A 270,000-nucleotide genomic window follows, 5' to 3' on the forward strand; every position below is an offset into this window, starting at 1 on the left:
GAACTGCATCTCCTGCTGGCTGCCCTTGCGCTGGCACACCCGCTGGGCTGGCAAGCTGGAGAGGGACCCCAGTCAGGGTGTTCCAGGGAGAAGCAGGCACTCAGGGCCAGAGGGGCGAAGGGGCTTAAGAATTCTGCAAGGCGGGGAGTGTATCCAGCCTTCAATTCCCCAGGCCTTGCCAATCTCTTTCAAAAGCACACTGCCTTTTTTGGTTTGTTTTCTGCTGCTAGGCATGGGAACAGGAACAGAACAGAAGTCAGACTACCCAGCCTTCCAGGAGTGGGGAGGTAGGCTCTTCAAGGCTCCTCCCAGTTGCCCTGACCCTCCTGCATGCTGCTGCCCCCATACTGGCAGGGCAGGCGCTCCCGGCGATAGTACCTCACTCCCCTGATGCCAGCTTCCCAAGGATTGTTCATCCAGCCACCCCTGGCCTTCGCCTCCTGCTCTGCTGGAAATTTTGGAGAGATGCTAGTCCGTCCCATGGGGCCGACCTCCTCCACTCCCCCTTGTTCTGGGTCCTCCTCCTCTGCCTTTCTTCCCTACTGCATTGCCACCTGTGGGGTCCCATCCCCAGGCTGAAGCTGTCACCTGCCCCTCACCTTAAGGTATAGAAGACGCCTCCGAGCCTCTATCAGGCATACCCTGACCCCAGTTCTGCCAGGATCCAGAGTCTCCTCCTAACAGCCCAAAACTACTCGTTTCCTCCCTGCAGAGAACCTCGGGCTGGGAGGCCGGGGAGCGAGAGAGATCTTCCTTTGAGATCTTCTCCATGGTCTCTGTGCCCAGAGGGACAGAGAGCACGCTGGTTCTCGGAAGTTTCTCCGCTGGGGGAGTCCCCCGTGGAATGTGGCTCAATCCGGGGGGGGGGGGTGGCTGGGCGGGAGTACTGACTGACCTCCCATCTGATGGGCCGGTGACCAGGGCTCTAGCATGGCACCGAGCAGCCTGTCCTGCCTCCCCAGCTGCCTGTGAGCGCGAGCCGGGGCGGGTTGTCTCCCAGCAGGCCGTGGGAAGCAGCGGCAGCGGCAGACAAGCGGCAGCAGATGGCTGTGTGCACTTGGTCGAGTGGACACGTACGGACTCTGAGAGATGAAAAGATACAGAGCGTGAGGAAAAACAGCTTCGGGGAAAGAAAAGGCAGAGTGAAAAACCAATAAAAGAACAGTAACTATTCAAGCCAGAAAGGCCCGAGAAGAAGCCATCCAGAGAGCAGCCAGAGGCAGTGAAACTAGAGATGTCCGGGCTGGGTCCCGGACGGTCAGTCTCCAAGGGGTGGGAAGGAGGCAGAATGGCACGTAGAAGGTTGGGCTGCTCACCTTCCAGGCCGCTGGGTTTCCTGGCTGCTGCAAGCAGAGTTGATTTAAAACACACCGGCCCCAGTGCCTTGCTCTGTTTCTCTGCCCAAAAAAGGCTAGCGCCTAAGGCCGAGGGAACCAGTCCAGCCCTGGGACCCTGCAGAGACCACAGGCATAGGTTTGTGACCCTGAAGACACCCCCACCCCCTCCCCTACCCATCTCAGCACGACTCCTCCAGCCCCAGCTTGCCCAGCAAACCTCAAGTCTGGAGAAGCCAGCCCTTCGCCTTCCACCCGGTCTTCCAGCTTGTCGGCAGGCAGATGCTGTTCTGATGTGACAGCTGCACTGAGGGGTGCACAAATTGTCCCTGACCGTGGGCGGGGGGATGCTTCAGGGAGACTGGAGGGGCTGTGGGGGATTACATTACTGAAAGACAAGACGGAGAACCAGAGGGGACCAGGATGGGGAGACACCCAGGACTGCTCATCTTTGTGAAGCTTTGATCTGGAAAGCCTTGACCCAGTATCTACCTCTGATAGGCCAAAGCCAAACTCACTGCCGTCCAGACAATGCTGGCTCAAAGTGACCCTACAGGACAGGGGAGACCTGCCCCTGTGCGTTTCAGAGACTATCACGCTCCGGGAGTAGAAAGCCCCGTCTTTCTCCTGCAGAGTGGCTGGTGGTTTTGAACTGCAGACCTTGCAGGTAGCCCAATGTACTGTAACCACTACGGAAAGTATGAACTATGGCTGAGAACAAGTCAAGACATCCATGCAAACTTTACCTCCTCTCCCTGCCAAGAGGGATGAGGCAAGAGCTTTCCTTCCCTAGCTCTTACGTCCTTAGAACAGAACAGAACACTCACCAAACCCACTGACATTCGGATTCGGTGGATTCACACTCTTGTCGACCCTGCAGGACGGAGTAGAACTGCTCCTTGGGTTTTTGAGACTGTAAATCGTTCTGGGAACAGACAGCCGCCTCTCTCTCCATTAGAGCTGCTGGTGGGTTCGAAATGCCAACCTTGCAGGTTGCCCATTGCCCAACACATGGTACCACCGAGCCTCCTCTTGAGCCCTTGCCATGGGTCAAATACTGTTCAATATGGCTGAATCTATGTACTTTGCTTGCGTGTGATTTATATTCTTGAAAAACTTAGGGTACAAATCACATCCAATTTTGGCTGCCAGGGAGTTGGCTTTTCCAAATCACTTCTGGGTCTATCTTACCGTGTCAAGAGGAGGATGACTTGTGAAGGTGCATAGCCACCCCGCTGCCTGTTTATAAAGTAGGGGATCTTGAGTGCCTGGTTGGTCTGGAGGGAGGGAAGTTGTTTTTAGGTTACAATTAGTAACTATTTTTATTTATTTAAGATATAAATTAACCCATTTATTACAGGCCCGGGATGTTTCAAATAGTAGTGCTTCTACTGGTCTTTCGGTCCCTTCAGTCTTCTGATGGCAGACTTTGCTGTGACAGCAGAGGTGGGGGTGTAGGTAAGCAACTACTTTAAAACGATAACAACAGAGGAAAGCAGATACTTGTATCCCAGGAGCTCCTGCTTGAGAAATAGGAATTTTCAAAATGTCGGGAGATTTCACATACGTAAAAAAGGAGAGTACCATGTAAGCTCTGACAACTACCAACTCATGGCCGCTCTGGTGAGAAAGACAGACTTTTGAGCCAGCTGATGATGCAGGATAAATAGCAGAGTCCTGAGGAGTCCTGGTGGCAGAGTATGTCATAAACTGGGCTATTAACCTCAAGGCCATCAGTTCTAAACCACCAGCCACTCCTCAGGAGAAAAATGAGGCTTTCTACCTGCGTCAAGAGTTACAGTCTTGGAAAGCCACAGGGGCAGTTGTCCTGTAGAGCTGCGGTGAGTCAGAATCGAGTTTGGGATTTACTGAGGCGACAGGGTTGGCAAATGTTCTGCACAAATACCTTAAACTTAGAGCTTGGGGTGTGAAGAGAAAGGTCGGCTGGCTATACATATTCTTGGTGAACAAGCAAAGAAGCGATCTGGGACTTAAGAAAAACCAACCGTACAACCCCAAAGCAGAGCCACGGGACAGCCTCCCAGACGCACCCTCTCTGAAGGATCCCAGGTTGCCGGCAAGGAGGGGAAGCAGGTGGGCCCTCTGTGGGGTCGGCGCAGGATGTCCTCTCGCTCTGCAGTGTTTCTTCCTCGCGCCACGTGCGCCATCACCTACTTCTTTCTAGAACTCGACTCGTTGAAAACAGTGTCATGGAGTTTTTCAGTGACGGAGCCCACAAGCAACCACCAAAGACAAATCAGAGCCAGCCTCCCCAGTCTGCATAGCAATGCCCAGCCTTCCACCCACAGCTGTGTGTCGTCAGCCCCTGCGTCTCAAGACGCCATAGCCTGGCTGTCCAGGGGCTTGCTGGGTTGGTGGTTCGCAGAAAGCTGTTGTTTTGAGAAAACAGCATGATCAGACTCCTTGCTCTTTGGAAAGCACCGCTGCAGCATGTGCTTTTGGTTAAGCAGTCCACGGGCGGAGCACAACTCACTGCGCCCGCGTGCCGAGGGGATGAGGCAAAAGCCTGGCCAAGGTCAAGCTCTGCGGATGGTTTGAGAGGGGCTGGCGGCCAATGGCGCTGCACTTGTGTAACGTTTACCAAAGAAAAGTGAACCCGCAGCATCTGCTGAGCCTTCCCTGAGCCAATTTCAATCTTGCTCATTGTCTCCCAGAACCGAAAACCGAGAGGAGGCCGCGTGTGTCCCAGCGCAGGCCTCTCAGACGTCCTGGGCCAAGCGGGCGGTCGTGATCAGCTCTCCATGGGGTTGGCTCCATGGGGTAGGGCCCAGGGTTTCGGAATGCTAGAGAAAGTCAGGGGCCATTGAAGAGGATAGAGCAATGTCCTTCAGCCTCCCTCAGCGATCTGACTACATTTTCTGAAGAGAGGGGGGGGAGTGGGGACCCCAGTTTGATAAAAAATGGGGACACTCAAGCCTGTATGGCTAGGTTTTCTCTGTGAAAAGAGTTTCAAGAACAGCCCAGGTCGTGCGGATTTGTGTGACACAGTGAAAAGCTGACGCCCCCTCTAAGCACCAGGCCACGCAGCCTCGGCCACAGAAAACAGTTAGATGCAGGGCCAGTGTCTTCCAATATCTTATAAGATGCAAACGCTCCTTGGTTCACAGGCTTGTCTGGCGGCTGGATGAAGGTACAGGGAAGCAGACACAGAGTTGGACTATTCGGGGTTCCTTTCTGCGCCTCTAAAGTGGGCGGTCTGAGTCCCCCTGTGCGTGACCCATGCCTGAGGACTCGGGCTGGATGGCCGTGTGCTGCCAGGAGGACCCCTGGAGGGTCCCCAGGCCGCAGGACAACTAGAGGGAGAAAGACGAGTGGTTCCAGGTTCTCTTCACACACCCAGCTCTCTTCTCTTCCCTCTCTGGTGTATAACCTTGAAAATGAGATCCCGTCCCTTTGTCTCTCCCTCACAGTCCTCCCAGCCACACGCCTCGGCAAGCTTGCCTGCCTCCCCTGGCGATGTGGTTGGATAAGGATTAACCATCTTTTGGTGAAGTGGTAGGCCCAGCAGGCCTGTGCGCTCCCTAAGGCGCCCACGGCAGGGCCCAGGTGACTGACCGCAGGTGGAGCACCAATGGAGGCAGTGGCTTCTCCTGTCCCTGAGGCTGGGAGGACTCCCCATGGCGCCCTGCTTCCCTCCTGCCACTTCTTTCCTTCCCACCCACGTCTCCGCTATGAGGGCCGGTGGCGGGTGAGTGTTCACCGAAGCGGAAGGTACACGGGACCCAAGAGGAACTGCCCCACAGAGTGGTGTGAGATCCCTCGCAAAACTGGGGTCTCGGGCGCCCTTGAGAGCACATCCAGCCATTCAGACCTCTCATTTGATAGGGACAGAAAGGAGCCCAGAATGGTGTCCCCCCCCCACCCGCCATGTGTTGCAGCTGGTGGCCTGGAATGAGAACCCAGGTCACCCGCCCACTCTCCTGCTCCTTCAATACATGTCAGAAAAAGGCAGAACGGGAAGCGATGCCCGTGGAGTCCTCGCCGCGACTCCAATCAGATAGGTAGACGTCACACCTTCAGAAAGATTCACGTCTCAATCTCCCGTTTCCTCAGCCCCTCTAGCCTGCGAGGCTCAGATTTCTGATTCTGATCCAGGACTTACTAGAGCCCCTCCCTGGTGGCCTGAGTAATCAGAGGCCCACTCTGCCACAGCATGTTCCAGCCAGGGCAGGGAGCTCCTGGGGAGGCAGGAGGCGGATCTGCGTAGCCTCTGCAGCTCCGGGGATGTCTGGGACCACCCAACATGCCTCTAGCTATGCTGTCTCTAAAGTCAGCAGCTCTTGAAGCTTATGCAGGCAGAGAGGCAAGAGGTGACCCCACGCAGCTAAAGGAAACAATTCAAGAATTTAGAGCCAGCAAGGAAGGTGGAAATGCGGGTCAGTGGTCACAGGTCGGTCTGGAAGGCAAGAGAACGGCAACCTGTTGCCACATGAAGGCGGGGGCAAAAGGGGGTGCCAGAACTCGGCCCTCTGAAGGAAGCCAGCGTATTTATTATGCCCCAAATGATGATCCATTTGCCCCGGGAGCCACAGTGCCACAGACAAAGCTGGTGAGAAGGAAGCAGGGGTCTCATGGACTTGCCACCTCGCTACATAACCGGCTGACACTTTAGTGCCAGGCGAAGGGGAGGATGGCTGGATCTCCTAGCAAGCCGGTGCAATGGGCACTTCTGAACAAGTGAACCAGCTGGCTACATGTCAGCCCTGCTCCATTACCTGATGCCAATCTGCCCCAGGGCTGGTGAAAGACAGAGGGAAGGGATGGGTTCTAGTGCCAGGGGAGCCCGTTGGCGAAGCCTGCGGAGCATTCCAAATTAAAAGCATTTGAGGGATTGGATGAGCAGATTATGTTTGTTACTGAGATCCCAAATAGCAAGAATCATTCTTACATCCTCTGTCAGCTGATCATGCAATAAAAGCACATGCTTTTATTTTTACTCATGGATACTCTCTTACTGTCTTTGGGGTGGGGTGGGTGGGGCGTAGAGCTGCTGACATGAGCACTTTACATTTTGAGCAAAGACTCCAAAGAAGGATTCGCAGAGCACACGTGATAAGCAATAAGTTATCCAATCAATAACTGTATCCTTAAGAAGAAAGAATAACACTGTGAAAAATACCATTCAAAGTGATCCCCAGGGACAGTGCAGTCCCACTATAGTCAAACGTCGTTCTTTACAGAGATGGAAAAACGAGTCCCTGACTTTATATGGAAAGAGAGTGCACGTAAGTGCTACGAAAGAGGAACCACCAAGTAGGCGGCCTCTCCCATCTCCCACACAACCACCGTGGTCAACAGCCGGGGGCTGGTCCAGCAACAGACCCAGAGGCCAAGGAAACAAAGTTGAGAACGCAGAAGTAAATCCACCTGCGGACATCCCATTCAAACCCTTTTTTAATGACATGTCCCATTTTTGACAGAGGGCTGGAATGCATTAAATGGGGGAAGAGAGTCTCTGACCAATGTCGCTGACAAAACTGGAGAGCAGGCCAATGAAACAGGACCCCCTATCTCACACCATCTGCAGAAATAAACTCAAGACTGCTCACAGATCGGATTGTTAAGCCTGGAACTATAAAGATCATCAGAGAAAACAGGGACAAACTTAGGGACCCTGATCCATGGTATCGATGCACCATCAAACATAACTGAAAACAGACAGACAGAAGACAAGCCAAATGACTGGAACCTCCTAAAACCTGGACATTTGTTGCATCGAAAGATTTCACCAAGTGAGTAAAAAGAGAGTCCACAGATTGGGAAAAATATTTTGGCAATGGCATCCTGGACAAGAGACTAATCGCTAAAATTGATAGAAAACTTCGATATCTTAACAAGGAAAAGATGAATAATTCAATTAAAAAATTGGCAGAGGACAGGAACAAAGACTTTACCAAAGAAGACATCCAGGCAGCCAAAAAATACATGAAGGAATGCTTAGGATCATGAGCCATGTGAGAGATGCAAATCAAAACAACCGTGAGATATCACCCCAGGCCAGCGAGAATAGCAACGTCCAAATACAGCAGATCACAGCAACCTCATCCACTGGAACCTCATCCACGGTCTGTGGGAATGTAAACGGTGCCACTGCCGTGGGACGCAGGAGTGCACCCCCTCGAGAAGCTGGGCCTGGGCGTAGCACGTGGGCCCGCAGTTCATCTACTTCATACGTATATAGCCTAGAGAAATGAAAACTGTGACACAAATCTCATCCATGCTCCTTGCAGCACTCGTCACAACAGCAAAAGATGGAAACAACCTAAAGGAACCTAAACGCTCATCAAGTGAAGGATAAGCTATGGACACACAAAGAAATACTACACAGTATTAAAAAATATATCTGCGCTGCAGAACATGCCTGAAACTGGAGGTTATCAGAAAGAGTGAAATCAGTCAATCACAAATATTGTATGAGACCACTATTAGAAAAAGTCCAGAAAAGGAATCATTCTTTGATGGTTACCAAAGGGAGGGGGATTACTGGCCGGTGGGTAGATGTGTGGTAACTTGCATGAAGAGGAAGACAATATAGAAGAGGAAAAAATGGAAACAGGGGACCCTGACTGGCTGCACCCTGACTGGGGGGAGCGGGGAAAATGAGCTGATGTCAAGGACTTAAGTGGAGAGCAATTGTTTTGAGAATGATGACAACGAATGTACAAATGTGCTTTACACAATTGATGTATGTATGGATTGTGGTAAGAGTTATATGAGCCCCTAATAAAATGATTTTTTAAAAAGAAATGGAAGCAGGGGAAGGTACTGGGAGTTTTGCAAGAATTAAAGGCAATAGAGGTAAACATTAATACAGATTCTTTCAGAAGTGGTGATCTAGGAGTAGATGCATGGATGGCACACAGGATAGACAGAGTGTGGAAGGAGAGTGGGAGTCGATTTAAGAGTTTGCATGAAGGTGTGTGTGTGTGTGAACATAGATATATATTACATGGGTATTCACTTTTGCAGCAAATATATCCGTGACTGTGATGGACGACATAGGAGACAAAGTTATTACAACTTCTCCGATCTAACCAATACCCTGAGGGAATGCATTGCTGGGCCTCAGGGCTCAGGATCACTGTCTCAGGGGACAGCTAGCCTAGGTCAACCGACAGAGCATAAGCCACAAAAACAATGCCCTGCATTCTGCTTTAGTGAGGAGCAACTGGGGTCTTCAAGCTAGTGAGTGGCTGACTTAAGGCGCAAACACTAGGGTCTCTCCCTGCCCAGAAAAAAGAAGAGCAATGAAAACCAAAGGCACGTGGAAATCATTAATGCAGTGCAGCCCTGAGACGGAAAGATCTAGAAGATGGTACCTGGCTACCACGACCAACTGCTCCCAAAGGACCTGGATAGAGTGCGAGGAAAATGTGGAATGAAACTCAAAATCATAAGACTAGGCTTCACTGGTCTCAGGGACACCAGTGAAACAACCCGGTCTCTATGGCCCTTAGCCACCCCTTAGGGGTGGCAATGAACTCAGCCCCATAGCTCGGTTTTCAGCCAAACAATAGATAAACCTACAAGGAAAACATTAACACTAGCGAGGTGTACACGCCTTAGAAGAATCAATCATTTGAGATCAATAAGGGCAGCTTGAATGTAGGGACGAAGCTCAGAGGGTTAAGAGAGGAGGGACAGGGACAGGAAAACCAGTGAGGGAGTGGAATACATTATGTTTCATTGTGAGGATTGCAATGAGATAAACAAAACATGCTTCAGTTGTTGACTGGAAAACGGATCTGCTCTGTGAATCTTCATCCAATTCACAATGAAAGGGTTTAAAAAAAAACCCACAACCAGTTGATAAAAGATGGGAGACAGAGGAAGCAAGAACCAGACTTAGAAGGCCAAGTCTCAGTAGGGTCTTCCAGGACTTGGGAAGCTCAGCCAGTGTGCTGGGACCAGCAGCTAAAGGCTCCTTCGTGTCAACTGCCCAGTTCCAAAAGGTTGGTGTCAGTTTATACTCATTGCAGCAGAGTGAGTTTCTCTCATAGCGATGCAACTTCTAGGATTCTGTCTTCAAGAGGCCAAAGATGTAGTCCAAGGTTATGGGCAAGAATATTTATCACAAGGATTCACGAAAGCGGGAGTCTGGGGGAGGGAGGGGAAAAAGAGCAGCTGATACCAAGGGCTCAAGTAGAAAGAAAATGTTTTGGAACTGTTGATGGCAACATATGTACATATGATTGAATGATGGATTGTCATACAATTTTAAAGAGCCCCCCAATAAAATTATTTATGTAAAAAATATTGATCACATTGTGAATAGCCCCTCTTATCAGGCAGAGGGCAATGTCAAGTTGATTATAGCAGACATAGGTCAAAATGTAACATCTTACCATGTGAGCTCCCTTTTGACCCATCTTAAAATCGCTTGTTTTTTCTAAAAAGGCAGGGGAAACACCCATGTGTCAAGCCCCGGGTCAATCCTGTGATCACGGAGCAGGGGTGTGAGTAGACTTGATGACGTGAAGAACGCATTGGAAAGTGGAGTGTTGCTGATGCAGTTAGGTTAATCTCTAAAACCTTATCATTTGATCTCCTTTATGGCCCATTTAAATTTGTTCTAGTTTTTAATATTTTATGCTTTCTTTTTTATTGACGTTTTAGTGTTTTACTTTGTTATTGTTGTTGGGCAATTTTTGTTTTGTTTTTTAATGTTTTTCTGTATATATAACCTAGGATGAGTAAATCCACAGAGACAGTAACTGGATTAATGGTTCCTTGGGAGTCTGGCAGGGGAGGTTGGGGGGAAACAGGGAGCTAATAACGGTGAGTGCAAGACTGTAGAAAATGCTCTAAAACCAATTGTGGTGGTGACTGTACAACTCTTGATGTGACAGTTCAGTTGAATTGTATGACATGTGAATTATACGCCAATAAAACTGTTGGGGAAAAAAAGCCCAAACTGCATGGTCACAACAAAAGAATAGTCACCACATTAACGGTAAGAGCAGAGCCTCTAAAACTATTAGAATCTTCAACAGCATGAAAATCAATAATTAATGTAGAGAAGGGCCACTAGAAACTTCTTTTCCTTTTAAATTTTTATTTCTGAGATTGAAATTCTTTTCTTTCCTTTTTTAAAAAAAATAATTTTACTTGGGGCTCCTACAACTCTTACCACAATCCATACATCCACCGTGTCAAGCACTTTTGTACATATGTTGCCATCATCATTTTCAAAACATTTTCTTTCCACTTGAGCCCTTGGTAGCAGGTCATTTCCATCCCGGCCCCCTACCCCCTCCCTTCCTCATGAACCCTTGATAACTTATAAATTATTATTTTGTGATGTCTTACACTGTTGATATCACCCTTCACCCACTTTTCTGTTGTTCATCCCCCTGGGAGGAGGTTGTATGTCAATCATTATGATCGGTTCCCCTTTTCTCCTCCCACCTTTCCCCTTCCCTCCTGGGATTGCTACTCTCATGATTGGTCCTGAGGGGTTTATCTGTCCTGGATTCCCTGTGTGGTGAGCTCTTATCTGTACCAGTGTACATGCTCTGGTCAATCTGGATTTGTAAGGTAGAATTGGGGTCATGATAGTTGGAGGGGAGGAAGCATTAAAGAACTAGAGGAAAGTTGTATGTTTTATCAGTGCTATACTGCACCCTGACTGGCTGGTCTCTTCCTTGTGACCCTTCTGTGAGGGGATGTCCAATTGTCTACAGATGGGCTTTGGATTTCTACTCCATGCTTCCCCTCATTCGCATCGATATGATTTTTTGTTCTGGGTCTTTGATGCCTGCCTGATACCCGATCCCATTGACACCTCATGATCACACAGGCTGGTGTGCTTATTCCATGTGGGTTTTGTTGCTTCTCAGCTAGATGGCCACTTGTTTATCTTCAAGCCTTTAAAACCCTAGACGCTATATCTTTTGATAGCCAGGCACCATCAACTTTTCTCACCACATTTGCTTGTGCACCCATTTGTCTTCAGTGATCGTGTTGGGAAGGTGAGCATCATGGAATGCCAATTATTAGAACAAAGTGTTCTTAAATTGAGGGAGTACTTGAGTATAGGTCCAATGTCCGTCTGCTACCTTAATACTTAACATATAAATATATGTACATAGATCTATTTCCCTATGATTATATGTAATATATTTACATATGTACATGCCTATATTTAGACCTCTATAAATGCCCATTTGCTTCCTAGTTCATTCCCTGTTGGAAACTTACTTTCAAAGACTTATGGACACAGGCAATTTCTTATCAAGCTATAGGTGTATAGGTATTTTTTGTATTTTTAAATCCAGAAAGGAAACTTGGAAACATATCCGCCGAGGGCAGCTCTGCCCTAGATGAAGGCAGAGATGATCTTTATGCTTCCTTTAGACTTACTGGAGAATGAGCAGACATTACTATTACACCGGAAGGCGGCTCCAGCGGTGCTTCCTTCTGCTGTGCATATGGATGCTGAGTTGGAACTGAATGACACCCCCAACCCTTCCTTTGAGATGGCAGCCGTCAGCTTTAGAACACTGCTCAGGTTCAGTCAGGCTCCGAGGACAGTGGTTCAGGTCAACACAGTAACCTCTCTATCGGACGAGACCTCCTAGTGACATGGCCCAGCTTTTCCTCTGGTTGATTCTGGATTGACTGTACTGGGCTTCGCAGGGCACTCCACTGGAGGACGGTGATACACCCTCTCTCTGCCCGGCAATGGTGGGGCGGTCCACACACCCTTCCATGTTTCTCGGTGCTCAGTACAGGACTAAGGGCCCCGAGGGGTTGGTGCAAGTGTTGAACCCTCCACTGTGAACCCAAAGGTGGTGGGTTAGCCCACCCAGGTTCAGCAGGAGAAACACCTGGCAATCTGCTTCCCTAGCCAGACCCAGAGTCCCTCCAGGCAGGGCTGCTTTTCATAGGCTTGCAGAGAGCTGACCTGCCTCAAGAGCAGCAGCAGCAGCATGAGAGAACCGGCCCTAGCTCCCTTGCTTCAGAAGAATTTTTTCATCTAACTATGAAAATGACTCAAAATCAGCTATGTAGATGTTGGAACGTCAATAATGTGTAACGTTCGGTAAAACCAAAACTCACTGCTATCAGTCGACGCCAGTGTTTTGTTGGCCAGAGGAAGGCATTACCCAGTCACAGAATGACTACTCAACACTCAGTCCACCAGTGCCACCTCGTGGCGAGCCTGACTACTGCCACAATTGAGCCGTGGGCTGGCTCCACGCCTGCAGCCCACGAAACACAGGCCCCAGGAAGAGCCCCTCGCCCCGGGTCCCACTGCCGTACTGCACACGTGGCTGCTCCACCCCTTCCCACGGATGCCGAGGTTCGACCTCTGCCATTAGCCCTTCCCGCTGGCAGGCCAGGGGGAGAAAATGGAAGTCGAGGCCATGTCCGTGGGTTGCGGCTGGGCTCCTGCTGCGCCCGCCACCACCTGCTGTTCTGAGGCAGGGACAGCGCCCAGGACCCCCTTCCCAAAAATAAGGACCGACTTCACAAAGTTATTTATGAAGACAACAGTTTTACGCGTACAGTGAGCCTTGTGCGTAAATGTTTTTATTCGCAATGTTAGAGCAACCATTACCAAGTGGGCACAACTGTCATCTTGTGCAGTCTCGTCATAAAACATTTTTAAAGCTTGTTACAATCTTGTAAAATAGGAATATTTATCTGATACTTTTAAAAAAGTTAATCACCACGAGCAAGATGGTGTCACACACAAAGTGGTAACCTAACAATTTAAAATATGAAACACCGCCATTTTGAGCCTCTAAACATGTTCACCAGCATCGCATGGTTTTGGATCTTGGCACCTCAGGCTGTGGAGGCGACAAATGACCCAGGGGCGGACAGACAGGTTAAAGAGGTTCAATACGGCAAATCCGATGGAGCGCTCTCACGCCGCTCCACGAAGCGCCTCTGTAAAAAGGGGGATTTCTCTCAACGAACAGGAGGGTGGAGGCAAGCAGACAGCAACAAGCAAGTAAGGGACGGAAAGGCCAGCAAACGGTCCAAGTTCTGTCGGAAAATGGGGTCTCCCTGCCGTACCTTGTCTCTGGGCCAGAAGGAAGCTTTGGTCCTGGGCAAGAGCAGGGAGCATTTTCAAGTGTGCAAAACACACAGAAAGGACCCAGATGAAATGGGTCCCAACAAGGTGCCTGGTAGGAGAACCACCAGCCACAGAACATTGTGCAGCTACACTGGGAACAAGAACCTGACCCCTTGCTCACTTCTCTCACCTCGAGAAGAAACCCCTGTGGCCTCCCCACCCTGATGGGCTTGCTCACTGACACTCGACAGCCTCCGTCAGAGATCCACAACTTCCCAGACGGGGAGGGAATATATGAAGTGACTTGGCAAGTCACTTCGGGGGAAATCTTTCCTTTGCCGTCCGCTCTGGGCTAGCACACAGAAAGGCCAGCACCTGCCTTGGCCACAAAAGTAAGAGGGAGGGGAGAGAAAATGGTCCCTGCCCAGCGGTAACTGCAAACTTACGGTCACCCTCACAAGCAAGCCTGAGCCCACCCAGAGGCAGCCTGCGGTTACCATGGGCCCTCTACGCGGTGCCACAAAGCGGCTTTCGCAATGAGCGGCACACTAAGATGGAAGAGGCGGCTTGTCAGCCTCGGGTCCAGCTTCCCGGCTGTCCTGCCCTGGGAGGGCAGTGGCTATCAAGACAGCTTGATGGGCAGGTCCTCGCCGTATTTCCGGAGCAGCTTCTGGTGGTTGTGGTCCACTGACCACTGCTGCGGCAGGTGCTTGGGCTGCATGGTGTCCAGGAAGTGCTGCCGCCACCGGCTCTCCAGCTGCATGAGGGCGCGTAGCCCCCCCTGGGAGTGGCACTGCACCACCTTCAGCCCGTGGGGGACGTAGTTCTCATTGGAAATTCTGGCGAGACAAAATGCACAAAGGGCGTGAGGGCAACAGAGGGTGAGCTCCGAAAGACCCACACCCAAACCACTAAGCTCACTGCTATCGGGCCAACGTTGGCTCACCGTGACCCGACAGGACAGGAGAGCTACGCCTGTGTTTCCAACTGCTGAACTTGGAATCACTATGCCACGCAGACCCCTAACAAGCTTTTCAAAACTTCTCCTTTCCCTGTCATGTAGAACAGTAGCCAGGGCACACGCTACACCGTGCAGCAGAAAGCACTTGGGGTTACTGAACTCTACTGGGGGGCCCTAGTGCCTGACTTACAGTAGGTGAGCCACAGGGTTGTTTGGAATGGGAAGCTTAGTTACCAGCTTACCTTTTGTGCTTAAGTTAACCATTCAGACTCATGTCGCTGTTACTGTGTTTGAGTTGGCTCACAGTGACCTTAAGCACACCACTGCCCTGTCCTGCACCACGCCCACCCTCACCGTCTTTGCTGGCGAAAGCCACTGTCGCAGGCACTGTGTCCAGCCATCTCATTGAGGGGCTTAATCTTTTTCAGTGTCCCTCGACTCCACCAGCATGATGGCCTCTCCAGGCCTGATCCCTTCTCGTTACATACTGGGGTTGTGCTTCTTTCACAAGAAAAGTGCTCATTCTTCTGGCAGTCCACAGTACAGTCAGGAGTATTTGCCAACGCCAGAACGCACAGGCATCAATACCGATTCTTCGGTCTTTCTTGCACACAAAGCAACGGAACGTTCCATGGCTTGGGTCAGTTGTCCCTCAGTCCTCAGGCCACAGCTTTACTTCTGAATACTCCTTTGGCAAAAAGACATCTGATTTTCTGACTGCTGCTTCCATGGGTATTGATTATGAAGCCATGGTAAAATCCTCAACAACATCCCTCTTTTCTTAGTTTAATCATAATGTTTATTGGTCCAATTTTAAGTATTTTAACTTTATGTTGAGGTCCCAGCCATATACATGTTGGCACAGACCCTCGTCAGTAAGTGCTTCCAGCCTTCTTCACCATCAGCAAGCAAGGTGGTGTCACCTGCAAATCACACATTCACGAGTCTCTCCAATCTTGACGCCTCATTCTCCTTCATCTATATCCAGCTTCTTGAGCTATTTGTTTAGCACACAGATTGAACAAGTATTGTGAAAGGACGCAACCCTGATGCACACTGGGTTCGCCTGGGTAGACTAGAGAAACAAGGAGGTTTCCTTTTGGTCTTGTAACTGTGTGCATTCTGCCCATTTGCTCTCGGGGCTTCCTTACACACACAGACACTCACATGCGCATAAGAAAGAGCTTTATTAAATGTGGTGAAGAAAGCTGATGGTGCCTGGCTATCAAAAGAGATAGTGTCTGGGGTCTTAAAGGCTTGAAAGTGAACAAGCGGCCATCTAGCTCAGAAGCAACAAAGCCCACATGGAAGAAGCACACCAGCCTGTGTGATCACGAGGTGCCAAAGGGATCAGGGATAAGGCATCATAAAAAAAAATGCCATAGTGAATGAAGGGGGAAGTGTAGAGTGGAGACCCAAAGCCCATTTGTTGGCCACTGGAGATCCCCTTGCAGAGGGGTCTAGAGGAGGAGATGACTCAGTCAGGGTGCGATGCAGCACCGATGAAGAATAAAGCTTTCCCCCAGTTCCTAAATGCTTCCTCCCCTCCAACTACCATGATCCGAATTCTACCTTGCAAGTCTGGATAGAGCAGAGGTTGTACACTGGTGCAGATAGGAGCTGGAGGCACAGGGAATCCAGGGCAGATGATACCTTCAGGACCAGGGGTGTGAGGGGCGATATTGGGAGAGTAGAGGGTGAGTGGGTTGGAAAGGGGGAACTGATTACAAGGATCTACATGTGACCTCCTCCCTGGGGGACGGACAACAGAGAAGGGGGTGAAGGGAGACGCCAGATAGGGCAAAATATGACAAAATAATAATCTATAAATTATCAAGGGCTCATGAGGGAGTGGGGACTGGGGAGGGAGGGGGAAAAAAAAGAGGACCTGATGCAAAGGGCTTAAGTGGAGAGCAAATGCTTTGAAAATGATTAGGGCAAAGAATGTACTGATGTGTATCATATAATTAATGTATGTATATGTATGGATTATGATAAGAGTTGTATTAGCCCCTAATAAAATGTTTAAAAATAAAGAGCTTTATCTACAAGAGCAATTCAATATTGAGAAAAACCTCAGCCCAGTCCAGATCAAGTCCATACGTCCAATATTAGCCCACATGTCCGACACCTATCTATAAAGTCCTCTTCAGACTCACAGAACACATGCAGTGATGCCAAATGCAGGAAAATCACAGGCCAGTGGGTATAAAGTCTTGTGGATCCAGGGGCAGTGGAAGAATCTCAGTGCTGGCAGGGGTCTCTATGTGGCTCCTTCAGCTCCAAGGCTCTAGCCTAGCTCCATGTGTCTTGTCAGCAAGCATGTCTCGCAGGGAGTGAGCGTGTGTCCCACCTCCAGTAAGCTATTTACCTCCTTAGTGCCTTCAAATGTGGTTATCAATCTGCAACCGGATTGACAGGCTAACCTCCACCTCTTCTTAAGTCTCAAATTGACAACAGATTATGTAATTACCACACATACCTTTCTTGATTTTAAACCACAGCACCCCCCTGGTTCTGTTCAACAACTGCTTCCCGCACAGGTTCTGCGTGAACACAAGTTTTCTGGAATTCCCATTCTTGACAATGTCATTCATGTGTGTTATAATAACAAACACCATTGCATGGTCAATAGAGCACAGGAAACCATCTTTCTGGCATTCTGTTTCCAGTCAAGATCCATGTGATATCCCTCACCTCACATTCCTGAATTTCTGGCAGTTCCTTGTCTTCTACAATTGTTTTTGAATAATCTTTAGCAAAACTTTACTTGTGTGTGGCAATTATAATATTGTTCTATAATTTCCACATTCTGTTGGGTTACCTTTCTTGAAATGGGTACAAATATGGGAATAAATCTCTTCCTGTTGGCTGGCCAGGAAGTTGTCTTCCAAATTTCTTGGCAGAGATGAGAGTGCACTGGTAGTGGGGCAGCCGTTTGTTGAAATCTCTCCTGGGGTATTCTGTCAGCTCCTAATGTATTTCTCCAATGTCAAGTACAGCCTAGGCTTCCTTCTTCAATACCATTGGTTCTCGACGGTTCAATGTTGACCGATCCTTTCTGGCCTTGCAACTGCGTGCATTCTTCCCATTTTCCCTCGAGGCTTCCTGTGTTCTTCAGTACTGCACTGGAGAAGTGGACTTCTTCCCTGCGCCCGGTCAGCTTGAGAGCGCCAAGTGTGGCCTTTCTCCTTGGTTTCCCAACGCTGCGTCTGTGCCCACTTCATCATGATAGTTTGCTCTACGCAAGCCACCCTGGGAAATCTGCCCAGCTCCTTTAGCTATCATTTCTTCCAACTGCTCTAGCTGCTTGATGTTCAAGAGCAAGTTTCACTGTCTCTTCTGACATTCATTTAGGTCTCTTCTTCCTTTCTTGTCCTTTTCATAACCTTTTGCTTCCTTCTTATATGGTTTTCTTGAAAGTCAGCCCATAATTTATTCTGGAGAGGGTCTCTAAATTCAAGTGGGATATATTCAAAACCATACTTTGACCCTGATGGACTTGTTTTAATTTTCTTCCGCTTCAACTTGAACTTGCGTATGAGCATTTGGTGGTCAGCCCCTGGCCCTTTCTGACTAACGATATTCTGAACCACACTCAGTATTTATATGAGGCTGCTAAATGACCCCACATGTTCCCACTTCTCCAATAGCATGTTCTAATAGCAGGATATGAACGCCAACATGGCACACTGCTTTAGCACCTTCTTTCTTGCAAGGAGGAGGCCACACCACCTCTGTGCGAAGTGCGTCAGCACAGTGGAACTTGGCTGGGGTTGCTCAGCTGTGCCGCTGGTGCTGCTTAAGAGGAAGATGATGCAGAGGTCGCAAATCTGCTCTGATCGCATGCGAACTGTGCCTTCCACCTTCGGAGAGTCCAGGCTCCTTTCTCAAGGAAGCAGTCTGTCTTTGGACTCTGCTCCTCACTGACAGCTATGCGCATGCCCAAACCTCCTTCCCAAAGCCCCACTAGGCTAGCAGTGTCGCCTCTGCGCACCTCACACGTATTCTTATCAGCTCACTAGCACTTGCCTGTCTTTTCCCAAAAAAGCTGTTTTCCGTCCTAGACATGCAAGTCTAGCATCCATCTGTCTACACCAGCCAGAGGAATGTGTCGTTGAAAGAGTCTAGGGCTGATGTGGAAAGGTTGGCTGTCAACAGCCATTGTGCTTTGCCTAACATCCACTCAGTGGGTGAGCGCACTGGAGTGCCCGTGAGATCAGAAGCCTGAATTGCCTGGTCTTAGAAGCTACAGACCTGTGGTTGGAGACACAAAACTTCTGTCTACGACTTCAGGAACTATCTAGGGATTCAAGAGCTCTGAGGTTATCTGCTGACTGCTGTTTCCATCTGTGTGCTGACTTCTAGCCTGAACTCAGCACAGAACGTCTACAGTACAACTCCGTCGCATGTGCACTCGCATGCTAATCGAGTCAATAAATGACTGGACCTAAGTGCATGACCTTAAAAGGTCAAAGGCTGACAACCGATGAAAAGTCATGTCTCCTATGGAAAACAAACATGGTTGTGAACGCCGGCCCTCCCTTCCTGACACGCATTTTCCCTACGTAGTCCCTGTGTGTACCTGTGGATCAGTCCCCATCTCCTTTCCCTGGCCAGATGTGAGAGACCCCGTACCTGGTCTCCAGGCTGGCCGCCCTTTGGAGCATCTCGTCCGTGACCGTGTCTGTGTCATAGAACTCTCGGAGCGCTTGCAGCAGCTCCTCTTTGCGGTGCTCAGGCAGGCTCTCGGCGTTGAGCAGGGCCCTGGCCCCGGAGCGCACCTGGCGCCGCTCAGGATCTTCCAGCAGGCGCAAGCCCTCCTCCGAGCCGATGGGGGCCTGGAACTCCTTGGCCAGCTGCTGCTTCAAGTGGTTGTCCTGGAAGTTGGAGATGGCATGGCAGGAAGTGCAGAGCAGCAACACGTCGTGGGAGTTGTGGTCCTTCATCTCAATAGGGAAGTGCTTCCTGTACTCGTGTGGGATCACGTTCTTTCTGGAAGAAGCCCAGCGTCCCGAAGGTGGAGCTCGTGAGCATAAGTCAGATGACAGAAAACACACAGCAGAACAAGGAAGGGGGAGCCGGGGGTCTAGTCTAGGCCTACAGAGGGCAGAGAAGCGCAGGGCGCCCAACCTACCAGAGATTACGGAAAGGCAGTGTCACCTCCTACACTCTGCCCACCTGCTGCTGGGCCTCACAAGGTCAACAAAGCCCAGAGAGGGCAGAGGCCGATAACCTCTGAGAAGTTGACTGTGCCCCGGAGGAGAGAGTCATACAAATGAAGAGAGGCCAACGGTCTTGGACATCTAGAACCACGCTCTCCACGCCGACGGTGGGTAACCTCTCTGCCTCAAGTTCTGGACCTTCACCAGAGGGATCCCCTCCTCGGATCCCCGCCCGGGCTCACCGCCGCCTGGCCTTGTTCTTGACAGAGAATCGCGCCCTCAGGGAAACGTCCGCAGCGACAACTAGTTGCCTCACTTTACAGAAAGAGGAAGGAGGGAAAGCAATCCCTGCAGAGAAAGGTCCAGTCTCTGGTACCCAGGCCCAGTGGGCAGCCTCACCTTCCAGGGTGGGGGCCCTGACACCACAGACCGGGCACTCTGTGGGTGTTATCAAGGCCCACAAAGCACACCGAGCCACTCGAGAGAGGAGGGTAAGAACAGCGAGCGGACAGAGCTCCGGAGGGAACTGGTGAGTGACAAGGGCCTGAAACTAAGAATGCTAGTGCATTCCAGAAACTCAGAGGTGGGCTCAGGAGGAGCAGTGGCAAGCCTGGCCCAGCAGGTACAGTGTCCAAGCAATCAGGAAGACAGAGATGCCAACCAGGGACAAGCCTCCCAGTCAAACGGCGCAAACTCAGCCAGGCCCCCGAGAGCCCTGATCGTGGCTACACGACGCTTTCCCTCGGAGGCAGGGGGTGCGGGCAGCCCAGCACCCCACTCACCGGATGTAGGAGTCTCTCTTGCCACACACCACACACAGGTTCTCTTTAACCATCAGGTAATAGTCTCCTGAGGACTCAGGTCTTCCTGCGGGTTCGAACTGCAGCTTGACCACGAAAGGCTCTTCACTGACGAGCTCTTGGAGAAAAGCAGCAGCGGTTCAGTGTCGGGGTGTCCCCCTCCCCGGGTAGGTGCTGGGGCTCTGCTCTAGGCTCACGATCGCCATTTCCCAGTCTGGAAGGACCCAGCCTCCTGGGCCTCGAGGACTCTTTGCCTTCCTCGGTTACCCCCAGCCCCCCGCATGCCAGTACCCACATGCCCATAATGACTGGTGAAATGCGAGGGCGGAGTCTCAAACCTCCGATGCCTTTGTCCAGGTACCACTGGGCTTTCCTTCGGTCACAAGTGCAGAGGGGCTGTCCGTCAGGAGCGTGGAGGAAGCAGTTGTCATAGAGGGGCGATTTTCTACAGGGGACAAAGACACACACTTCAAACTGAAAAACATTAGTTAAGGCAGCGGTTCTCGACCTGCGGGTCGAGACCCCTTTGGGGGTCAAACGACCCTTTCACAGGGGTCACCCGATTCATAACAGTAGCAAAATTACAGTGATGAAGTAGCAACGAAAATAATTTTATGGTTGGGGGCCACCACCACAGGAGGAACTACATCAAAGGGTCACGGCATTAGGGAGGCTGAGAACCACCGAGTTAAGGTCTCATTGGGCTGCCCACACTTTCGTCTGAGTAACCCACCCACACAACTCTCCACGCTGAGCCAGATGTGCCAATTACGGGAGAAATCACGGCCGTGCCACCTTCGCACACTGAGCGAGGGCACAAACGAAAGCCAATCAGATTGTTTATGCCTCTGACTTTTGGTATTTGCGGATTGGGATGTGAGAAATGAGCAGAGTGGTATTTATGTACTTCTGCTGAGGAAGCAAACAGGGAGAGCCCTACAGGTAACCAATGAATTAAGCAAAGTAAATGAAAACGACCAAGTTGAAACTAGGGAGGGCCACGTGAATTTATTTTTGGCTCAGATGCAATACTTGTTTGGATTTCATCATCCAATTCTTAAAGACTCTGTGCTATCGAAACTTCAAAGTCCTGATGAGCTACCTTTCTGTCACACAAGTATAAGGCAGGCAGGTGGGCAATTTCTCACTGGCCTGGGGATAACGGCTTGCCACTGGATCCCACTCTGCATGGTCAATCGCAAATGGGCAAGGAACCAGATGACCCGTCGCTCCTGAAAAGCCTGAGGCACCTCGTGCTGTTCCTTCGGGATATCAGGCACAAGCACGGCAACCATTACCTCCTCGCTCACAGTTGGAGAAGTTACAGCTCTAAGATCACATCAGGCCAGGGGCAAAAGCTAGGATAAGGTTCTCTCTCCCACGAGCAACTGTCCCCGGAGGAAGAGTGAGCACAAGAGAAAAAGACAGAAACCAAGGGAAGAACCAGCTACAAATGGACGGAGGACAGGACAAGGCAACTGAAGGTGCCAAAGGCAACATCACGCCTTTGGACAGACTGCCTCCTTGCTCGGTTGGGGGCTCAGCTCAGTTACCTGGCAGAATAACCCACTCCCAGGGGCTTTCTTTTATGTTTTCTGGGGTCTCTCCCTTGGTGGCTGCCTGGTATCATTGCATCCACCTTAGACTTCTTGCTTCTTGACTTCTGATGAATTTCTGCCGCTTCCCCATTCACTTCTTCTCCCAATCTGCCAATCCCTTTGCTTCTGAATGGGATGTCTACTACATCCTGGCATTGCTCCAAGACTTTTCTCCAGCCGATGCGGCCACTGTGTTCTTCTGGCGCTGAGGTCCTGGGGAAGGGGTATCCGAGAAGATGGACAAAGAGCGCTACTGCGATCTGGGCATCCCTGGCAGCATAGGTGACCTGAGGGAGGGAGAAGCCGGCCATCAGTGGAGCCCGGGGGGGGGGCACATCAAGACGGGGAGCCTTTGAGGACCCTAATTCACAAAACGCAGTAGCCAAGGCACCATGCACCGACATTTTTTTAGATTATGAAAAATGTTAAATTATTCAAAAGTAAATACTCAACAGACTCTAAAATAGTTTCTGTATGTAGTTAGGTAAAATAGCTAAAAGATGTCATAATCTCAAAGCTCAAAAACCCTAATGGATCTGTGGAGGTTACATAATCTCCTGTAAACTTGTGAAGGGGTGGAGTCTAGCCTGTCAATCAGGTGGCAGCTCCTCCTGGCTATGAACCACGAGCCTAAGTGACACGAGGGAAAACAAACGAGCCCATCCAAGTCCAATCCCTCACACTGCACACGACCCCATTAAGAAAGCACAGAGATAACCCAACGTGGGGAACAGTCGGAGGTCGTCAGGAATAAGAAAAGGAGCCTGCATCTAGAATATATATTTAAATTACAATAAAAGCACAAGGAACCCCCTCTGTAAAAGGCCTAAAGATGTGAATGTCCATTAGGACTGGAAGGAGACTCCTCGGCAGGCGTCGGGGTGCAGAGGGCACACTCTGCTGAAACTAAAGAGAACCTGAAGTCCTTACTGACAGAGATCACACACGACAGCCTCCACTCTGCACTGAGCCTCAACGTACAGACGGGATCGCCAAAGTGCATCAATAAGCAGCCTCACGATAAATGGAGACAAGAATGAAGCTGTCAAGGATTTCATTTTACTTGGATCCAGCAGTCGAGAAATTGAATGACTGATTCCACCAGGACAATCTGCTGCAAAAGACCTCTTTAAAGTGCTAGTGGGTAAGAAAGCCCAAGAAGAACTGATGTCTTTGAATTATAGCTTTGGCAAAGACTGTGAAATATTCCGTGGACTGCCAAAATAAAGAACAATTCTGTCTTTGAAATATAGGCAAAATGCTCCTTAGCCGTGAGGATAGATGAGACTGCACTGGACAAGTTAGCAGGAAGAATCCGTCCCAGGAGAAGGAGATAAAGAGAGTCGGAGGGAAAAAACACCCTCCGCTGAGCGCCTGGTTCAGGGGCTGCAAGAGTGGGCTGAGACAGGGCGGCGGGTCTAAGGCTGGCCCGGGACCCGGCTGTCTGTCGTTCGGGTCTACAGAGGAGTTGAAACCAACTCCACAGCACTTACTCACAACCGGCAGTACTGTGTACCTTATACTAGTATAGATTTTAAATCGTGTTTCTGTACTGATGATAAAAAGTACATCCTCTATACCAGTATTCGCTGTAGCATTATTCACAACAGCCAGGAGGTAGAAACAAACCAAGAAGGTATCCTTGGACAGATGAATGGATGGACAAAAGGTGGTTTCTACAGACATTGGAATGTTATTCAGCCATAAAAAAAAGTGAAGTCTGAGATGGATGAATAAACTTTGAAGACAATTCTACCAAGTGAAATAAACCAGAAACAAAAAGACAAATATTAAAAGATCCCGTAGATAAGGGTAAGTCAAAGAGTACTAGTACAAAATCATAGGAACCTTTATTAACAAAAATATCACAATGTGAATGAAGCCACTGTCAACACATTCGCCTGGAGCCCTGGACACTTGTGAAGGCAGTGCTTCTAGCTGGGTAACCCTTCCATGAAATTTGCTGAGCGCTTCAATTTACGTCACATCAAAATGGGAGCTTTGGCATCTTTGAGGGACGCAGATCAGGCTCCTGTTCGATACTCACTGAGCTTTAGGGACCAAAAGAAGCCCAGGGACAAATCCAGAGCTGTCAAGGTGATACGGGAACCTTGAACGACGAGCGGGTGTATGATCGTGATGGAAAAATTCCTCGGCACAACTTTTCCTGGTCTTCTTCTCCCTACTGCAGCTTTTACTTTTCTCAAAACTTCTTCATAATCGTCCTTTGAGAAGGGTCAAAGTATCCTTTGAGAAAATCTACCAAGATTACCCCTCTTGGGTCCCGCAAACGAGCTGCATCACCTCTGAGCTAGCTGACCCTTCTGCCTGGGCTTTACCTGGATCAGCAGATTCCCTCAAAAGCCATTTTGAAGAAACCCTAAGGCGACTACGTAGATTACTGAGCGCGCTTGTCTGCAGCCACCCACTGAGTGCAGGGAACGCTTCGGATCTGGAATAAACTCATGCGAGTGTGAGCTGGAACCCTAGCAGCAAGGCTTTCGGATTACCCTCACATATGAAATATCCACAACAGACAACCACCGAGAGGCAGAAGGTAGCTCAGTGGTTCCCAGAGACCTCGGGGAGGGCCAGTTCTGGCTCCAGCGGCAGAGATTTGTCTGCATGATGAAGTGGTCTGGGCAGTGAGTAGTGGCCATGGCTGTACGGCACTGTGAGTGAGATTAATGCCACTGATTTGTCCACTGCAAATGGTTAAGACGGCTGTGCTGATGTTGTGCGCCTTTTACCACGGTAATACATACATGCATTCAAAACAGTAACAAGAAAACCAGAATAGCCCTCTACTGCTATATCGTGGCATATCCTGAACGGATACAATGAATGCAACTCCGCATCCAAAGCCGACAGAAGAAGACACGTCCCTGCCGACAGAGTGCCAGTTAACGAATGCAAGGCCAGCAGGCTCTCCAGGAAGAAGACTCGCTGGCTACACCACCAGCCTCGTGCGCTTGATGTAGCACATTTGCTGAGTGAGAGAAAGTGCTAGGAGCTGAATGCGGGCTGGTGGGTTTCTTTAACCTCATAACCTGTGAGATTATCAATGTCTCCGTTTCACAGATTAAAAGACAAGCAAACAACAGAGTCACTGGTTCAAAGGCAGCTCGACAGATCAGAACTTCATGTTTAGCTTATTTCCACTGTTTTCCCCTACGGCGCTCCTCAGCGATTTAACCTGAGGTTATCTCTCATTCTAAAATAGGAGCTAACATTTCACAGCCATTCTCGTCCCGTGCTACAAGTGAAAGCCACACTAGAAGAGGAGTCCACAGGCAAACTCCGTCACTTTTTGTTTCTAAACATCTAGAAATGAACACACTTTGTAGATGATAAAATCGACATTTTCTGAAACGCTTGTCAGGTTAGTGTTCAAAGGTGCACGCGCATGAGTATGTGTATCTATGTAAGCACGTAATTCAAACACACACACGGACACTGACTCCATTATCTACGTGACACCACATTATTACTGACCAATTCTCTTGGATATCACCAGACAATGAACACAGTTTAAAAGCACGTCAGCCCAATACTTTCATATCATCTCTGGAGATTAGAATTCTAAAATGATTATACTTCACAACAAATGACTCTTCCACTTTTCAGCTACTCTGATAAGAAGTACCTGGTCTTCAGGGAGTGAGGAGGGAGGGGGAAACGAGCAGCTGATATTAAGGGTTCAAGTGGAAGGCAAATGTTTTGAGAATGATGATGGCAACAAATGTACAAATGCTCTTGGCACAATGGATGGATAGATGGTGATAAGAATTGTACGAGCCCCCAATAAAATGATTTTAAAAAAAAGAAACAATACACACACACACACACACACACACAAATGCCCACACAAAGTTAAGTGAAAAGAATTGCTATAAAATCAGGGAAATCTTTATTCAATAAAAATATCAAAATGCAAAAAAAGAAGTACCTGGTCTTCAGTCAGATTCTCAGCATCCCAGTCGCTGCAACGAAGGCGGAGGGACTTGTCCAGGGGAAAGTTCAAGATGGTCTCGGCGAGCGACTTCAGGCTAAGCCCATTACACAGCAGATTGTTCCTACAAGAAATGAGAAAACTCGGTGTCAAAAATGGATAATGGACACAAGTGGGAAATCAGGAAAAAAGACATAAAAATGGGTAAGAGACATATGAAAAGTGATTCCATCCAATTAGAAATCAAAGAAAATTAAAATGACACAAAAGTTTCATCTATCAGATTGCAAATTTTGTTTAAAATAACCACATCTGGTATTAGTGAGCATGAAGGCTTAAGCATGCTCAACTCAAATACATATACTGTAAATTTTTTATACTCCTCACATAAAATATTTAACAAGAAATGGTCATCAAAATTTGTTATAAATGAAGACCTGCACACCCAGCCAATTGCTGCTCTCAACAACTGTGGACCCAATGCACTGAGGGCATGTCATTTTCTAAGAGAAACAGAGTTTTACCTTAAATATACGGGTCTTAAAATGAAATTTTCAAGATACATCATACAGGACGTAACTAACTCGGGCAGTTTAGAAACTATATAGCTACAGAGATACCCTGTTCATTTTCCATGAAAAGATCAGCTTGGGATAACTTCTCAGGAGCTGAAGCTCTTCCTCTTATTATCAATATGTATCTCAGAAACCTCTAGGCTCCCAAATAACCTCAGATGTTTCAGTAATGATTGCCAGCGATCACCATATCTTTTGACAATGTTTGCCCCTGGCTACAGATGTCCCAGCATGCACACACCATACCTCTGCCTCAGGGCTGGGTACCGGAGGTCCAGGCACCCCTTAACAACAAGGCCGTAATCCTGGAGGAGCTTGCCGGCATCTTCTGAACATCCCACTCCAACTTTTAAAATGGTACCGTCTGCCAAGAGATCCAGTAGTGTTCTCGGCAGTGTTCTTCCGCCACAGACCAGCCTGGGCAAGCGAACCAAGATGCAGAGGCCGCTGGGAGAGGCCATCTGCAGGAGTGACAGAGGCCTGACTCTGCCCTCCACGTTCACCTGCAACAGAGGAAGACGACCTGTTCGCAGCTGGCACAGCACCAAGGGTCTGGGCGGCAGAGCCCTAGCTCCCCAAGGAGAGCACATGCCCAGGCTCGAGGCAAAGACGACCAAATCGGAGCTGCCGGGGGGTTTGAACTGCTGATCTTGCAGCTTAGCAGCCCAACACCTAACTCGTAGCTTCCCCAAGGTAAAAAAACAAAAACTACAAGAAGCCTGACTGCTGGTTCCTGTTGCAGAACAATTCGTTTAGACGTGATCAAATCAGTCTTTTATGAGTGGGTAATTCTCCCTGTAATGCCAGTGACCCTCGGAGAAAGCTACACGTGTCTACCAATACACAGCAGTTTAATCTGACACAAAATCAACAGCAAATTCCTGTGGGTGGATCGGCCTCCGCAGCCTCCGTCTTCAATCAATAACATAGATAAACAGATACATAGCTGAGTTGGCACTTTAGTCATGGGAGTTCTGGATTGTGCGTAAGATCCAGTGTATTATAATCAGTGTGCCCCCCCCCCCCCCGGAATCCAAGTGCTTCAAATTCCAGAAGGTACCCAGTCAATTTCTACGGAGTGCAGACTCAGAGAAGCGATGCTTCTAGCAGAGGCCACAGAGCTCCGAGAAACAAGCATCTCAAGCTTGTGTGGCTCACACTCACCCTTTTTCTTTCTAACCTCTTTTCCCTTGAAGTCACGTACTACTCACGCAGGCTTACCCAGCTGGTCATTACTGGAAACAGAAAACATTTCCATTTCATTAACACTACGCCACCCAGGGGTGTCTCATTTTTGTATTAGTCAATCCATATAAAGATTGTTTGGGATATACATAATAGATATGTATATTTAGTTATAAATTATATATATTAGTACCATACTATTTTATTGTGTAGACTGTCAAATATACACAGAAGTACAAATGGTACGTGAATAATGCCTTTAAAGACGATAGACTAATTGCTCACATTTTTTCCCTGTACTTCAGTGACTCATTTAGAGAGCATTGGTTTTGAGATCCTCCTTGAGGGCCAATACATAAGGCATCTTCATTTAGCGTGAGAAGTGTAATATAGTGTGAGAAGGCATGTGTGGGTCAATGACATCGTCAAAGGACCCTGTGGCGAACGCCGAGAATAAAGAGAGGACAGCACCCACCCTTGTCTGAATCCCTGTGCAGCAGACCTACACAGGGTTTTCGCGGCCGTGACTTTCACAGGAGCAGAGCCCCTCATTCCTTCCACTAGTGGGCTTGAACTGCTTGATTTTAATCTCGAAGGTGGGGAGGACGAGTGATAATACAGGTTTGGGAATTCATATCAAAGTTCTGTTAGGAACACATCAAGTGTGGTAGTGAATGGAGATGTCAAAAAGGCAGGTGCTCTAATTTTGAGAGTTATCTATATCCCAATGATAATATAAAGCCATGAAATTAGATTATAGCACTTAGGAAAGAAAAGTAGATTACAGAACATAAATTAGCATCCTCTGGATCCATTGGCTGGTCCACAGACATGTTTATATTACTATTATTTTTGTCTCCACATATTTAGTAACTTATGCCAGACTTTCAAGTTGGTAGAGTTCACTTAAAAAAATCTATATTCTAAGTCTCTCTAAAGAAATGGACACCAATCTGGTAACACTTGGCTTGACCTGTATGGCAGTGTCTTCATGTATATGTGGCATGAACGCTCCAATTCATCATGTCTTTTCAGTATGAGGCCAACAATCACTTGTCATTATACTGTTTTTAAGATACACTTAAACATTTATTGAGCTCCATATCTTTATCAAAATAGGAAAACAGGAGTTAAAGGCCTTGTGTTTAAAGAATCATGGAAAGGAATATATTTTTCAGTGAAATTTAAGAATATTCCTACGTACTCAAAAATACAAATAAGGAGGCTACATCATCTGCCTAGGCCTTGAAGATATCTAAGTTTACTCCCTGGGGTGGGTACAGAGGTGATTACGTCTGAGAGACACTTCAATATTTAGGTATCAAGTAGACGAAGATTCAAAAAGGGAGAAAGAGAAAGCGCACGAAGACTTTAAAGCCAAGATATGACTATTTTGAGTAAGAAGCGTGTAGATGCTTTCGATGCCAAAATAATATAAGCCCAAATAAGTATCTACTGGACTCAGAACCAAGAAAGCTATGCCCTGGATTTGGTTCTGGAGTGTCATGCAGAGCCAACGTGTTGCTGGTGTTGGCGCCATGGTGCTGGTTCTGGCTCACAGCGACTGTGTGTACAACAAAGGGATACACTGCCTGGCGCCTCCCTAGCCTCACAACTATGTCTGAGCTCCTAACAAATGAAACCACGTACCAATCCATCTCATGGAGGGCTTTTCTCTTTTGGGCTGACCCTGTACTTCACCAAGAAGGAGATCCTTTTAGAGGGACTGGTTTCCTCTCACAACATGGTCCAAGTGCAGGAGATGAAGTCTCTCATCCTGCTTCCAAGGAACCTTCCAGCTGTACTTGTCCCGAGAGAGGTGTAATTGTTCCTCCGACCGTTCCTAGTACTTGCACCATTCTTTGCTAACCTAACTGTACGTCAACGCTGGGCTGAAGGTGGCTCAACAGTTGGCTGGATGCATCTTTACAAGTGCCCCTGAGGACAGGGACCGCTAGCACCCTATTACAGATAAACTGGGGCAACATAAACTAAGGGATGGAAGTGGAACTCACCCAGGTCTGCCTGACTCCAGAATCCAGGATCTTAAGCATTCCACTATCCTCAGGGCGGCAGCAACTTCCTTCCCTAAAATTGACTTGTAAGCAAGTCAAGAATAAGCTAATTTTATTTTCATCTTATTCTCTGCTTGACCATCCAAGGCCCCTCATTGAAAAAGCAAAAATGTGTATTTGTGCTTTTTGACTTACCCACTCACAGTCGATTCCAAGCACTGGAAAGTCTTCTAACTCCCTCCTAAGCCGGGGCTCAATCTGATCCCACTCGGCCTCCTGAGACACAGTCACTACTTTTGCGTGGAGGATCCTGTCCTCCCAGGAGTCTCGGGGGGCACCAGAGTACAGCCGCGTCTCTTCTGGAGGGGGCAGCTCTCCAGTGCCTGCTCCCTGCTGCTGGGTCACAGGGCGCCTTTTACTCCGCCGTCGTTGAATACCGCTCCACAAGACAAGCCCTCCCACAGCCACGCCCAGGAGAGCCGTCACCGTCCAGGCCACCGAGTGCTGGCGAAGCATCTTTGACTTTCGGCTGCTCAGGAAAGCACATCACCAGCCCCGCGCTCTGCAACACAAATGGCGGAAATATATTCATGTATTTGTGTCACATAACCTACAGGTGAACAAGCTGTCCTCTCCGCTTACCATCCACGCACCCAGGGACTTTTGAGAAAGCAAAAAGGTTCTATTTGAATGTTCTCGCTTTTACACGCTCGGCACTCCATCTCTCGCTCCACCCTCACCCGGGCAAACGCTTTCATCTCCCGCCAGTCTCCGCAAACACGTAGTCGCTTAAACACCAAGCTCACTGTCGCGGAGGGCAGGGCAGAACTGCCCCGAGGGCTTCCAAGGCGGCCAATCTTTTTTTTTTTTTTTTTACTGTAAATCTTTACGGAAGTAGAAAGCCTCATCTTTCTCTTGTGGAGCAGCTGGTGGTTTGAACCACTGACCTTCTGGTTACCAGCCCAGTGTGTAACCCACCAGGGCTGCATCTTGGTCATCTAAAAGCAGGTTAACTGAAACAGAACGAGCTAGAAGGCCACGCCCGTTTGCTGGTTTACTCGGCAGTGAACTTGGTTAATCCCTCACCTTCAAAGTGTTCGCACTGTAACCCTTCAAGCCCTCACTGCTGAATGGCGGTTTTTGTTTCCCAATAACAAATAAAAACACTGACTCGTCACGTCAGCAAGCTGGGTGGGAGGTTTTTCTACTTTCTGGCGGTGTGGGCAGTAGAGGTTGGGGAAGGAAATAGGTTTTCCTGCCTCTCCAAACATCTTCAGAGTTCTCCCCAGAAACCGACAGATATTTGGAGGTGGCAGGGAAAAAACCCCAACGCAGCCCCGGCCATCAAGCCAATGCCCAGTCATGGCAACCCTGCCCGACAGGGTGGCACTGCCCCAGTGGGTTACCGGAGCAGAGAGCCCATCTTCCTCCCCACCCGCCAGTGGATTCAAACTGCTGGCCCGTGGCTGGCAGCCCGCAGTGAGGAGGCCACGCTGCGGCTGGGGCTCTTGTGGGGAAGCAGGGATCACAGAAGGAAGAGAGGGAGATCCTAGCGAGATACCTAGAAAATGGTAGCAAACGGAAGTGTCCCGAGGGCCATGCGGGTTCAGGAAGCAAGGGCGCCAGCCAGCTGTAAGAAAGCAGACAGACAGCCCCTGTTACATATGGAAGTAGCCTCGTTTCTCCACAAAACAGAACTCTATCCTGCTCTGACTCCATGTGGCGGTCGCTAGCTGTGTCTTCCTCCCCTGATGACAGAGCAGCGGGTAGCCGGGCTATTCTGATACTAGGAGGAAACTCTGATGGCAGTAGCGGCAGTGGGACAATGAAAGCAACGTGGGCTGGGCCTCGGTGACAGGGAGGAACTGGCACGGCAGCCACTGCAGCGCCAGCTGGTGGACCCCAGGGTGGGAGGAAGGCCCCATGGAGTCAGAGAGTGTCATCAGTCTGAGAAGTTCAATTAAATATTTGAATTTTAGAGGAAATATCACTTTGAAAATAGCACCAGATTGACAGGTGTTTTCTTTTAAACTTGGGCCAGTCACACAAAACGATTCTTGTCCTCTAGCCTACAATCTACACTGTCCTCAGACTGAGGTGACGTCACCTGCCAGGCCGACAGCTACCATGTCCCACGAATGTGTCGTACTATTTCTTGTCGGTAAAATTGTGCAAATTCGAAAAATAATTTCATATTGACAACAACCCAGGTTATAATCGTGCCTGTAGAGATATTCAGCCCATTTTTGGGGGGGGGGGGTTTTGGGGGGGAGGTGGTATCACGACAATGATTATTGAGTAAAACATAAGCAACACCCAAATCAAGCGAGTTGCCACTGAGTTGATGCGCCGTACGGCAGCCCTGTCTGTGTGCGGAGGACGAGCTCTGGGCAGTGGACTGCCTGGCCTTCTTCTAGGGGCTTCTCGGCGGGTTTGAGTGGCTGGCCTTTTAGTTAGTAGTCAGCTGTTTGTACCACCGAGCTACTCCAGGGGTAATGTAAATGATAACATGCCATCCGCGATGCACTTTTTAAACTATTCATTCACTCCAGAAAATCTGCTAGGCACTTCACATGTACTTTCTCTAGGATTTGTATCAAAGCAGCAGCCACGGCCTAAGGAGACAACATTTCTCTTGCCTAGAGAACTTCCTGGTTCAAATCCTCTGAAAAAAATTAGGACCTTTTCCCTACCCTAAACAATGCAAAGGCTGGGGAAAATATTGAAAAGATAAAATTTGATACACCGTTAAGCTTAAAGAGAAAGTATCAGGTGACAGGAATGGAGGCCAGCACTCACAGTGGGTGGGATATGAAGCTGCACAGAGACCAGGACTTGTGTGGGCCCTCCCACCCAGGGCCACAGGTCTAGGATACAACTAGGACCCATGAAGGTGCTGCTCTGTCCACAAAGGGTCCCCCACTGTGGCCCAGGCTCATGCAATAAGCAAGCCACCTGTCACCCGAGAGGGCAGATCACAAGACTGAACTCCAGGCAGGTAAGCCAATATCCTTTGCCAACTCGTCCACGGTAGTCTGACGCCCAGCAGTCTTTCAGTTAACAGTCCAATGCTTAACCCATTGTAACACCAGGACTCCTTTTTGGGCAGGTAAAGGGTCCAAATTCACCTTATTCTTATGAGAAGAATCGGTGAGCCAAGCAATTAACATGACTGCATATGTGAATGCGAACTGTTGCTCTTTCAGTTAACCCATTGTATCACCAGGACTCCTTTTGGGGCAGGTAAAGGGTCCAAATTCACCTTATTCTTAAGAGAAGAATCTGTGAGCCAAACAATTAACATGACTGTCTATCACACACAAGAGTTCTGTCAAGATGCTCCTAAAAGAGGCCTCACAAACACACTAAAACCAACCGGACACAACCTAACATCATCCAATATCGTTCACAGAGCCGTCAAGCAGAAATACCCAGACCTGAGTAGCCCAAGCACACAGGAACCGAGAGCGATTGTAGAGGAAGACTGTTCAGAGAGGAAGGAAAATAAGACGAGAAGAAGGAGTAGGAATAACAAACCAAAAACTAGACATTCTAGATTAAAATTTTTTTTTTATTTTTAAAAAAGCTTTAAACGCAATCCTCGATAGGTTAAACAGTAGACTGGGCATACCGAGAGTGACTATATTGAAGCTAAATCTGAGGCAGTCACCAGAATGCAGTGCAAACACGGAGGTGAACTACAATAGAAGAGAGACCTGGACAATGGATGAGAAAACTCCAAAAGATGCATAATGAAGATGAGGACTGATTTGGTATAACTCAGTGAACCTCCAGCTGGATAAATTAAAAATAAATATAGCTACAAAAAGACCTTTCCAAGAAGATTCATAGCAACTTTATTTATAAAAGCCAAAAATCACCCAAGCGGTACACCCAAACGATATTAAAGTCCTCAGCAACAGAAATCAATAGCTTTCTAAAAAGCACAAATAAAAAAAGGAGAGCTGACACCAAGGGCTCAAGTAGAAAATGTTTCGGAAATGATGATGGCAGCATATGTACAAATGTGCTTGATACAACTATGTATGGAATGTTGTAAGAGCCCCAAATTAAGTAATTTTTTTTTAGGTACAAATAAAACCAAACCAGTTACTATGGAGCTGCTTCTGACTCATGGCCACCACACGCTTCAGAGCCGACCTGCACTGCGCAGCATTTTCACGGCTGTGCTCCGTCGGAAGTAGATCACCAGGCCTTTCCACAGGCACCGCTGAGTGTATGTAAACCACCTGGTTTTCAGTGAGTAGCTGAGCACTTGGACATCTGTCACCCAGAAATGGCATACAATGGAATACTACTTGGCAAAAGAAATTAATGACTTTCTATTAAGCCATTATTTAAAAACAAATCCCCATTTTCCATCGCACCATCTGACACGTAGGTAACCATTAATTTTCTTTCTGTCTCTGTATCTGTTCTAGTTATTTTATAGAAGCAGAATAACGCATTACATGATCTTCTGTGAGTGGCTTCTTTCACTGAGAGAATGCTTTCAAGGCGCCTCCATGTTACAGTATCAGTACTTCATTCTTATTCATGGGAAAATGTGTACATTACGTTTGCACATCCATTCATTGGGTGGTGTACATTTGGGCCCTTTTCTCTATTATAAAACCATGTCGCTAGGAACGTTTGTGTAGACACACCCTTTTCTTTCTCGTTATATACCTAGGAGTGGACTTGCTCGGTTACAGCTGCGTGGATCCTAACAGACAGGTTGATAGGCTGAATCCACTCAGAGACACCACTTCATAAAGGGTAAGCCCTACGGAGTGTAGCTCTACTCTGAAACAACCACCTGGGCCGCCGTGAGTGACATGCCCTCAGTGACAGCCACAAAACTCTGATGGACTTAAACAGAAAATTCTGGTTCAATAAAGATGCCATAGGTTAAAAGGCAAGCCAAATTGAAGATGAAAAAGCAATACATTGGGATACTTAACGTCAATGGAAATGGTAGAAGACTAAGAACCAGAAAATATATAAAAGACCGTCGTGGATGGTGTAAGCGGTTTGCATTCTACTTCTAAAGGTTGGCAGTTCAAATCCACCCAGTAACACCACACAGGACAAGGCCGGGCAGTGTTGCTTCCGTCAAGGTTTGAGCCAAAAAAGCCGTGAAACCGTCTCAGGAGCAACAGGCTTGGCGTTGTTGGTTTCCACACATCAATTAAAAAAAGACAACCCAATATAAGCGGCAATCCTAAGGAACACAGAAGGGAAACCATCATGAGAAGTTGTTCGATCTCGGCTGTGGTCAGGGATGTTCAGTCTAAAATAGCAATGCGAACATCCTTTTCCATTGATCAGCTTGGCAAAAAAATCAGATGTTTCAAAGAGTAGGTTAATGGACATGACTGCACATTGTTAGCAGGTCACCTGACAGGCACTCACTGTCACAATCTGCCCCCAGTGAGAGCTCCTGAAGAAATGCTGACATTCACCTGCTCTGTGCTAACACAGAAAGTTTCAAGATCCAGTTTTAAGTATATAATGACAAATCCCTGAACAAATAAAATCTAATATATTTGCAGGTCTGTCTAAATAAGATAGGTCGGATGAACAATATGGAGGAGAAAACAATAGGACCGACAGTTCTGGGGGGACATGGGAGGAGAGGTGGGGGGAAAGGAAGTGGTGTTAACAAACCCAGGGACAAGGGAACAACAAGTGATCCAAAATTGGTGGTGAGGAGGGTGTAGGAGTCCTGGTAGGATTTGCTCAAGGGTAATGTAACCGAGAAGAATTATTGAAACCCAAATGAAGGCTGAGCATGATAGTGGGACAAGAGGAAAGTAAACGGAAATAGAGGAAAGAACTAGGAGTCAAAGGGCATTTATAGGGGTCTAAATAAAGACATGTACATATGTAGATATATTTATATATGAGGATGGAGAAAAAGATCTATCTGCATATATTTGTAGGTTAAGTATTAAGGTAGCAGATATGGACATTGGGACTCCATTCAAGTACTCCCTCAATGCAAGAACACTTTGTTCTTTTAAACTGGCATTCCATGATGCTCACCTTCCCGACACTGAAGATAAAGTGGGTATATAAGCAAGTGTGGTGAAGAAAGCTGATGGTGCCTAGCAATCTAAAGATATAATGTCTAGGGTCTTAAAGACCTGAAGATAAACAAGTGGCCATCTAGCTCAGAAGCAACAAAGTCCACATGGAAAAAGCACACCAGCCTATGTGATCACCAGGTGTTGAAGGGATCAGGTATCAAAGAACAAAAAATCAAATCATTGTGAATGAGAGGAGAGTACAGATTGGGGACCCCAGACCCATCTATAGGCAACTGGACATCCCCTTACAGAAGGATGATGGGGTCAGCGTGCAGTGTAGCAACAACAGAACATACAACTTTCCTCTCTAATTCTTAAATGCTCTCCCCACCCCCCCAACCCCCCAGCGGCTGCCTACCCAGAGTATCATGATCCCAATTCTACCTTACAAATCTGGTTAGACCAGAGGATGTACACTGGTACAGATAGGAACTGGAAGCACAGGGCAGATGATCCCTTCAGGGCCAGTGGTGTGAGTGGTGATACTGGGAGGGTGGAGGGAAGGTGGGATATAAAGAGAGAACCAATTATAAGGATCTACATATAACCTCCTCTCTGGGGGACTGACGACAGAAAAGTGGGTGAAGGGAGACATCGGACAGTGTAAGATATAAAATAACAATTTATATATTATCAAGGGTTCACGAGGGAGTGAGGAAAATGAGGAGCTGATACAAAGGACTTAAGTGGAGAGCAAATATTTTGAGAATGATGAGGGCAACTAATGTAAAAATGTACTTGACACAATTGATATATGTATGGATTGTGATGAGTTGTATGAGTCCCCAATAAAATGATTTTTAAAAATAAAGAGGAAAAGTTGGGAGATAGAAAAAGTAAAATATCTGTCTTGCTTCAAGTTGTACATGATTTTTTTCCCAACAAGATGATATGCCTCCCACCAGGCCGTGAGGATGATGTTCCTGATTAGAGCAGCCAGTCCACAGAGAGAACAACATGGCTGGCCCCACTATGAGACATGATGCCCCTCAGTGACTAAGGGCGATACAGGGGACATCACCGGAGACACAGTGTGGGAATTGCACCTGACCTGATCCCACCACACCGAGGCAAAGCACTGGGGGAGTGCAGCGGAACAGCAAGGGAATGGAGTGGCAAGGTCCCCAGGGAATGCTGAAAGTGGACTTTGAGGCCAGGGCGTGGTACCCCAACAGACTGAATTGGAAAACAATCCTAAGGGCCAACAAATGATCCTTCAACTAACTACAAACTTTTCTTTCCTGATGTGTTTTGTTTTGTTCTTTGTCAGTAGTTTGTTGTTGTTTTGTTGTCTGGTTGTATACTGTTGCTTTGTTTTCCTCTGTCTTGTTTTCGTGCATGTTATTGTCTCCACAGGTCTGTCTAAATAAGACAGGCTGGATGAACTATCTGGAGGAAAAACAACCGGACCCACAGTTCCGGGGGCACTTGAGATAGGGGAAATGGGGGGGGTGGTAAGGAAGTGGTGTTAACAAACACAGGGACAAGGGAACAACATGGGACCCAAATTGGTGGTGAGGGGGCAGTGGCAGGCCTGGTAGAGAATGATCAAGGGTAAGGTTATGTAAAGAAGAGGTATAGCTGTAACCCAGTTGGGGACGGAGCATGGTAGTAGGGCAGGAGGAAAGTCAAGGGAGATGGAGGAAAGAGCTAGGAATCAAAGGGCACTTATAGAGGTCTAGACAAAGACATGTACATGCAAATATATATGTGAGGATGGGGAAATAGATCTCTGTGTCTATATTTATACGTTTAGTATTAAGGTCGCAGAAGGACCTTGGGACTCTACTCAAGCACTCCCTCAATGCATGAATACTTTCTTTTATTAAATTGGCACTCTACGATGCTCACCCTCCCAACTGCTGAAGCCAAAGCGGGTGAACAAGTAAATGTGGTGAAGAAAGCTGATGGTGCCCGGCTATCAAAAGAGATAGTGACTGGGGTCTTAAAGGCTTGAAGATAACCAAGTGGCCATCTAGCTCAGAAGCAACAAAGCCCACATGGAAGAACACACCAACCTGTGTGATCACGTGGTCCCAAAGGGATCAGTTATCAGGCATCAAAGAACAAAAAAATCTTATCATTGGCTGCACACCTCCATGACACGATCGCCGAAGACAAACGGGTGCATAAACAAATGTGGCGAAGAAAGTTGATGGTGCCCGGCTATCAAAAGAGATAGTGTCTGGGGTCTTAAAGGCTTGAAGGTGAACAAGCGGCCATCTGGCTCAGAAGCAATAAAGCCCACATGGAAGAAGCACACCAGCCTGTGTGATCACGAGGTGTCAAAGGAATCAGGTATAAGGCATCATAAAAAAAAAAATCTTACCATAGTGAATGAAGGGGAAGTAAGGAGTGGAGACCCAAAGCCCATTCATCGGCCACTGGAGATCCCCTTGCAGAGTGGTTTATGGGGAGAAGATGAGTCAGTCAGGGTGCGATGTAGCACTGATGAAGAACACAGCTTCCCCCCAGATCCAGGATGCTTTCTCCCCCTCAACTACCATGATCCGAATTCTACCTTGCAAGTCTGGATAGAGCAGAGGTTGTACAGTGGTGCATAGGGGAGCTGGAGGCACCGGAAATCCAGGGTGGATGACACCTTCAAAACCAGGGGGTGAGGGCGATACTGGGAGAGTACAGGGTGAGTGGTTTGGAAAGGGGAAACTGATTACAAGGATCTACATGTGACCTCCTCCCTGGGGGACGGACAACAGAAAAGGGGGTGAAGCGAGATGCCGGACAGGACAAGATATGACAAAATAATAATTTATAAATTATCAAGGGCTCATGAGGGAGGGGGGAACGGGAGGGAGGGGAAAAAAGAGGACTTGATGCAAAGGGCTTAAGTGGAGAGCAAATGCTTTGAAAATGATTAGGGCAAAGAATGTACGAATGTCCTTTATACAATTAATGTATGAATATGTATTGATTGTGAAAAGCGTTGTATGAGCCCCTAATAAAATGTAAAAAAAGATGATATGCCTGGGCTGTAACAACATCATTATATATTTTTAAGCAAGTTCACCTTGGCCAGAACGAATCCTTCCTCCCCCATACTCGACTCCTTTCTCCAACGCTTTCAGCTTGGATTGAGTAACAAACTTTTAGCACAATTCCTTCTGGCTTTATATTGTGACGACTGAAGAAAAAATCAGCCCGGTACAGCTTTGGGTTTCCAAGCACTGGGAAAAGCAGGAGCTAGTTTGGGTTCGGAGGTGGAAGGAAAGCTTATAAGGACGTGAGTTTGTTTGCCTTTGAAAAGAGCAGGAGTGCCTTTTGCAGTCACGATCAGGGTCTCGTTTTGCGTCTGTCCCGCGGCTCCTTCGAGCAAGGCCGGGGGCGGGGGCGGGCGCGGTCTGGGCGAGTGAGGGGCGGTCGTCAAAGGTGCGGGGGGCTGTCCTCAGGACGCCTCGGGAGCGGACTCGAGAGAGGACTCGTCCCCCAGCACTCTCGGAGCACCCGGGCGCTCTCACAGGGTTCTCGGCGGTACCTCCTTTCAGCAGATTGGGTCACCATGCCGGGGTGGGTGGCTGTTAGGCTGGTGGGTGTCCAAATCGGCAAACGGCCGAGCGCAGAGGTGGCCTGGGACGGCGTTCGGAGCCGCGACGGGGGAGTCCTCGTGACGCACCCAGACGCTGGGCGCCCACCCACGGGTGCGGGAGGCACGGACCACGCGCCCAGTCCCGAGAAGGCAGGGTCGACGCAGTCGGGGCGTCGGGGTCCCGGCCACCAGCGCCCCGCGTGCGATGAGACCCTGGTCTCCCCGTCCCCGTCGATCCGCTCTGGAACTATCACTCGGGCCCCCCGCCCCTCCCCGCGCGATCGCGCAGAAACCCCCTCGGACCCCAGGGCCTCACTTACCTGCGACCCCTCACCCGGCACAAACACCTGCGACACCTCACACCGTAGAGATGGAACCCCCGCGGCCGCCGGCTCGCGCCCACCCGGATCCACTAGAACGGTAACCACTTCCGGTCCCGTGACGGTCCCAGGGAACGTAATCCCAGACGAGCGTGCTCCTGGGCGACGCCATGTTGTACGGAAACTGCAGGCGCAGCGTTGCCCCTCCAGTTCTTCTCCATTGAACAAAGGATCCGTTGAAGCTGCAAAGACTTCAGGTCTCGTCGACAACGTGGTTTTGTGTTTGCCGCTGGGGCAGCATATTTGTTTAAACTTATGGAACCCCCACGAGTGCAATGTGGAACGTCGGATTTGGATTGTGAATTCGTCCTGGGGTAGTGTTTCTCTACCGCATTTGTTTTCTTAAATGTTCTTGATGAAGGTAAATAAAAAGAGAAACACCGTGGTTAAATCAAGCCTTTTCCATAGCAGTTATATTATCCTAGAGCTTTCCAAATAATTGGCCAGCTTTATATAACAATAACCACACTGATGTCCATTTGTATGGGAAATCATTCAAGCAGTCTTTTTGTGTGTGTGCGTGCTGTGGAAGCTAATGTGTGTGCCTTTCTGTTGCTTTGTCAGGGAACTGTGGAACCCACAGGGGAAAGAGAGGAGCCTAAGTAGACGATGTGGACCACAATAATAGCTGTCATTTGTTGACTGGCTGCTTCAGTGTCTTTGTTATTCTGCAAAACATTTTACTTGTTTCTCTTATGTAATCTTCAAAACAGCCCTATTACTCTTGCCATTTTACAAGAAATAGAGAAAAGGTAAATACATTTTCCAAGATAATTCAACAAGTCAGTGTTTGAGCTGGGAATCAAGCGTCAGGATGTCTGATTGAAATGGCAACAGCACTCATTCTCTAACTTAAAGTCCCTCCAATAGAGGAAGAGGGTTCTAAGTTACATTAGGCAATTCCAGTTGTATTAGTGCTTACATTCTGAACATAAGGTTTGCAAAAGCCTGTGAATAACAAGAGGAGCCCTGTGGCATAGTGTTTATGTATTGGGCTGCTAACTGCCAGGTCAGCAGTTCAAAGTCATCAGGAAAACAGATGGGCCCTCTGCCTTAAATGAGTTAAGGTTGAGGAAGCCCATGGGGGGGTGGGGGTGGGAAAGTTTTATAGGGTTTTTATGACTCAATTGATCTGTCCAAATTGATTGGATGGCAGTTAATTTGAAGTTTTGATGGGTAGCAATAAAAGCCCGAAATCCAATATCCACGGATTAAGTCTCCATTGAATTCCTTCTGACCATTAACCAGGGATGTGAACAGTTTTGCCTTCAGGCAGAGCCCATTGGAAAGTAGATTACTTCTACCAACCTAACCAGCCCAGGGAAGAGCCATCTGCCTAAGGACTTGTCTGGTTGTGTCCCCGATGGAGCCTGCTGAACTGGGGTCACAGTCATTAGTCATGCCCTGACTGCCTTGGAGGGACCTGGATCAATTTTTTAAAATCATTTTTATTGGGGGGCTCTTATAACATTCTATACATCAATTGTATCAAGCATATGTATACATATATTACCATCATCATTTCCAAAACATTTTCTACTTGAGCCCTTGGTATAGCTCCTCTATTTCCCCCCCTCCGCCCTTGTGAATCCTTGATCAATGATATATTGTTATTATTTCATATCTTACACTGTTCGTTGTTTCCCTTCACCCATATTTCTGTTATTCATCCCCTTGTGGGGGGCTATATATCCAACCTTGTGATGAGTTCCCCCTTTCGCTTCCTTCGCCATCCCCTTCCCCTCACGATATCGCAAATCCCACTATTGTGCCTAAGGGAATCTATCTGTCCTGAATTCCATGTGTCGAGAGCTCTTATCTGTACCCACGTGTGTTCTCCAGTGTAGCCAGATTTGTAAGGCAGAAATGGGTCATAGCAGAGGGGAAAACCTGGACCACGCTGGAAGCTCTTCTGCATAACATAATGTACATGTCCCAATCATATTCCCATTCTCACTTGAGTGGTCCCACCTATGGCAGTGATGGATTGATCTGCCCCATTCATAATTTTGTGTTAGTTTCCTTTGCCCTCCAGTATCCTTTTTAAGTCCCTGAATCTCTGCAAACCCTTGGACACCATCATGACCTTGGTCTAATGGTCTGCCTAATCCCACAAGTCCAACATTAACCCACATGTCCAACACCAATGCACAAAGCCCTCCTCCATCTCACAAAACACACACTGTGACACCAACTGCCGGAGGAAAGCCGAATCCGTGAGTATGTAAGCATCTCAGCGCTGGCAGGGCTCTCCACACGGCTGCTCCAGCACTCAGGGCTGGATCAGGGTAGGTCCATGCGGCTTCTCCTTGGGGATGTCTTCCAATAAGTGAGCCTTGCCAGTTGAAGCAGGGAACTGGCTAAGGCAGCAGCACCCTGGTCTGACCATCACAAAGCAAGAGACCCGAGAACTAGAAAGGCGAGGCTCACAGCCATTTATCCCTCTGCCCTTCAATTAACCCCACCTGTGTTTATCGGCCAGGTTGGCACCATAAACTACTACCTCAATGGGTTTTCATGAACACAAGGAAGTGTTCTGCAATTCCCATTCTTCTCAAGCCTATCCATACTTTGTTATGGTCCATAGAGTCAAAATGCCTTTGCCTAGTCAATAAAACACAAGTAAACATCTTTCTGGTGTTCTCTGCTTTGAGCCAAGAACTATCTGACATCAGCAATGATATCCCTCGCTCCTTTTCCTCTTCTGAATCAGGCCTGAACCTCTGGAAGCTCCCTGTCAATGTCCTGTTGCAACCATTGTTGCAGGATCGTCAGCAGAATTTTAATTTGCATGTGATATCAACGATATTGTTCTATAAGGTGACATTCTAAAAGGTAACTTTTGATTCGCCTGTTTTTGGAGTGGGTACAAATATGGATCTCTTCAAGTCAGTTGGCCAAGTAGTTCTCTTCCAAATTACTTGGCATAGATGAATGGGTGCTTCCGGTGCCTCCTCAGCTTGTTAAAACATTTATATTGGTATTCCATCAATTCCTGGAGCCTTGTTTTTGGCTAATGTTTACAGCACAGCTTGGACGTCTTCAGTTCTTGATCAGATGCTACCTCTAGAAACAGTTGAACGTCAACTCTTTGTGGTACAGTGACTGTGTATTCTTTCCTTCTACTTTCAATGCTTCCTGCATGCTTCAATATTTTACCCGTAGATCCTTTCAGTATTGCAACTTGAGGCTTGAAGTTTTTCTTCAGTTCTTTCTACTCTAGGTCTTGCACATTTCTTTATAGTGTTTTACATTGTCTTCTTGAGCTGTGTTTTTAAATGTTCTGTTCAGTTCTTTGTATTCATCGTTCCTTCCATTTGATGCAGCCACTGTGCTGAAGAGTACGTCGAAGTCTCTTCTGGCCTGACCTTGGAGCTTTTCTGTCTTTCCTGTCTTTTCAGTGACCTTTTGCTGTCTTCATGCAGATGTTGTTGATGTCAACCCATGTGGGAAACAAAGATTTCTCCCAAGTTGTCTCCCACAAATATATGTCAAATGTAGCTGCTTGCGAATGATTATACACTCGGAGGTCATCAGAAGTAGATCAGGGGTTATTCTCCCTAAGGGTTGTCAGCCATCCAGAGCAAGCAGACACCACTGTTTATCCCACAACCAAGTAGGGCCCACTCCCTTCTGATAAGGATAGTAGTTGTCTGTTTCCTTGTAGGAGACCCCAGAGAGGTCAAGCCCACCCAAAGGTGGCCAAGGTTAGGGCTCCATCATGAATCTAGGTTCCGCCCATCTTGTCACATGTATTCCTCTAGTCCCTCCCATTCCTATGTGCACACCCCTAGGTCACCCCCTTCCTGTCACGCTTATGCCTATCATACATCCCCTTCCTATGATGTGTATGCCTATTGTACTGTCCCTTCCTGTGACGTGTGCTTTCCTGTAATCACGCCCCCCCCCAAAGCAGACATAACCCTTGGTTAGCAATAAATGGGGTTCTCCAGCCTCCTAGCGGGTCCCCGCCCCACCATGCCTCGACCCATACTGTGCATGGACCTGGCCGGTAAGATCATGGCCATCCAAGAGGTGAGCATGCTACCATGAAATGTGTCTGACTCTATTATTTTAATCTCTCTTCTATCTTTCATGCTCTCTATGACTATATTATAATATGTATGTATCTCAACTGTACAATTGCACCTCTGAAACCCATGATTAGTGGTGGGGGGCTGGCATTTCCCACCACAAACCCACAGCTCATTGTGTCAGTAGTATTCAATGCATTCAATCTGATCTTGAGCTGACCTGGGATAACTGCACTGAGAACTTCCTAGATTCAGAAGACCGAAAGTAACACTAGAGAAGACAAGAGAGTGAGAAGCAGCCAAAAACACAGCCAGAAAAAAGCCACAGGAGACCAGTGGGCTTCCTGACCTGCACCAGGAGGGGGCGACAGTGACCCTGCCAACCCCCTTTGGACAGGAAGCACTTGGTAGAACTAAATATTTTGTCACACTTGCTAAGCTGTGGGCAGAGAGAAGGCCAGTCCTGAGGGGCTGAGAGGCGTTGATAAGAACTGTGTAGCAGTGGCGAAGGGAGACTGCCTACGTGCTTCCTGATCGTGATCCTGAGCTGTAACTCATTGCTTCCCTCATAAACCCCATCACTGTGAGTATGGTCTATACAGCCAATACCATCATGCTATTTTTACATTTCCCCCACCTAAAATTGTACCACGGATTCAATATCATCCCCATGAACAATCTCAGCAAATGAGTTGGTAAATATTGACCAACTGATTTTGAAATTTAGGTGACGAGACGAAGCACTGAGAGAACCAACATCCTGTGTGCCATGGGGCTGGGTTGGGCTCAGAGCAAGCCTGGGGGACCGAGCAGAACTGCCCTCTGCGGTTTCTGAGGCTGTAACCTTCAGGAGAGGGGCCCTGGTGATGGAGTGATACTATCCACAAGGTGTGAAGCACCAGCCACTCCTACAGAGAAAGATGGGGCTTTCTACTCCTAGAAACAGTTAGAACCTCCAAAACTGACAGCGCAGCTCTACCCTGGATTGCACTGAGTGAGGTGTGAGTGACGAGAAACCGGTTACCACCCAGAGGAGGGGAAGTGGGCTCTGCAGGATTTTCAATGGTTGATGGGTTTTTTCGTTTTTGTTTTTTTGAAAATGTTTGATTCAGGGAATGAAGGTGAGCTCACCTTGGGGGCACGGAATAATCATGACCAATTGAGATGCAAAAGCGGCAAAAGGAGTTTATTTGCTAGCTCGAGCTAGGGCTTTCTCCCTCTGCTGCCCGGGGCAGCGGGGACTCAGTGTTCAAAGGGAATCAGGCCCAAGTTCTTTGTTCTTCGGGATTTTATAGGGCCAGGGACAAGGGGGCAGTCCAGGGTTGCTGATCTTTAAACTTATTGGAGAAAACTTCTGGCACCAGCATTGTCCAGCGGTGATTGGTGAGTAGGTTCGCGCTTGCTTTTCTGATTGGTCAGTTACTGGTGGGCTGTCACTTGAACTCTATTGGCTATGGTGTCATCAGGTGATGTGTCCCATTGGTTAGGTTGGATCAGGCGATGTCAGGCGATGTGTCCCATTGGTTAGGTCAGATCAGGTGATATCAGGTGATGTCCCATTGGTTAGGTCAGATCAGGCGATGTGTCCCATTGGTTAGGTCGGATCAGGTGATGTCAGGCGATGTATCCCATTGGTTAGGTTGGATCAGGTGATGTGTTTGCATCAGTGACCAGGAACCTGAAACCGAAACCTAGGCCTACCTCAAACCCTGGCTTTCCTACAGCCTGTTTTAACTTTTACTCTGCTGATTCTAGCAGTTGCACACCCGTGCCCCACAAAAAGAGAATGCTAGGACTTCTTTCCAAGGCACCTACCTCTGAGTAGACTTGAACCCCTGATATTTTGGTTGGCAGCTGAGTGCATTGACTCTTTGCCCAGCTGAGGAGGGACTCCAAAATGTGGACTCAGTTTAGATTAGTTTCAAGGCAAAATTTGCCCTTGCTATAACATAATTGTGGGGGTTTTGTTTTTTTATTTTGTTTTTTATAATTTCTCCCAGGTATTAGAAAATAGGAACACGATGTAACCAATTTTATGAGGACAGTCTGATTTTAGTAGCAAAACCAGCTTAGGGAAACATGAGAAAAGAACATCACTCAGAAATGTACACACAGAGCCTCCCCCCCAAAATCCAGAGAACAGACGAACAAATCCGGAAAAGGAATTCCCGCGGGAGGAAAGATCAATTGAGAGGTAATCTGATCTTGGATCATTTAGAAAAGCACATTTGGTGAAATGAAGGAAGGAAGGAAGGAAGGAAGGAAGGAAGGAAGGAAGGAAGGAAGGAAGGCAGGAAAGGCATTCAGAGGAGCTGTGCTGTTTTTGGACAGTTTGGGAAGAATTACTAATACATAGAAAACTCCTGAAAAGCTTACCATCTCTGCAACTTGTAGCTTCGCTATGAGTCAGCATTGACTCCATGGCGGATACTTCCTCCCAACATTTGCACGTGTGCAATTCAGCGATACTGACGACCTTCAAGTTTTGCAACCAGAAATTCTGGCCCTCGTTTCAGAGCTGTTCCTCCTCCATTAACGTGCACTCTCCCTCCCCCCAACACTTGTACAATGTGATCCCGGGAATCTAGATACATTTTTAGAGAGCTCAGCGGTCAAGGCAGACATTGTTTACTAGTTAAGCTAGACGATTGTTTTGTTGTAAGAAGACTTCAGGAGATGTTTATGGTACAAGGTTTAGCGATTATCTCAGGGAGACATTTCCGGAGGTTCTCCTAACCTCCATGGCCATAAGAATTTGAAATTCTATTCTACATTTTACCACTTTTGATCAAAATGTTTAGTAATGGTAGCTGGACACCAGCAACCCTGCTTGTCTCCTGGCAAAGGAGACACAGGGAGGAACTAGTTACACACAACTATTTTCGCCTTCGACTGGTTCTTCTGCCACTTGCCATACGCTACTAAAGACCAGTTGTCTCTTAGCCAGACAACCACTGAAAAGCTTTTAAGACCTCAGGCACCATGCATCCAACCAGGATGGCAGTTATTCCCAAGTAAGGCAAAAAGCACAATTACAAAGGAAACCTACTCATTGGGTTAGAGGTTCGAACCCGCCAGTTGCTCCACAGGAGAAAAATGAAGCTTTCTATTCCCCAAAAGATTTTCAGCCTGGGTCCCTCTGGCCAGAATAGACTCAGTGGTGGTCTGTAATCATTCAGTATTATCAATACCCAAACCCACTGCTGTGGAGTCCATGCTGACTCATGCTGACCCTCTCTGAAAACCCCCTGCCCGCCGCCCCCCACACAATGTTGAGTGACGTTAGCTCATTCCAAAGCAGCAACCATCTAAGTGAAGCATCAACTAAGACCACATGGCAGAAGTACCTCAGTCTGTGGGATCCAAGGATTGCAAATACTAAAACCGAAATCAGAGCTTAAATTGTGACTACCTCTCTGCAGAAGGCTGACAGTGGAAGCCCAAAATCCATTTGCAGTGTCCACACATAGATTATCTTCTCATTAGAACTCCCTTTTGATGCATTTAAAAGTCGTTTCTTTTTTTTTTTTTCAAGTGAAGCCTCTGGTGAATCCCCTCTGACCACTGGCCAGAGACGTGAATCGCTTTGCTATCATGCTGAATGGTTTGGAAAGTAGATGCAGTTAGGTTAAAATTCAATACCTTATTAAGTGATCTCCCTCTTGAGCAATTTTAAATCAGTTCTAGTTTTTAATATTTTTTATTTCTCTTTGAGGTTTTATGTTCTCCTTTGTTAATGTTGTTCGTTTTGTTGGTTGTTTCATGATAGGTAAATCAATAGAGACAGTAACTGGATTAATGGTTCCTTGGGGTCTGGCAGGGGAGGTCAGAGGGAAACGGGAAGCTAATAACGATGAGTACAAGAACAAAGAAAATGTTCTAAACTTGACCGTGGTCATGACTGTACAAGTCTTCTTCATCTTTTTTTGTACAACTGTTTTTGATGTGATTGAACTACTGAATTATATACGATGTGAATTATATGCCAATAAAACTGTTAAACCAAAAACTCACTGCGTTTATGAGGCTGCAAACCTTTACAGAAGCAGAAAGCAAGTGGTAGGTTCAAACCGTGTACGTGCAGTTAACAGCCCAACATATAAGCCGCTCTGGTGACTAAAGCAGAGAGTAAAACTACCTCAAGGGGTGTGGTTGTTATGTAATCTGGTGTCACTTTGGGACTTGAGAGGATTAAGAGTAAAGGGGTGGAATCTAATCTGTCAATTGGGTCATAGCCAATGAGGCCTCTGTGTGGGCATGACCTTCTGAGGATTCTGGGAACTCCTGTATTCCCTCCTTGGAGGCAGAAGACACACACTCTCTCTCTGGGACTCCCTTCAAGACATCCCTGAGGAGAAGCCACATGCACCTATTCTGATGCAGCCCCGGGTGCCGGAGAAGCCACGTGGAGACCCCTGCCAGCATTGAGATGCTCACAACAACACTGAATCCAAAAACTTTCTACCCACTGGCCTGTGATCGTCCTGCATTTGGCTTCATTGCATGTGTTTTGTGAGTCTGAAGAGGACTTTGTAAATCGGTATCGGACATGTGGGCTAATACTGGATATATGGACTTGGGCTGGACTGTGTTGGGATGCTTTCCTAATGCACAATCACCATTTATCTAAAACTCTCTCTTATACACATATGCGTGTCTATGGATTTGTTTCTCTAGTTGCCTGGACTGACACAGGGGTTTCCCAAGATGCCATCTCTATGGAAACAGACAGACACAACTTTCTCCTATGGAGCAGCTGGTGGGTTTGAACCTTAGATCTTTAGGTTAGCTGCTGAGCACTTTAACCACTGTACTACCATCACTGCTGGGATGCAACATTTCATAGGCATAATAATAGTATAAATTCTGCATATTAATAGGAAGTATTGATATGACTATCATGAGAAAAGTAGGGCTGGCGAGGAGGCCCTCAATTGTCATAAAGAAACACATGGGCTAATGTGGTGAAGAAAGCTGATGGTGCCCGGCTATCAAAAGGTATAACATCTGGGGTCTTAAGGGCTTGAAAGTAAACAAGCTGCCATCTAGCTCAGAAGCAACAAAGCTCACATTGGAAGAAGCACACCAGCCTGTGTGATCACAAGGTGTTGAAGGGATCAGGTATCAGGCATCAAAGAATAAAAAACCATATCGTTGTGAAATGAGAGGGAGTGCATATTGGGGACCCAAAGTCTATCTGTAGGCAACTGGACATTCCCTTACAGAAGGATCACGGGGAGGAGATGAGCCAGTCAGGGTACAGTGAAGCAGCTTTTGTCTAGTTCTTAAATGCTCCTTCCACTACCACCCCGCCCCCCCCGCTATCATGATCCCAATTCTACCTTACAAATCCCCTGGTACAGAAAGGAACAGGAAACACAGGGAATCCAGGACAGATGATCCCCCTCAGGACCAGTGGCGAGAGTGGCAATACCAGGAGGGTGGGGTAGAAAAGGGGAACCGATTACAAGGATCTACATATAACCTCCTCCCTGGAAGACAGACAACAGAAAAGTGGGTGAAGGGAGATGTCAGGCAGTGTAAGATATGACAAAATAATTTATAAATTATCAGAGTCTCATATGGGAGGATGGGAGTAGGGACGGAGGGGGGAAATAAGGAGCTGATACCAAAGGCTCAAGTAGAAAGCAAATGTTTTGATGATGAGGAGAACAACAAATGTACAAATGTGTCTGACACAATGAATGTATGTATGGATTGTGATAAGAGTTGTATGAGTCCCCAATAAAATGATTTTTTTTAAAGAAAGAAACATGGGCTTTTATGTTTCTTCCTGGCTGTAGCACCTGAGACTCCTTTCCAATAAGGCCAATTATCAAAACTGGCAAGGCTGTATACTTGCTTTCCCAGAGTCACTTACAACTAGGACCAGGGCACCCCAGACCATTAATTAAAAGTTAGTTATAGGAAGCAAGGAGCCCTGGTAGTGTCGTTGGTTATGCTTTGGACTGCTACCCTCCAGATTAGCAGTTCAAACCCACCAGCAGCTCAGCAGGAGAAAGATTAGACTTTCTGCTCTCACAAAGATTTACAGCCTCAGGAACCCTGCGGTAGGGCCATTAGTTATTGGAAATGGGTCAATGGCAGTGAGTTTGGCTTGGGTCTTTATTGGACTGGGAAGAAGCTGGAACTGAACAGAATTCAATCCAGAGTGACCGTATTGTGATTCTGGAGGCAGTAGTGCCATCGTATCCGATGGCAGTGGCCGGTGGCCGGTGACTAGGATCCGTCAGGTGGCCAGCTTAGCTGAGAGCACCTCCCTGGTAGCGGCAGCAATAACATCTTTGCAGGGTCAGCGCTATGCTGTTATTTATAATGATTGTATCTAATTATTCACCCGATTCTACATGACTCAGTCAGACAGGGCTGGTGTTTGTTTTGATAACCTTTAAAATTCTACACCCTAGCAGCATAGCGTGTTTCACGAGGTGAGTCGATTTATAATAAATGCTAAACACATATTTGTTGGCTGACTATTGTCCTCAAGCATGCCACGCTACCCTAAATTGGCACAATGCCTTGTTATTTTAAATCCAATCCCAACAAACTTATTTCCTCCCAACACGCTAAGTGGCTGTCCTTTTCACATGTGGTTGTTTCCTTTAATCATCACAACAGCTATATCCAATCATTTCTTAATGAAAAAAAATCAAGGATCAAAGGATTTGCTTTTTTCCTTTGTGTTTTTCAGAGTGGGAACATACTGTTGATGGAACTATAAAGTGAAAGTAGGTGAAATATAGCCTCATTAGCAGCGAAGTTCACGGAGAGAACCCTGTTTCCTTTTCAACTTTCCTTAAATCCTTCAGTATATTTAAAGAGAGTCTCAGTTAGAGCTAGTATTTCCTAACATCCCTTTAACACTTTTTAATGTTGCTTCCTTTCAAGCCAAAGCAAACAGACTTACAGCCTTCGATGGGCAACAGTGATAGTTGGAGAGGCTAGGTTTGTTGCAGGTCCTAGAAGCCCTCCTCCAAGCCTCAGTTGTACTTCAAGACCGTTTCTCCCTCAGGTCGCAGGTGAAGGAGGCAGTTGGCTTATGTCAGCCATTCAGGAGGCTGAGGATGATGGCTGAACTGCCCCAGGGGGTTTCCAAGGCTGTCGTGTTTCTGGGAGCAGACTGCCACCACCCTGTAGCTGCAACTGCTCACGTACACAGCTGTCTCCTTCACCACATCCGAGGAGGCAAGTGAAAAAGGCAGTGCCCTGGCAATGGCGCGCTCTGCCTCAGGAGTGCTACATGCCACCTCCACTGCCAGACCACTGGACAGAACTGGCAGGAGACTGGGCTGTCTACCCTTCAACCTGCCTAGGAAGTCGAGAAGAAGTGAATACTAATGATTAGTAGCGTTGACCTAGAAGTTGATCATGTCGTTTTCATTCACCGTACTCTTAGGATCAACTGCTCTTTGGGGCACGTGGATTTCCATGAGGAAACCTGTTCTTGATCACAGAGTAGCAAAGGCAAATGGAAGCCACGATGCAGTCAAGGAGCCGAAAATAACTTTTCAAAGAGCGGCTCAAGAAGACACATTCCGATATTATAACGAAATGTGAAAAGACCCAGAGGGGTGAAAAACCAGGCAAGAACATGCTCGGCATACCTTAAACTGAAAGAACTCAAGAAAAAACTCAAGCCTCGGGTTGAACTATTGGAAGATTCTATGGACAAAATATTGAGCAATGCCGCAAGCAATAAAAGAAGACGGAAAGAGTACAGAGTCACCTTACCAAAAAGGACTGGTCAACTTTCCACCATTTCACGGGGTAGCATAGGACCAAGAGGAGGACGTTCCAGCTGCACTGAAAGCATTCACCAAAAACAAGACTCCAGAATCGATGGACTATCAATGGAAATAAATGCGTTTCAAGAGTCTGATGAAACACTGGAAGCACTTACTCACTATGCCAGGAAATTCGGAAGACAGCTACTTGGCCAACTGACTGGAAGAGATCTGTATTTGTGCCCATTCCCAAGAAAGGTGACCCCAAAGAATGCCCAGATTGTAGAACAATGTCATTGACATCACACGCAAGTAAAATGTTGCTGATGGGCATTGAACACTGGTTGCAGCAGGACATTGACAGGGAGCTGCCAGAGGTTCAGGGTTGATTCAGAAGGGGAGGTGGAATAAGGGTTATCATTGCTGATGTCAGATGGATCTTGCCTGAAAGCAGAAAGTATCAGAAATGTATTTACTTGTGTTTTATTGACTATGCCAAGGTATTTGACTGTGTGGATCTTAACCAACTATGGGTAGCCTTGAGAAGAAGGAAATTCCAGAACCCTCATTGTGCTCATGCAGAAGCTGTACATGGATCACGAAGCAGTTGTGCATGCAGAACAAAGGAATACGGCCTGGTTTTAAATCAGGGAAAGTGTGTATCAGGGCTGTATCCTCTCACCATTCTTATTCAATCTGTATGCTGAGCAAATCATCAGAGAAGCTGGTTCTATAACAAAGAATGTGGCATCAGGATTGGAAGAAAGCTTATTAACAACTTGCGGTAGGCAGATGACACAGCCTTCTTGCTGAAAGTGAGGAGGACTTGAGGCACTTGCTGAAGAAGATTAAGGATTGAAGCCTTCAGTATGGATCGCACCTCAATGTAAAGACCCAAATCCTCACAACTGAAACAATGAGTAACATCATGATAATGGAGAAAAGATTGAAGTTGTCAAGGATTCTGTCTTGCATGGATCCATAATCAACGCTCATGGTAGCAGCAGTCAAGAGATCAAAAGAAGCATTACATTGACAACTCTGCTGCACAAGACCTCTTTAAGGTGTTGAAAAGCAGGGATGCTACTTTGAGGACTAAAATGTGCCCGAGACAAGCCATGATGTTTTCGATGGACTCATATGCATTTGAAAGTTGGACATTGAAGAAGAATGTACGTGTTAAAATTGTGGTGAAGAATTTAAAAGTACAAGGGACTGCTAGAGTGCCAAAACTCTGTCTTGGAAAAAGTACAGCTAGAATGTTTAGAGGCAAGGATGTGAGACTTCGCCTCATGTACTTTGGACATGTTAGGAGAGACCAGCCTCTGGAGAAGATCATGGTTGGTAAAGTAGAGGGACAGCGAAAGAGAGGAAGGCCCTCAAGGAGATGGACTGACCCATGGCTGCAACACTGAGCTCAGGCACAAGGACAATGTGAAGATGGCGCCCGACGGGGCACTGTTTCCTTCTGTTGTGCATACGATACACAACACCTCCACCTATATTTTTAAAAATTATTTACTTTTATACTTGAAACATTACATTTACTTCTATATTGATTTTTAGTTGTACAGGTCATTTACAAATGATAACACAGCCGACTCAGGTCCACATATTATTATTATAGCTTATTGAAAGACTGGTTGGTAAATGCAGCAATAGTTGAAAAATATTCATAGTATGTGTCCTTTAAAAGAGAAATATCGGGGGGAGCGGGGAGGGAGGGGAAAAAAAGAGGACCTGATGCAAAGGGCTTAAGTGGAGAGCAAATGCTTTGAAAATGATTAGGGCAAACGATGTACAGATGTGCTTTATACAATTGATGTATGTATATGTATGGATTGTGATAAGAATTGTATGAGGCCCTAATAAAATGTTTTAAAAAAAGAAATATCAAGGTTTAAAATTAATATAAATATTAAAATAAAATATCAAGGTTTAAAATGTAAATACGTTAATAAATAATGGCATAAACAAAAGACGTTTCTTGCTCATTGAATTGATTTCAACTCCTAGTGACCTTAGAGTAGTGGATCTCAACCTTCCTAATGCCGTGACCCTTTAACACAGTTCCTCTTGTGGTGGTGACCCCCCCAACAATAACATTATTTTCGTTGCTACTTCATAACTGTAATTTTGTTATAAATTATAACTGTTATGAGCTGTATGTAAATATTTAATGTGCAGGCTATAATTTCATTGTTACAAATTGAACATAACATAATTAAAGCATAGTGATTAATCACAAAACAATATGTAATTATATATTGTGAAATATTTATGTTTTCCAATGGTTTTAGGCGACCTCTGTGAAAGGGTCATTCAACCCCCAAAGGGGTCGTGACCCACAGGTTGAGAACCGCTGCCCTAGAGGCTGCAGTGGAACTGCCCCATCGGGCTTCCCAGACTGCAATCTTTGCAGGTGCAGGTTACCATGCCTTTCTCCTGAGGAGTGACTAGTGGATTCAGACCAGACCTTTCGGTTAACAGCTAAGCACTGTCACCACTGTGCTACCGGAGTCCCTTAAACAATGGTAACCCACCACCTTCAGGTCAATCCTGACCCACAGCAGCCCCATGATAGGTCAGAATAGAACTGCTCCCTAGGGTTTCTGAGATGGACTCTTACAAAAGCAGCCTCATTTTCCTCTCTCAGAGCAGCTTGTAGATTGAATGGCAGGCATAGTGGTCAGAAGCCCCATGCCTAGTCCACAGCATCACCAGGGCTCCTGAAGGAAGGACACAGAGCTACACCAACTGGGAGCGATTGTGATAGTGAAACGGAAATGGCCGAGATTGCTGAAGGCTGAACGACTAACCGTGGGTAGCAAAGGGGGAAACAAATTTGGAGCCTCAGATTTTGGTGCTCTTACCTCAACATTCCAGGGACTTTCCCAAGAAGTGTGATGGCCCGCCAGTGTGAGTCACAGTCGGTTCTTCACAATAGCTCGTATGAGAGAAAATCTACTTTCTTTAATTATTCTTTAAATTTGTTCCTGTATCTTTGGATGACGTTTTAGAAAATATGGGACTGGGGGGGACCCAGAAGCTGATTTTCAGTTAATACCATAAAAACAAATGCTACCTGAAATATATTCCTCAGATTTGAAACCTTTAAGAGTCTGAGTTTGTAGACACGTGAAGAGGAAGATAAAAGTGCTGCTACTTCCTAATAGTGGAAATGAAATTAGTTATCCTGGCAGGAGGACATTTCTCTGAAAATACCTTGTTGAAGAAATTCTCTACTGAAGGAGCCACATCTTTACCTTTGGGGCAGATTTTTGCTCAGAAATGATCTACAAACAATTTTTCCAATGAACTAATGGGCCACAGAAGCATCCACGTGCACAATCTAGAGGTCAGAAGAACTAGCTAGATGGTACCCAGCTCCCACTGCCAACTGCTGTGAAAAGGATCACGGAAGAGCAAGGAGAAGAAGTGAAGCAGAACTCAAATCATCGAAGAGACCAGGCTTTGGGTGGACCGCCAAGTTGTGCGCTGAGCGCGTCGGAGCCAAGCCAGGCTGGTCAGGATGATCACGGTCGTGCAGCTCGCCGTCTTCGCCAACATGCTGGGCGTGTCGCTCTTCTCGCTTGTCGTTCTCTATCACTACGTGGCCGTCAACAATCCCAAGAAGCAGGACTGAGAGTGGCGCTTTCTCCGCCCCAGGGTTCCAGGATCTAGTCTGAGGAAGGGGTTGCAATGGATGAGTGGAAACAAAATGGATATGAACTGTTGAGTGTAAAACTGATGATTGGCTCTGTACACCTTCATCCACTTCACTATGCAAAGTTGTGTGTTGCTTTTTAAAAATCATTTTATTAGGGGCTGTACAACTCTTTTCACAATCCATACATACTTCCATTGTGTTAAGCACATTTGTACATTTGTTGACATTATTTTCTTTCTTTTTTTTAACAATTTATTAGGGGCTCATACAACTCTTATCATAGTCCATACATATACATGCATCAATTGTATAAAGCACATCTGTACATTCTTTGCCCTAATCATTTTTTTCTCCTCTTTTCTTTTTTTTACATTTTATTAGGGACTCATACAACTCTTATCACAATCCATACATATACACACATCAATTGTATAAAGCACATCCATACATTCCCTGCCCCAATCATTCTCAAAGCATTTGCTCTCCACTTAAGCCCTTTGCATCAGGTCCTCTTTTTTCCCCCTCCCTCCCCTCTCCCCCCTCCCTCATGTGTCCTTGGTAATTTATACATCGTTATTTTGTCATATCTTACCCTATCCGGAGTCTCCCTTCCCCCCTTTCTCTGCTGTCCCTCTCCCAGGGAAGAGGTCACATGTGGATCCTTGTAATCAGTTCCCCCTTTCTAACCCACTCACCCTCCACTCTCCCAGCATTGCCCCTCACACCCTTGGTCCTGAAGGTATCATCCACCCTGGATTCCCTGTGTCTCCAGCCCTCATATGTACCAGTGTACAGCCTCTGTCCTATCCAGGCCTGCAAGGTAGAATTCGGATCATGGTAGTTGGGGGGAGGAAGCATCCAGGATCTGGGGGAAAGCTGTGTTCTTCATCGGTACTACCTCGCACCCTAATTAACCCATCTCCTCTCCTAAATCCCTCTATGAGGGGATCTCCATTGGCGGACACTTGGGCCTTGGGTCTCCACTCTGCACTTCCCCCTTCATTTAATGTGGTATATACATATATATACATATACACATATATACACATACACACACACACACATATCTTTTTTTTTTGCATGATGCCTTATACCTGGTCCCTTGGCACCTCGTGATCGCACTGGCCGGTGTGCTTCTTCCATGTGGGCTTTTTTGCTTCTGAGCTAGATGGCCACTTGTTCACCTTCAAGCCTTTAAGACCCCAGACACTATCTCTTTTGATAGCCGTGTTGCCATTATTTTCAAAACATTTTCTTTCTACTTGAATCCCTCCTATCAACTCATTTTCCTTGCCCCTCCTCCATCTCTCCCTCATGAACCCTTGATAATTTATAAATTATTATTAATTTTTCATGTTTTACACTGATGTCTCTCTTCACCCACTTTTCTGTTGTCCGTTCCCCTGGGAGGGGGTTATATGTAGATCATTGTGATCGGTCAAAGTTGTGTGTTTTAAAGTGGTCACAGAACCTTAAAGTTTGTTGTTGTTGTTGTTCTTGTGAGGTGACATGGAGTCGGTTCCAACCCACAGTGTCCCTGTGCACAACAGAACAAGACACTGCCTGGTTCTGCACCCTCCTCACAAGAGCTTGGAATGTTACTTAGCTTTCTCACTCATTGTATAAGGTTGATAAGGAGCAGTCATCTGGAAAGTAGATGTTAAGATAACAAATTGTAGAATTATTTTTATGTACTCACAGTTTTGTGTACGCATTGTATTTTATGTTTATTTTGTGTGTGTGGCCCTGTCATGTTTTTTGGGGTCTTATGCAGCTCTTATGACAATCCATACATATATTCACGTTTTTTTTTTAAGAATTATGTCACACCTGCATGTAGCAAGTGATGAATATTATGACAAGAACTAGTATAAATGCTGCTTGGGAATGAAATAGATTTGTGCACTTGCTCTATAGCCTATGGTGCTGCTGGGATGCTCTGTCAGCCTGGCTTCCAGTAAACAGTTTTTCCCTTCACTGTTCTACTTGGAATGGTTGTTAATTAGGCTCCATCAATCCAAGGCATGGACCCAATATCTGGGGTAGCAACCATACAACTTGCATATGGATGTTTGTAGCAGCACTGTACATGACAACAAATGTAGAAACAACCCAAATATCTATCACCTGAGGAATGAATAAGCAAACTCTCATGTATCTAGCTAATGGAATATTACTCAGCCATACAAAGGAACAAAGTACTGAGACAGGCCACATCTTTGAGAGCTTTATACTAAGTGAAAGAAACCAGACACAAAGGCTGTTTATTATATAACTACATTTTGGTGAAATATCTAGACAACTCCACAGACAGTTGATGTGACACTGTGCATGTGATTTATTTTTGAGATAATGAAAGTGTTGTGCAATTAGAGAGTGGCAATGGTTGTACTACTTAATAAATATTTTTAAAACATTTTATTAGGGGCTCATACAACTCTTATCACAATCCATACATATACATACATCAATTGTATAAAGCACATCTGCACATTCCCTGCCCCAATCATTCTCAAAGCATTTGCTCTCCACTTAAGCCCTTTGCATCAGGTCCTCTTTTTTTTCCCCCTCCCTCCTCATACAACTCTTATCACAATCCAGTCAGTCATATACATACATCAATTGTATAAAGCACATCTGTACATTCTTTGCCCTCATCATTTTCTTTTTCTTTTTTTACATTTTATTAGGGGCTCATACAACTCTTATCACAATCCACACATATACATACATCAAGATATGACAAAATAACAATCTGTGGTTTATCAAGGGCTCATGAGGGAGGGGGGAGCAGGGAGGGAGGGGAACAAAAAAGAGGACCTGATGCAGAGGGCTTAAGTGGAGAGCAAATGCTTTGAGACTGATTAGGGCAAAGAATGTACGGATGTGCTTTATACAATTGATGTACTTTGTAAATATTTTAAAACCACTGAATTGTACACTTTATGTAGGTGAATTTTACCTTTATTTTTAAAAAATTATTAACTCAGTGATAAAAGAATCACATTTAAACAGCTTGATTTGTTTTGAAATGTCTTATTCATTGATTCCAAGGACAAATAATATAAACTAATATAAGGGGTTATAAAATTTTTCATGGAAATGTGTATCATGAAAAAAATGCATGGACTTCAAAGATTTTTTTTAACTAACATAAACTAACTTTTATAACATCGACATAGTTTGAAGCACTAAGAAGGATAAGATATCAATTTGAAAAGAACCCCTATCAGATCAACATTAATTCTGACAAAACTGAAGCAAAAGCAAACATCAAATGTATGGTGAAGCTTAGGTGACATTATTGATGCTTTATGAAAAATTCATGGGAACAATGGCCCCAAAGAAATCAGTAGTTTACAAATGGATTTTTATAAACTCATGTTAGAAAAAACAAGATATTAAAGATGAAGCTGGTAACTGCAGAGCAGTCACATCAATTTGTAAGGAAAAAATTCATCTTGTTCATGGGCTAATTAAAGAGGACCAAAGATTAACCAAAGAAACGATAGCCAGCAATCATAGATGTCTCCACTGGTTGAACTTACACAATTCTGACTGAAAAATTAAATTAAGCAAACTTTCTCTTCCATGGATGCCCAAACCGTTGCAACTCAGATCAGCTGCAGACAAGAGCAGAGCTTTCCATGGAAATTTTAAACAAGTGGGATCAAGATCGTATTGCATATCTGGGAAGAACTGTAACAGAAAGTGAAACATGGCTTTACCAGTACAATCCTGAAGACAAAGCAGAGTCAAAGCCATGGCTATCCATCGAGTGGAAATGGTCCACTCAAGGCAGATGCTAACTGGTCAAGAGCAAAGGGCACAGCAACAATGTTTTGGGGTGCTCATGATGTTTTGCTTATTGACTTTCTGGAGGACCAGAGAATGATAACCCAATCTGACTGGGAGGGACAAAATATAGGGTTTTTGAAGCTTTAAATCTTTATGGAAGCAGACAGCCCCATCTTTTCCCTGCAGAATAACTGGTGGGTTTGAACCATTTACCTTATGATTAGTAACCCAACACTTACCCAATAGCATCACCATGCTCCTTCCAAAGAACAATAGCATCTGCTTATTATGGGAGTGTTTTGAGAAAGTTCGTCCTAATTTTCTCATGATAACAATATCATTTCAATACATTTTCACTGTGGCACATTCGACGTTCTTCACCAACTCTTTAGTGAAAAGGCATCAATTCTTCCCTCTTCTTTACTATTTAGCTTTTCCATGCATTTTAAGTGATTGAAAATATGATTGCTTGGACTATACCTTAGCCCTCAAAGTGACACCTCTGTTTGGGACACTCAGGTATAAGGCATCATGCAAAAAAAACACAAAAACGATATAAGTGTGTGTATGGATGTGTATATATGTGTATATGTATATATATATACCATATTAAATGAAGGGGGAAGTGCAGAGTGGAGACCCAAGGCCCAAGTGTCCGCCAGTGGAGATCCCCTCATAGAGGGGTTTAGGAGAGGAGATGGGTTAATTAGAACACAGCTTTCCCCCAGATCCTGGATGCTTCCTCCCCCCAACTACCATGATCCGAATTCTACCTTGCAGGCCTGGATAGGACAGAGGCTGTACACTGGTACATATGAGGGCTGGAGACACAGGGAATCCAGGGTGGATGATACCTTCAGGACCAAGGGTGTGAGGGGCAATGCTGGGAGAGTGGAGGGTGAGTGGGTTGGAAGGGGGGAACTGATTACAAGGATCCACATGTGACCTCTTCCCTGGGAGAGGGACAGCAGAGAAGGGGGGAAGGGAGACTCCGGATAGGGCAAGATATGACAAAATAACGATGTATAAATTACCAAGGGCACATGAGGGAGGGGGGAAAGGGGAGGGAGGGGAAAAAAAAGAGGACCTGATGCAAGGGGCTTAAGTGGAGAGCAGGTGCCTTGAAAATGATTGGGGCAGGGAATGTATGGATGTGCTTTATACAATTGATGTATGTATATGTATGGATGGTGATAAGAGTTGTATGAGTCCCTAATAAAATGTAAAAAAAGAAAAGAGGAGAAAAAAATGATTAGGGCAAAGACTGTACAGATGTGATTTACACAATTGATGTATGTATATGTATGAACTGTGATAAGAATTGTATGAGCCCCAATAAATTGTTAAAATAAAAAATTAAAAAAAAGAGGTGTTTGGCAGCAGACAATAGAAGTCTTTTGGCATGTAGTAGGGGATCCACAAACATTTATTGAATGAATCAATGCTAGCTCATGTCCAGCTTACAGGGTTGTTACAAAGCTTTAAGAGAGAGAGAGAGAGAGAGAGAGAGAGAGAGAGAGAGAGAGAGAGAGAGAGAAAGAAAACTCTTTTTCTCATTTTAAATTGTCATGGAAATATGCATACCAAAACATCTGCCAACACAATAACTTCCACCGCTTCAATGACATCGGTATGGTTTTCATGTCGTGTCATCAGTATCACTGTCCTCATGTAAAACATGCCATCATCATTACATAAACTCAATGTTTCTCCCCCTTTTCCCTCCCTTCTATCCCTAACTGACCAAAGTAAACTCTGTTCCATCAGTCTGATTCAGACTATGGTGAGTATAAGTCTTAGTGGGAGCAGACTTACCTCTCTCCCTTTGAGTGACTGGTCACTTGAACTGCTGACCTTGGGGTTAACTATGCAACCCTTAGCTCACTGTGCCTCCGTGACTCCTTTCTCCCCTAGTAACTGTTATTAATCTTGATTTCTACAGATTTGTTTATTTCATATTATGAAGTACTTTTTAAAGCTGCAAAAGAGTACAAAACTCACCAAGTTCAATTCTGGCTTGTAGTGACTCTATAGAGAGCGTTTTCGAGACCGTAAGTCTTTACTAGCACAGACAGCTCCCCTTTCGCCTTCAAAGCAACTGGTGGATTCGAACCACTGATCTTGTTGCTAGCAGCCCAATGCCTAACACAAAGGGTTGCTCCAATGTGAAACAGTGCAATGGTGAGCTGGCAAACTAAAGCGCTAGCTGTCAATATGACAGGAGTTTGTGGAAAGGAAAACCAGGGAAGAATGGGCTATCTGCTTCCTTGGTCGGTGTGTGAGAGGAGTGATAGGAAAGTTAATTACAGATAGGAAAACAAATCACAGAGGAATTTGACAGATAAGTAAAGGAATATGAACTCAAGCTGAAAGAGAAAAGGGAGAGTAGTGAGCAGTGATTTTTCAGGAAAGATTTGCTCATCTAATAACTAGAGCCAAGGACTAATGACAAGAGCTTTCCTAGATGCTGGAGTTTCCGTGGTGATCCAAACAGACCATGAGTGGTGCGGAGATTTAACCAATTGAGTTCAGAGGTCCTCTGGCTTATCATTTTGTGATTTGAATAACAATCGCTTCCTAGAAATCGCACAAGGAGCCCTGGTGCTCGCAAAGGTGAAGCAATGGGTGGCTAAACTGAAAAGTTAGTGGTTTAAACCCAAGTCACTATGTGAAAGAAACAACTCGACGGCCGGCTCTCAGAAAGATTGAAGCCTAGGAAATACCACACGGCACGTCCACTTTCGCCCAACAGTCTCTCGCAATTGGAATCGGTTTGGTGACCCACAACAAGGAACTTACAGATGGCTAGAAACACCAGCCCCCAACTGATGGGGAGCAGTAATCAAGAATCCTGGTTCTGTTTCTATTATGAGTGCACGTGGTTTACCCAGGAGGAAGAGGAACAACTTTGTAAATACATACTGTGGTCAGTGGGTTAAGTATTGGCTGCTAACCACAAGGTCAGTGATTCACACACCACTCTGAGACAGAAAGGGAGGCTGCCTGCTCTTGTAACGATACCGTCCTGGAAACCCTAGGAGCAGTGGACGCTAGCCTAGAGGGTCACTCTGCGTCTGAATGTATTTGAGGGCAATGGGTTTTAGTGGGTGAGCGAGTGGTCAGTTGCATTTTTCAGGAGTGTATCTTTTGAAACAAAATATACAGAAGCATATCTTTTATCTTCACTGAACCCATAAAACGAATTTAAATTTGATCCCTGCACTACAGGGCCACCTGGCTTCTCTGGGTCATATTTTACTTTGGAGAGGGGCATTGCCCAGTTATATTTCTTCAATGGAGCTCAACACAAGAATGACAACAGTGAATGCTCCATCTTCATGGAACAATCTCAGGAAAAGAAAGCTTGGCTAAATGGCTACATCCTTCATGGAACAAACAAGAACTCTACTCAACAGGGCTTTTTGGTGTGTGCCACTCACCAAGCGTTATTGATGTGTAAAGCTAAAATAAAAAATAAAGACAGTTGGCTCGTGATGATTTTTGTCCTGAAAGCTTCAAAAACACAAAACGCAGGTGGTTAGCATAGATTAGAAAGGAATGGTAAACCACTGTGGAAATACCAAGTGAACCATACTGGCCGTGGAGAATTTCGGTCCACTTTCCTTCTGGAAAGGCTCTGGTTGTCTCGGTTTCTTCATTCATCAGGAAGAACCATGCTTGATAAACTCACACCAAATGTCAGAAAGGTTAGCTTGAAGGTGATTCAAAAATGTTAGTCAAAAATAATTTTTGACTTTAATTATGAATGCAATTACTTCACATCCTGGGAACTCAAAAGCTCTTTGAACAGGATCCCTTAAACATAACAAACAAACAAACAAATAGCAACAAAATAAATAAATGACATTAAGACTGGAGGTGGAGGGAGAGCATCTACATTTCAGGGGAGACACTGATATTTCTGTTGGTGAGGATGGTGGGTAAATGGGGAGGAGCAGACTCACCTTGGAAAGGGATGCTAAATAATAATTGTCCTGAACCTAAGGGAACAATAAACCCGATTTTATGTTTCTGGTTGACACTACAAATATGCTTCTACACAACCTTGGTGACCCACGCCATGGACTAAACACTATAATGACCATGGATGCTGGCCTATAGGCAACATAGCATCCCCCAAGGGCCATGCCAGAAAGACTCATCATCTAAGCCTGACTGAACTAAATGTGCCCCTACCTCGAAACTACCTGTACTGTTGGATTTAGGACTGAACTACTCTGATGGGAGAGAAAGCAATGGGTGGCCACTCGAAGAGTGCGGAAAGGGTGGTGAGCTAGTTAGAAAGAAAATGTATTGAGAACGATGAGGGCAACAAATGTACAAATGTGCTTGACACGATGGATGCATGTTTGGATTGTGATAAGAGTTGTACGGGACTCCAATAAAATGATTTTTAAAAATTGATATCCCTTATTTCAAGTCTTTTTCTGAACTCAACTTGAATTTCTTGCTGTGCCTGTGAATATACTGCTGCAATGGTTTTTAAATTATTTTCAGAAAAGGTTTACTTGCATGTGCTATTAGTTACATCGCTCGATAATTCCCACATTGTGGGATCACTTTTTAAAAAAGATCATTTTATTGGGAGCTCTTACAGATAGTGTAACAATCCATAATTCAATTAGATCAAGCATGACTGTACAATTGCTGCCACCATCAGTTTCAAAGCATTTTCTTTCTTCTTGAACTCTCTCATGTCAGCTCCCCTTTACCCCTCCCTCCTCCGGCCTGGATCACCATCTTTTTAGAATGGGAAAAAATTGGATCTTTCAGTAGTTGCCTTCCAGATTTTTTTGATACAGAGATGTGTGCACCTTCAGCAATGCATGTTTGCTGAAACATTTTCATTGGCACTCTGTCAATTCCTAGAGTCTTATTCCTCACTGCAGCCTAGACTTCTTCCTTCTGGGTCAGCTCTTGGACATGTGCTACTTTCTGAAATGGTAAAACATTACCATTCTTTTTGGTACTTACTACACTGTTCAACTTTTGCCTGTAGGATCGCATCCAGCACCGCAACTGGAGGCTTGAACTATTACTTCAGTTCTTTCAGCTTGAGAAATGTCTAGTATGTGCTTACCATTTGCTTTCTAACTCCAGGTCTTTGCAGACGTCAATATAATAATTTGCTTTGTTTTCTTGAACCACTTCAACCTTTTATTCAGTTTTTTGTTACTTCATCATTTCTTCCTTTCACTTTAGATATTTATCCTTGGTAGCAACTAATGATCTTTGGTTTCTGTATACTTGCTTATTTCATTTAAGTGAGATCATAAGATATATGACCCTTTGCAACTAACGTAGTTCACTCAGGATGATGTTCTCAAGGCTCATCAATGTTGTGGTATACGTCAGTAACATTCCATTGTGTGTATGTGCCCCATTTTGGTGATTCATTTACCTTTTGATACTATTTTGGTTGTTTCCATCTTTGGGCTATTGTGAAAAGTACAGCAATGCACATTAGTCCATCTCAACCATTTTAAAATATTCTTTATTCCTTCTTTGTGGAACCCTGGTGGCATACTGGGTATGCACTGGACTGCTAACTGCAAGGTCAGCAGTTTGAAACTACCAACCGCCTTTTCTTCCCGTAAAGAGTTGCCGTCTCAGGAACCCACATGGGCAGTTCTACCCTGTCCTAGGGGGTCCCAGTGAGTTGGCATCCATTCAATGACAGGGAGTTTTATTCTTTCTTCAGGGATGTTGGAATCACACAAAAAACGTGGAAGTGAATAAGTAAATGAGTTTCTTTACGTCTTCCTGTGACGAGTATCGAACCCAAGGTGGAATCCTTAAGGACACCTGCGTTAATCACTCCCAAATTTAATTTTTCCAGAAAGATATTCTGAGATAGCACTTCAAGTGTCCCTGGATATGAATGCCCATATACATGTCTGAGTCTGGGGTCACCATGAATCAGAATCGAATCAAGGCCAGTGAGTTTGGAAATAGGAACCATTAGAATTGCTTTCACTCTGCTCCCTCTACTTCCACACAGTTCTGTTCAGTGCAATGGTTACTGAGGAGACTTGCACGGTTTAGCCCTTTAAAGCTAAGTACACTGGTCTTTCCATTATAACCGCTCATTTGAGAAAAGCCAAGCTCATATGGTCATTGACTGTGATTCAATGTGTTATACAATGTTGTACAATATAATTAGTCCTCAATAAATGACACAAGGGACTATGTTAAATTTGTAATAAAAGCAAATAGATACCATGGGGCTTGATCTTCTGAAGTAAGGTTGCCAGATTTAACAAATAAAAATATAGGTTGCCATTGTTGTTGTCAGGACATCATTCAAATGTGAATTTCAGATCATTATTTCTTAGTATAAGTATATACCATTCAAGATGTACATGGAAGAAATGTAATCAAAATGCTCCTTAAAAGTGAGGAGGTTGAGGCTTTGTTTCACTTGCTTTGGACATGTTGTCAGGCAGGACCAGCCCCTGGAGTAGGACGTCATGCCTGATAAAGTGCAAGGTCATCCAAACAGTGAGCTTAACTGAGACAATGGCTGCAACAATGAACTCCAACAGAATAGTGCCTGGACTCCCCACAAGATGGCCAGTTTAGCTGACCTCGACACTGACCGTCTACATCAAAAACAAGAGTGAGATAGGGATGATAATCCTGGAACTCTGAGCTTCAGAGGAAAAGACAGAAGAAGAGTGACGACCAATAGGGGTGAGAGAAGAAACAAACAGGGAAACTGTCGGCCAGCCTCACGTAGCGTGGCCACCTGGGATTGGTGCAAGCAGCATGCCATCCAAATAGCAGCCTGGCACACCGGTGGCAGAAAGGGGGGTTCTCCTTAAGTCCTTACACCCGCCTGGCAAATACACACACACACACACACACACACACACACACACGTCAGAGCCACACTCCATCAGACCGGCTCAACACATAGTCTCCCCTGGACAGGCAGGAATTCCTATCACCAGTAGCCCTGCCCCCAGCTGCATTCTGTGTGTACCCCCCACCCCAAACTTCCTTCTGGCAACATGCACCCAGAGCTTTGCTACCATCTGAGCTGGTACCAACTACTTTCAGACTAGGTGCCCTCACCCCAGATGACATACAGGCCAGCAAGAACTCATCTACGGTATAAGTGGTCTTCTGTCCCCTCCCACCCCACCCCAGGAGCTCCTCAGCTGGCACACAGTGTCAATTCATAGTGGGTGCCCTGGCCCCAACAGTTTTCTCTATTTTTTTTATTAAAAATTTTTTTTATTAGGGCCTCATACAACTCTTATCACAATCCATACATATAAATACATCAACTGTATAAAGCACATCTGTACATTCTTTGCCCTAATCATTTTCGAAGCTTTTGCTCTCCACTTAAGCCCTTTGCATCATTCCCCTCCCTCCCCCCTCCCCCTCCCCCCTCCCTCATGAGCCCTTGATAATTTATAAATTATTATTTTGTCATATCTTGCCCTATCCGGAAAAATATGGAACGCTTCATGAATTTGCGCAGGGGACATGCTAATCTCTGTATCGTTCCACTTTTAGAATATGTGCGGCTGAAGTGAGCACTTTCTCTATTTTTAAATGGTTTTTCATTTTCTTTCTCTTTCCTTCTTAAAATCCTTTCTTCTCAGCTTTCCCTTTCTCTCTTTTCTTCTTTATCTCTTCTTTTAAAGATTTTTTCTTTACTATTCTCTTCTTTTTCATCTTCATAGTTTTTATTATTGCACTTTTTTTCTTAATCTCTTTCTACCTTTGTTCTTACTTTGCTTTTTAGTTAATCAAAATCTTTATTCTTTCTCTTGTTTGCCTACTTCTCCATTTTTGGAACAAAGATTCTCTTTAGCTGTTTTATGCTCTCTTATTTATTTTTCTTGTCCCACATGACAGAAAACAGCACCTGTGCCCACCTGGCCTGAGACACACTTACTGGGTGAAGTACATTAAGGGGATTGAAGTGGATGAATTGAACAAAATGTATATAAATTATTGAATGTAAAACTGGTGATCTGCTCTATAAACCTTCACCTAAATCACAACTAAAAGTGTAAAGGAAAAAAACAAAACAAAAACCATAGTAACCATTGTGAGGTTGGTGCAGGATGGGACAATGTTTTGTTCTGTTGTACACAGGGTCACTGTGCATCAGGACTGACTGGACAGCATTGTGTCAGGCTGGGCTCTCTTTAGAATCAACCCAGTGACACGCACATCTATATATACACACATTATCTATCTATCTATCTATCTATCTATCTATCTATCTATCTATCTATCTATCTATCTGTCTGTCTATCATGAATTAATTTCAGAGATTGGCTCAAGTTCATGAGTCAAATGGTAAGCTAAACTGAAGGCTTTTCCTGACTCATGTAGCTGCCAGGTCTGATGAACCAAGAAGCAGGAAAATAAATCATGAAGTAGGAAGATCACAGTTGGTGCCTGGAGATGTCAATGAAGCCAAGGTCAGCTGGACAAATGGCAGATTGCTGATAGAATCCAGGGTCAACAGGCAATATGGTGGGTTGATAAGACAGAAGCAGTATCCAGACCAGCAGGAACAGAAGTCTTCCCACAGAGTCCACTTCAATAGAAGTAAGCCACGCCCCTGATGAAACTTGCTTTTGTTTGTATCAGTTCTTGATCTGCTTAAGGAGACAGCCACCTGCACTAATCATCCCACAACTGCAGAACCATTGAGAACCCTGGCTCAGTCAAGCTGCACCTAAGAATAGAGTTCCTACATTTCATCTGGAAACTCTAATTGTTGCTAGTCGGGAAAGACAGACGCACCGCTCATCCGTTCATCATTCTGTGGTAGCTTGTGTATATGACGCTGACAGCTATAGCATGCGTGTTTCAAAAGCCTTTCAACCATGTGAAAAGGTTTCGTGGAACTTCCAGACAAAGATGGTTGTGGAAAGAGGATCTGATGATCTATTTCAGGGGGGGAAAAAAAAGGGCGAAAACCTAATGAATAGTGGTGGGACAGAAGATGAGCTCCTCTGGTCGGAAGGCGCTCAGGAAACTACTGGAGAAGAGCTGGCTCCTGAAAGTAGAGTCAGCCTTGATGATGGAGGCAGAAGAAGGCTTCAGCCAGTGGCACAATGCAAACTTAGAATAACTGAAAACATCATTAATAAGTAGAACATGAAATAGATGAAAAGTGTGAATCCACGAAATTCGAAGTTGCCAAAAATGAAATAGAAGATGAAAATAACAATACTCTATAATTTATCAAGGGTTCACGAGGAGGGGAGGGGAAGGGAGGGACGGGAAAAAAGAGGAAGCTGATACCAAGGGCTCAAGTAGAAAGAAAATGTTTTGAAAATGTTGGCAATAAATGTACAAATGTTCTTGAGACAATTGATGTGTGGATTGTGATAAGAGCTGTAAGAGCCCCCAATAAAACGATTTATATTTGAAAAATAAAATAGAATACACAAAGATTGATATCCTAGGCATTAGTGAAATTGACTTGTATTAGCCATTTTGAATCAGACAATTATATGTCTACTATGTCAGGAATCATCAATCGAAGAGGAATAGTGTCATATCATTTAAAAAAATTCAAGATCTATCCTGAAGTCCAATGTTGACAGTGATAGGATAATTCCCATATGTCAACAAGAAAGGTCAGTTACTATGACTATTATTCAGATGTATGTACCATCCAATAATGTCAAATATGAGTATATTAAAGATTGCATGAGTTTATGGAGTCTGAAATTGATAAAACATGCAATGACAATTACTAATGATTGGAATGTAAACTTTGGATTCAAGGACACATGATTAGAAGCTGGAAAATATGGCCTTGGTGGCAGAAATGAAACCTGAGGTTACCTGATAGAATTTTCAAGATCAAGAATTTATTATTTTCCAACAACATAAATACTATACATGAGGTATAGTGGGTTATGCCTTGGTCTGCGATGCACAAAGTCAGCAGATCAAACTTACTTGCTGCTCCTCAGAACAAGCATGAGGCTTTCTGCTCCCAGAAAGATTTATAGCTGTACAGGGAGATGGGATGGAAAAGTTCTAAAATTTCAGTAAAGATTATACAGCTCTTCTTGATATGGTTGAACTATTGAATTGTATGATATGTGGATGAAGTGCCAATAAAGCTGTTTAAAAAAAAAGATTTAGAGCTTTGGAAACCCACAGGGGTAGTTGTGTCCTAAATGTTTGCTATGAGTTGCAATCAACTCGGTGGCAGTGAATTTGGTTTGTTTGTTTGAATATACATGAAGATTTCACCAGATAAAACAGAGGAATCTGTGAGTGCAGGGAGACAACAGGCAGTGTAAGATATGAAATAATAGTAACAATATTCACGAGGGTGGGAGGGAGAAGAAAAAAGAGGAGCTATACCAAGGGCTCAAGTAAAAAGAAAATGTTTTCGAAATGATGATGGCAACATATGTACAAATATGCTGGATACAATTGATGTATGGAATACTATAAAAGCTGTAAAAGCCCCCAATAAAAGGATTTTTAAAAACCACATAGGAATCAAATTGCCTACATCTGTGGGAAAAGATGATGGAGAAATTCAATATTATCAGAACAAGTCCAGGGACTGACGATGGAACAGACAGACCATAAGTTGCTCACATGTAAGTTCAAGTTGTAGCTCAAAACAAACAAAGTCCTCAAGAGTCAATATGACCTTTACTATATCCTACCTGAATTTAGAAACCAACCCAAATATATATTTGATGCATTGAACACTAATGATTAAAGATTCGACAAATTGTGGGGAAACATTGAGGACATTATATGTGAAGAAAACAAAAAAATCATTCAAAATGTATGAAAGAGAGAAAAGGCCAAAATGGATGTAAGAAGAGACTCAAAAACTTGCTCTAGAATGTAAAGTATCATGAGTGGAAGACATGATGAAGTAAAAGCGCTGGAAGGACAATTCAAACAGCGATGAGTAGAGAAGTTAGAGTAGCACAATGAACTGTACAAAGGTTGGGAGTTAGAAACCAAAAGTGAAGAGCACATTGCATTTCTCCAGCTGAAAGAACCGAAGGAAAAATCCAAATTGAAATTGAAATACTGAAGTACGTTATGGGTAAAATATTGAATCAAAAGTGGAAAGGAATACATAGTGACTGTGTCAGGAAGAACTGGACAACATTTAGCCATTTAAGGAAGTAGCATACGATCAAGAACCAATGGCATTAAAGGAAGAAATTCAAGCTGCACTGAAGATACTGGTAGAAAATAGGTCTCCAGAATTGATAGAATTTCAAATGAGATTTTTCATCAAACAGAAGTCATGCTGGAAGCTCTCATTTATCTTTGCCAAGAAATTGGAAGACAGTTACCTAACCAACCAACCGGAAGAGATGCATTCGTTTAAAAAAAAACATTTTATTGGGGGCTCATACAACTCTTATCACAATCCACACATTTGTACATTTGGTGCCCTCATCATTCTCAAAACATTTGCTTTCTACTTGAGCCCTTGGTATCAGCTCCTCATTATTTCCTCTCCCTCTCCTTTCCCCCCTCCCTCATGAACCCTTGATAATTTAGAAATTATTATTATTTTGTTACATCTTATACTGTCCGATGTCTCCCTTCATCTGCTTTCCTGTTGTCCATCCCCCAGGGAGGAGGTTCTATGTAGATCCTTGTATTCGGTTCCCCTTTCTACCCCACCTTCCCTCCATCCTCCTGGTATTGCCACTCTCACCACTGGTCCTGAGGGATCATCCGGTCCTGGATTCCCTGTGTTACGAGATGCATTCTCAAGAAAGGCCGTCCAACAGAATCCAGAGATTATTGATAACCCAACTTTACTGCTCAGAGAGAAGAAGGCTTAAAGCACTTAATGGTGAAGATAAAGATGATAAGCTTTAGTATGCATGAATACTGAACATAAATAAAAGAAAAATTCTCACAAATGAACCAATAAGCAGAATCATAATAAGCAGAGAAAAGATTGAACTTGTAAAGAATTTAATTTTACTTGAATCCATAACACTGGCCAACATACATTTTGGTGCCTAAACTGTTAGGCTTGTTTCTTGGTATATATGACCTGCTTATTAAAAAAATGGCACATTTCCCCCTATCAGCTCATTTTCACAATACACAATATATGCCACATATCACTCTTCACTCTGCTTACTAAAAAAATCTCTCTCTCTCTCTCTCTCTCTCTCTCTCTCTCTCTCTCTCTCTCTCTATATATATATATATATATATATATATATATATATATATATATATATATATATATATGTAATTTTGCCTGCCTTATTGGTACCAATAGCACAGAAGGACACCAGCTACATGCAGATGGCAGATGCAGATGGCCCAGAGGTCACACTAGTCCCTTCGTCCTCAGATGGAGAACTCAACTTTGTGGAATCCTGGGCACCTTTGGGAGCTTGAGCTGGAGTTGAGGCCTTGGCTGAAGTGTCAGCCTTGCTTTGTGCCTTGGCCTTGGGCCAGCAGAGCCTCAGATCTTTGGCAATAGGTGCCTGAGCCTTCCTGCCAAGCTTGGGATAGGCAATATAGGCCCGTCGACTGAGCTTGCAGTTGACGCCCATTGAGATCTTAGCCTTGACCTCCTTGGACTTCACCAGAGGCTTGATAGCCTCGGCACGAGCATCCATGGCCTTGGCTGTTGCTGGTTTGCATTTTCTTCTGGCCCTTCCTATTGTGCTTCTTGGTGAAGCACATGTTTCTTGGGAACTTTGAATCCACCCCTTTAAGAGATTCATGTCATCGTGATCTGGGTTTCTTGATGCCATTTCTGTGCCATTTTCAGGACTGGTCGTGTGTGGTGTGGTTCTTGGCTTCAACAGTGCCTGCTGCTTCCAGAGCTCCAGAGACCGGAGGAGAGCAAAAATCAGGAGATTTGAATGCAGCGTCAGCTCGCCTGAGATAGCGGACATGCACTGGCTTTATTTAAAGTAGTTTGTGTTGTGCTAAATATTTAGATTATTATACTTTACATGGTGACCCAAAGATATATTTGAACGGTGAAAATTACATGAACTTGGAATTTCCCCCAGTATCACTTCACCTTTATTAAAAACCGAATAGCAAAAAAACCCAAAAAACCGAATAGCAGGCAATTCCAGTTTGTTATCTTTTTTTTTTAAAGGGCTAGAACCATCTAGCAGAGAAGCAACAAGCTCACATGGAAGAAACACACCAGCCTGTGCGATCATGAGGCATTGGCAGGATCAGGTAACAGGCACCAGAAGACCCAAAACAAACAAACAAGCATATTATTGAGCATGACAGGGGTTGGAACAGAAACCTAAACCCATCGATAGCCAGTGGGATATCCCTTCACAGAAGGGTCTCAAGGAAGGGATTAGTCAACCAGGGTGAAGTATATAGTACTGATGAAACACACAAGATTCCACTGGTTCCTTGAGGCTTACTTGCCCCCGCCCCACATCGTGATCCCAGTCCTGCCTTTCACTGTGGGCTAGGCCATACACAGGTAGAGATAAAAGCTCAGGACACACAGAATCCAGGTCAGAAAAACTGCTCAGGAACAGAAATGGGAGTAGCAATACTAGGAGGGTAGGGGGAATGTGGGGAGAGGCGGGGGGAAGAAACCTCAGGGGAAGGGAGACGGTGGTTGGTGTAAGATATGAAAGTAATAATAATATATAATTTATCAAGGGGTCACAAGGGTAGGAGTGGGGGAGGGAGGGTAAAAAGAGGAGCCGATGCCAAGGGGCTCAAATAGAATGTAAATGTTTAAAAAATAATGATGGCAACATATGTACAAATGTGCTTGATACAATGGACGTATGGATCGTTATAAGAGCTGTAAGAGTCCTCAATCATATGATCTTAAAAAATAATAGTAAAAGTAAAAGGGCCAGAAATAAGTTACTGTACAATAAATAAATAACACTGATAGCATAGTGGGCTATGGATTTGACTGCTAACTACAAGGTCAGCCTAGAGTCTACCAGCTTGGTGTACAAGAGAAAAATGAGACTTCCCGTTCCCATAAAGGTTCACACTCAGAAACCCGCAGCAGCGGTGCCACTCTGTCCCCAAGGGTTGCGATAAGTCATAATCTGGAAGCAAGTTGGGGACATTAGAGATTCAGATGTTCTGAAACAAAACGGGTCTGTCAGACTTCAAACTCCCTTATGAAAACAAAAAGATTATAACCTTGTTCTCAAAAGGCAGAACTTCTCCCCCGTGCATAGAAACTCTTAAAAGTTAGAATGTTACTTATGAAAAAGATTGGAGTTAAGCTCACTGCTGAAACATCTAACACAAATTCTCCATTGATGTCTACATGTTAAAGTGTGTTCTGAAATGTTTACTGCCTAATTTGACGAAAAATCTTCAAAATATTTGGGAAAACTGTATGAAGTTTACATTTTTGACACCCTAAATTGTCCTCACACTTTCCATCTATGTGCCTCTTCAAATTTCATCTGTATTTTCCACTCTTCTCCCGTTGCTTTGCCTCTGCAGCATTCATCTTGTTGTCTCTGTCTATATTGGATAGTCTCCCACACCAACAAGAAAAGCCTGCTGCCAGCCAGTTGATTCTCACGCATAGTGGCCTTCCACGACAGAGAAGAACTGCTCCTCTGGGTTTCTAAACCTTTAAGTCTCTTAAGGCTGCAGAGTGATTGGTTGGTTCCAGCCACTGACTTATGATTGGCAGCTGTTTGTAAACAATTAGTCACCTTGTGTCGATACATAGCTTCCCTTGGCAGTCCCTTAATACTGTTTAGGCAGTGGTGGGATTCACATAATTTAACAACTCATTTGCTGCACTAGTGACCGTTTTAAGTATAAAAAATGATATACTGAAAGGTAGTTTATTATTTCACATATGTAATACATAAGAACAATAAAAGAGCAAGTACACAGCACTTGCTCATGAAGATTTCAGCCTTTATCTGTACAATTTGCCGTAAAGAAGGCCCAAATCCTCCCAACTGGACCAACAGGTAACAGCACGATACATGGAGAAACGGTTGAACTTGTCAAAGATTTGCCTTACTTGGGTCAACATTCAATGTCCATGGAAGCTGCAGTCAAGAGATCAAAAAAAGAGTTGCATTAGGTACATCTGCTGCACAGACCGCTTTAGAGTACTGGGAGGAGAGTGTAGGACCGGGCAGAGGTTCATTCTGTTGTGCATAAGGTCACTATGGGTTGGAGCCACGTAGATGGCATCTAATAACAGCATGACCCCCAGAGTGGTGGCCTCCATCAAGCACACACCCAGATAAACCCCAGTCTAAACGGGCTGGAGAGGGATGGTAGTAATCTGCTTTCCAAGGCATTCTGCCTGAGAGCAAGTTTATCTACATCCTTGGTTAATGATCATAAGGAATTCAACAGAGCCTTAATCCATGTGGGGGACCTTGCAAATAGATTTGGGGGCTGTCACTGCTATCCATGATCTTTTGAAAACTAGGGTGCTCAGAACGTAAGCTCTAAGACACAGTTGAGGTCCACTGGTTGAGCGGAGCTGGGGACACAGCAATGAAGAGATAATCAGGCTGAGTGGATTTGTTCCCTTGGCATCCATTGACCTGGGTGGGCCACAGAGGCTAGAAATGAGAGGGAAGAGGAAGGGTTGCCTGGTCTGAAGTTGACAAGAGTTGTATGGATTCTGATCCGACAGGCATGACCTAGCCATGGGGCCTAGGACTGATGAGACTGAAGGCCAGCTAATCGGAAGTGCAGGGAAGTGTGTGTGGACTCGTACGCTTGCTGCTGGGACCTATTTGGGTTGGGTAGGGCTGAGTTGACAGGAACGCAACCGGAAGAACTGTTTTGGTCTTCCTTCTTCATCGTCCAGATTTCACATGCAAATAACACAATTAAAAATGCCGAAACTTGATTGAGGTGCTCCCTAGTCCTCGAAGTGACACCTTCGCTCTTTGAGATTTCTGAAGGGGTCTTTTGCAGCACATTGGACCAATGGAGCACATCCTTTAACATTTTTTTTTGACCGCTGATTCCACTGACTCTGATTACACAGCTCAACACATGCAAACCTTTTTCTTGTTGACTTGGAGTTTAGGCCTGTTCCTGGGGTTACCTGGAATGCTGATTCAGAAAATCATATTGGGCATCTAGTTTCTGAAATATGTTCCACTATATTTTTAGCTATTAAGTTATACTAACTTATTAATTTATCTTCCTAGCTTTAAATATGAAAATTCAGACCCACAAATTACAGGGTAAGACAAAAAAAAGGTAAATATTCAAATAAGAAACAGGGCAGGGCAAGCCTCAGTTTCAGACATGACATCCTCTCCCTAGATGACAGCACTATAGAGGACGGCCCTGACGATGCAGTTCAGGGAGAGTGGTCTGTCTGACCTGCCCACATGGGCAGACCAACAGGGGAGAGCCAAAGACCAGTGATGGGAGCGAAGTCACCAAGTCCCCGAGGAATCCCGACGGTAGACTTCTGACTTGGGGGTTGGGGTTCTGACTGACAGACTTGGCACCTCATCTGAACTGGGGGTTACTCACAAGGGGACTACACTGAAAGTCTAAAGGTGTACTGGGGAAGGGGGGGCACTAGACTGCTCCATCCCTGACTGCAGAAATAGCAATGGGAATTTTTAGGATGCGTGCCTTGTGGACACAATTGCTGGAGACTAAAAGGGTGTTATTAATAAGTGGGTCTGGGATATGGAACCCTGAAAGAAAAGGGGACTGGACTGATGGATTATAACATGTCCTTCTATTTAACAGAGAGATATTCATCTACTCTGTGTCAGGATCCCTGTTAGACTTGGGACTATTTGTATGGTCTTCCTTTTTTTCTTAGTGTTTATCTATACAGGATAGGCAAGATAGGCAATCCCACAGGGACAGTGATGGGACCTACAGTTGTGGGAGAAGCATGGAAGGGGAGGCGAATGTAGCAAAAGCTGGACATTGACAAACCACCCCTACCTCTTATTAGAAAAAAAGTTTATTCCAAGAGACCTAAAAAGACAAGGAAGTCCAATTATACAGGAGACCAAAGGAGACATATGTGAATGAAGTTGTTGATGTGAGATTCTCATGGCTTAACCCGGTACCTGGGTGTTCTGGTGCTTCTGTGTCAACGTCATTTCCAGCTGGCACATTCTCCTTGGAGTTGGTATCAATTTCATTCAGTGCTATGTCAGTTCCCTTTTACTGAAGAACTAGCTTCTCAGTATGTCCTGCCTACTTGGTCTCTATGATCTTTGCTTTGGACAACTGGCGTTCCTGTTTTGTTCATGCCTTAATCACATGTTTACTTTATTTATTAGGTAATCTAGCTCTGGGTAAATGGGGCAATAATGTGTAAGCTCATTATGAGGTGGAATCAACTTGATGGCACTTAACAATAACAACAACAATGGTTCCAGGGTTTGGAGAAGAATGAGCCATATTTAAAGTTAACGGGCAGAAGTGTTTCAGAGAGGAGAGAAGAGTGTTTTATTTTTTAAAATTTTAGTTAAAAATAATTTTATTGGGGGCTCTTACCGCTCTTATCACAATCCATCCATCTATCCATTGTCAAGCACATTTGGGAGTGTTTTATATATTATCCCAGTTAAAGGACACCTCAGCCACATTGTTGCTGTGTCCATCTCCCCACCCAAAACAAATATGGTAGGTACTGATGATGTTCTATTACTTGGCAGAAGGAACCAGAGAACACCCTGTTTCGGAATGTCTGCATTAAATCTGCCAAACAAAGGAATCGTGGATTCGGAAACTGGTCTTGCAACCATGTTTCCTGGGATGGGGCACTGATATCTCAAAGTCAACACTTCTAAAACCGAAGGCATGACCTGCCCCCCCCCCTTCCTAACTTCCTTCATCGAGTCAACCAGTATCTGAGTGCCACTTAGTGCTAGCCTGCGCTCAGTTTCAGAAAAGGCACGGGTCCGCTCTTAAGAGAGCTTACAGCAGCACGAGGGGGACCATCACATAAACAGAAAGCACTGGTTGCCGGCACAGTGGATAAAGTACTTGACTGCCAGTGGTTCCGATTCACCAGAAAGCTGTGGTAGTCTGCTTCCGTAAAGATGACAGCCTGGGGAAACCGAGGGGGCTGTTCTACTACCACACTCGGTCACAGTGGGTGAAAAAAAATCAACTCAATCATACTTAACACCAACAAAATCATCATATAGTTATGAAATTAAATGATTAATTGTGCTAGGAGCACTGGTGGCTTAGTGGTTAAGTGTTGGGTTGCTAACTGCAAGGTCAGCAACTTGAAACCACCAGCCTACAGATCCTTGGGAGACAGGGCTTTTTACTGTCTTAAAGAGTTCGCATTCAGAAACGCACAGGGGCAGGTCTAACCTTAGCAGGGGTCCTCAAGTTTTTAAACGGGGCCAGTTCACTGTCCTTCAGACCCGTTGGAGGGCCGGACTATAGTTTTAAAAAAACTATGAACAAATTCCTATGCATACTGCACATATCTTATTTTGTTGTAAAAAAACAAACTGGGCAAAAACACCGGGGGCCGGATAAATATCCTCTCCTCGGCGGGCCACATTTGGCCGCAGGCTGTAGTTTGAGGATGCCTGCCTTAGAGTAGGGTTGCTGGGAGTTGGCATGGACTTGATGGCAGTGAGTGGTTTTGGCTTTATGCTAATGCTGGGGGCCTGGATGGTATTACACAATGGGAGGCCTGTGCCTGTAAAGATTTACAGCCTCCGAAACCCCAAGCAACAGTGAGTTCTATCCTGTTCTGTACGGTTGTTATGAGTTGGAGCCAATTCGAAGGCAGGGAGTTTTGTGAGGTTATGATAGTGCCAGGAGACCATGGTTAGGTGCTGGGCCACTACTTGAAAGGATAGTAGTCAGAACCTACCTAGAAGCTCCTTTGAAGACAGTTATCTGTTTCCAAAGGTCTGCGGTTCGAACCCACCCACTGCTCCTCGGGAGAAAGATGAGATTGTCTACTGTCAAGATTTAAGGTCTCGGAAAGCCCAGGGGTCAGTTGTGCTCTGTTCTATGAATCAGTAGCCACTCAATGGCGATGAATGTGCTTCTGTTTTTTAACAAAATAACGCCATGTAGGAAAGATGCTCACTGCTATAAATTTTTGGTATACGACTACTGATCTTTATGGGCTACCGCAGTGAATAAACAATATGAATTTTTATAAAACATCTTGAGAATAAAACTTTGAAACAGAAAGTATTTAGGTAAACAATCTACTACTAAAACCCAAGTCTCTAGAATTTGGTGAACTTCTGTTAAATTCACCAAATTTTGAGATGTTAACTTTTAAATTAAACCCCAGCTTGGGTATTGGGCATGGCATTTAGCAAGTGAGGACTCCCACCCCTCGGGAAGTGTGGCTACTTCTGGCGGGTGCCACCTCAGACCTTGACCCTTCAGACCTGTGGTTCTCAGCTTTCCTGATGCCGAGACCCGTTCATACAGTTCCTCATGTGGTGGTGACCCCCCAACCACAAAATTATCTGTTGCTACTTCATCACTGTCATTTGGATACTACTGTTATGAACGGGCGACCCCTGTGAATGGGGCTCCAGACCATAAGAGGTGTGCTCCCTACACCCAGTTAAGTAGTCCAGCTCTATTTCGAATCATGCTTTTTGTACCTTGCAAATATACCTACGCTGCAGGTGGTTTGCTTTTCAGCTTTTTCTCCACTTGGTTCTGGCAATTTTCTCACTCAAGAAATCCTCTCTCCGCCCCCCTCCTCCCCCTATACCACTCTATTATCGATCAGAATGAACTATCTGGCCCTTCTCTGAAGAGCTGGAGGAAGGAACGAGCGCGCGCACTCATTCTGTGGAGAAGGGAGATGGTGTGAATCACCTATTTGGGGAGACAACCTTCCAACAAGAGTCCGGTCCCGACTCCTGGGATCCCTTCCTCGGGCGGCACCTGGATGACGCCAATGGAGCAGAGAGGGCCGTCGAACCTCCACCCCTTTGCTCCCTCGGGCCGCATTTTCCAGGCGAACTCCCTCAACCCGCCCCAATAAAAAAATAAATACACATCTATCAAAATAAAGGCCGGGGTCCGAACTCATCCGCGCAGCCGGAGACGCGGCGGGCGCCGAGCGCGGACGGCGAGCCGGCAGCCCCTCGGCCACTTGGATTGTTGCGCGCCTGCAACTTCACGGAGCGCGGCGCTCCGGAGGGGGGCGGCGGGGGGGGCTCCGCCCAGCGCCCCCGTGGGTCCCCGCGCGGGAAGGAGCTGCGGCGGGGGAGGGCTCGGCCGCCCGCTTTCGGGGGCCGGCCGCCAGCCTGGGGGAGGGGCCGCCGCCGCCGCCGTCTCCAGGCCCGGGGGGCGGGGCAGGGGGCGGGGCGTCCGCAGCTGAGGATCAGCTGCTGGAGGAGGCGGAGCCGGCGGAGGAGTGGGCGGAGCCTCGAGGGGAAACGGAGGGAGGGCCGCCGTCAGGAAGCGGGGAACGCCGCCGGGAGCAGCCTGCACGCCTCGCTCCGTCTGCCGCGGCCGGTTAAAGGGCCGTCGGGCTCGCAGCGCAGGGGGAGGGCAGGGCGGCGGGGGGCGCGCGGCGGCGCGTGAGGCCGAGGGCGGGGCGGCGGCGCGAGCGGCGGCGGCGGCGGTTCCAGCATGAAGAGGAGAGCTGGCCTGGGGGGCAGCATGAGGTCAGTGGTGGGCTTCTTGTCCCAGCGGGGCTTGCATGGGGACCCCCTGCTCACTCAGGACTTTCAGAGGAGACGCCTGCGGGGCTGCCGAAACCTCTACAAGAAGGACCTCCTCGGCCACTTCGGCTGTGTCAATGCCATTGAATTCTCCAACAATGGAGGCCAGTGGCTGGTCTCAGGTAAATCAACCCCCTTCCCCTCCCCGCGCCTCCCGCCCCGCTTCCAGCCTCCCTTTTTCGCCACCCCTCCTCACCCCCCCCGGGCCCCCCGTCCCCACCCCCTCCTTTCTCCTCAGCCTTCTCGGGGCGGGGGGGTGGCGGGGAAGCTTTGGTGTCAGATTCAAACCGACGTTGGGGGAGGGGGGAAGGCGAGGATGTCTTCGGTTTAAAAAAAAAAAAAAAGGACCTAAAATGGTTGACAGGTCCTTAATCCGCTTTCTCCCAAGTGCAAAGTGCTCTCCCCTGATCGCTGCCCCGAAAGTGTGGGTCGGGGCGCGGGGGCGAGGTTCCTCCTTGACAAAGTTGGATGGGAAACTCTTCCTCCGCGCACTTGAAAAAGGTGCGGCGCGGGGGCTATTTTGGGGCTTGCAGGGGGAGGAGGCCGCAGGCCAGGGAAGCCCGAGCTCCGGAGGCGCCTGTCGCTGGTGCCGGAGAGGAAGGGGCCTTGGGTTCCTGGCCCGCGTGACAGGGCCGGGCGCGGCGGGGTCGGGGAAGGGGCCGCGACCCGGGGGATGGGGAGAGCCGGGGAAGGGGAGGCGGCGGCGGGCGGCTGGACGTGGCCGCTCCCCTCGGCGCTCCTCAGGCCCCAGCCCCGTCTCCTTTCGCCGTGTGGCGGCCGCTTCCGCGTCTTGTTTTCACGATGCTTCCCCGAGGGGCGAGGGCGCTAGAGGCCCAGGGGCGCCCGTCTGAACTTGAATACGCAACTTGTGAGGCGGGGGGTGGGGGGGTGGGCGACCCCTCACTGGGCGAGGAGGCGGGGTGGGGGGCGGCCTTGTTGGCGGGAGCCCGCGTATCCCGGTGCCCCTTGCCTGGCGACTGTCGTTGCAGGTGGTCCCCGGCCCTCCGCCCTCCCCCTCGCCGGGCCTCGTTGCCCCCAGACTCCCCTTCCAGTTTGGGCAAAGTGGCGAAATCTAGGCCGGGGTTCCGGCCGGGCCGTGTAGGCCTCGCTCTCCCGGGGCTCCTAGCGACAGGCAGCTGAATCGATAGCCTATTGCTCTTGGGGGAGGCCGGACCGGGGCGGCCCCGGCCGCGGAGACAGCTGCCCCGGGGGAGGTGCACCTGGTGCCCGGGTCGGGCGGGGAGCAGATGCCCACTGCTGCACCCTTCCTTCCTGGATTGGAGCCCAAGGGACCAGTGGGAAGGGGGCGAGGGCTTTCCAAGGGCTGCTTCCTGAAACTGGGTAAGGGGAGGAGGGCTTTTGACTTCCGTGGGTCTCCATCTCGGTTTCCTGCATTAGGAAGCGTGAAGGAGGCGCCCAGCGCTGGACGTGGGGCTTCGCTTCGCTGGGGTCTGCCCGGGAATGGTTTTCTATTTGTCAGTCATTCGGCAGCTTGCCAGAAACTTCAGGGATCATGGCAAAGCATCTGTCTTCATCACGAGTAGCATCGGAAGTGACAAGGGTCATACAGTACAGTCCGGGGTAGTAGAGAGATAAGACTTGTCTGATCACTTCTGGATAAACCTTCTGGGCTTTCCCCAGACTTCCACAGGTGGAACTGCCCCGACTTTTCCACCCTGGATGGTTTTCTCACTAGGTTTAAGTTTGGTTGGGCCTTAGATCTCACCCCACACTCCTGCCCCCATGAAGAAACCTGTTCACCACCACCACCCACACCCCCCAGACCAATGTATACAATATTTGTTTTTAAAAAAATTCCAAGGAGAAACGTAGAGACAATCTCTTTAAAGTCTAAGCTTCCCGTTTCCCTCATCTGGCTTCCTCAGTATTCCTACATAATTTTCCACTCGGCTCTCCACACCCATGTATTCCTGAGGAGATGTTCTGGTACACACAGAATCTTTTAACCCTGGGCAAGGGCTGCTCATCAACTCTATGGCAGAGTTTGAATTTGGCTTTTTGGTATTCACATCCAAACTAATGTTAATGAAATCACAGTACTGTCACACATTGCCAGATTTTACACATTTTAAATAATAGGTTTACTGAGATATAATTCATGTGCCATACAAATCACCAACTTAAAAGAACACTTTAAAAAGCATAAAAAAAAACAAACGCTTCCATTCTCTACCAGTGAGGACTTCCCTTGTCCATGTGCAGGCATTTCCTCTAAGTCCTCAGAGAATTCCATTTTCTCCACTCTTGCTAGTTGGTTTCCTTTTATTTGATTTTAACCTCCAGAAGAGAAGGACTCATCTTTACTGGACGGATTATGGCAAGCCTAGTTCTAGGCAACCATTTCCTTAGTTTTCCAGGCCTTAGCTGCCCCTTTCCATCAATACTTCCTGGGTTCCAACTTCCTATGTCCCTTGCTCCTCCCTCTCCTCCCTAACCCCTCCACATACTCCTAGCTCAGCTCTTCCTGTTTCCTTTTTATCCACTGCCTTTGTTCTTAAAGTTCTAGTTGACTTCTACCAGTCCCTGTCTGCTGCCTCAGGTAGACTAAGCTCTTATTTACTTTATTACAACATGTTAAGGGAAAGTTCTTCCTGTTTACCCCCTTTAGAATCATAATACCCCCTTTAGCAGCCTGTAGAAGTGAATCAAAGTTTGTGCTGAGAACTCCCTCCGTGGTCCAAGTTGAAAACCATTTAAGGCATCATGCTAAGTTTTCTCTCTTTGAGAATTGTTCCTCATTAGCAGTGAACTTGGGGGAGTCATTTAATGGGAGGAAGGCATTAAGGCATTTTGAGATTAATGTTGCTTATCTCCAATGTTTTACTGTAATGTAGTGGGACAGCAGATTCTGAGATGGCAATGAAATTATTTCAAGTATTTTTGTTGTATCTTGTCTGGATTGGTCAAACAAACAGAAATAAAATCAAATCAAATGAACCCCAGACTGCCACCCAATCAGTTTTGACTCCTAGCAACCGCATTGCAAAAAATGATTACAAGGATAGATTTTTATGTTGTTCAACATTTTCATATCCTAAATGGGCAGGCGCAGATGATTTTCTCCACATTTCTTATAACTGACACATCTGATTTGATAGACTTAACTGAGACTCAGGGCAAAAATACTATCTTCAGGATTCCTATATGCAAGATACAATGGTAACTCTTATAAGATACTATTGGTTTGGGCTCAGGTAGAAAGAAAATGTTTTGAGAATGATGATGGCAACAAATGTGCTGGCACAGTGGATGTCTATGGATTATGATAAGAGTTGTATGAGCCCCCAGTAAAATGATTTAAAAAATTACTATTGATTAAGGAGCCATCACTTCACTTTTATGACTTATCCTCTTTTCCAGGGTACAGTTAGGCCAGGAGGAATTAAGATAATAGAATAGACCAGAGAAAGGAGAATTAAGATAATAGAATAGACCAGAGAAAGGAAGGAGAAGTGGTACTTGTCTTAGAATAGAGATTGGTGATAGGAACAAGTGGAAAAGGATTGTTTGTTTGGCATTTTTAAATACTACAATCGTTTAACCTAAACCAAAACCAAACTCACTGCCATCAAGTCAATTTATAGTGACTTTGAAGAACAGAGTAGAACTGTCCCTGTGGGTTTCTGAGACTAATTCTCTGCAAGAGTGAAAAGCCTGATCTTTCTCTTGATGAGCAGCTGGTGATTTTGAATGGCTGACCATGCAGTTAGCAGCCCAATGCTTAACCCCTACGCCATCAGGGCTCCTAGTTTAGTGCTTTAGTTTTATTTGTGGCCCATTAGAGAAAAGCAGCACTGTAATGTCATTGTGGCATAGCAGACATATGTGTTACCATCACTGCTGTGTAATTAATTTGGATGTGTGACTAATGAAGTTACTAATCTTTCCGAGTTTGTTTCATGATGTATGTAATTGGGCATACCAGCATCTAACGGAAGGACTGTTTGGGGGCAAAGAATAGATTGGGTGCTGATCAGGGCTCTCCGAAGAAATGTTGGATTTGTTCTCTTTCCTCTTTGTAGGGACTAGCATGTGATGTCATTGAAAATTATGATGGCAACAAATGTACTGGATACCCTGAATTTACCTTTTAAGTCTCTGGTTATTTCTAGTACTTTACATTCCTTGCCTCCTCCTCCTTCTTTTTCTTAGAATGGGTTTTTTTTTTTACATGTATTTTGCTTATTAACTTATTTGGGAAACCATCTACATAGACCAACTAGAATGCCATTGTGTTTGTATTTGTTAGTGATAAGCTAAAATAAAGATTCAGCTTTTGGGGCATAAGACCTACTATAATACTATTAACCCTAGATTGAGTTTAATGAATTGGGACCTTTAGAAATAGTGGATTAATAACTTGCAGACATCAACTTTTGAGTTTCAATGAAAGATTAGTGTTTATGGCTAAAAGTAGTAAAACATCTTCAGAAACTTTTCATGTAAAATCAGCAACTATGCTGTTACAGGAATAAAGGTAACTATTAAGTATTAGTTGTAAATGGCGGGAGGTAGTTACTGATTGGCATAATATTTATAAGTGGGTGTAACTCAAACCCACTGACTGCCATTGAGTCCTTTCTCACAGTAGAACCATAGAATCAGACTCTTATCTTTCTCCTGCTGAGTGGCTCGAGCAGCGGTCCTCAACCTTCCTAATGCTGCGGCCCTTTAATACAGTTCCTCATGTTGTGGTGACCCACAACCATAACATTATTTTCATTGATATTTTATAACTGTAATTTTGCTACTGTTCTGAATCATAATGTAAATGTCTGATATGCAGGATGTATTTTCATTGTTACAAATTGAACATAATTAAAGCATCGTGATTGATCACAAAACAACGTCATTATATATTATGAAATATTTCTAATGACAAATAAAGGAATAGCATGGTACTCGTATGTGGGCGTATCTGCATGTGGGCGGACCCACCTGGAGACTGATAGAGCAGCACTGTCTCAGTTCCTAAGACCATAGGAAATGGTCTTAGGCAACCTCTGTGAATAGATAAGCAGGCCTTTCTTTGGAAACTCCTGAGCACACTTAAACCTCCATCCTTTCAGTTAGCAGCCAGAGCTCATTAGCACCACGCAGGAATGCTGCTGGCTGAGTTACTTTGGGAAGGTAACACAAAATACCCTTCTATCTCATCCTGTTTCCTTGGCCATTACATAATGATAAAATTACTTGACCAGGTTCTGGTGAAGGTTGAATGAAAGAGTACTTGCCAAGTTTAGGAATGTGTGGTGTTTCAAATATTGCTGTGAATGCTGCAGCTGCCGCTTTATGGATCCTGTTATTGGTATAATGTGAACAGCTTTTAGTAGATTGATACCTGATCACCTTCGGCATTTAAAATTGATTATACACGGCATAGTACACTAGAAAAAAATGAGAACAATCTCCTGAGCTGAACAAGCCTAAACCTGGTAATAGTATGTCATCAAAGTATTTTCTTCCTTTTTTTTAAAACTTCTAACATACTTTATTGACTTGTTGGGCATATGTGGCAGCAGCGGGTCATTTGAAGAAAGGCACCTCATTGAGAACAGTACATCACAGTGCTGTGAGTGAGCCCAGTCACAGGACTTGAGGATGGAAAGGACAATCTTTGGATGCTATTGCTCAGGATACTTGCATACACACTAAAAGGGTTTCTTCACGCATCGTAAAAGGGCAAAGTGCAGTATGCTGGCGTGTGCTGGATGTCCGCTGGGAGCTAATCCATGACCACAGCAGGCAGACAGGTCAATCGTGGCAAGCTTGGGAAAGAATGAGAGCGTTGTGCCCGCCCCTCCCCAGGCCTCCAGGACTTGATTCGCTGAGCCACCCTCCCCATGAACACTCCGCACCTCTCTCGTGTGGAGATGATTTTTTATCTTAACGGGGAATCAGGTTCAGTAGTCAAAGTCTCCCTATACCAAGCTTTAGGGCAGACAGTATAATAGTTCAGTTTTCCTGCATTCTTGCCTGGAGCCCATGAGGTTCTGAGTTAAAAGCTGAGGTCTTAAGGTACTGACTTTATAAAAACAATATTGTTACCAGTACTAAGTAATTGAAAACTGGATTCTGTAGAAATTACAATACTGTACCTCCCTATTTTTTCTACCCATACCACCCAATCACAGTTTGTTTGTTTTAAAATTAATTTCCTTCTTTATACTTTTACAAACTCCCACTGCTGTGAAAAAGAAACCGCCTCTTTACAGTAACACAGCTTCTCTCCCAAACCCTCCTTGGAGCCCTTAACCACCCCCCCCCTCTGCCCAGCACTGAAGAGCAGGGATCATGCAGCAGGGTGAGGAACAGTGGTGCAGTGGAGAAGGCTGCTCGCATGCTTGCAGACACGACGTCAGGGGTCTGGGAGGCATCCATGGCACAGTGGATGCCCTGTTTCCAGTAATAGTCCACGAGTGGGTGGTCTGAGTGTGGTAGGACTCCAGGAGGATCTTCAAGGCCTTCTCGCTGTCATCTGATTGGCGGACCAGAGGCTCCAAGAGATGATACCTTTCATGGGCTACTTTGGAGGGCTGAATTCCTCATGGTAGGAGCGGCCACTCATTGGGTGGATCAGCCTTCCTGTGATTCTCTGCATGAGTAGAGAGTCTGGGACACAGAATTCAACCACAGAATTTTCTCTTTCTTCTTGACCATGACGTTGTTGAGCATTTCTGTCTGCCTTACAGTCCTGGGGAAACCATCTAAAAGAAAGCCGTTCTTGCATGAAGGGGTCTCCAAATTTTTCTCAATGAGTTCCACCACCATTTTTTGCTCACCAGTTTTCCGGCATCCATTTTAGCTTTTGCCCCAGCTCTGAGCTAGAAGCCACCTTAGTAGCCCCCTGCATGTCCCCAGTAGCCAAATGACAGACACAAAAGTTTTCAGCCAGCCTGGGTGCCCCTGCCAGCTCTGGGTGGCCCCAGCAGCACAGCCAGGATGCCTTTAGGATACTCTTGGGCTGGTTTGTCGGCTGGAACATTGGGAGCTATGTCTGCTGAGACCTTTGGCTACCTTTCAATCCCACAAAGTATTTTCAAGCATCACATAAGTGATAACAACTGTATGCTTTGTGTAATTTAAATTTATTAATAGTCATACCCTATTTAATAGTCATGAGGTATATGACATGTTACGAAGTCCAGAATACTTTTTTTATAAATTTGTCTAAGAACACATCCCCAGTAAGGTGTGTTTGACCGTAGCCAGTTAAAACTCAATTTTTCTTTTTTATTAAAGCTCTTCATGTGTTTAACTAGACATGGGCGTCCTCAAACTTCGACCCATGGGCCACATACGGCCCACCGAGGACATTTATCTGGCCCGCCGGGTGTTTTTGGCCTGTTTGTTTTTTTACTTCAAAATAAGATGTGCACAGTTCATAGTTTTTAAAAAAAAAAACAAAACTATAGTGTGGCCCTCCAACGGGTCTGAGGGAGAGTGAACTGGCCCCCTGTGTTAAAAGTTTGAGGACGCCTGAACTAGTGTGAACATCTTGGTTCCTTGGTTGGTTTTTATCTGGAGAAATATGGCCAGTGATGGGGCATGTTGCTGACCTTGAACATCTTTCAAAATATAAACATTTTGGACAAGGTTTGGGGAAATTGATTCTTGAATTTTCTTCAGGTCTTTCCTATTTACGGATGAGACATTGATTTGAAGATGGTAAATTTTATTCTTCAATCCATTTTTTAATTCAACAAATAGCTTTTGAGAGTATCTTATTTATCCCCACCCCACTGAAAGTGTGTTGATTCTGACTCATAGTGACTTTGTAGGACAGGGGAGAACTGGCCCTTTTGGTTTTTGAGAGTAAATCCTTTTTAAATGATCTTAAATTTTTTAATGTAATTTTTTAAAAAAATATGAGAGTAAATCTTTAGTGGAGCAGACAGCCTCATCTTTCTCCTGTAGAGTGGCTGGTGGTCAATATACAACCTACTATGTCACCAGGGCTTCTATCCTGTTTATAATACAGGAACTGTTAGGACAGATGATGAATCCAATGGAAATTATGTTTTCAAGAAGTCTGCAGGTTAGGTGCTATTAGTTCTCATTTATATAGTGCACCGCCCCCCTTTTGTCTTTCCCCTCAGCTTTATGATACCTTTATGAAACCTTGGCTTTATAGATTTTTTTTTTAACCTCTGGTTCATAGCACTTGATGTAGCAAAAATACCTTTGAGTATTCGTGGGAAAGAAAAAAAGGCACTTCAAGTCTTACAGGACTTTGCTATGATAAATTACAGACATAATGATGAAATAACAAATATTTTTAGATAACATGTTATTTGTCCCATTTGCTCGTCATTTAGTTAATTGATATCTATCAATGATTGCTAAATTTAGAATTATACCTGGGCTTGTTGCTTATGCCTTAAAAAAAGTTCTTATCAGTACCACCAGTTGCTGTTGAGTTGACTCCAACTCATAGCGACCCAGGTGTGTCAGACTAGAACTGTGCTTCATAGATAGTTTTCAATGGCTGATGTTTTTGGAGTAGATCACCAGGCTTTTCTTTGTAGGTGCCTTTGGGTAGACTTGAACTTCCAACCTTTTGGTTCACACTACCTAGTAAGGTTAGTTTGACAGGTGACTACCAATCATTAACTATCCCATCAGAGAACTGTCTTTATGTTCAGCATTTTTATTTGATTTATACCAATACTGTTTTGACTGCTGTGCATTCCTAAAGAGACGAGTAACCCTCAGTTATAGGTATATCATGGATACCAGACTGAAAAGAAGTTTCAATTGAGGTAGAAATGTGTGCCTTTTCTTGGGCTTTTTGGTGGTTAGGTTGTAAGGTACAGTTGGAATCATTTTGATGAGGGAAGCTTTATGGACCAGAAAACTTGAGGCACAAATGGACACAATTCGGAATTGTGAGTTTAGGTAGGTATGTTTATTTCCTCGGGCTTTGAGTGTGGCTAAGAGGAGCATGCTGTGAGAGCACTTCCATTGTTAATAAGCACAGTTCTTGAGCTTTTTTCCTTTCCTTTTTGATGGTTTCCAGAAAGAAGCAAATGATTGCTTTTCTTTTTATATTAGTCCAAATTTATATATCCAAATGTAGAATTCAAACTTTTAAAAAACAAAAGCCACTAAGATCGTAATTCAAGTAGATTGTAAGGCTAAGGGTATGATTCTGTTTTTAATTTTTCACGCTCTCTTTTACTTAAAATGTATTGTCCCTTGGAAGAAGCACACCAGCCTGTGTGATCACGAGGTGTCAAAGGGATCAGGTATAAGGCATCAGAACAAAAAAATCTTGCCATAGTGAATGAAGGGGGAAGTGCAGAGTGGAGACCCAAAGCCCATTTGTCGGCCGCTGGAGATCCCCTCGCAGAGGGGTCTAGGGGAGGAGATGAGTCAGTCAGGGTGGGATGTAGTACCGATGAAGAACACAGCTTTCCCCCAGATCCTAAATGCTTCCTCCCCCCCAGCTACCATGATCTGAATTCTACCTTTCAAGTCTGGCTAGACCCAAGGATGTACAACTGGTGCAGATAGGAGCTGGAGGCACAGGGAATCCAGGGCAGATGATACCTCCAGGACCAGGGGTATGTGTGATGATACTGGCAGGGTAGAGGGTGAGTGGGTTGGAAAGAGGGAACCGATTACAAGGGTCTACATGTGTCCTCCTCTCTGGGGGATGGACAACAGAAAAGGGGGTGAAGGGAGACGTTGGACAGTGCAAGATATGACAAAATAATAATTTATAAATTATCAAGGGCTCATGAGGGAGGGGGAGCGGAGAGGGAGGGGGGAAAAAAGAGGACCTAATGCCAAGGGCTTAAGTGGAGAGCAAATGCTTTGAAAATGATGAGGGCAAAGAATGTACAGATGCGCTTTACACAATTGATGTATGTATGGATTGTGATAAGAGTTGTATGAGCCCCTAATAAAACGTTTTTAAAAAATATATTGTCCTTTATAATCAAAGAACTGAGTCTGTTAGAATTAATCCTTAGATTATTTTGAAACTATGAAACCTAATTTATTTTTCTCCTAAATTTTCTGTCCTTTACTTTTTAAAAAAATTTTTAAGATATAAGGATTGTTGTTAGGAGCTGTAAAGTCAGTTCTGATTCATAACGACCCTATATTCAATAGAAGGAAACACTGCCTGGTCTTCCGCCATCCTCGCAGTAGTTATGGTTGAGCCCATTGTTGTAGCCACTGTGTCAGTCCCTCTTGTCAAGGGCCTTCCTCTTCTTTACTACCCTTTTATGTTACCAAGTATGATGTCCTTTTCCAGGGACTGGTCTCTCCTGATAATGTCCAAAGTACGTGAGACAAAATCATGTTTTCCTCTTTTCGAAGGAGTGTTCTGGTTGTACTTCTTCCTGGACAGATTTGTTTGTTCTGTTGGCATTTCATGGTACTTTCCATGTTCTTTGCCTGCACCATAATTTAAATGCATCGTTTCTTTTTCAGTGTCCAACTTTCACATACATATGAGCATATTGAAAATGCCAATATGGCTTGAGTCAGGCACACCTTAATCCTTAAAATGACATTCTTCCTCTCCAACATTTTAAAGAGCTCCTGTGTAGCAGATCACCAAATGCAATGTGTCCTTTAGTTGCTTGACTGCTTTGATGAACATTGATTGTGGGTCTAAGCAAGAGGAAATCAATCTTTGACAACTGCAATTCTTTCTCTTTGTATCATGATGCTGTCTCTTGGTCTAGTTGTGTGGATTTTGGTCATCTTTACATTGAATTGTAATCCATACTGAAGGTGACAAGCTTTGATCTTTATCTACAAGAGTTTCAAGTCCTTATTTTCAGTAAGCAGAGTTTTATCATCTGCACAGCAAAGGCTTTTTGATAAGCCCTCCTCCAACCCTTGATGTTCAAGTTCTTCCTCACAAAGTAAGGCTTCTCTGATGATGTGCTCTGCATACAGATTAAGTATGGTAAGAGGATAAACCTTTCCTGGTTTTTAACCACACACTATTCCCGTGTGTTTGAATGATTGCCTCTTGATCTATATATAGATTCACCATTAGCACAAAGAAGTATTCTAAAAAAAAAAACAAAAAAACAAAAAACAAAGAAGTATTCTAGAATTCTCATTCTTAAAGTTACTCATAGTTTGTTATAATCCACATAGTCGAATGCCTTGGAATAGTCAATAAAACACAGGTATTGCTGGTATTCTCTGCTGTTAACCAAGATCTATCTGACATCAGCATGATATTCCTCGTAACATGTTCTCTTTCGAATCTGCCTTGAATTTCAGGCAGTTCTTTGTTGTTGTACTGCTGCATCTTGTTGGATGATCTTCAGAAAAATTTTACTATAATCTGCACTTCCTGTTGGGTCATCTCTCTTTGGAATGGGTATAAATATGAATGTCTTTTTGGAAAAGACAAGTGCTTTATCAGCTTGTTGAAACATTTCAATTGGCATTTTGTTTATTCCTGGAACCTTATTTTTTGCTACTGCCTTCAGTACTTCTTTCTTGAGTACTTTGGGTCTTGCTCATATGCTACCTCCTGAAAAAAGGTGGAATGTCGACTAGTTCTTTTTGGTACAGTGACGATGTATTCCTTCTTTTTAAAAATGTAACTATTTTATTACTTTATTTTTATTAGTAATTTTATTGGGAGCTCTTATAGATATTATAATATTCCATAATTCTGTTAGATAAAGCATAATTGTACAATTGCTACCACATTCTGTTTTGAAATATTTTTTTCTTCTTCACCTCTTTGCTATCAGATCCCTTTTATCCCCTCCCTCCCATCTTTTCATCTAATTTTGATGCTTCCTGCATCATTCAATGTTTTGCCCATGGAATCTTTCATTATTGCACCTTGAGGCTTGAAGTTTTTCTGGAGTTCTTCAGTTTGAGACAGCGGTTCTTAACCTGTGGGTTGCGATCCCTTTGGGGTTCAAACGACCCTTTCAAAGGAGTCGCCTAAGACCATTGGAAAACACATATTTCCGATGGTCTTAGGAACTGAGACACTGCTCCTCTATCAGTCTCCAGGTAGGTCTGCCCACATGCAGATACATCCACATACAAGTATCTGGCTTGAAGACTGTTACCAATGCTACACCATGCTTCAAGACAAAATTTCATTTATTTGTCAGAAATAAATATTTCACAATATATAATTACATATTGTTTCGTGATTAATTATGTTCAATTTGCAACAATGAAAATACATCCTGCATATCAGGTATTTGCATCATGATTCATAATAGTAGCAAACTTACAGTGATGAAATAAAAATAATTTTACTGTGTGGGTCACCACAGCATGAGGAACTGTTTTAAAGTGTTGTGGCATTAGGAAGGTTGAGAACCGTTGGTTTAAGACATGCTTAGCGTGTTCTTTCTTTTAGGTTTTCTAATTCCAAGTCTTTGCACATTTTATTATAATACTTTGTCTTCTCTTGCTACTCTCTGAAATGCTCTGTTCAGCTCTTTTACTTAATCATTTCTTCTTCTACACTATGATTAAGAGCATGTTTGTGTCTCCTGACCTCACTGTCTTTTTAATGAGCTTTTACTTTTCTTCAAGTATGATATTCTTGATGTCCTTACCAGAGCTCATTAGGCCTTCTCTCATTGGTGTTCATTTAAGTTAAATCTGTTCTGGAGATGGCCTGAAATTCATGTGGATATATTCAAGGTTGTATTTTGGCTCTTGTGGACTTAATTTTAATTTCAACATCAACTTGAACTTATATTTGAGCAATTGGTGGTTTGTTCCACAGTCAGCCCTTGGTCAGTTTTGGCTGTTGATATTGAATTTCTCCATGGTCTCTTTCCAAAATGTAGTCAATTCAGTTTTTGTGTATGCCATCTGGAGAAATTCATGTGTATGTTTGTCATTGTTGTTAGGCTTTGGTAGGTGCCATCGAGTCAGTTCTGACTCATAGCAACCCTATTTACAACAAAATGAAATACCACCTGGTCCTGTGCCGCCCTTACAATTGTTCTTCGTTTGAGCCCATTGTAGCATTCTTTTGTGTATAGATCTTGTCCTACCACAGACGACATTGTACTTCAAAATAGATCTTGGAATGTCCTTTTTGATGATGAATGTGGTGCCATTCCTCTTGGATTTGTCATTATCAGCATAGTAAACCATATAATTGTTAGATTGAAAATGGCCAACACCAGTCCATTTTAACTCACTAATGCGTACTATATCACTGATGCATGCTATATCACTGATGCATACTATATCCATCTTTATGCATTCCATTTTATTTTTGATGACTTCCACTCTTCCTAGATTTATAATTTTCACATTCCATGTTTCAATTATTATTAGATGTGTACAGCTGTTTTTCTCATTTTGAACCACGCCCCATCAGCAAATGAAGGTCCCAACAGCTTTACTTCATCATATCGGTACAGTTCACTCTGCTTTGAGGAAGCAGCTCTTCCTTAGGAGCCTTGGTGACACTGAGAAAGATGAGGTTGTCTGTTCCCATAAAGATTTACAGTCTTGGAAACCCTTTATATGTCACTATGAGGCAGAATTGACTTGGTGGCAAGTCAATTTCTCAACCGAGAAATCATTATCTGTACTAAAAATAGCTAATATTTGAATATATTATTCACTTACCAAACATTTTGAGAGCTTTTTATGCTACACATACATTCACATACATGATCACATCTAATGCTTAAAAAAAAAAAAGAATCTTTCCTAAGTGTCATACTAAAATTCAAACCAAACCTGTTGGCTGCCCAATCAGTTCCAACTCATAATGACCATAAAAGGGCAGGGAAGAACTGCCCCATAGGCTTGTCAAGGCTGGACTCCTTTCGGAAGCAAATCGCCTTATCTTTGTACCACGGAGAGTACAAGCTATCAGTGAGTTCTCGAAGCACTGGACCACCAGAGATCCTTGGACACATGGAATACTAGAGCCCTCATTTCACACGCAGAATTGAGCCGTAGAGAAGTGATGGGACTGGGTTCTAACTGTGGTCGAGATGTGCTCTTACACAAGCTGCTAACCATTTTGGGATTTTTAGAATGTTATGTTCATTTTAGAAAGGAGATGACTTTTCTACATGCCCCTCTCTGATGCTCTGTGAACAGGGAAGGGAAGGCCCTAAGGAGAGGATGTGGAGCCACCAGGGCAGGGCAGTTCTTTCTGCTCATAGTCACACTGCTCAGTTCTGAAGCAGATCATCTGAAGCTAGAAATCATCTCACCTGAATTTCCATATTTGCAGTTCTCCTTTTTCTTTACACTTTTGGAACTCCTTGACTTATAAAAACCAAGAAACTAACTTCATACTTGCTTAGTCTAATTAGGATTACTTTGATTGTCGAATTGGAACCTCTTCACCATTAGACCAAATAAAAGTATGAAGTAAGAATACATGTGCAATTTGAATAGGTTGGGTTCACTTTGCTCCTATATGGTCATTCTGATAACTACTGAAAGCCGCTGGTGAATATCAATCCTCAGAAAATAGGTGTCTTTCCTCATTAATTAATTATACATAGGGAGATAATTATTTATGCAGTGGTACAGATGAGAAAGTGCTTCAGAAGAGAATGATTCTTGGAAGGAGAGTTAAACAGTGTAACATGGGGTTGCTTGCCCAGAGAATGTTGGTAAATTATTTGGAAGCACTTTTCTAGAGATGGTGTTATAAATAGAAATGGAACTCCTGGACCAGATGATGAGTCTGTTTAACTTTTAAAAATAATTTATCGACATACCTTGTACAATCCAATATATCCATTCACATAAAATTCTGCCCTTCCATCCCATCGAGTTAAATTTTGAATGACTTTATAGCATGATATTCTTTTTTTAAAAATCTCAAGAATATATAATACAATTTACCACATTACCCATTGTTAGGTGTACAAGGTGGTAACATTAATTATATTCACAATGTTGTGCAATCAAGACTTCTGTTTATTTTTATCACATGATCTTACAATGAAAACTTCTGTCACCAGCAACAACCTGGTTTCTGTAACAAAGAAGGCATTTCCATGATCATTCCGGTGAATAAGGAGGGTTACTCTAGAGCAGCAGTTCTCAACCTGCGGGTCGCAACTTCTTTGGGGGTTGAATGACCCTTTCACAGGGGTCGCCCGAATCATAACAGTAGTAAAATGATAGTTATGAGTAGCAACAAAAATAATGTTATGGTTGGGGAGCACTACAACATGAGGAACTGCATTAAAGGGTTGCGGCATTAAGAAGGTTGAGAACCATGTGCTCTGTAGGTTCTGATCTTGTTGGATCTCCTCTGAGCTCTTCACCAGAATTTCCCGGAGGTAGAGATGTAGGAAGGGATTGATAGTAGTAGCTTGTCATTTCACTTTATCTGTTCTTTCCATGCCTTCATGTTCACACTTTCCTTGCCACTTTACTCACTCCTTGCTCCTTGCAATGTTGCACATCAGAGAATCAATCTGTGCTTGCTTCCCAGGATACAGAGTGGGTAAAGCTCAAGGCTACATGCTCTGAGGGCTGTTTTCCTTTTAGGACCAATTGAAACATGGAATTCTTTTTCCAGAGTTGGGGGTATATAGGAGTTGATGAGAAATAGGTGCTGAGAAGATGGACAAGTTTATAATAGACTCAGGCAGCAGAGATGATGTTGGTATCTACCTCGGTTTCCCTCTCTCCTGGGGCAGTTGATAAGGTGAGATAGGATTGTTTTATAAGGTTGATAAGTAACTCTGCCTGTCTTGGCACCTGCTAGGATCTTGCATAACTAAAATGGCTTTATGTCCTGGCCTACTTAGGACCATCCCAATTTTCCCGTTGTCCCAGTATAATTATTAGTGATCTTTTCACTTTTAAGAAGGTCCTACTAACAAAATCATACCCAATATAAATGGGGGCTTGGGTGAGCAGTGGAGTGGAGATCCAAAGTCCATCTGTAGACAATTGGACATCCCCTCACAGAAGGGTCACGAGCAAGAGATTAACCAGTCAGGGTGTGATATAGCATCAATGAAACAGGAAACTTTCCTCTAGTTCTTTAATGCTTTCTTCCCCCCACTATCATGACCTCAATTCTACTTTATAAATCGGATTAGACCAGAACATGCACACTGCTACAGATAAGTGCTACAGGGAATCCAGGGCCAACAATAAGAATAGAGATACCAGGAGGATACGGGGAAGGTGGGGGGAGAAAGTGAACCGATCACAAGGATCAACATGAAACCCCCTCCCAGGGGGACGAACAAAAGAAAGGTGGGTGAAGGGCGACAGAGGATGATGTAAGATAAGCAAATAATAATCTATAACTTATCAAGGGTTCATGAGAGAGGGCAGCTGGGGCAGGGAGGGGGAAAAATGAGCTGATATCAAGGGCTCAAGTAGAAAGAAAATGCTCTGAAAATGATGATGGCAGCATATGTACAAAGGTGCTTGACGTATGGATTGTGATGGGAGTTGTAAAAGTCCCCAATAAAAGTATTTAATAACTTAAAAATGGGCCTACTTTGTACAAAAAATATATATTATCGCTTACTTTTAAGCAACCAGGCTGTCAGGTAAAACCACAGCCCTGGTTTGTGGTTCATTACACTCATCCATTGACTGCCTCTGGTCAGAAACCTCCAAGTCTCCTTTCTCTCCATTTCAGGTCTTTTGGCTGTTACTTTTAAGAAGCATTGGTCGCATAGTGGTTATGCATTGGGTTGCTAACCACATGGTCAACAGTTTGAAACCACCAGGTGCTCCTTGGGAGAAAGTTGGAGTTCTCTACTCCTTTAAAGAAAGAGTTAGTCTCAGAAACCCACAGGTGCAGTTCTACTCTGTCCTATAGGGTCTCTATGAGTTGGCATCAACTTCATGGCAGCAACTTTTTGTTTATTTTTTCAGCAGCTTCTCTCAGGCTATTGATGGAGCCTGAGAAGTAGAATTTCATTAGTCATCTGTCCCTCCTGGTTTTATGTTAGAAGGCAAAATTTTGAGAAAAAAAAAAAAGACAAAATTCTGACTCATGAAAACCTTGGTGTTTTTTTTTTCATTAAAAAGGAACAACAAAAAAAGGGTAGAACTCATTAAAAAATGTAGTTCCTGAGGCTGCTTTTAAGTTAGCCCTTTCTGTGTTCTTGTTTATTCTATGCACATTATTGCTTTTTCACTTTTCCCTGCAAGTTGTTTTTGCAAAGTTGATTTCTAGGAAAAGGAATGTAAGGAATGACTCTCTACTGAGTTAGGGTCCCCCCCCCCCCCCGGACATGTTGTTATTTATCACAAAAGGAAATGATATTGATATTTAAAACCATGCTTCTGGCTTAGTTTGTCGTGGTTCAATCCATTGGGACTTGAAGTGTGTGGATTGCATTGATGGGGTCTTCAGGAATTGCAATCCTTCAGGTATATGACTGTTAGACTTTGGAATGTCTGCTTAGAGAAGTGCCTGAGGCCTGGATGAGAGTCCCAATTTTACCCATTTTATAAATCACTTTTGAGCTTTTGATGTTCTTTCTCTCTTTGTAGACTTAGAGAATTTTATTGTAGAAAGGCCTACTTAGATTTTTCGATGCTTTAATTTTACACTTAGAGAAACAGAAGCAGAGAAGTAAAGTGACTGCCCAGAAATTCACAGTGAATAACTGGTACAACCAGGACTAAAAACAGTCTTTATACCAGCACCCTCAATATTTGAAGGGGTTCCCCTGCCTGTGTATTTTACCTGCAGTTTCACGGTCCCTGCTTATAGTGGTTTTGATTAAGTTGGCGGTACCTCTTTCCTTTTCAAATGAGTAAGTGGAGGTTTTTCCAGGGTGGAGACACTGCCTCTGGAGCATTGTAAACACTCTCCAGTTTTCTTAGCCTGCTGTGCACTCTACTTCCCTACTTTGGAAAGTCTTTGCCTTTGGAAGAATTTTTGGCAAATCCAGATGCCTGTCAAAATCTTATGAAACAACTTACCTCTTTCTGAATTTCTTTGGAAGTCATGTATGTAAATTTCAGCTGCATCTTTTGGGTTTCATACTGCTTAAGGTTAGATGATTTATGGGTGCTCCTGAGGATGGTTCTCTTTTCTTTTAAAATGTGTCTTGACCAATTTTGACTGTTTCCTGCAGCTATCTCATAATTTACTGCCGCTGATGGTTTAAGCATGTATTTTGTCATAGACATGCTGGGGAAGGAGCTACTGAAACGTGGGTAACTCTTGATTTCGTTTCAGAGTTGGCATCTCTGACTGCATACCTGTTCTGGGTGGGTTTTGTGTTTCTGCCTAGGAAGAATAAGAAAGAATTAGGGCCCATATAGCTTTAAACTGTTGGAGATGGTTTGAGAAAATGTTAATTAGGTTCATTTTGCTTACACTTGGAATTTTGCTTAAGGAGCAAAACCCCAAATTGCAGAACCACTCAGGATAAAGGAAGAGTATTGGTGATAGAGGGTTGCTGTGTTGGAATTGACTCACTCTCTTAAGAACTTCCCTGTGGATCCTTATTGATATCAAGGTCAAGAGGAACAGTTTTTCATGTCCCTAGCTCTCTCTCAGGAGATTTTGTTCTTGTAAATTGTCACATTACGATTGGGAATCTGTAGAATATACATGTCTTCAGAATGACACAAACATATGGTGCACATTGATAATTTTCTAAATGCTGTAGAAATTTTGGAAATAAAGATACATTAAAAGAAAAAAAGATAATTTTATAATCTCACCTATTGAGGGTGACCGGTGTTAATATTTGGAACATATTTTAATAGTCATATCTAAGTAGTTTAATAAAATACAATTAGACTACCTCTGCCTTTTGTAACATTTAAAATTTAATAATATTAAGCCCTCTGCCCTCTCCCCCCCTGCTCCCACACCTTGGTTATTAAATATTCTTCTAAAGCAGGGTTCTCAGTCTCAGCACTGTTGACATTTGGGGCTGGACAATTTTTTGCTCTGAGGGACTGTCACGTGCATTAGCAGCATCCTTGGCCTCTACCTAGTAGTAGATAACAGTAACACCTTCCCAGTTGGGCCAACCAGAACATCTCTAGACATTGCCAGATGCTTCTTGGAGAGCAAAATTGTACTCATTGAAAACTGCTGCTCCAGAGCAGGAGTTCAGAGACCTTTGATCTAAAGAGCTCTTTGCTCACATTACTGGCAACATCAAAGGATTTTTGTCCATGTGGACCATAGGCACCAAATGTTATGGATAAAATGAAAATAATTAAAATTCATTTTACTAACCTATTAACAACAATACATTCATATATTAGCAATAATTTTCATTTTAGGAATAATGTTTTCCATATAATAGAAAAATACTGGGAGTACATGCTCTCATTTTTTTACTGTCTACCTTACTTAATATAAGGGGGTTGGATTCTCACCTACTTCTACGTTTGATATTTTGTGACTTTTTTTTTAGCAGATGTACATGAAGAAAATTCAGTCTCAAGTAGAAAAGGAAAAACTGATGCCTTTTTAGATAACTTGATATGATTTGCTGGCACTATATCAGAACACAAGAGTAAATTTCTTAGATTAATTGGAATGTGGAATCAGAAACTACATCAGAAAACTTTTTATAGTATTTTACATGAAAAAATCCACTAGTCTAGACCTGGTGATCTGCTCTTATAGCTGGTCTTGAACTTTGACTGCCTCTTTCCTGCATGTATTATTTGTACCATCATACAATTGGAAAACATTTGGCTACTGAAGAATGAATAGGTGGGTACTGTAGTCTGTTGCTCCTGCTGGGTTAATGCTAAAACCCCAGTAGTTTTACCCACTAGTACTGTGTCCTCTGAGTGCATATGTCACCACAGAGCAAAAGCCAAAACACAGTTTTAGGATTATTCTGAAAATCGTTCTGACTTTGCAGACCTCCTGGGAACACGTGGTAGGTCATGTTCCAATAGCTACATCAGAATGTAATCATTCCCTTTTTCTATTTGTTTTTGTTTTTATCACAATCTTGGTACCTAAATCATTGTGAAAATTCATTTTGGCCTTAGAATAAAATCCTCAAAATGAAATTGAGTCAAAAGGTATAACTACTTTCATGTTTTTAAAAATACATTTGATATAAATGTGCATTAGCAAAATTGCTCTCTAGAATGGTGAACTAAGTTGCTTCTATCAGCATTGATTGATTATTATTAGAATGCATTATGGCTACTGTTAAAAACAAAACTCAAACTGCCTGTGCGTCTATTTGAATTTATAATGTGACCTTATAGGACAAAGTAGAACTACCCCTGTGGGTTTCTTACACTACCTCTTTATGGAAGTAGCAAGCCTTGTCTTTCTGCTGTAGAGAGTCTTGTGGTTTCGAACCACTGACCTTGTGGTTAGGAGCCCAACTTATAACCATTAAGCCACCAGGGCCCCCAAGGCTATTGTTACAAATTATTTTTATCTTTGCTTATTCAGTTGTTGTCAGGTATTGTCCATCCACTTCCAACTCATAGCACCCCTGTGTACAACAGAATGACATGCTGCCTTCCATCCTTACCATTGTTCTCAGGTTTGAACCAATTGTTGCAGGCACTGTGTCGGTCCATCTCCTTGAGGGCCTCCCTATTTTTCGAGGCCCCCTCTACTTTACCAAGCATAATGACGTTATCTGGGGACTGATCTTCCTGACATGTCCAAAGTACATGACCCAAAGTCTTGTCATTCTTGTCTCAGAACATTCTGGTTGTGTTTCTTCCAATAAAGATTTGTTGTTCTTTTGGCAATCCATGGTACTTTCAATATTTTGCACCAGTACCATAATTCAAATGCATTGATTCTTCTTCACTCTTCCTTATTCAATGTTCAACATTCATAGGCATTAGAGGCCTACCTTAGTCCTCAAAGTAATATCCTTCCTTTTCAGTACTTTAAAGAGTTCTTGTGTGGTACATTGACCCAAAGCAATGTGTTGTTTGATCTCTTGTCTGCTGCTTCTATGAGCATTGGATCCAAGCAAGACAAAATCTTTGGCAATGTCAATCTTTTCTCCATTTATCAGTTAGTACATGAAATATTTTCGTGTATCAATTGGGATACAAAAAACATTGATTAGGAATATTTATTATTAATTTGAAAGGCTTGGTATTTTTCTTTTTTAAATCATTTTATTAGGGGCTCATACAACTCTTATCACAATCCACATGCACGTCAATTGTGTAAAGCACTTTTGTACATTCATTTCCCTCATCAATCTCAAAACATTTGCTCTCCACCTAAGCCCCTGGCATCAGCTCTTCACTCTTTACCCTCCCTCCCCACTTCCACTTCCTCATGAACCCTTGATAATTTATAAATTATTATTTTGTCATATCTTGCACTGTCCAACATCTCCCTTCACCCAATTTTCTGTTGTCCGTCCCCCAGGGAGGAGGTTATATGTAGATCCTTGTAATCGGTTCCCCCTTTCCAACCCACCCTCCCAGGATCGTCACTCACACCACTGATCCTGAAGGGATCATCTGCCCTGGATTCCCCTGTGTTTCCAGTTCCTATCTGTACCAGTGTACATCCTCTGGTCTAGCCAGATTTGTAAGGTAGAATTGGGATCATGATAGTGGGAGGGCGTGAAGCATTTAGGAACTAGAGGAACGTTGTATGCTTCATTGTTGCTACATCGCACCCTGACTGACTCATCTCCTCCCTGAGACCCTTCTGTAAGGGGATGGATGTCCAGTGCCTACAAATGGGTTTTGGGTCTCCACTCTGCACTCCCCCCCTCATTCACAATGATATGATTTTTTGTTCTGATGATGCCTGATAGCTGATCCCTTTGACACCTCGTGATCGCACAAGCTGGTGTGCTTTTTCCATGTGGGCTTTGTTGCTTCTCAGCTAGATGGCCACTTGTTTGCCTTTAAGACCCCAGATGCTATATCTTTTGATAGCTGGGCACCATCAGCTTTCTTCGCCACATTTGCTTATGCACCCATTTGTCTTTAGCAATTGTGTCAGGGAGTGGAGCATACAATGATATGATTTTTTGTTCTTTGATGTCTGATAACTGATCCCTTTGGCATCTTGTGATCATTCAGGCTGGTGTGCTTCATCCATGTGGGCTTTGTTGCTTGGTATTTTTCATCTTAAGTTTTGGACATTTGTAATATTTCTTTAGTCAGATTACAGTGCAACTGAGTAGGTTGAAACTGTCTTTGTTAAAATAAAGCCTTCTAATGCCCCTGAAACGATTCTCTGTTCAACTGGTTGCATTTGAGTGTGTATCATCTCCCAATTGCTGACTTTTTTTTTCATATTTTGATAGTGCAGTCATTAAAAAAGACTTATTCTGAGTTGGGTGAAGATTTCAGATTAGATCATCAGTCTTATACTCAATAGTTCACGGGCATTTTGTTTTAACTCATCCACTAATCCCTGTGAGGTACCATTACTTATCCCATTTCTTCTCTATGCTTCCTTTTCCTTCTTTTCTATCTCTCTGAACTTGATCCTGGTGTAAATGCTGCCCTTTTGGTCTTAAATATTTGATGATTCTAATATGGAGGTGTATGTAATTTCAGACCTGAAAGGTGACCAAGGGTCAGGGTCTTGTGGGTGTCACCAGTCTCTATCTGACAAATAAGTCTGGTCTCTGGTCTTTTTTCTGATTCTGAGTTCTAGTCCACCTTTTTCTCCCAGTCTAACCAGGACCTTCTAATCTAATCTTTTTGAGCAGTTGCTAGTGGTACCCAAGTACTATTGAGTTCTTCTGGTCTCAGGATGTGGAGACTGGTGTTTATATGTTCCATTAATTCATTTGACTAATTGGTTCCAGATATCTTTAAGTTTGCATCACTTTTCTTTTTCACAAACAGGGTGAGACCCATAGTTTCACATTAAAGATAAAGCAACTCATTCTTTTAAAGTTTTCATAACTTTGCCCTTTGCATTTTCCACCAAAGTGGTAACAGAGGCCCCTTTCTTAAGGAGATAGTCAAAATGCCTGCAAGTTAGTCTCCAAATTACACCTTGTGACCCACCTTTTCCCATTTCCGTCATACCATCTCTGCTGTTAATATTTTTTTCTAAGTTGACATCCCCTTTCCAACTTAAAAACATTATTTGGAAGGAAACTTTATAACCAATGTTTATGAAACTCATGAAATAATAGATTTTTATATGCTAGTTCATTTTTCTAATATCCCCTAAGCACATAATTATGAAAATTATTTCTCTAACATCTAAAACTATCCAGTGGTTTGAACCACCATGCTTAGGGAGAACAGGGGTTTTGGAATCAAACACCTTGTACTTGAGTCCTGCTCCCCCTCTTACATGAGGCCTGGCGACCTAAAGATAGACCTGGCCATCTGCTCCTGGAGAGATTACATGGGGGCAGTTCTGCTGTTTCCTATACGGTCACTGTGAACTGAAACTGGCTAGATACACAAACCCGCCTTAACTGAGGGTGTGTGTGCACTCTTGGTCACTTGAGGTTATTTCTTTGTGCCTCGGTTTCCTGACTGACTTTTAGGTGTCTCTAACATTCTACAGATTCTGTTTCCGTTCAAGAATAGCAGACATTGTCTTGGGACTGGTGTTCTGGTTTAGGATTTACAAATGCTAGGTCTGCTCAACTTCCAATTGTTCCAAGTCATGTAGTTTTAGAAGCCATCTCATTTGTTCAGGTCCTAGCTGCCTAGTTAAAGTGTTGCAGAAGCCAAAGCCCTTGTCGCAGAGGCGCACAGGGATCATGTTTTGCCTTATTTACCTAATTGGAGATATGAGAAGATGATGTAATAGGAAGATAAATGGACTCTGCTTTTAGAAGAAGGGTGCTTTAGCAGAAGGTCGATGCTGCCGTAGACGCCACACTCAAGTATCTCTGTAGTGAAGCGCAAACTCTGTGGTGCCCATCACTTACCTCACCACACCTCCTTGCACCTGCCATTTGAATGTTCAGTTTCTCGATTTAGGAAGTGGCATTGCGTGCACCACCACCACCCTGCCCCCTGCCCTCTCACCGTATAGAGACCATGGGCAAATCGCCCAACCATAATTTATCTCTACACCAATTTAAGATAAAGATACTGGCTCTTTTCTTAGGTTACTAATGGGTTCAAAAGGGGTATGAGCTGCAGTGAGAAAATTTACAGATAAGGAAAGGATAGATGCAGTTGAAGCGAAGGGATCCCTACAGTATAGTTACTCCAGGATCCAGAGCTTTATTAGGGACAGGCTTAAATACTTTCTCAGAACACAGCCTTGAAACACATGACAGGTTACACAGTTCTTTAAGGGTAGTCAAAGGAGCATTAACACGTCAAGTTATTCATAGACGTGAGGGGATGATAATGCTGGGAACAAAAAGAAACTGATAAGTTTGTAGATGACTGGTATCTGCAGCTTTTGCCAGGGAAAAGGAGGCAAAAGTGTCTGTTTTATCTCAGGCAGAGAGACAGGCCAACAGCTGCTTCAATCAGCTCCCCAGGATGAGCTGTCAGCATGCTTCTACAGCCTTAAGCCATGAAAGGTGGTGGTCCTATCCGGTTTGCCTAAGGAACAAACTACTTTTTCCGCATAGGCCAAATGCAGCCTTCTCTGAGCCTTCATGCAGCCTGCAAGCCAGGTTGCTGGCTACTGTTGAAAAATCGGAAGATCTCGCAACCTTGAGCTGGGGCTGAGTAGTGGCTTGTCCTTTAATAAAGGTCATATGTTCACTAATCTGCCATTCACCTTTCCTTCCTTGGCTCTGAAGCCAGGCTCTGTTGTATTCAAGAACCTGAATTACATCATAGTGAGGAGCATGCTTTCCAGAGCCAGTTTACTTGGATTCAGTTCCAACTGACAGTGGCTAGGGACATTCCTCCAGGGTTATTTCACTTTTCCTGCGTGTCTTCATGTGGACAATAAGGATAACAGCACACCTATTTCACAGAGTTGTTCATGAGGACTAGAAGATCGACCTCACATCACATCCTTAGGGTAGTCTCCAGTACAGAGGAAGCTCAGCTGATGTTAGCGATTTTTGTTTGAGTTCAAATAGTGTGATAATTAGCTAGCGTTAGCCAACATGTAAGTGGGCCAACCTCTTTACATAGATTTATCTAATTAATACTAATAATCATACTGGGAAACATCAATTTTACCAATGGGAGTATTGCAATTTAGAGAGGCTGATTTACCTTCCTAAAGGCACATAACTGGTAAATGGTAGCACCTTAGAGAGTTGAAATGTAAAAGTTTTCTGTAAATTCAAAGCTGCTACCACAATGTGATTATAGTGCTCTTGGGGACTAATAGTCAGTTTTTAATGTGGAATTAATGCAGAATTACTAGAATCAGAGTAGCTGTTCTCTTGGGGTTCTCAGATGAGTTGGAGCTAAACAATTGTTTGTGAAGAAACCAGAGTTAAAAAGTCAGGCTGTTGCTTGCCCCTTTCCCTGCACTCACCTTCCTAAGAGGGCTCTGTGCCAATCGCAGGTGCCCAGAAGAGGCGAGACCCTACGAGCCCTCTTGCCAGGGCTATGGAGCTGCCTTAACTGCTGAGCTTCTTCTCTTGGATTATTTCTGGTCAGCAGGCCTTTTTGAGAGATACTATACGATAACTATCTGCCTGTCTCAATCACTAGGTGATTGACTGACAGGAGGGAGACTAGAACTTTTTCATAGTTTGAACAGATTTAACCTTCTATCAACAGCCCTCCTCTGGGCTTGTCACAGGTTTGGGCACAGGTGTTTTGCTCCCTCTGCTGGTATAGAAGCAGCTCAACACTCAGATTATGCCTCTTTGTGCTTAGTGGCATTAGTGAGTTACACCCTGGACTGCTAGTAATACAAGGTTGGAAGTTCAAAACCAGTAGGTGTTCCGAGGGAGAAAGATGAGGCTTTCTGTCTCCATAGACAGTTACATTCTTGGAAACCCACGGGCATTCTACCCTGTCCTATACGGTTGCTATGAGTTGTAATGGACTTGATGGCAGTAAGGTTTGTTAATCGTTGGTATGGGGGAAAACAGTTGACTTCCATGTATTAACCCTGTATCCTGCAATCTCACTACTGTCGTGTGCTAGTTTGAGAAGTGTAGAGTTTGCTATATAGGCCACCAGATCATCTATGAACAAAGACAGCTTTATTCCTTCCTTCATAGCCTTCTTATTTTTATTTCCCTTTTCTTGTTGTCTTAGCTAGGAGTTTGATATTGAATAGGAGTGGTGAGAGGGAGCATCCTTTTCTTGTAAAAATTTGAGATGCTTATAGCCACCCTGTACCTGTTTTTAAGATGCTTAACTATTTAAATACCTCATACTTAGAATGTTTTTATTTTCAAAATTTCTGAATTGTTTTATGGATATTGATAAACTGATCCTAAATCTTGTACAGAAAAGCAAAGAATCAGAGTAGCATTAAATTTTTTTTGCCGTAATGAGATGTTGGTAGACATACTATTTTATGCTTTATCTTCTTTAGCAAAGAACTCTGGACATCTTTCCCAAGGTAGCATTCATGGATTCAGTTTAATAGCTGGACTTGTTATGCATTGTGAATGTTGTAATTAGAGTTGAATAGAAGAGGAGAAGCAGGGGTATTGTACTTTATATGGCTTATTGCCTGTTTGCTTCTGTTTTAACTTGAAACTTTATTAGAAAAGGAGTATTATATGAATTTGTTATAAAAAAATCAAACTCAAATATTTAAAGTAGATAGATGTAGCTCTTTCCCAAATTGGTCTTTACCATTCTTTTCTAACCTCATTTCCCAGTCTGCTGGTTTTCATCTTTTTGGATATTTTTAATCCATCTGCAAGTATAGAATAGTTATAGAACATATATATTCCCATTCTTAAGGCACTGGCTTATCCACTGTAATATTTTCCACCTAATGCACACTATTGAGAGTTATACAGAAGAACGAGCAGGGAAACTTCATGAGAGCCAGGTTCTATCTGTGTACTATGCTGTGAGAGCCAGACAACTCCCGAGTTATCATTTTGTGCAGTAGATGACATCCAGAGGAGTACTTTGAGAGCTAGTGTGCTAGAAGTATTACTACAGACAGAGAAACTAGCTCTCTCAGGCAAAAAAGGGACATTAATGAACAAATTCTAGGTAGCAGATGAAAAAAAAATTTAAACAATAGGACCTCTGGAGAGGAACAAGGTGGCTCTGCGCAGGCTTGTGGTAACCTGCGTACATACTCTTTGCCATCTCTGTATCTGCCTGTTTGCGATTCAGACCCCTGGGAGCAAGTGCTTGCATTGCCTAGAAGTCATGTGCCTACAGGTGGCTAAGAGACAGAATCCTGGGTTTATGTACCTTGTCAGAATCCCATGGGTTTGGGGGTTGCAATTTTGGAAAGGTTGGGAGTTTCAGGCTTTAATCTCAACTGCTTTAACCTTGGAATCTTGCTCCCCTCTCCAGGAGGAGATGATCGCCGGGTTCTGCTATGGCACATGGAACAAGCCATCCAATCCAGAGTAAAACCCATACAGTTGAAAGGAGAGCATCATTCCAACATTTTTTGCCTGGCTTTCAACAGCGGCAACACCAAAGTATTCTCTGGAGGTGAGAGGAAGGGATATTTCCACCTTGTGAAATCTACAGTGACTAGAATTTTAGGGAAAGGAGAGTTAAGCTAACACCTATTTGAATTTCATTGAGCGGTGGTTTCCCATAATTTGTCTTCCCTGCATGGTAGCAGTTTAAACACATTTAGGTATTTTACCCTCCTTTCTTGTTCAGGTTTTTATTTTGGGGCTCTATAAACCATTTGAAATCAAGTCTACATGTCACGAATGTATTTTTGGGCTCTTTGATGGGATAAAGAGAAATGCAAGAGAAAAATAGTTGCAGGTAAAATCTGTCTCATCATTTAGAATCACATAATTATCAAATGTTAACGTTTTAAGACATCCTCTGAAACTTGCCAACAGATCATCTTCAAGCCTTAAATCAAAAGATTTCCCTAAGTCTTCTTAAAGTCAAACAATAGTTTAGCTGAACTAGTAAAGAATAACTGCCTTGAGCATTATGCCCTTTAAGAACTTATTTATTTGGAATCAAATTAACAACTGGAAAGATTAGCTGGGGACCTTAGAGAGGATAGTGAGTTTATGTTAGGGAGGAGGAACGTCTTAGAAAAGGAGGCTAAGAACGGTTGCACAACTTGAATGTGTTATGTTTTACAGTATGTATTCTTAGCAACAGTAAAGCAAATGTAAAAATTTCAAATAATTGAACTAAAGAAAAGAATTGGAGGAATAATACATATTGGGGGTTTATTAAGTGCTCAGCTCTGTTCTAAATGGTAGTTATAGTTTTATTTTGCAGAAAAAGAAGTGAGGCATCGAAGAAGCTGGAAACATCTTTTTTCCCCTCTGGTCTCACAGTTCCTAAGTGTTTGCTGAAAACAAAAACAAGAAAATGGGGCTGTAAACTGGCTCTTTGTAGTTTAGTCAAGGCTGAGGAAGCAAAACTGGAACAGACCGGAATTTTTAAAATTTGGGTGAACTAGAACAGGAAAATGACGGGTCAAAGCCCTGGTGGAAACTTGAAGTCTCCCTCCTAGAGAACAAAGGCAGTGTTCTTGGTGCATAACAAACACATTCTTGCCTGTCAGATTTTGAGCAGAATCTGAAAAAGTGGTGCCTTACTCAAAGATGGCTGCCAACCACACCGCTTTGTGCAGTCCTCTCCACAGTCCTGCTGGCAGTCCCCTGTTGCACAGGCTCCTGAAAGGGCTCACCAGGCTTCTTTTGAGGCCCCATCCAGCCCTTCCACCCACAATTTTTCCCATTCCAATTACAGTTCTGGATAGCCAGGATTTTAAAAAAATTCAAGCCTGTTCCCATGTCCTGTCATTGGCATCTCCTGGACTGGGTTGAACAGGTTTCATGCTCTGAAGATGCCCCTAACTTGGTGTGGTGGATTGGTTTGCCTTTACCACTTATCCATTTCCTCAGTGGCCAAAGTTTTTTACATCAACCTCTGGATAGTACATTTTGGACCTGCTAATATGTTATACCTCATGGCTATCAAGCTTCCTAAAATTCTTTATAGGAAGTACTATCCTTCTTAGTTTATTTTAATAAATCATTTTCTAGTTAACTTTGCTAATTTCCATTAATATTGTTTATATTTTTCCCCTTGAAAATTGTAAAATACAAAATTTATGTGGCTAGGGAATATCTCACTGGGATGACCAGGTGTCTGTTTTTTTCCTTTGTAGGAAATGATGAGCAGGTTATCCTCCATGATGTTGAAAGGTAAATACACTGTTGGTGTTTGAAGGTGACTATGTTTTTTTTCATGTGAACAGAGCATTTGTTCTTTTAGGTCATAGTTGTTTTTGTGTCTTGAAGAAAATAATGTGAAACCAATTGTCCTTTTCTGAAAAAAAAAAATTGATTTGAAAAGGTAAATATTTGTGAAGTTGGTATGAACTCATAATTTCAGGTGAAAATGAAATGAGCTATTGAAAGGGAAGGGAACATACTGCTTAATAATAACAACAACAAGTAAGAATTATTCATTGAATTCTTAGCTTGTGCCAAGCACTTTTTTATGGACAGAGATCCATTTAACCCTCTCAGTAATTTATGAGGAGATACTATTGTGATCTTAAATCCAGATGAGGAAACTGAGGCACAGAGGTGTCAACTAACCTTAGGCTCAAGCGGTATGGGGGTCTGACCCTAGGCAATCTGATGTCAGGGTCCTGCTCTTAGCTACCAGGCCAGGCTGCCAGGAGTCCCTCTTCTGGTGTCAGATTCCTACCCCTGCTGGCATTAGACCTGGTTGCTTTAAAAGTTTCTCTTGCTTTTTGGAAATCAAAGACTGTTCCTAAGTCTTACACAGAGAACCACAAATGTAGTAAATGAAGGCGTGAAACTTTACCCATTGAATCACTTCAATATGATGGTTTGCCGCATAAAGCAAACTTACTATGAAATCTATAAGAAGTTTCTTTACTATTTGAAAATTAACTTTTTAGAAAAAAAGCCAACAAATACTATACTATCCTTCCACTTTGGCTAGATTGATTTTGGTCATAAAATTGGAGAACTCTACCCTGCGTACCAGAGGGGTGAGACTGCACTGTGTATGTGTGCCTTTGTGTCTCTCTTGTTCTCTGTCTTTCAGCAGCGAGACCCTGGATGTGTTTGCCCATGAAGATGCAGTATACGGCTTATCGGTGAGCCCAGTGAATGACAACATTTTTGCCAGCTCCTCAGATGATGGCCAGGTTCTCATTTGGGACATCAGAGAGTCTCCCCATGGAGGTTAGGATCATGGTGCAAAAAAACTATTGGATTGGGTTGGAGAATTTGATCTCAAGTCCACTGCAGATCCAATTTATGACTTATGTGGTCTGGGAAAGGAAATGTGAAACTGTCATATGGGGCAGAGGTGTGTGTCTTTGGAGATCCTATTCTGTTCTGAAACAGTCCACGGTAATGAGGCCAACCCTTCTTCAGCCACCTGTGTGTGTCCATAGCCCTACCAGGACATGGTGTTTAGTGGCCCCAGTGGAGCAGAAGGTGGGGCATCTCATCGAAAGGCCAGCACTGCGCACATATACATCTACCTGGTTGAAAAAAACATAGAATCTCACCCTGCTATTTATTTAAAAATTGCAAATAGACTCTATCCTAAGGGGAATTATCAGTGTGAGTTCTTATTCTAAATATGCTCTTTGAATCTCTGTAAAAATGAAAAACTTACTCTAGAATGTCTCCAAAGTTCTTCAGGAAATACATCTTATTTTCTGCTGAGAGGTTTCTTTTTTCTAATTGCCTGTCTTCAAAGTCCCCTTCCTCCTGCACCATCCTCTGAGTTGGCCACAACCACTCCCCGTCTTTGGCAAAGCTTTGTAATGATCATCCCTATGCACATGGAGTTACAGCCCTGTCTTCATTGCCTCTCTTGTTACTGGGGTCTGGGTCTTTTTTATTATTCTGTAACCTCAATATTGAATATACTGGGCTGTGCTCATGCCTGAGGCTCAAGCTATTGGAGAAGCTGATTCTTAGACTCAAGCAGGCAAGCAGCAGCTGTGGTTGAGTCACTGTGTGCTTGGGAGGTGAAATTCCCCTTGTCTGAACTGCCTGCTGGCTGGGGTGACTGAGCGCATTGGCTGCCTGGAGGCCTGGACAGGATTGCATTATGGAAATGATACACCAGGCAGGGCTTTCTGCCTATTACACTTATTTCTAAGAGGTTCCACTGGAGTATGCTCTCCCAGGTGGAGCAGGGATTCCTCCTTCATTTGGAGCTTGCTGATAAATGCCGAGGGCTGCAGGGTTTCTAGAGGAAGTGACTAGGAGCTGGTGGAATGTAAGAGAAATTCATCTGTTGCTTTAAAAAAAAGTATTCCACTACTGTGAGGGAAGTCATAAAATTCTAGACCAGCAGTTCTCAACTTGTGGCCACTACAGGTGTGTGTTCACTTTTGGGCGTGAAACGACCCTTTCACAGGGGTCACCCAATTCATAACAGTAGCAAAATGAGTTATGAAGTAACAACGAAAATAATTTTATGGTTGGGGGTCACCACCACATGAGGAGCTGTATGAAAGGGTCACGGCATCAAGAAGGTGGAGAACCACTGTTCTAGACTGAGCCTGTTTTCTCCACTTGCCCTGTTTTTCAGTTTCAGTTTGGGAAGCAATGTGACCAGAAGGGGCAAAAACCCTGTTGGTCTGGGATACCTTTCATTAAATTTATGTGTAACTTTAAAACATTTAATATCTAAACCTAGTACATTTGGATTAAAGGTGTAATCACACTAATACTTGGCAATGGTTTCCTTTCAACCGATGTGGAATTCAGTGTTATTTATTGCAAAACAGCTTCCCTTCCCATTTAGAGGGCCCATTTTTAGTCGCAGCATCTGAATAATGTTGGATACATTTCTGAGTATTAGGGTCTAAAATTTGGTGAAATGTTCCGAAGTTGCTTTTTACAGACAGTGTGTACAGGACTTGAGGTTAGGGTGACTGGGAATATATTGCTACTTTGGGCTTTTGGTCTCTTGCAGCAATTATTAAAGGGGTGTGTGCCTACTTGCCATCACACTCCTGCTTGTCCTGCTGCCACTGCTCCAGTCACAGAATGAACTGACCATCGTTCTTCCTTGTTCCACAGAGCCCTTCTGCCTGGCCAACTACCCATCAGCCTTTCACAGTGTCATGTTTAACCCAGTGGAGCCCCGGCTATTGGCCACGGCCAATTCAAAGGAAGGAGTGGGCCTCTGGGATATTCGGAAACCTCAGAGGTAAGTCATCTTTCTCCATAAGCTGCTGAGACCTTTCCCCCCTCGGCTCCCCTGCAGTGTCAGTAGCCTGAAACGGCTGTGAAACTTGCTTGGCAGTTGATCTCAATTGAGGGCTTCCTAACCAACACCTGGGTCTTGAAGCCAGAGAGCCTCGTCTCCAGTGGCAGAAATCCATGATCCTTGCTAAGGAAGTTCTTAGATTGTGAGCTGGAATCTAATCAGAATCAATTCTGGCAAATGCAAGAAATCCTGAGCACTTCCCTTCAAGACTGCCTTCCCCTCCATGGAGCCCCGGGCTTGTACATAACCCAGGTTGGAGGGGCGACCGAGATGGGCAGGCTTCAGGAGAATGCAAGCTCCCAACATGGTATGCCATTTTAAGTTTTAATGTGTCATATAAGAGCCGCTACGATGGCGTTAAGAACTTACGGTGCTTCCCTTCTGTTTGCATTGTTGAAAGAGTATGCTGAGGACAGGTGTGAACCAGGGCTTCAAGCCACTAAGGAAGCCTCATATGTCACTGGGGGAAATTAGCAAGGGGACAAGTAGAAGGTTTTTTTTTTTTTGTATGCTCCTTCATACCCATATGGGAGAGGCTACTTTTCATGGAATTTTCCCAGGAACTTTGTGAAGCCCCTTCCTTTGTGTATACAGCTGGTCCTGTCTCTAGAATTACTAAGCTAGATGTGTATTGCTAGCTTCTTTGGAGAGCATGTTGGAGATATAGCTACGCTGCTGAAAATCATGGAAGATAAATCAAGCGATGCTCTATTTCATGGGCCTCAGATGAAGAAGGGTGGTTGAATGAAGTACAGATGGTTTTCTTCCATGATGAATTTTAATCCTAGCCAGTTCTCTCCGTGGGGCAGGCAGAAAGAGTTGGTGCTATGATAGCAGCTCTTCGTTGCCCAAAGGGGTAGCCCTGAGGTTCTTCTGGCCAACAGAGATGTGCCCTGTCCTCATCTGTTGCTGGCGCTTCCTTTTCTGTGTTACTGAAATGTGTGCAGTGGTAGGACCCCTGTTGTGCCTTTGCACTGTGTGCTTGAGGAGGCTTGCTCTCTGCCAGAGGACATCGCCTGTGTTAATGAGAATTTGGACTAACTATATTAGCTGGCCCCTCCCCACCTGACATCGCCCATACTTCCCATTGTTATCAGTGACTGGCAAGTGGAGTAGGGTGCTCAGCTATCATCCCAGTGGAAAACATGAGTCATTGTGCTGTCGGCAGGGTGTCAACGGAGAGGAGTACATGCTCCTCCCCAGCCTCCTTTACTGGCTTCCTGCTGTGCACTGCATGTGCACTGCATGTAGATCCCACTTTCTGCTTAGCTCTTCACTTAACATTTCTCTTTGAAAAAATTCCAAGGGGTGGTTATTATGTATTTTGTATAACAATATTCATTAGGCTTTTGATGAGAGGAATAAAGAGAGCAAAAATTCCTCAGATGCCATCTGTAAATGACCTCTCACTTGTGTTCTTTCTTCTCTGTACATTGATGTGGGTCTCCTTCTGGGCTCACCAGCCAGAAGATAACTTCATGTACTGTGTACCAGCATGCATCTGTAGCCTTACATATTTGCAGACTAAAGGAACCATGTCATAAGGCCCGCTCTCACTAACCTCTGTTTAAAATTAATTTGTTCAATTAACCTGTCTTGGAGTACTTTTCATTATCAGCACTTACAGATAGACTCATTGTCATCCCCTCCCCTCTCCCTGAACCCTTTCCCCATCCCTGGGAACCGCTCATCTTTTGTTTTGATGGATTTGCCTAGTGTAGATACGTTGTAAGGCTACAGTCATCCTGTAATTGAGTCTAATTTATATGAATCATTTCCCTCAGCATACTGTTTTTTCTGGTTCATCTTTGCGTTGGGTGTTGGGTCTCTGAACTTCATTTCTCCTCATAGCTGAACATTACTCTAGTGCAATGGGTCTCCACCTTCCTCAGGCCGCGACCCTTTCACACAGTTCCTCATGTGGTGGTAACCCCCAACCATCACATTATTTTCGTTGTTACTTCATCACTGTCATTTTGCTATTGTTATGAATTGGGCGACCCCTGTGAAAGGGTCGTTCGACCCCTAAAGGGGTCTGGACCCACAGGTTGAGAACAGCTGCATCTAGTGGCTGTGTGTGCCATGTTGTGTGGGCTGTTTATTCGGTTGCCTCTTCCCTCTGCTGGCTGTTGGGAATAATGCAGCAGTGCACTCGGGCTGCATGCGTCTGTCTGAGCTGCTGTGCTCCGTTCTTCTGAGTCTGAGCCTAGCAGTGGCGCTGCTGGATCACGTGGTAATTGTAAATTTAACTTTTATTTTATTTATTTATTTATTGTAAATTTAACTTTTGAAGGAATTCCTTGAGCAGATTTCCATAATGGCTGCTGCACCATTTTTTAACACCCCTCCCCCACTCCTGGCAATGTACAAGTTTTCCGGTTTCTCCCCATTTTGCCAAAAGTTCATTCTTTTCTTTTCTTTCTTTCTTTCTTTCTTTCTTTCTTTCTTTCTTTCTTTCTTTCTTTCTTTCTTTCTTTCTTCCTTCCTTCCTTCCTTCCTTCCTTCCTTCCTTCCTTCCTTTCTTTCTTTCTTTCTTTCTTTCTTTCTTTCTTTCTTTCTTTTTTAAGCTCATTCTTTTCATGGCTGTGTGGCACTCCATTTATCCAGTGTGCCAGCAGCCAGGAGTTAACGGTTTCTCTTGTTTGGCCATTTTACAGAATCATGAATTGATCGTGGTTGCCTATGTACCTTGGCTTACTTTTGCTAAAAAAAAAAAAAAAAAAAGAACCTGTAGGTAATTTCAGCGTACATGTGTTTACATTTTTAATAAAAATAATCAAGTTACCCTCCTTGAACTGCATGCATTTATAACCTGTCGACTGTATATAGGAGCACATCCAGCCCCTTGCCAACACTTCGCCATTTTGTTAATTTTATAGTGGAAGGGGGAGTATTTTCATGTGATTTCTTCTTGAATTGTAAGTGAGCTTATATGGTCCTTGGGTATCCTATAGTTTTCAGTCCCACATGGGTCTGAAATCATCTATTATGACTTAATTGTAACCTTGACTTGTTTCTTTGTTGGAATGCGTCCTTGCCATTGGGAGCAATGGTAGAGGTGGGGGAGTAAGATAGCTTGGCTTGGCTTCTTTCAGCTCTACTAAGTTTTTTCTGAGCTTGAGGCAAAAGGGCGGGGCATGACGTATTCTCGGGGTTGCGTTCTTAAATTCACATCCACTTGTTTCTTGAGATTAAATTGCAGGTGCCCCACATACCCTCAGTACCAGTTGGTGTGGGAGATGGTGGAAGCCCTTTGTCTTTTCAGATTAAATATTCTGAGACACAGTTGATGTATCTCCTGAGCACATCTGCCTAGAAACCCCAGCCCAGATCTCGGGGCAGTTTTGAATCCCTTGGGAGGACAAGCCTCGAACAGGATAGATGTATTTCAGAGAGCCTTAAAGAGGGAGCGATTGTAGAGGACTAGTGAACCTCTTGTAATTGCAGATAAAATTGTGTGCTTGTGTATCTGAGGGAGCACACATGTGGACTGTTCTCAAGGGAGGGGACTGAGCTGTACCCGTGTTCTTCTAGAGATCCACAGCCCCAAAAGGATAACAATCACTCTGTGTTCTGGAGCTGTCATGTTGAAAGTCTGTCATGCCTCCTTGCCAGGCTTATAAGTGGTTTCCAGTTCCTAGTTATTGAGGAATGTGGGTGAATTCAGGGTCTACTCTGGAGGGTCATTGACCCACCAGAAATATGGTAATCTCTCTAATACACGGAACCCCTTTCCTTCCTTCCTTAACCTATAGATTAGTTCATGCTTGGAAGGTTAGGCCCACCCCAAGCCTGAACTTCTATAGTATAACTTAGTTGCATATAGGTGTGTGACTAGGTTCACCTCCAGCTCACAGAAGGGGGACACTTCTGTCCCATTGCTGCCCTGAAATAAGGTGATTAGAGAGTTGGCTGGTAGTATAAATTAGTCCTAGAAGAGACTGTAGACTTTTTGTTATGCAGATTAAGAACCTAGCCCAGCCAGGTGTTGAGTGACAACAGAGCTTGGAGGCTTAAGAGTAGGGTCTGACGCTATATATACTCCTTAGGGGCAAATCCAAGCAGTACACTTATTAACCATATGATCTTAAACACATAATAACCATATTATCTCCGCCTCTCAATGCCTCATAATTACAGTAGTGACAAACATGTTTCAACCACTTAATATGTGCCAGACATGGTGCTGATGCTTGACAATGACATGAATTGCCTTATTTAATCCTTAAAACAGCCCTATGAATTAGGCTTATAATTAATTAATGAGAAGCCAAGGCAGACAATGGAGAAATAACTTGTTGGTCTATAGTAGTGTACATCGTATATCCGCCTCCTTAAAAAAAAATAAGGTTCCTGCATCTTCTAATTTTTTCTAATCTGGTTGGCGGCCAAGTGCCCTCACCACGGCGCCATCGGGACTCCTCATCTCTAATCTATTAAACCAAAACCAAGCACATTGCCAGTGAGTCAATAACAACTTGTAACGACACCATAGAACAGAGTAGAACTACTCCTTTGGGTTTCTGAGGCTGTAAATCTTTATGAATAGAAAGCCTCATCTTTCACCTGATGAGAGCCTGGTGGGTTTGAACTGCTGACATTGTGATTAGCAGCTCAGTTTGTAACCCACTAGGCCACCAGGATCCGCTTTCATCTATACCTCCTGTAGTAAAACATTTTGAGGATACCTCTCATAATTTCTCTATTGCCCCTTTCTAGAGTCTAAATCCTTTCAGCTTTGTGGCTCTGATAGTTGACATCCCTTTCACAGCATCCTGGCCCCAGGCCCTGTCTACATTGCTTGCTTTCCTGGTTTCTTACCTCTTCTACTCTTTAGCCTGCATTTTCCACTTATTTTTACTAGAACAAAGGTTCTAAAGTAATTTCCCACAGGCCAAATTCAGTCTATAGAGATATTTTGTTTGGCATACATGACAAAATGAAGTTTGGAAAAGTACACAGAAAAACCTTGATTTCTAACTTTTCTTAAAAAAAGCCAAAGCATCGGCTGTTATTGGCCCTTTATTCTCATGTCAACAATTAGCTGGAACTGAGTCCTGGCTTCCTCTTCAGGCCTTTATGGGGTGTGAAGGGTCCCACTACTTGATGTCTGACCCCAGGTGCCACCCTTACTTATACTAAGGTTTGGAAGGCTGGCTTTAGAGATGTTGGTAGTAGTGAAGTGGAACATTTGGTGTGGGAACTTGTGTACACGTGACTACACAAGCTTTCATTTAGACTATTTCAATTGGTGTCTTTACAACCCACGTCACTGCCAGCATCCAAATTATGTCTTGCTTTGACTAATGTAGTGAGTGCCCTCTGAACAGTTTCAGAGCTAGAATTCTGACAACTAGAAAGTGTAGGAAAGGAGTTTGCCTCATTATCATTCTGCTTGTTGTAACCCTTTCCCTTGCATGTTTTATCTGCCTGTTCACTCACTACCATTCTCTATTCTAATCTCAGTTTCTGTCACTTTGTGTCAGGATCTGCTGGTTCTGTGGCAGGTAATAGTGTCTTACTATTTTCCTTCCCTACTCAGTAATAAAACTGGGACAAGCCAGGAATGTCTATAAAGACATGTAGCAAACAAGACGAAACTTTAATGTGCTATATAGTGACACATTTGAAAATGGACAAAAAGTGCAAATTCTACTTTCAGAAGAAAATTGCTCTGAGACCCTCATGTGGTTTTGGAGACCTCTAGGTTAAGTGTTTATATCATAGGACCTGTGTCAATCCTACTTCTACCGAGGCCAAATTAAGTGTAACTTCTTGTCTTCTGAACAAGCCAGGTAAATTGCATCTGAGGCTACTCATACTCTTGTCGGAAACCAGAGCCAAGTTTAACTTCAAAGGCTGGAAAAGGCGCTCATGCCATGGTGTTGGTTGAAATTTTAAAGATGAGGCTTATCTGCGTTTTTAGCCTCCTTCCTCTTGGAATACAAGGCCATCAGGATTGACAAAGAGTTCTCAAAATTTTAAAACAGATAAGCACAGTGAAGAAAAGGAAAAAATTTAATAAACTGGACTATGTTAAAATTAAGAACATCTATTCATCTAAGACTTAATAAGTGAATGAAAAAATATGCTAACAGTAATCCATGATTTAGAAAAAAAACTTCATTATAAATTGTTCTTATCTGTTATATTAAGATCAAACACCAGTAAGAAAAAGACAAGCCAATCTTTTAACAGACAAAAATGTTGAATCAGATGCTTTAAAAGGAAGGTTTCTAAATAGCTAGCAAGCACTTGAAAGGTATTAAGCATCATTACTCATCAGGAAAGTACAAGTTGAAATCACAGTGGATTTTCACCATACACTCTGAATGTTGTTAGATGCCATGACCTTTTGTACAATAGAACAAAACCCTACCTAGTCCTGTATCATTCTCACAATTGTTACGTTTTAGTCCATTGTGGTAGCTGCTCTGCAGTCTATCTCATCAAACAGCATCTTCTTTTTCACTCTCCCTCTACTTTACCAAGCATGATGTCGTTTCTAAGGGACTAGACTCTCCTGATAGCATACCCAAAGTGCATGAGACAAAATCTTGCTATCTTTTCTGAGGAGCATTCTGGCTGTACTTTCTCCAAGACTAGATTTGTTTGTTCTCTCAAAAATAGTGTAAATTAAAGACAGTATTGACAAAGATGTGGAACAATGGTAACACTTAAACATATTGCTGTGTGAGTGTAAATTGGTGCAACCACTGGAGAACACTTAATTTTTTTTTTTAGAATTTACCAAAGCCAATATCACTGTTAGGTATAGATATTTATGAGAAATGAGTACATCTTTTTATCAGAGACATATACAAGGATGTTCATAGTCACATTATTTACAATAGCCCAAATCTGGAAACAACTGAAATGTCCACCAAAAAATAATGGATAAATGATTTATGGAATGAACAACAGAATATTATGCAGACGTTAAGAAAGAAATCAACTACTACAGATAAGTACATTGACATGGATGAATCTTGAAGCTGTACTGTGACATGAAAGAAGCCAGACAGAGAAGCACGTATACTTTATGATTCCACTTGTATGATGCTCAAGGAGAAGTGGGTTACAGAAGTCAGGACTGCTTATCTCTGGATTGACAAGGAAACTTCTGAGATTATTGTTTTGAAATTTGAGTGGTAGCTTCCTGGATATATGCTTAAATAAGACTTTTTAAAAAAAAAACTATACTTAGGATTTATGTACTTTATTGTTATTCCTTAAAAAGAATAAAGGAAAATATTCTAAGGTCACTACTGTCCTGGAATAGATATTTCCTTTTTAGTATAACTCCCATGATAGGGACCATGTCAGCAGCTCCTGAAGGAGTTGGCTTGGAGGAGCGGGAGAGAGAAGAACATGGAGGACAGTAGAGGTTTAGATGATAATTATGGAACAAAAAAAACTAGGGAGCATTTATATGCCTTCTGGGTAACCAGGTCACTACTATTTCTTTTCTCCCACTCACCCGTCTTCACCTCAGACAGCACTCATGAAAATATTTTACCCTTGCTTTCTCACCAGAATTACATTTTCTTAACTTTGTTTTTATGAATATTACCATTAGTCTTCTAGCCATGCAGATTGAAATCGAAGAGTTCCACATGACTCTTCTGTCTGTCCCTCCCTCTGCTGTAAGTAATTAGGCTTGCTCTGTGGTTAGATCTGACTTCTTTTTCAAAATTATTTACTTAATGTTCTTGGTCCATTTCAGGTCTTTATCACTTTCCGTGCAGTACTGATGTTACTGGTTCTCTAACTTACCTCATGCTTCTGGCACATTACCTGGCGGTTACTAGTCGCCATCAGTTGACTCCAGCCTACAGCAGCCGTCCCCATAATAGAACAGTGTTGCTTGTCTTGCACCTATCATGTCCGTTGCCATAGTTGAGTCTTGTTGCAGCTGTGGTGTCATTATTTCACTCTGTTGAGAAGTTCTCTCATTTTCCTTCATCTTCGAATTTACCAAACAGGATGTCTTTTTCTAGCAATTGGTCTTTCTTGAGCCTATGGCCAAAATAAAGTTTTGTCATCCCGCTTCTAAGGGCCATTCTGGTTGTATTTTTTCTCAGACTGATCTGTCTGTTTGTCGTTCTTCACCAACACCACAATTCAAATGCATCAGTTCTTTTGTCTTCCTTTTTCATTCTCGCTTTGTGCCTGCTTGTGGGGTAAATGAAAAGGCTTGGTCTAGGTCAGATGTTCCTCAGTCATCGTGACATCTGTGCTCTTTAAAACTTTAAAGAAACCTCTCCAAGCAGATTTGCCCAATGTAATCTATTGCTCAGTTGACATTTGATTTCTTTGGAGCAGTTCTACTCTGCCCTGTAGGGTTACTTTGACTCAGAATCTACTCTAAGGCAGTGGATTTTTTTTTTAATTGCTGCTGCCATGGATATTGATTGTTGATTCAAGTAGAATGACATCATTGATGACTTCGCTTTCTTCATTTATCATGATATGTGTTTATCCATCAAATTGTGAAGATTGTCATTTTCTTCATATTCAAGTGTAATCCTGTTTTACCTTCATTAGACAGTCCTTCAAGCGGTCTTCCTTTTCTTTCTTTTTTTTTGGCAAGCAAGAATGCGCCTTGAGATTTCCTCTAATCTGAATATTGGATTCTTCCTCATTCAGACTGGTTTCTCAAATTTTTTTGTTCTGCATATAGAAAAAGAAGTAACTTGAAAATATGTACCTTACTTCTACTGGTATGTAGCATGTACCCTTAAACAGCACTTTTGTCATTCCCCTACTGGTGTGGTTTATCATTATCTGTGTTCGTGGCCATACTCCCAGAACCTGTAATGTGGGATGCTCCAAGATGATACTTCTTCGGTCGATGTATGGCCTTCATTGCCAGATAAAACCTACACTCTTCCATATAAGCAGTCTGCTCCCTCTCGTCCAGCCTCTTTTCTCCCTGTACACATCTCCCTCTCACAGATCCATACACATAAAAGAGAAGTAATTTGTATTTTTATGCATTTATTCCATTTTTTTATCCCTGAAGGTCCAAGAGCAAATGGTGGTCCATCAGAGAACCCTTCCCTACTAGACCTCTCTGTTTCCCACTCTGCACTCACTTTGGTCCCTTACTCAGTGTGTCCCTTCTACCTAGTATAGCTGGGCACAAAGCTTATATACGATGAAATACTTGTTGAAAGAATGACACTTTGCCTTACTGCTGGGGGAATAGATACTGTAAGGGATGAACTTGTGTCCCCCCAGAATAACATGTTACAGATCCTAATGTCTATGTCTGTGGTTTTGATCCTGTTTGGGAATTGGTTGTTTTATTACTGAGGCAGGATTAGCATAGTGTGTGTTTTAAGTTAACATCTTTTGAGATGAAAGGATTTTCAACAAGCAGACAAAAGAAACCAAGAAGGGCAGGAACGATGCCACAGGAAGATTGTCCAGATAGAAACAAGCTTCCAGAGCCAAGAGAGGAAGGCTTCCCGTAAAGCTGGCGACCTGATTTCAGACTTCTAACCTTCTACACTGTCAGCAAGTGCATTTCTGTTTTGCTTTATCATCGCTTAAGGTATTTTTAAGGTTTCACTAGATAACTAAGAATTCTCTTTGTAATCTCTATAAAGTCTTACAGTTCGTGTGCTCTCACTTCACGTGTCTCAGTCTTTGCATCATTACCTATCATTAGGATGACTATGTCTTATTTATTATCTCTAGTTAATTGTTGTCGATTGGGTTTGGCTCATAATGATCTGGATAACGGAGTAGGACTACTCGTAGGCTTTCTGAGGATGTAATCTTTTCTCCCTCAGATTGTAGGCTCAAACTGTCTGTATTGGTTGGCAGCCCATTGCTTAACCATTGTGCCACGGGGTCCCTCCAGTTTGATCTGTCTTTGATTTCCTTCCCAGTGCTTGTCAATTACTTGTCACAAAGGAGGTGCTTGTCCAAATTTGTATAATTGCCCATTATGTTTTCCTGGGAATTTCTAAGGGCAGGGCAGCACCATGTATTTTTCATCTTTAAACCCTAGTGTGTAACACTCTCATGCTTGGACTATTGTGGACACTCCAGTAGTGCATGGAACAAATACAGTGTTATACTCATCCCCAACTGTCTGTATTTTCAAAGCCTAATTTATATGTTTACTGCAAAAATTAATCCCCATAGTTTTAATAGCATGGATCAAAATGTTAAAAAAAGAAAATAAACTCACTACCAGTCGGCTCATATCAACCTATGGGATAGGGTGGCCCCTGTGAGTTTCTGAGATGGTAACTTTTTACCAGAATAGAACGCCTACTCTTTCTCCTGCAGAGAGCGGCTAGTGGTTTCAAACTGCTGACTTGGGTGGTTAGCAGCCCAACATGTATCCATTCTGTTACTAGGGCTCCTCACAATATTATAGCTAAGAGATGAATCCTTCAGAGGATGTTATAAGGTTTTGAATGTCTCTGTCAATTAAGGCCACTAGATGGAACTATAGAATCAGTTGTGCTCATTGAAAGATAGCAGCCCTCTGATACCCTGAACATGAATTCTCGCATTTTCAAGGGGCACCAAAACCACTTGGGGATCTTGTTTAGGTACACACACCTAGAAATTGAGTAGTGGGTTTGGGATGAGATCTGTGAATATGCCTTATTTTAAAACAAAACAAATGTGTCAGGTAATTTAGCAAATGTGTTTATCCTGAATATAACCACAAAGCTATGGTGATTCAGAGAGGTCCTTGTTGAGTTTGCTACTGAGTTCACTGGACACTGGAGTCTTTGGGCTTCAGGCCAGAGTTTCTTGTGTCCATTTGTTCTCACCAAACACTAGAGTGTGTTTTAGAAGAATAGACTTCGTTTCAGACCAGAGAATCACCAGAGGACTGTCTGGTGAATGGATGGGCATTCTGGACCCACTGCTATTGATTCAGTGCTGACACCTAGTGACTCCTGTGAGTTACATTATGCCTGACGTAACTTTATGGGAGTAGAAAGCCCAGTCTTTCTCCTGAGAAGCTGCTGGTGGTTTTGAACTGCTGATCCTGCAGATTGCAGCCCAATGTATCACCACTACACCACCAAGGCTCATTCCTTTTTCATACTCCTCAAGAAATTATAGCACTGCCTTCCATTATTCCTCCAACTCGTCACTCGAGGCATATCAGAACTCTAATGCAAGTTAGAATGAAATGTTGATTTTATTCTTTTTAAAAAAAACTTTGATGCTAAAAAATTTCGAACATTAGTTCGCAACTTCCAGTAAGGTAGAGACTCAGACTACTACCTCCCACCTTAAATCCTGTCCATCAGCATAGCAGAGAACATCCTCCAAACTGGGATAATAACTACAGGCAAAGAGGTTAGAATTTATAATGCATCTCATAGATTACGACTAGAAGGGCCATATTAATTGATTATATCTCAGTACCCTGGTCTCTTTTTTCCGTATAATTAAAGAAATAGGTGATTTGTTTTTTTAGAATATCTCACAGTCTGGATCATGGTGATTGATTTCTTGTAGTGACATCTAACAAATGTTCATCGGATCTTTGTTTTTCCTATAAATTGGTATTAGGTCTAGGGGCGTAAATAAATCTAGGTTGTATTTTTGGGGAGGGTGCAAAAATAGTTTATTCATGATGCACACATCCACAGGAAGCTAAAGATAGCTAGCTTTAATAGATGAATTTTGATAGGCCTTTTATTACTGGCAAGAATGTCAACTACGTAAGTAATCCGGTAACTGAATTACTCATAACATTACTGGTAAGACTGACTGTACAGCTACTTTGGAAAATAGTTTGGCAATTACTTTTAACATTAAAAATGGACTTACATATGGCCCAGCAATTTCACTCTTGGGTGTTTATTCAAAAGATATTAAAAACTTATTTTCTTGTAGGAATTTGTATAGGAATGTTTGTAGCAGCTATATTCATAATAGCCCAAAGTTAGAAACTACCCACATATCAGAGTTCAGTAGGTTAATGGTTGTACAGATTGTGGTTCATCGTACCATTGAACACCTACTTACTGTTGAAAAGGAATCGCTATTGATGTACAAACTCTTGAATGAACAACTTGGAAAGTATACAGTTAAAAGTCAATTTCAAAAGGGTACATACTGTATGATAACATTTTTGTAACATTAGAGAAATAGAGAAGTGATTCGTGGTTGCTAGGGATAGGCGTGCAGTGGGTGGACATGGCTATAAGAGGGGTAGCATGAAGGAATCTTTTGGAAATGGTGTAGTTAGTTATCTTGGTTGTGGTAGTGTTGATAAGTGATAAAATATCGAGCTCTATATACAGACACAAATGTAAGTGCATATAAGGGCAGGTGTCCAAAAGTTGGGGATATTCCACATCATTTAATTTCATTTCTTCATGAACTGATAATATCTGAATAAAGTCAATGGATTGTACCAGTGTAAATTTTCTGGTTTTGATAATGTACAGATGGTAGCATGTGAGGAGGCTGGGTGAAAGATACACAAGGCCTACATTATGGATAAAAATATGGTATTGTAAGGATTAGATGAAGCCATGTACACAAAAACATTTTAGAAATTAAATTTAATGAAATTGTTGCTTCTTCCAGTGTGTTGCTCTTGATAGAAAATTTTAGGGTTTTCTTCCCTCCCCAACAGTTTTTTGGCACATAAAGGATATTCTTTTTAAAAAATTATTATTCTCATCAGTATTTTATTTTAGTTTTTATCTCACATATTGAGTAAGCTTGATTAATTGGGAGTATCTCAACTTTCCCTTGACAATTAGTGTAGTGTCTTTTATTAAAAATCATTTTATTGGGGGCTCGTGCAACTCTTATCTCCATCCATCCATCCATCCATCCATCCATCCATCCATCCATGTGTGTCAAGCACATTTGTACATTTGTTGTCCTCATCATTCTTGAAGAGTATTCTTAATAGTTAAAACTTTTAAGTTTGTGATAAGTTTGATATGTCACATTTTAAATTGGGACTTATCTGAAAACACTCTCAGTAATCTTGGCTTCATTTGCCAGTGTATTAAACTGTGTGGAAGACTTTCTGAGAACGTTGCTGATGTTTCTAAAGAACTCTTTCAAATTTAGTGTCAGTACCAGATCCAATGGGGAGCATGCTGTTTGAGATTTCCATTAAGGAACACTTTATTCCCTACTCCCATACTTTTCTGAGGTTTTCTTTGTAACGAGGAAATGTATGTGAGATGACATTTAAAAATACCAGTTTTCTTTAGCTTACTGACATGACATTCATATTCATTATAGAAAATTTTGGGAAATAAGTGAAACAAAAAATAACAATATGACCTATATTCTATAGTCTAGTTAGTATATCATCTTTTCCATCTCAATATATCTGTCCATCAGTAAGGTAATAGGTAGGACTTGTAGAATTTATTGGTAAATTCATAGATGAATTTACTTTTCTTTTTCACTTGTAATTGGCTTCATAGAAACTGATTTTCCTTTTGAATTTTTGTTCCTCAAATATCATAAACTTGTTATAAAAATACAAGATGAAACTCCTCTTCCTTATTTTCCATTAACTTGTTTAGTTGGTGGATAAATTTAATTCACTTTTGAAGACCCAGAGACCTGGCTACCTTTGGAAAATCAGTTGATTGTCTGTGTCACAGACCGTCATCTGTAAAAGGTTGGCTCAGCTGTTCTCGAGCCTGCTTGCCGGGTCTCAGGCTTTTACTGCTTATGTTGTTTGCCATGTTGGATTAGATTTTGTAGGCAGACAAATGTCATGTGAACAGTGGGGGAGGATGTTGTCTTAACGTCCTAAGTCAGGATCGTAAAAATGTTGACTAGATTATTCCTTTAACATATTTATTGAGTGTCTGTTACGGGTCTGATACTGTTTAAGCACTTAGATTCACAGAGGAAAGGTGTAAAGGCTAGTCTGCTGGGAAAAGACAAGATAAATATGTCAAAACACACAAATAGCTAAGATTCTGACTCAACAACATCATCAAACAGTAAGACTCCCCCATAGTGCTTCCAAGGCCATACATCTTTATGGAAGCTGACTGCGGGCACATGTGTGTACAGAGTGGCTGGTGGGTTGGAATGCAGACCTTTTTTGTTAGTAGCTGAGCTCTTAAACACTGTGCCAAGTGTTCATGCAATAACTCACTCTTAACTCACGGCCAGGGAGACAGTAGAAATCTCACAGTGACCCTGTAGGACAGGATGGGCTTGCCCCTGTGGATTTCCTAGATTGTAAGTGATTTCAAACCGCTGACCTTGTGGTTAGCACAGCCTAAAGGGTAGCCAGTATGCCACCAGGTCTCCTAAATTGAGGGAAGAGAAAAGCAGGCAAAGAGACAGGGAGCTTTGAGAGAGTTGCATTTTTGAAAAGGGTGTCAGGAAAAGGCCTCATTAAGGTGATAATGGAATAAAGAGATAAGCCTAGGATCTCTGGGGGAAGAAAGAGTAGTCCAGTGTGAAAGGAAGGCCAGAGGACCAAAACATGCCTAATGTGTTCTAGGAACTGGAAAGAGGCACCATGACCTTGAAATAGGGTAAGCTAGAAAGAGGGTGCTAAGCTTTAGATCAGAAAAGGCATGAGGGTAGGGGATATTGTCTAAGACTTTGTTGACATTATAAGGAATTTGGAGAAGAAAAAAAAAGGAATTTGGTGTTTAAATTTAAATGGAGATTTACTGTGGGTTATCAAGAGAGAAATGGCATGATCTAATTCAAGGCTTAGCATCCTTCTGTGTGCTTTGTTCAGAATAAACCAAAACATGGGGCAAGAGTAGAAGCAAGGACATGAACCTAGGTAGCTCTTTCAATAATCCATTGTGTCATGAAATCAGTTTAGATAGTCCTAAAGTATTCTTGTTATTAATTTGTTCAATGGTATTGAATCGGTTCCAGCTCTTTAGTAACCCTGTGCACAACAGAACAGAACATTGCTCAGATCTGCCATCCTCACAATCGTTATGTTTCAGCCCAATGTTGCAGACACGGTGTCAATCTCCTGGAGGACCCTCCCCCTTTTCCATGACCCTCTACTTTAACAAGCATCAGGTCTTTTTCCAGGAACTGGTCTCATGATAACATGTCTAAAGTTCAAATCTCTTCGTCTTCACTTTTTAAAAAATTTTAATACTTTTATTGGGGACACTTACATCTCTTATCACAATCCATACACTCATCCAGTGTGTCAAGCACATTTGTATATATGCCGCCGTCATCATTTTCAAAGCATTCTCTTCCCACTTGAGCCCCTGATACCAGCTCCTCATTTCTCCCCACTCCCTCCCTGGCCCATCCTCCCTTCCTCATGAACCCTTGATAAGTTATAGATTATTTTTTTTCATATCTTACCGTCTTCACTTCTTAGGAGCATTCTGGCTGTGCTTCTACCAAAACAAGTTTGTTTGTTCTTCTGGCTGTCCAAAGTGCTTTTACTATGTGTTGCCAGCACCTTAATTCAACAAATGCATCCATTCTTCTGCGCTCTTCCATATTCCTTGTCTGACCTTCACATGCATATGAGGCACTTGAAAATACCATGGGTTGGGTCTAACGCACCTTAGTCTTCAAAGTAATAACCTCTTTAAAGAGGTCTTGTGGAGCAGATTTGCCTAATGTTTGATCATCGTTTGATTTCTCTTGACTGCTGCTTCCATGAATTTTGTTGTGGATCCAGGCAAAATGAAGGCCTTGTCAATTTCAATCTTTCCTTTGTTTCTCATGATGTTGCCTGTTGGTCTAGTTATGAGGACTATGGTTTTCTTTACAGTTGTAATCCATACTGAGTTGTAATCCACTACTGAAGGCTGTAGTCTTTTATTTTTTTAACCAGCAAGTTCTTCAAATCCTCCTCACTGTCAACAACAAGATTATGCCAACTGAATATTAAAGGTTGTTATTAAGTTGTCTCCCAATCCTGATACCTCACTCTTCTTCATAGAGTTCAACTTCTTGGATTATTTGCTCAGCCTGCAGTCTGAATAAGTATGGCAAGAGGATACAACCCTGACACACATCTTTACTGATTTTAAACCATGCAAGTATGACTTTGTTCTGCTTGAATGACTGCCTTTTGGTCCATGGACAGACTTGAGCATAATGTGATTCCCATTCTTCTTAATGGTATACATAATTTGATAATGATCCACACAGTCAGATGCCATTGCATAGTCAATGAAACACAAGTAAACATCTTTGTATTATTTTCTATTTTCAGCCAAAATCCGTCCGACATTGGCAGTGTTATCCATCATGCCATGTCCTCTTCTACATCCAACTTGAATTTCTTGCAGCTCCCTATTGATGCACCGCAGCAGTCATTTAAAATTTTCCTCTCTAAAATTTTATTTGCACATGATATTAATGATATTGTTAGATAATTTCTTTATTCTGTTGGGTCATCTTTCTTTGAAATGGACACAAATGTGGATCCCTTCCAGTTGATTGGCATTCATGAGTCAGTGCTTCAAGCATTTAAAGAGCTTGCTGAAACATCCCAATTGGTATTCTTTCAGTTCTTGGATCCTGTTTTCAAAATGCCTTCAGTACCATTAGTGTTTGATGATTTGTTGCCTTTTGAAATGGTTGAATGTTTTGGGTGCAATGCTGTATGCATTCCGTCCATCTTCCCTGGTGTTTATTAGAAAGCATCTTCTTTTTCAACCCATCATCTCTCTCTGTTTCTTTTTTTCCTCCCAGTTGTCCTTCTCTCACATATCTAACTTTGTGGCTTTGTGTCACTCCACATTCAGTGCACTCACCGACCCAACTTCTTGGCTTGCCATTAGGGGCTGCTTGTTTACCTGCATATTTCCCCAGCTACTTCTGCACTATTACTGATGTTGCTGTCGCAAGTGCCCCATCTCAGTGTCACTCCCATCTTGCTTTTTTCTTCTACCCGCTAACCAGTGTTCATTAATGTCTACCTATCCAATATTAGAGAGAGAGAGAGGGAAAAAAGAGTTTTATTGGCTTATACTTCACTCAAAACCCAAACCTACTGCCATTGAGCCAGTTTTGACACATGGCGACCTATAGGATAGGGTAAGAACTGCCCCCCGTGGGTTTCTGAGACTGTTACTCTTTACAGGAGTAGAAAACCCTGTCTTTCTCTCCTGTAGAGCTGCTGGTGGTTTCAAACTGCTGATCTATGGTTACCTGCCCAATGCATAACCACTATACCACCAGAGCTCCTTCTGTTGCAGTATAAGAGGTATAAAATGTCATATTTCCCCTACTGGTCATTCTGTCCTAAAACAGAACAGATCCCCCTCCCCTATACTTCACCCTAGCATTGAAAGAACCTTGTCTTTGTGTATCTGGTTGTTGTCCAAAGCTATCCTTGGTGTCTGTGAGTGAAAATGAAGTCATTCTCCCCACAATTGATAAACTGCACACTTTGCATGTGCCTTGACTCCAAGCATTTCATAAGTTTTATGGAACACTCACAGAAAAAAGTGTGAGGAAATTCCTGCCAGCAGGCTTTGGAAATTCTTGCTGGCCCATCTAGTATTATGTGAGCTAGTTAATCATAGATTTGTGGAAATGTAAGTTCCACTGATTTTAAAGTCTATTGATTCCCTGTCTTGTGCTAAATATGATACTGCCAGTTACTTTCCCCAGAAACAGCCTCTGTTTGTTTCTCCTCTGCTCCAGGGCTTTGCCTTGGCCTCATACTTTAAAGATGTTCTTTTACCCTGCCAGAGCAATAAAGAAGTCCAATTGAGTACTTTTTTGAACAATAACAACAAATTAAAATGAAGAACCCTAAAACAATTGTGAGGGAATGTTTTCTTGATGTTCTGGACATTGCTTTTTTTTTTGTCCTGGTTCTTTTGCATGCTGACCATGGCACCATGCCCTACCCCATTCTTACAGCATTTTGTAGCAAACCTTCAGTTGTAGATTGGAAATAGGTATATTTTTCTTTTTCTTACAGAGATACTTGATTTCAGCTTCTTCTGATTTGTTGCTAGCCCCTTTGAGGCTCTGCTCATCTCATTTGGGTTGCAGTGGTGGTCATTTCCCTGGGGAACTGAGATGGTGGCCTCTCAGTTGATTTTAATAAGTTAGAAAATAAGTCAAATGTCAGGCATTCTTGTTCTGTGCAGACATCTTTGGTTCTTCAAGAGGAAATGAGAAGCTTTTCCTTCTGTGGAAGTTTGAAGGCAGGGAAAGCACTTCTTGCTTTGTGGGTGGAGAAGAATTCTGATCCAGACTCCTTTTTTGTAACAGTGATGGGGCCATATAATGTGTTTGACTTTTCATGGAATCCCCAATAATAAAGCCACCCTGTTTTCTTTCTTCCTCCCCTTACTCAAAATGGAACGATAGTTCTCAAAGTATGCTTTAAAAGTCAAATGCATAAGAATTAACTAAGATTATTTGTTAAATTCAGATTTCTGGACCCATTTTATTTAGGTAGACTATTTGATAGTAAACAAGACCTCAGGAATTGACAGAATACCAATTGAAATGGTTTCACAGCTGATGAAGCACTCACTCATCTATGTCGAGAAGTTTGAAAGCCAACTGGCAACTGACTTGAAGACCTCCATATCTGCGCTCATTCCAAAGAAAGACCCAGACGGTTCTTGGCTGAACGAAAATTCTAGGAGAATGTTTTTTTTAAGTTTTATTGATTATATACAGGCATTCAACTGTGTGGATCATCATAACAAACTATGGATTACATTGAGAAGAATGGAGATTGCAGAAAATTTCATTGTGCTTATAGGGAAAGTGTACATGGACCAAGAGGCAATTTTTAAAATAAGGAAAGATATGTGCCAGGGTTGTAACCTCTGCTGAGCAAAGAATCTAAGAATCTGGACTGTATGAAGAAGAGTGGAGGAAGGCTTATTAACCTACAATATGCAGATTATATAACCTTGGCCTTTGAAGCACTTGTTGAAGATCAAGGATTACAGCCTTCAGTATGGGTTACAACTAAATGTCAAGAAAACGCAAGATTGAAGATGTCAAGGATTTATTTTGAGTTGGATCCACAATCAGTGCTCACGGAAGCAGCAGTCAAGAAATCACACTATGTATTGCATTGGGAAAATCTGCTGCTTAAAACCTCTATAGCATGTTGAAGAACAAGGATATTACTTTGAGAACTAAGGTGCTCTTGACCCAAGCCATGGTATTTTCAAGTGCCTTACATGCCTGTGAAAGTTGGACAGTGAATAAGGAAGCGCACAGAAGAATGGATGCATTTGAGTTACGGTGTTGGCAATGCTTATTGAAAGTATTGTGGACTGACAGACAGACAGACAAACTAACCTGCCTTGGAAGAAGTGTAGCCAGAATGCTCCTTAGAAGTGAGGATGGAGGGGCTTCATATTATATATGTTGGACAGGAAAAGGACATCATGCTTGGTTGGTGAAGTCGAGGATGAGTGGAAACGTGGAAGACCTCAATGAGATGGATTAGCATAGTATCTGCAGTAATAGGCGGAAGCATATTAATTGTTAGGATGGACAGAACCAGCAGTGTTGTGTTCTGTTGCATGTAGTGTTGCTGTGAGTCAGAACCGACTTGAGGGCACCCGACAACAATGGATGATAGCTCCTGAAAAATCTTGTCTATATAAAGCTATGAAGTCCCTAAATGATTTATCACATGCATTACTAGAACTATGAGCTACAGAATCTTTGGCCTTATCTTTATATCTTAACTGAGGCAAACGGCTTCTAAGCCCTTTCTCTTAAGGACTGCTCGATCATCTTTACCTTTCTTACCTGGAGTAGTCTGCCGCAGAACCCCTACAGAATCAATGTGGGTAGCTACCCTTGGGCTACTACAGGGTAAGTTGCTAGGAGTTCCCTGTCTTTAAGCATAGTCAGTGCTGATCTCACAGACAGACTCCTGTGGAGTGGCCAGATTGCAGAGTGGATCATGGAGCTTGGGTGGGGATAGATGGGCCTGAGCACCTTTCCTGGGCCTACTTCCCTAGAGCATGGACTGGAACAATTCCTGTGAATTGTTGACAAGGGCCTTAGCCAGAGGCCTTGCTTTCCTGGGAGGGATGCCCGAGCTGATAGAAGCTCCTGCTGCTGTGGTGGGTGGGTCTGGCCAAGTTTCTTTTTGTTGAGTCTTGTTTCTACCCCTCACTCCTCTTTGGTCCTACAGAGGCTGGTTTATCTGCACACTCCATTGCTGATCTTGGACTGAAAGCCCCTCATTGTCTTTGAGCTCAGTGTTTAGATAACACCACATGCCTGTGGCAGCTAGGCACTCTGTAAAGGAAGTGCCTGGCCTCTAACAGACTCGTCATTCATTCTCTGTATGGGAGTGAGTGAGGCCTGTGTTTAAGACCATTATGAGAACATTTCTCTGCAGGGATTATTGCTGGAGGCCTGCAGGGGCACCAGGTTTCTCCTTGATGTCTGGAGTTCCAAGGATAGTGTTTCTCCTGCTCCTTTCACTTGCATGTCAATCACAAGAGGATTAAGGGGTTTTTTGCCCAGGCCTTGTTTTCACACATAGCTGCAATGCCAGAGTATTTTCCCTCTGGTTAGATCACTTTGGAAGACAGCACTGAAGTTGGTGGCTGGTGTTGGCGGAGGTGGTTTAATGACCAGGCCGGCTTGGAAGCTGCCTCTGTACTATGGTTTCAGGAGCAGCTTTTCCCATGTTGTTGGTTCCTGTCAGTCGCTGTTCACACACGGTGCCCCTGTGAGCCTAGTAGAATAGTGGCTCCATAGGGTTTTCAAGACTTCTCTCTGTGGATTTGAACTGAAAATCTTTTGGTTAGTAGTCTTCAAATGATGAACCATTATTGCACCACCCGGAGATTCTTGCCATAGGATAATGGGTTTTTTTCCCCCTGCCCCTTTAATACTCCTATTACCTTCTGGCATACAAAAGGAAAGTATTTCATTTCCATTCAGTATGAAATTTCTTCTGGTGGCATACAGTTTTCATCTGGTAAAATGCTATTACCATTCCTTTCTTAAAATGTTTCAAATAAGTCTGCTAGGCTCTAATTTAGGTAACTTGAGAATGTTCCCAGCTCTCATAACTTAGACTTTAAAACTTTTTTATTTTTCTCCTAAAACTCCCAACTTCTAAAGCTGCTTTCTTTCCAAGACAATATTCATGTGAGGCAGAGCAAACTAGTTATTCTGACTTGTGCTCATTTGTATAACATCCTTAACATATATGACTGCTCTTCAAAAAGTTTGTGAAAAAATAATCCATTTTTAATTTCATTTTTTTTCCACAATCTTTTCGAAGCTCCTCATATACTTGAGCTCCCTTTTCATACCCATAACTCAGTGCTCCAGGAAATGAACCTGAAGTACAAAAGAGAAATTGCCTGTGACACAGGGACAGGGACAAGTCATCCCTCCATAATAAAACCGTGTTTAGGTAGTAAAGGATACTGGCACTAGAACACACATTAAAAAATTTAGTACAGTATTATTGTCAATGTTAATGAGCATCTGGTTCACAGTAAAATTCCAAGAGAAATTATTTAGCACCATACTGTAGGGAATGTTTTTGTTATTAATTATTATTAGTAATATGAAACTGGAAGACTGGTGAACTGAAATAGACCATGCCATAGTAAAGCTATATGAGTGAAATTATAGGCATTAAAGTGTTTTCCAATGCTAAATCTAAACTTGTTGGAATTGTAAAGAAAAGCAAGCTATTATGTTTGTCCAGTTGTTGCTCTACTTGCTCAGCATTTAAATTTTAAACTTTGAGTCAAAATTGACTCTGGGATAAACAATTTGGAGATGAAAAGAATGAGACCAAAGGTTCTGTGGGGGATACGGGAGAAGGGGAGGTGGGAGAAAAGGGGGGGGTACCAATCCAGGGACAAGAAGGCAACAAGTGAACTAGAATCAATGGAAGGAAGGTCATAGGATGCTTAGTGGGGCTCAATCAAGGACAATGTAGCAGCGAGGAATTACTAAACCCTAATGAAGGCCGAACATGATGGTGGGACAACAGGGAAGTGCAGAGGAAATAAAGGAAAGGCAGGAGGCAAAGGACATTTATAGAGGCATAAATACAGGCATGTACATTGGTGTGTACATATATATATATATATATATATATATAATGAGAGGGAAATAGAACTATGTACTCATATCTATATGTTAAGAATTAAGGTTGCAGATCAACATTGGATCTCAACTCAAGTACTCCCTTAACAGAGAACATTTTGTTCTAACAATCCGGCATTGTGATGCTCACCTGACACAATCACTTGAAGACAAAGCGGGTGCCTAAACAAATGTGGTGAAGAAAGCTAATGGTGCCCGGCTATCAAAAGATATAACATCTGGGATCTTAAAGGCTTGAAGATAAGCAAGTGGCCATCTAGTTCAGAAGCAACAAAGTCCTCATGGAAGAAGCACACCAGCCTGTGTGATCACGAGGTGTCGATGGGATTAGGTATCAGGCATCTAAGACTCAAAACCAAGGTGACTGGGGGAAGAGGGGCATGGAGTTGAGACCCAATGTCCATCTGTAGACAATTGGACATCCCCTAACAGAAGGGTCACAGGGAAGAGATAAGCCACTCAGGGTGCAGTAGAGCACCAATGAAGCACACAACTTTCCTCTAGCTCTTAGGTGCTTCCTTCACCCCACTATCATGACCTCCATTCAACCTTACAAATCGGATTAGACCAGAGCATGCTCACTGCTACAGATAAGAGCCTGAACGAAACACAGGGAATCCAGGATAGATAAAACCTCTCCGGGCCAACAAGGAGAGTAGAGATACCAGGAGGATTAGAGGAGGGTGGGGGGCAAGGGGGAATCGATCACAAGGATCAACCTAGAACCTCCTCCCAGGGGGAACGAACAACGGAAAAGTGGATGAGGGGTGACAGAGGATGATGTAAGATGGAAAAAAAGATCTGTAATTTATCAAGGGTTTGTGAGGGAGGGCGGAAAGGGGAAGACATGGAGAGCTGATAATAGGGGCTCAAGTGGGAAGAGAATACTTTGAAAATGATGATGGTGGCAAATGTGCTTGACACACTGGAGGAATGTATGGATTGTGATAAGAGATATAAGAGCCCCCAATAAAAGTATTTTAAAAAATTTTTTTGGATTCTGGTGTCTGGATTTTGTTTCCGTTTTTTAATATTTAATCTCCAATTCTGCCATGGAATATAAAAATTCTCTTCACGGATTAAAAGTTACAAAATAAGAACTTGTGATTAAGTAATGAAGTGATTATTGAAAAGAAATAATCCAGAATGAAGTATTTGCAGGTTTTGCTGATGGTTTTTGTATCTCTAATATAAAGGATAATCTTAAACTCAAAGGAGAAATATGCCCCTTCAATAGCAGTCATGAGTAGACAGATTGAACACAACTCACAGAATTTTGACATGTATCTGATATATTTAATTTGGGTGAATAAAACAACTAGCCACCAGACTACATCTATTTTTTTCAAGATGCTTTGGGTTTCCCTTTTCTGTAAATTTCCTGGCAATTCACTGTTTGGTGATGGCAAAGGGGAACGGTGTCAGGTTAAGTGACTTGCTTTCATGTAACCAAGGAACTGTTCCTGTTCTCATATGACCTTTTAGCCCACTACCATCTGCTGGGATTCGTATACATGCCTTATGATGAAGGTAGTCTCAGACACAGGTTGTGCAGAAATGAGTACTATGTGTCTGCAGCCGCTAGCTAGCCCACCTGCCTCACCCCCTGCTCCTTGTGCTCTCTGCTTTCCAGCTCTCTCCTGCGCTATGGTGGCAACTTCTCCCTCCAGAGTGCAATGAGTGTTCGATTTAACAGCAACGGAACCCAGCTGCTGGCTCTGAGGCGCCGCCTGCCCCCTGTGCTCTATGACATCCACTCCCGTCTGCCTGTGTTCCAGTTTGATAACCAGGGCTACTTCAACTCTTGCACCATGAAAAGCTGCTGTTTTGCTGGAGATCGTGATCAAGTAAGTGCCCGCTGCCTTCTCACACTTATCCTTTCCTCACTAAGAATGCCATTTCAAAGGCAAGAGGGGAGGGAATCCATGGACAATTTAGTCTACCAAAGAGAGCCATCTTGTACCAATAAAGTACAATGGTGGATGAAGCATACGGAGTACCATCCAAGAGACATGTGTCTGGAGTGGCTGCTGACTCTTCTGTCAGCCTCTCCACTGGGCACAGAGATCCCAAGCTGAGAGTTTCCAGCCTTCTTACAGTTTCACCAAGTGGCTTAGTTATCTATTAGAGCTGTAACAAATAACCACAAGTGGGTGACTAACAAACAAATTGATTTTCTTACAGTTTAGGAGGCTTGATATCTGAACTCAGGGTGCTGGCTCATAACACAGAACCCCAACTCATTCCTCAATGGGATTGTGACTACAAGCGTAGAGGCTAGGATTTATTGCATGGGGGTGGTGGGGTCGGGTAGAGAATTCAATCCATAGGACTGGGAATTCAAATACTGATGTTGACTCAGAGCTGGCAGGGAAAGCACATTTTTGGTGTTCTTTCATCTATCTCGTCCTAAAAAGTTCTGAAGTGGGTGTCTGAGTAAACCAGTGATACTGATCTGAATAATCAAGGCAGATGGGTCAAATAAGCAAATAGTTTTACCGTGTCAAGCACAACCAATCTCATTGCTACTTCACAACTAAATTGTTAGTGCTCTCCTCTTTGGTACCTCAATTGTTTCATTTTTCAGTTTTGACTTACTATTCTCATGTGCTGCACCCCGCCTCTTTAGCATTATCTGTGGGTGAAGGGTGGGCATAAAAACAGTTCTTTGAGAACCTTTCTAGATTCTGCTCTTGGAAGATCAGAGCTAGAATTCTTCTCCCTAGACTGGTCACTAGAGACTTCTTTATATCATAGCTAAAGAATTAATATATGAGAAAACTTTCAAAAGGCTCGTGAAGAATTTTCTTTGTCTTTTAGTTGCGGTTTTCCATGCACTTTTTAAAGCCTCCTAGTAGATACTGGGAAAAAGATGAGGCTTTCTAATTCTATAAAGAGTTAAAGTCTTGGAAACCCATACGAGCAGGTCTATTCTGTTCTGTAGGGTTGCTGGGAATCCAGTAGACTCAATGGCAGTAAGTTTGTTATTTTGGGCTTTGTTTCTTAGTGTATTACTCAGTCAATGCATGGTGAATTGAGTTGCAGACTAAATAAACTGAGACTATGTTTTTTAAGTTTTCCAGGTTGGGGATTCCCCTTTTTTGGTAAATAGAGAATGCATATCCAAATTCAGAATTTATATTCAAGTTGGAGTCTAAGGGCCTGCTTCGCTAAGGAGATCCAGACTGGAGACCACTAGGTGGCCTCAGTGCCTTAAGTGATGTCTTCTTGAAGAGCCCACAGTACCTGCATGACTTTGTTTTTCCTGCGTATGTGGTGCTTCTGGCAATTTATTTCTTGGGTGGGAAAAGGAATTTCTAGATAGGCTAAATTTACCGTAGAACATGCAACATTCTGCTGTGCAGATTGATGGGGTTTGTATCATTTAACTGTGAAAATGACAACCAGACTCTTTCCTCTTTCCTTCCATTTTCTGCCACCGCTTACAGAAACCTTACGGTGCATTTGGTTAACCATTGAGTTGCTAACCACAAGGTCTGAGATTCGAGTCCACCATCTGCAATGCAGGAGAATGATGAGACTTTCTGTTCCCATAAAGATTTACCATCTCAGTAACCCCAGAGAGCAAGTACTACTCCATCTTTAAAAGGTCCCTATAAGTCAGAGTTGACTTGATGGCAGCAGATACGAGTAGCATAATCAACCTCATAGGTTCATTATCCTCATTTCATTGAGCATCATTGAGCAGTAAGGAAACCTGCACTACAAGTAATGGTCTAATAAGTTTTTGACCTTTTTTTTAGAGGCCAGAACAAAGGGAAAAAGTGGAAAAGGTGAAGGGAAATGGCTGTTATGTGATCTCGAGGCAGAGCCTATGTGCCCAGAGTTCTTAAGAGTCCCAGAGGCACTTACCTAACCAAGATGTAGTACCTCCACTAGTGTTTCCCAAAGGGGGGAGGAGGGCTGCCAAAGCAGGTAACTCCACTTTGTCCTGGATTTTGGGCGAAGCACAAAGGCTTTTCATTGCTAGTGGAGGGGAGCAAGGCCGAGCTGAGTTTATTTTCTTTGTTTCCTTTTTCATGAAAAGCAGTACCTATACATTCTAGACGATAATTTCTCAATCTTGTAGCTGCTGAACTTTTTAAGCAGAAATTCTTTGTTTGGGGCCTGCACTGTGTATTGTAGGATGTTCAGCAGCATCCCTGGCCAATACTCACTAGCCAAATATCTCTGAGGGCAAAATCACCCCTGGTTGAGAACTATTAGCCTAGACTTTAATGACTGTATGTCAGTCTCGGTAAACTAGGGAAACAAATCCACAAAAACTCACATGTATAAGAGAGAGTTTTATATAAAGGGTAAGTGTACATTAAGAAAGCATCCCCACCCAGTGCTCCCCAAGCCCATAAGTCCAACATTATCCCATATGTCCAACACTAATCTACAAAGCCGCCCTGGGTCTCACAAAACACACACAATGATGCCGCCTGCAGGAGGAAGCTGAATCAGTGAGTGTGTACGCATCTCAGCACTGGCAGGGGTCTCCACGCACTGCTCCAGCACCCAGGGCTGCATTAGGGTAGGTCCATGTGGCTTCTCAGGGATGTCTCGCGGGAAGTGAGCCTTGCCAGATGAAGCAGGGAACTGGCTAAGGCAGCTGCATCCTGGTCAACCATCAGAAAGCAAGAGACCCCAGAACTAGAAAGGTGAGGCTCACCGAGCCATTTATCTCTCCGCCCTTCAGTTGATCCCACATGTATTTATTGTCCTGGTTGGCACAATAAACCTTAACTATCTCAATCCACCCTTTCCAAGTTGGCACCTGTACACAATTCTTTAACCTAACAATTCCAGTTAAGTAACACCTACACCTTAATCCTATGAATATATTCCCCCACCTATGAAAGTCTGTAAGCCAACCACTTCATGTTGTTAATCCCCCCCAAGTTGGGGAATCCAATTTCTATACTGCCCACTTACAACAACCCAGTGCTCTGAGGATACAGTCATGTTTTTCAACATGAAGAATCGTCATTCCAATTGGAACCTTGTGACGTCCACATCCATAAGCAAAGTCAAATCAGGACAGGCCATCCATACAGTCAGCAACAATATGCACCAGTTGACAGGCTCAATAATCCCTTCATCTGGTTGGCTTCTGGTCAACTCAATGTGGGCTGCCTCACTCAGCCTCCCCAGGGTGCCCATTGGTAGCCTTGCCTTTAGACCATGGACTCTCACAAATACTGAACAGGCCTAGCCCCATTGTGCTGGGTCATGAACTTTAGAGCAGTCAACCAGTTCTCCTCTTCTCTTTTTCCTATAAACCAAGTCCACAGGTGTCAGTAGCCAAACTCAACCTGTCTCTCTATTGCTGCATTTCTCCCATTTCCACTCAAGTAGATCCAGGTCTGTTACCTAGCAAGCATTTCAGCCTGCCCACAGGCTCCCTTTAATATTCAGTCCTAGAGAGGAGTTTTCTTCATGGTTCTAGATTTTTTTAAATTTTTTTTTTTTAATTTTGGTTCTAGATTTTTTCCAGTTTCTGACAAAGACCATTGGTTCCTGAATATTCCAAAGCACTGGGTGGGGCATATCTTTTCAAAGCTTTCTTTGCAGGCGTGGCCTAAACCCATCTAAAGATCAAATTTTAATGGCTGAAAGCAAGTGGGCTTACAAGTTTTCTATTTTCATACTTCTCATGTTTTCCCCAGAAAACAACTGAGTAAACAGTGTGTCTTTATCTGACCTCTGGCTAGACAAAGAAGAAAAACTACCATGAGGGAGAGGTCAAACGAACATCTACTCTCCATCTTATGATTTGTTTCTCTAGTACCTCACTCCTGGTACCATAATGTGTTAATCTAGGTACATTAGAGAAACAAATCCACAGAAACTCATATGTATAAGAGAGAGTTTTATATAAAGGGTAAGTGTACATTAAGAAAGCATCCCAACCCAGTGCTGTCCAACCCCTTAAGTCCAACATTAGCCCGTAACACCAATCTACAAAGCCCTGTTTACTAAGATACATTGGGGCAGGTATTGCCAGAGACAGAGTCACACAAAGTAGTCTGTGATAGGATGACTCTGGGTGTATACACTGACAAGATGAAGTTGTTTCGGCTGTCAGTGATCAGAAACTTTGAGTGTGCTTTGCTTTCTTCCCTATTCAGAATTAACTAATTATGATCTGTGACTTTTCATTTGAACTGGCAACCTTTCACTTAGTAGCTACAAACTTGTACCACCAGGGACTTCTGGGAAAAGCTTATGGGGTCTGTCTGATTGGACTGCATTTTGGTGTAAGTGGTTTTTCTTGAATAAATGTAATTTACTCTAACTTTGGATTAGTTAAACAGCTAAAGTTTTAAAAATCTGTTCATACTTCCTCTATAGATGATCAGCAGTATATAACACAGGAAATAGGATGTATGGAGATTTATGTTTCGCTTTTGTGTTCACTCCTTCGGGACTAAGAAGTGCAGCTAGTTCATCATTGTCTCCAGTGCCTGGCACACATTGAGAACACAATAAATACTTGTTGAATTTTAGTACTTTGGTCTGTGGATTGCCATACACTGCATTTAACTTTCTGGGCCAAAACCTTCTCTAACTTTAACTCGGGATTGATAAGTACCATTTTTCCCCCTCTCAATTTTCTGGGGACTGCTAGGTGGGTGAATTAACTAATGTGTTTACAGTGAAATGAATATACTGAGCTCATAGTTTTTAAGTGCTAAACAGGGGGTTTGACTTACTGAGAGTGCCTCAGTCCTGGAGTATGTCTCTCAACAATGATTTACAGGCCCTGGCTTCACACAGTCCTGGCTACAGCAGCCGTTGACACTCTGATCTCTAGGACTTACTTGTGTATAGTCTTTGACTAGCCCAGACAGGATCGCTTTTGCTGCTCTCAAATTCCAAAGCTCACCCTCAGCTTACATTGGCCTTTGTATCTGACAGGGTTCCTGTCTACACTGAGAACACCCTCCGGGGCCTGCAGCTCGGCTCTGGAAGTTTTCTTTAGTCATAGGTTGAGTAACCACCCACAGAGGAATCCAAGAAATTTCCTTAATAGGAACGAACATGGTCCAGGAAGGCAGTAAATGTTTGTATCTCTCTGAGACAGTCTTCTGGCTTTTCATGACGATATTAGTCAGTCCACATCAATGGACCCAGATATTGTGCCTGCACTTTTTTTAGACTGTCCTAGGTTCACTAGGTAATTCATTAACCCCAACACAAAGTTAACATTGCAAGACAGTAGAAACAGGGAATCAGTTGTAAAATAGAGGAATTCTAATTAGTGATATTAGAAGTAATTTAAGTAGAAGCCCTCTTTTTATAGATAAGAAAATGGGTTCAGAGAGATTAAGTATAAGCGTACTTCGTTTTATGGCATGTTCCTTAATTGTCTTTTACAAATGGAAGGTTTGTGGCAAAACTGCATCAAACAAGTCTTATCAGTCCAATTTCCCAACTGCATGTGGTTCTGTGTCACATCTTGGTAATTCTCACAATATTTCTACCTTTTTCATCATGCTGTCACACACTTACTGAACTACCATACCCACAGCCATCAAGTCCATTCAGATGCTTAGCACCTCTATAAAGGGCTTCTAAGCCTGTAAATCTTTACAGGAACAAATAGCCTCATCTTCCTCCCGCAGAGCAGCTGGTGGGTTTAAACCTACCTTCCCATAGTGCCACTAGGGCTCCTAGTGTAACTATGGCTTTTCTGTCTTCTGGGAATGACTCTGCTTCTTTTGATAGTCACTTTGTACAGTGGTCTGGAACTGAACCCACAGTATCTCTCAGGGTAGTGACTGAGCCAGGATTAGAGTCTGTGAAGTTTGAGGCTCTCTGTAGTGACCTGTTTTTCTGATGCAGATGTTTACAAATTGGTGACAACAGAGACAAAACAGGCCGCAAAAGTGAGTAAAGTGGACTGGGCATAGAAGTAGCAGCAGGCGTGGTGAACTGTGGGGCAGTGGAAATTCCCCTCCCATCTAAATGGGACCATTTTATCCCAATGGGGCCCTCTGTTGCTACTTGGGCCTGTGTTGCTGAGGCTTCTGATTTTTTTCCCCCAAGGATGTCCATTGAGACTACCCTTCCTACTTGAAACTTCTGTGCTCCCACGTGTAGTTCTGTGGTTTGTCACAGGTAAAACTCATCACCATCAAGGCAATTCTGATGCATGGGGACCCTATTGGACAAGGTAGAGAAGTCCCTTTGGGGTTCTGAGGCTATGAATCTTTATGGGAGCAGAAAACCTCCTCTTTGTCCCATAGAGCAATTGGTGAGTCTGAACTGCTGACCTTGTTAGCAGCTCAACTCACAACCCACTACACCAACGGGGCTCATCATTCATGGTTAAGGTGAGAGAATTTTCTTCTTCCTGACTCTCCAGAGCACTCCGTATCTTCATGCTTTTCCACGCTGTACCTTTTAAAATAGGGAAATAGATATTGCCTCATTATCTTCTATTAGCCAGAGCCTGTGGGGGACACATCCACATGACATTGGCAGGCAGATCCTTTTTGGGGTGTTCCTGGAAAGTCCTTTGTACAACCTGTCTTTCCTACTTTTGACTGAAAATATATGGTTTACATTTATTTCTATATATTACTGTAATTTCTCAAGTTTGGTCATGTCTACCACTGGATCAGTGGATGACGTCAGATTGGATTAGCCCCTGTCAAGGCCTTGAGGGTGTTTTTTGTTTTTTAATGTGTCCACTTTCTGTTCTTGCAGTACGGCGCGGACTCTTGTAATAAAACATCATTCTTTCCTCTGGAGGCTGCTTGAACCCATGGGTTCTTGTCCTTGCTTTTGGGCTTGGTTTTTTGTTTTGGCTTTTCTTTGTCCCTGATGCCTGGCTGGGTACATTGTGTCTCCCAAGCTTAGCGCTCAGTTCTGAATTCTCAGCAAGAATTTTAACCCTCTTTAACAGGGTCTAGAAAAAAACCATTTTCCTGATACATACTTATAAGATATCACTCAGCTTTTATTCCTTTTATTTTATAATTCCTTAAATGGATGGATCTTGCCCTGGATTGTAGAGTCCAGTAGAGCAGCTCAGGCTTCTGGGGAATAAATCAGGCTAGCAGGTATGTGTGACTTGGAAATGTGCAGCCTGGTCATATAAAAAAAAAAAACTTGCTCTCATCTAATACTTAGCCTAATGGTCCAAGCATCTTGCTGGAATTGGGATGCAGGTGGAAGGAGAAAGTATACCAAAGTTGTCTTAGAAGGGCTGACCCCTGGAGTATCACAGCACAGGGATCTCTCTACACAGGTCTTTCTTTTGAACTTGACAGCTGGTCATATCCATTGCTCTGCTTTTTGATCAATTCTATCTACCTCTAGGTCTGAGTAGAACTGTCTCACAGGTTCCCAAAGCTGTGATTTCAATGGATGAAAAGTGCCTCATCTTTCTTTTGTAAAGTGGTTGGAGGGTTTGAAGCCAACCTTTTGACTTTCAGCTGGATGCTTTAACCTTTTTGCCACCTGTGCTTCTTTGATAGATGACAAGACCTCACAGATCATGATAATGAAATACCCCTAGGCTATTCCCTGGAGCTCTGAGCTAATCCCATGTGAGTTCAACAAAAAGGCCATGAATATATTGCTTGCCCTCAGACATTATGTCATCACTCAACCCCTCAGTGTTGATATTACGTGAGTCCAACTGAGGTGCATTAATTCACCAGTAAGTGTACTCCAGGCCAGTGAAACACCTTACCATGCAACAACCTAGGTTTTGTTTTTTATAATTCCCTGTAGCCCTGAAAAAGACAGCAGCTCATGTGGGGACCTTGTATGCCAGATGTAGTCCCTCAGCTGAAATAAAGTGAAATTCAATTCTTGGGTTCCATCCTTGTGATTTCAGGCTAATATAGCTTTCCTTATTTTGAATCTTAGCATATTTTTAGCCCTTTAACTTTTAAAACACTTTCACACACATTATCTCCTTTGAATTCTCCCAGCTGCCAGGGCAGTCAAAGTGGCGGGTGTACTTACTAACAAACCAGGGCTAGATGCAAGCTCTTGCTTCAGTGGGTACCCCTTGCATGCTGCCATGGTGTAATCAAGTGGTCACATGGTCTTCCGTAGTCTTCTGATGTGGAAGGACTGAATCAAAAGGCGGTGACAGAGGATTTCCTATTTGTATGTATGGTTCAGAGAGTGACTATTTTAGGAAACTAGGTTTTCAAAAAGAGAAAGGAGCCCCAATAATTGGCAACTTAAGACTCCCATATACTTGTTATTTCCATACTTTCTTCAGTGTTTTGTGTCATGCCTTAGTCCTGCTGACATAGTTTTGCCTTAGCAAATGAGCATTATTGGAATTTTTATCTGTGTCTAGCCCTCATTGTTTTTTTGGACAGCATTCAGTTACTGAAGTTCTTAAACTGAATTACTGTATATACTCGACTATCAGCCCACCCGAGTATAAGCCGAGGTACCCAATTATTATCTGGGAAACCAGAAAAACTGATTGACTCGAGTATAAGCTTAGGGTGGAAAATGCAGAAGCTATTGGTGACTTTCAATAATCAAAATGAAAATAACATTACTAAAAATTGAGACATCAGTGGGGTAATGTATTTAAATATTTACTTTAAATAAGAAACATAAATAAAAGGACAAGTCATTTTTAGTAGTAAACCAGCACAGTAAGTGGAAAATAGGTTCAACAAAAATAATAAGGTATCAACAGTGATACCTTAAGAGTACTATTCCCTGAGCTCAGCAACCAAGCTAAAATGTAAAGAGTTAAAATCCTTCAAAACTGGATTCTTCATCATCATCCGTATCCCAGTGCAGAGCCTCAGCTGGTGTGAGGTCATCATAGACCCAGTCCTCACTGAGATCGCCGTCATCACCATCACTGCTGTCATTTTCACACAAAGCGCAGTCTTCACTGCCATCCATAGCATTACTAATACTACATTTCTGGAAGGCATGTCGCACCATGTCTTCTGGAATGTCTTCCCATGCATCTTGAACCCACTTTGCTATTAACTCTGTCAGGCTTCATGAGATTTCCTCCTTTTGTTAGTCAGGCTTGACCAGATGACATCAATTCATGCCACATCCTTCGCACACAGGCTTTTAAAGGCTTATTCAAAGATACACGTCATAGGACGGCTCTGATTGGTTAGATGTGAGTAAACAAGCATTCAAAACCCAGCAGTGTCAGCGGGCTTTGAATGAACAGCGGAGAAACGGCAATCACCCATGAGATAGCGGGCGCTTGTGCTGAAAAACTTGGCTTATACACAAATATATACGGTAAGTATTTTGGTCTAAAAAGCTTTCCTATATAGGTTCTCAAGAGCACGTCAAATTCTATACCATTGCATAGATTAATGGTTAAGGCCAGTGAATTGCCAAATGTCTCATGGAGGTTACTTATATTTTTTCTCAACAAGTTCTAAAGTGGGCCAAGGGTCTACATACATTTTAGATAATATGAATGGGTTTTGAGCTAGCACTTAATCATAAGTCCTAATAATAGTTCTTAAGATGTGGCCCTTCTCCATACTTGTTTACATAAAGTGATCACTCATGTTATGGGTGCTTTAGCAATGTGTGGTGAGAGGATTGGATGATGTCCAGCTATTGGAAGGAGTGGCGTCTGGGGTCATGGAGGCTCGTCTTAACATCTACATGAAGTATCAACTAAATCCATAGATTGAGCACACCACAGAAGGGCACACCAACCCATATGATTCACAGATTGTAAATAGTAAGGTTCAGGATCAGAAGAGACAACTGTGTGAGAGTTTAAATTCTGAGCACCTGATTTGCAGAAGGCTATGAATGACAGTGAAAGTTCCAAATCCATTTGCAGAGTTCTCGTGTGGATTAAGTCTCCCTTGAATTCCCTCGGACCATTGACCCAGGGTTCTGTGTGGTCTTGCCCTTGGACAGAATGCATTGGAAGGTGATTGCTGCAGAAACAGTTAGGTTAGAATTTGGTATAGTTTAATTTGGTTTCCTTTTTGACCCTTTTTTTGGGTTCTAGTTTCTATTGTCTTCTGCTTTCTCTTTAATTGAGATTTTTCTGTGTTTGATTTTGTTGTTCTTGGTGTGGATTTCAGGAGGGGTGGGTCTGTAGAGACCATAGCTAGATTAGTATTTACTTAGGGATATGGTGAGGGAGGTTGGAGGAGTAATAGGGAGCTGGTGATAGTGGGTGAAAAACAGAACCGAACTCATTGTCGTCAAGTCCGTTCTGACTCATGGCAACTGTGTAGGACAGGGGTTGGACTTAGCCCTGCGTGCTTCTGAGACTGGAACTCTACCTGAGTAGAAAGCCCCGACTTTGTTCCATGGTGTGACTGGTGAATTCAAACTGCCCACCTTGCTGTTAGCAGCCCAACACGTTACCACTATGCCACCAATGAAGGAAATGTCCTAGGGTTGATGGGGGTAATGATTGTGCAACTCTTTTTACACATGATCTTAGCCAAAAGACCCAGAAGCAATTCGTGCAACTCTTTCATGTGTTTAAATTGTTGAATTGTATTGTACATATCAGTACAACTTTTCTGAAGAAAGAAAGCATGAAAATAAATTGCTTATTCTATCAGCCATGTATAACTCTTTGAAACTTGAGTCCTCTTAAAAATCTAAAATCATGAACACCTCTGAGGAAAAATGTACATAGCCTTGACTATATTTAGAATTTCTGAAACTCCTCAAATCTAGGGGTTCTTGTACTATCTATTAAGATTTTACTCTTAAATGTACATATTACTCTTAGATTAGTTCATTGTTTTTTTAAAATTTACTGAAGCAATTTTAGAACTTGGGAAGCTTGGGAAGATTTGGAGAGCATACAGGCCTGCTAGATATAATCTAGTTTAAAATTGTTCAGCTGAAAAAGGAACACTTGCTGACCAGAATTTTGCTATGATCTGATGACACAGTGTGCCTCCTGGCTAGGAGCCTGGGCTCCACAAGGAAATTTCTAGTAGATAGTGCTGAGGGGGGCGGTGGGGCAGGGGGCGCAGTGCTCTACCTGCCTATCCTTCTTAGAGATTTAATTTTCAGTAGCTTTTGTGGGGTGGGTGTGGGGGGGTAAGTTCACGTTTGGGAGCTGGAAAGTAATATTTCTTCCATAGAATAGTTAGAGACTTTTGCTTGCACAAAAGTTCAAACACACACTCCCCCATCAGCCTATCGCTGCCCAGTCCTCACAGAGAAAAACAGGCCTTAACACTGGTTGCTGGGAACCATTTGGTTGGTGACTTTCATCTTGCTTAGGTTTCCAAATGGATTTTGTCAAATAAAGATTTTATCTTTAAGTAATGCCAGCTACTTTGGTATAAGCAAAGCTAGTGGATTTTTATTAAAAATGTCTATCTACTGATAATTTGACTCTTTTGGCTATCTTTATAGAACTTTTCTTTATTAATAGAGTTTTTCCTACTCAGAACCCATGAAGGTTCATAATTGTAATAAACCAAAGGATTCCAGGAACCCACTGGAGCTGAAATGTCAAAGTCTAGCAAAGCAAGAAAATTTTGACTTACTATTTTCATACCCACATTGTTAATCTTGTGAGTATGTATATTTGTGTGTGCTTTCATTGGGAGACAATAGCATTCCTTTTTTTAAAAAAACAAACAAACAGTTTTATTGGCACTTTACAAGTCACACAATTAAAAAATTCAGCCCTATCAAGAAGAGTTGTACAATCATCAGCACAATTTCTTCTTGTACTCATTGTTAGTCATGTAATTTTAAAAATTATGTCAAAAATATACACAACAGAATATTCTCCAGTTCCACAACTTCTACATGTATGATTCAGTATTATACAACCATTATTGGTTAACCTTTTCCAGAATATTCCACAACCATTAACATTAAACAACATAACCAACAACTCTTTCTCCTTCACTCATTGTCACTGTTGGTCAAGTTTGGTGGGGTTTTTTTGTGGGTTTTTTTTCTTTTTTTGTCGTTTTTTGATAATAGTATTCACATATTATACACTTCTAAATCACTTTTTAAAAGAGGTGTAAATATATCATCACAATTAGTTCTAATGTTCCCTCTCCCCTCCCACCCTCTGAGTCCTCTCAACACCACCCCTCCAATAGAATTCGTAGCTCTCTTACCACAAAGAAATAAAATGGCTTGCCCATTTCCAAGAGAAAATTATCCTGGTTACTTTGGGTGATGTTTGTAGCAGCAATTGGGTATAAGCGATAGGATCAGGAGTGTGCTGTTGATGCTGCTGCTGCTAGGTGCCGGTGCGCTGGTTCAACTCATGGCAACCCGTGTGCAGCACGACCACACCCTGCCTGGTCCTGTACCATCCTTACACTATGTTTGTGCCGGAGCCCTGGATGCAGCCCCTGGGCCACTCCACCTGTTGAGGTCCTTCCTCTTTTTTGTGGACCTTCTACTTCACCAAGCATGATGTCCTTCCTTCTCTAGGTTGGTCTCTCCGGACAACATGTCCAAAACCTGTGAGATGCAGTCTTATCCATACCTTTAAGGAGGGTTCTGACGTTACGTCTTCCAAGACAGATTTGTTTGTTCTTTTGGCAGTCCATAGTCTTCCATCTTCATTATTCAGTGTCCAACTTTGACATGCATGTGAGGAGATTGAAAATATCTTGGCTTGGGTCAGGTGCACCTGGAGTCCTTCCGAGTGCTGTCCTGCTCTTTAAACTTTAGGAGTAACAGAGTGTGTAACATCATTTGATCTCGTGGAAGCATTGCTTATGGATCCAAGCAAGATGAAATCCTGGACAAATTCAATCTTTTCTCCACTTTTCAAGATGTGGGTCTAGTTGTGAGAATTTTAAAAAATACTTTTATTGGGGGCTCTTACATCTTTTATCACAATCCATAAGCACATTGGCAAATATGCCGCCATCATCATCTTCAAAGCATTCTCTTCCCACTTGAGCCCCTGATACCCTCTCCCCATTTCTTCCCCCTGCCTTCCCCAGAATTTGTTTTATTTACAGTAATTTGTAATCTATACTGAAGGCTGCAATCCTTGATCTTCTTCAGTAAATGCTTCATCTTCCTCCTTTCAGCAAACAAGATTTTGTCTTCTGTATATTACATGTTGTTAATAAACATTCCTCCAATTCTCATGTCGTGTTCTTCATGTAGCCAGCTTTTTGGATTATTTACTTAACATACAGATTGAATAAGTATGGGTAAGAGGATACAATCTTGATTTTAAACCAGGCACACACCATTTTTGACACACACACCTTGATTTTAAACCAGGCAATATTCCTTTCTTTTGTTCAGACAACTGCCATTTGATCCACGTACAGGTTCTCCATGAGCCAATGCAGTGTTTTGGTATTCCCATTCTTCTCAGTGCTATCCCTGTTTGTTATGAACCACACAGTCAAACGCCTTTGCATAGTCAGTAAAACACAAGTAGACCTAATTCTAGTAGTCTGTGCTTTAAACCAAGATCTATGCGATGTCGGCAGTGATTTCCCTTGTTACACATCCTCTTCTGATTCAGGCCTGGATTTGTGGTAGTTCCCTGTCACTGTAATACTGCAATCATTGTTGAATGATCTTAGCAATATTTACTTGCCTGTGATATCAAAGATAATGCTCTATAATTTGAGCATTCCATTGGGTCACCTTTCTTTGGAATGAGTTCAAGTGGGATCTCTTCCTATCATTTGGCTAAGTAGCTGTCTTCCACATGTCTTGGCACAGACAGGCGAGTGCTCCCAGTGCTTCATCAACTTGTTGAAATGTTTCCGTTGGTATTCACTCTTTTCTGGAGCTTTGTTTTTAATAATGCCTTCAGTGCAGCTGGTACTTTTTCCAGTACCATCAGTTCTTGCTCATATGCTACCTCTTGAAATGGTTGAATGTCAACTCAGTCTTTTCGGTACAGAGTATCTGTATATGTCTTCCATTTCTTTTGATGTTTCCTCCATCATTAAATATTTTGCCCAAAGACTCTTTGAATATTGCATCTCAAGGCTTGAATCTTTTCTTCAGTTCTCAGCTTAAGATGTGCTGAATGTGTTTTTCTGTTTCAGTTTTCTAGCTCTAGGTCTTTTCATATTTCATTATAATACTTTGTCTTCATGAACTGTCCTTTGAAATTTTCTCGTCAGCTCTTTTATTTGCTCCTAATAGAATAGCTAAGATCAAGAGTATATGACAGTTAACAGACCTGGTCAAAATGGTCTTCTAGAGAGTACATCAAAAAGTTGTTCAATCTAGGATCGCTGAAGACAAATGGGTGCATAAGCAAATGTGGTGAAGAAAGCTGATGGTGCCCGGCTATCAAAAGAGATAGTGTCTGGGGTCTTAAAGGCTTGAAGGTGAACAAGCGGCCATCTAGCTCAGAAGCAAATAAGCCCACATGGAAGAAGCACACCGGCCAGTGCGATCACGAGGTGCCCAAGGGACCAGGTATAAGGCATCATGCAAAAAAAAAAGATATAAGTGTGTGTATGTATGTGTATATATGTGTATATGTATATATGTATATATATCATATTAAATGAAGGGGGAAGTGCAGAGTGGAGACCCAAGGCCCAAGTGTCGGCCAATGGAGATCCCCTCATAGAGGGGTTTAGGAGAGGAGATGGGTTAATTAGGGTGTGAGGTAGTATCGATGAAGAACACAGCTTTCCCCAGATCCTGGATGCTTCCTCCCCCCAACTACCATGATCCGAATTCTACCTTGCAGGGCTGGATAGGACAGAGGCTGTACACTGGTACATTTGAGGGCTGGAGGTACAGGGAATCCAGGGTGGATGATACCTTCAGGACCAAGGGTGTGAGGGACGATGCTGGGAGAGTGGAGGGTGAGTGGGTTGGAAAGGGGGAACTGATTACAAGGATCCACATGTGACCTCTTCCCTGGGAGAGGGACAGCAGAGAAGGGGGGAAGGGAGACTCCGGATAGGGCAAGATATGACAAAATAACGATGTATAAATTACCAAGGGCACATGAGGGAGGGGGGAATGGGGAGGGAGGGGAAAAAAAAAGAGGACCTGATGCAAGGGGCTTAAGTGGAGAGCAAATGCCTTGAGAATGATTGGGGCAGGGAATGTATGGATGTGCTTTATACAATTGATGTATGTATATGTATGGATTGTGGTAAGAGTTGTATGAGTCCCTAATAAAATGTAAAAGAAGAAAAGAGAAAAAAATGATTAGGGCAAAGACTGTACAGATGTGCTTTATATAATTGATGTATGTATATGTATGAACTGTGAAAAGAATTGTATGAGCCCCAATAAATTGTTAAAAAAAAAAAGTTGTTCAATCACATTTTTCCCCTTCCTTTATCAAAGGATCAGAGGGCAATAACAGCTATGTTTGAACTAAATGTACAGTGGCCATCTTCCTGCTGTCCCTGAGTCAGGCTACAAAGCCAGCTGGTTTTTCTGTCGTCGTCAATACAATTAATTAGACAGGCATGCCATTTACTGGAGAATAATAAATCAATTACTATGGAAGGAGCCTTGGAGAGAGCTGTGTAAATTGATCTGTAATCAGTGAGTAGTAACTGATTAATATGTTTCCTGCTTCATCAACAGATGTTGGGGAATATCAAATGCTATGTAAACACACATTAACAAAGATAGAGATCAAGAGAGAGTTCTCCTTGTCAGCAAAGGACCTGTTAAAAGACACAGATTCATAGGAGTTGTTGTATTCCGGGTTATTCTTAGAGTGTATCAGGTAGATAGACTGCCCCTCCTACCTTCCAGAGCTTTCTCCTTTTTATTAGTTTGAGTTGTTTTGCTTTGTCGAAGGCATGGATGGTGTCTGTATGTGTGTGATCATTCCTTATTTCTAAACCCATTGGAAGTCTCAGACTATAACTGGGAGTGAGTTATCTGTATTCCAAGTATATTCTTCTTTTGGTTTGGTTAGCCATAAAAGTTTAAGTAAAGGTGTTCAGGAGGGAGAAATCGTGGCTTTGCTTAAGGATGCAACTTCTGTTTAAGCAGCTTTGCTGTGTCAGGTTTAGGTCTTCCTTTGAGCTTTCAGCTCACTAAAACTGAGGTGGCTCTATAACAGTGCTCTGTACTATTTTAAGGCAAGGGCTTCTTTGACTGCTCAGCTAACAAAAAGCTTTGCTCATTGAAAAAAGGTCTTAGAGGGCATGTGATACTCAGGAAAAGGTATTCCGAGATGGGATGTGGATGAGAGGAGAGCAAGGGAGTGCTAGGTGAGTGGTCGTGTTGCTGTGGAGGGTAGGTGACTTGACAGAATATTTGGGGAAATGAGACAATAGCAGACAGTGCTAGTACGCTCCTCGTTTAGGAGTGTGTTGCTGTTGGTATTGGTAATTGAGATCGTGGTTCTTAAAATTGATTTAGAGGAGCAGTTGCTGATCTCTCCCCATGCTTGAACAAGTTAAGATCTCCAAACTGGTAGTGGCATCGGTTTCAGTTCACTAGCCTGCATCAGAGTTCATGAACAGGATAGCCTCCTGGATTGTGGCATGAATGCATGATGAGAGGTGGGTCAGAGTGTGGCCACCTAGCTGGGAAGGCTTTTGGAAAAGTAGATCCATATTCCATGCCAACTCATTCCAACTTTACATTGATTTCACCCATCTTACCCACAAAGCCAAATTAAAATTAAGTAGTAAGTATGTATCCCACTGTCTAAGGAGCCCTGGTGGTGTAGTGGTTACGAATTGGGCTGTGATTCCTTAAGGTTGGCAGTTTGAAACCACCAGCAGCTCCTTGGAAAAAAGACGGGGTCTTCTATGGTTAATAGTCTCGGGAACCCACAGAGACAGTTCTACCCTGTCTGTAGGGTTGCTGTGAGTTAGCATTGACTTGATGGGTTTGGTTTTGGTCCACTCCCTGATCTGAAGTAGCCTGTGTCCATCCGTAACCCCCCTTGACCCACAACAGTTGGGAAAGGAGGCCTCTCTGACCCAGATAACAGGATATTGAAAATATTCTTCCTTATTTTTTTAGAGCCCTTTCCTGTTCTTCTCAGTTAGAATACAAAGTGAAATACTCATAGAAAGAAAGGTTTTACTTTGTGGTTGACCGCTCATTCAGAATGTGAGCTCAAAGAAAAGAACTAGAGAAGACAGTTCTTCGTGCTTCTATCTCTACTTAGTCACACACTTCATATCACCTTATTTGGTTTTCACTCTTCTAAAAGACAGTGGTTCAAAACTTACCAAGAGCTCCATGGGAGAAAAGTCTTGGCAATCTGTTCCTGTGAAGATTACAGACTCAGCAGCTCTATGGGGCAGCTCTCTCCTCTGACACAGGTTCACTGTGTGTGTTAGAATAGACTGAAACAGCGCCTAACAGCATCTTCCGCTGAGCCCCTCGAGAGTCCAGACCAGTTGCCTTTTCCTCTGTGTCAGTATCAGTCTCAAAACAGACAGTCAGAAGGTGCCTAGATAAGCTTTTTGAAATTAGATATAAAGATTAAGAGGAAAGAGAAATATTATCTCAGTTTCACTACGTATGTTAAGTTCCATTTTCTGGTTAATTAAAATAATAATTGTGTTCCATAAATTTGAATATAATTATTATGCACATGCCATTTCTTTGGGTAGTGATTAGTATTGGCACTATTTGGTCTTTGTTTTCTGGCTCATTTTTCTTTACTTCTCACGTGTGGAATGGCTAATCAAGACTTGCAGTGCCCGGGGAGGGTGGGGACACGAGCAGGCGAGTAGATTTGTATGAACTTGGTTGGGTAAAGGGAAAGGCAGCACACAGAGGGAGGTCAGGCGAAGGAAGACAGTGCGCACACAGAGGAAAAGGGAGCAACGGAAGATACTATTCACATACATGGTCCTGCCTATTAGAAGTCACACAGAATAATTTATGAATGCATGTTAGGTAGCCATGTATGTGGAACAGGTGTGGGATGGTGTATGGGAGTACACCCCTGAGCATATATAGTTTTGGCAGAAGCTATGTCTACACTTGGATTTGTTTTGACTGTAAATATACCCAGGTAGATAGTAGAATATACAGGGTACAGATGTCTTAGCTGTTCTCAACCCCTTAAGGAATTGGGCCACTGGGCTTGAAGGCGTAGGGCCATTGTCTTGGAAGACATCTAGGTCAGGAAGCATACATTGTCCACAGGCTTTGTTCTGTGTTCTGAATCCTACTTTGGTGAGTACTGACTAGGATCTTAAGAATTTGCAAGCTCCCATCCAAGAAATACCTATTGGCCTCCTCCAGTCTGCAAGAGAAAAGAGTTAAGAAAATAAAAAACTCAAGGAACCAGTTAGTCCCCTGGCCTAATAGACCACACTAACCAAGCCACCACGAACCTGAGACTAGAAGAACTTAATGGTGCCTGGCTTCCACTACTGATCCTTTTGATCAGGATCACAATAGAAGGTCCAGGACTGAGAGAAAAAATTGTAGACCCAAATTTAAAAAGACCAGGCTTCCTGGCCTGATGGAGACTATGGCCCTTAAACACCCTTCAAGCTGGGAACTGAAGCCACTCCCAGAAATCACCTTTCAGGCAAACAACAGGCAGGCCTCTAAAGTGAACAGTAATATCCCTAAGGGGAAGCCCATGCCCAACAACAAATTCAGAAGGAAGCAGGAAGGTGGGTGAGTGAGTGGAAACAGAGAACCCAGGGAGGGAGTGGGAAAGAGTGTTAGCTGTGTCCGGAGCTGCACAGAGGGGCTCTAGCTAGTGTCACAAAGCAAAAGTTTATGAACTCTTGGATGGCAAACTAATTTGCTCTGTGAAGCTTCATCCTAACCACAACAAAATGTTTTTTTTACAGTTTTATTGGCATATAATCCACAGATCATACAATTCAGTAGCTCAATCATATCAAGAAAAGTGTACAGTCATTACCACAGTCAATTAGAGCATTTTTCCCACATGGTTAAATCTCTTTTGAAATGAGTGTGTGATGGATCATAATCGGTTCTAGTGCTCCCTTTCTCCTCCTGCATTAAAATCTTTTTTAAGAAAAGAATTAATGGGGAGACTTTTCCCGAGACAAACCAACCTGCTCTTCCTTTCCTCTGCTTCTGAGTCGGGTCTGCAGAGCAACAGCAGCTTCATCTTTTCTGTCGGCAGTGAGTCAGGCGTGGGTTTTGTGAGGCCAGCAGACCTGAAAGCCACCATTCGATGCAGGACTGTGGGTACTAAGCCTTGCTTACCTGTCTACTGTGCTGGTGATGTTAGCTGCTGTCAGATCCCCTTTCAACAGCCCCACACACAACGGAACAACATGCTACCCAGTCCTGAACCTTCCTCAGAATCAGTTGCAAATTGGACCCCTGGCAGATTTGCAGAAGTGGCCTGCTATGCTTTTCTTTCTAGTCTTCCTTAGATTAGAAGCACCACTGAAACCTGCTCAGCATAGTAGCAATATGCAAGTCTCCACAGACAGACAAGTGGTAGCTGCACATGAGGTGCACTGGCCACCGTTCAAACTCAAGTGTCTGACATTGAAGGCAAGAACTCTACAATTGAACTGTCTATAAAGGGAGCTAGTTTTCACAGAGTGACTGTGAGAATCGTAAGTGAAATACAGTCATCAGTATGCTGTGCTTCAACCTTAGGCAGGCTATTACACAGTGATAAGTGTATGTTAAAACTCACTGTCATTTTGATTTTCCCACCCCACCTTAACATACAAATGTGCAAATAAGTGTCTGTGAATGGAATATTTAATAGCCATGTATCTGTTGTGGTATACATCATGTTTTCAGAACCAAAAATTAGGACATGTCTGACAAGGACAAGTGACTTTAAGGCAGAGACAGAATGAGTGCTCTAAATAAGGTCAGTCCTCAGGGGGCTGGCTCTTTGTTTCAGAAAATCAGCGCCAGCAAATGTGTGCCCTTTACCCCGCCATATCTCTCTGTGGCAGCGTTATTTTTCAGGGACAGAATGATGAAGCCCAGAGAGAAATTAAGATGGCTTGAGCTAGGTCACACAAAAATACTACATTCCAAGAATTACCAGCTCCCAGCTTCATCCTTCATCCTGTTTAAAAAAATATATAAATAAAGTAGAAAATTTACTCAAAAGGCAAGAAAGTTTACCCATGGTATCAGATGTTGTCCAGGTGACATTGAGAGCTGGGAAGATGGGACTAATCTGGATTCTTGAGCAAGGGTCAGCAGACTTGTAATGGAAAGGGCAAGATGGTGAGGGCTTTCAGCTTGCGTCGACTGCACTGTCTCTGCCATTGTATTTGAGGGTGGCCCTGTGTTCCGGGAAAGCTATTCATGGACACTGAAATGTAAGTTTTCTGTCATTTTCTCATGTAATGGAGTATTATTATTAGTGTGATTTTTTTTTTTTACCCCCAACCCTGCAAAAATGTAAAATCCAATTCTTAGGGTCATAGTTTGCAGACCCCTGCACTAGAGATTTGTAGTTGGAGGTAGAGGGTAGGCATGGAGATGATTGTGTCCCCTCATGACATACCCTCATTTTCCTCTAGAGCAGTGGTTCTCAACCTTCCTCATGCCGCGACCCTTTAATACAGTTCCTCATGTGTTGCTGACCCCCCAACCATAACATTATTTTTGATGCTACATCATGACTGTCATTTTGCTACTGTTAGGAATCGGGCAACCCCTGTGAAAGGGTCGTTCGACCCTCAAAGGAGTCGCGACCCCCAGGTTGAGAACTGCTGCTCTAGAGGAGCCCTGGTGGCATAGTGGTTATGCATTGGTTTGCTATCCTCAAGGTCATCAGTTTGAAATCACTGCTGCTCCGAGGAAGACAGATAGTGCTTTCTACTCTTGTAAAGAATGTCTTCGAAATTCAAAGGGGCAGTTCTACCCAGTTCTATAGGGTCCCTGTGAGTTGGCATCGACTTGATGGCAGTAAATTTAGTCTTTTTGGTTCTTGCTCTACACAAAAAACAACAATCTTATGATATCTTCCTGGTCTACTTGGGCACTAGGCAGTGGCAGGGTCTCAGCGGGAGCCTCCTACCTCAGGCTGGAAGCAGGCAAGTTCTTCCAACAGCATTGGGAGAAAGGAATCTTTCTGCTCCTCTCACCTCCGCCCACTGAAAGCAATCTTTATTTCCACATGGCTTTTTTTAAAGAGGAAAAAAAAGAGTTCTTAATGTCTACTTAGGTTTTAAAATAGCTCAGAACTCTGCCTGTTCTTCCTGGAATCCTCTTCTCCCAGATATCTACATAACTTGCTCCCTCATTTCCTTTAGGGCTCTGTTCAGAATGTCATTTTATCAGAGAAACCTTCTGTGGCTGCCCTGTATGTCCTAACCTGCTGTTGAATTTCTCTCTGTAACACTTATCAACACAAGATATATGTATGTTTTAAAAACTTTATCTTCCTCTTCCCACCCACAATCCTTTTCTTTTGACCACCCAATAGAATCTAAGCTCTGTGAGGACAGGGTCGGACTCTCTTTGGATCCATTCAGTATGCCTGCCCTTTGGAACATTGCCCAGCACATAGTAGACATTCAATAACGATTTGTTTCATGAATGAATGAATGACTCATTTTATTTCAGTCTCCCACAGCTAGCAGTACCCCAGTCGACTTCTAATGCTGGAATGGGCCCAGCAGACAACCATGAAACGTTATAAGTGAATTTGAATTCCTCGGGGCAGTTTTGTGATGCTAGTGTGTAAACACTAAAACAATCTGACTAGAGAGGAGCAGTAGGTCTGGAAGCCATCCCCCACCATTCCCTGGTGATGGGGGAAGAGCAGCTCCAAGAAGAGGAGAGGGAGAGAGGGTCATGAGTTGCCCTTATCCCTTAGAGACGCCTGTACATTCTAAGAATTTGCACATATTTTTGGAGCTGTGCTATTAAATCCATGAGAGAGGCCCTTAACTCTGCAAGAGTTTTCTTCCTTGTAAGGCAATCGTCTGAGTCAGCATTCTGTCTGGAGCCCTTTTTATGTTTTCCTGGCTTTGCTCTGGTGAATAGCTGAACAAATAGGACAGCATTGATCCTTAACAAAGTAAAACCTCAATAAGCCCAGCTTTGGCTTATACTTATGAAATATTTATTTCATATGTGTTTAGTTTGGGTTAGAATGAGGGAAACAGGTAGCAGACATTCTATATGATATGAAGCTTTACCGTCTATATAGAGCAGGAGGAGCTGTAGTGGTGTGGTGGTTACTTACTGGGCTGCTAACTGCAAGGTCAGTGGTTCAAAACCACCAGCCGCTCTGCTGAAGGATGACTTTCTACTCTCATAAAGAGTTACAGTCTCAGAAACTCACAGGCCTGTACACAGTCTGAGACATCTCAGACCAGGTCCCCTGTCCTTTGGGGTTGCTATGAGTTGGCATCGACTCAACAGTGAGCTTGGCTGGTTTAATTTATGCAGAGCACCGTATGATGAGCTGTTGAGTGACACAGTACACTCTTGTCTATAGCAGCTACCTTCGAGCTGACGGATTCCTGATGATTGTGGGTTAGAGGAAAACTGCTCTTTCCATAGGGTTTTTTGTGGATGATGATTTTTGGAATTGGGTTGCTAGGCCTTGTTTTGAAGGCTCCTCTGGGTGGGCTTAAACATCCAAACGCTAGCTGAGCACATTAGTCATCTGTGCCATCCAGAGACTCTGTGTGTGTGTGTGTGTGTGTGTGTGTGTGTGTGTATTGGTGGGCAATTCTTTTGTGTCCTTCTATACCCTGGCCCCACCCCCGCCTTATGTCTTATTTTAGGTTCAATCAACTTTTGATCACAAATAGTTTTTCTGTCAATGCCATGAACAGCTGTGGGGGAGTGGCAAGATAAGAGAAAGAAGGGTGCTTTAGTGAACCAGAGACAGCTGTGGGCAATTGAGTTTGAGCCTGAGGGGAAACTGTGGAACACACATCTCAGAGATTGTCTATTTTCAGAAGAGGAAACTAGAGTATTCACATACCAGCTCCTTTCAGACATTGGTTGAGGGCTACTCCCCAGGAAGTCATTCTCCAGAGTAGCCTTGCAGGATTTGGAGAAAATCCTCAGGTAGTGATAGGGACCGATGCTGACAGGGGATCAGTCAGTGTTCAGAGTAGTTGGGCCTGAGGGATATGGACAGGGTACCAAGAAGTGAGACATGATTCCAGTTCCTGTTATCATTGGAGACCTCTTAAGCACTATTGCTTGTTCCACATCTTGCTCCGTGCTCAGCTCTATCTGGCTGACTCTCCTGTGAGTTACCTGGCACCTAGGGATTTCCACTTCAAAGCCTGGTAGTTGTGTACCTACTTGGCTAATATTTCTATATGATTTAAGCTCTTTTAAAGGGGGGCTCTGGTATTACCTTACACATCTTTATAACCACCAGGTGCCTGGAATATAAGACAAGTGCTAGGTTAATAGGGAAGGGGTGAACTTTCCCCCAACTGTTTTGCCAAGCAAGCCATGAGTGTCCTTCCTGAATTTCCACTTCTTTTTTCTTTACAGTTATTTTAAAAAATACAGTTATTTTAAAAAATTTATTGGGGGCTCATACAGTTCTTATAACAATCCATACATACATCCATTCTATCAAGCACATATGTACATTTGTTGCCATCATCATTCTCAAAACATTTGCCTTCTACTTGAGCCCTTAATATCGGCTCATTTTCCCCCTCCCTCCCTACTCCCTCCTCCCTCATTAACCCTTCATAATTTGTAAATTATTATTATTATGTCATGTTACACTGTCTGATGTCTCCCCCTCTTCTCTGCTGTCCATCCCCGAGGGAGGAGGCTATATGTAGATTCTTGTAATCAGTTCCCCCTTTCCACCCTACATTCCCTCCACCCTCCAGGTATCGCCACTCTCACCACTGGTCCTGGAGGGGGGGTCATCTGTCCTGGATTCCCTGTGTTTTCCATTTGCTATCTGTACCAATGTACATCCTCTGGTCTAGCCAGATTTAAAAGGTAGAATTGGGAGGAAGCATTTAAGAACTATAGGAAAGTTATATGTTTCATCATTGCTACCCTGTCTGCACCCTGACTGGCTCATCTTCTCCCCACAACCCTTCAGTAAGGGGGTGTTCAGTTGCCTACCAATGGGCTTTGAGTCTCCACTCTGCACCCACCCTCATTTACAATGATATGATTTTTTGTTCTTTGATGCTTGATACCTGATCCCTTCGACAGCTCGTGGTAACACAGGCTGGTGTGCTTTTTCCATGTGGGCTTTGTTGCTTCTGAGCTAGATGATTACTTGTTTATCTTCAAGCCTTTAAGACCCCAGATACTCTAACTTTCGATAGCCGGGCACCATCAGCTTTCTTCACCACATTTGCTTATGCACATATTTTTCTTCAGCAATTATGTTGGGAAGGTGTACATCATGGAATGCCAATTTAATAGAACAACATGTTCTTACATTGAGTAAGTACTTGAGTGGAGGCCCAATGTCCATCTGCTGCCTTAATACTAAACCTACAAATGTATGCACGTAGATCTATTTCCCCACCCTCTTATATAAATAATTTACATATGTACATGCCAGTATTTGTCACCTAGTTCTTTCCTCTATTTCATTTTACTTTTCTCTTGTGCCACTATCATGCTCAGCCTTCATTTGGGTTTTAGTAATTTCTCTCAGTGACATTGCCCTTGTTGAATCCCTACCAGGCCTCTCACACCCTCCTTGCCACAGATTTTGGATCACTGTTGCTCCCCTGTCTCTGGGTTGGTCAGCACCACCGCCTTATCCCCCCATCCCCTTCTCCCATGCCCCCCAGAACCAGGTCCCGTTGTTTTCTCCAGACTATTTATCCAGCCTATCTTATCTAGATAGATCTATAGAGATAATAATATGCACTAAAAATCAAGCCATAGCAAGATAGGCGATGGATGAGAACACAGCGATGACAAAAAAAAAGAAAAGAAAAGAAAACCAATGACCCGTAAAAGAATAAATTAATTAAAAGAAAAAATTTTTAAGAAGAAAGAAAGACCTGTAAATAGATCAAGGTTTTAACATGAGTTGCAAGTGAGAACAATTACTATTCTGGATCAAAATGTTTGCTCTTACTCGTTAAATTCGGGCAGAATATCCTATGACCATATATCTGTAAACCATCTCTAGCCATAAGATCCTCTGAAATACTAAGACATCATTTTTATAAGGGATTGAGAGCCCTGTAAATCATCTCCCTCCCTTGGATTACAGATGCTTCTCAAAGTTTTTTTTAGCTTACAGAAATGGAATCTGACAGTGGAGTCTGGTCCTTTTTATACCTGTACACACTGGCCCCATGCCAGTGAGCTCAGTAGTGATATCCTAAAAAGTCCATCATGGGCTCAACCCTTCTGCGCCTTCTCCTCTAATTCCTCTTAGTAGCCAACAAAGTCTTTTGATTTGCAGGTAGTTTTAAAGATATACTTCCTATGTGGTGCCTTCTGAATAGATAATCCATTGATCTTATTTATCAGATTTTCATCTTTATAGATATGTGTGTTTATAAGTATTTTTTTTTATCCAAACAGTACATCCTATCAGGCTCTGATGACTTCAACCTGTACATGTGGAAAATTCCTGCAGATCCAGAAGCAGGTGTGTATGCCCTATAACCCAGGTTCAGTGCCAGATTTAAAGGGTGTCTAAGGGCCATAGAGTTGAAATTGCCTTGATGTAGCAGTGAGTTTGTTTGTTTATTTTGTATGTTAGTTTGTGTGTGTGTGTGAGAGCGAGAGAGAGAGAGGAGAGAGAGAGAGAGAGAGAGAAGAAAGGCCATTGTTGTATGGGATCTCACTAATCTCTAGCTGATCTTTGTGATTTTGAATTTTGTTCCACATTTTCTTTCCATTCTGTCCAAGACCTCTGCGGTCCCGATCAGTGTCTGTATGTTAATTGACAAAAGACCTCTTTAATGTGTTAAAAAGCAAATATGTCAGTTTGAGGACTAAGGTGCGCTTGGTATTTTCAGTGGCCTCATATGCACGCAGGAGCTGGACAATGAATTCAAGACTAGAGAAGTGATATCATTCAATTATAGTACTGATAAAGAATATTGAATGTATAATGGACTCCAAAAGAACAAACAAATCAGTCTTGGAAGACGTACACCCAGAATGATACTTAGAAGTGAGAATGTGAGACTTTTTTCATGTACTTTGAATATGTTATGAAGAGCAACCACAACAAATCCCATTGTCATCCAATAGATTGTGATGCATTGTGGCCCTCGATAGGGTTTCCAAGGCTGTGATTCTCTATGGAAGCAGATAGCCTCATCTAGTTACCCTGTGGAATGGCTAGTGGGTTTGAACTGTTGATCTTATGGTTAACAGTCTAACATCACCAGTTACTTGAGAGCACCACCAGCAGCATCATGCTTTACACAGGGAGGTTCAGTAATAATGGGGATGCCCCTCAACACAATGGATTGACACAGTGGCTTCAACACTGGGCTCAAACATAGCAGTGCTTGTGAAGATGGCACAGAATTGGGTAGTATTTTGCTGTACGCAGGGTTGCTATGAGTCAGAACTGATGCGATAACAGCTAACAACAACAAAGATCACAAAGCACTTATTAAGACATATTTCTGCATTTGCCCGGGATGTATTCCATTAAAAACTTGCAGCTTCCCATAAATGTAGTTCGGTGTTATCAGAGCCTACAGACACAGCAGGCCCATTCCTCATTCTTTGTAATAATCATGCCCTCTTATGCTTCAGCTGGGTATTCCATTGGTTTGCTACCTGCTGGTAGAAAAATGTCTAATTTTTGCATCCAGACAGCTCAATACAGCCATCTGTTCCCAGTGAAACTTGGCATCAAGCTGGAAAACGGCCGCTAAGGAAAGTTATAGAGGAGTGTGACAAGGGCTTATACAAACTGTATCTAGTGCTCAGAGTTTAGGGGGGTTGTTGGTTCTACCTGTGGCTGAATTAACATTATTACCAAACATGTGCCTTTCCACTTTCTGTGCCTGTATCTTGTGGTTGGGGTTTGGTGGTCTGGTTACTAAATAAGTTACAAAAAACCTCTTTCTCCGTTTGGAATTGGGAAAGCTTGAGAGCAGCCATTTACCTTGGAATCAAAGTTAACACACCAGCTGGCGCAGCAGCAGTCTATCTGAACATAGTGATGATCAGTCCCGGCTGCAGCTTCTGCATTCAGACACTGCTTTCTAGGTTCCCCGCTCCCCGTAAGTGCTAGATTGATAGACTGCAGAAATCATTTTGAGGTTTAATTGTATCTTTTGCCTAATTTTAAGAAGGTTTTAACCAAGTATTAAAGTATTAAAACCAAGGTTTTAATCAGTCTGCTGGTTTTTAAATTATTATCATGATTGTAAATAGATATATAGAGCACAACACTTACCAGTTTAACATTTTTTAGTTACTGTTTTATTGATCAGTTACGTCAATCATGTTGTGCAACTTGTTTTAGGTGCCATTGAGTTGGCCCCAACCCATAGTGACCCCCCATACACAATAGAATGAAACCCTGTGCACAACAGAAAAAAATTCCACAGAAGGACAAACTGACAGATAAGTGGTGGTTGTGCGACTATCCCCCATAATTGTGCACAATTTCCCATCACTAAAAACAGAAACTCAAGTCAATGTAACTTTTGAAACAGCAGATAATCCCGAGATTGTTCTCTGGGATCTTTCACATTTGAATAAAGAGGGAAGGGTTAAAAAAGAATTAGTAATAGGGTTGCTGATTTTTGTTTTGTCATCTCTCTACTGATTTCTGTACTGACTTAGTCTAGTGTGTGGCAATTTGTGTTGTTTAGAAGACCTTTTGTAAGGCCAACTTCTTGGTAAGCAGTTGTGCCATCTCTCCCGTGGTATATGATTTAGGTTTGCAATATTAAAACTAGGAAATGCATACTCAGCTTTTCCATACATACTCTTTCATAAAGTTGATAGTCTTATAAAGGCAGCCATATTCTTTTTCCCCACCCTGCTCCACCCCCGAAATGTGAGAGGGGGTTGGAGGTGAGAGACCTCGAGGTAGAGATAAATTTCTGACCTTTTAAACCTGAGTATGGTTTGTTTAAAAACCCCAGGGTACCAAAAAATCTGAAGCTTCCTTTAATCAAAAGACCAAAACTTGATTCTTCTCTTATCTTAAAGGATACTCTTAAAATGAATTGTTTATTTTTATATATAATAGGTACCATATATACTTGTGTATAAGCCAAGTTTTTCAGCACAAAAAAACGTGCTGAAAAACTGGGGTTTGGCTTATACACGGGTCAGTGGTACCCCAGTGAGGTGTAACATCTCATGGGTGATTGCCGTTCCTCTGCTGTTCATTCAAAGCCCCGCTGACACTGCAGGGCTTTGAATGTTTGTTTACTCACATCTAACCAATCAGAGCCGTCCTATGACGTGGATGGCTCCAATTCGCAGAAGCACCCATAGTGATTCACTTACGCTGACAGCTGAACTGGTAAGGATGTGTCTGTGGCTGCGCTCCCTCTCTCCCCTCTGGTCTCTGTGTTAATTCATATACTGCATTTCCCACCCTAGGCTTCTACTCGAGTTAATCAGTTTTTCTGGTTTCCCAGGTAATAATTAGGTACCTCGGCTTATACTCGGGTTGGCTTATATTTGAGTATTTAAGGTAGTTCTAAAAAGTTAAAGTTTATTTCTTGTTTTGATCAATTGTTCTAATGATACTGAGTCGAACACACTGCCATCAAGTCGATAGCAACTCATGGCGACCCTATAGGACCACGTAGAACTGCCCCTGTGGGTTTTCAAGACTGGAACTCTTTACAGAGAGTAGAACAGCACCATCTTTCTCCTACAGAGTAGGTGGTGGTTTTGAGCTGCTGATCTTGTGAATTGCATCCCAAAGTGTAACCATTGTGCCACCACAGCTACTTCTTCTAATGATAATTGTATTAATAATTCAAGTCCAAGAGAAAAATACTGACATTCCCAGACTTGGCGGGTCACATTAATAAAGAAATGGCATATTTGTAGCTACCCAGAAGCCCTTATGCACTCAACTCCACTCTTTGCCCTTTTCCTTCCCCCACACTTTTCTAGAGGACTAACTTAAACCCAGGCTAGGATGTCTGCCTTTATAAGTTTCTGTGGCCTTAGGATCGTTCCAGCCATTGGAAAACTCTTCCTTAGATTAAGCCCTGCTCTGTTTCCTGCAGTCCCTAGAGTGGTGGCTTTCTAAGAACAGGCCTGTCCTCCTCCCTGTTAATAACTTTTTTAGTCATTTGAAGATGGCTCTCTTGCCTCCCTATAGGTATTCTGCAGAGGTTGTATCCCCAGTTTATATAGCAGTTCCTCAAAGAAACTTGGCCATACTAGTTTCTCTCTAAATTTGTGCCAACCTCTGTTAAAGGATTAACTAAACAATTCAGTAAATGTAGCCTGACTGGGCCAGAGGAAACCACGGGCTTAATTGTGCTACAGTGTGTTTCAGAAAGTACACCCGGGAGCCGGCAACTTTTCTGGAGATCAAACACACTTAGGATCTAATTTTATTCTTAGAGTTAGCTTTGACGCCTTTGTGTTTCTACGTGTACTGTGATTGGTCCTGGGTTCCCATCCTTTACTTGTGTGGTTTTGTGTATATAAGAGAGGACCTTATGATTCTCCCTCTGGTTGGAGTCCATAGCTGGCAGTTGAGAGGTTTGTTTTTTCTGGATCAACCTTCAGCATTACATCATCTGTCTATACAGTCTATACAGCAAGCCTCAAAGATGTACAGCCTTGGAAACACTATTTTGGGCCGCTATGAGTTTGATTTGACTGGCTGCCAGTGAGTTTTCTGGGGTTGGTTTATTTGAAGCTTTGATCTTCCAGTCACTATTTTGGCAGAACCCACCTTATTCTTTCCTTTGCTTCCTTCTATCTTTACTTTTTTCTTTCTGTGCTTTTCTCGTCACCTGTGTTTTCTCCCTCTGTCAGGCTGGGTTGACTAGAGAAACAAATCCAGTGACACCCATTTTTGTAGGAAAGAGCTTTGTATCAAGAAATAATTAAGTTTTAATTAAAAAAATAAATACCGTATATACTCAACTATAAGCCTAGTTTTTCAGCACATTTTTAATGCAGTTTTGTGGTAAAATTAGGTGCTTTGGCTGATATTTGGGTCGGCTTATACTCGAGTATCTATGATAAGTACTTGGTGTAAAATTAATACATAGTTCCAAGATTAACTGATAGTATTAAAGCTTACTTAAAGAAACACGTACCCTAGACATGTTCATCTTATTTTTTAAACTTTCCATTTTGGGTGTTTCTTTTACAGTTTTGTAAAAGAAATTAGCCTTTGCTACAGAAACGAGGCAGTTTCCTGAAAGCAGAATCCTCACTCTCCAACTGGAGAGGTGTTTTATCTGGTGGTTAAATGACGGTTATGGAAGGCCAGCAAGGGAGTGGGACTGGGAGGCTCACATAGCTGGAGACAGGATTTTGTTTAATCCAATCCCCAGCTATGCCTGGTGTCCCAACTGGCAAACCCACCCCCCGCCCCACAACGCTTGCTTCTACGTAAGTGAGGCAGGGCCAGAATGGGGCGGGGGTTCCTGGCACAACTCCTTCTCACACAGACCTGCAGTTCATCCTTCTTTCAGTTCGACCCTTCAGCCTGGATTTACGTGGGCCTGGCATCTCCCATTTTTGTGTAATCTCTCTTTTTACATGTTGACAATTCATATTTTTAGAAAATGATCAACTAGTCCAACAAAGCATTCACAGACTGGATGTAGCCTTTGGCTTCTAAGAATCCTGAAAGAAAAACCTGTTGGGAAAAATCCTAGTCTAGCCTACTTGCCTCTTTAACAAAGACAGTTATGGAAAGAGGAAGAATGTGCCCTCTCTCTTTGTGAGTGTCTGTTGAGTGCTAGAGACTCAGGCAGACTCATAAGGGGAAGCTGGCTTGGCGTTGGATGTCCAACACTTGATTGAGATCACAAACCACCAATATCTATTGAATACCTTGCTCTGTGCGCCACCAAATGCTGAGAGCACAAAGTGGAGAGCTGTCCTGAATGCCGTGGGGAAACTTCTGCTACCCAAACTTCAAAAAGATGAAAACGTATTTACTATTTAAACAGCTAACTTCAGAAGTGGCCTAATAATTCATATAGGTCTCCTTAGCTTGCTGAAAGGGGATTTCAAGATATACAATATGTCCACAGTAAAACGTGATACATGGCAAGACCAGGCCCGGTTTTTAAGTTGATGTCAGTAACTCATTTCTAAGACCTCTTTAAAAACTAGGAAAAGAATTGGAAATTTTGCTCTGGCAAAGAAAATGTCTGTTATTTATTTATTGTTGTTTTTAAATCCCCTTAATAAGAATGTTTTATATCTCTAAAGTAGGTGGGAAGACTACCTGCTTTTATGTGCTACTTCTGAGGATAAAATACATGTATCAAGGCACATAGAGAGCTAATGAGGTTGTGGAAGTGAACTTAAAATTATATCTGCATTCAAGCCTAAGCTGTTACTAACTAACTGATCACTAATTGATTATAGACATGTGATGTGTTACATCTCTTTCTCACTTGCCTACAATCTTGTTATCCAACACTTGACATTTATGATAGTAACACAAAATCTGCTATTTTTAATGTTAAGATGTATGTTTAGTAATAAGAAATGCCACAGTGAGAGATGAGAGTAACGCTGGCTTTGATGGTTAAGTTATGTTTCAACTTGGTTAGGCCATGATTCTCAATAGTTTGGCAGTTGTGTAATGATGTAGTTAGTCATCCTCCATTTTCTCATAATGCCGATTTCACATGACAGCCTCATCTGTCAATAGGGAGAAAGTGTGTTAATTGTCTGAGCCTCAGTTTCTTCTGTAAAAAAGTTCCAATGTACTTATTACTGGATGATTTAACAGTCTTGGAACATTCAGAAAATGATGTGCTTTTAAATGTAAGATGTTATTATTATGCAAGTATGAACAGTAGAGATACATAATTTGCCAAGCAGCTTTTTTCCCTAGTAACAAAGGTATGTCAGTAAAAGATGTGGCAAAGTGTGGAGGAGGTGGTGTCTCTTAAAAATATTCATATCTTAAAAAATTAAAAAATTCATATCTTCACCTTCTCTTTTCCCCAATTATTGTTAGAAAGGACTTTAGCATACTCACAGATAGCATTACTTTTGCTCAGATAAGCCTCTACAGGAAGGTCTTACATAAAGTAATAGATTTGGCCTGGGTTTAAATTTCTAGAACATGAATTTCCTTGGTTTAAGACAGCGCTTCTCAACCTGTGGGTCGCGACCCCTTTGTGGGGGTGAAACGACCCTTTTACAGGGGTCGCCCGATTCATAACAGTAGCAAAATGACAGTTATGGTGTAGCAACAAAAATAATTTTATGGTTGGGAGGTCACCACAACATGAGGAACTGTATTAAAGGGTCTCAGCGTTAGGAAGGTTGAGAACCACTGGTGTAAGGCTGTGGAAAAGGTCACTTTTGAAGAAACGTGGATTTCCTCCGAGCTCCCCAACCTGATTGCCGCAAGGGAGAGGTCAGACCTGCCACCACCCTTCATTCCTTTCTACCTGTTTTGACACCAGCCGTCCCTCCATAACACTACTTCTGTGTCTGTGTTCTGTAATTCACTGAAATGACTACATAGGACTCACAGATGATGCTTCTGATTGCAGGACTTCTCAAGTGAGTTCACCGGTTACAATTCAGGTGAGAAATGCTCAGGATACAGTTAGTTGTTCAGTCAGACCAGTCTCCTCTTCTATGCCCACAGACAAGGCCTCTCTGGCTCTCAACTTCTTGGCCTGGCCTCTGCTCTGCTCCTGCAATGTTACAAAGCTCTTTTAGCTCCACCATGAGCCTCCTCCTGAAGGCACTCAGCTCCAGCTCTGTGAGTCAGCAAACCCGGCTCCCTCAATTAAATGCCCAGCACCACACTTCACAGTCAGCCTCCTACCCCAAAGCACTCAGCTTTTCCTGCTCATGGCCTGGGAGGTCCACCATTTTGTCTCATGCGCTGGCTCCTGTCCCAGCTGTTGCTCCTCCTCTGCCGTTCCTATGATGTCAAAGCTGCCTCCTGGATCAAGGGTGTGCAGTGCTCAGGGATCTCAGTGTATACAGGACACACTCCACTCTTCACTCTTGGTGATAGTGAAATCCCTCCTCCTGCTTTTGAAGTGACTTATTTTATACCTTGCCAGATGCCAATCACATTGAACTTGTTAACAGTCATTCACAACTGAATCATAGAATCCAATCAGTATCTTCCCCCGTCTTATTTAAGACCCATTAGGAAAACAGGTTGTTTGGTGGGAGTAACCTAGGCTGTGGTTAAAAGCCATATTAAGCCGTTCACTGTATTGCAACCTTACCAAACTTAAGTTTCTTCATCTGTCAAATGTTGTTATTGGTAACAACCATAGTACCAACCTGCCTAAGGCTATTGTGATGGAAGATGTGATAGATGCACAGTGATGGTTATTTCTCATTAAACATTAATTTTCCTTTAAAAAACTACTTTGAGGCCAAGAAATGGTTATCCTCCTTTAGTGCCCTCTCAAATGGCTGGTGGTGTTGCCCTTGCCCAACGGCTGCTCTTGATGCATCAGCAGTTCAAAAGGGAGGAATTTGTATGACACATTTTCCCTTGAATGGAGGGAAAATACGCAGTTTCACTGCCAAGTCATTGTATCACCCCCACTGTCAGTAGGCGGATGTAGTAGGCTGCAAACAGCTGGAAACATGTTTTCATGGGCTTGCATATGTGTACACGCTTTGTCTCTCTTCCTTTGCTAGATTTACATTCATTCTCTATCTGCCTTTTCCTCCCATGCAATTAGAAGAACAGCTGTTTTTAATTGGCTACAAGTAGTTGGTTGCAAACACTTCCCAAGTACAGATGATGAAAGAAGAATTCAGCATCTTGACTTTTTTGTGTGCCATTAAGCCTCGCTGCCCATGAAATTCTTTTAGTTTTACTGACAGCCCTGGCTCTCCCTATATGTCTCTTCTCAACTCTTAAATGCTTCTGTGGTCCCCAGGAGGCGCCACTGTGCTCCTGGATTGCCAGTATACTGGGCTGTACTTCTCTTTGTGGTTTGAAACTGAGAGACCTTGGAACTGTTGAGTCAGTCTTGTGGAATTGCTAAAAGGTCATTTGTATACCTCTTTTATATGTGGTGTAGAGGGTTTTGCATTGGGCCGCTAACCACAAGGTCAGCAGTTCAAAACCAGTTACACCACAGGAGAAAGATGAGGTTTTCTACTCTTGTGACGACTTTAACTGTCTCAGAAACTCACAAGAGCAGTTCTGTCCTGCCTTATAGATTCTCTGTGAGTCAGAATTGACTCAGTGGCAGTGAGTTTAGATTAGCCAAAGAAAGGAATAGGCTCTTCCCCTTCAGACTCCTGAAGGGATAAACTTCACCAGGCTGACTCTTGGGGAAAGGAGCTGGTGGGCAAGGAGAGAGGGAAATAAGGACCTATCCACTTCTTGTGTTGTCTGGGAGCATTTGGCGATGGCATTTTAGAAAGGTCTTTCTTTTCCTAACATTTTATTCTGAATTAGGTGAGGGTTTACAGAGCAGATCATTGTTTTCATTCAACAATTCATATACATTGAGTTTCAACTCATCCATTGCAATCCCCTCACTGTACCAGCTTTTTCAGAGAAGTTGGTGGTGGAAGCCAGGCACTATCTAGTTCTTTTGGTCTTGGGGTTGTAGAGACTTGCTGTTTGCATGATCTTTTAGTGCATTGGACAGATTGTGTCTGCATGACTTTAATTCGTCATCACTCTTCTTGTCTCTGCGCTGGGAGAGACTGCAAGTTTGTAAGACGTTATTTACTGCTCACCAAGTTAGGAATTAGAATGTTGCCTTTGTTTTTCAAATTAACTTTACTATCCTGAGGGCTGTGGTCCTGAATGCCCCCAAGCCCAGTGACTTATTCCTTCAAGTTGTTTGGTTGGTGTAAGAAGCTTTCATAATTTGCCCCTTCTATGCTCTACCACATTCATGGATATATTTGCACAAAATTAAATGCACATATACAGGTATCCTCTGCCAAGTCTATGTATCATAGTAGTTGATCCCCACTCTGCCTTTCCTCCCGTTGTAGCCTGCGTTATCATAAATGCAGTGGAGTTCCATGTTTGACCTTCGCTGGCTTCCTTGTTGTCAGGAGGCTGGGGTCAGACATGCCTCTTTCCATCTTTCTTTATTCTGACACCAGTCATTCCTCACACACAACTCACAGACAATACTCACAGTTAAGGGTTTTTTTGGGGGAAGTTAATAGGTTACAAGTCAGGATCAGCAAGCAGGAATGAGACAGTCGTTGGCCCAAAGCAACGTCTCTCCTCAGCCAATCTTGGTCCTGAGTGTCTCAGGCCCATGGTTCCTTGGTGTTTGCTTCCTTGGGTCAAGAAGCCAGCCCACCTGTCTACAGTTTCACAGCCTCAGGCCAGATGAGAAGGTGCCCCATACATAGTCCAAGCGCTGCCTCTGTGCCACAGGTCCATCCGGTCTCGGCAGCCTCTGCCACTTCACACAGAGATCGTGGTTCTCTTCCAAGGTCCTCAGGTTTCTCTCTGCTGCTGCTGTTTCAAAGACAGCTCATCCTTAAAGTCTGTGTGTGGGGGGGGGGGGGGGGGCGGTGTAGGGCAAACTGACTGGTCCTCTCTCTGTTAGTGTTACATACACCCTATTTGCATAGTCCTGCTCAATCAATTGGTGTGAGTAACTAAGACTAGATAGAAGAGCCATATCAAGACATTTCACTCCCGTTTAGAAAGGGATTCTGAGAAAAGTGTTTTCTCTTGAGTCCTGGGATCCAGTCGTCCCTTAAAGAAGCAAATGAGTCCAAGAATGATATATGGGAACTTTGCCCTCTACTTGTGATGGAAATGTACTCCAGTCTGTTTGAACAGATGGCCCAGAGCCATGACTGTTGGTTTGTACTCATAATTGTGTTTTTAAAGGAATAAGACAAGTAGAAGTGGGTATATGGGTATGTGTGCGCACACATGCACAAACAAGCACAGTTCCGTGTGCGTGTCTATTTGAGAAAGTGTCTAGTGATCCGAACTCCTCTCACTTTGAAACTCTCTGAATGATAACTCCCTGATCTCAATCGTAATGCCTTGTTTCTATGGGCAGATGAGTGATCTAAACAAGGACAGCACACAGATGAGCGTTTTGCCGAGTCCGTACTCCTTTAGTGATGGGGACCCCTTATTAGTGATGAGTTCTTGATTCAGCCAGACAACCATAGGGCACAGCCTTAGCTAGGACTCTTGACTGCTTCACAGAGAGATTATGTGGGCTGTGTTGTTATTGGAAAAACACATTCCTTGCCTAACTCCTTCCAGCTTGGTCCTACTTTGGGCTGGCATCCTAGCTGGGTGACGATGGCTATGCAATCCCAGGTCCTTACTGATACTGGCATCTGGACTTTAAACATTTTGGATGAAAAGTGGAAACTGCCTGTTTTACACGGATCTCCAGGACTAATCATTTATTCTCGAGAAGCCATTGTATCAAACTGTTCAGTAGCCGCTGTATTCACTCTTTGGAAACCTGGGCACCAGAAAAGAAACCAGAGAGAGTCTCTCTATAACCCTGCCATTACCATGATTCTGTGGGTAGGGCCTTGGTTACCTTAAACAATGGCAGCAGTCATTCTTCCTGTACCTGTTTTTACCATCAGTCTCTCAGCTTTGTTGATTTCCTTCTCTTCTTCAGCTTTCCTAGCTACTGATTTGGGTGGGAGGAAGGAGAAAGGGACTAGATTGAATTTGCTGCCAAGAAGAGAAACCAGATGAGGTCACAGTGCATGCACGAGCCAGAGAAACAGTTTTTCCATGGTCTGAATTTTCAGGCAGTGATACCCTTCAATTACTCTTTCGATCTGAGAGCTACTGGAATGGTATTTCCAGTAACCATGATGGAAACACTGATGTGGCCGATGAATTTTACTTCTATGACAGCTGATTTTTAAGGCATGAGACCCTCTCTCTATCTGTCCTCCTTCAGTGGTATTTTTAAATGGCCCTCTCCTCAAACACATCAGTTTGAGGAATGTTTGCTCGATAATGAGGCACTGTGCCCCTGATTCTGAGTCTGCAAGAGTCAAAAAGGCAGAGCCAGTCTCATGGCCTGTGCAGTGTTAGTGATGGGATGGGATGTAACTCCCTGTGTTCGTACCTCAGAGTGTGCCCAAGATAGTACTGCCACACTCAAACCCCATCCTGTTTGATAGCTGCCAGAAAGATTTCAAAATTGTGCGCTGGCCTCCATCCATATTTAGCCACCCCCTCCTTCCCCCTCAACCCCCTAAAGGCAGCTCATATGTAGAAAGGGGATTAAGCATTGTAAGATTGGCACCTGACTTGACAAGGGGGAGAAGGATAGCCAGCCACCAGCCCAAGGCTGATCCTCTGAGGCAGAGGTGAGACATGCCTCTACCCACCAAGCTTCTTTACCCTATTCTGATACTAACCATCCTTCCCACGGCACACTAGGTTTGATGATCCATTGCAGTGCTACACAGAATTCACAGATAATAGAGTACTCATAAATATGGGGCTTATTAGGGAAGGTATAACAAGTTTCGAGGTAGGATCACAAATGGCCAGGATACAGTAAACCGTGCCTCTCAGCCACTCAAGCCTTTGGCCTCAGCCCTGCTCAGGTAAATGTTAACCAAGTTCTTTTAGTGCTGATAAATGCCCAAAGGGCACCCAGGCTGCAATCTAGCCTCTTGTCAGAAGGCACTCAGCTCAGCCTATGGGCCAGGAAATCCACCTCTCCTTCATATAAGATCTCAGGATCCAGTGGATGCGCTCTGTTCTTGGTTCTGCTTCCTTTGTGGTCATGAATTCCCCGATCCCTACTTTTGAGGTGGTTCACTTATAGCTGGTGGGATAACAAGGCTCACCTATCCCCACATTAGAGTTCCATGCACCTTATCTGCGTGTTCCTATCATCTGGTGGCAGTTAAAGACTAGCTAGGAAGAGCCATACTAAGCTGTGCCACAGGCATTGAAGTCAAACTTGTTTAAATCCCAATTCTGCCACAGCCTATCTATGAATTCACAGAAAATCATTTACATTCTGAGCCATTTAAATTCCTTTTCCTGGAGGGGAGAGGCATGAACTAGATTGGTACTAGGTTTAACCCAAAATGTCCTTGCTAGTCATGTTAACTGGGTTCGGGTGTGGGGGGGGCGGGAAGAGGAGTAGAATGTTGGAAAAGCAAAAGTCACAGACCTGTGCATGGCAACCCTGTCCAGAGGAGAAACACAGGCAAAGGCACTCTCCCCGAGTGGATGGGGGCAATGCCTGTATTGAGACAACTGTTTTAGATTTCTCAAATCTATATGCTTCGACTAAGCCTTGGTCACCTGCTTCCCCTGCCCCCTTCCTGAGGAACCCAATGTTCTTAGCTTGCCCGACACTTCTGACTGGCAGCCTTTGATACCTCTTTATTTAACCTTTCTTGGTCTTTTTCTCCCCTATCAAAGTAAACCATTCTTCAGTCCTTGTCACTCTTATCCGTTATGACTTGATGATATGTGTGTCACTTTCAATCTATTATCTGCCTTAGATCATTCAAATAATATATCAAATATGGGGGAACTTTTGAGCAAAGTACGTTTTGTCACCCACCAAGGTATATAGCAAACTGCCTGTTACAGTCAAATGCATGACATTACAGTCTGAAAGTTCTTGCTGTCATAAACAAGATTGTCTGTGACAATAAGAGAAAGCGGCCAAAGAGGACCTGTGTTAAGAGGGAAAGCAGAAAACACCTTCTCCAGAACCAGCAGATTATTTCCAGGGAAGATATATTATTCTAGACAGTTTACCTGCAGTGTTTGCAATGATGAGAAACCCTGGAAGGAGTATTGGAAGAAGGTGGATTGAGAGTCAAATGATGGCATACGGAATAGAGACTGCCTGATAACACCTATGTTCTTGGTAGGGACTGAGAAGACACTCGTTGATTAAACTATGTGTAGTGGTATTACTTTAAGGACTAAGATGCACCTGACCCAAGCTGTGATACTTTCAGTTGCCTGATGTGCATGTGAAAATTGGGCATTAAATAAGGAAGACCAAAGAAGAATTGATGCATTTGAATCCTGGTGCTAGAGAAGAACACTGAAAGTACCATGGACCAAGATAGGCTGGATGAACAATCTGGAGGAGAAAACAACGGGACCGACAGTTCCAGGGGGGACATGGGAGAGAGGGAGGTGGGGAGAAAGGAAGTGGGACTAACCCAGGGACAAGGGAACCACAAGTGATCCAAATCGGTTGTGAGGAGGGTGTAGGAGGCCTGGTAGGGCGTAATGAAGGGTAATGTAACCAAGAGGAATTACTGAAACCCAAATGAAGACTGAGCATGATAGTGGACAAGAGAAAAGTCAAAGGAAAGAGCTAGGAGGCAAAGGGCATTTATAGAGGTCTAAATAAAGGCATGTACATATGTAAATATACTTACTGTATATACTCGTGTATAAGCCAAGTTTTTCAGCACAAAAAATGCTGAAAAACTGGGGTTCGCATACCTGTCTAGCAGCTGATGTGGGCAAAGCCGGCGCCGAATGGGAGTTCAAAGGCCTCGTTGACTGCTTGGATAAAATCACCAAGTCTGATGCGATTAGGGGCCTGTACCAGGGCTTCACCGTGTCTGTGCAGGGAATTATCATCTACCGGGCTGCCTACTCCGGCATCTATGACACCGCAAAGGGAATGCTTCCGGATCCCAAGAACACCCACATCTTCGTCAGCTGGATGACTGCACAGTCCGTCACAGCCGTGGCTGGGTTGACTTCCTACCCGTTGGACACCGTTCGTCGCCGAATGAGGATGCAGTCGGGACGCAAAGGAACTGATATCATGTACACCGGCACGCTGGACTGCTGGAGGAAGATCGCTCGGGATGAAGGGAGCAAAGCGTTCTTCAAGGGCGCCTGGTCCAATGTGCTCAGAGGCGTGGGTGGTGCCTTTGTGCTGGTCTTGTACGATGAAATCAAGAAGTACACATAAGTTATTTCCTAGTGGGTTTCCCCCATGAATGGGCATGTTGTATTATATAACATATCTCAAGCATTCTTGGCAGACGGTTGGCAGTCTAGATCAATGGCAACTACCTACTGGTTGAAAATGGGAAGCAATAATATTCATCTGACCAGTTTTCTCTTAAAGCCATTTCCATGATGATCATGATGATGATGGGACTCAATTCTATTTTTAATTTCAGTCACTCCTAATAAATAAACAAATTTGAAGAAATAAAAAGTATCTGAAACACAAAAAAAACCAAAACAAAACTGGGGTTCGGCTTATACACAGGTCAGTGGTACTCCAGTGAGGTGTAACATCTCGTGGGTGATTGCCATTCCTCTACTGTTCATTCAAAGCCCCGCTGGCACTGCAGGGCTTTGAATGTTTGTTTACTCACATCTAACCAATCAGAGCCGTCCTATAACGTGGACGGCTCCAATTCACAGCAGCACCCGTAGTGATTCACTTATGTCGGCAGCTGAACTGGTAAGGATGTACGCAGTCTGTGGCTGCGCTCCGTCTCTCCCCTCTGGTCTCTGTGTTAATTCACATCCTGCATTTCCCACCCTAGGCTTATACTCAGAGTCAATCAGTTTTTCTGGTTTCCCAGGTAATAATTAGGTACCTCGGCTAATACTCGGGTCGGCTTATATTTGAATATATACAGTATGGATATATGATGATGGGGAAATAAATCTATGTGCATATACTTAAAGGTTTAGTACTAAGGTAGCAGATGGACATTGGTCCTCCACTCAAGTACTCCCTTGTTCTATTAAACTGGCATTCTATGATGCTCACCTTCCCGGCACAATTGCTGAAGGCAAAGTGGGTGAATAAGTAAATGTGGTGAAGAAAGCTGATGGTGCCCAGCTATCAAAAGATAGCATCTGGGGTCTTAAAGGCTTGAAGGTAAACAAGTGTCATCTAGCTCAGAAGCAAAAAAAGCCCACATGGATGAAACACACCAGCCTGTGTGATCACGAGGTGTCAAAGGGATCAGGTATCGGGCATCATCAGAACAAAAAAAATCACATATCATTGTGAATGAGTGGGGGAGTGCGGAGTGGAGACCCAAAGCCCATTTGTAGGCCACTGGACATCCCCTTACATAAGGATCTCGGGGAGGAGACAGCCAGTCAGGGTGCAATGTAGCAATGATGTAGCATACAACTTTTCTCTAGTTCCTAAATGATTCCTCCCCCCGCCCCCCACTATCATGATCCCAATTCTACCTTACAAATCTGGCTAGACCAGAGGATGTACACTGGTACAAATAGGAACTGGAAACAGGGAATCCAGGGCAGATGATCCCTTCATGACCAGTGGTGTGAGTGGTGATACTGGGAGGGTGGGTTGGAAAGGGGGAACCAATTACAAGGATCTACTTGTAACCTCCTCCCTGGGGGATGGACAACAGAAAAGTGGGTGAAGGGAGATGTTGGACAGTGCAAGATATGACGATAATAATTTATAAAGTATCAAGGGTTCATGAGGAAGGGGGGAGGAGAAAAGTGAGGAACTGATGCCAGGGGCTTAGGTGGAGAGCAAATGTTTTGAGAATGAGGAGGGCAATGAATGTACAAATGTGCTTTACTCAATTGATGTATGTATGGGTTGTGATAAAAGTTGTATAAGCCCCTAATAAAACGATTTTAAAAAGAAAGAAAGAACGAACCATGGACCTCCAAAAGAACCATCAGCTCTATCGTGGAAGAAGTACAGCCAGAGTACTCTTGAGAAGCAGGGATGGTAAAACTTTTGTCTCACGTACCTGATATGTTAGCAGGAGAAACCAGTCTCTGGAGAAAGGGACATTATGTTTGGTAAAGTAAAGGGACAGCAAAAAAGAGGAAGCTCCTGGACAAGATGAATGGACACAGTGGCTGCAGTTATGGGCTCAAACATTAGAACAATTGTCAGGACTGTGCAGGACCAAGCGGTGTTTCATTCTGTTGGATATAGGTTCCCTTTTGGGTAAGAACTGACTCAATGGCACCTAACCACTGATGCACTGAGACAAAGTCATATCGACTGTTTTGTGTAGTTCAGAATGTGGCGAGGGCTGCACATGCTCTACGTGGGTGTGATTTTCTTACCAGTACAGGTGAACCTTCCAAGATGACGAGGTTCTAGTTACTATCGGCTAGCCGCTCTGAAACGGATCACAGTATGAAATCCTAGAGAGGGAGATAGGAAAGTGTGGGACAGGGACCAAAATCATAGAGCAGGCCAGGTTTACGGTCTGATAGAGACTGGTGGAATCCCCACCACCATGACACTTAGTCCCCCTTTAACCCCTTCTACTACCCTGTGGCTTTGCTTCCAACCAACTAGAGTGACCTATAAGGTGACAGCAACACCGGGGAGGTAGGCATTCCTTAGAACAACCAACCATATCAAGTCAAAGGCAGCATTTGGCCAGGAATAAGGATCCGAAGGCAGGAAGGGATAGGAAAGAAGGGTGAATGGAAACCAATTCGCTCAGTAAATTTTCACACACACGCCCCAAAATAAAAGTAAGCGATTACTCCTGATTCGTAAATGATGACATCCTTTTCCTCTGTAAGTTCCCGATGTCATACTTCTCTCAGTTCCTGAGGAAGAAAAGCCAGCTGTCTCTCATTGTCATCTGAACTGTAAAGTCACACATGGTCATGGTAAGGCCCACTCCCCAATTCAGTTCCTGAATTTTTGGGAGCTACTTAGTGTGAAAGTTAACCGGATCTCTTTGCTTTGGCCTTTAGTTCTCACTCCCCCCAGGACTGGGGAGGAAGTGGTTTTCTCCATGAATTTTCCCCATTAGTTTTGGATAGGTTTTGTTTTTGGTTTTGGTTTTGTTCAGTTGTTGCGCTCCCTGTCTTAAAAAATGAGGGCAAGCGTAGCAGAGATGCTGTCTGTGCATTTAGGTAGCTATTTACATGTTTCCTGATCTACAGAACCCTCACTCAGCTGCCTGACAAACATGATCTACAGATTCCTTACCCAGCCGCCTAATAGTTCCCAAGCGGTGCAGTCTTACTTTGCTCATAACCAGGTTTTTGGGAAGGTTAACAGTTAGTTTAGTTTCTATCTTGGGGATCAAAACCTGAGACACGTGGCCCTGGCTTCGTTGACAGTAGAATTGTAGTGGGTGGTGCAGGCAATGCGTAAAGGCTAAATGCAGACTCTTGGTGAGAGCACATATGGAGATGGGGCTTCATCTCCACTCTTCCCATGGCAACTTCGTTTGTCAGTTGAAATTTTCTGCTGGTAGTGTAGGTAATTACAAAATCTCCACTCCTGTTTAGAGCTGTTTACCTTCATCCATTTGATTACTTGGTTTTGTTTCCTTTTATCTCCCCAGGTGGCACTGGCAGAGTGGTCAACGGAGCATTCATGGTGCTGAAAGGCCATCGGTCTATTGTGAACCAGGTCCGCTTTAATCCCCACACCTACATGATCTGCTCCTCTGGGGTAGAAAAGATTATCAAGGTGAGCTGCCGCCTTAACCCCTCATCCTTTTACAGACAGTTGTACAACTCATCGTTAGGCTGCATAGCTAGCTAGACACACTGACCGTCTGTTGAAATTCCCCGTGACATATTGCAGAACAAAGGTCAATTGTTAGTAAAGAGAATGGGATAAAACCCGTTCAGGACTGTTAAAAGTCCGTTCAGGACTATTAAAAATACATATGTGAGGAGGCTTTGAAAAACAGTGTCTTCTTCTAGACACACACTAGCTTTCCTGATAAGGCGATTCTGATGGCCTTTGGTCTACCGGCTGCTGCCTTCCACACGTCATGAAGGCCACAGAGCCGCGGTGCTCTCAGTTTCTCAATGTTTCAGGTCTGCGTTCATTGCTGTCCTGATAGGGCACAGATGTAACTCAGTCCCAGAGCCATGGGTGCACCATGTCCATCAAAGGATGGCTGACTGCCCATCATACTCATGCCAGTTGCTAGTAACCATGGCTCTCTTTGCACATTGATAGAAGAAATGAAGGCGGGTTCAAGGCGAGTTGTATTTGATGACAGGAGGCAGCTGTCAGAGATGGTATATTGGCGTGTGGGTCAATCTTTTATTTGCCTTTAGTCCAATTTTATTTAGGCTTTATTGGTCCTGAGGATCCAAGCTGATTTCTGTGGTCTCACACACATGTGCTCACAGGGATCCAGATGGGGCTTCTAGATCATTTAGACAGACTTTTTCATCATCATTCAGAGTGGTACTGCTCCTTCATGGCAGAGCCAGACAGAAGCCTGTGCTTCGTTCTTCCCAGTATACTGCCACACTCACCATAGAGTGGCCCACCCGTTGCCCCCTGATACTAGTTTGAGAATCTCAGTAGTTCTTCACATGAGCAGTTGTTGAAAGGGCTCTGTCCCTTGCATTGCTCTCTCCTTTTTCTGTCACTGGAATGTGTCTCCTAAGACTGTTGACATCATTCTTCTTCTGAGCTCTCAGGTCATTTCCTTTTGCAGAGAGGTTCCCATTTGGCTGTGCACTCTGGGGTGCTTCTGTGCTAAGTTTTCCAGATTACTTTGTAGCCAACCAAAGTCCTTACCCTGAAGGTCATAGATTGGAAACTAGCCAGTTTCTCAGAAGAGAACGGAGGAAAAAAAAAAATTTTTTTTTTCTCTGTGAGGTTATCCAGACTGAATTAGGTAACTCACTGCTCAAAGATCGCCATGTATCAGGACCCTGTTCCACCAGGAGGCACAATTAGCTGGCCGAACCCTTAAGACATCCATGTAACTAGTGAGAAGAAACACAGAGGTCCTGGATTTCTCAGCTTTGCTCACAAGTGCCGTCTGACATGGAAAGCAGCGCAGGAAAGAGTGTAGGGAGGGGAAGGATGAGCCAAGTGAAATCCTGGTTCCGTCTGTTGGCATGACTCCTTGTCTGCATTCAAATTGCCCAGAAAGGCCAGAGCATTCTGGGGCTCTGTCCCATCTGTAAGGTGAAGAGGCTAACATTCACTTGGTGCCGATGATGCCATGTGAATTACCTATGCCTGACAGTTTCTGACTATTTTAATAAGGGTCACTTTTGTACTTGTTACTTCTGAGGCGCTCAATTGCTCACAAAGTCACCTCTCACCTTGTCCTAGTCCAGCCAGATACCCGCTTCCTTGCCCCATTTCACTCCAACATTGTTGTCTTTGCCCTTTGCCAGCGCTTCTTTCTAGCCCAGAGAAGGGGACTGACTCAGGCCTGCCTTCTTTCCCTCGGACAGGCCACATTTACCAGAAGAAGGGGTTCATTTGTAGTTAACTCAGGTGAGAAAGGTTAAGATAGGTTAAAATTCTGATTTTTTTTTCCCCTCAAAGACCAATATTCATTTATCCACATATTTGTGATAGACCTCAGTGTCCTGTTTGTGCTAGGCCCTGAGTAGAACACAAGATAAAGGTAACCAAAGCACTCCTAGCAGCTACGCGTTCTGGAGGAGAAAAGAAAGATATTAAAGAAGGTACACGAGAGATAGAAGTGAAATGCTCAGGAGATTGGTTCCCATGTGGAGTGATCTCTGTCAGTGATGGGGAGACTTTGAGGAATACTCAAAGGAAGGACATTCTAATAAGAAAGAATGGATAGTTCATTGGATCAGTAAATATTTATTGACCACTTACGTCAGACATTGGCTTATGAACACATGCTCAAAAGCAGGAAAGTATAGGACCCATTCAGAGATGATCCCAGTGCTCCAAGCCTGTGATCCTCCATCATCACCTCTCTGGAACTGAACGCAGACCTGTTGCTCAAACATAAGCCCCATGTGGTTCCATGAGGGGCACAAGCACACTAGTGAGGGAGGCGCACCATAGAACAAGCAGCTGTGCAAGGTGAGGAGGGAAGGCACGTTCAGAAGGGCTGGGAAAGACATGGGCACAGAACCAAGGAAAGGCGGAGTGAGGTTACATTGAGGGGGTCCCAGCAGTCTGAGCTAAAACAAAACAGGTGTGGTTTTGTTGACTGTAAACCTGTTGCCTTGCCCCGTAAAGCTTCACCTAACTCACAGTAAAAAACATTTTTTAGAAATAGAAAAGGATTATGGGAAGAGCATGTGGAGGAGTATCCTTGGAGAAGAGGCTGGGAAGGTAGGCTGGAGACAGGCCCATGAGAGTCTTGGAAGCCAGGATAGAGAATGTGCAGTGCCCCTGGGGAGAGATTTAAGACTTACATCTGTGTCATTTTTTTTCACTAGAAGGACAAATGTTTAAGCTGCATAATGGTCGCTCAATATAGATCAGAACACCTGTGTTGCATCCTTGCTTTCTGTGAATGATGTTTGAATAAGAATTGAATTACATGTCCTTTTCCTCAACCCACTGCTGTCAGTGACTCCAGCCCATGGCAACCCTACATGGCAGTTCGAACCACCAGCCTTTTGGTTAGCAGCCGGATGCTTTAACCACTGTGCTGCCAGAGCTCCTAAGTGGCCTCTAGAGCGCACCTTTATCTGGACTTGGAGACAGAGTTGCTTATCCTTCCTTGAGAACTAGGTCCTCAGGAGATCTACCCAGCCACGTTTAAGATGGAACAGAGAATTGTTTTCCCATTGTCTCACTTCAGAGTTACTGATTCTGGGGGGTTGGGAAAACAATTTTACAAATGTTTGAAATTGGTATTTTAAGGATGAAGACCATCATAGTGGGATTGGGCAATACTTCTGACATGCAAAAGTCTCTCTGATGATGAGGGGTCTAACTTTTTTTGCTTATAGTACTCTGCTGCCAAACATGAGAGCAAGAGGGACAAAACACACTGGGACTTTGGTACAGTTGTTTCATCTCACCATTCTTATCTCTGTAGTTGAGACACAGGCTTTCAAAGATGCAGTGGTTTCCCCGGGGCTATGTGAAATGGTGGCACTGGGGCTGGGGGCTCTTACTTCTCTCAACTCCAAGTTCCGTGAGGATAGAAAATTGGTTTTCTGGGGTGGAGGTTTTGTTTCGTTCTGAGTATTGGGATTAGATGAGACCATGTAATTCACTTTTCAGATGAGGGAGCTGTGCTTTACCCAATGTCACCAGCAAGCTAGGAGCTGAGCGGAACATAGCAATCAAGTCTCCTGCCTCCCAATCTGGTTTTTTCCATTACTTCATGCTTCAGGAATGAACCGTCTACCTCAGCTTAATACATTCCACGGCCCAAATAAAAGTTGAACTTCAGTGTTATGATTTTCATTTCTAAAGTGGAAACATAGGTGGCTGGGTAGTAATAGATTATGAGAACCTCGAAACTGGTTTACTAAAGTAATGGGCCAGCATCTTTGTATTAGTTTGTATTTCTGTGTAAAAATTCTCAGTTTCTATGAAATATAAATAGATTTCTCTTTATATTAGAAAGCATGGTTAGTAATGTTTTGCCATTTTTAAACTGAGGGGAGGGGGGGGTAAAAGAATTGGTCCAGAATTAAGAATAAGACCCAGAAAGCATTTTGTAGGTTGTGTCCTTTTGGGCTCCTTGGCTTCCTTTCTAAGCCTCCAAACTCTCTATTCCTGGTGCTAGGAACCATTTCTTTGAGAAGGCTGTGGGTTAAGAAGGTCCTCTCATCTATATCTACCTATTATGAGGACTAAATAGCTCTCAAGCATCAAGTCTTGGGAAGAATTTGAGAGTGTTTTCAGACAAATCTTTTCTTTCCCACTATTTATTTTATGATAACTGTTTCCCACAATGGTTTTCTACCCCCATAAGGAGTTACAGTCTCAAAAACCTGTAGGGTCACCCTATGTGTTGGTGGTGGGTTTGGTTTGGTTTGGTTTGGGTATATCCCACAAGAACTCTGGTAGAGCGGTGATTAAGCACTGGCTGCTAACTGAAAGATCATGAAACTCACCAGCCACTCCAAGATGGGACTCTGCTCAGGTAAAGATAACCGACTGGGAAACCCTCCAGGGAGATTCTATTCTCATGCCTCTAAGGCCGCAGTGAGTCAGAGCTGATGAAGGCAATGGGTTTTTTATCTCCTAATGCTTCTGCAAAGTTGTTTCACCCACAGACCCAGGCCTTGGGAACTTGTTAAAAATACAGAGTCCTAAACCAATTGATCTAATCAGAACTTTTTAAGAGGGGTGGGGAAGGGAGCTTGGAGAAGTCCACATTGTAATAACACACTTCACTTGGTTCTGTGCACATCTAAGATTTTGAGTTACATGCCTGTAAAGTCCTCTGGGTGAGATTATGAAACTAAAGGGCCTGGGGAATTGTGGACTGGGGGGAAAGGAAGCGTTCATCTGAGTGGAGTTGGTGATGTGAAACTAATCTACAAGGTTTCTTCAGCCCTTCTTGAGCTGGCTCTACCTTTCCAGAAATTGCCACAGAAAGCAGAGTTGGGTCTGGGGAGCTAATTCTTACAAGGAGGGAAATTTCCCCATAGATAGTTTTGGTGAAGTCAAACCATTGCCCTGATGGAAGATGAGGAATGAGGGGCCACTGTTATCTGGGATGGGTACTATCTAAAGATAGACACCAGCCTGTCAGGCAAGAAAGTCACTTGGATTTTCATCTGAGTTTCCATGGCTACAGGCTGATGTAACTGAGCTTTCCCTCGCTGCTCTTGAGGACCAGCCTGGCAGTCAAGTGGAGCTAATCGTTCTCATTTGCAGTGACAGCTTAATTACTTTGCACTTTATTTTTTCATAACTTATTCAACTTGTATTTTTCTGGTATCCTCCTTGTGTGAACAAAATGCTGCCATAGAGGAAAGTTTACTGTGTTAGGCAGTCGTAACTATATCGTTTTAAATGGTGAGTTTGGCCTAGCTAGGTGGAAGACCCATGCTAGAATCTGAAAGACCTTAGTCGGCCTCAGATATTACCTACTGTGAGGTTACCCTGGAAGAGGAAGAAGAGAGATCTTTGCCACGAGTGGCACATGCAGTTCAAAGTCGGGGCCTTGCATTCTGACAACCTGGGTCTGAATCCTGGTTTTGCCACTTTTTGACTGTAAATTCGTGTTCCCGACCAAGGGGTGTAGGGCTGGTAAGAGATAAGGGCTACAGTCCCCTCTTCTTGGGGGAGGATGGTCTACCTTTTCAACTGCAGCCAACTGAAGAGGCGAGGAGCAAGCTAGCAGCGTCTTAGTTCAGAGAACCCAGTTTCCTGGGTAACTGATGCCTGCACATCCAGGCGGGGACTGCAATGCGGGCAGTTAGCTATTCTTATCAAGCGCTAGTGAGCAACTCCCATTAGTTAAAAATAGAAATGTCGCAGTCGGGGAGAAGTGGAGTTATATGCTGAAAATATTAACTGTCGCAGAAGACTGACTGCTGGCTCTGTTCATTTGGAAAGCGGCACCTTTCTGAGCGCAACTTCAATCTTCTGGCAGTTTTGAACACATTGACCAATCCTCAAGTCATCTGAAATCTGAGAGATCATGAGGGGAGTATGGGAGCTTCTGAGCCACAAACAGAGGACACTGAAGGGGAAAGTGAGATTGGCAGGGATGTGCTGTGCGATTGCTCTGGACCTAGAGATGAGTATGCTATGGACCATGGCTCTCTCCACATCTTACTCCAGAAGCCTCACTTGGTGTGCGGTCTACCTAAGCCAGACTCTCTCTTGAGGGATGGATTCTTTAAAGCAGGGCTTTGAATCTGTTCTTCCAGGTTCAGTCATGGCTAATGAAATGAAACCACATCAGACCCAAGTTTGTAAAGCATGGGTGTACCAGAAGGCTAAACCAGAATGGGAAAATGTCCAGTCAGTGCTCTGCTACAGACTTAATCTCCCACTTAGGAAACAAGGGCAGCATGCACCTTGCATAGCGACTAAAATTCTTGCTTGGCAGAAACAGCGGTGCCCCAGTCAAAGATGGGGCACACCGCTTTGAATGTGTCCACAGCTGGTTAGCAAATCCTAGTCAGATGTCAGGGAGGGTCTGGGAACGAGCCCTGCCTTCGTGTTCTTCGTCATCCCGGTTTTGTAAGACTTTCTCATCAGCTCCTGTTTGCTCTTGCTTTTGTTCATCTGTGTAGATCTGGAGCCCCTACAAACAGCCAGGATGTACGGGAGACCTCGATGGTCGGATTGAGGATGATTCTCGCTGCCTCTACACCCACGAGGAATACATCAGCCTCGTGCTCAACAGCGGGAGTGGCCTGTCTCATGACTATGCCAACCAGTCGGTGCAGGAGGACCCCCGCATGATGGCTTTCTTTGACTCTCTGGTCCGCCGAGAGATTGAGGGCTGGAGCTCCGACTCAGACAGTGACCTCAGTGAGAGCACTATCCTCCAGCTGCATGCTGGGGTCAGCGAGCGCTCAGGCTACACAGACTCAGAGTCTTCGGCTTCACTGCCCAACTCCCCACCCCCTACAGTGGATGAGTCTGCCGACAATGCCTTCCAACTGGGACCCCTGCGGCTCACCACCACAAGTGTGGTGGCCTCAACTCCTCCACCGCCACCTACATGCGAGGATGCTGCCTCTCGCCAGCAGCGCTTGTATGCTCTGAAACGCTACCAGGACAAGCGCCTCCTGGCCCTGTCCAACGAGTCAGACTCCGAAGAGAACCCCTGTGAGGTTGAACTAGACACGGATCTCTTTCCTCGGCCGAGGTCACCCAGCCCTGAAGATGAGTCCAGCAGCTCCAGCAGCTCCAGCAGCTCTGAGGACGAGGAGGAGCTCAATGAACGTCGAGCCTCCACCCGCCAGCGAAATGCCATGCGGCGCCGGCAGAAAATAACCCGAGAAGAGAAGCCCAGTGCCCCAGCCAAGCCCGCCAGCACCTTCATTGGAGAGGACAACTACGATTACCCCCAGATCAAAGTAGACGACCTGTCCTCCTCCCCGGCCTCTTCCCCTGAGCGCAGCACCTCCACTTTGGAGATCCAGCCAAGCCGGGCCTCACCAACCTCTGACATAGAATCAGTTGAGCGAAAGATTTATAAAGCTTACAAGTGGCTGCGCTACTCCTATATCTCCTACTCAAGTAACAAAGATGGAGAGACCTCCCAGGTGGTGGGGGACGCAGATGACGGGAGAGCAGGAACCAGCCACAAGGACAGCCCAACCCCTTCTTCCAGTACGGAGGTCTGCCTGAGCCCAGCCACGGCCCAGAGAAATCAAGACCTGCCCCCCGAAGGCCACAACAAGGACGCTTTGAAAGAAGGGACATCTTCTAGAAACCCCAGCAATGGCCCAGGCCCTGAGCAGAGCGGCCATGGTTGGGCAGAGGTGCCAGAGGGGACCTCTCAGGACATTAACAATAATGGCTCTGTGGAACACCCTTTTGAAACCAAGACACTCAATGGAAAAGCTTTCAGTAAGGCCATGAGCAGCCGAGCTGAGGAGCCGTCCTCTCCTCCTCTCCCTAAGGCATCTGGCTCCACTCCCAGCAGTGGGTCTGGTAACTGCCCCAGGACCCAATCCGATGACAATGAGGAGAGGACCCTCGAAACCGTCTGTGCCAACCACAACAATGGACATTTACACCCCCGGCCTCCCCACCCCCACAACAATGGGCAGAACCTTGGGGAGCTGGAGGTGGTGGCCTATTCTTCTGCAGGGCATTCTGACCCTGGCCGTGACAACTTGTCCCTGTCAGGGACACTCCTACACAGAGATTGTTGTGGGTCTGAGGTAGCCTGTGAGACCCCCAGTGCTGGAATGAGAGAAGACCATGCTGACCCCTCAGCTACAGACAGCAGCAATAGAGGTGCCCATGGCCACAGTGGCCTTAAAAGGCACCGAGTAGAATTGGAAGATGGAGATCCAGAGAATTCTTCCTCAGAGAAGAAATTAAAGACATGATCAATACAAAGTGGAAAGGAGGAAGGCTATAAAAAAATAGCTACAGAGGGAAAAAAAAAAATCCGGTTTAGTGAACACAGAGGAAAGGGAGAGGGGTGGAATATTAAAGGCACATGAAAACCAGGGTCTGAACTCTTGTGTCTGAAATTGCTCCCTTCTGTTTAACCACGGGCTTGAATGTTTAGTTGGCCGTTGGCTTGTACTGTATTAAGAAAGGGGGAAACAATCTAGTGAGACGTAAGCATAGTGTATCTGTGCAAGGTTCTGTTCAAGTAAATCCTTGTTGAGACGTTTGACTTCGTGTGTGTGTGTGTGTGTGTGTGTGCCTGCGCGCGTGCGCTCCCACTGGCACGTGCGCATTCCGCACTTTGCCCAGCTGACTTTTCTTTAAGTTTTCCATCTGAGTGGATCGATATGGATGTGTACTTTGTGCCATCTCACCTGCTACCTCCCAGGGCTATCAATGTTCTGGTCTTAATGAGGAGTGTCACTCAATTGTGGATTTATGCTGGAAAAACAGGAGAATGGAAACAGGTTTTTGGCCATCCAGTTCTTAAAGAACCCTTCCATGTTCAACGTAGTATTGCTTTGAGCATTTAGTGTGGATGTATGAGGGTGCTTCAAAAAAGTCCATGGGAAAATTTCAGTAATTCCATTTTCCCATACTTTGTGACGTGCCCTTGTGCTTAAGGATGTGGTGCGTTATTGCTAGTGCGAGGTTAGCACTTACAATCAAGTTCACAGAGAAGGGGTCTCTGACCCCTCTCACCATTTGTGGAGTGACTAATGCTTAACATAACATACTCTATGGAGGCCACGAAGAACTAGCAGTGGGTACCACACTAACCAGCTAAGTTCTGGCTCCTAAAGCCACAGCAAAGGCCGCAGGTGCTTCCTTGGCCCCATGTTATGGATCTAGGCAGATTAAAAGAAAAGAGAAGGTCTAAATAGTTTGTATTGAACTCCTAAGGTGAATTCTTAACAGGTGTGTTGAAGAAGAGTAGTGAAGAGTGGTACTAGGTTCATTTAATTCATCTTAAAAACCATTGGTCAGAATTGGCAAGCCTGGCATCTTCCCTCTGCCTTGAAGTTGTTAAAGGCTGTGGTGGTGTGACAAGACCTTGCAAAGCAGTAGGCACCTGGGAGTCTCAGTTTCTGAGTAGGTCTGTGGGGAGGTCCGGTGTGGGAAAGGAGTTGCTAATTTAAGCCAGGGCTCCCAGAGGAGATGGTCACACTGAGCCAGATGATTGGAGAGGGAAAGGCTACAGTCCTGGTATCAAGAAAGGGCTGAGCAAGACAGGAAGAACTAGCTAGAAGTGACCAGCTATTGTGTTAGCATAGATATCCCAAGAAGGCAGGACACTTGGCAAGAATGGAGGAGGAGTGAGAACGAACAAAACCATTTTCTTATATGCAAAGGCTCTAGACAACTGTGGTCTGGCTGGAACTGGCTTAGTGGAGGACCTTGTGGTGCCTGATGGGCCTATGTCCACCCAGCCTTCCTTTTAGAAGGGGGTGGCCTGCAGCAAGTCTGTGAAGGATGACGATTTGGATGGACGCAAGCATTAGGGGGAAAGGGCTATTTATAAAAGGAAATTTGTTGATCTGAGCCCGAAAGAAGGTGGTAAGCTTTTTGCACAAGGAAAGATTTGCCTGGTGTGTGTGATGCAACTTGGGTGTGAAAATACCCTCTTGGAAGAAGAAGCTTTCCATTAAACAGCTGTGATCATTGGGGGAGCGGGTGAAAGTGATTCTGTAACCAACACAAGAATTACTTTGGACTTGTAATCAAACGGTTCTATGATTTGTGTTTGACTTTCACAGATAATTGTAAATTCTGGTTTTATAAGCCCAAGTCATTTTACATTTGCTTTTCCAAAATTTATTAAATTGGAATTTTTTTAATTCTTTATATACAAAAAATATATCTATATATATAGTCAGTGTGTGTTTCTCTTCCCCTTCCCAGTCAGCATGCCCAATTGTTCTTTTTCATCTAATCCGTAGGTGGGCAACCTCTTCTGGATTCTCCTGAGACAATCTACAGATCTTTCTGAAGAAAAAGAATAGATTCTGGTTCCCTTGAGAACTAGTCATTTTTAGTTCCCAAAGAGCAAAACTTGGACCTTTCAGGTTAAGAGCTTTCAGCTCATTTGGGTATCGTAACAAGAGGTAGTGTGGATTCTGGTTACCTTTAAAATCAAAGGGCGATTGTTTTTAGCAAAGTTGTTCTTCCATCCTTGGGAGAGGCTCTTCCCAGTATTTTGGGTTCATCTTACTAGGAGATAAGGCTCCCTGAAGTTCCCCACAGCAACAGGCAGAAAAACGCTGTCTTCCTAGCCACCCACCCTTATCACCAGAGAGCTCGTGTCTGGGTGGTCCCAGAGACCTGGCAGAAACCACTTCCAGGGCCCCCTTACCTTCTCCAAAATCCTTACAAAATTAAAGCCCCAACTGTGGAGGTACATTGAAAACTTGATAGTTTTCTCTGTGTCTCATTACCAAGTGTCAAGTCTCTGGGTCCAGATATGTACAACTTTTCTTTTCACTTGCTTTTCTAGCTGATTTGGGGATTCCTGAGTTGGACAACAAATATATGGGAAGTTGGCCTGGGCAAATGAAGACGGCAACTGGGTTTGGCCTAATAAGCCGAGAATCACGGGTGTACACCAAGGGGTCTTCCTCTGCTGAGGCCTGCCTTCGTCCTGCAGCCTCTTGCCCAGCAATGGTTAGCTAATGCTTGTATATATGCAAATAAGCCCATTTGCTGCTTAGCCACCCACCCTCCTCCTCTTTGAAATTCATGCCTGTTCTATTCCCTGGGCAGGAGAAGTATTTTTTAACCAGAGGACAATTTTAGCTTAGTTGGAACTAGAAGAAAGACTGGTCTTCCACACCCATTACCATGTATTCTCATTGCCTTGGGACGAAGGTCACGAAGAGACAGCAACATGTGGGCGAGGAGGGGTATCCACCAGGCTCCTTTCACAGCAGGCTTGGGAGGCCAAGGATAGTGAAGTCCTGGGACTGGTACTTGTGTGAGTTGGATCCGAGGAAGCAATGCTGGTAAGTGATGTTACACACCGCCCTGAAGGAATGGTTTCCTGGCGCTTTCAACTCTCAAGCAGTTTTCCTGCCCGTCACCTAAATGCATGTCCCAAGCACGCACTGCAAACTTTTTTTTTCTTTTCTGTGAAAGAATAAAAGCAAAACATAGGTGTACCCTGTAAAACCGCCTCCTACAGGGAACCAAAACTCTTGCCAATGGAGATTCTCGTCAGCGGGCTTCCTTCCACAGGGAGGCTGTGCTTCCCTTACGGGACTGAAGCAAGGCCTGGTGCCAAGGTGGAAATGCCACGGTGGAAGAGGGCACCGCTTGACCCACGGAGCAGGGTGATGTCTTCGGGCAGGCCGTGTGGGTCTCAGGTGGGGTGTCCAGGAGAGTGCCAGGAGGGGAGGCCCTGAGTACTCCTACTGGAATGGAGCAGCAGGAACGCAAGTCATTGGAAAATAATTTTGAATTTCTTTTAAAAAAATGCTTCCCACAAGCGATCGAAGAGACGCGCATTTGAAAGGGAAATCTGAAGCATCCCCACCCTAAGTACAGTTTTTGGAAGTACAGAGGTGGCGAGGAGCTTCTTGAAATTGAGTGAGGAAGACAGTTTTGAATTGGGCAGTTTAGAGGTTTCTCTACCCAGAAGCACGGACCCCCAAATAACTCACTGCCATCTAGTTGACAGACTCACAGCGACCCTGGTGGGTTTTTGTGGCTGTAAATCTGGGAGCAGGAAGCCTCATCGTACAGATCAGCTGGTAATTTGGAACTGCTGACAGCGAACCCACCAGGGCGCGCACACACAGCCCCCAACCAGCCCCTGGGCTCCTGAAGCACTCACCCGGCCTGCAAAAGCAGGAGTTGGGTACCTGATTACTCAGCAGGGTTGGCGAGCTGAACCAAAGGGCCCTGCAGGGCTTCTCTCTAAGATAGCCACCATCGTGGGAAATGGAACAGTAGATGGGCTTTCAAACTCCCTAGACGTGCATGTGGCTGCTTTCATAGAGTGCAGAGCCGAGAGCTGCTGGGGTAAACCAACAGAAAGAGGATGTTGGCTTAGAAGTTTCTCCCTGTTCACCCACCAAAGCTGAGGGAAGGCAACAAACCGTAAGCTATCTAGACCCAGGGTCCTGAGCGAGATCTTTAGAGACTCTGGGAGTGGACGTTTAGGGAGGAGGGCAGCCGGATGACTACAGTGGAAGAAATGATTTCTGTAGCTGCTCGGACCCATAGCGCTAGCACCCAGCCTGTCATCAGATGGGCCTCTGCAGCACTTGGTCATCACGATGCTCCAGCCTCCTAGGGTAAGTCCAGAAGTGCTGTGACTAGGATTTCAGTTGGTAAGTGCATGGAGTTGTGCTAAACCATGTCTCGGTCATCTTGATCGATTTTCTCCAAGGACACAGGATGATTAACAAAGAGCTTTTAAGAAGATTGAAAAGGCCCGAAAAGTTGTGCTGTGAAATTTTATTTCCATCACAGTAATGTCCCTGCTCATTCTTTGAAATTCTTGTTGAGAAATCAACCCTGTTCTTGCCCCTTCAGACTTCCCTTTGTCTCTAAAACTCATAGAACATTGGAAGGAACACAATTTGAAGTCCCTCGAGGAAGCTGAAACTGTAGGATAGCGAGTGAAAACTGGATTGTCTTCAGAAGTGTATGGTCCTAAATGGAGGGTATGTGGAGCAACAATTGTGAGCTGTGTGCCATCGAGTCAGTTCAACCCACAGCAGCGCTGTGCACAACAACGTCACACCGCCCAGTTCTGCACCATCCTCAGCTGTTCCAATGAGCCCGAGCCCATTGTGCTACCACTGGCAGTCTGGCTCCGTGAAGGCCTCCCTCTCACTGCCCCTCCACTTTACCAAGCATGACATGTCAGGGCCTGGTGCTTTCCTGACAGCATGTCCATAGTATGTGAGACAAAACCTTGCCATCCTTGCTTCGAAGGAGCACTGGCTGTGCTTCCAACGCACATGTGTTTGTCCTTTTAGCAGTCCGTGGTATTTCAACGTTTTTTACCAGCATAACTTCACATCTTGACACTTTTAATAAAGGTGTCTGTGACTACTATAGCAATACTTTTTGACTTATTCTCATACACATGTGTGGACATGGCCCTCTATTTTTCTTGTCACTTAACTACATATATAGATCTGTACTGTTAGCTGCTATCGAGTTGATTCTGACCCTATGTGGGATTTCCAAAACTGTAGACTTCATCTGTCTCTCTCGAGCAGCTAGTGGGTTTGCATGAGCAACCTAGATTAGCAGTCCAGCGTGTACCCAACAGTGCCAGCCAGGGCTTCTCCCGACCCTTGGCCATCCTCACGATAATTGTTATATTTGACCCCTCATTGCAGCCACTGTGTCAGTCCTTGGTGAGGACTTTTTCACTGACCCTCCAGTCCATGTGGTGCCCTCCAGTGACCAGTCCCTCCTGATAGCCCATCCAGAGGACATGACCTATCAGAGGACATGAGACCAAGTCTTGCCCTCCGCAATCCTAAGGACCACTCTGGCTGTACTTCTTCCAAGCCAGGCTTGCTCGCTCTTCTGTCATTCCATAGTCTTCGCCACCACCCTCACACAGCCATCAACTCCTCTCTGTTCTTGCGTTTTATAGCTGTGTACAAGGGGCTGCGAAAGGTTTGTGGGAAAATGGAGTGAAAAGGTAATGGAATTTTCCAAATCTCTTTTTGAATAAACAAGATGTATGTTTTAAGAAAAAAAAAGATAATGGAATTTTCCCATCAACTTTGCGAAGCCTGCTGGTGTCTAGAAGAACCTCGAGGTGAACTGACGCAGCGGCTGCCAAGAAAGGCAAGCGTGAGGTGGCGGGGTGGGGCAGAGGTGGTTCTTTTGGTCACAGGTCATGATCTGTTGAAACGGGCCCGACGACACTGGACAACAGCTTTTGTCTAAAGATGTGTCTGCATAGAGGCTTCGAGTTTAGACCAGTGCTGGATACACAGAAAGCACTAACTGCCATCTACAGCATATTACTATCAACGTGTGCACACCACACCAGAGGCTTTTTTGGACGAGCTTTATGCAGAAAAGAACTGTTTTCCTTCAGGAAAGGAACTTGCCCTTCATTAGACACTCTTCATCTGAAACCACCAGCGAATTGTCTCCGTTCTAGTGGCGCTGTCTCAAGCCCTGTTGGATGCCAAGATCCACCTCCAACTTGCGGGCCCAGCTGACTGAAGACAAATCTATGAGATGGAGCTTGAGGAAAAAAATCCAGGCCTGTTGGCAGAGGCTGACTCTCAATCCCTTACTTAGGACAACAGGCCTGCAGGGGGTTGGGGGAGGCGTGGCAGATTTTGTTTCTTAAACTACAGTCTGAAGATGGGGTGCTGGAGAGGGCCCAGACCTCAAAAGCTGGGGCAGCAAACTTCTTTCTGGCCTTCAGAGCTGAAATTCTCTGGTCTAGCAGTGGGCTGGCCCTGAAGAATTAAAGCGGCAAGCTATGGAAATTCTCTGTGTTCACGCCAGAGAAAAGTTTGGCCGGAGTTTTCCATGCAGCTTGGGGTGTGTGCACGTGCGTGCGTGTGTGTGTGTGTGTGTGTATACACATGGTATTTTGTAAATCTGACAAGTTAAACAGAAGGCAGAATTCTGATAGGCCAAGAGGGGAAGGTTCAGAGCTGGGTCCAGGCCCACAACCTCCTTGGGACAGATGTGGGCATGTGGGGGCGAGAGGTCCAAAGAGCAGGCATGTGGCACTCAGGGCAGGCAGTGACAGCGAAATCAGAAAGGGTTTGAATTGCCGGGAGGAGGTGACATTTTGGGGGAAAGCTCTTCAGATGAAAATGTCAGGCAGCGAAGCCAGAGCAAGGCTACGTAGGGGAGATTGGAAGGGCCCACAGGGGTCCAGATCTAGGTAGACCTCTAGATCCTCACCCTGAAGGAACCCTGCTGTCACCCACTGCGACCCTGATTTTAGAGGTGGAGAGGCCATGGTGGGTCGGAGGCTGGGCCTGACTTCTGAGGCCAGTATTCTTCCCCTCTGCCCCACCTCCCCGCCCCCCAGCACATGGGCCCCTAGATGCGGTCCTTTGGTTTGGAAGCAGAGGGTGGGTAGCAATACCTTGACCTCCCTCCTCCCACACAGCTGGGGCTGAGTACAACTGCACAGGAGCCAGGGATGAAGAATGGTCTTGATAGGCAGAACCCCAAACCCGCTACCTTAAGTCCATTCCCTATGGGGGGGGGGGGTGTACAACTGCATTCCATAGGATTTTCAATGGTCCACTTTGCAGCAGATCACCAGACCTTGCTTCTAAGGAGGCGCTGTGTGTCCCAAGCTGAGATGCCACACACTGGAGGGTGGGGCAGGGGGTGGGGCCTGCAACCATCCAGAGGCAGGACCTGCAAAAAGCAGATACCCACACTTTATCCTGGCTTATGGGCTAGCCTCCAAACTGCTTTTCATTGCCGGGGGGGGGGGGGGGGTGCTGAGCAGTTTTTGTTGTGTTTTTCTGAAAAGAGGGCTGTGGGCCAAATAAGTTTGGGAACTTAGATTCTGACCACTCTGTTAGCAGCCAAACACCCTGCAGGGACTTCCGATGGACTCTGTGGGTGAGCGAGTGTATGGAGGCAAGGTGAGGAGGGTAGGACTGATCTAGTGTGGACTGTCTGAAAAGTCAGCCTGGGCACCAAGGCCCCCACACTCAAACTCATGGGAGTCATTCTTTGTGCCTCTCTCAGCGACTCAGCCCTGATGTGCCCGCCCCTGGGGGATGGAAAGACATCCTTGGAGGCCTGTCAGAGCAGAGGTGGACTGACTGAAAGAAAAGCTGGGGGTGAAGGGGTTGGGGGACTGGGAGCAGTTGAAGTCCTTTGGTTTTAAGTGTGAAAAGGGTTTAAGAATGGAAGAAGGCATTTTTCAGTGGCATCCACCCAGTAGCCCGCCCACGAAAACTGGCTCCAATCACTGGTCTCTCCTTGGCTGTGGGGTCCTGGTAAGAGCTTTTCCCTTTCTCACAGCTCATACAGCCTTTCATCTTCACAGCCCCAGCTTAAACATTCCTGCTCAGGGGAAATGCCAGCTCTTTGTTCCTCAGGCAGCTGCCTGGGGTGGAATTCCAGGAGCAGGAGCAGGCCAACTTCAGCCCCTGGGGGAGGAGGCACCAGCTGAGACTGTCCTGCTCCAGGCCTGACTGAGTGTGGGAGCCAGGGCAGGCTCGAGGATCTGCTGGTCCTTGGTGGAGGCCAGTGCCCCAATCCTGCAACTCCTCTCGGTGGCCTTGTGCAGATGTCCTTGGCCTGGTCCCTTGTGAGGCCAGGTGACCCCAGGGTCAGTGGCTGCACTTAACACACTGGCTTCCCCTCTCACCTCTGATGTGAAGTCACCGACACTGCTTTTACCCTTCATCCCTGAGCTCTCTGGTGCCTGCGAGTGAAGGGTCCAGGACCAGGGGGTCTTTGAATGCCACTCAGAAGGGCAGTGGGTTACCCAGACTGATCCTGATGCTGGTACACTCAAGGTCAGGAGAGAGAGGCACCACAGGAGGGGAAGAAGGGTCAGCATGGCTCTGGAGTCTCCCTTAAAAAGAGCCCAATTTCTGGAGTTCTGACTGGAATTGTTGCAACAGCAGGCATAAGACGCTGAGTGTGGGGAGAGGTCAGCCGCTGACAGACATCCTCCCCGAGGGCAGTTAGTCACCAGACTATGTGGCAGGCCTCACTCCCTGCTACTGGGGACAATAAACTATTCCTCCTTGAAGCCTGCAACCAAGCGTTCTCACCCTACCAATAATGATCTCTATCAGATGTGTTAGGGAACAGGCCAAACTGACGCTGTGACATCCAAAGTTAAGGTATCCGCCCATCTTATCACATGTATACCCCCAATCCCTCCTCTTACTGTTGCATGTATGTCCCTAGACCCCCCTCTCATTACTGTATTACCTATGGCACAACCCCTCCCTGTGATGCATGTCCTCACCTGTAATTAGGGGACTTACACGTCCCCAGAGAATATAAAAGCCTGGGCTAGCATTAAATATCTCTCCCTCCACGTGGACCACCAAGCGGGGCTGAGGTGAGCATGCTACCATGAATCATGACTGACTCCATTTATTTCAATACTTCTATCTCTCATGCTCTCTATAACTTTACTATGATATTTACTTATTATCGCTGTACAATTGCACCTACCAGACCCGTAATGATGTGTTAGGGGCTGGCTTCCCCTGACAGCTGAGCTGTGCCTTCAAGAAGATCAGCTCCTTTATGCCAAAAAAAACCCAACAAACCAAAAAAACCACTCAAACCAAACCCACTGCCATAAAGTCAATGCCGACTCATAGCGGCCCTACAGGACAGGGTAGAACTGCCCTGTGTGTTCCCAAGACTCTAATTCTGTATGGGAATAGGAAGTCCAGTCTCTCCCCACGAGATCACAGACCAACGCATAACCACTCTGCCACCAGAGCTGCTCTTCCTAAATGCCAAAGGAGTTTATTTCAGTGGCTTCTATTTGGGCATGGCTCTTGAAATAGCTCAACCAGTGATGGGTCCAGGGCTCCACCACATCAGCCCTGCTGCACTAGGGACCAGGGACAAAGCCTTGGTGGGCAGGCGGTCTCTTTGGCCAGGCCCCGAGTTCACGACAGATCATGGCCTCCTCAGCTCCCAGACAGCGGCATGTCTCCACTTCCCTTAGCACAGTGTCTCCACTTTCAACATCTAGACCCTGGAATAGGCCGGCTATTCAAACCATGTCTTGACACCCCATAGCAAGCTTATACTTGCTTATACTTATACTTGCAGGCTGGAAAGTGCTGAAGCCTGAGGGTTGACATTCATCTGAGGCCACTAAGACGGGGACCTCCTAGAGCTGTACACCATGTTCCTGGGACACCATCAGGTGGAGCTGGCAGCTCAGAAAGAGGGGGTGGGGCGGGGGGGGCATCTGTGACCTGTGGTTCTCCTCCTTCCCACCCTGCCCCCATGGGGAGCCCCTTGTTGCCAGAGCTCAACATAGCTCCCACCAGGTGTCCCTTGTTCCCCAGTGAGCGGCTGAGCTCAGGGCCCCAACTTGTCATAAGGTAAGGGGCAGGGAAAGAGCCCCACCTGCCCAGCCCACAGCTACTGGGCCTATGGTTAGTCACTTTAAGGGTCTTGCAGGGCTCCTGCTGCCCGGTGCTCCCAACTGCCTCTGCTCTTCAGTCATCTTCGTGTGGCCCCGATTCTGTGAGGGCAGCAGGACCAAAGGGGAGAGTGAAAGGCAGCTTCTGACCTTCTCGGCCCCTTTGGTCCAATTGTAGGCCCCTGGCTCCTGCTGTTGCTCCCTCCAACAGAATCCGCAAAGCTCGTTCCTCCTCTACACTCATTCTTAACAATCTGTCCCATCCTGTTGCCAAGCCTCCTGCCCTCAAGCCCTGAGTTTGAGCTCAGTCCCACCTTCGAATGGAAGTGAGTTGGGATGAGGGTCTTGGCCGGTTGGAAATTGGGGTCTAGGACAGCATGGAGCGGTGGAAAGGATGGCACTGTCAGCCAGCAAGGCCGGGAGAAGATTCTTCTCCCTTTATGACATGAGCAAAGCCACCTAACTCCTCTAAACTTGATTTTCCCCATGCAAATGTGGAATGATGTTTTCCAGGCAATTTTATTCACAAAATATGCATAAAGCAGCCAGAAACCTGCCTGGATTAATGAGATCTGCTGTACTGTTCCTTGAACCATCTCCTTTCTGAGCGGGTCACCTGTACTGGACTTGGACCCACTGCCCACAATGCTGCTACTAAACAAGGTGGTGGGGACAAGCCGAGGTCCTGGTAACTTCTCCACAGACAGCCTCTCCTCATCTAGCCCCTCACAAGAAAATGACTCTGGACCTGAAACCCGGCGTTGAACAAAACCAGGATTCTCTCTGTCTTGCACATTTCTGCCATAGTCAAGCAGCCCGATTGCACTAAAATGTTAAACACAGAAGTTTCAGGGAGGGAGGGGCGGGGGTGGGGAGAACTAGCTGGAGGTTCAGGGAGCCACAGGCAGTCACGGTCATGTGGCCACCTGCCAGCTGCCCACCAGACCCCTCACAGTGATTCACACCGACAGGGCCGTCTAGTTTCTGCTCATTTCGTGCTGTTAATGTGACCTTCCCTTGAAGAGACGCCTATGATGGGAACGTCAAACTCAGCAAAGCCAAGTAAGGACATAAAGGGTTCACCGACCTACAAATGGGGGTAGGGCGGCTTATGGGGACCAAGAGGAAGCTCTGCAGGAGGACGCTTCGGGAGGCCCCAAACCTAGCAACTTCCACCAGCAAAGCAATGTCACCGGTTCCTCTCTCTGCAGAGACTTGAACCTTTCCAAGAGGCCACAGTCTACCGGAGGTCAATCGACCTGCCCGTCACATGAATTTCCCCTTGGCTTGGCTTTGCTTGGTGCTCTGGAGTTGCTGAAGGTTTTCCACCTCCTCCCTCGTTGCAAACCCAGAAGCGGTCATTACAGAATCAACGGCCTTTGCACGCCCTGGAACACAGGGTTGTCCTGGCAGCAGAAGTTTCCCCTACTTCAAGGCATCCGTGTTGTGCAATCCGCTGGGTGAGGTACAGCGTTGTTAGGTGTCACGTCGTCAGTTCTGACTCGGCAACACTAGCCACGACACTGTTCGGTCCTGCACAATCTGAACCACTGTTTCTATGCCTGAGTCCACGGTTGCAGCCACGGGGTCAACCTGTCTCCTTGAGGGCCTCCCTCTTTTTCACTGTCCCTCCACTGAACACGATGTCCTTCTCCAGGGACTAGTCTCCTGACAACATGTCCAACGTATGTAAAACAAAGTCTTGCCATCCTTGCCTCTAAGAAGCACTTGGGCAGCACTTAATCCAAGACAGATTGGTTTGTCCTTTTAGCATTCTTCTCCAGCACCACAATTCAAAGGCATCGAGTCTTCTTGGGTCCTCCTTATTCACTGCCCAACTTCCACATACCTATGAGGCCATGGAGAATCCCATGGCTTGGATCAGGCGCCCCTTATTTCTCCAAGTAACATCTTTGCTTTTTAATATTCTAAAGAGGTCGTGTGCAGCATATTGACCCGGTGCAACACAGCCTTTGATCTCTTGATTGCTGCTTCCATGAGCATTGATTGTGGATCCAAGCAAGACAGAATCTTTGTGATGCAGTGACTTACTTACATGGCTCTTCTAGCAATAATCTGTGTAACGCCCATCAAGACACTGCGGGGGACTATGCAGTTGGATGAATTTCCTCTTTTGCTGGTGGGTCTAGGTAAGAGAAGGCGGGGAGAGGCTGATAGAGTTAAATGATTCAGTTGTGAGTGGTTAGTAACAGGGTTCATTGCGATTGTAAACACTTGGGACTCAGACCCAGAACAAAAAACCATATCAGAGTGAATGAGGGGGAGGGCAGAGGGGAGACCCAAAGCCCATCAGTAGACAATTGGACATCCCCTTACTGAAGGGTCACAAGGAAGAGACAAGCCAGTCAGGGTGCAGTATAGCACTGGTGAAACATACAACTTTCTTCTAGTTCTTTAATGCTTCCGTGCCCCTCCCCGACCCCCACTATCATGACCCCACTTCTACCTTACAAATCTGGCTAGAACAGAGCATGTGCGTAGTACAGCTACGAGCTGGAAACACAGGGAATCCAGGACAGATAAACCCCTCAGGACCGATATTGAGAGTAGTGATACCAGGAGGGTTAAGAGGAAGGTGGGAGTGGAGAGGGCTAATCAATCACAATAATCTACAAATAATCCTCTCCCAGGGGGACAGACAACAGAAAAGTGGGTAAAGGGAGACATCACGTAGGTGTAAGACATGAAAAAATATTTTTACCTTTTTTTTAAAAATAGTGTTATTGGGACTTGTACAACTCTTATCACAATCCATCCATCCATTATGTCAAGCACATTTGTACATTTGTTGCCATCATTTTCAAAATATTTTCTTTCTACTGGAGCCCTTGGTATCAGCTCCTCATTTCCCCCCTCCCTCCCCAACCCCCTCCACCATGAACCCTTGATAATTTATAAATTATTATTATTTTGTCATGTCTCACACTGTCCAACATCTCTCTTCACCCACTTTTCTGTTGTCCGTCCCCCAGGGAGGGGGTTATATGTAGATCCTTGTAATTGGTTCCCCCTTTCTACCCCACCTTCCCTCCACACTCCTCGTATCACCACTCTCACCACTGGTCCTGAGGGGTTCATCTGTCCTGGATTCCTTGTGTTTTCAGCTCCTATCTGTACCAGTGTACATCCTCTGGTCTAGCTGGATTTGTAAGGTAAAATTGAGATCATGAGAATGGGGGGGAGGAAGAATTTAAGAAATAGAGGAAAGTTGTATGTTTCTTTTTTCTTACATTTTATTAGGGGCTCATACAACTCATCACAATCCATACATATACATACATCAATTATATAAAGCACATCCATACATTCTTTGCCCTAATCGTTTTCAAAGCATTTGCTCTCCACTTAAGCCCTTTGCATCAAGTCCTCTTTTTTTTCCCCTCCCTCCCCGCTCCCCCCAGTTGTATGTTTCTTTGTTGCTACACGTGCCCTGATTGGCTCGTCTCCCCCATGCGACCCTTCTGTAAGGGGATGTCCAGTTGCCTACAGATGGGCTTTGGGTCCCCAATCTGCACTCCCCCTCTTTTGCAATGATATGATATTTTGTTCTGATGATGCCTGATACCTGATCCCATCAACACCTTGTGATCACACAGACTGGTGTGCTTCTTCCATGTGGGCTTTGTTGCTTCTCAGCTAGATGGCCGGTTGTTTACCTTCAAGCCTTTGAGACCCCAGATGCTATATCTTTTGATAGCCGGGCACCGTCAGCTTTCTTCACCATATTTGCTTATACACTCACTTTATTTTCAGCAATCGTGTTGGGAAGGTGAGCATCATGGAATGCCAGTTTAATAGAACAAAGTGTTCTTACATTGAGGGAGTACTTGAGTGGAGGCCCAATGTCCATCTGCTACCTTAATACTAAACCTATAAATGTATACATCTAAATCTATTTCCTCATCATCATATATTTACATATGTACATGCCTGTATTTTGACCTCTATAAATGCCCTTTGCCTCCTAGTTTTTTTCTCTATTTTCTTTTACTTTCCTCTCGTCTCACTATCATGTTCAGCCTTCATTTGGGTTTCAGTGATTCCTCTTAGTTACATTGCCCTTGATCAAGCCCTACCAGGCCTCCTTGCCATCGATTTTAGATCACTTGTTGTTCCCTTGTCCCTGGGTTTGTTAACACCACTTCCTTTCCTCCTACCTCCCCCTCTCCCATGTCCTCCCTGGAACTGTCATTCCTGTTGTTTTCTCCTCCAGACTGTTTATCCTGTCTGTCTTATCTAGATAGACCTGCAGAGATAATAATATGCACAAAAACAAGACAGAGCAAAACAAAGCAACAAAAGAAAACAAAACAACAACAAATGATTGAAAAAACAAACAAGAAAAACCTGTAAATAGTTCAAGGTCTGTTTGTTGAACTTTAGGAGTGTTATACAGTTGAATCTGATGAGGTGCCACACTCTGACCCCAAAGTAAGTCTATTTTTGGTATTCCCTCGGGACTTCCTTGCTCTGCTCCCCTTGCTGTTCTGTTGCTTGCCCTTAGTGTTTTGCCTCGGTGTGGTGGGGTCAGATTGGGCCCAATTTCCGCACTGTGTCTCCAGTGTTGTCCCCTGTAGGGGTATGGGTCACTGAAGCCCTCTGTGGATTGGCTGCTCTGCACAGGGATATCGTCCTCAGGGCTTGGTGGGCCAGGATGTGTTCCACTCTCCCTTCCTCCCCCTTCATTTGCTCCCATGTGCTCTGATCAGACATGTCCCTCTCCCTGAGCTGTGGCTTCAGTGCTGTCCTATGAAATAAATTCTTCTAGGGGGAGGGGCAGCTGTCCACATAGTTGGGATTGGGGCCGGCCCCTCAGACCTCTCTTCTGTTCCTTGCTTCATGCCAGTATGTTGCATTCACATCTTGGAGCACTGGGTTCAAGTCTGGTCCCTCTTTCCCTGTGGAGATATAAACAATACCCTCCCCTCAGGCGAGGGAGTGCCCTGTTCCCCCACTATCCATTTCTTTCTTTCTTTTTCTTTTTTGAGAAAATAATAATTATAGATTATCAAGGGTTCATGAGGGAGGGAAAAAAATGAGGAACTGATACCAGAGGCTCCAATAGAAAGAAAATGTTTTGAAAATGATGATGGCAATAAATGTACAAATGTGCTTGACACAATGGATGGATGACACTATGTTTGTATGTACAGATTGTGATAAGAATTGTACGAGCCCCAAATAAAATGATAAAAAAAATTTTTTTAAACCTTGGAATTCTTAAGGTGGGGATTGGTCAATGTTGCCATCTCACTGGCCATAAGCAACCCATCACAGAAGCAGGAAGGGGAGAAACTTACTACTTGGAAGAAAGGAGAGCCAGGAGAGGAGTACATCTTTTGAACTCCAGATCCCTGCATGCTGACTCTCCCTGATCCCCGCATGGAAAGCCGTCACAGGAGCAGCAGCAGCAGAACCAAGAGCCAGTGCATGAGACAGAGCAGTGGGCTCCCCAGTCCCGGGTGGGGGGCAAGTAAAACTGAGCGCCGTTAGGCCAGAGGCTGCCTTGTGGCGTGGAGTGCCTCCAGATACCTCGTTGTGGAGCTAGATTTGCTGAAACCCACGGAGCTAGAGCTGGGCGCCCACCGGACACTTATCTGCAGCACGGAAAGCTCTACAACCCTCATTCACTCTCTACAATCACTACTCTGAGCAAGGCAGAGGCCGAGGGTCATGTGGCTGTGTCCTAACCAGACAATATTTCTGATGTTAGCTTCCTTAATTCACGTCATCATTATGAATATGGCCTGTGTGTTCCATGTGACCATGGCAGTGAATTATTGAACGTGGCAGAGAAGTAGAGAGTCCCTTGGGAAGGACGGTTGGTGTGAGAACCAGTAAGAAGGTGGGAGGGTCTGGGCATTTCTGACCCCAGTCTCCTTAGGAATCAGTCTAGAGCCGGAGGAGGTCAGGCCTTTTTACAAGGTGAAACATGAAATAAGATGTCAAGTATGGCCCTGTCCCTCAGGAGACACACCACATCCCAGTACTGATTCCTGACGTTTTGCAAAGTTAGATGGTGAGTGTACATTTTCACAGCTATTTCTGTTTCCCCAATAGTTTATTAGCATAAAATTCACATGTCATACAAGTCAAGTTCAGTCACATCAAGAAGTGTTGTACAAATGTTTTGAAAATGATTTTGGCCACTTATATACAAATGTGCTTGGTACAGTTGATGTATGGATTGTTATAAGAGCTGCAAAAGTCCCCAAAAAGGATGTATTAAATTTTTTTTAAAGCAGTGCCATATATTCTTCATCACAATCAGCTTTAGAACATCACCTTCAATCTTGTACTCATCGTTATTAACTTTCCATTTCCTCCAACCTCTCTTGCCATACCTCCAATGGACCATCAATCCAGTTACTGTCTCTATAAAGTTACCTGTCCTAAATTTCATATACAGAAAAACATTACAAAACAAATGAACACCCACCACCACCACCACCACCACCACCACCCACCACCACCACCCACCACCACCACCACCACCACCACCACCACCACCACCTCCACCACCACCCACCACCACCCACCACCACCACCACCACCACCACCACCACCTCCACCACCACCCACCACCACCCACCACCACCACCACCACCACCACCTCCACCACCAAAAAACACCAAAAACAACAAATGAACAACAACAAAACTATTAACTAAGTAAAAACCTCAATCCAAAAAAAAAAAAAAACCCAGAAAATATTATAGACTAGAGCAAAGTTAAATGGATCATAAGGAAGATCAAATCCCCAGTCCATGGTCACAGGGGATTGATATTCCAGAGACTTAATCTACAAGTACTTTCCCTTCACTTAAAAAAAATAATAAAATGAAACAGTGTTTAAAATGTGAAGGTTTAAAACAGCTTTCCATTTTGACCTAATTCCCTTTGCCATAGTTGACTTTACAGTGCTCTTTGTCTGCTCACGGGGCTATTCACAGCCCTCAACTGTGGTCAGAGGGGACCCTCCACAGGCTGAATCCCTGTGTGGACCCTGAAAATGGATTTTAGTCTTCCACTGTCATCCATAACCTTCTGCAAACCAGGTGTTCACGACTTAAGCTCTGGTGCCATTCCCTCCTTTAGATTTGGATTCTATTATCTACAATCCTTGGATCACACAGGACAGCATGCTGCTTCCAGGTGGACTTGGTTGACGCCTCACTTAGATGACAGCTTGTTTGAAAACAAACCTTTAAGACTCTATACTATTCCTTCTGACAGCTGGGCCCCATCTAGTTTCTTTACTACAAGCAGAGTTATGTCACAAGAACAAATTGTTTTTAGATTAGGGCTAGAATTAAGTGTAAGCCCAAAATTCATTCTTGTACCTATGGTTTATAAAGACCTCTGGTTCACCTTAGAGACAACGTTGTCATTTTATGTTAGGAAACCTTGTCAATCATCACCCTGGGCATCACTTCCCCCACCATCAAGTCGACATCGACTTATGGTGACCCTATAGGGCATGGCAGAACCGCCCTGTTTTAGCAACTCGTTCTGTGTAGGAAGATGGATGAAAACAATGATCTGCCTTTCTCAAGTCCCGAAAAGAGTGGCCACAATGAGCACTACTGGGATGAAGTGATGTGCCCATAGATGCCAGCCAGCCCCTCCAGAGCACCCCGCAGCAGCTGGAAGTACTCATGGCAGCACGGGTGGAGCCTGAAAGTGCCCTGCTGAATGAAGCACATCAGCAGAGCCGGGCCAGGCACGTCAATCAAAACCACACATGTACATAGGATCAGTAGGCCCTTCTTCATAAGGGCATCAGTCAGAAGCTGCCCACCACATACACGTGCCCTCTGTGAGGAAGCAGACGAGAGAGGTAAACAGGGATACACAAATAAATAAACAAACCAAGAGAGGAGGCAGCTACACAAAACGATGCACAAGTGTTCACAGTAGTGCTCACCATTTAAGCACCCAAAACGCAGAGGCACGGCAAATGTCCACCAATTGGTGGGCAAAAAGCCTCACTGCCTGTGGCAGTTACATTATCTGTGTCAACTTGAGACTATTAAGAGTATTAAGGGGTGTTTAGCCTGTCAATCAGGTTGCAGCTTGATGACCTCATTTGGAGGTTCTACTAAGATAAACAGCTCACGAGAGGCCAGTCTCAGACTCTCTGCTTGGATTCCCTCCAAGACATTCCTGATGAAAAACCACATGGAGCTATGCTGATGGAGACAGAGCCCTCGAGCTGGAGGAGCCACGTGGAGACCCACACCAACACTGAGATGCTTCCACTGCCATTGGATCCACAAAACTTTTCACCCATTGACCTGTGAACTTCCTGCATTTGGTGTCCATTGCGTGTGTTGCGTGAGTCTGAAGAGGAATTTATAGACTGGTGTCAGACATATGGGCTAACATCAGACTTACAGACTTGATCTGGACTGGGCTGGGATGTCTTCTTAATCTACAATTGGTCTTTTACATAAAGCTCTTCCTTAAATACATATGAGTCTCCCTGGATCGGTTTCTCTAGTCAACCCAGACTGACACACTGACATTGAGTCAATGCCGACTTAGCGACCCTATAGGACAGGGAAGACCTGCCCCGTGAGTTTGTGAGACTGTAACCCTTGTGGAGTAGAAAGCCCCATCTTTCTCCTACGGAGCAGCTGCTGGTTCTGAACTGCTGACCTTGCAGTCCAACAGGTAACCACTACACCACCAGGGCTCTTCAGTGGTTGACCAGACAGACAGATGTGGAACATCCCTCAAGTGGATAATGATTCTGCCATCAACAGGAGGAAGTCCCGTGACACTACAACATGGGGAGATCTTGAAAGCAGAATCCTAGATGCAAGAAACTGGGTGTCAAAGACCCCGCCACTGTGTGGGTCCATGTCTGTGAACGCTCTAGAATCGGCTAATCCTGAGAGACAGATAGGAGATTGGGGTCCCCTAGGGCTGGACTCAAGTGTTGGGAGCAAACCGAAAGTGACTTCTAATGGGCTCTCTTCTTGGATCGTCAAAAATGTTCTAACTTTAGATTCCGGTGATGGTTGTGCAATTCAGTAACTATACTAAAAAACCATTTCATTGCATACTTTAATTGGGTGAATTCTATGGCAGACCAATCCTATCTTAAATATGGGTTAAATGCACTGGGAACCGAGGAAGAGGATGTTCAAGTGGGTTGTGCTTCCTCTTTGGGCTTCTGGTTTCATATGGGAACCGGGCGAGGTTCACCTGCCTTAACCCTGCCCTCGGGCCACTGCCCTCAGATGGTGGGGCCTTGCCTCTGATCCTGCAGGCTTGAAAACTCAGCACTGGCCTGGGAACCAACTCCAAACTGACAGCCGGGAACGAACCAACTGCAGCCAGACCCCCTCCCCCCTTGTCAAGGAGGCTCACTCCAGACAGTGTCCGAGTCTCTCTCCCAGTAAACGAGCTTGGAAGGCATACTGGAGCGCTTGGTGCCAGCTCAAATGACCATGCCTTTATCGTCCGTCAGTGGGGTGACCGTCCGAAGACTTGCCCATCCTTCCCAGCTCTGCCGATCTTAGCCGGGTGGTTTTAAAGACTCTTGGTTTCTCACATAAAGTTAGGCGGAGTAACTCGGGGTCAAAGATAAAGCAATCTACGTGGAAGGAACTTCACGCATGCAGAGCCTCTGAAGGGTTGTTCACCGAGTCTGCCTCCCCAACCACTCCCGGGCCCTCAGTCAGACAACCCCAAATAGGAGTGCCATCTTCCTGTGGGCACGCTGAGAAAACCACATGACTCCGACACCGGGAACCCCCATGAGGTCCAGCGTAGAACTGCATGGCTGCTGGCGCAGTTGCTAAGCGCTCAGCCCCTAACTACAAGGTCTGTAGGGGAATGCTGTGGCTGTCGCTTCCATAAAGACGTACCGCTTTGGAAACGCTATGGGGCAGGTCTGCTCTGTCCTACAAGTCGCTCTGAATCAGAATTGACCGGCGCTTTCATCTTCAGGAAACCACGTGACCGGATCTTCTTTCTGCTGCACTGTTGGGTGGGTTTGAAACAAGAAGTCTGTGTAGTCCTAGAGACGTAGCAAGCTGAGAGATGAGTCAACATTGTGGGACATAAAGCCATAAGCTGGGCTATATATGCAGAAACCCTTCTTGAGCTTCTGCTATGTGCCAAAGGAACCCTTTGGTGCACTGTGGGCCAGGTGTTGGGCTGCGAACCACAAGGTTGGTGGTTTAAACCCACCAGCCACTCGAAAGGAGAAAGATGCGGCTGCTACTCCCATAAAGATTTACAAGTCTAGGAAACCCTATATAAGGGAAATAAGTCACCGCCATTGACTTGATTCCAACTCATTGTGAACAGAGTAGAGCTGCCCCTCTTGGTTATCTGAGGCTGTAAATCTTTATGGGAGCAGACACCCCGCATCTTTCTCCCTCAGAGCCCCTGGTGGCGTCAAACTGCCTGGGGTTTGATTTTAGATATGATGTGCCAAACTTAGGATTTGGTGCTTAGAAGCAAAGTGGATGAACTGGTTTATGAGTCAGGTTTTCTGGGGGCAAGTGAGAGAAACCCAGCAGCCAAGCAGGGAATGTGTGGGCTTACTAACTGGGCCGAGTTGCTAGGACTTGCTCTTCTCTCCTTTTTTTTGTTTTCCCTGTGGATGAGCTGCTAATATATGGCCTGGAAGGATTTCTCTCTCTTTCTAGCTTAGTGACCTTGGTGGGAGCCCAGAGGAATCTTCTAGCTGGTCCCCAGCCACCTTGCGTATAGTCATCATGGGCTGATCTGAGAGAAGCCAATTTCCTTTCAGGAATCCCACGTTTACACCTGAAAGGCTAGGCCCATTAGGAGACTAGTGGTGGTCAGCCGCAGATATTTCATCTCCAATTGGATGGGCCAGTAAAAACCAAAAACTAATAAAGCCAAACTCACTGCTATCAAGTCAATGAGACTCATAGTGACCCCACAGGACAGGGCAGAACTGCCCCTGTGAGTTTCTGAGGCTTTAAACATTTAAAGGAGTAAAAAGTCTCATCCCTTTCCCAATGGTGATTTCAAACTGCTGACCCCATAATTAGCAGCCCATTGCGTCACCACGATTCCACTAGGGCTACTTGGATGGAAAAATAGTGGTGATTTCGTAGCTAATGGATGACAGAACTGAATGACCTACCTCTTCTTCTGCAATCCTCTGGGCTCTGTCTTCTGTGATGTGGGCTTTATCTCAGACTGGCTTCCTCCATGGTGGGGCGGTCACCATCATCACCAGTCAGGACAACACCCCAATACACACAATTTCAGTGCCTACTGCAGGGCCCTCCAACTCATTGAGCCCAACCCAGCCTTCAGATGAGGAAATGGGCCAAAGACCTCCCAAGGTTTCACATGTAGGTTACCAGAGTTCTGGCCTCTGGTTAGCTCCTGGCAAATAAACACTGGGATAGAGGCCTTGATGGGTAGCAAACACTCATCACCAAGGAGGCAGGGTGACTGTCTCCTCACGATAAAAGATACCAGCATAATGGTGCCCAGCTGTCAAAAGATATAGTGTCTGGGGTCTTAAAGACTTGAAGGTAAACAAGCGGCCATCTAGCTCAGAAGCAAAGCCCACATGGAAGCACACCAGCCTGTGCGATCACGAGGTGTCAAAGGAATCAGGGATCAGGGATCAAATAACAAAAAATCATATCATTGTGAATGAGAGGGAGTATGGAGTGGGGACCCAAAGCTCATGTGTAGGCAATTGGACATCCCCTTATGGAAGGGTAGTGGAGAGGAGATGAGCCAGTCAGGGCGCAGTGGTAGCGACGATGAAATATACAACTTTCCTCTAGTTCCTAAATGCTTCCTCCCCCCACTATCATGATCCCAATTCTACCTTATAAATCTAGCTAGACCAGAGGATGTACACTGGTACAAATAGGAACTGGAAACACAGGGAATCCAGGATGGTTGATCCCTTTAGGACCAGTGGTGTGAGTGGCCATACAGGAAGGGTGGAGGGAGGGTGGGGTATAAAGGGGGAACTGATTACAGCGATCTACATATAACCCTCTCCCTGGGGGACGGACAACAGAAAAGTGGGTGAAGGGTGACATAAGACAGTGTAAGATATGAAAGAATAATAATTTATAAATTGTCAAGGGTTCATGAGGGAATGGGGAGTGAGGAGGGAGAGGGGGAAATGAGGAGCCGATGCCAGGGGCTAACATGGAGAACAAATGTTTTGAAAATGATGAAAGCAATGAATGTACAAATGTACTTTACACAATTGATGTATGTATGGATTGTGATAAGAGTTGTATGAATCCCCAATAAAATGATTCAAAAAAAAAAAAGATGCCAGCACCCTGGTTTCTGAGGGCAGACAGGAGCCACTGCTGCCACAGCCTTGTGAGAACACCATGGAGATGAGACAAGTAATTCTGAGCATGGGGTGTTGGGATGGGGGCCTGTTGGGATGGGTGTTGGGATGGGGTAGTGTTGGAATGGTGTGGGGATAGGGTGGTGTTGGAATGGAGTATTGGGATAGGGTATTGGCATGGGTGTTGGCATGGGTGTTGGGGTGGGGTGGTGTTGGGATGGGGTGGTGTTGGGATGGGGTGGTGTTGGGCTGGGTGTTGGGAAGGGGTGTTGGGAAGGGGTGTTGGGATGGTTAAGGCAGTGGTGGCCTCAACCTGTCCACTTCCTTGGGTCTGTCATTCCCCAAGAGAGGTTCTCCCTGGCCTGTGCCAGACTGAGATGGACAAGCTGAAGCTGGTAACAATGTTAAAGCTATTTCCTCCCTGGCCCTGCCCTCCCTTTAATCTGATTTCCAAAGGATGAAGGATAGCAGGGCTTGGGCACAGGAAGAAACTAGCTCCCTTGTGTACATCGAACCTGCTAATTTGATAGAACTACTTGTTGAGCTTTCACAGAACCCCCATTAGGAACAAATTTCCTCTGGTTCCCAGCGCCCTGGCCTGGAGAACTTTCCTGGTCTCAGCCCAGAAGGAAATTCAGCTTCTAATTCAATTTCTGCATCAATAGGTTATGTCTCTATTATAATAACAGTCACCAGTGATTGAGCACCTACAATGTATCAGGCACAGTGCTCACTGCCATCGAGTCACACCAACTCATAGCGACCCCTATAGGACAGGGTAGAATTGTCCCAAGGGGGTTCTGAGGCTGTAATTGTTTATGGGAGTAGTGAGCCTCATCTTTCTCCCACAGAGTGGCTGGTGGTTTCAAACTGCTGACCTCCTAGTTAACCATTACAACACTAGGGCTCTAAGCACAGTGATGCGGGATTTATATTACCCTTTGGGGTTCATCAGTGCTCCTAGCTAGACCGGGGCTGCTGCCCTTTGGTGAATGATCCCCTCTGCAGTGGTTTTCTCCTTTCCTTTAAATGGCATCTGACCTTGGGCCTGGGACCGTTGGCAGTTCCTGCGAGGCTCCAGTGTAGCTGTCTTTCCAGAGCAAGATGGCTTCCTGAGCATGAATTGATTCTGACCCAAGCCTCCTCATCTACCCAAAAGCTCCCAGGGCACAATGGGAACCAAAAGTCACGCAGGACACCTGTGTGTGCTACCTCTGCAGCCCTACCCCATCTCCATCACAACCATGTAGAACAATGAACCCATCTCATTTGAGAGAGCTTCGTCAGCCAGCCAGCCGTTCAGAAGGGTGTGCAGCAAGGTGGAAGGATGAGACTGGGCCCTGGAGAGGAACAGCTTACCACCTGTTGCCTGGGTGACCTTGGGGAGTTACTTAAACTCTGAGCTCAGGCTTCCTCGCCTGGATAATGAGGATAGTATAATCTACCTCAAGGCCAGCTATGAGGATTCAATGAGGTAAAGGGGTGGTACACCCTGGGTGGTATTCATGCATGTGCTCAGTTGTGACTCTGTTAAAGGCTGGCTGTTTGAAGCCGCCCACCAGCTACACGGTCCCTAGAGGGGTGGAAGTCTGCTTCTTGTAAGATCACCGCCCAGGAAGCCCGAAGGAACGGTTCTACTCCATGAGTTGGATCTATTTGAAGGCAACTAAAACCTAGTGGTGATGTGTTGGCTGACCTGCTAACTGCTAGGTCAGCAGTTCAAAACCACCAACCACTCCTTGAGAGGAAGATGGGCTTTCTACTCCTATAAAAACTTAGTCTCAGAAACCCAAAGGGGCAGTTCTACCCTGTCCTATAGGTACACTAAAAGTCAGCATCAGCCCCATTGCGGTGAGCTGAGTGAGCAAGCAATGATACACATTGGTTCCTGCAGTTTCCCGAGAAGGGGGTTGGGGCGGGTGGGTTGAGGGGTGATGGTGGAAGCATAAAGCACTTATTACCAAGAATGCTCAAGGACCTGGAATCAAGACACCAAAAGGAAAGAGCGTGCTCAGCACTTCTGACACGGAAAGAATTCAAGAAAAATTCAAGGCTCAATTGCAATTTTGAAAGATTCTATAGACAAAATATTGAATGATGCTAAAGCCATCAAGAAAAGATGGAAAGAATACACAGGGTCACTAGTCGGCACTCCACCATGTCAGGAGGCAGCATAGGAGCAAGAACCAATGGTGCCGACGGAAGTTCCAACCGCTCTGCATATATTAGTCCAAAACGAGGCTCCAGGAATTGATGGAACTCCAACGGAAATGTTTCAATTAGCTGATGAAGCACTGGAAGCTCTTGCTCATCTATGCCAGGAAATTTGGAAGACAGCTGCTTGGTCAACTGACTGGAAGAGATCCATATTTGTGACCATTCCAAAGAAAGGTGACCCAACAGAATGCTCAAACTATAGAATAACACCATTGATATGGCACTCAAGTACAATTTTACTGAAGGTCATCCAACGGTGGAGCAGTACATTGATAGGAAACTGCCAGAAGTTCAGGCCGATTCAAAGAGGACATGGAAGAAAGAGTGTCATTGCTGATGTCAGATGGATTTGGGCTCAAAGCAGAGAACACCAGAAAGATGTTTTCTCGTGTTTCATTGACTGTGCAAAGGCGTTTCACTGTGCGGACCATAGTGAACTGCGGATCACCTGGAGAAGAATGGGAATTCCAGAACACGTCATTGTGTTTATCTGGAACTTGTGCATGGATCAAGATGCAGTTGTGTGAACAGAACAAGGGAATACTGCTTGGTTTAAAATCAGGAAAGGTGTGTGTGTCAGGGTTGTATCCTCACACCATACTTCAGTCTATATGCTGAGTAAGTCATCAGAGAAGCTGGATTATATGAAGCAGAACTCGGCATCAAGATTGGGGGAAGGCTTATTAACAACCTGCGATGTGCAGATGACACAACCTTACTCACTGAAAGTGAAGAGGTCTTGAAGCCCTTGCTGATGAAGATCAAGGGTTAGAGCCTTCAGTGTGGATTACAACTCAAAGTAAAGAGTAACAAAATCCTCACAACTGGGCAAATGGGGGACACCACAATAAACAGAGAAAGCGTTGAAATTGTTGAGGATTTCGTCTTGCTTGGATCCATAATCCATGCTCACAGAGGCAGCCGTTGAAAGTTCAAAAGACATGTTCTGTGGGCTAAATCCGCTCCACAAGACCTCTTTAGAGTATTGAAGAGCAATGATGTCATTTTAAGGACTGATGTGCACCTGATCCAAGCCCTGGTATTCTCCATTGCAGCATATGCATGTGAATATTGGACATTGAATAAGGAGGACTGTAGAAGAATCAATGCATTTGAATTGTGGTGCCGGAGAAAAATATTGAACGCATCATGGACCACCGAAGGAGCCAACTGACCTGTATTGGAAGAAGTACGGCCAGAGTGCTCGTTGGAAACAAGAATGGCAAAACTTCACCGTATATCCTTTAGACATGCTATTTGTCAGGAGAAACCAGTCCCTGGGGAAGGACATCATGTTTGGTGAAGCGGAGGGTGGCGAAAAAGAGGAAGGCGCTCAAGGAGATGGTTGGCCCAGTGGCAGCGACAATGGGTTCAGGCACAGGGACAATGGCGAGGATGGCCAGGAAGGGTTTTGTTCTATTGTGCATAGGGTCTCTATTTAATTGTGCTTATTAACATTTATCGGATTGAAAATTTGAATCATTTTTATACCTAATTTTATTGGATTATAATTAGAGAATGTAGCCCAGCAAATCTCTATGTCTATTCATTTGCCTAGATTTTCTTTGTGGCCGAGTGCCTTAGTCCGGGTTCTCTAAAGGGCTGAAACCAGTTAGGTGGATATATAAATTATATAGATACATATAAAAGAGAAATTTACTTCAAGGAATTTATTCCCACAATTGTAGAAGGCAGCAAATCCTCAATCAGTGGGTCAGGTGGTAGGCTTAAGACATCTGTTGGCTCACCTGGTTGCAGTGGCTGCTGGACCTGAAACTGACAGGACAAGTGATAGGCTGGAGGCCTCCGGTGTCTCGCTGGGTTTCAGGGGCTGGGAACTCCCCCAGATCTACCAGTTAGGCTACAGGCTGGAGATCTCTGCAGGCTTACATCCCCTCAGCATTTTCTCAAGTGGATAATATCACCGTGTGTGTGTGTGTGTGTGTGTGTGTGTGTGTGTGTGTGTATTATGGGGTATAGTGGAAAAATAAGTAATTGCACTGAGGTTTGTTTTGTTTTCTGAAAAGTGGGAGATAAAGCAAACAGGTTTGGGAACCTATGAACTAGAAGTCAAGCGAGAAGAGGGTGAGGTCAAGAGAGAGTGTGGCTTTCAGGAACATACGTTTCTATACTGGAGGCAAGCCACACCTCCGAAGAAACTCCCCTTTCAACTGATTGGCAAACAGTGGAAGTTGATTACATAGTGCCCGCCAAACCATTGATCATCACAGCCAGCCCAATGATACCTGACATTACTTATCACGCCAAATATATAAGGGGCACCCCCCAAGATACACAGAATTTCCCTCCCCAAAGCTATGTTTTTAATTTTTTTTACAAAACAACCTTATTACCTTCAAAGTACCCTCCACTACACTTAATACATTTGTCAAATCTGTGATTCCAGTCTTGGAAACATTTTTCAAACTCTGTTTGGATAGCTGACAGCACCTCCCTCATTTTTTCTTCACAGCTTCTATATCATCAAATCATTGCCCTTACATGTCCCTCTGCATTTGAGAAAACAAAAAGAAGTCACACGGAGAAAGGTCAGGTGACTAAGGTACCTGGGGCAAGAGAGGCATGCTGTTATTGCCCAAAACTAGCACATTTGAGATGGCTTTATGAGCACTGCATTGTCATGGTGGCAAAACCAGTCTCCCATCTGCCACAAATCAAGCCTTTTTTTATCACACACTGTTATGCAATCTTTTCAGAACCCCTAACGAGAGAGCTTGATGAACAGTCTGACCTGGTTGGAGAATCTCCAAATGCACTGAGTGGACATTTTCGTCTGTTTTGGAAGTTGACCGACATCCAGAACAAGGTTTGTCATCAATTGACATTTCACCTTTTTTGGAATGAGAAAATCACTCCCACACTTGCATTTTTCCCATAGTGTTGTTCTTGGAAGCCATGTTCAACATCACAACATTTTCTGTGACATTTTTCCGGAGAAGGAAACAAAATTTCACAGCTGCATGCTCTTCTCTTAAATCGGCCATCACAAAAATTGAGGTTTGAGTGAAACTGCTTTTACAAAAACTCACTGTGATCAGAGAGAACCTTCCAAGGCGACGCCACTGGGTGCAGCAGCGCAGAGTCAGCTGCTTGACGTGAGCTGCTTGATGCTCGCCTAGTTGGGGGGAGGGGGATGCGTACTGAGAATGCTCTGCTCTTCCCAGAGCAATTCTGGTTTGGGGGGTAGGGGGAGGGAACCTCGTATGATAGATCATTTAACATTTTATATTGAAAAATGTCTAACATGCACAAAAGTAGAGTTCAGGAAATCCCACAACCCATCACCAGGTTCCACAGTTATCAACCTGGCCAATTTTGTTTCATTAACATCCCTCATTTTCTTTTGAAGCAAATCTCAGACAGGATTGGTTTTTTGGAAATGGACCACAGGGGAAGCATACTCTCTTCGAAAGATGAAACAGTAAATGTTTGTGTTCAATGTGTCATTTTTCATGCATTATTCAAACCTGTTAAATTATTTTAAAAACCAACTGGTTTCGGCTACTTCTGAAGGAGGCACCCTAAACCTTTCCAGTTTGATCTTCTTGTAAACCTCTCCTTGCATCCCTAATAGTTTTTGCCTTCTATAATTAGCTGCTATGTGTTTGGTGCACAGAGGCTTTGGACTATTTATGGGCTAGTATTTATTAAGCACTTACGTTACAAATGGGTCCAGAGAGACCCTTCTAGCTCTCAGATCCGCTGATGAAATTCCCCATTCTAATTACATCTAGACTGAGAACAAAATCTCAACCCACGTGATAATGATCTCAGAAAATTACCAGTCCTTGGAAATGAGGGTAGAGAATGAAAATGTGATTTCAGTCGTAACCGGAACAACCTTCCTGTGAGGTGCCATTAGGGACCCCGTTAAGCTGACTGCTCACCTGGGAAGGATCCCGCCCCAGGGAGTTGGGGGCAGGGAAGCGCAGGGTGCAATCCTCTGCTCACTGGGGCCCCCTCCGAGATTAGAGGTGACTGTCCATGTGTCAAGAAGGCTTCTCGACTCACTGGGGCTCCCTGACTCTCTTTATATTTCCACTCCCAACTTCACCGTCAGTGAAATGCTTTCCTTCAGGCAGAAATGGAAATGCCAGTCCTTCCATTGTGTGGCATGGCAAGGGGCTGCCTAACGGTCAAGCAATCGATAAAGAAGAACAAAATAGGGCTCACACTTCCTGCCGTCAAAACTCATGTGTCTGTGGTCAACTGATTTTTGACAAGGTTGCTAAGCCCATCCAATGCAGAAAGAATAAATGATCATTAAAAGAAAAACTATCAGGTCAACCATTAGTGATCATTTAGTCCCTGGTGGTGCAAGCAATTGTTGCGCTTGGCTGCAAACCACAAGGCTGAAGGTTAGACTCCACTCACAGGCACCTTAGGTCAGCAAGGGTTGGCCATCAACTTCCCAAAGAGCAGCCGCGAACACACCCGTGGAGAAGGGTGTTGCTCGAGGTCAGCGGGCGCCGGAATGGATTCCATGGCAACTGATGACGTGGCGGGTGTGCAGTGGGATCACATCTTGGTTTTGGTGTCCATCCCCCCTGTGACTGATGAGGCTGAGTCTGGTTTCATGTGCTTCTCGGTCATTTATACAACTTCTTTGTATAAGGGTGTGGAAAACTTGGGGGGGAGAAGGTATTTCCACCCTGTGCCCATTTTTAAATCGAGTTGTTTGCCTTTTGTTGCTGAGTTGTAAGAGTTCTTTATAGATCCTGGCTCACATAGATGTTTGTAGGTTATTTCCTCCCAATCCTCCATGGGTTGTCTTTTTACTTTCTCCGTAGTGTGTTTTGATACACAAAAGTTAAATTACCTATTATTTTCTTGATTTTTGATGTCATACTTCAAAAATAATTGCCTAATCCAAGGTCATAAAAATTTATGCCTGTCCTTCCTTCTTAGCGTTTTAGAGTTATAACTCTTCCGTTTAAGTCTTTGGTTTACTTTGAGTTAGTTTTAGCATGTGATATGCCTCTGTAGTATAAGTCAGCAAGTCACACTTACCTCGCAGTGTCTCAAGGACATATAGCCCAAGGTCTTGTTGGGTGTCCAGCCAATGGCTCTTACTCAATGAATGCTCACTGATGAATAAAGGAACTTGTCAAAGTCAGGGTGCTAAGTTTCCAGGTCACAGATGACAAGTGGGTGTCTGAGATGGAGTGGATTTAGCATGTGAGTCAGCAAGCAGAAGACGATGGATGTCTTTCCTATGTCAGAGTCGTGCTGTAGGGGAGGGGGCCAAGCACCAAAGGAAGGCTTCATGCTGAGTGAGGGGTGGAGAAAAATCCTTATCTGGAGTAAGCAAGGATCCCAAAGACCTAACGTGCCCACTGCTGCCCACATTGAGCCTTGAATTTGAAATAGCTGAGGAAAACAACATGCAAAAGAGGAAACCCAATGAGCAGCAAAGCATAGGGAGAGAGTCAAATTCATAAGTAATCCGTGCAAGGCACATTGCGACGACAATGAGCTATCACTCTTTAGCTAATAAACTAGTGAGATTAGAAAGCAAGGCATCGCCCTCACTGGTGCCATTGTATGCAAACAAACTCCCCTGAGATTCTAGTGGGTGAGTCAGATTCTAGTGGGTGAGTCGGCTGGTGCTGCCATTCTGTGGGAAAGACAGGCCGCCCCCAGTCAAATGAGGTGTGGTCTCCCAGGACGCGCTCTTGGGCAAGTACCCTAGCCGTGTGCTCCAGGAAGGGCGTACGAGAGATGTGTGAAGGTGTCCAATGTGGCAGTGCTGAAGGGTGCACAAAACGGGGTAGCCGAAGGTTCGTCTCAGTAGGAATGCGTATGTAAAGGTGGCTGATACCGCGCACATTCCAAAGAAGTGACAAGAATATTTTTAGGAAGATGTAAGTAGGACTCAGGGAGACCTGCACAGTGTGATAGACTCCAAGGTTTCGTAGGAAGGATGAGTGGAAAGAACAGCTGGAACCATCCAGAACTGTAGCTTGAAGGCAGGGTCCAAAGGTGCAGCCTCCTGTTGCAGGTGGAGCTAGAGACAAAGCAAAGGCTGCCGGCAGCAGGGAGCGAGCCAGGAGAACAAACACCCCAACCTCTCTTTTTCTGCTGCTGATAGCCCCGTGGGTCAGTCCAGGGGGGACGTAGAAGGCTGGGGCCCAGCTACCTAGTCCCAGAGCACGGTGGTGAGTGTTTCTGACGGGGAGACACAGATTGGAAGCCGGAAGTATCGTCCGGCAGCTGTAAACGATCAGTGAGATGTACACAAGGCACCCTGGGTGGATCTTAAACTATTGGACCCACTCAACCCTCAGAAATGGAATGAGCCCCATATTACGAGGTCGTTTAAACAGTGCAACCAGCTTGAAGAGCCGGGACCCTCCTGGTCTCTCCACTGACCCAGCAGCCTCTCCAGACCTTCTTTTGCACTTGACCCTGAAGTGAGGGGTCAGCAACATTGATAGAGACAGTCCTTTCTAGCTTGACTGGGGAAACCTCCAGCTTGGCGGGGGACCTGTGCAGGGAGGGTGTGCGCCTGTGCAGGGAGGGTGTGCGCCTGTGCAGGGAGGGTGTGCGCCTGTGCAGGGAGGGTGTGCATCGTTGGAATCGTCTTTGCTTTGCATAGCAAATGTAAATGCAAGTCAGATCCAAAGGACACCCCATTACCTGAGGAAGCCACCCCACTCGTCAGCTTGGGCTGTGCCCGTCACTGCTAAGCTCGGCACCCTCCCTTTCTGGGGGTCTTAACCTCCAAGATGTTCTTCTCACGGTATGACTTTTATGCTCCTTTCTAATTGGAGCAGGGTGGGGTGGGGAAGACATCCCAATCCAATTTGCAGGTTAAAATGTTCTCCTGCCTCCCTAAAAAACAAACAAACAAAATAAAATGTGCAAACAAAACCAAAAAGGTCCACTAGAATTTAGCAAGTTCTTAGGACACAGTGCAGTACACCCCACCCAAAATCAATTGTCTGGGAATCGTGTTAATGAAAGGTTTGTTTTTGTTTTCCCAAACGACTGTTGCAAAAGCCCACAAGCGGTTGGCTTCAGAGAACACAATCCCTTCTCCTTCTGGAGCCTAGACGTTCCAAAGGGAAGGGTCCTTCCTGGCAGGAAGTCCTTGGCTTGCAGCCAGGGCCTCAGAGTGTCTGTCTCCCACTCTGTGTCTCTCTCACCCTGTTTTCCTTCTTACTAATACACTACTCTGCGGGAGTAGGCTAGAGGCCCACCCTACTCTTGGTGTGGCCTCATTGACCCAGCGAAAGAAAAACACTGCTCCCCAAAGTGGGACATTCACAGGGAGAGGGGTGAGGACTTCCACATCGCTCAGGGAGACAGTCCAGTCGATAATCATGTCCAAGACCTATGCACTGCCCACTACAGGCCACTTCTGAGGTCCAGTGAAGAGGGCCTGAGTGAATGGAGCCCTGGTGGCCAATAGGTTACACGTGGAGCTGCTAACTGCATGGTCAGCAGTTCGAAACCACCAGCTGCTCTCTGGGGAAAATATGACGCTTTCTACTCCATATAGTTAAAAAACAAACAAACAAAACTCACTGCATGAGTCAATGGTGAATCCTACAGGACAGGGCAAAGTGCCCCTGTGAATTTTTAAGACTGTAACTTTTTGGGGGGAGGATCTTGAAAGTTTATTATTAAGCTACTCTATATTTTCATATAATTGAAGAATATACATTTCATTTTCCTTGTTTTTTTTCTTTTAATAAATCATTTTATTGGGGGCTCATACAACTCTTATCACAATCCATCCATCCATTGCGTCAAGCACAGTTGTACATTTGTTGCCATCATCATTCTCAAAACATTTGCTTTCTACTTGAGCCCTTGGTATCAGCTCCTCATTTTCCCCTTCCTCCCTCATGAGCTTTTGATAATTCATAGATTTTTTTTTTCATGTCTTACATTGACCAATGTCTCCCTTTACCCACTTTTCTGTTGTCCATCCCCCTGGGAGGGGCTGTAGGTAGATCATGTGATAGGTTTCCCATATCTCCTCCCACCTTCCTCTTACCCTCCAGGTATGGCTACTCTCAGGGGGTTATCTGTCCTAGATTCCCTGTGTTTCTAGCTCTTATCTGTACCTGTTTATATCCTCTGGTCTAGCCAGATTTGTAAGGTAGAATTGAGGTCATAATAGTGGGGGGGAACATTAAAGAACTAGAGGAAAGTTGTGTTCCATCAGTGTTATACTACATCCTGACTGGCTCGCCTCCTCCCCGCGACCCTTCTGCAAGGGGATGTCCAGTTGCTTACAGATGGGCTTTGGGTCTCCACTCCATGCTCCCCCTCATTCACAATGATATGATTTTTTGTTCTGGGTCTTTGATGCCTGATACCTGATCCTATTGACAGTTCATGATCACACATTCTGGTATACTTCTTCCATGTGGGCTTTGTTGCTTCTGAGCTAGGTGGCCGCTTGTTTACCTTCAAGCCTTTAAGACCCCAGACACTATATCTTTTGATAGCTGGGAACCATCAGCTTTCTTCTCCACGTGCTTATGTACCCATTTCTCTTCAGCGATCATGTCGTGAAGGTGAGCATCATGGGATGCCAGGTTAATAAAACAAAGTGCTCACGCATTGAGGGAGTACTTGACTGGAGGCCCAATGTCCTTCTGCTACCTTAATACTAAACCTATAAATATATGTACATAGATCTATTTCCCCACCGTCATATATAAATATATTTACATATGTACATCCCTGTATTTAAACCTCTATAAATGCCCTTTGCCTCCTAGTTATTTCCTCTAATTCCTTTTACTTTCCTCCTGTCCCACTGCCATGAAGACTGTAACTTTTTATAGGCGTAAAAAGCCCCGTCTTTCTCCATGAAGCCACTGGTGGCTTTGAACTACTGATCTTGCAGTTAGCAGCCCAACTTGTAACCACTATGCCCGCAGAGCGGCACCCATAAAGATGCACAGTCTGGGAACCCACAGGGCAGTTCTACTGTGCCTGGAGTATCTCCAGGACGCAGAAAGAACCTCAGGGCAGTGGGTTTGGCATTGTGAGAACGAAATGCATGCAGTCTGGGATGAACAATTAGAATCAACCCCAGTGAGACTGGTGAAAAAGGTCTGAATGACCTGACATCACTTCACACCCTTCACTGTGGGTTCTCCCACATTCGTGGAGGTGTGAATGACTGTGTGCGAGTGTGTGTTTGCATGTGTAAGTGTGTGAAGGTATGCGTATGGCTATGCGTATGACTGTGTCTGACAGGGGTGTGTGCAAGTGGGTGCTAAGTGAGTGTAGGCAATGTGTCACTGCGTGAGCATGTCTGCTGTGTGCTTGTGCAAGTACATGTGGACCTGAGTGTGCGTGGGTGCCGGGGTGGGATGGGGCTGCAGGAAGAGAAGGCTGTCTACGGAAGGCCAAGTCCTAGAGGAAAACACCACTCCTGCCGACTCACAGGACGGAGGGGAACTGCTTTCTTGGGTTTCCAAGGCTCTGAGTCTTCATGGAATCAGCCATCTTTCTTTCACTGTGCCTCCAGGGCCCCTGGGTGGCTCCTGAAGGAGGTGGCAGTTGGGAGAGAGGCAGAGACAGCAGAGAGAAGAAGACTGCCCCTCCACTCACTCTCCTTGTTATGCGCAGGCCCTCAGAGGAACGAGGAAGGCTGTCCTCAGCCAGAGAGCACCTGGTTACAGCCCGGCCTCCTGGTAACCATCACCAGGGAGAGAGAGTGCTGCCGGGAACACAGGAGCCAGCAGGCGGGGGCAGCGCCTTCTCTGCTATATTTACAGGACTGGATTTAGCACGGGCCTTGAGACGGGAGTGGGGAGGGGGTGGAGGGTGGGAGGCACTGGGCTCCTGAGTTTCTGGTCCGTTCTCTTGCTTCATTCTCATTGTGACCTGGTTCAAAAAGGTCAAGTGTTGCTTGAGGTGACATGGGGACATTCAGAGCCCAAGTAGAACCCAGGTCGAGTTCAAAGGTAATAGTAATCAGCAAAACCCAAGAAGCCAACCCCTGCCATCAAGTGTAGTCCAAGTCTCGGCGCCTCTCTGTGGGCTTCGGGGGCTTTACAGGAGAGGATAGCTGCATCCTTCGCTCAGAGTGGCTAGTGGGCCTGAACTGCCGAGCTCAGTCTGACACTGGCCTACAGCCCCACCAGGGCTTCGTGGTAGGTCAGCAGGGCACCCCAAACTCGGTGCTAGCCCGCTGCCTGGATGCAAGAGCCCTGGCAGGCGCTGCCAATTGCTATCTGGCTTCACTGCATTGACGTCGTTAATGGGTGTTCTGGGCTGTGTTCTTTAAGAAAGCAGATTGCCAGGGGGCTGGGTGGGCTCAGATTGCCAACCTTTTCCTTAGCAGCTGAGCACTTAACCCATTGCACTACCAGGGCTCTGTTCTCCAATGGATCAGCTCCTGGGCTCTCTAATTTAGTGGCCCGAACGCCCGTTCTCAAGTCAAACCCCTCAGACTGACCTCTCCAGAACAGAAGACCCTTGAGCAGGGTGAGGGTTCCTGTAGATCAGTGGTTCTCAACCTGTGGGTCGAGACCCCTTTGGGGGTTGAACAACCCTTTCCCAGAGGTCACCTGATTCATCAGAGTAGCAAAATAACAGTGATGAAAATAATTTTATGGTTGGGGGGGTCACCACACATGAGGAACTGTATCAAAGGGTTGAGGCATTAGGAAGGTTGAGAACCACTGTTAAGTTAGTACTGGTGTCGACAAGGTCAGCAGTTCAAACCCACCAAAGAGATCAAGAAAGATGAAGCTGTCTGCTCCTATGATGGTGTAGTGGTTACCCACTGGGCTGCTAACCACAAGGTCAGCTATTCGAAACTACCAGCTGCCCCGTGGAAGGAAGACGAGGCTTTGCTACTCCTGCAAAGAGTGACAGTGTCCCACAGAGGCAGTTCTCTGGGGTCACTGTGAGTCGGAATTGACTCAATGGCAGGGATGGCAGTGAGTTTTATTTGTAATTAGGAATTGACTCCATGACAGCGGGTTGGGATGTGTCGTCCTCCTGCCCCAGCGAATTCCTGGCCTGCTTTTCTAAGACATTCTCTCAGGACGATCCTAGGCTGTAAGGGCAGTGTGTTCTCAGGGTCCGGGACCCAGGTCACGATGTCACTGTGCAGAGTTCAGGGTGGGCCCATGACAAGTACAGGAAACTCAGACCAGCTCTAGAAGCCTGCCTCATCCCCCCAAAACCCCCACCACCTTTTAAAATAAATAAAAGAAGCCTGCCCCCACTGAACGCTGGCTGCCACTGTCTCACTCCGACCTCTTAGGCTGAGAAACCCTCACTGCTGTTGAGTTGATCCTCCTGTCTCCAAGCAGAACTCTGCTCCACGGGGTTTGTGATGGCTGGGAGCTGACGAGAAGAAGTGGTGCATCTGAACGGCGGTGCTGGCAGAGAATTTTGGAAGTCCCTCAGACAGCCAAGAGAACAAACAGGTCTGCCTCGGCAGGCGTACAGCCAGAGGCCCCTTAGAGGCAAGATGGCGAGGCTTCATCTCACGGATTTTGGGCATGTGGTCAGGAGAGACCAGTCCCTGGAGAAGGACCTCTTGCTTGGTAGAGATGCAGCAAAAAAAGAGAAAAAGGCCCTGGACCAGACGGATGGGCACAGTGGCTGCATCAGTAGGCTCAGGCGTCAGAACAATGATGGGGATGGAACAGGGCCGGGCGGCGCTTGGCTCTGCTGTACGGAACCAGTCCAATGGCAACAACGATCTTGGGATGTGTGGCATCACTGGGTGGATTTGAACCACCCACTTTTCAGCTGGCAGTCGAGATTCAAAAACTCCCTGCCAGCTAGTCAAGTCTGCCTCCTGGACAGAGCGGACTGATCCTGTCGGTTTCTGAGACTATAACTCTTTATGGGAACAGAAAGCCCCGTTTTTCTCCCAGGGACGTTTAGACCTCATTAAAAAACAACACGACGATCATCTCACTGCTACCAAGTCGAATCCAACCTGTAGAGACCCTGCAGGATAGGACAGACTGCCCCTTTGAGTTTCTGAGACTTAAAATCTTTACAGGAATAGACAGTCTCACCTTTCTTCTGAGAAACAGCTAGTGGATTTGAACCAAACACCTTGTAGTTAGCAGCTCAATGTGTAACCCACTACACCACCAGAGTGCCTCTAGACCTAGCGGTAACAAATATACCCACAGACTAGAAAGCTCAAGAGGCTTCACACTGGGGGAAAAAAATCGACAACAAAGCCCCAACCAAACCCACTGCCATCAAGCCAATCCCAACTCCAGCCACCACCCTACCCGGGGCCCAAGGCTGAAAGTCCTCCAGAGTGTAGATGACTCATCTCTCTCGGAGCGGCCAGTGGCTAGCCCTCCACTGTTACCCAACAGTGCCCCCCAGGCTCCCACTAAAGCGGGCTCCTCACCAACCCAGACCGGGTGGGTCTTTGGAAGGCTCCAGACTGTCTTACCTTCCTTCAGCTTCACGGGTCTCCACAGGAAGGAGCAGAGTCCATCGAGGGGCTGAGACCCAGCGAGCATGCCACCCTGTGCATCTTGGGGGTCTTTTTCAGGAGCAACTGTGAATGCAGGTTGACTCAGGACCCTAAACCCTTTGGTAAGGTCCTGATGTTCAATGCCAGAGTGGAGAAACGAGTTAAACGGCACTCCCAAAACTCACTGCCTTCCCTCGATTACAACTCACAAGGATCCTGGAGAAGACAGTGGAATTGCTTCCTAGGGTTTCCAAGACGTCCATCTTTACGGGAGCAGAAAGCTTCCCCTTTCTCCCGAGAAGCAGCTGGCGGGTTCAAACCGCTGGCCTTGTGGTTAGCACATCGACTCGGAACAGTCAGGCAAATCCGGAACATGGAACGTTCTACCGGAGAAATCGTCTGGGTCCTGTCTCCAAAAAGGTTATTCCTTCATTCCTGGAGACAAATGGGCAAGGAGGACGGGTCTAGGTAGAATGAGGGATGGGAGCGGGGTGAGGAAGGGAGGCAAGCAGCAGGGAGAGACAGAGGGACGGAGACTCCAGAGCTGACCGAGCCGGCCTGGGGCAGCTGGGCTTGGCCTCCCCTTGCACACCGGAGAGGGAGAGGGAGAGGGACAGGGCACTCAGACTCCAGAGAGAGGAAGCCTAGGGCCTGATAACCCCAAGGGCACCCCACTCCACGATCATGCGCGCCTTCCCCCAGGACCTCCCCTTCCCACAGGGGTGGCACTCTGTGACCCTCGTGCATGCTCCTCAGGTAAGGGGTACGGTGTATGCTTTTCAGGATGCCGGGTGCTTTCTCATTCAGCAGAACCAGGTGTTCCTCATTCTGTGACCTCTTTCAAACCCGCTCCTGCCCATTCTCTCACGGAAAAGCTCCCAGGGGCTTGCGGCCTGCAGTTCCTGCTCAGGGGCCCTCAAATCAGGATGGCTCCCAGGGTTTGCTGCTTGCGCCCTTGCTGTGAGGCCCCCCGCCCCCCACAAGGGGCTTTTATTTCTCAGACCTCATCACCCCGTTTGCAAAGTATCTTTTTAGCTGTCTCTTGCTTTGCTGCTTAATCGATCTGTTTTAACAAATAATGTAGTAGAACAAGGTGCTTGTTTTCCCCCCATTTTCCAAGTTTCACTTGGCTTGTTTCCCATTAGATTTCTTTCTTCACCTTACTCTTGTGTTTCATTTTTTTCTTTAAAAAGTTCTTTGTCATCATTTTCACTTGTTTGCTTTATTAGATTTTTCTATTTTTGACTTTGTAGGGGATAAAGTACCCTGGTCTATAGAGAAAAAGATAGAGCTAGGGAGACATAAACTTAGAGAGGGAGAGAATTTTTTTTCATTGACTAGTTTGTTCCAGGAGATCTCTGTGAGCCCGGGCCTATGAAATGCCGGGACACATCGCCTTGAGGCTTGCTCTGATACAGCCAGGGGTGCTAGGCCAACCTCTAACCTACATTTGGGCACTGGGAAGCCCTGGTGACATGTGGTTATCAGTTGGGTTGTTAACTGCAAGGTCAGCAGTTCAAAACCTCCAGTGACTCTTTGAGAGCGTGCACTTCTGGAGTTTTCTATCTCTGGAAACTTACTGGGGCCGTTCTGCTCTGCCCTAGGCAGTTGCTATGAGTCGCCACCGATCAATCGATCGATCGATCGATCAATATGCTGGCAGTGATTTTTTATTTAGAACCCAATCTCGGGCACCAGAGGCGCCCCAAGGGGAGGCAACCCATTGAGGTGGCCCACTCCTTTCTTCCATTTCGAGACAGGCCTAGACTTGGCATCTTTCACCGGAATCTGTCTCCCCCAAGCCCCAGTGGGGAGAACGCTGAGTATCTCCTTCTGCGAGTGGGGTTCTTCCAGTTACCCCCTCAGAGGCCTGGGTTCAGCTCCTCCCTGACCCCAGGCCTGTTGGGTGGTCTCTCACTTCACACTTTACCTCTTATACCTTGTGCTCCCTCTGGAATCCAGGGGGTGGGGAGGGGGGTTTGTTAGGGGGTTGGTGTGTGTGTGTGTGTGTGTGTGTGTGTGTGTGCGCCCGCGCGCATGCGTGCTCTCTCTCTCTCTCTTTTGAACCCAGCTGTGCATTTTCAGATATTTCCTTTATGTTTTCTGCAGCCTTTTCCAGAGGTCAGGAGCCCAGATGGGGTCGAGGGTTACATGTTGGGCTGCCGAGGCCCCCGAATCCAGGGACGAGGAGGTTCAGACTGAGACTCTCAGGGCTCAGTCTGCTTCTGACCTCTGCTCTCTGCCATGGCTTCCCACCCAAGCCCCAAGCCCATTCTTGGGGCACCTTATATGCACTTGACCCCACCTTGGACCTGGTGGATGCCTGGCCCATGCTGAACCATTGAGTCTTTTCTCTGGCAGGAAGATGCGGGGAGGAGACATTCATCCTGAGAATTAGGTGAGAGTCCCATGCCCCCACACAGACCTGGTGATGTAGTAGATTCCACATTGGGCTGCTAATTGCAAGGTCAGCAGTTCAAAGCCGCCAGCTGCTCCATCAGAGAAAGATGAGGCTTTTCGTGTCTGTAAAGCTTTACAGCCTTGGGAACCCACAGGGGCAGTTCTACCCTGCCCTATAGCATTGCTGTGAGTCAGACTCTACTCCATGCCTGGGGGGTTGGTTTTGTTGTTCTAGGCAAATGACAGAAGGACTGTCTGAAATGAAATGGCTCCGTCTGATATGGGAACCAAGCGTGCCGGTTCACTGACCTGTGTCCTCGAAGTCAGAGGAGCCCTCCTCCCACCAAGTTCTAAACGTTGCGGGGCAGGGGTTTTCCTTTGGCTGTGTCTGAATGCCCAGCTTCCAACGAAGTCCTAAGCATACGAGGTGGTCTCCATGAAAGAAAATGATTAGAGGAAGGTGCTGTCTTCGAGCCTCAGTTTCTCCACCCACTAAATGGGACCGTTAATGCCTGCTTCGTAGGCTGCTGGGAGAATTAGCAAGAGAAAGTATAGAAATGCGAGGACAGAGCGGCATCTATTACAGTGCCCGCTTCCTTGAAGACCCAGACTCTACAGTCTCCATCGGTGTAGGTGGTGTCCTAGTGATTCAGGTCTCCACCCTCACCTCAGACTCTAGTCTGGCCTAAGATGGCAGGCAGGTTCTATGAGTGTCACCTCCGCCCACTCCTGTCACCTCCGCCCACTCCTGGGGGTTCAGAAGCCCACACTTCTCACCGCAGACAAGGGCATCATGCTGTGGTGAAGCCCATCTTGTCTGGGGGTCCTCGCCCAAGCCAGTACCAGGCTTTGCCAGACTGCGCTCTAGAAAACTCTCATTACTTAAAAGGTTTGTTCAGATAAAGAAAGAAAACACAGCATCTAATAATTAATGATTGATTTTTTTTGCATTTTAATTAATCAAAGGCATTCAGCTGCCAGAGCTTCTAATCAGCATGAGGTAAGATAATTTTAGCCCAAAGCAAGGAAACATAACATCTTAATCAGGCCGTGCAGCTTTTCCTGGGTGAATGTACTCATGCTTCCCCCGTTGCTGCCCAGGTCTTGATGCTCTCTGGCAGAAAGCCCTGCCTACAGGGCCGGCAGCAGCCGCCCTGCTTTACACAGGGAACCTTGGGTAAGCCAGGGAGGACACACGGGGGCCTCTGGGGGGAGCCTGAAGTCAGCCTTGTAAACATGAAAGTCTTTAGCCATAGGGTGGCCCTGATGGTCAAGGCTTATAAGGGACCGGGTGGCCTTGAGAAAGGAGGAGAGGGTGGCCTCCTCCCAAGGGCTTCTTGACCTTTTATCCAGTCCTGGGGGTGGCCAGACCAGGTGGTGTGTCCAGCAAATGACCTGGGGGGACTCAGGGTTTGGTACCCACTAAAGTCCTTAAGGAACGAGTCGGGGAATTTTAAAATCCTGGTGCCCAATTAAATTGATATCTCTAATACATCAGAGTTTTTAAAAACAGGTTTATCGGCATATTGTGCACTACCACATAATTCATTAGTTCCATTGTGTCAAGAAGAGTTGTATCACCTTCACCCCAATCCCTTTTAGAACCTGTTCTCCTTTCTCATGCTCACTGTTAGTAGCTACATCGGGATTTGAAAAGCTGTCGGGGGATTACAAACAGTAGCCAAGGTCGGGAACATTGTTCATGGCCAGGAGAGGCAGAACTTCTACAGCTGGGCTGGGGAGTCAGGCGGGTATCATGGATGGAATTGTGTTGGCAAAAAATGTGTGTCAGCCGGACTGGCCCATAATTCTAAGAGGTTGGGCAGCTAGGTGATGGTGTCATTTGGCAGTTAGCAGCGGTGGGTGTGGCCGGATACAATCAGCTGATCGGCTGTAAGAGGGTTGTGGTGGGGTGCGACATGGTTCACTCAAGTCACACCCCTGATCTGATGGAAACTTTTTAAGTGCCCCGGGAGAGGAGAAGCGGCCGAGAGACGGCCTAGCCCAAGCCCAGCTGATGATCCTAGACTGGCCGCTGACCCTGCCGGGCCTGTGTCCTCATCTGACGAATGAAGCAGGAGAGCACGACTCAAATGTTTGACGCCTCCCTGGGGAGTTGCCGGTGTGACCCCGCCGAGAGGGCCCTTGACAAGAAGGACACTGGTCAGAGCGTGGATTTCCTGGGCATGAATTCCCCGGGGGGGACTCACTCCAGGAGCTCGGAGACGTTGCTTTGCAGCAGTGCTGTGAGGTGGGGGCCAGCGAGGGTCTCGTCATTTTGCTGCTGGCTGTTGCCGACCAGTGGCTGACACATAGTGGCCCCTTGCGCGTGATTAGAACTGCTCCGTGAGGTTTGGGAGATCTTGAGGGGGCAGATTGATCGCCGGGCCCGTCTCCCAAGGGTGCTCTCGGTGTCACACTGCCAACTCCCCAGGTGGTCGTCCAACACTTGACCATATTCGCCACCCAGAGTCTGCTGCTTCGTTTGTGGGATGAGGACACAGGCCCAGCCAGGGTCAGTGTCCAGTCCAGGGTCATTAGCTGAGCTTGGGCTAGGCTGGCCTGCATCTTGGACCGTTCTTGGGCTGCTTGTCTTCTTGTGAGACACTGCGAAAGTGGCCGCCCCCGGCCCACCTCGGAACCTCCCCACCACCAACTGCCCCAAAGGACCCTGTGTGCTGAACTAAGGTATCGAGCTCCCCCAGATTCTCAGACCCGGGATCTCTGAGTCTGGTGGGAGAGAGAAAGCTGGGACCCCGGGCTTCTAAAGTAGGGCGGTGTCGAAGCACCGGGCAGGGGGTGGTGGCATAGGCCGAGCAGGAAGGGGGCTGGGGAGCTTGAGGGGAAGCAAGCCAAATACAGTCCCTGGGGGCTGATCCGAGGTCCCCCCTGGGCTCTCACTGATGGAGGGATATGCAGTCCGCCCAGGTCGGTAGACTAAGTGTGTGCACACACACCCCCAACACCACACACCCACACACACACACACACACACACACACACACACACACACACACAGACGGCGCCCACAGCCACACAGCTCTGGTGCTTGGGGCACAAGGCCATCCTTGATGGTTGGCTGGCCTGAATCTGCCACTCCCTGGCAGGCACCTAGACTTGGTCCTGGGTGGACAGACGCCTACTCCTTAGCGGTCGTTTCCTCACCCCAAGTTCCCACTTCATCGCCAGCCCGCCTCACCCACCTCGGAGCAAGCACTGGTTTTCCACGGGGCATGGAAACTCTGAGAGAGACCATATTTGTCTTTCCCCGGCAACCAGCGAGGGCCTGGCACCAGGCTCCTCAGGAAACACTGGCCAGATGGAATTGTTCACAGCTGGCAGCGTGGTGTGGTGACTCACCCTGCAAGGGCGAGAGGTGCCGTGTTCACCAGCAGCTTCTCTCAGGTTGCCGCTTGTTCTCCGAACACCCAGACCAGGAGTGCGTCTCGAGCCCGTGGCCGCTGCCGGCCAACATTAGGCCGTGCTGGGCCAGGAGGCCGTGGGAAGGCCCAAGGCCCAGACCTGAGAAATCAGGGTCTGGGAACGAGGCCCAGGCATCTGCATTTCTCACCCCCTCGCTCTCTCTCTGAGTTAAGAGCTGAGCTGCTCACTGGAAGATGGGTAGTTCAAACCCGCCAGCCACTCTGAGCGAGACAAACGTGGCTGGCTGCCTGCTCCCACAAAGACGTACGGTCTAGGGAGCCCTGCGTCGGGCTCAGAATCCGAGTCATTCAGGGGCCGGCTGTGGGGTCGTCTGAGTTAGGACCACTGGCAATGTGTTAAAAATGCAGATTCAATGATTCACCCCAAACCGGAAGGCTGGGGAATCTGCAACTTTCATCTGCTCCCCACAGGGAGATTTTTTGGGGGGTTGGTGTGTGTGTGTGTGTGTATGTGTGTGTGTGTGTGTGTGTGTGTGTACAGTAAGGTATAAAGAAGCCCTGGCGGGGCTTTGGCTAAGTTCGTGGCTGAGCTGCAGAAGAGAGATGTGGCATGGATCGTAGGGATCCAGCCATGGAAGCCCTCGGGGAAACTGCTGCTCCAGCCTCTGCGGTCACTATGTGTCAGCACTGGCCAGATGGCAGCGGGCGATGGTTCAGGAACGTCTGCTCCTTGGCAGATGCCTATGGGAGGCATAATCGGGCCGGTCGCCCATGGACGCAGCATTCTGAGGACCTGGGAGGAGGCTGAAGGTGGCGAGAGCCGGGACAGAGGAGGAAGGCCCATTCCTACTGGGCGCGGAGGTGGGAGACCAGAAGGTGTCTTGGAGGAGGTGACCCCGCATTCCTCTTATTCCTTAAGAATGACTTTCGAAGGAAAGGGCTTTTAGGGTGGTAGAGAGGGAGAGGGGAGCTTGTATCGGGGACTCTGTGGGTCCGTGCTCAGCGGCTGACAGAAAGTGGACAGTCCAGCCCCACCAGCCACTCTCAGGCAGATCCGAAAGACACCAGAGCTGCGTCTGGAAAGACTCACAGCCTGGGTCAGCATCCCGCGATGGTGGCTGGTCTGCTTTAACCACTCCCAGGGCTAGGCAGTGCACCGGGGGAACACAAGTGTCCTAGGGCAGACCTTAGGGATTGGACTGTGTCTCCCCCAAAGAGGTTGAGGGGCTTACCCACTAGCCCGGGAAGGTGTCCTTGTGTGAACACAGTCGGTGAGGGCAGTCAACAGTCATGAGGGAGTCACACACACAGGAGAGGCCCACCTGGGGCAGCCTAGGGAAGCGCAGGCTTGCCAGAAGCCTCTGGAAGCCAGAAGAGAGACATAGGCCGTCTCTTCCCCAAACTCTCAGAAGGAGGCCAGCCTCCGGGTCTGAGCCAATGACAGGCCTGTTCTTTGGAGGCTCCCGTTCCACTTCATTCCGTGACTGCAGCCCTAGGGAAACCAAGTCAGGGGGCGTTCCTGCCTCTCAGCCTGGGCAGGGGGAGGGTGGCCGTTCACCAACCTCCAGGAAGACTTGGTCAACGAGGGAGGGGGCTATGCAGCTGAGTGTCCAGCTCCATGGGTGCTTCCTGGGGTGCCTGCTTCTAATTCGGGGATCCTACCTGGGGGAGAATAAGAGTCCTGCCTACCCCAAAGCTCACACAGTCCCAGGCCTGGGTGTAGTGTGGCTGAGAGCCAAATGGACCCCCAGACTGGCTGAGAGACCCCCGGGAACCCCGGAGCTGGAGTGGCAGGCAGCCGTGGCATAGGCGACACAGAGCCACCTTTGAGCAGGTGCCACTCCTTCACCCAAAGCAGCGCTCCGTGGACAAGTGGCCGCTCAGGCAGATCAGCCTGAGGGAAGCACCTTCCTCATAGCAAGGGTCTGAGGCAGCGCACGCTCCTTCCTTCAGACACGCCTGTCGCCGGCAGGCTCGGCGCTCAGCTTGCAGACACAGCTGTACACAAAGCTGACAAGGCCCTGCTCTGAGGGTGCGCATGCTAGACGCAAACAGTAAGGAAGTTTGTAAGTGACCGAATCCATCCTAATGATAAGGGCCAGGAAGAAATAGGAAGCAGTCAAGAAGAGTGGTTGGGTGGGGAGGGATGAGCCGAGTTGCCTGGCGGCCGGCCTGGGGAGGCCTCAGAAGAGAAGACCTGGAGTAGAGGTGTGATAGTTAGGTTTATTGTGCCAACCTGGCCCATAAGAAGCTATGGGATTAATCCGGTCTCTGTTTGATTGGAGGGAAAAGAGATAAATGACCCTGCAAGGCCCGCCACCCCCCTCTTAATCTCTGGTGATCACACTAGGGTGCTGTTGCTTTAGCTAGTTCTCTGCCTCAGCCTGTGAACTACATTACCTGTGGGCCAAGCCAACCAGCGAACCATGTTGCTAGATCTTGAGGCTCCTCCGGTACCTGCTTCACCACACTGCTGGTGTGTACATCACTCGAGCTTGAGTCTGGTAGATCCTGTCACATTGCATTGCTTGCATTCGATAGATATCACATCTGGGCCTGCTTAGCTAAGCTTCCGAGCTACTGACTGTTGGTGCCCCACCCTGATGTTTGCTGCCTGTGGGCAGTCTCTGCTTGCCTTGCTCCAGGGAGGACTGCTGTCTGCTTCCCTGACCTTGGACCCAGCAGCCCACGTGAGTTGAAGGGCTTCCAGTATATTTACTGTTCCACGGAAGTGAGTTGAACTGAACCCTCTGTACTGCTGTGTGGACTAATTAGCTGTTAGATTCCTTCTTGCTGTATAAATCTATCTATCTATCATCTATCTATCTATCTATATTAAGAAGTGTCCTGGTTCTGTTTCTCTAGAGAACCGTACCTAACACAAGAGCCTGAATGTAGTACGGAGGCGGGACACGAAGATTCCGGGGGAAGGCCGTTTCAGGAAGAAGGAAGGGGCAGCAAAGTTCAGAAGCTAGAAGGAAGCTGAAAGGCGTGAGGGAGGGTGAAGAGACCAGTAAGGCTTCAGTGCAGAGAACAAAGAGACTGCTGGTGGTGAATGAAGGCCAGACCCCCGGGGCTATGGGAGTCCAGCATTTTGCTGTGTCTGACAGGAAGCCTGGAGGTCTGGAGCAGAGAAGTGAGCTCACAGATTTTGCTGCCTACTGTGTAGCGTTCGGAAGATCGGCGAGTAAGCAGGCCTGCTAGGAGGCGAGAGCGGGCCACTGCAGCAGGCCATGGAGAAGAACTGGGGGAGGGGGCTAGGGGGCCAGACTTAGAGGAACCTATGAGGCTCCAAGTCGTGGGTATGAGCCCTGGTGGCATAACAATGGAGCATTCAACTGTTGACCCAAAGGTTGGCCGTTCAGATCCAGCCAGGAGGAAGTCCAGGTGATGACATCCTTCAAAGACGACAGCCACCCTCAGGGGCAGTTCTGTCACCTGGGGTCCCGATGAGTCCAACACAACTCGACAGTACGGGGGGAAGGTTTTGTGTGGCCTCGGGAGGGGATGGCCGAGGGGAGAGGAACTTCGGGAGCCTGTGGAGCCGGTTCGCCCGCCATTCCCGTGCATGTGAGGATGGCGATGTGGGACTAGGTGGGTAGGGGTTCTGGGGGTGGAGTATGGCATGCATTTCAACCACACAGGAGGATGGGATGCCTGGCAGAGGGGAGGGGGCGTGAGGGCTGAGCCCTGGGTCACCATCACAGATAGTTCAGGAAGAGGAGGCGGCACCAGCCCCAGAGACGGAAAAGGAGACGCCAGTGAGGTAGGCGAGAGCAGGTGAGTGGACACTGGGGTAGGAAGAGGGGACGTTAGTGGCTACCTAGCTTTCAACACGGAGGTTCCCTGCACTGCGATCCACAATAGACAAAAGGTGGAAACAGCCCAAGCGTCTCTCAGCAGATGAGGGCATCCCCCCCTGCTGTGTTCTGTTTAGACAATGGAGCATTCTTCCACCGTCAAGAGAAGTGAAGTCTGGATACCTGCTATGGTGTGGACGGGCCTTAGAAATGTGCTGAGAGAAACAAGCCAGACACCGGGACAGCTATCGTACGATCCCACGGACGTGACTTATCTGGGACAGGCAAAGACAGAGAAACCAAAGTTTATTGGTGGCTACCAAGGGTTGAGGGAAGGGGAGAGCAGGGAGCTCACTGCTGAAGGGGTGCCGAGTCTCCATGTGGGGTGGTGAAGAGCGCTGGAGAATGGAGAGGAGTGACGGCTACACAATGGGGTGCATGTAATCAACGTTCCTAAATTGTACCCTGATGAAATGGTGTCCAGGAAAAAACCGTTTGTCATATCTATTTTACCACGCTTTTTGAAAAAGCATTCCTGAACTTAAAAATTCAAAGCTGATCATTTTCCTACTCAGAAAGAGACCGGACAGTGGACTGTTTGAATCAGCAAGTTCCAGTCAACGAACTGCAGGCAACGCTGCTTTGACAAGAGGGGTTTAGAGGGTTGTAGGGACTGAGGCCTGGTCAGAGCGGGCACAGGAGCCCCACCAAGTGACCCCTTTACTCTTTAACACGCTAAAGAGGTGCTTGGCAGATGTGCCAAAAGCAACACATGGTTTGATTTATTGGCTGTGCTTCCGTGAACATTGATTGTAGATCCAAGTTAAACGACATCCTTGACAACTTCCATATTTTCTCTGTTTATCCTGATGTTGTCTTTTGGTCCAGTTGTGAGGATTTGGGTTGACACCGAGTCATCATCCACCTGACGGCTACAGTCTTTTCTCTTCATCAGCAAGGGCTTCAAGTCCTCCTTGCTTTCAGCAAGCAGGACAGGGTCATTTGCACAGGGTAGCTTGGTCACGGACCGTCCTCCAATCCCGATGCCGCATCGTTCTTCATGCGGTCCTGCGTCTTGGACTCCATGGCCAGCCGATCGATGAGCAGCTACAACTCGTCTGCATGGTTCTCCCAATGGTAAGCCACGGAGGAGTCCAGCATTCTTTGACTCCCTCGTGATCTGTGTATAGTTTCCACGTGCGCATAAGGACGCGTCCTGGAACCCTCGTTCCTCTCAGTGCTGTCCAGCTTGTTACGATCCACCCAGCCCACGCCTTTTCGTAGTCACGGAGCACAGGTGAACATCTGTCCGGTGGTCTCTACTTTCGGTCACGCTCCATCAGACATGGTCACTCGCATCTGCACTCGGGTCCAGCTTGAGCCATTGTCAAATGGCCTCCAGCCAAGTTTCCTTGTGTGTGGTGCCAATTATAATGCTCCATAATTTCCACATTCTCTTGGATCACCTTCCTTTGGAATGGGCACAAGTATGGATCTCTTTTCTTTAGTTGGCCAGGTAGCTGTCTTCCAAGTTTCTTGGCATAGAAGAGCCCATGTTTCCAGCGCTGTGTCAGTTTTGGGAAACACTTCAGTTGATATTTCATCAGTCCCTGGAGCCTCTTTTTTTAAAAAAAACTAAGGAGCCCCGGTGGCATAGTGGGTTGCCTGTTGGACTCCACCACAAGGTCAGCAGTTTGAAACCACCAGCTGCTCTGTGGGAAAACGATGAGGCTTCCTACTGTGAGTCAGCATTGACTTGATGGCAGAGAGCTTGGTTTTGCTGAGTTTGTTTTTACTAACGCCTTCAACGAAGCTTGGGGTACTTCCTTCAACACCATGGGTTCTTAATTATATCACTGCCATAGAATTGATGCCAACTCATACTGACCCTATAGGACAGGGTAGAACTGCGAGTTTCTGAGACTGTACCTGTTGACAGGCGTAGAGACCCCCAAGTCGTCTTTCTCCCTAGGAGCTGCTGGTGGTTGTGAACTGCTGATCTTGGGGAATCACAGCACAATACGTAACCACTAAACCACCAGGGCTCCTTCTTCTGAATGATGTCTTGCCTCGTAAACGGCTGACTGTTGACTTTTGGGCACACTGCTTCTGGGCTTCTTTTCACCTTCTTGGGATGCGTTGCCCAATATTTCGCCCATAGAAGCTTTCGCTATTGAGACTTGACCTTGAATTTTTCTTCAGTCCTTTCAGCTTGAGAAATGCCAAGCAGACACTTCCTTTTTGACTTCCTAACTCCAAGTCTTGGCACATTTCACTATACTACTTTGTCTTCTCTACTTCCCTTTGAAATTTTGTGTTTGGCTCTTTTACTTCATCATTTTTTCCATTTCCTTTAGCTGCTCTACAATCAAGAGCCAGCTTCACAATCGTTTTTGGCATCCACTTCAGTTTCCTCTCTTTCCCATCTTTTTAATGACATTTGTCTTTTCGTGTTTGATAGTCTCGATGCTGTTCCACAACTCATTCGCTCTTCAGTTATTAGTGTTCACAGCTGTTGAACAGTGAGTCACATCTGTCTTGGCACGTCTCTCAATTGAGCTGGGATACACTCAAGATCATGTTTGGTTCTTGTGGACTTGTTTTACTTTTCTTCAGCTTCAGCCTAAATTTACAACTGCTGGTCTGCTTCACAGTCAGCCCGTGACCGTCTTTTGACGATTGATGTTGAGGTTCTCCAGGGTCTCTTCCCACAGAGAGAATCAGTTGGATTCCTCTGTATTCTATCTGGCAAGGTCCACTTGTATACTTTATGCTGTAGGGGGAAAAGTTATTTGTAATGAATAAGTTATTGGTCTTATAAATACAGCTTTATTTCTATCACCAATGCTGTATTTTCCATGTGCTGCTTCTTCCTCGTTGTTTGCAACGTACACATTTCATTCACTAGTAATTATCAATGCATCTTGATCGCGTGTTTGATCAATTTCAAATAGAAGTTGGTAGAATTGTTCACCACTGGCTGTCATAATTGCATAAATGTGAACAGTAGCTCTATTAACAGGACTTCCTTGTCGGAGTCTGGATATTATCCTACCACGGACAGCATTGTACCTCAAGGTATATCATGAAATACTATTGCCGACAGTGAATGTGATGCTATTCCTCTTGGATTTGTCATGGCCGACATAGTAAACCGTGTGACTATCTGACTCAAATGCCGATGCCAGTCCATTTCAGCTCGGATACCATCTTTATTATTTCCAATGGTCCTAGATTCATACTTCATCTATTCCATGTACTGATTATTGATGGGTGTTTGCAGTTGTGTCTTCGCATTCTCCATCAGCAAATGAAGGTCCTGAAAGCTTTGCTTCATTCACTTTGTTAAAGTCAATTCTACTTTGAGGGTGCAGCTCTTTCCCAGGTCATATTTCAAGTGTCTTTCAACCAAAGAATTTCATCTCCTGGCTCTGTTTCAGACACAGTCCTGCTGCTATTCATAAGGCTTTCATTGATCAAAATCCCTCAAGAGTGGACCCCCTATTTCTTCTTCCAAGCCTGTTCTTAGTCTGGAACCCCTAATATCTAGGCATCAGGAGTGACCAGGCTGGCACTGGAAATACTAGTAGCATAGCGTCCAGAATTGCAGCACACCCACAAGCCATGGGTATGCCAAGCTGAGAGATGGGCCCTGGAAAGACAGGGTGAGCAGTTAGAGCGCATTCAGCCTAAGGGAGCGTCACCTAGGGGAGTGTGCTTGGGAAAGCTGGCCAGTGTGAGCCCACGAGCATTGGATCATGCTGTCATTAATAATGTAATTCAACAAAGCAAGATTTTACAAAACAATTCCATGTTAGTATTCATATACGCTAAGAAATAGTACATTTAAGCAATCTACAACTATATTCATCACATATTATTCTACCACCACCACCACTACAGAAAATAGGATTCCTGGGGATATGATGAGGTAAGTGCTGGGCAGCTAACTCTGAGGTTGGCTGTTCAAACCCACCAGACACCCCTTTGGAGAAAATGAGGCTATCTCATCTTTAGGTTAGGTTTTAGTTTCAGGAACCCTGTGGATCAGGTCCACTCTGTCCTATAGAGTTGCTGTGATTTGGAACCAACTTGCCAGCAGTGGGCTTTGGTCTTTTCGCAATGAGAAGTATGTTAGTCTGGCTTGACTAGAGAAACCAATTCATAGACACTCGTATGTGTATAAGAGAGAACTTTATGTCAAAGAGCAATTGAACATTAAGAAAACATCACAGCCCAGTCCAGGTTAAGTCCATAAATCAGATATTGGCCCTTATATCCATTACCCATCTATAAATTCTTCTTCAGAATCATGCAGCACATGCTATGACGCCGGATGCAGGAAGAAAGCTCACAGGCCAGTGGGTAGAAAGTCTTGTGGATATAGTGGTGGTGGAAGCATCTCAGTGCTGGTATGGGTCTCCATGTGGCTCCTCCAGCTCCAGGGCTCTGGTTCCATCGGGGGTCTCCATGTGGCTTCTCAGCAGGAAGACAAGCTGAGTGTCTGTGTATATCTGGTCTCCAGTCAGCTATTTATCTCCATATCACCTCCAAGTGAGGTCACTGAACTGCGAGCTGATTGACAGGCTAGACTCCACCCCTTTGCAAGTTGACAGGAGATGATGTAACTGCCACAAGAAGCAAGGGGACAGCTGTTTAAGGGTTTCTGGATGCATTAGTCTGGGTACTTTAGAGAAACAAATCAACGGAAACTCGTGTACAAGAGAGAGTTTTATATAAAGGTTAAGTGTGAATCAAGAAAACATCCCAAACCAGTGCTGCCCAAACCCACAAGTCCAACATTAACCCACATGTCCAACACCAATCCACAAAGTCCTCCTCCATCTCACAAAGCAGACGCAATGACGCCGACTGCAGGGGAAAAGCCGAGTCAGTGAGTGTGTAAGCATCTCAGTGCTGGCAGGGGCCTCCACACGGCTGCTCCAGCACCAAGGCTGCATCGGGGTAGGTCCATGTGGCTTCTCCTTGGGGATGTCTTGTAGGAAGTCAGTCTTGCAAGCTGAAGGAGGGAACTGGCTAAGGCAGCTGCACCCTGGCCCGACCATCACAAAGCAAGAGACCTGAGAACTCGAAAGGCGAGGCTCACTGAGCCATTTATCCCTCTGCCCTTCAATTAAACCCACATGTGTTTATCGGCCAGGTTGGCACAATAAACTAACTAACTCACTGGACAAGTTTTCCTGCCTGACAAAAGGGAAGAAGTCACAAGCAAGCTCTCTTATCGCTTCAACGGTGCACCCCTTCTTGTTCTCTGAGCCTCATTTGGTGAGTGCATGATTTCAAGAGCCGTGGCAGCCACCTTGTGACCTTGAGGCAAAAAGCCTTACCAGAGAGCTACAAACATACTCTGGAATCTTATGGTTTAAACGTGTGGTTCTCCAGCTTAGTTGTTAAGTTAGAACCTTAGCCTTACCTGGAAAGCTTTCAAAACTCCTTATGCCTGTGTCACAGTCGATACCAGTGAAAATAGTATTTCTGTCTGGAAGGAATTAATGGAGTAAGGGAGGGGGGGACCCAGGCATTAGTGCCTTTAGAACTTTCCAGGTGATTTTAAGATGCAGCAAACTTTAGAACCGTAGTACAAGCTAGTGTTTCTCAAACTTGAGTGTGAATATAAAACGCCTGGATTGTTGTCTAACTTCTGACTAGGGTAGTGCTCAGTAGGTCTGAGTAGAGGCCAGAGATCCCATGTTTGAGGTTCCAGACGATGCTATTGGTCCGGGGACCACGTTTTGAGTAGCAGTTTAAGTTACATGCGTTTGGCTTGAGACCTATGTGATAGTTAGATTTTGGGTCAATTTGTCTAGGCCAGGATTGTGAGTGGTTTGGTAATTAATGTAATTCTACATAATATGCTCTAACACAATCTAATCAACTCCAAAATGATATCTATTATGAGCAGCCAACCAGTGGTAAGAAGATTAGGGTGGGTTGCAACAGTCTAACTCAAAGTACAACCCTGATGCAATCAATTGAAAGGATGTTTCCTTGGGGTCTGGCCTGCTTCCAATATAAGTAGACACTATGGGAAAACATACTTTCCTTTTGCTGGGTCTGAATACAGCCTCTGACTCATTCTGTTAGTCTTGGTTGGCTAGAGAAACAAATTCGTAGACACTCATATGTATATAAGAAAGAGCTTTATATAAAGAATAAGTGTCTATTAAGAAAACATCCTGGCCTAGTCCAGTTCAAGTCCATAAGTCCAATATTAGCCCATATGTCCGATACCAGTCTATAAATTCCTCTTCAGACTCACAAACACATGCAATGATGCAGAATGCAGGAACATCACAGGCCAAGGGGTGGAAAGTCTTGTGGATCCAGTGGTGGTGGAAACATCTCAGCGCTGGTGTGGGTCTCCATGTGGCCCCTCCTTCTCCAGGGCTCTGGCTCTATCAATGTAGCTCCACGTGGTTTGTCAACAGCAATGTCTCGCAGGGAGAGTGTGTGCTTCACCTCCAGGTAAGGAGACGGGTGTTCCCAGAATCCTCAGGAGAAGGCCATGCCCTCACTGAGACCTCATTGGCTATGACCTGATTGGCTAGACTCTACCCCTGCACTCAAGTTGACAGTGGATTATGTAACCACCACACTCACTGACCTCTGGTTTTTGGACTTGAACCAACAACTTGCCCTTTTGCTTGCCTTTCCTGGGAGTTGTCAGTGACCTTGGATTCATTCACCTCTGCAGTCACCATCCTGTGGCCTTCCTGCCAATCGTGGATCCATTAGCTGCTACAGCTACTAGAGGGAGAAGAAGGCTCCAGAGTCCATGGACTTGAAACCTGCCAGGACTTGGACTTGCCTGCTCCTACAGCTGGGGGAGCCATTTTCCTGATATAAATTTATCTATTTGTATATATGCATAAGAAACTGCATGCGTTTTGCATTTTCAGAGAACCCAGCCTAAGATGGCATCCTAGCCCCCCACCCTTTTTATGGGTATAGAGGTCACCCTCATTAGCTCACTGAGGAGAAACCTTTTTAGATTCTTCTCCTTTTTCTTATAATTACTTCATTCTTGAAGACATTACCGATATAGGTTCACAAGTATTGCTTACTACAATATTGCAGCTAAAACACCAGGACATTTGATGACATCACCGACTCTGAACACACCCGCAGCAACAAAACAACAGCTCAGGTGCTGGTACAGCAGGTGCTGATGAGAGCTCACGATTCAGATGTCAATGCAACCACACAGTAATGATCGCTCTAACCACAGTGCACTAGAAGGCTCAGAAAAATTAAATTAAAAGAGAGTTTTAGCCTTGTAGGCGGATGAGTACATGTAAGCTGGGCTCGCAAGAAGTGTTTTTGGTTGCTATCCCTAGCCACGAGGATACTTTCAAAAAAGGTCATAAATGTCTGCCAATACCCTGTGCAAGCATTCTATAGACCCTCGTTTTGGTGTGGTCCCCTCTGGCAGTGTCATCTCATGTGGCCCACCCCCCCACACCCACACCCCTCTGCCGAGTGATGCCACTGGCCCGGTTCCACCCCCCAGGGCTAAACAGGAAGTCTTCTCCCATCCCTGAGAATGTTCATGGAGGCTTCTGGAAGCCCAGCCCTCTTGGCGGAGTTTATGTTTCAGTGGAAACTCTTAATGTTTCCATTGTCTGACTGGAGAGTGTGCAAATTATTCATCTTAATTAAGTGCAGCCTGGGTGTTATTCTGACAGAGGCCTTTTCTGCCCAGAGGATTCGCTGTCCCTCTTCTTGGTTTAAGAAGCCAGGAACGAAAAGGGTTGAGAGGAAGGGCAGTTGTCTGCCAGGCAGCCTTTCTGCTTGAAGAAATGACAGGATGGGCACAGCAGGCCCGGTGTTCCACAGAGCCGTTTCTGTGGAATCTCCAAGCCCAGAAAGAAAGGTTACTTCGCAGATGTGGCCGCTCGGATTCCTCGCAAAGTCAGATAACTTTCATCGCCCAAGTACCCAGGTGGCGAATTCCTGCATGGGCATGTGTCCTAGCAATGAGAGTGGGAGCTCCTCCCGCGTGTGAGGACCCAGCAGCCAGCGAGGGCCCGCTCTTGGGGAGTTTCTGATGCAGGGGGCGGGGGTGGGGGCGGTGGGGACATGAGAATCCAGGCTAAGAGGACGCAGAGTGAGAGGAAGTTCCATGGAGTAGGGGGAGCAAGTACAGACCAGACCTGGCCGCCTCTAGAAGGCAGAACCTCAGTGTGGTGGGGGTTGTGGGATGGGGGCAGGGAAGGTGTGGGAACGAACCGGGCCATTTTCGGGAAAGGAGGCGAGGCTGGGAGGTCTTTCCCTGGGACAAATTCCCAGGGTGGGGTGACAGGGCCAAAACGTGTAGACATTTTTCTCATGGTTCTTGATAGATATTGCTGACTTGTTTTCCAAAATAAATATATTTGAGGTCCTGCAGTGCACTGTGAACAGTTGTCTTCCCTGGAGAAGGACCGGCCAGGGTGGGGGGCCAGCAGGATGCAAAGAAGACATTACGTTTTGCATGGTCTATATCACCAAGAGCACATGTCCCCAGTCTCCCTTTTATAATGGAAAACGATCCAGTGCTTCCCAGGAGGGGAAGTGGCTCAGTGGTAGAATTCCCACATCTGGGTGGGAGCCCTCGTGGCATAGTAGTGACGTGTTGGGCTAAGAGCTGTCAAGTCAACAGTTCGAAACCACCAGCCACTTGGCCAGAAGAAAGGCAGGCCTTTCTCCTCCTGTAAACTGTCACAATCCCTGAAACTCACAGGGGCAGTTCTACCCTGTCCTGTAGGGTCTCTGGGAGTGCAGCAGTGAGCTTGTTTTGTTTTGTGTGGGAGACCCAGGCTCTGTCCCTGGCCAGTGGGCCTTCTGCACAGCCAGCACCCGGATGTCAGTGGTAGCTTATGTGTTATTACAATGCCAAACAGATTTGAGCGGCACTTCCTGCCTAAGACAGACTAGGAAGAAAGGCCTGGTGATCCTCTGGGGGGCAAAATCAACCAGTGAAACCCTCTGGATCATCATCGTAAGATTGCCAACCAATCATGGGGGTGGTGCAAGACCAGGCAGGGTCCCTATGAGTCAGGGGCCGACCCAAAGGCAGCTAACAGCAACAGGCGTGTTTTAGAAGATTCATCCTAAGCGAGGCGGCAGATACAGGCTTTCAGTATTCTAATACCACTTGCGAGGGTCAGAGGAAATGTACCGCTGCTAAGGTTCTAGTTCATATGTGCGCGGGCGTATTCGAAATGAAACGTGTTTCAACACGTTAACGCCTCTGTGGGTCCCTGAGACGGTAACTCTCTCCCTCAGAGTGGCTGGTGGTGTCAAACTGCTGACGTGGCAGCTAGCAGCCCACGTAACCACTGTGCCACCAGGTCTCTGTACCACCACCCAGCAGCTGTCACCGCGATGGTTTCACCACATCCCCACGGGAATCGGACACGGCTAGCTTTCACACCTTTGCTTCCTTGTTCTGATTTAGTCACAGGTCCTGAGACTTCAGATAAGTCACGTTAGCTCCCGTGGGTTCTAAATCTTTGTCAGATGGGATGGAAGGCCCGTCCGGCCCATCATGTCCCCTCACATAACTGTTCACATAATTAAGTGCAGTCGTAAGTGGAATGAGGAAGCTCGCTTCCAGGCGGAGTGCAGAGCCCAGGCTCGATTCCCCAGGGTCCCTGCGCCCCTGATGTGGCCCCTGTGCTGGCATGGCGGGACCAGAGCACGCGGCATCGCGGAGTCGCTGAGAGGAAGGTGGCTGAGTGAGTGGAAAGTGAACGTCGGCTGTACAAAAGCCACTGAGATCCGGGGACCATTTGTTACCGCGGCACAACCCGGCCTATTCTGACCAACCCGAGTCTCTGTTTCTTCCTTGCTGGGAGAGTCACACCTATTTTGCCTTATTGTGGGGGAGAGTTCAACGAGAGCATGTGCGTAAAGCCCTTCGCTCAATGTTGACTCCGACTAGGAGGGTTGTGCGTGCTAGATTCTCCCCTTCCCCTGGTAAGATGGTGCCGCCCTGGCAGAGACAGATCAGGCCGCCCGACCGCACCGTCCATGGAAGCAATGAGGTCAGTAGTTCCTCCGAGCAGCAGGCCCCAGCCCTCATTACGAGCAGCAGGCTTTAGGAGTTTGGGCTCTGAGAAGGTGTGGTGCTGACAGCCTCTGACAGCCACTGTCAATTTGCAACAAGCTGTGGCAACTCCAGCGGCTGCCCAGTGCGCCGGCCTCCATTCCGGGGCTGGGGCACGGGGAGGGCTCCATCCTGCCTCAGCTGCAGGAAGCGTGAACGAAACCAGGTGGGATGATGGCAGCCTTCGGCGGGCCCGCTGGGCTTCAGTTGACGTCTTTTCTCCACTAAAAGCAAAGTAAACTCTGGGACTGTGGGTGCCTATTTTTTCTTTTTCTTTTTGAGTCGAAGGAAACGGCGGTTGTGCCGGAAGCCAAACAGGAGACCTCAACTGGGAGGACAAGCAAGGAGTCCCGGGGCCGGGAAGACAGTTCGTGTGCTTGGCTGCTAAGTCAATGCTTGGAGGTTCCAATCCACCCAGAGTGGCCTCCCGAAACAGGCCTAAGATCTGCTTGCAGAAAATTACAGCCTTCTATACCCTGTGGATGGGTTCTCCCTGCACACGGAGGGTCGCCCGGAGTCACCGTGGACCCGACTTGAGTTGGCAGTAGCGAACTTGGAGAAGGGGCTTGCCTGTCTAAGTTCTAAACCTCTTAGCTGCATCAGGAAAGGCACTTCTTGAATTCCACAGAGAGGGAGAGGAGAGGTTAAACAGCCCTTGGAAATAGAACTCAGGACCCGCAGTCTTGTCCAAAGCCAATGACTCCAGGCTGCTCCTCTGGCCACCTTCGCCACCAACAACCACACAAAGACACACATCCAGTTATGGAGGATGGAAGCCACTTGGGAAATGCTTTCAGCCTCATCTTTCCAGGTCTGCTCATGTGGGCCCTGGTCCTCTTTTGACCCGTCTGACCCACAAGGCGCTATGGCCAGACTAGGAACCAGCATTCCCAGAAAGTCCAGGAAAATGGATTCCGCTCCCAGCTCTCCATGTTATGAGAAACAGATGAGCGTCTCCAAAATGCCGTCCTTGCCCAGTCTTTGTTCCAAAGCAAACACTTCCCTTGGCTTCTGTTCTCACAGCCTAGACAAGCTCAACAGGAATGGAGCATGAGGAGCCAAGGTCCTGAGACCCCAACGAAAGTCAACAAACCTTTGTGTCAACTAGGAACACCGCGTGGTGGGACTGGTTGCTTAGCAAACACTCCAGACTTGCACCTCCAGCAAGTGGTGTGTCCTTCAGAACAGTCGCCCGGGCCACCTTGAGATTTATTTCAGGAGTCAAGATAGTCAAAGCAGCCCTGGTGACGCCATGGCTAACAGCTCGGCTGTGAACCCCAAGGGTTGGTGGCGCGGCTCCCAACATAGCTTTGAGGGAGATCCCAGCCCCTCACAGTGGTTTAAAACCCCTCAGCGCCCCTTATCGGGGTGATTCTGACTCTGAGCACCCCTGTGGGGCAGCACGGAGCGGACACATGGGATTTCAAGACTGTGAAGCCACTTCTTTCTCCTTCCCAGTGGCTGGTAGGCTTGAACAGCTAAACTTTTGATTCGCAGCCAAGCACATATCCGGGGCACCACCAGGGTCCACAGAGATGACAGCCTATGATGTCCTGTGGACCGGTTCTACTCTGTCATACAGGGTCCCTCTGAGCCGAAACAAGCTCAAGGACACCTACCAGTCTCAAGAACCTTAACCTTTGTAGAACATTGCCAAATGCCCTAGTCTGTTAAGAGCCTCATCCGCGACCCATGGGCCTATTAATGGAAGAGAAACTGATGGTCAAAGAGATCAAGGGATATCGCTATTGGCTGACTGCAGTTACATCACTTTTGGGTGATGGAGTGGAGTGTCATTTTTCCAGGTCCTCAATGGGGTCATTTTATAGATTCGCCAAAGGGAATGAGGAGCGCCCATCTTCTGTCAGTGTTTTGTTGAAACCTCACCTCAACATGTCCAGTCGAGGAGGAGAGCAAAAAAATTGGAAGGGCTAATCAACGTGTGAATTAAGCAGCGCTGTCCACGAGTCTTGGGACTGGACTTGAGTTTTGTAAACGGCAAAATCCATTTGGAGCAAAGCCTACTACAAGAAGTCATCCAACTTGGTTGACGTAAGGATACAGGCATAAACCTACATTAGGCTGATGATCACGTGTGCTTGATAGGTTGGCCATGAAGGCAATTCCAGAAGAGGAGTTTCAGGAATTATTATAGACTTTTTCCTGAACAAAAGTCATCTTTCTTGTAGGCCTCCTGTGGCCCGAATTCGAATCCCCGGAGCCCCATAGAATCGGCTTCATCCCTACCCGTCTCCTCATCTGTACTTCATCCAAAAAACCCCGGGGGGGTGGGCAGTGGTTAAGCACTTGACAACTAGCTAAAAATCCGTGGCAGTCTAGTGGTCACTCCACGGAGAAGGATGTGGCAGTCTTCATCCCTAAAAATAACCCCAAACTCACTGCCATTGAGTCAATTCCACCCCCTGGCAACCCGATGGGCCAGTGGTTCTGTTAACGCTTTACAGGAGTAAAGGCAGAGCGGAGGTGGGTTTTGAACTGCTGACATTTGAGTTAGCAGCTCGACATGTCACTACAACGCTACCAGAGCTCCCTCCATAAAGATGAAAGCCTTGGACACCCGATGGGGCAGTTCTACTCTGTCCTAGAAGAGTGGCTATGACAGCAAACAATGACAACAACGACAACTCCATGCTAGCCTAACGAGCTCAATGGTCTGGTGACCAACCCTGGCAGATCCAACCGGTCACTTGTTCCGAGTTGATCTTGAGGTGTCTAAGAGCAGAACTGTGCTCCAGAGCATTCCCAATAGCTGCTTTTCCAGGAGTCGATCGTAAGATCTTTCTTCCAGGGCCCCCTCTGGGTGGACCCCAACCTCCAAGGTTTCCCCAAGCCATTTGCACTACCCAGGAACGTGGCACAGATTAGGAGCAGCAAATTAGGAAGGATGTAGATGCACATTGCAATCACTTGGAATTTTAAAGCCTACCAGTGCTGGGGGTCCACCCAATTTTATTGATCTAGTTTGGACAGGAGGTGCCCTGATGGCGTAGTGGTTCCACAGATCAGCAGTTTGAAACCACCGGCTGCTTTGTAGGAGAAAGACGAGGCTTTCTACTCTTCCAGCCAAGGGTTCCAGTCCGGGGCACTCACAGGAGCTGGTCTGTCCTGTCCTGTCCTGTCCTGTGGGGTCGTTATGAGTCAGAATGCAGTGAGTTTGCTTTGGGGGCTGGGCATGGTCGCTTTTATTTTTCCAGTTCATTGAGTTATTCATTCCCAAGGAGCCAGTGTTGAGAAGCGGTGTTTGGTGGAGCTAAGAACTTAGACTCCATAAGGTCATGTGCCCTCAACCTGGAAGCATTTGGCAAGTGCTCGGTAAAGACTTGCTGAGTGGCTGATGGGCACACCCCTCTCCCTTTTCCTGACATTCCCACCCTCTTTGACCTGATGTGTCCCCTGAGCATGGAGTCCTGGAGGCAAAGGGCCCAGCAGGGACAAGAGGGGGCAGTTGGCTCAGGCTTTTAAAAACCCACCTTAGTGGCATATAATTCACATATCATACATCTCAATAGTTCAGTCGTAGGCAAGGAGCTGTGTAATTATCACCACAATCATTTGAGGCCTTTCTTCTTCCTTGTACTCATTGGTATTAGCTCCCCATTTCCTGCTAACCTCCCCTGCCAGCCCCCTAGGAATCTGCTCAGCCCATTGCTGTCTCTATAGATTTACCTGTCCTAGATTTCATGTGCCGAAAAACATACAAAATCCAAACAAACAGTCCAACAATGCAGAACAAAATAAGGAAAAACCTCCATGGAATAGAAGCAGAAAATATTAAAACCAGGGACAAGTATACATTGGATCAAAAGGGAGACCAAACAACAAGGAGTTACACTATAATCGAGTTACAGCCACAGTGACTTACACTGTAACCGAGTTACAGCCACAATGACTTACACTGTAACCGAGTTACAGCCACAGTGACTTACACTGTAACCGAGTTACAGCCACAGTGACTTACACTGTAACCGAGTTACAGCCACAGTGACTTACACTGTAACCGAGTTACAGCCACAGTGACTTACCCTGAAACCGAGTTACAGCCACAGTGATTTACCCTGTAACCGAGTTACAGCCACAGTGACTTACAATGTAACCAAGTTACAGTCACAGTGACTTACCCTGTAACCGAGTTACAGTCACAGTGACTTACCCTGTAACTGAGTTACAGCCACAGTGACTTACCCTGTAACCGAGTTACAGCTACAGTGACTTACACTGTAACCGAGTTACAGCTACAGTGACTTATACTGTAACCGAGTTACAGCCACAGTGACTTACACTGTAACCGAGTTACAGCTACAGTGACTTACACTGTAACCGAGTTACAGCCACAGTGACTTACACTGTAACCGAGTTACAGCTACAGTGACTTACACTGTAACCGAGTTACAGCTACAGTGACTTACACTGTAACCGAGTTACAGCTACAGTGCATATGTTCAGTGATCTTGTCATGAGGGCAAGCACTGAGCAGGGCCATGTCATAAGTACTAATTATTCTTAGATAAGTGGGAACTCAAAATTCATTCATATATCATTTAGATATGTTGTTAGTTCACTTTAGAGGTATCACTATTGTTTTATTGGGCAACATTATCAACCATCCTCATGGGGCATATAGGTGCCAGCATATATATGTATTGCCATAATTTAGCTTTAGTGGGAGTTCCAAATCAGATCCTTCCGGCAAGGCCTAGGAAGGATGTTTTATTGCATGCTCGAAAGGATAGAGTCTAAAGTCCTGGTTGTCTATAGTGCACAGCCTGGGTCACCAAGGGCTGAGTAAAAAGTAGGTCAAAAGTGCCCCTTTAAAAAAAAGGTGCCCCTTTTGGGAGATGATACCAGGCTTGTACTCCCATTGGGGGCGTTCTACATACTTACAATGTCGGCCACATTTCCCAAGGGCAGGCTGCCCCACCCGGTTTACCCACCCACAGAAGCACGCTCCCCTTCTCTGAGACAGACATGGTCAGCCAACCCAGCTCTTGACTTGCACTTCGGTTGAGGTTCGCTGAGCCCTCCTGTAGGAGTGTCTGTTAAGGTGGGGTGACCATAGAACAATGTTAAATGGCCAGAACGGATTGGTCTTCTCCCTCTCCCCGCTTTATGGGAAACTGATGGGGTTGAGGTGTGGCCTCCCTTGTAGAAGTGTTTTTGACAATGTACAGATAAAGAGGTGATCCAAGGCTCATGAGCCCTGGGCAGGGACACCGGCTCACTGCCTGGGAATGTGGAATAGAAGACGAGATGACCTGAGAAGAGAAACCTGCCTTTGTCTTGGTCTCGATTCTTACAGTCATGATCCCAGACAATATCCGTTTGTGATGAATTTCCCTCAGCACAATGGACTCCAGGTCCCTCCATGTCATGAGGGTTCGTGTTTTTCTCACTGTTTTCGGGGATGCATAGTATTTCATGGCGTATATGTGCCAGGGTCTCGTAAGCTATTCTTCTGCTGATGGGCACTTGGGCCTTTCCAGCTCCTTGCCATTGTGTGCTACAATGAACATGGGAGAACACATGTCTGCTCCTGTTCGCCCTCTTACCTTGGCGGGGTATATGCTGATGGGAAGCGTTGCCGGGGTGTGCGGGATTTCTATTCCCAGCTGTTTTAGGTAGCGCCATATCACTTTCCACAATCCAGGTCTGAGGTTGTTCATCTCCCTAACAATGCCTGATTCCTTTTGACAGGGCAACTGTGGGACATGGGGGGGGGGGGGCTGGTAGGAAGGGGGAGTTGCCTGGAATATTGGAAAGTGAAATGGAAATGTCATTCTGGAACTCCTGGGTGCTTATCCCCCAAGTGACGCTGTGGATTTAATCAAGAACCGAGAGAGGCTTTTATTTGTGAACATGCTCTTGACTTGCCCATAGATTCCTAGAGATAAATTACACTGGAACCATGGGCTAAGCCCTACAATGACAGAGTGGTGACACTTTATCTTCTGGGGCTTGAGGGAGGCAAACCTCCCCACCTCCTGCACAGTTCAGACGGCCAAAGGGAAGCTCCTGGGTACAGACTGCCAATTGTTCCTTCTGCATTCCAGTAAGGTTCTCAATGCTTGACTAATTTGATTGAATGCAAATCAGTCCCTTACCGCGCGCACGCGTGTGTGTGTGTGTGTGTGTGTGTGTGTGTAAGATTCAGCTACCACAAACATGCACTGGGCCTCTTGGTCCTGGCTCTTTCTCTCACTGAGGCAGATAGGAATAGCCAGCCATGTGGGTCCAAGCGATCCGAGGCGGAATGGCATTATCTCTGCCATGGTTCCTGCATGAAGCATGCACTGACCAGCCAGGCCTCGCCTCATTCCATCTCTTGGGGTAGCTCCTATTTCTCTTTCCCCCTTTCTCCCGTTCCATGTGTGTGTGTGTGTGTGTGTGTGTGTGTGTGTGTGTGTGTTGTAAGTCCAGTGTGCCCCAGATACTGTGGTCCTGCTGCCGGTTCTCAGGTCAGGTCCGGCTCCTATTCCTCTGGGTGGACTCTCCCCTCAGAGCCACGCTCCAGGATGCGCGGTCTCTCTTGCTTTGCTTTCCAGGGCTGCTTTCCTCCCCACACTCCGCTAGACTCGGCTAAAGACACAACGGGGCTCTGAACTCGCAGGAGGATGTGTCCGGCTAAGAACTCAGCCCAGTTGCAATAGGGATTCCCTCAACCCCCACCTCCTCGATAGTTTCCACACTGCTTCTACCGACGCTGCCGATTTGGGTCCACCTGGAAGATAATGTTGCTTTATAGATAACAGCCTTACTTTGCAAATGAGGAAAATGGTTCCGAGGCAGGGCCATCACCAGTGTGGCAGCCCTGAAAGCAGACTCACAGCAACAAAGAGGTCTGATTTTTGCTCAGTGCCAAAGGCCCATGTCAACACCATTGGTGGAGCAAGGACTTGAATCCAAACTCCCAAACCAACCAACTGCCATCCAGTCGATTCTGACTCAGCAACCCTATAAGGACTTGAAGGCACGTCTAAACCCATTAAATTCAGTTGTCACTTCCAGGAAGTCCACCTCTCCCTCTCCCTCAACCCCTCCCTTTCTCTAGTCCAGGATTTTTGAGACTCCAGCCCTGAGAAGACTACTCCTAACTGAGATTAAGATCAACTCTTCCAGCCCCCTCAGAATCTGAGCACGTTCGATATTTTCTTTCCCAGCTTCAGGGCCTTCTTACCTTGGCTCTGGGTTGAGAGTTACCTTTTAGAAGATGGGCCATGAGCACTTGTCAGGGAGTGGACAGCCCTGCCCTCTCCTAAAGCCCCATCTGGACTTCTCTCAGGCTGGCTTGGCTCTCCTCTTCCCCTCCTCCCACCCCATGTCTTTGTGCATTCCTCAGCTCACCTTGTCCAGGTAGAAGCTCCATCTCCATCGGCCTTCCCTACTGGACCAGTATAGTCCTCTAGGCTCCAGAATCTGCAATCCTTCCCTGGTTCTTACACAGAGGATCAGGCAAGAGATACTCTTGCGTGAGTCAACCACAGCCTCGGGCTTGATAGTTACTTCCCTTTAAAAGCATTAAACATATCTAGGCACCTGCACTCTTCCAGTTTGTTGCCCAGCCCCATCGTTGCTTTGGCAGACAGCAACATTTCTTTTGGATCTCCATTTCCCTCCCCACTTCTTGGCAGTATGCTTTGCTCACTCCAGATCAACCCCTCCTGCCTGCAGGAGTCTTTCCAGAACAATCCAGGGAAAGGTGTTCAGCTGGCCCACACATTGTGACCTCCCTGGATTTTCTGACAGTTATAGATGGACCCCGGGCTGTGGCCTTCTGGATAGTTATAAAGATAGCACAAAATACCTCTCAAACTCATTGCCAGCTCGTCGGTGCTGACTCATAGCGCCTCTATAAGACCAGGAAGAACTGCCCCTGTGGGTTCCCAGACTGTGGCTCTTTACAGGAGTAGACGCTCTCTCATTCCCCTGTGGAGCAGCTGATGGTTTGGACTACTGCTTTTGCAGATGGCAGCCCCACACGTAACCACGACAACCCGTAGCCACGAGGCCACTATTGATTGCAAGTGACCGAAAACCAAACTCAACCGAGATGGGGTGGTTTAAAGTATGCCCACAAGTTCTGCTGCAGCTCTTCCTTTCCACACATGGAACCTCATCCCTGTCTCCTTGAGTGTAGGTTGGGGGTGGGTTAGCTTCTTGGACATACTTGGGTTAATTCGGGTGCAATAGCAAAGATATTCTGATATTTAGATAGTGGAAAGAAATGAATATAGAAAGGAGAAAAGGGGAAGGAGGAAGAAAGAAGGGGGGAATAAGAAAGAAGGAGGGGGAAGCAAAAGATAAAGAAGTCCATCGTGTCATCCAAGGACCAGGTTTCTATTTTATAGTCATAGCAATAATGTTCCAAGAATGTCTTGTATTTGCAGATCAGCCGTCCTCTGGACAGCTAGGAGCAGAGGGAGCCCAACAACCGTAGAGCAACCCAAGACGACGTCTACCCAATGGTTTCCCATCCTCTGTCTTTGAAAGCGCCTCGTCGTTAGGAAGTCTTCCTTCTGAGGGCTTGGAGAAGCAGGTTGGTGAGGACCTTGTCCAAGACTCTAGGCCGAGTTGAGAGCTAAAGCTGGTCTTGAGACTTGGACAGCCTTCTTCTCGGGGGCTCACCTTGTGGGAATTTTGTGTTGGTTACCTGGGAACATGGTCTTAAACTGAGCCAGAAGGAAGTTAGCGGGACTGTGGCGGAGGGCATCCTACCAGGCAGGAGCGGGGAAGAGCGATTTGAAGAAAAGGCATGTGAGAGGGTGTGCCAAGCAAGCCATGAGATAATGTCCCCAGAGTACTCAGAGGCCTCTGGTGAAAGGACCGTGTAACCACTCCTCATGACCCTGCGATTCCCTGCGTCTGGAATAACAATCACAGCACCGGCGGCTGCAAAGGTCATCCCTGGGCCTCCAGTTACCTGATGCATTTAGTCAGGGCTGGAGGCGGAAATGAATTGATGAAGTTTGCTGTTGATCCAAGCACGTTGCAGCTGGCCAAGGTGGTGGAGGCCGCGAGGAATTCCAGATGGAGCTTGTCCCGCTGGGTCCCCAGCAAGGATGACTGCCAAAGTGGAACTCGAGCCCAGGCACAAGGCACATCGAGTGAAAGGCCACCTTGGCCTCGTCTGTGTGTGATGCAGGGAGCCCAGAAAGGCTGGGCTGGACCAAAGGAGGGAACCGTTAATTCAGGGCAGCAGCTCATGTTGGTCCTGGGCAAGCTGTGTGCCAGTTACAGACAGGCCTTGGGCTCTGGCCATCTGGACGGTCAGACTGTAGCATGATAATGATAAATCCCAGAATACCTAACAGAACTCTATTGGTTGCAAGCGAACGAAAAGCAAACTCCAGTGAGGCAGAGTGGTTTTAAAGTGCACAAAGGGCGAAAGCTCTGCCCTTCAAGAGGTGGGACCTAATTCCTGTCCCCTAAGTCTTTGACCAACAATTGCATCCCTGTGAGTGCAGGCTGGCCTTGGAAATTGACCTCCAACAAGTAAGAGATGTGGAAGGCATGTTGAGTGACTTCAGAGACTAAGTCAGAAGAGGCCCGGGGCCTCTTCAGCTGACTTCACTTGGAGAGATCCCTCTGGGGGAAGTCTTCGGCCGTGTCATGATGACCCAAGCAGCCGAGTGAATGCCCACAGAACAGTGATGGCCATCAAGCACACGAGACATCTTGAAATCAGATCATCCAAACACAGCCCAAACCTTCCTATACCTGCAGAAGATCCAGGCTGAAATCACTTCTCAATTTTCCTAGCCCCTAGAAGCCCTGCAGAGCCCTGGTGGCGTAGCAGGTGACACGCTGGGCTGCTAGGTGCAAGGTCAACTGCATTAGTCTGGGCGCTTTAGAGAAACAAAGCCACAGAAACTCATGTATAAGAGAGAGTTTTATATGAAGGGTATGTGTACATCAAGAAAGCATCCCAACTCAGTGTTGTCTAAGCCCATAAGTCCAACATTAGCCCATATGTCCGACACCAATCTACAAAGTCCTCCTTTATCTCACAAAACACACGCAATGACGCTGACTGCAGGAGGAAAGCCAAGTCGGTGGATGTGTAAGCATTTCAGCGCTGGCAGGGGTCTCCACATGGCTGCTCCAGTACCAGGGCTGCATCAGGGTAGGTCCATGTGGCTTCTCCTCAGGGATGTCTTGCAGGAAGTGAGCCTTGCCAGCTAGGGCAGGGAACTGGCTAAGGCAGCTGCACCCTGGTCCGTCCATCAGAAAGCAAGAGACCCGAGAACTCAAAAGACGAGGCTCACCGAGCCATTTATCTCTCTGTCCTTCAGTTAACCCCACATGTGTTTATCAGCCAGGTTGGCACAATAAACTAACTCACCAACCGTTCGAAACCACCAGCCACTCCAAGGGAGAAAGGCAGGACATTCCACTCCCGTCAAGAGTCACAGTCTTGGAAACCCACAGGGGCAGTTCTACCCTGTCCTGCAGGGTCACTGTACGTCAGCATCGACTTGGTGCCAGACAGTGGTTTTATAGAATTCCTGATGTGATAACTGCTTAGTGTTTAAAACGCTACCAGGCTTGGCGGGCATTCATTTGCAGCCGTAGATAATAAACAGCAATAGGTCGCTAACCGTAGAGAGTCAAAACAAAAGAGGAACTGAATCTGTGCTCCTGAGAAGTACAGGCGCCTGCACAACTTGATGGGCGGGATCAAAGATGTCATCTGAACTCAGTCTCCCTTCCTCTCTGAGCTCCATCTTTTTCCGTGTTGTCTTCTTTCCCGGGCTCACGTGTGCTGGTTCTTGAAAGCTATTCTGTGGGGGGGCCCGCGCCAATCCCAACTACTAAGTGGACACCTGCCCCTCCCCGACAAAGAATTTATTTCAAAGGATGGCACTGAATATGCAACTCCGGGAGAGGGACATATCTGATCAGAGCACACTGGAGCAGATGAAGGGGGAGGAGGAGAGAGTGGAGTACATCCTGGCCAACCAGGCTGTGAGGACGATGTTCCCAATTAGAGCAGCCACTCCAGAGAGAGGACCACATGGCTGGCCCCACTATGAGACATGACGCCCCTCACTGACTCATAGCCCTATAGGGGACAGCACCAGAGACACAGTGTGGGAATTGCACCCGATCTGATCCTGCCACACCGAGGCAAGGCGCTAAGGCAGTACAACAGAACAGCAAGGGAATGGAGTGGCAAGGTCCTTAGGGAATGCTGAAGGTGGACTTTGGGGCCAGGGTGTGGTGCCCCAACAGACTGGACTGGAAAGCACTCCTAAAGGCCAACACACAATCCCTGAACTAACTACAAGCTTTTCTTTTTTGTTGTGTTTTGTTTTTGTCATTGGTTTGTTGTTTTGTTGTATATGGTTGCTTGGTTTTGCTCTGTCTTGTTTTTATGTGTGTTATTATTTCTGCAGGTCTGTCTAAATAAGATAGGTTGGTTGAACAATCTGGAGGAGAAAATAACGGGACATGTTCTGGGGGGACATGGGAGAGGGGGAGGTGTGGGGAAAGGTAGTGGTGTTAACAAACCCAGGGACAAGGGAACAACAAGTGATCCAAAGGAAGTGAGGAGGGTGTGGGAGGCCTGGTAGGGCATGATCAAGGGTAATATAACCAAGAGGAATTGCTGAAACCCTGGTGGGGACTGAGCCTGATGGGGGGACAGGAGGAAAGGCAAAGGAAATAGAGGAAAGAGCTAGGAGGAAAAGGACATTTATAGAGGTCTAGATAAAGATATGTACATATGAAAATATATTTATATATGAAGATGGGGAAATAGATCTATGTGCATATATTTATAGGTTTAGTATTAAGGTAGCAGATGGACATTGGGCCTCCACTAAAGTACTCCCTCAACGCAAGAATACTTTCTCCTATTACATTAGCATTCTATGATGCTGACCTTCCTGACTCAACCGCTGAAGACAAAGCGGGTGCATAAGCAAATGTGGTGAAGAAAGCGGATGGTGCCCGGCTATCAGAAGATATAGCATCTGGGGGTCTTAAAGGCTTGAAAGTAAACAAGCGGCCATCTAGCTGAGAAGCAACAAAGCCCACATGGAAGAAGCACACCAACCAGTGTGATCACGAGGTGCCAAAGGATCAGTTATCAGACATCAAAGAACAAAAAATCATATCATTGTGTGCTCACCTCCATGATAAGATTGCTGAAGACAAATGGGTGCATAAGCAAATGTGGTTAAAAAAGCTGATGGTGCCTGGCTATCAAAAGATATAGCGTCTGGGGTCTTAAAGGCTTGAAGGTAAACAAGCAGCCATCTAGCTGAGAAGCAACAAAGCCCACATGGAAGAAGCACACCAACTTGTGCAATCACGAGGTGTCGAAGGGATCAGATATCAGGCATCATCAGAACAAAAAAATCTTATCATAGTGAATGATGGGGGGAAAGTGGGATGGAGACCCAAAGCCCATTTGTAGGCCACTGGACATCCCTTACAAAAGGGTCTTGGTGAGGAGATGAGCCAGTCAAGGTGAGATGTAGCAAAGATGAAAAATACAACTTTCCTCTGGTTCCTAAATTCTTCCCCCCCACCCCCACTATCATGATCCCAATTCTACCTTACAAATCTGGGTAGACCAGAGGATGTACACTGGTACAGATAGGAACTGGAAGCACAGGGAATCCAGGGCAGATGATCCCTTCAGGACCTGTGGTATGATTGGTGATGCTGGGAGGGTAGAGGGAGGGTGGGTTGGAAAGGGGAACCGACTACAAGGATCTACATGTGACCTCCTCCCTCGGGGACGGACAACAGAAAAGTAGGCAAAGGGAGACGTCGCACAGGGCAAGATTTGACAAAATAATAATTTGTAAATTATCAAGGGTTCATGAGGGAGAGGGGAGCAGGGAGGGAGGGGAAAATGAGGAGCTGATGCCAGGGGCTTAAGTGAAGAGCAAATGTTTTGAGAATGATGAGGGCAATGAGTATATAAATGTGCTTTACACAATTGATATATGTATGGATTGTGATGAGTTGTATGAGCCCCTAATAAAATGATTTTTTAAAAAGTAACCTTCCAACTGAAAAAAAAAAAGAAGAAGAAAGAAAGTTATTCTGCTGGGGTCTCTAGCGAGGGGGGCTGGGGGTGGAAACAGTGCCTCCTTCCTGTGCCCCATCCTACACCAACTGCTGTGTTCTGATTGACCAGGTGAGGCATAGCACTGAGCTGCCCCACCACAAGGTCAGCAGTTGGAACCCGTGAGCCACTCCAAGAGGGATGAGGCTTTCTATTCCCATAAAGATGGGAAGTCCAGGAAACCCAAAAGGGCAGTTCTACCCTGGCCTACAGGGTCAAGATGGGTCAGAATTGACTCAATGGCCATCAGTTTGAATTTTTTGGTTTGACCAATTGAATAACCTTGGTGACTAGGGTAGGGTCCACCCTACCTGAAGAATAGAGACGGGGCGGGGTGTAACTCCCCAAAGGCAACTCTAGGTACAGTTACCAGGAGGGGAACTGGTTACTGACAATGGAGATGGACGATAACCATGTATGGACTGTACGTCTCAGGGTCTGTCCCCGGTGTACTCTCTGTTCCAGCCACTGTCACCCCTGGACCTGTGGCTGTGCCGTTCTGTCCACCTGCATGGCTCCTGCTTCCTCCTCTCATTTAGGTCTGAGATGTCACCTGCTGGACAAAGCCTGGCCTTTTTAAAAAGCACACTCCCTCTGTCGTTGTTAGGTGCCCGTGAGTCCCTTTTGAGTCTCCCCAGGCGACAGAGCAGAAGACTGGGTTTCCCAGGCTGTGATCTCTAAATGGGACGAGGTGGCCACGCCCCTCTCCCACAGAGTCCCTGGGTGGGTTTGAAGTAGCCCCATTTATGGTTGGCGGCCCAGAGCTGAACTGTGATGCCCCCAGGCGCTCCCTTCCCCTTCCCTGCTGAAGTCTTCCTTGAGTGCAATGCTGCTGTCTTTTCTTTCTTTGGCTTCCTTATTTTCCATCTCCCGTCGGCGTGTAAGCTCCGAGGGGCGGTTGTCGAGCCTGTCTCTTGTCCGGGACAGTATCTGGTGCAGTTCTGACGGCTAGCCGCCCTCCTCTACGGGTTTCTAGGCTGTACGTTTTGTGGGAGCCAATAGCCTCCTCCTTCTCCCTCACAGTGACTGGTGAGTTTGAACCACCGACCTTGAGGTGAACAGTTCAGTGCTGATGTGATAGCACCACCAGACACAGCGCAGGCGTCCAATAAATAATGTTGAAGGCAGCAGGGCACGTTGTCCACAGCCACCCTGCGAGGGAGCTGGGCGGAAGGCAAGTCTCCTTCTGTGACAGGGGCGGACTTTGAAACTTTAGAGAGCAGCAAGATTGGAGGGCGGGTGGGGCTCCAAAAACTCGTTGTTGAGTGCTAATAAGAAAACAGCAGAGGGGCACTTAAGGCATTGCAGTGTGTCCCCCCCGAGTGCAGGCTAAATGACGGCCTGATGCAGCAATAGCAATCAAGTGAGTGGCAGGAGAGTTGAGTCACCGCCTGGTGCTGTAGAACGGCACCTGCTCTATCACGGCCAGAGCTCCCCGTATCTCGTGTCAGGAGGAGCAATTTCACTTGGGCACAGAGCAACAGTCACATTTTAATGAATGCTGTCCGCTTGAGTCTATCTGGTCTTTTAGTTTCAATAGAATTTGTAAGCTTGTTTTGGTCTTAGAGTTGATGGGAAACCCCAACTTTAAGACGCTTGTGTCTAGTTTTAGGTTGGCCCACATTTAAGGAATATTGCAAGAACAATCGGTTAACTTTGTAAGAAAGCCTATCTATCCATTCTGAAGGAACTGGAGTCCCCAAGTGGCGCCATTGGTTAAGCGCTTGACGGCAAAGTTGGAGGGGCAAACCCATCCAGCCGCTCGCTTGGAAGACAAACCTGGCAACTGACTGGGGAGAGATCACAGCCTTGCAAACCTAGCAGAGCAATTCTCTGCCCGCCCGGGGTGGGTGGACTCAAGTCAGTATCAAGTGAACAGCAACTGGAGTGAAGGGACCCGCTCCTGGTTTAAGGTCCAGAAGCCTTGTTTCAGAAGAGTCAACAATCCAGGAGGAGTCTGGAAAGACAAGACTAGAACAAGGATCAGAGCTTTATAAACTCTGGAGACCATCTAATGAGTTAAAATAAGAGGCCTGATGGCATAGTGGTTAGGCAGTGAGTTAGTCACCTTAAGGTCAGCAGTTCGAAACCACAGCCGCTCCACAGAAAACAGGGTTTTCTAGTCTGAAAAGAGTTAGAGTCTCAGAAACTCACTAGGGCAGTTTTACCCTGTCCTATAAGCTCACTATGAGTCAGCATCGACTCAATGGCAGTGAGGTTTTGTTAGGTAGCTAGATTTTCGGACAGAGGGCTTGTCTCTCCCATGCCTGCAAAGGCCCCCCAGAGAGGAGGCTGGGAGGAAATCAGGCAACCTGAGCATGCTCACACCAAGCCCCCAGCCAGGTGGGAGGTACACCTGGGCGGTCCAAACTAGACCCAGGTTCGTGACAACCCAGCAAATGGGGTCAACTAATACCATCAACCACACCTCTGCAGCCAGAGGCTTGAAATATCCTGGTTGTGTGAAGGCAGCTCTCTCTTAGCTGGCCCCTAGCGGCAGGGGAGGTTAAGAGTCTCCTACCCCGCAGGGGCACATGCGCCCACTCTGGGCCTAGTCCAGGCCCACGGCCTCTGGGCCCACATGCTCTTAGCCTCTAGGGTTCTTGGCTACTGGCCTCCCAGGATCCCCCCACTCTAGTTCCACACTCGTGAGGGCTCTTTTCCACGCGGTTGTTTGGGATCTGTTGTGAACTTCGGTGCAGCGTCCATGAGGCTGGACACGCTTCCCTGAAAGAGCGTGTGCCCTTCTGAGATGGTCACACCTGAAACTTGTCCTGTGCTGCATAGAAACCCACCTGGATTACAAAACGGACTTTGGCATGAATTCTTTCATCATGAACAGCCAAATGCCGAGGTCTTACCCGCTGGAGAAACCTCGCAGTTTGTTTTTGTTTTTAATGAGGTAAAACTCGAAAATCAGATGCTGCCATCGAGTTGATTCAGACAGCGACCTTTTAGTCTGGGAAGAACTGCCCCCGTGGGCTTCCAGCACTCTCTACGGGAGTAGGAAGCTTCATCCTTTCCCTGTGGAGCAGATGGAGGTTTCAAACTGCTGACCTTGAGCTTAGCAGCCCCACATGTGACCCACTAGGCCACCACGGTTCTTTCTCACTCTGCAGTTGAGTAAACTGAGGCCCCACTGAGGACAGTTCTTTGGACCCCAGAGAGGTTTCCTTGATATTAGCCTGCTTCCCAGGTAAGGATCTGTGCCCCACCCTAGAGAGTTATCTCATGACTCCTCTGGAAGTGGCCAGGGATGGCCTGCAGGCTGCGATTCTGTGACAGGTCAATGGAATGCAGTGGTTAAGAGAGGCTGTTCAGCAACCCACACCCCAGCTTGGAATCTGCCTGCCAGGTCTCTGTGACTCAACAGGAAGTTCCCAGCTGGGATGTGACTGCTTCACGCTGGTATTTGCTGGGAACTGGAGATGGTCACCTGGAGGACTGGGATGAGCCTTGAGGACCCAAGCCTGGCCTTCTGGATCGCCTGGCGTGCTGGACCAGGAACAAAGAAATGTAGAGAGGAACTGAGGCTTTTGAATCATGGCGTTGCCAAAGAAGATCGAGTAGATGAGGGAGCTTCAGAAAGTTTGTGGGAAAATGAAATTAGAAGCGAATGGGAGGGAATTTCGGGAGTAAGCAATGAAGGTGGGCGGGGAGGGCGCACTAGAACTGAAGGGGATTACCCAGCTCATTTTAAAGGCGATTGAATCATGGGGGAAAGAGAAAGAAAATGTTAGAAGCTGACACCAAGGGCTCAATAGAAAATAAATGTCTGGAAAGTGATGATGGCAACCTATGAACAAATGCGCTCGAAGCAGTTGAGGTGTATGGATTGTTACAAGAGCTGTAAGAGCTCCCGGGTAAAATGTTTATTAAAAAGGCAGAGGAAAATGTTTAAATGGATTGTGGTAATGATTGCTCAACTCTTCTGGATATGATGCGGATCGAGTGCCCAGAAAACCGTTAAAACAAAAGAGATAATGGGCTCTATCTGTCCAGGCATGTGGATAGCCTTGTCATCAGACCGAGAACATTCTAACCCCATCACGTCTGAATTTTTAACTTCAGATCAGCATTTTTTTTGTTTTTATTCTTTACTTTCATAGTTATCAATAGATATATCAGTGTATCCAGGGCGGCGTTATCGGGCTAACGTCGATTATGGCAGAGGGAGTTGTTTGGAACGTAGAATCTTATCATTTGATTGCTCTTGTGACCCATTTTAAAGTCTTCTCAGGTCAAAATAAAGGGGGTGGGGGAGGTGGGGAGAATGCATGTGGATTAAGCCTCTGGTGAATCTCCTCTGACCACAGACCAGAAAGGTGAACCGCCTTGCTGTCATGCAGTGCACCCTGGAAAGTGGATGCGTGCAGACACAGCCGGGTAAAAGGGAACACCTTAGCATTTGATTTCCCTTTGGGCTCATTTTAAATTTGTTCTAGTTTGTAGTCTGGGTGCTTTTCAAGTGAGATTTTTCTGTTTTACTTTCTTATTGTTAATAGGGTTGGGGGTTTTTTGGGTATGTTTTCCTGTGAGTGAGATCCAGGGTAGGTAAATCTATAGAGACAGTAAATGGGTGAATGGTTTCTTTGAAGGGAGGTTGGAGGGAAAATGGGGGAAGTAATAACAATGAGCACAAGAAAGAAAAAAATGTTCTAAAATGATCGTGGGGATGATTGTGCACCTCTTCTTGATAGGACTGAACGATCGAATTGTATATGTGAATTATAGGCCAGCAAAACTGTTAAAAATACACTGAAATGAAAAGAGAAACTAAAAGGAAAAAAGATCATGGAATTTGCCCACCACCTTTTTGAAGCCCCCCACCCCCTTATCCCTGGGCTGCCAGAAAAAAGTACAAATCTGGCTCAGAAGTACAGCCAGGATACGCCCGAAAGCCAAGAACGGTGAGACTTGATCTCATATACGGTGGACACTTTATGAGGAGAGCCCAGGCCCTGGAAAAGGACATCATGCTTGATAAAGTAGAGGGACTCGGGGTGGGGGCCGGGGTGTGTGTGGACTCACTGAGATGCATTGACACAGGGGCTGTAATCCAGGGCTCCACCCAGCACTTGTGAGGGGCAGTCTTTCCCGTGTTGTCCACAGGAGTGCTAAGACTCAGAAGCAACCCAGGGCACCGAACAAGAGAGAGAGCTGGGAAGGAGCCCCGAGTCCTCCTGGAGGACAGCCTGGCACGTAGCAAGCATGGCTCTCTCCGGCTCACAGAACTGGCCTTCGAGCAGCTGTTGACATGGAGATTTCTGAAGGTCCTGCTTGTATTTCACCCGTGGCCCTCCGGGGGGGAGATGGTATCGGGTATAATGAGCTTTCCCTGGGAAGAGAAGGGCAGCAGACCAGACAGACCAGACAGACAGACGCTCCACCACCTGAGGCCTCGTGGTTAGACAGAGTGTGGGAACCAAAGAAAATTCTCGGTCTGCTCCAGGCCAGTCTTTCACTGGGGCGCTGACATCTGTCCTCCCCTCTCGGATGGGATGGTGGGAACTGACCCAAAGACAAACCACCGCAGTCAGGCAGAAGCTCGGGACCGAGGGAGTCCACCCGGTGGAAGGAGTAGACCTTGTAGGGAGAATATATGATGGGAGGACCAACTTCTGCTTCTCCAGCACTGCCTGCTCTCCCCGGAGGACTTGGGAAATGCTTATAGCAAAGGGCTGGCCTTCCAGGGCCTCCTGAGGGTGGATGGGGGAAACCGAGGCGCACAACTGGAATTTTGGACACCATTTCCATTCAGCAAAGCATGAATCAGAACACAGAGCACTGATTGTATGTCTGGCCCTGTGTTAGGCTCTGTGGGAGAGAAAACACAGCCTGACAGACAAGTGGGAGAGATACTTGGGCAAGTGACTGAAAGCAAACAGAAACTGTTTCCGGGGAAGCAAATTTATGAATGGGAATGCTATTGGAAAGGGGAAGAAAATCAAAGTGCCGGGCCTCCAGATCTAGTAAAACCATAAAAACCCACTGTCATGTGTTGTCTGTCAGCCTCCCGCAGATGGTGTCATGGTTGCTGGGCCCTTAAACCCGAATCCAGCCCCAACCCATTGCTGTCCAGCTGATGCTGACTCATCGCGACCCAGTAGGACAGAGGAGCACTGCCCCACAGGGTTTCCTAGCCTGTGCTCTTGCAGGAAGTCGACGCCTCGTTTTGCTTCTGCGGAGCGGCTGGTGGGTTTGAACTGCCAACCTTTTGGTTAGCAGCTGAGCCCAGGACTTCTTACTGTGCCCTTAGGGGTCATCTAGTTGGATCTAACCCAGCAATCTTATATCCAATGGAACGAAACCCTGCCCAGTCCTGCGCCTTCCTCAGCATCCTGACTCTTTTAGCCCATTGTCGCAGCCACTGTGTTGATCGACCATCTCATTGAAGGTCTTCCTCTACTTCCCTCAACTCTACCAAGGACGATGTCCTTCTCTAGGGAGAGGTCTCTCCTGTTAACATGACCCAAATTCATGAGAGAAACCCCCACTCCCCCACCAGCCTCAATTCCAAAGAAGCATCTGACTGTCCTTCAAAGACAGATTTGTACTTTCTTCTGGCAGTCTGGTGTGTGTGGTAGTTACATAATCTGTCATCAATTTGAGGCTTAAGGGTGAAGGGGTGAAGTTTAGCCTGTCAATCAGATCACAGCTTGGTGACTCATTTGGAGGCGCTAAGGAGATAAATAGCTCATTGGAGGCATTGTGCTCAGTCCCTGCAAGACATTCTTGTTGACAAGCCACATGGAGACAGGCTGATGGCAACCAGAGCATTGGAGCTGAAGAAGCCACGTGGAGACCCCTGCCAGAACTGAGATGCTTACAATGCCACTGGATCCACAAGACTTCCCAGCCACTGGCCTGTGATCTTCCTGCATTCAGCATCATTGTATGTGTTTTGTGAGTCTGAAGAGGACTTTATAGATTGGTATTGTACATATGGGCTAATATCAGACTTATGGGCTTGAGCTGGACTGGGCTGGGATATTTTCTCAATATTCAGTTGCTCTTGTATATAAAGCTCTTTCTATACACAAATGAGTGTCTATGAATTTGTTGCTCTAGTCTACGCAGACTAACACACCGTGGTAGATTCAATAGTCTCTGCCAGCACTATCATTCAGAGGCATGGATTATTCTGCGGGTTTCCTTATTCATTGTCCAGCTTCCACATGCGTATAGCATGACTGAAAACACCATGACTCCGGTCATGGCCTAAGGGGTGTTAGCCCTTAGGAAGAGCCTGTTGGAAGTCTGTTAGGTTCAGAAGAACTGGGGACATAATGGAGGAGACTCCTAGACCACTGACCTCTAGACTTCAGGACTGGAAGGCTCCTTGGGGCCTTTGGTTTCCAGACCCTCACAAAGCAGTGACATGGCTGGCTGATCGCTTTCCCGGGTGTGTTCAGTCTCAAAATGAGTGGGACATTAAAAATTGTGTTAGTCTGGGTACATAAGAGAAACAAATTCACTGAAACCCATACGTATGAGAGAGAGTTTTATATAAAGGGCAAGTGCACATCAAGAAAACATCCCTACCAGTGCTGCCCAAACCAAGTCCAACATTAGCCTATATGTCCAACACCATTCCACAAAGTCCTCCTCCATCCACAAAACACATGCAATGATGCCGACTGCAGGAGGAGAGCCGAATCAGTGAATGTGTAAGCATCTCAGCTCTGGCAGGGGTCTCCACATGGCTGCTCCAGCACCCAGGGCTGCATCAGGGTAGGTCCATGTGGCTTCTCCTCAGGGATGTCTTGCAGGAAGTGAGCCTTGCCAGCTGAAGCAGGGGACTGGCTAAGGCAACTGCACCCTGGTCCGACCATCAGAAAGCAAGAGACCAGAGAACTCAAAAGGCGAGGCTCACTGAGCCATTTATCTCTCTGCCCTTCAATTAACCCCATAAGTGTTTGTTGGCCAGGTTGGCACAGTAAACTAACTCCCTCATGAAATAAATTAATAAATAATGACTAGGACAAAGGAGGACCTCACTGAATATTCCCTCCTTTTCTGATGAATCTGGAGAAGAGAGAGTTGTGGGGTGTGGGGTGAGGGGAAGTTGTTGATGGGATTATATGATTCTGGTGTAAGTGACTGTTAACAGGTAGTGATGATGAAAACTGTAATTGTAGAAGAAACGGGTGGGGTGGGGTGGGTTAATTCTTCATGTATGAAAGAGACAGTGGTCAGAAGAGCTGGAGGGGGCTCAGCGGTGGAGTGAAAGTTCTTACTACGGCTCTTCTCTCCCTGTCTCTATAACTCCCAGCAAGTGTTGGGTGGTGCCATGCAAAGAGGATGCACAAAACACTAACAGAGGGGACGATCAACTTTAGTTGACATTCCCCTGGGGCAATAAGAGAGTCCTATCCAGAGTCGGAAGGGAGAGAATTCCCTGGGCCACTAAGGAAGAAGAGCGCCTTCTTCTGAAATCCCCGCCTGATGTGGCAAAGGTCACGTCACACCAAGACCAGAGGTACCAGAGCAGAGGAGCGACAGCACGAAGACCAGAGACCATGAGGCTAAAGCAGTGGGGTAACCTCCCCGCCCAGAGAATTAGGCAGAGGCTAAGGGACCGCGAGACTGAGGAGAGGCCTTGCTGTGGACCGAAGACCGTATCAATATTGTTTTATAATCCCGATTTGTGATAACCTGTTAGCTTCCCGAATAAACCCCCATCGTTGGAATGCTGTCCGTGCAGTGGGAGGAATGGCTGGTTTCAGATTAGGGTAGAGAAAGATGGAGGGCGGAAGCATCGCAGATCTCTACCTGGTGATGCTCAGCCTTGTGCTGTGGTGGAGGTGATGCTTCTCCCTTGTGTAGTCAGAGGTCTGATGTGGCCCCCGTGTCATTGTTGTGCTCCCCCTCTGAGTCTCCCCACGGGGCCTTGCTTGGTCAGTTGTGTACTGTAGGGCAAGCCAAGGAGAACCATTGAGCCCTGAGGTGCCCTGCAGTGTGTGGGCATTGGTTGACACTTCGCATTCTCTATGCGGCTTCACATGCCGGTTCAGTTCATTGTCATCTTGCACCCTGTGGGGTCAAGAACTATCTGCTGGATGGATGGACTCTAGGGGAGGAAGCCCACGGTTGAGTCCACTCTTTAGAAGCAAGGGTTGGGGGTGGGGTGGGGGCGGACGACGACTGTGGTTTGTTGCCTTTGGACACCTCACGAAGAAAGACTGTCACTTAAAAAGGGCATCATGCTCGGGAGAGGGTCATCGGAAATGACAGAGACCTTCGATCAGATGGACAGACACAACAGTCCTGGCAAGGGACTCCCACCAACACTTATGCAGATGGCACAGGACTGGGCGACCTGGCCCCATGGGTCAGGACTAATTGAGGGCACCAACAACAATAGAGGGAGCACCCAGCCTCTTCTTGAGTCTGCAGCTCCTGGCATTCCACCCGGCACATCCTGGGTACTCCTGACATACTCCCAGAACCCACCAAACCCGACCCAACCCAACCCATGACCATCTAGTCGATTCTGACTCACAGCGACCCTGTGTGGAGCGTCCAAGGCTGTAGGTCTCTGCAGGAGCAGAGAGCCTCAACTTTCTCCAACAGAGCGACAGGTGCATTTAAACCACTGGCCTTGCAGTTAACAGTTCCATGAGTAAACCTAGGACGCTGCTCAGATACAATAGTCTCTCCTCTCTGAGGGAGGTTGGGTTCTCCCAGAACAGGGTTCTTTTAGCAGCAAACACTTAAGGCTTTCTCAGGCACTTGTCTGGGGCAGAAGCCTCTGCCTGTGGTTCTGCCAAGGACCCCTATGGAAGTCTTTGGGCCTGCTGCCCCTGAGGCTTCTCAGTGCCATGAACATCCACATCCCTTTCCCTGCCACTGGCCTAAGCCAACTTCCTGGTTGATGAGGTGAGACCACTGTTGTAAAAAAAAAAAAAAAAATTTTTTTTTAAATCAAGAAAAGGTTTTCATATCAAAAGAAACAAACTTTGATGGCAACCAGGGGTGGCGGGGAGGCGAGGGCAGATAGAAGCAACAGGTTAGAAGGTATACTGACTGCCGTTGAGCCCTAGTGGTGCAGTGGTGTGTGCTCGTCCGGGTGGACGAGAGAAACAAATCTTGGGAGAGTCGTGTGTAAGAAAGCTTTATCGACAAGAGCAATTGAATATTGAAAACCTCCCAGCCCGGTCCAGATCAAATCTTTAAGTCCCATATTAGCCCATATGTCCGATACCAGTCTATAAATTCCTCTTCAGACTCACGCAGCACATGTGAAAAGACTAACCCTATAAGAGGAGATCACACTCACCCCCATCATGGCTAAAATTAAAAGGGGTGGTGGTGGAAGACATACCAAGTATTGGGAGGACATGGAGCAATGAACCCTTTCACATTCTGCGGCGGTTTAGAGAGTGCCGTGGTTAAGATGATGTATCAACTTGGCCAGGCTAGTGGCAGATATTATGTAATCATCTCCATTTCTTGATCCATTGTGAGCAGCCAATCAGTTGAAAGGGAAGTTTTCTTGGAGCTGTGAGCTGCATTCGATAGCTCAATATGGGAGTTCTTTCTTCAAGAAAACTTGCTCTTTCTTGATCCTGCCTCCAACTTGTCATCCTGTGACCTCTGGTGCTTACAATGAGCAAACAGGCTGCCTCCTGGTCTGTAGGTGGCTGTTTTGTTTGTTTTTACCAGTGTCATTGGCACTTCCCCCACGTATCATACCGTCCAATAGTTCGACCATAGCAAGGAGTTGTAGGATCTGTAGAGTTTGAGATGGCTCTTGACCTCTAACCTGACACCTGGCCCACAGATTTGAGACCAACCTCTGCAAGTACATGAGCCATTCCTTGAAATAACCTTTCTCTGCTGTACTGGTTTTGCTCTTGGAAAGAAGCCAGTCGAAGATGGAGAGTAAACTGTTACAGCCAGTTTGGAAAAGTGGCAATAGCTACAAAAGCTACACCTATGTTTACCTTACGACCCAGCAATGCCTCTTGTAGTGTGTAGCCAAGAGGAACGGCTGCACATGTCTACCCAAAACATATGTGCAGCTACAGAGAACAGCTTTACTTATCTCAGTCACGTATTTTTGTTGTTGTGAATGTTCACAGCAGAACATCTACAAATCCAACAATTTCTACGGATGCAACTCAGCGACACTGATTACACGCTCCAAGGTGTACCTCCTCTTCTGAATTGTCCTTCCTCATTAATATAAACTCACTCGCTGGCCTCTGGCTGCCTACTGAGCTGCGGTGGTCAGTTTGAACCCATAGAGATACTTGAAGGAGCTCTGTGTCCACGGCACGCATTCTTTACTAGTTAAACTAAAACGGTTGTTTGGTGTTTAAGCAGACTTCAAGGGATGTTTTTGGCTGGAGGCTTAAGGAGTATCTCAGTACAAGAGTTTCAGGGATCATTCAGGACCAATAGCTCCAGAAAGTCTAGATTCCTTGACAATGTGAAATTCTGCATTTTCTCCCTTAACATTAAAAAAATATTATTTTTGTTTGAAATGAACTTAAAGACTCCAAATCTACTTCGAGTTTAATGAAGTATATTGTCTCCCTTCCTACATTTTCTCTTTTTGGTCAGGATTCTTCTATAGAATCTTTGATCAAAGCATTCAGTAATGGTAGCCAGACACCATCCAGTTCGGGCTTTATTGCAAAGGATTTACTCAGGACACTTCAGCACCCCAAACTGGAAGCTATTACCAGGAGGATGGGTAAATTAGGATCTGCTCATACCATAGAATCAAAACAAACACAAACACTGGTGATGTAAGCCCCAAGATGGATGATTCTTATGGATGTTAAATCGAGTAAAAAGACAGACATCAAAATGTTTGTGCTGTAAAGGGGGAATCGGATAGCAATGATGGATGTATAACTCCCCGCCTCCAAGGGCAGCAAATAACAGAAACATGGGTGAAGGGATACAGCAGACAGTGTAAGATATGAGAAAAAAATTTATTAAGGGTTCACGAGGGTGGGTGAGGGAGGGAAAAAAAGGAGCTGATAAGAAGAGCTCAACTCGGAGGTCTATGTGTGACTGCCCCTCTGGGAGCTGGGCAATGGGAGGGTGGGTGAGGGGAGACGCCAGGCAGTGTAAGATATAATAATTATTTATAGACTATTAAGGGACCAGGGGAAAGGGGGAGGTGGGAGGGGGGGAAAAGGGGGAAACCGAGCTGATTCCAGGAACCCAAGTGGAAGGTGAATTTTGAGAATGACGAGTGCAACGAATGTATAAGGGTGCTTTGCTCAATTGATGTATGGATTGTGATAAGAGTTGTATGAGCCCCAATAAAAAGATTTATTAATTAAAAAAAGAAGAGCTCAAGTAGAAAGATGTTTTTAAATGACGATGGCAACATATGTGCAAGTTTGCTTGATAGAATTGATTTGTGGAATGTTATATCTGTAAGAGCCCCCCAACGAAATGATTTAAAAAAGAAATATTGGTGTGAAGTTCAAAAACATGTAAAATT

The 270,000-nt window shown here is 45.5% G+C and overlaps 3 protein-coding genes and 1 pseudogene across 6 annotated transcripts; 2 read left to right on the forward strand and 2 right to left on the reverse strand.

The window, feature by feature from the left end:
- Window positions 1-12,835: 12,835 nt before the first annotated feature.
- On the reverse strand, window positions 12,836-39,702 carry EXD2 (exonuclease 3'-5' domain containing 2). Of its 2 annotated transcripts, XM_075531080.1 has the most exons (10): window positions 39,591-39,702; window positions 31,196-31,264; window positions 29,830-30,196; window positions 26,681-26,937; window positions 25,857-25,983; window positions 21,863-22,194; window positions 20,648-20,754; window positions 20,292-20,427; window positions 18,983-19,339; window positions 12,836-14,222 (listed from the first exon to the last, which is right to left on the reverse strand). In XM_075531080.1, exons 3-10 carry the CDS (start codon window positions 30,148-30,150, stop codon window positions 14,006-14,008), a joined length of 1,854 nt encoding a protein of 617 aa, XP_075387195.1. In that variant the 5' UTR covers window positions 30,151-30,196; window positions 31,196-31,264; window positions 39,591-39,702; the 3' UTR covers window positions 12,836-14,005. The 2 variants fall into 2 exon arrangements, with proteins under 2 accessions (XP_075387195.1, XP_075387196.1); XM_075531081.1 differs by lacking the exon at window positions 31,196-31,264 and having other exon boundaries at window positions 39,591-39,685.
- A 15,259-nt stretch (window positions 39,703-54,961) lies between these two features.
- Window positions 54,962-55,114, forward strand: LOC142425522 (dolichyl-diphosphooligosaccharide--protein glycosyltransferase subunit 4-like). Its single transcript, XM_075530777.1, has one exon. It carries the CDS (start codon window positions 54,962-54,964, stop codon window positions 55,073-55,075), a length of 114 nt encoding a protein of 37 aa, XP_075386892.1. The 3' UTR covers window positions 55,076-55,114.
- Window positions 55,115-66,378: 11,264 nt separating this feature from the next.
- Window positions 66,379-66,469, reverse strand: LOC142427029 (U6 spliceosomal RNA; annotated as a pseudogene).
- Window positions 66,470-79,395: 12,926 nt separating this feature from the next.
- DCAF5 (DDB1 and CUL4 associated factor 5) lies at window positions 79,396-189,504 on the forward strand. Of its 3 annotated transcripts, none has more exons than XM_075532317.1 (9): window positions 79,396-79,521; window positions 106,912-107,055; window positions 108,719-108,755; window positions 109,633-109,772; window positions 111,636-111,765; window positions 135,527-135,740; window positions 161,296-161,362; window positions 179,170-179,297; window positions 185,792-189,504. In XM_075532317.1, exons 2-9 carry the CDS (start codon window positions 106,944-106,946, stop codon window positions 187,565-187,567), a joined length of 2,604 nt encoding a protein of 867 aa, XP_075388432.1. In that variant the 5' UTR covers window positions 79,396-79,521; window positions 106,912-106,943; the 3' UTR covers window positions 187,568-189,504. The 3 variants fall into 3 exon arrangements, with proteins under 3 accessions (XP_075388432.1, XP_075388431.1, XP_075388430.1); XM_075532316.1 differs by having other exon boundaries at window positions 79,427-79,700; window positions 109,636-109,772; XM_075532315.1 differs by having other exon boundaries at window positions 79,433-79,700.
- The last annotated feature ends 80,496 nt before the right edge of the window (window positions 189,505-270,000 follow it).

This window comes from Tenrec ecaudatus, chromosome 14, assembly GCF_050624435.1.
Source record: "Tenrec ecaudatus isolate mTenEca1 chromosome 14, mTenEca1.hap1, whole genome shotgun sequence".
NCBI lineage: Eukaryota > Metazoa > Chordata > Mammalia > Afrosoricida > Tenrecidae > Tenrec > Tenrec ecaudatus.

Bases quoted from the DNA above. Each gene is read 5' to 3' on its own strand.
- EXD2 (XM_075531080.1), bottom strand. From the start codon at position 30,150: ATGCTTCGCCAGCACTCGGTGGCCTGGACGGTGACGGCTCTCCTGGGC. The intron at 26,938-29,829 runs GTAAGTCAAAAA...CCTCTGTTGCAG, and splicing joins TTGGAATCGACTGTGAGTGG to GTGAACGTGGAGGGCAGAGT. The intron at 14,223-18,982 runs GTACGGGGTCTC...TTGTCTCGCCAG, and splicing joins GCGGCCAGCCTGGAGACCAG to AATTTCCAATGAGAACTACG.
- LOC142425522 (XM_075530777.1), top strand. From the start codon at position 54,962: ATGATCACGGTCGTGCAGCTCGCCGTCTTCGCCAACATGCTGGGCGTG.
- DCAF5 (XM_075532315.1), top strand. From the start codon at position 79,487: ATGAAGAGGAGAGCTGGCCTGGGGGGCAGCATGAGGTCAGTGGTGGGC. The intron at 107,056-108,718 runs GTGAGAGGAAGG...TTTCCTTTGTAG, and splicing joins CACCAAAGTATTCTCTGGAG to GAAATGATGAGCAGGTTATC. The intron at 135,741-161,295 runs GTAAGTGCCCGC...TTATCCAAACAG, and splicing joins TTGCTGGAGATCGTGATCAA to TACATCCTATCAGGCTCTGA.